Here is a 288,358-nt window from a genome sequence, read left to right as displayed (position 1 = left end):
TGCATCAATGCGAGAGGACGTCCTTCTAGGTATTACAGGTACCGCTGTGTACAGCAATCTTGACCACCACCTCAGAAGTACTCGCTGTGTGGTGGTACAATATGCAATGTGTGCTTTTCATGAGCAATAAAAATGGCGGAAATGATGTTTATATTGCTCTCTATCGCAGTTTTTCGTACAGGATCGGGAACTCTCGGAACCGAAGTGATACAAACCTTTTTTTGATGTGTGCATTCACCCGATCTTGCGTGGCTTGCGACCAGTAGTCTAACAAAACTGCTCGGTAGAAATCAATTACGCTTTTTTAGTGTCTCACTAGTGAGTGCATTCTTGATGCAGCTTCATTTCCCAAATAACCACAGAGAAATTCCAATTTTTGCTCAAGTGGCCCATTTGGTGGTAAAAAATATAGGAGCTGATAAATCCAAGCTTGGGGGTGAATTTTGTCGCTGTAATTCCTGAAAACTTTGGATTTACTTATTGTCAAAAAGTACCGTTTTTGTGCACACCAGATTGTTCTCTATTCCACCACGTAGGCGATTCATTGTCGTATCTGGATATGTTGTACTGCTCTCGTGGAAAATCACATAAACGCCGAAGTTTCCTGAATATGAACGTAAACGGTCAAATTCGTCCTTTTCGTCTTCGCGGTTAAGCTTTCTTTCAACACGCTCGCTGTTTCATTCATAATGTTCCTATAACGCTTGTTTTCCCAATTAATATCCTCCTGCACGTTACCTTCCATTGGGAAAATAGGTGCACTCAGCGACTGTTATGTGACTTATAGATTACAGGGTGTAGCAATCAGGCGTCCTTTTTCAGATTTTATTAGGCAAATCCAGATTTCGGATAGTAACTAGCCCAACTTTACCTCCCACTCTATAAAAGTGTACCTATTACGATAACTATGTCCCCACAAACTGTTACCCAACTTATACTCATATGCTAACCTTTGACTAAACAGAACATAATTTGAACTGTAACTCATCTGAATCCAATTTTATATTAAATGCGCAACAGAAGTAAAACATTTATCTGGCCCTTATCAAAATTTCCACTTACAGAGTAAAATTTCACGTAATCTTCACACATTACATTGGTCTGAATAATACTATGCTTAGCGAGGTGAGTAATGAATTGAAAAGGGTAAAATGTTAACGCAGAATTGCTATAAAAAACCAAACAGCTTAATCACTTCATATGTTAATGCACGAGTCAAAGTGGGGAAGTGGGGCGGACTTTCTCTCAGCTCTGAACAAGGTTGACAATAATTATTCCCACAAGCTAGCTGCGCAGTGCTTCAGTCTTACTTCAAACTTCTTGCCTTCAAAAATAATAACTTTCTTCAAAATTCATATTCTTTTCGCCTTCCAATATATAGATCATATTCATCCTTGCTGTGCCTTACAACAAATCTTTCTTCATCTAACAGATACAATAACAAGTCAACACAGCACAACTGAATACATTCATCACCTACCACATTTCAACTAAGAATGTGTCTGACTGGGCAGAGGCAAAGACTGTACCAGGAAAAGACCAAAGATTGTTTAACGGTAACATAACTTGCTCTCTCCCTGACATGCACAGCGGTAACGTACAAAAATCAAAATGACATGACCACCTTACATATAGAACGATGTCACTGTGGACAGAAATGGCATGAGGCACTTTTGTCGGACGAATCCAGGGCCTGTCTTGTTTGAAAATGATGCCGCATTTTTATACTGTACAGACAGAGGGAGTGACATCTCAGTGACTGCATTCGCGTAAGACATAAAACGACAACTGGAGGCCGTTGGTGTGGGGTGCTGTTGGTACAATCACGAATCACAGTGGCCATGCGGTTAAAGGTGCTGCAGTCTGGAACCGCAAGACCGCTACGGTCGCAGGTTCGAATCCTGCCTCGGGCGTGGATGTTTGTGATGTCCTTAGGTTAGTTAGGTTTAACTAGTTCTAAGTTCTAGGGGACTAATGACCTCAGCAGTTGAGTTCCATAGTGCTCAGAGCCATTTTTGAACGAATCACAGTTGGTGCGTGTCCAGCACACTGTGATCGGTATGACCTACGTATCTACATCTACATCATACTCCGCAATCCATGCCATCGTGTGTGGTGGAGGGTACCTTCCGATATCACTATCAGATCCCTGGAACTGAAACCCTGTTCCACTCGCGAATAGTGCGTGGGAAGAATGTTTGTCGGTAAGTCTCTGTATTGGCTCTAATTTCTCCAATTTTCTCCTCGTGGTCAATACGCGAGATGTATGTGGGGGGAAGTAATATGTTGTCCCACTCCCCTTGAAAAGTGCTGTCCCGAAATTTCAATAGTAACTCTCTCCGTGATGCACGATGTCTCTCTTGTAACGCCTGCCGGCTAAACGATTCCGTGACGAAACGCGCCACTCTTCGTTGAATTTTCTCTATCTCCTCTGTCAGTCTTAGCTGACAGGGGTCCCAGATAGGTGAACAATTCTCAAGAATCGAGCGAACAAGCGCCTTATAAGCCACGTCTTTCGTGGATGAGTTACATTTCCTTAAGAATATTCGGATGAATCTGAGTTTGGTATCTGCTTTTCCCAATATCTCTTTTATATGCTCATTTCACTCAAGGTCGCTCTAGATAGTTACGCATAGATATTTTACGGCAGACGGTGTCTCCAGCTGCTTGTCATCAATAGTGTAGCTGTACAGTAGTGGATTTCTTTTCCTATGTATGCGCAATATGTTACATTTATTTACGTTCAGGGTCAAATGCCAGAGTCTGCACCACTCATCAATTCTGTGTATGTCGTTCTGCAAATTGTTACTCTCTTCTGGCGTTGGTTCTTTTCGTTTAAACAACTGCATCATCTGCGAATAGCCCTTAAGAGCATCCGACGCTTTCTACTAGCTCATTATATATATATATATATATATATATATATATATATATATATATATATATATATATTGTACAAAATTATTAGAATATATTAGAAAATTTAAAAAGGGAAATGGATAGGTTGAAGTTAGATATAATGGGAATTAGTGAAGTTCGGTGGCAGGAGGAACAAGACTTCTGGTCAGGTGACTACAGGGTTATAAACACAAAATCAAATAGGGGTACTGCAGGAGTAGGTTTAATAATGAATAGGAAAATAGGAATGCGGGTAAGCTACTACAAACAGCATAGTGAACGCATTATTGTGGCCAAGATAGATACGAAGCCCACAGCTACTACAGTAGTAAATGTTTATATGCCAACTAGCTCTGCAGATGACGAAGCAATTGAAGAAATGTATGATGAAATAAAAGAAATTATTCAGATTGTGAAGGGAGACGAAAATTTAATAGTCATGGGTGACTGGAATTCGAGTGTAGGAAAAGGGAGAGAAAGAAACATAGTAGGTGAATATGGATTGGGGGACAGAAATGAAAGAGGAAGCCGCCTGGTAGAATTTTGCACAGAGCACAACATAATCATAACTAACACTTGGTTTAAGAATCATGAAAGAAGGCTGTATACATGGAAGAACCCTGGAGATACTAAAAGGTATCAGATAGATTATATAATGGTAAGACAGAGATTTAGGAACCAGGTTTTAAATTGTAAGACATTTCCAGGGGCAGATGTGGACTCTGACCACAATCTATTGGTTATGACCTGTAGATTAAAACTGAAGAAACTGCAAAAAGGTGGGAATTTAAGGAGATGGGACCAGGATAAACTAAAAGACCCAGAGGTTGTACAGAGATTCAGGGAGAGCATAAGGGAGCAATTGGCAGGAATGGGGGAAATAAATACAGTAGAAGAAGAATGGGTAGCTTTGAGGGATGAAGTAGTGAAGGCAGCAGAGGATCAAGTAGGTAAAAAGACGAGGGCTACTAGAAATCCTTGGGTAACAGAAGAAATATTGAATTTAATTGATGAAAGGAGAAAATATAAAAATGCAGTAAGTGAAACAGGCAACAAGGAATACAAACGTCTCAAAAATGAGATCGACAGGAAGTGCAAAATGGCTAAGCAGGGATGGCTAGAGGACAAATGTAAGGATGTAGAGGCCTATCTCACTAGGGGTAAGATAGACACCGCCTACAGGAAAATTAAAGAGACCTTTGGAGATAAGAGAACAACTTGTATGAATATCAAGAGCTCAGATGGAAACCCAGTTCTAAGCAAAGAAGGGAAAGCAGAAAGGTGGAAGGAGTATATAGAGGGTCTATACAAGGGCGATGTACTTGAGGACAATATTATGGAAATGGAAGAGGATGTAGATGAAGATGAAATGGGAGATATGATACTGCGTGAAGAGTTTGACAGAGCACTGAAAGACCTGAGTCGAAACAAGGCCCCCGGAGTAGACAATATTCCATTGGAACTACTGACGGCCGTGGGAGAGCCAGTCCTGACAAAACTCTACCATCTGGTGAGCAAAATGTATGAAACAGGCGAAATACCCTCAGACTTCAAGAAGAATATAATAATTCCAATCCCAAAGAAAGCAGGTGTTGACAGACGTGAAAATTACCGAACTATCAGCTTAATAAGTCACAGCTGCAAAATACTAACACGAATTCTTTACAGACGAATGGAAAAACTAGTAGAAGCCAACCTCGGGGAAGATCAGTTTGGATTCCGTAGAAACACTGGAACACGTGAGGCAATACTGACCTTACGACTTATCTTAGAAGAAAGATTAAGGAAAGGCAAACCTACGTTTCTAGCATTTGTAGACTTAGAGAAAGCTTTTGACAATGTTGACTGGAATACTCTCTTTCAAATTCTAAAGGTGGCAGGGGTAAAATACAGGGAGCGAAAGGCTATTTACAATTTGTACAGAAACCAGATGGCAGTTATAAGAGTCGAGGGAGCAAGCAGTAAAGGAAACAAAAGAAAAATTCGGAGTAGGTATTAAAATTCATGGAGAAGAAATAAAAACTTTGCGGTTCGCCGATGACATTGTAATTCTGTCAGAGACAGCAAAGGACTTGGAAGAGCATTTGAATGGAATGGACAGTGTCTTGAAAGGAGGATATAAGATGAACATCAACAAAAGCAAAACAAGGATAATGGAATGTGGTCTAATTAAGTCGGGTGATGCTGAGGGAATTAGATTAGGAAATGAGGCACTTAAAGTAGTAAAGGAGTTTTGCTATTTGGGGAGCAAAATAACTGATGATGGTCGAAGTAGAGAGGATATAAAATGTAGACTGGAAATGGCAAGGAAAGCGTTTCTGAAGAAGGGAAATTTGTTAACATCCAGTATTGATTTAAGTGTCAGGAAGTCATTTCTGAAAGTATTCGTATGGATTGTAGCCATGTATGGAAGTGAAACATGGACGATAAATAGTTTGGACAAGAAGAGAATAGAAGCTTTCGAAATGTAGTGCTACAGAAGAATGCTGAAGATTAGATGGGTAGATCACATAACTAATGAGGAAGTATTGAATAGGATTGGGGAGAAGAGAAGTTTGTGGCACAACTTGACCAGAAGAAGGGATCGGTTGGTAGGACATGTTCTGAGGCATCAAGGGATCACCAGTTTAGTATTGGAGGGCAGCGTGGAGGGTAAAAATCGTAGAGGGAGACCAAGAGATGAATACACTAAGCAGTTTCAGAAGGATGTAGGTTTCAGTAGGTACTGGGAGATGAAAAAGCTTGCACAGGATAAAGTAGCATGGAGAGCTGCATCAAACCAGTCTCAGGACTGAAGACCACAACAACAACACATATTGTAAACAGCAGCCGTCACATCACACTTCCCTGTGGTACTCCGGGTATTACCTTTACATCTGTCGGTTTAGTTCCGATCAGAGCGATGTGTTGAGTTCTATCTGCAAGAAAGTCTTGAAACCAATCGCAAATTTCCTCCGTACTTTTTTTTCATTAAACGGCAATGCAGGACGATGTCAGATGCCTTATTGAAACCAAGGAACACGGCATCAACCCGAGCTCCGTCGTCCACTGCGCTGTGGACCTCAGGGAGGAACAGAGCCAGCTGTGTCTCGCAGGATCTCTGTTTGCGGAATCCATGTTGATATTTATAGAGGAGATGTTCATTTTCCAAGAATGTCATAATTCTTGAGCACAAAACATGTTCTCTAATTCTACAACAAATTGACGTCAACGATATAGGTATGTAATTGTATAGATCTGTCTTACGACCTTTCTTAAAAACGGAAAAGACCTGCGCTTTTTTCCAGTTGTTAGGTACCTCTTCCTGCTCAAGTGACGTACGATAAGTTACTGCTAGAAGGGGAACAAGTTCTTTCGAATAATCTTGATAGAATCTTACAGTATCTCATCTGGTCCTGAAGCCTTTCCGCTACTGAGCTATTGTAGTTGCTTTTCAGCTCCGCGAACGCTTAGCATCTGCCATTGCCACGTTCGTACGACGATTGAAAGAAGGGACAGTGTTGCGATCTTCTGCGGTGAAACAACTTCGGAAGACTGAAATCAGTATCTCGGCCTTCTCTCTGTTGGTGCCTCTGTGGTCGCTGACAGAATGAATAGATGATTTCGACTCACTTACTGACTTCATATTCGACCAAAATCTCTTAGGGTCTTTACTCAGGTCGGTTGACAACGTCTTACTTTCAAAATCATTGAACGCTTCTCCCATTGCTCTCCTTACGCTCTTTTTCGCTTCTTTCAGCTTTTGACAGCTATGTTTTTACTTCTCTTGAATCTGAGGTGTAGTGCTCTTTGTTTACGTCGCGCTTTTCTAACGCAGCTATTAAACCACATGCCATCCTGTGGCCCATAGCCATAACCTTTCTGCACAGTACCTCAGACGCCAGTTTTCAGCAAGACAATGCACGACCACGTGTTGCTGCACGAACACGTCCCTCCTCGGTGTCACAGAATGTCGGCCTCTTGCCCTGGTCCTCCAGATCACCAGACTTGTCGCCAATCGAAAGTGAGTAGAATACAGTGGAACGATGCGTGCAAGTGCTGTGACACAGTGCCGATCACCACAGATGGAATTTTGGAAGCAGGTGAATGCAGCATGGATGGCTATACAATAGGACGCCATTCGCGCCTTGTACGCGTCGTTGCCATCATACACGGAACAAGTTATCAGGTCCCATGGCGGACCCTGTACCTGTTAGGTAACAGGACACATGCTGAACCGAGGTGACTGAACTGCTAATCGTTTCTGCGGAACATACTAATGTTCATGCCCTGTGAATATGAACGTCCTACCTCGAGACGTTCAAGGTGTTCTGCTTTTCCTGAAAATGAGTGTAGATCAGGTGCATGGTAAAAGCCTGGCGCAATGATAATCCGGTCAGACCAGAAATAGCACAAAAGAACGACGGCCAGAGTACAGACACATTTGCCACGTTCTGCTTGGGCGCAGCAGCTGCTGGGTCACTGTTCTGCGAATGCGCCAGTTTCAATCCATCATCCAGCAGTTTCTCTCAGCTCTTAGTTCATGAGAATGTGAAACAAATTATCACAAAATGATTAATAAAACGATTTTATTCCTACTTGACGCCCAGAGAACTTTCCTATGTCATTATCCTATCTTACGTTTTGAATTAATATTTCATATTGGGAAAAAAGCTGATGTAACTGAACTATGACAGGCATGATTAGTTTAGATTAGATTAAGTTTTGATTCGATGTACCCAAAAATAAGATAATTCTCGTGGGCGTGGGACAAACCAGAAAGAATAACATGAAAAGCATATGACATTTGAATATAGTACTCTCTAGCCTGATCATTTCTCAGGACAATGTCAAAATAGGTGTATGCATTACTGTGAACTGGAACTGCTAATATTTACAGAATTTGTACACTGTCAGAATGAAACATAGTTACACACTTTTAACACAATTATCATACGCAAAATACCTAACCTTGACTGTTGTGACCAAGTGCTGTCAAAACTAAAATGTAACAGACATGTTTACTTAAGCTTGTTTAGCAGTCTCTATCAAGATAGTCATCTATAGAGCGGAATTAGCTGCCTACCAGAAAGTCTATCCACCTCTGTTTGAACCGTGCTTTGTCTGAAACCAACTTCTTAATCTTTTATCTATTGAAAATGTGTGTTCCTGAATATTGGACCCCTTTTTGGACCAAGGCAAGTGATTTTTGGTCTTCATGTATATTATTCATATTCTTAGTATTGATACTGTGTATTGAGCTATTGGTTGGAAATAGAAATATATTACTTCCAACAAATTTCACTAAGAAATAAAGATATTGAGAAGCAGTGGTTAGAATACAAAGTTTCTTGAACAGGTTTGTACATGATATTCTTGAATTTACACCACAAATGAGTTTTACTACGCGCTTTCGCACGCTAAAAACTGTTCTTCGATTTTACGAGTTACCCCACAATATGATCCCAGATGACATAATAGAATGAAAGTGAGCAAAGTGTGCAAGTCTTTTTTCGGTTTATATCTCTTACATGTGACATCATTCTCACTGCTAATAACATGTTGTTTAACAGTTTCAGCAATTCTGTAGTACGCTCTCCCCAACTGAATTTATTATCTAGTTGTTGCCCCAGAAATTTAACACTGTCAACCTCTTCGATCTACATGTCTTCATATGTTATACACATCCTGAGAGGAAATTACATACAGATTCTGAACTACATACAGTGAGTCTTTTCAAAGTTTAGTGACAGTGAATTAGCTTTAAAAAACCAAACCCCACCTGAACATGCCATGAAGCCCAAACGGTACCGACTGGCCACCATGTCGTACTAAGCCAATAGGCATCACTGAATGCAGATATGGAGTGGAGTGTGATCAGCATACCGCTCTCCTGGCGGTATGTCAGTTTACGAGACCGGAGTTGGCTTTAAGTCATTTATTAATCTCAGTGAAAATTTGATTAGCAGCCACTTCTAAATCCATACTTGACTTTGTTTGTATCAGCTGCAAACAAAACAAACTTAGCATCTGTCAAAGTAACAACCGAGAAGAAAGGAAGATTTTTATTCAAATGTTCCGTCGACATTGATGTTACCAACCTCATAGCACAAGCTTAAAATTGGGAACAGAACAGGCAGTGTTGAATATATCCTGACATTACTGAGAATTTTTTGTCTTATATTTCGATGAGAGGGGCAGGCTTCCTCTCAGCCTGTGAGATGGTGTCTACCGTATCCGATAAAGAGGAAAATAAGGAAAACATAATTTGGACGGCCTAACTGGGATCTGAGCTTTCGTCCTCCTCAATAAGAGTCCGATGTCTTAGCATTGTCACAGCTAATTTTTGCCACAGATATATCACAAAAGCTGTTAACCGCGATGAACAGGAAGCGGCGTGTCTCTTGGCTTCGCCTTCGACGCCGCGATCCCGCAATGCATCTGTAGTTAGCGGGTTATCAGCAGCTCAAACCCTGCGTTCAGGCTGGTTTCCATAGTATCTAGTTCAGATAAGAGGGGCTCCCGATAACCAGCAGGAGAGTGTAGAAGACAGCAAAAGGGGTAGCACCGGACATGTTCCTTGTATAGAACTCGAGAAATTGTTCGTGACATCATATAACTTGAAAAATACCAATGACATCGGCCCATGCTGGTAGCCAAAAATTAAAAAGCCAACAACAACTGATTTTTTTTTTTTTTGATTGGTCAGTCGTATGACTGATTTGATGCGGCCCACCGCGAATTCCTCTGCTGTGTCAACCTATCCATCTCAGAATAGAACTTGTAACCTCTGTCCTCAATTATTTGCTGGATGTACTCCAATCTCTGTCTTTCTCTACACCTTTTACCCTGTAAAACTCTGTCTAGTACGATGGAAGTTATTCCCTGGTGTCTTAACAGATATTCTATCATCCTGTCCCTTGTCGTTGTCTGGATTTTCAGTATTTCCTCGCCGATTCTGCAACAAAGAATCTCCTCATTCCTGACCTTATCAGTCCACCTAAATTTCAACATTCGTCTGCAGCACCACATCTCAAATGCTTCGATTCTCTTCTACTCCGCTTTTCCCGCAGTCCATATTTCACTACCGTACAATGCTGTGCTTCTAACGTATATTTTCAGAAATTTCTTCCTCAAATTAAGGCCTATGTTTGATACCAGTAGACTTCTCTTGGCCGGGAATGCCCTCTTTGCCATTACTAGTCAGCTTTTGATGTCCTTGATGCTCCGTCCATTACTGGTCAGTTTGCTGCCTAGGTAGGTAACTTCCCCTACTTCGTGACCATCAATCCTGATGTTAAGTTTCTCGCTGTTCATTTCTGCTACTTCTCATTAGATTCGTCTTTCCTTGATTTACGCTCAGTCCGTATTCTGTACTCATTAGACTATTCATTCCATTCAGCAGGTCACGTAATTATTCTTCACTTTCAGTCAGGATAGTTACGTCATCAGCGAGTCGTATCATTGATATCCATTCACCTTGAATTTTAATTCTATTCCTGAACCTTCCTTTTATTTCCATCATTGCTTCTTCGATGTACTGATTGAAGAGTAAGCTTCGTTCTTGGTCGTCCACTCTTTTTATTCCCTCTTGGTTCTTGTAAACATTGTATATTACCCGTCTCTCCCTGTAGCTAACCTCTATTTTTCTCAGAGTTTCGAACATCTTGCACCATTTTACATTGTCGAACGCTTTTTCCAGGTCGACTATCCTATGACTGTGTCTTGGTTTTTCTGTAGCCTTGCTTCCATTATCAACTGCAACGTCACAATTGCCTCTCTGATTTGTTTACCTCCCTAAAGCCAAACTGATCGTCATGCAGCACATATTCAATTTCCTTTACATTCTTCTGTGTATTATTCTTGTAACCATGAGCTGCTAAGCTGTTAATCTGACTGTGCAATAATTCTCGCACAGTCACCTTCACAGCTCATGCACCCAACTGATATCAGTAATTTAATGGATTCAAACACAAAAGATTATGAGGCTAAGAGCTTGATGTACGAATGGGACAGATCGGTTAGGCGATTAAAACATTTTTTTAAATGTATTTATTTCAGTACCATTTAGAGAAAATTACAAACCTCAGGGCCGATTTGGATGGGTGTGGATAGGATTCAGTTATTAAGGGGAAGGAGGGAGAAGGACGAATCGTCTCACCATTATCATGCGTCGCCCACTGCAGTCGGCGGCAGGCGCTACGTCGGTACGGCGCGTCGCCTCGGAGCTGTACGGCGCGAATCGGCTGCTCGTATCAGCATCCGGGGCTTCGCGGCGAGCGCCAGGCACAGTTTCTGGGTTCTCTCCCCGTTGTCGGTTGCGTTGCCGAAGCTTCGATATCACGGTCATCGGAAGGTGGATGCTGGCGATGGACGGAAGAGCCCCATGTCCTCTTGCCCTTCTTCACACCCTCATCCATTTCTCAGCTCATCGTTTCCTCAACGTCTTCTGCTCCCTCGGCGTTGTCACTGGCTGACCAGTTTATCGTGCCAGCCAACGACTGATCGCCTCTCAGTGCAAATTGGAAATTTCCTATCTTGAGTGGGCTGGTGTGTGACTCAGAAACTGGCGTGTTTCTCACGATTTTGCCGTAGTTGGTGGAACCATTTTCCGATGTTCTTCTGCATTCCGAAGCTGCTGCGACAGGAGCCACACATTTATTTGTAGTCGCTATCTCTGCGTGAGACTTAGACAGAGTCATACTTTGGGTTCTTCTCAAATCTGCTGGCGTCCATGATTTACAACGTAAGTCCTTTTTTGTGCAGAAAACATCTGTTTAAGAAGACTGACTTCTATCACATGCCCCACTGGTGCAAATTCTTCACTTTCTTTGTACACTCCTTCCGGTGTCTGTGGGGTGCCTGAATCGTCGACTGGTTCTTGATTTCTAAGGTAGTAAGTAAAACTATTACTGCCAGGCCAGAAGAATTCACATGCTTTCGCTTGTGCGTTCTTGAAATTTTGGAGATTTGTGATACGTTGCTATAGGTCCTAACTCTCGAGGTCATCGGTCCCTAGACTTACACATTACGAGGGTCATTTAATAATTAGACAAACTGGTCTAGAGAAAAAAACGTTTATTTTTACGAATCAACATATTTTCTACTTTCCAACATAATCCCCTTCAACGTTTATGCCCTTGTTCCAACGGGATACAAGCCTTATTGGTTCGACTGCAAAGAACTGTTTATCTTGATGTTTGAACCAATTTTCCTCAAACTTTTTGACTTCCTCGTTGTCTTGGAACCTCTTGCTACGTCTCTTTCAGTGCACCAAACAAATTCAAATCACCAGATTCTAAATCAGGACTGTAAGGGGCACGACGCAGCACTTCCTAGCCCATTTTGTCGATGGTTTCAATGGTTGGTTGAGTAATATGAGGACGTGCGTTGTCCCACGACATTTCTCTCTCATGGCTGGTTTCACGTTATTTAAAAGCAAATGTGAGTAGTATTATACGCTGCTCTTCGAGATATTACAAGAAACTGGCTATTCAGCATTCCAAAACACCGTTAACATGACTTTTTCTGCTGATGCTTGGGTTTTGAATTTTTTCTTGACAGGTAAGTTCGTGTGCTTCCACTCCATGCTTTGTGTTTTTGATTCTGGCTCATAATTGTGAACCCAAGTTTCATCACCAGTTAAAATTTTGTTGAGGAAGTGGTCTTCTTCTCGTCATGTTCATGTTCATTTTGCTCTGTGCACACTCTCAACCTTGTTTCCTTGTATAGCCACGTCAGCACTTTTTGGGACCCATATTGCACGTATTTTGCGGTCCTTCACCTTATTACAGATAATGTTATGAACCGTACCAGTAGTAACTTGAACCTTATCACCTGTCATTTTCACAGTCACACGACTGTCAGCCCGAATAATGTCATCAGTTCGACTTTCAAGTGAGGGACTTGAAACTGTAGCTAGTCGGCCAGAACGGTGTTCGTCCGTCACTGATTCGCGACTATTTTTGAACTGCACTAGCCACTTGTAAAACGTTTCACGATTCATACATCCTTCACGAAAAACCTTAGACATTCTACAGTATATATTGACTGGTTTCTCGCCTTCAGCAAGTAAAAAACGAATAACACAACGTTGTTCAACTAACGTGGACGTTTCAAACGGACTCTCCATCTTGAAATGTATTTTTGAGGCTATAAACAAAACAATGTTGATACATCAGCTAATCAGGGCTCACCCCAGTGATGACAAAGCCATGAAAATACCAAACTTGCCCTACTAACAGTTTTTTCCCCAGACCAATTTGTCTCTTTACTTATTGAATGATCGTCGTACTTAACCTAACTATTTTCCGCTAAGGACAACGCATCCATGCCTGACAGAGGACTCGAATCTCCAACGGGAGGAGCCGCGCTGAGCGTTCTTCGTGTCCCATTCTAATGGCTGCAGGGATCCATCAGTTTATGGCACACTTCTCATTGTCTGGCGGGCGCTTCACGACGTGTCCATTGGTAAAGGAGGTCCTGTGTGGTTGCAGAGTGGCCGCATGGGGTCCGGCTGGCCTCTGGCTGGGGGTATCACAACCTCGTGCTGCATCCTCCGTAATTTCGATAGCTATTAGGAAAATTGTTATCTTCCGCCCGGCAAGTGTCCCTGCCTGCGTGCAGCTGGCTAGAGACACTTCCGCCTTCACCAGCCAGCTGCTGTCGTACCACCACTGCTTGGATACCGCCACAGATCGGGCGTCGCCTTCGCCGCCAGACGGCTGCACTCCCACCACCTGTGCTCCGAGACAAATTTGAGCCGTGCGCACTCAACTTGAGCTCGTGTACATGCCGTTTATTGTTTGTCATCTTCTCTTACAGTACTGCTGCCTCGTTTCCTTATTCCATTCACTGGTGTCGCTAACTTCCTGCCTTACCTGCCTGTGAGTGGCGGCAGCAGCGCTTATCGCTCACTGTGGTGCCATCTCTGGAGCGACCGATAGTATTTCCGGGTCGTAGTGTGTCGAAAGCTCAGTGGGGATCTCAGTCGGAACGCAGCAGCAGTGAAGTCGGGGACAGAGCGCCGGTGAGGCGCGGACAGCCAGTACTTGCCTACCGCTGGAGACACACATGGACTGTCCGACTGAAGAAGGCTGGAGTGGGAACAACCGTTGGTTGGTCATTCCATCGGTCATCTCATCGGCCGACGTGTATTTGATCTTTTGACCATTTCCAGGTTTTGGGCAGTCGGTCGGTTGGGGCAGAGCAGTGACGAAGTCTCCATGGCGCTGGCGGCGTGCATGTGCGGTTGGAGTTGTGGGCCACTTCTTGCGAGGGTTACGAAGTTCGTCGCACACCGAACCTGGACACTAAAGTTGAGTGCGCACTTAATTTACTGTTAAGCCTCAACTGCAGCGGTGTACCGTAGGTCTGTAGAAGAGCGTAGCGTTCCAAAGGATTGGAAAAGGGCACAGGTCATTCCCGTTTTCAAGAAGGGACGTCGAACAGATGTGCAGAACTATAGACCTATATCTCTAACGTCGATCAGTTGTAGAATTTTGGAACACATATTATGTTCGAGTATAATGACTTTTCTGGAGACTAGAAATCTACTCTGTAGGAATCAGCATGGGTTTCGAAAAAGATGGTCGTGTGAAACCCAGCTCGCGCTATTCGTCCACGAGAGTCAGAGGGCCATAGACACGGGTTCACAGGTAGATGTCGTGTTTCTTGACTTCCGCAAGGCGTTCGATACAGTTCCCCACAGTCGTTTAATGAACAAAGTAAGAGCATATGGACTATCAGACGAATTGTGTGATTGGATTGAGGAGTTCCTAGATAACAAAAAAAATGGCTCTGAGCACTATGGGACTCAACTGCTGAGGTCATTAGTCCCCTAGAACTTAGAACTAGTTAAACCTAACTAACCTAAGGACATCACAAACATCCATGCCCGAGGCAGGATTCGAACCTGCGACCGTAGCGGTCTTGCGGTTCCAGACTGCAGCGCCTTTAACCGCACGGCCACTTCGGCCGGCCCTAGATAACAGGACGCAGCATGTCATTCTCAATGGAGAGAAGTCCTCCGAAGTAAGAGTGATTTCAGGTGTGCCGCAGGGGAGTGTCATAGGACCGTTGCTATTCACAATATACATAAATGACCTGGTGGATGACATCGGAAGTTCACTGAGGCTTTTTGCGGATGATGCTGTGGTGTATCGAGAGGTTGTAACAATGGAAAATTGTACTGAAATGCAGGAGGATCTGCAGCGAATTGACGCATGGTGCAGTGAATGGCAATTCAATCTCAATGTAGACAAGTGTAATGTGCTGCGAATACATAGAAAGATAGGTCCCTTATCATTTAGCTACAAAATAGCAGGTCAGCAACTGGAAGGAGTTAATTCCATAAATTATCTGGGAGTACGCATTAGGAGTGATTTAAAATGGAATGATCATATAAAGTTGATCGTCGGTAAAGCAGATGCCAGAATGGGATTCATTGGAAGAATCCTAAGGAAATTCAATTCGAAAACAAAGGAAGTAGGTTACAGTACGCTTGTTCGCCCACTGCTTGAATAGCGCTCAGCAGTGTGGGATCCGTACCAGATAGGGTTGATAGAAGAGACAGAGAAGATCCGACGGAGAGCAGCGCGCTTCGTTACAGGATCATTTAGTAATCGCGAAAGCGTTACGGAGATGATAGATAAACTCCAGTGGAAGACTCTGCAGGAGAGACGCTCAGTAGCTCGGTACGGGCTTTCGTTAAAGTTTCGAGAACATACCTTCACCGAAGAGTCAAGCAGTATATTGCTCCCTCCTATGTATATCTCGCGAAGAGACCATGAGGACAAAATCAGAGAGATTAGAGCCCATACAGAAGCATACCGACAATCCTCCTTTCCACGGACAATACGAGACTGGAATAGAAGAGAGAACCGATAGAGGTACTCAGAGTACCCTCCGCCACACACCGTCAAGTGGCTTGCGGAGTATGGTTGTAGATGTAGATGTAGATGTAGAACTGCAATCACATCTTTTCGTTTGATCCTGGTTCTCGCTTTCTTGGAGATTCCCGCGAGCAACAACGTGTGTGCATTGAAGTCGGCTAGAGTTGCAGGCATTTTCCTGTGTGGTGTTTAACTTAATTTAGTTCATTCCTTCATTAATTAAGTGTACCAGCGGTATTTTCTGTCTTGTGGCCGTTGACATTCCGGTTACCTGCCTTGGACGTTGACGTAATTTTTGGCAGTGTATTTTCCTCGTCGTGTTGATGCTGTCCCGCATGGCGTGTAGTTCGACAGCTGAGGTGTTTTTGGTAGTTTTTGGCGTTTATTCTGACTTGGATGGATTGGGCACCAGTTGCGCTATTGACATCTTGTTGTCGTTTTCCGAGGCAGGTGGATCGGAACTGATCTTGTTGCTTGGTTCGTCGGCTGGCTTGCGGTTGGGTTGCCTTCCGATTAAGAGGTTGCCGGTGTGGCTGCCTGTCTCAACTAAACACGCGTTACTATTACTTCCCAGGCCGGCCCTTGGAACCTTCTGAGCACCGCTGCTTGTGATTTCCTCTTTAGTACCCTGTGTGGTCTTCAGCCGAGTTTTAGCTTATTAAAATTGCAAGACCCTTTTTTAGGCCTTGAGCCGTAAAAAATATTTCTTGTTGGGTATGTTGCCTTTAGCCGAGTTTCACCCTTTCAGATTTAACATTGAAAATTCCTTGTGTGTAGGCCTTACGCCATAAATTTGTTTCAGGTTGGTATGTGCCCTTCAGCCGAGTTTTCACCCTTTGCAAAAGTTGAAAAATTTGTTCTAGGCCTTAAGCCATAGGAAATAATTTTTAGTTTGTATGTGGCCTTCAGCCGAGTTTTTCAGTTTAAACTAAAAATTGGATATTTCTTTGTAGCGGCTTTAAGCGGTGAGACTGTTTGCGTTTCGTATGTGGCCGAGTTTTAGGATAAAGCCTTTAGCCTATTATAGTTCAAATTTAGAACCTCTTCCCTTTAGGTCTTTAGCCATAAATTTGTTTTCTGCTTGGTGTGCGGCCTTCAGGAGAGTTTTAGTTCTCTTAAATTAAAAATTAAAAATCCTGGTCTTCCCCTTAACTCATAAGATTGTTATTCTTTAGTATGAGGCATTTAGCCGAGTTTTACACGAAATATTTTAAGATAAGGCCTTCAGCCTTTCCAAATTGAAAGCTCTTCTATCTAGGCCTTAAGCCATTACATTGTTTTGTGGATATGCGGCCTTCAGCCGAGTTTCAGCCTATTTCGACTAAACATTGAAAATATTAGTCTTGGCCTCAAGCCGTAACACTGTTCTTGAATAACGTGAGGCCTTCAGCCGAGTTCTATGAAAAAATTTAAGCTAAGGCTTTCAGCCTATTTACAATGAAGATAAAACTATTTCTTTGTAAAGAAGTGAAACCTCCAGAAGAACTCCTGTACATCAGTTTCTTGCTTTTAGGCCTTGTGCCTTGGATTTTCGATGTGGCCTTCAGCCGATCCAAATTAAATCAAAAGAGGTCATTCGTTAAAAGCTTGAGAGTTTTGATTCTTGTTTGTGTGATTGTGTGCTTTAAGGAATAAAGTTTATATGTTGAGTGCAACTGACAGTAACTTACTTTGACCCCTCTCCTCAAATATAACCGCATCCTCTCTGTCCTGCTTGCCCAGGGATTTCAAAAGTGTTTGCGCCACCGACAGTTCGCATACTTCGTTCTGAAGAAGTAGTTTTATCATTGACCAAGAGAATGTAATCTGGGCTCTCAAAAATCTATTTTCGTTTCGTTGAAGAACAAAGTTTGTGACGAACTTTTCCTTCACATTATTGGTTCAAATGGATCTGAGCACTATGGGACTTAACTTCTGAGGTCATCAGTCCCCTAGAACTTAGAACTACTTAAACCTAACTATCCTAAGGACATCACGCACATCCATGCCCGAGGCAGGATTCGAACCTGCGACGGTAGCGGTCGCGCGGTTCCAGACTGTAGCGCCTAGAACCACTCGGCCACCCCGGCCGGCCTTCACATTATTAAATGGTTCAAATGGCTCTGAGCACTATGGGACAACATCTGGGGGTCATGAGTCCCCTAGAACTTAGAACTACTGAAACATAACCAACCTAAGGACATCACACACATCCATGACCGAGGCAGGATTCGAACCTGCGACCGTAGCGGTCGCGCGAATCCAGACTGTAGCTCCACATTGCTATCATGGGATACTCCCCATCCCATCCCCCTGACATTCAGTGGTTAGAGGTCCCAGTAGACAGCCCGTCAAAATCTAAACACAGATCAAGCATGAAAATAGGAAGGCGGTGTAGCCGGCCAGGGTGGCCGAGCGGTTTTAGGCCCTACAGTCTGGAACCGTGCGATAATTACGGTCGCAGGTTCGAATCCTGCCTCGGGCATGGATGTGTGTGATGTCCTTAGGTTAGTTAGGTTTAAGTATTTCTAAGTTCTAGGGGACTGATGACCTCAGATGTTATGTTCCATAGTGCTAAGAGCCATTTGAACCAAGGTGGTGTACTGAACTGTGCAAATAAAAGCAAAATGGAAACACTGACCGGTCCAAGCACAAGCACTGCAATACAGAGCAGTCTGAGACAATCGAGGCGTCGTGGTTAGCGCAGGCAGGGAGGCTCAGCGTGTTCGTTCAGAGGGATAGTTGCCCTCGGGTGATAAAAAAAAAAGTGACTGAATAGATCAATGGTGAAATTGAACGGGTGTCATGGGACGGGCCCGAACATATGCAACGAATAATGAAGTAAACTAAACTCCGTCGGAACAGGCTTTGGAAGGCCCAACGGTAGCGATCGAGCGGCCGCCGTGTCATCCTCATCCCACAGGCGTCACTGGATGCAGATATGGAGGGGCATGTGGTCAGCACTTCGCTCTCCCGGCCGTATGTCAGTTTACAAGACCGTAGCCGCTAATTCTCAATCAAGTAGCTCCTCAGTTTGCCTCACAAGGGCTGAGTGCACCCCGCTTGCCAGCAGCGCTTGGCAGACCGAATGGTCACCCATGCAAGTTCTAGCCGACCCCGATAGCGCTTAACTTCGGTGATTTGACGGGAACCGGTGTTCCACCGCGGCAACGCCGTTGGTGCAACGAACAATGACGAACACAATGAGATTAAAAAGAGAAATAAGTGGTCACGGCGTTGGGATGAAAAGCGGGTGAGCTGTGTTCAGAGCTCCTACGCGCCAATTTCTTTTTCTTCTGCTTGCTGTATACAAATTTCTGTGCGTGTCGTGCTGTAACGTCTCTTAGTAGTCGAAAGGAAGTGGATTTCGAATGGGAACGGCAAACTTTTGATAACAAACCGACAAGTCAACCGTATTCTCCACCGGAAAACACATGTAGTGTGTCATACACGGCATTAGTGACAGGACGTGAGTCATATGACAGGAATCTCTTACCGACACACCTAACTTGTACGCCTGGTAAAGCGAGCAAGATATGCTTCCTTGCCCGATATAGTTGTTCGTATGAATGTGAGTGTGATCGTTGCCAAGGAAATGATGAAAACATAATAGTTTGTCACATAAGCTTCAACAAGCGAACGCAACAGCTTCACAATCACGCAGTTTCTCTGTACTCTTTGAGAAAATACTTTCTTAACGATTTTGAAGTTGCGTTCCGATTCGGAAATTTGGTCTTTTGAATTCGTTTGTTGTGACATAGTTCACACCCGCTTAATTGTTGTTTTCATTTCTGTGAGACGTCTATGTGCTAACTCGCCTGCTCTCACTATTCATCACATTTACTTGCGACGGTAATGTATTCTTATCACATGATTTACATTTTACAACCAGTGCACAGTACAACACCTGCCAAGACTACAGACAGAGAACAGACAACTGAATGATCGGACGGAGAGTTCTTAATGTAGTAAAAAAGAATTAAAATAAATGGTAGGAGGGAGTGTTCAATATGGCTCATCTGCTCTGCAGTCGAACTCCGTGATCACTTAACCACGATGCTGTGGCTCTTCTACTTCTCTCGAAGTTCAACTTATTAAGGTTGGACCGTTCACTGCCTCTATTTTGCTTCTTTTCTCACAGTTCAGTACACCTTCTTCCCGTTTTCATGTTTGATCTGTGTTCAGTTTCTGACGGGCTGTCCACTGGGTTAACTTACCAATAAATCTGAGGGGGGTGCGGTAGGAAGTTTCCCTTTTGAGAAGAATTTCTGCCGCGCGGAATTAGCCGAGCGGTCTCAGGCGCTGCAGTCATGGACTATGCGGCTTGTCCTGGCGAAGGTCCGAGCCCTCCCTTTGGCATGGGTGTGTGTGTTTGTCCTTAGGATAATTTAGGTTAAGTAGTGTGTATGCTTAGGGACTGATGACCTTAGCAGTTAAGTCCCATAAGATTTCACACACATTTGAACATTTTTGAACAAGAATTTCTTGAGAAAATTTACTTTGTTTTGTTGTACTGCATCAAAAACAGCAGACTATTTGTGTTCGAACTGTACTTGTTGAAATAAACAAAGTTTAGCTCCATCTACCCGTGATCTTGTGGAATTATTCTGTGTGAGGTATACTTCAGCCTGAAACAAAAAGACAAATAATGGAGCACACCAACTCACCAGCCAAGAAAAAATTCAAAACCAAAGCATCAGCAGGAAAAGTCATCTTGACAGTGTTTTGGGATGCTGAAGACTCAGTTTTTTTATTATTATCTCGAAAAGCAGCGTACAATGAGCAGTCAATACTACTCGATTTGCTTTTAAAGAAGGTGGAGCCAGCCATGAGAGAGAGATGTCGTGGACGTCAGAGAAGAGATGTGATTCTCCAGCAAGACAACCCATGTCCTCATATTGCTCAACCAACCCGTGAAACCATAGACAAAAAAATGGTTCAAATGGCTCTGAGTACTATGGGACTCTACATCAGTTCCCTAGAACTTAGAACTACTTAAACCTAACTAACCTAAGGACATCACACACATCCATGCCTGAAGCAGGATTCAAACCTGCGACCGTGGCAGCAGCGCGGTTCCGGACTGAAGCGCTTAGAACCGCTCGTCCACAGCGTCTGACCATCGAAAAAATGGGCTGGGAAGGGCTGCCTCATACCCCTTACGGTCCTGATTTAGCACCTAGTGATTTCCATTTGTTTGGTATACTGAAGGAGGCATTACGTGGGCAGAGATTCCAGGACAATAAAGACGTGGAAAAGTTTGTGCGGAATTGGTTCAAACATCAAGATAAAGAGTTCCTTGCAGCCAAAATAAAAAAAAAGTTTGTAGCTCGTTGGAACAAGTGAATAAATATTCAAGAGGATTATTTTGAAATGCAGAAAAACTATTGTTTAGCAAAAGTAAACTGTTTTTTCTCCAGACGTATTTGTCTCTTTAATTATTGATTGACCGTCGTATTATAATAGAAAGCGAAAGCTAAATGGAAACCAAAGTCCCATCATTTTTGTGTGACACGGAAGGAATCTAGTTATCTCGACTTTCACACAGGTTTTGGAAGACTGGATCAGCTAAATTGTCAGAAGATGCTGATATCGATGTGAGAGAGTCGATGTTGGATGTTTAAGAGGTTACATGGGAGGACTTCGCTGCTATTTCCACTTGATTACTCTGACTGACAGCTTTATTTAAATTGAAACTTCCTGGCAGATTACAACTGTGTGCCCGACCGAGACTCGAACTCGGGACCTTTACCTTTCGCGGGCAAGTGGTCTACCATCTGAGCTACCGAAGCACGACTCACGTCCGATACTCACAGCTTTACTTCTGCCAGTATCTCGTTTCCTACATTCCAAACTTTATTTAAATTTCTTCTATCACCTCTGAAGGGTATGTGTTTGCAAGTCTTGTGGTATATATATGGATCATCTCCCAAAGTGTAAACACTCGGCTGTACTACTAAAAAGGAATATGAAAATGACAGAATGTGTGAAAATGCTCATACAACAGGCAAACAGGATAACTGATGTGATGAATGGTTTCTTAGAAAGTGCTGTACAGATTGAAAGGTGTCACCCAGTTCTCTGGCTGCTTCCTTTCATAGTCTCTTTACACGATACCAATTTCCGCGAATCTGGCAAAAGGAACGAAAATGTGGACTGGAAATGATATTCGAAGTGTAATACAGTCAATTGTTCCAATTTAACATATCTACCCCTCTTTAATATCCTTTATGTCACTGTGAGGCTGACTCTCATAGTAGAGACACTGCATGGCCAAATTTTCATACTGCGAGTTCCGGAGCTAGTCGTTCAAATTAACACAGGAGGCAGAGGACTTACAAAATAAATATGGCAATTTTTACACAGAAGGTAGTTCAGCATGCTAACTGCAGTAGTGACACTTACAGGAACTGCTCGATTGTGCAGCCGTTGGCCTGTATGCACGCAGTACATCACTGGACCACTGACTGCCACGTCTGTTCGAAGATTCCTGGCCTCTCCACAATGGTACCAGGAGCGACGGTATTTGTAGCGACGGGGTCTTCTTGTGTTTCCACAGTGGTTTGACACTCCAGCTGCCGCGGAGGAAGAAATGGAGGCACGTGAGGTCAGGCAACGTGCTTGACCAGGCCATAGCGTCACCTCGGCCGATCCATCGATTCCCCGAGCAGACTCCCGGGTGACTCGCCACAGTAATGCTGAAACGAGCACGCGCCGTGTCTTCTTGGAAGTACGTCATTTACCTAACGTTCAGGGGTACATCGTCCAGCAAATCTCGCAAAACATGTTCTGTACAGAGAGCAGTTTTGAAAGTCAGTACACATTCCCCGTCAGTGACAATGGCACAACAGCTTACACTTGCACCGCTTTCAACGTGTTCCATAGCGTTACAAGTTGACCTCAGAGACCATATGATCCTTAATGAAATCTATTTGGATTGACGTTCTCCACCTCCCGTATTAACGTGAACCCTGTATGTCCTGTATGGGGATGCGTTCGCAGCTTATGTCCAGATAAATTAATAAGTGATGGTACTGATCCCCCACGGTACACAAAACGGGTCAGATCGTTGTTGCAGAAGCAACGATAAGAACGCAAAATCCCCAAGATTGGCAACGTTTTACAGAAGTTTGAAATATGGCACGTACTTCACAATCGTTCAAATGGCTCTGAGCACTATGGGACTTAACATCTGAGGTCATCAGTCCCCTAGAACTTAAAACTACTTAAACCTTACTAACCTAAGGACATCACACATCCGAGGCAGGATTCCAACCGGCGACCGTCGCAGTCACGCCGTTCAAGACTGAAGCGCCTAGAACCGCTCGGCCACCGCGGCCGGTGGCGCGTACTTCAATGCGAGATGCTTTTAATAAATTCCCCAACGAAATTCTGTCTCGAAATCTGGCAGAAAACCCAAAGAGACTCTGGTCATACATAAAGCACACCAGTGGCAAGACACATGCGCGATAACAACGTTGAAGTCACTGATGACAGTGCCAATAAAACAGAGTTATTAAACACGGTTTACCGAAACTGCGTCAATCAACAACAACTGCCAAGAAGTAGTGTAACAAAGCAGCTTAAATCACTTAACAAAGGCAAGGCCTCCGGTCCAGATTGTATACCAGTCAGGTTCCTTTCAGAGTTTGCTGATAAAATAGCTCCATATTTAGCATTTATATACAACCACTCGCTCACAGAAAGATGCGTACCTAAAGACTGGAAAACTGCTCAAGTGACACCAATACCCAAAAAGAGATGTAGGAGTAATCCGCAGAATTACAGGCCTAATCACTAACGCCGATTTGCAGTAGGGTTTTAGAACATATACTGTATTCAAACATTATGAAGTAACTCGAAGAAAACGATTTATTGACATATAGTCAGCACCGATTCAGAAAACGTCATTCTTGTGAAACACAACTAGCTCTTTATACTCATGAAGTAGTAAGTTCTATCGACAGGGAATGTCAAATTGATTCCATATTTTTAGATTTCCAGAAGGCTAGCGACACCGTTCCTCACAAGCGTCTTCTAACCAAACTGCGTGCCTACGGAGTATCGCCTCAGTTGTGCGACTGGATTCGTGATATCCTGTCAGAAAGGTCACAGTTAGTAGTAATAGACGGAAAGTCATCGAGTAAAACAGAAGTAATATCCACCTTTCCCCAAGGAAGTGTTATAGGTCCTCTACTGTTCCTGATCTATATTAACGACATAGGAGACAATCTGAGTAGCCGTCTTAGATTGTCTTAGAGCCAATGGAACAGTTAGGACAATAACCCAATGGTGCACAGATAATAAATTAAAGATAGCAGGAAACAAAACAACTTATACATTGCTAAAGAGTATCCTGCGCAGGAACCCAATAGTCAAAATCGGGGACACAAACATAAAAAGACTAGCAGTCACACACTATCTAGGAGTATACATTGATGAACGATTGAACTTCCACGAACACATGCGAATATGCGCAAACAAAGCAGAAAAGATACTATACAAACTGGCTAGGCTGAATTCGGAACAATTCAGACTACCCCTGTCAGTGAACCGAACATACCATTGCGCTCTCTTCGAGTCAGTACTATGCTTTGCTGCCAGTACGTTGGTCCACAAGTTAAATCTCTCAACCAGCAGAACCATTGTACGTCGAGGCCAAAGTAGTGTTCTACTTCGACTAACAGGGGCATTCAACACAACATCAAATGACGCACTGTGTGTCGTCATGGGAATATTCCCCATAGATATCACCATCAGGTACCGCGCAGCAATGTACTGGCTTAGGATGGGGAGAATAGACCAGGTTCGGCAGATCACTGGTGTACCGATTGAGACAACACGCCAACTCAGAGCATGGCGAGTGGATGCCTGGCAGAGCGAGTGGGCCAACAGCGATAAGGGCCGCCGTGTCTACAACTTCTTCCCTGACATCCGGGAAAGACTAAAACGAAAACATATTGATCCCAGCCGCGGTGTGGTACACTTCATCACAGGACATGGCCCTTATCCCACGCACCTGTACCGTGTGAGTCTGCAGCATACTAATAGATGCACATGCGGGGAAGAAGGTTCCCCTGAACACACTGTCTTCTTCTGCGGACAACGCACGAACATAACACAGTACACATAAATCGCCTGAACACACAGAACGAACTATATGCCATAATACGCGACCCGGGAAGGTGGACTGAACTCAACAAACTAACGGACGAAATCTCGAAGATCCAACAAATAGAATACTTGCGCAACAGACCCTACCGAAGGCAAGTCGGTCCAAACAGACGTCACGATGCCCAGGGGGACACAGATATGACTGGCACCACGAGTGATGAAGAAGAATCAGATACAGACCATGGCACCAACACAGCGTCCAGCGCGGATGATCCTTAGTGTCAACCAAGTCAAATTCAAAGAACAGAGTGGAACAACCGACAAGAGGTGCGCAAGTCACACACAATCCTAAAAACAGATTTCACCTTATATGTAAATAGTTAACAGCATCTCCATGTCTAACAAGAGCTTAAAGCTGGGTACCTCTTCAAGGGAGCTACGGCTTCCGTTAAGAGGCAGCGCACAGTCTGGATGGAAGGATCTTAATTGTGATCCCTCTCTTTTGAGCCCAACGCGACGGATACCTATGGCAGATCGGGAAAAACCACCGTTCAGGCTGTGTTGCTGGCGGGGCCTGAAGGTGCTAACTGCCACACCACGTATCATTGTAAGTCTCATTGGCTCAGCGTGAACTGTTTGTACAACCAACCTACGCAGGCTATACCTCAACCTCCACTACACAAATAACTTCTGATCTGAAGCTTAAAATTAGGCACCTCTTCAAGGGACCTACGCCCCCTGGTAAGAGGCGGCGCACGTCCTGGATGGAAGGATCTTAATTGTGGTCCCTCTCTTTTGAGCCCAACCCGACGGATACCTATGGTAGATCGGGGAAAACCACCGTTCGGGTCATGTTGTCGGCGGGGCCGGGAGGTGCTAGCGCCTGATGTACTCCACCAGGAGCCTTGTAGGTTCAACACAAACCGTTAGCGTCATTACCTTATTACTTTTACCACAAGTACCCTTTCATTAGCAACTTTGAGCCAAGCACAAAATCAGTCACCTCTCTACTGTATATCGTAAACAGTTTAGCTGGCTGGACATGGAGGTCTTAGTCTTAGTTTCTAGCTTTAACGTACCCTAATCTCTTCTAGTTAAGTTAGTTTTTAGGATGGTAGATGTTAAAGGCATGGTGAGCGACGGCCAGCGTCTTGAGGGTCATTCCAAGACCCGGGCCGCCGCCCACAACCAGGTGACGGGCCATATTATACCTATCCCTTCTCTATTCAGTTCTCTTCCTTCCTTCTTTCTAAATATTTAATTTCGTTTTGTTTATTAATATCTTACTTGATTTTGTATTAGTTATAAGTTTTTCTAATGCTGCACACAAAAAAAAGATATCAAATGGATGTAAACAAATAGAGCCCGCCTCCACGTGGCGGGACACGGGCAACGGTGTGAGTGGGGACGGGAGCCGGTGTGGTGTCACTTCCAGTCACTCCGGACCCCGGACCCAGTCACAGCGGCTAAGTGGCAACATACGACCCACCATAAGAAATTAGACAGTGGGTCATAAAATATAAGCAGCTAGTGAAAAAAAAGTGTTTGCAGATGATGCTGTCATTTACCGTCTTGTAAAGTCATCAGATGACCAAAACGACTTGCAAAATGATTTAGATAACATATCTGCATGGTGCAAAGAGTCACAATTGATCTTGAATAAAGTAAAGTGTGAAGTTATTCACATGAGTACTAAAAGAAATCAGCTAAATTTCGATTACGCGAGATGTCTCACAAATCTGAGGGCTGTAAATTCAACTAAATACTTAGGTATTACAATTACAAGTAACCTAATTTGGAACGATCACATAGATAATATCGTGCGTAGAGCAAACCAAAGACTGTGATTCATTGGCAGAACACTTAGAAGGTGCAACAGGTCTACCAAATAGACTGCTTACACTACGCTTGTCCGCCCTATTCTGGAGTACTGCTGTGCGGTGTGGGATCCGCATCATTTGGGACTTGCGGATGCCATCGAAAAAGTACAAAGAAGGGCAGCTCGTTTTGTATTATCGCGGAATAGGGGAGGTAGTGCCACAGACGTGATTCGTGAATTGGAGCGGCAATCATTAAAACAAAGGCGTTTTTCGTTGCGACGGGATCTTCTCATGAAACGTCAATCACCAGTTTTTTCCTCCGATAGCGAAAGCATTCTGTAGGCACCCATCTACATAGGGAGAAATGATCATCACGATAAAATAAGAGAAATCAGGGCTCGCACGGAAAAATTTAAGTGCTCGTTTTTCCCGCGCGCCGTTCGAGAGTGTTACAGTAGAGAGACAGCATGAAGGTGGTTCATTGAACCCTCTGCCAGGCACTTTATTATGAATAGCAGAGTAATAACGTAGATGTAGATGTAGATGTAGATAGGAGTTGGTGTTGGGGACTGGCCATCGGCTGCCCTGCCGGTGGCAATGGCGTCTTTTGTGAGGCCACACAAAGGGAAATCGTCTGGACTCAAACTGCAGACTCGCAACTTAGTCTTTGTTTAAACAACGTGACTATGAAATAGATTTGTGAATGAAGAAATCTGATGGAATGTAAGGTGAATACAATAATGATGATTTTATTTCTTTAATATAGCTGAGCCATTGAACGAACTTGGTTATTGTACTGGAAGTTGTTAGATTTGAGAGTTAGGAAAGTGTATTGTTTGGATGTTGAGACGCTCATTACATTTAAAATCTGCTTTCAGCGTTTTTTCTCAGTACACGAAAGTAAAGAGAGTGTTGTCATTTATGCGCATATTTCATTTTATTATCAACCTTTCCCTTACAATTCCTTTTCATGGATGATGCAACCAAGTATGTTCGATTTGCAATTAACAGAGAACTCATTGCACCTCTAGAGTGTCTCTGCAGATAGTAATTTGCAGCTGTAACATAGCGGTGCACAAGACAGAGCCGTACTGCAACGCGGTATCCAGATTTGCGCAGATTAGAGGTAAGGAGGAAATATTTTGATTGTTTTATTTATTCAATCAGGTCCAACTTCAGTTGTTGTGACAAAATTTTGCAAAGCCAATGTCTCTAGGTCTCATGTGCAAGATAATTATTCAGGCAGTTTATAGTTTTGAAAATTCTTGCAGGCAGGTTGCTAACTTCTACAATATGAAACGCTTCTCGTTTCATTGTGACAATTAACTAGTATTATTGTCCAGCTTTGACCTCAGTTTACGACAGTTAATTTACTGTCACAGCTGAGAATTACAACCAGGAGTAGAGTACTTCAGATCAATTTTTATTTATTTAGATAACTTTCACTTGGCGACATCCTTGTACAGTACATTGGAATATTTTGAGAAACAGTCAGCAATTGTGTACTCCTTCGTCTTAATTATTATTGTACTTCAGCGCAACTCGTATTTTGCTAATATTGCAATTTGCCTTTCAGCTTTGATATTATTGTTCTCGAACTTGTCTATACGTCTGTGATTTTGTGCTTTGTTTTTATATTTCTCTATTATCATGCCGCGTAGTACGTTTGCCAACAAATCACGCACCTTGATGAATTCGCAAGAATGCGATTCGCAAAATGACTCAGACAGCAACAATACCTTTGCTGATCATGCTGTTGCTACTATAGTTCAGTTCTTTTATCTTGGCGGCTCGCGCACACCCGCCCAGACATCGGAGATTGCGGCGTTGCCAGTTGCAAACGCCGCACGCGCCAAGAGAAGCAGCGCCAAAGTATAGTATAGTTCGCAAACTTCCGTTTAGGGGGGAGCGCGCAGTTTATGAAGTAAAGCCACCACGGCCGCATTAACCCTTTCGCTGCTACAGAGACGTGCTGCCCGCATTTTGTCATCACTGCACTGCTCGCCTGTGCAGACACATGGTGTTCCCACTGCTTTGACACACTTATCATTCGATTTCACAAAAACTATTTGGCCCAAAAATGGATTTTTACACATTTTCTTGATTGATACCTTCCCCCCATAAATGACTTAATTTTGTTTCGATGCTCAACTCAGTTATTGAGCAGCATTAAATGTAGTAAGCCATTGCACGAAACTTTGAAGAGTTTGCATAGGAGTGGCCGTGCAGTTCTAGGCGCTACAGTCTGGAACCGAGCGACCGCTATAGTCGCAGGTTCGAATCCTGCCTCGGGCATGGATGTGTGTGATGTCCTTAGGTTAGTTACGCTTAATTAGTTCTAAGTTCTAGGCGACTGATGACCTCAGAAGTTAAGACGCATAGTGTTCAGAGCCATTTCAACCATTTTTTTAGTTTGCATAGATAAAAATCCATAGCGTATATTTTCCGTATGGTCGATTTTAGTTGCCACAATGTTGGGAATGAAATGTGGACAAGATACCTAAATTTCATACAAAATATACTGTATAACATTATCTCATTTAATTTAAGTACCAGATAGGTGTCGTATGTAATACTGAGAAATATTCCATCTTCCGCAACTGTAATAAAAGTTTTATCTACACCGGACGTGTTTGGCTTTATTTTTAAGCATTTCAATCAAACAAAAGGAAGTAGACAAAATACGTTAAACGAAACTGTGGACTTACAAAAACATTAGGACTTGAATATACTGTGTATCAGTGAAGTGCTCTGAGCTGCGTCAAATATAATTTTCGTGTGTGGCATACACAAACAGCATTTATTTGCTAAAACACTGATCAGCCGACACAAACGTTGAATATTGTGTTACCGCAGCACCAAACTACGAAAGGTGAGTTGGCAATGGAGGAGACAAAATACTGTTCACTGAAGATTCTTCCAAAGAGAAAAACGTGTCTCATCTAAATAAGACGCTTATTACAGTTGCAGAAGAAGAATATATTTCAATACCATTGGTAAAACTGCGACTGTGGAGCAAAAACAAGAAAGAGAACATGAGTATTATTATGTAAATGCCTTACATTCATTGTTGTGAATCGCTGCGATTGTCGTCTGCATCGTTGTAGTCAGTGTCGCAGCCCGAGTCATCAGGTCTTAGAGTGGTGGCGATGGGTTCAAGCAGATTGTCAATTACAATTTCCCTGTCCATGTCCTCCTCCTGCAGCCTTTGTGCATGCCGAACACATTCAGCCCATGCTGAAGGAGTAATTCTGTCATGTGCTTCGTGCAAAAGCCTTTGTGTATCCGCAATTTTAAATGTCACGTTTCGTTCTGCGACATACCCTTTCACTTGTGCACAAAGTAACTCTATCGGATTGTATTGACAATGGTACGGTGGCAAACGCAAAACTATGTGTCCATGTTTCTGTGCAATACAATCGATTTCATAAGCTTTTGTGCGAGGCTTATGGAGCGCTAGAAGATTCAACATTTCAGCACGAGTTTGGGTGGCAGTATGTGGTATATTTTTACGTGCAAGCCACAACATGATATCAGCTTTTTTTGTACTCGTTGTGCGTGTCTCGTCAACAACAGCGGAGTGATAACTCGCATTGTCCATTACAATCACCGAGTTTGCAGGCAAGTAAGGGAGAAACTGATTCCTAAACCACAATTTAAATGTCTCTGAGTTCATTGCGGACTGATAATCCCCCGAATTGCTCTTTTTTGCCTGGAACACTAATTTGCTTTCAGGAATGAATCCGAAAGCAGAACCATCGTGAAGCTCAATTATTCGTCCACCTTTACCAACTGGTACTTTACACCCACCGGAACCATCACTTATTTTCCAACACGCTGTCCTTGTGTGATTTTGGTTTACCCATATTTCGTCCAAGAAAAAAATGTTCTTATTCCTTGAAGCCTTGAACTGCTCGGCCACACCGGCCGGCCCTTTATAACATAAACAGTGTTTCTAAATTGAGAAATATTCCATCTTTAGCGACTGTAATAAAACTTTTATTTATACCAGAATTTCGCTTTTTTCTAAAACGTTCTGATTAAAACAAAGTTGGTGAAGTACACAAAACTGAATTGTGGACGTAATAAAACATTGAAATTAAAATATATTGTTAGTGAGGCGCTGTGTGCAAACAATTTGCGTTTGTCACAATGGACAGCAAATACTTGCCAAAACATAGATCAGTCGACGAAAACATTGAATATGATGTTGCCAAAGCAGCGAAGCAAAGAATTGCGTCAGACAGTCAAGCAGCTCGGCAACGTACAAGCCAAAATTCTGCTCTAAATAATACTTTTAATACTGTCGCAAAAGAATATATCTCAATATGAATAGTAAAACAGCGACTGCGGAAGAGAAGATATACAAATTAAACAGATAACATGAATATTGTATGTGTGCCTTTCCATTGTTTTTGATTGCTGTGAAAAGGAATATTGGAGGACAAAATTAGAAAAGCTTATTGTGATTATAATGAAGACACAAAGCACTATAAATTTCAAAAAATTACATTCAAACGAATAAAACTCATCAAGTAAGACACTTTGATATTGTTCTTAAATAAAACAATATTCAGCACTCATCAAGGTTTGAACTCAGAAACTTTCACTTGAAAGTCGAATACCTTAACCATTGTGCTAAAGTAGCTCGTCATTCAACAGAGCTCCTGGAGGACTCTAAAATGTCACGCAAAATACCGACAAACACTGTTGGTATGACTATGAATTTATCACGTTTCACCGAAGTACAATAGGAAATTTAATTAATGGAATATGAAGCAATTGGCATAAAGAATGCTTTTTCCAAACTTTCTATAGAGGAAAGTCTGCTATGAAAATATTGCTTTTGTTCAATTACTTTATCTATGACTGACCATTTCTAAACCTGAAGACACTCGTCCGTGCTCTGCACTGCAGTCGAGCTCTGGCAACGTCATTCTCTGTTCATTGGCTGACTGTGTTTTGTGACATCAGATGCGCAGAACGAACCTAAACGTGGCCACCGTCGTAAATGACGCGCACTATAGTCCGAAGAAACGTGCATGTTTCCAGTTCCATAATTTAAACGCGCATCGTCTCTGCAATGCGACTGTCCTTCGTACAGCGAATTTACCGGTGTTTTCCTAATATCGAAAGGAGACATTAACAAATGAAATCATGAGTAGGAGGAGGAGGAGGAGACTGCACGTAAAGGGACGTTCAAAAGTGTTATCCACGTCCGTTAACGCGTTCCGAGGTCCTATATTGAGTGGACAAAGCTACAATTACTGGTACACGGTTGTCAATTAGGTGTAGATATACAGGGTGAGTCACCTAACGTTACCGCTGGATATATTTCGTAAACCACATCAAATACTGACGAATCGATTCCACAGACCGAACGTGAGGAGAGGGGCTAGTGTAATTGTTTAATACAAACCATACAAAAATGCACAGAAGTATGTTTCTTAACACAAATCTACGTTTTTTTAAGTGGAACCACGTTAGTTTTGTTAGCACATCTGAACATATAAACAAATTCGTAATCAGTGCCGTTTGTTGCATTGTAAAATGATAATTGCATCCGGAGATATTGTAACCTAAAGTTCACACTTGAGTACCACTCCTCCGCTGTTCGATCGTGTGTATCGGAGAGCACCAAATTACGTAGGGATCCAAAGCGAACGGTGATGGACCTTAGGTACAGAAGAGACTGGAACAGCACATTACGTCCACATGCCAACACCTTTTTATTGGTCTTTTTCACTGACGCACATGTACATTACAATGAGGGGTGAGGTACACGTACACATGTGGTTTCCGTTTTCAATTATGGAGTGGAATAGAGTGTGTCCCCACATGTCAGACCAATAGATGTTCAATGTGGTGGCCATCATTTGCTGCACACAATTACAATCTCTGGTGTAACGAATGTCGTATACGCCGCAGTACATCTGGTGTAATGTCGCCGCAAGCTTCCACAATACGTTGTTTCATATCCTCTGGGGTTTTAGGCACATCACGGTACACATTCTCCTTTAACGTACCCCACAGAAAGAAGTCCAGAGGTGTAAGATCAGGAGAACGGGCTGGCCAATTTATGCGTCCTCCAAGTCCTATGAAACGCCCGTCGGAAATCCTGTCAAGGGTCAGCTTAGTGTTAATTGCGGAACGTGCAGGTGCACCATCATGCTGATACCACATACGTCGACGCGTTTCCAGTGGGACATTTTCGAGCAACGTTGGCAGATCATTCTGTAGAAACGCGATGTATGTTGCAGCTGTTTGGGCCCCTGCAATGAAGTGAGGGCCAATAAGGTGGTCGCCAATGATTCCGCACCATACATTTACAGTCCACAGTCGCTGTCGCTCTACCTGTCTGAGCCAGCGAGGATTGTCCACGGACCAGTAATGCATGTTCCGTAGATTCACTGCCCCGTGGTTTGTGAAACCCGCTTCATCGGTAAACAGGTAGAACTGCAACGCATTCTCTGTATATGCCCATTGACAAAATTGCACTCGATGATTACAGTCACCATGTAATTGCTGATGTAGCGACAAATGAAACGGGTGAAAGCGGTGACGATGCAGTATGCGCATGACACTACTTTGACTCAGTCCACCAGCTCTCGCAATGTCCCATGTACTCATGTGTGGGTTCATGGCAACAGCAGCTAAACACCAACTTCGCCCGCTTCTCCTGTGATGGGCCTGTTACGGACCCGTTTGCGTGCTACGACCATACCTGTTGCATACGGTTGGCGGTAGATGTTTTGCAATGTGCGGCACGTTGGATGCTCTCTGTCCGGGTACCGTTCTGCATACACCCTGCAGGCTTCAGCTGCATTTCCTCGACACTCGCCATAGATGAGTATCATCTCCGCCTTTTCAGAGTTCGAATACACCATGGTCACAGTTCCTACAACACTACACTATCACAGACGTCTAGTAACACGGTGTACTACAGTTGGTCTGCGTGCGGAGACGAATGCAGAATAACAATAGCAACAAACGCTACATGCAGACACTGCGACAGCTAGACCAAACCGCAACAGTGCACTACAGCCACACTCGTAAACACGGTCGTCATCGTAAACATGTCCCTGCAGATGCTGCTTGCCGACCGTGGCCCGTGTTCGTTACAACACGCAACTGAACGTCGGAGGTTTCAAGCGTCAACTTTAGGTTACTATATCTCCGGATGTAATTAACATTTTATAATGCAACCAACGGCACTGATTACGTATTTGTTTATATGTTCAGATGTGCTAACAAAACTAACGTGGTTCCATTTAAAAAAACGTAGATTTGTGTTAAGAAACATACTTCTGTGCATTTTTGTATGGTTTGTATTAAACAATTACACTAGCCCCTCTCCTCACGTTCGGTCTGTGGAATCGATCCGTCAGTATTTGATGTGGTTTACGAAATATATCCAGCGGTAATGTTAGGTGACTCACCCTGTAAGGTTCATTGGCGTGTTGAGCGCAAATGTATACCCAGTAAGAAGAATAAGTTGTGAAAGATTCTTATACACAGGCACATTCTGTGAAAGGCCGAATGCACGACTTTGTCGTAAACACTCCACTTTCTTTGTTATTCATTCCACTCCCACCACATTATCGTGTGGTGCGCAAGCTTCGGACACTTTGCTGCTCTTCAGCCTATCGAAGTTAGGCCAGTTTAGCTTTTTGGGAGAAAGAATAAAATGATAGGTTTCGAAAAAATAAAAGCCATAGCGTCTCTACATAAACACATGTACATTGAAGTTGATGATGGTGCTATGGTGAAGATAAGACTCGTGCTTCTGGCAAGTCACTGGCAGTCAGTTCCCAATAACTACTACGAGGGTAATACAGTATGATGCAGGTGCCGCCCAGAAAGGGTGTATGTATTCAAGGTGTTTGCGATTTCAAGGTGTATCAGACGTATACTAGAGCAACAATGAGACACATTAAAATGAAAAAAAAAAAAATTTCTTCAGTACTTTAATAAGAAGAATATGAGGCCAGGGTCATTCGACTACAGGGGTAGCATGTTAGGCAGTGCAGGATCGTTCGTAATGAATGAGTCGCGCGTGTCGATGTTGCGACGTCGCCGTAGTGTGTCACCAATAGACACCCTCCCGAGACTTGAATATATGTAACAACTGAAGCGAAGGGAACAGCTAATTCTGGGAAGTGAGCAATATTTCAAATATTTTCCGCCGTCTTCTACTTCCCTCATCTAAGTGCAACACTTCGCCGACCGCTTAACGCAAGAATATTTAGAGTGCAGCTATCAACGAAAATTCGAGGAATATAGACATTCATTTACATAATAAAAGGGCTTTACATGTGTCTGTCATCAGAGAGGCCGCACAGATCAGATTTCACAAAAACAAAAGAGTCGTAGTATGCATTATTCACGGAAATCTGAGTGCTAGAGAGGCTTTGTTACGTAAAAATCAGTGTATCAAAGACAAATTAAAAATTCTAGTAGTACACAGTGATTGTAGTACAGCAACCGTGCTTCCTGTAATTGGGTGACGGTGTTCCAAGTATGGTGTCACCGCCAGACACCACACTTGCTAGGTGGTAGCTTAAATCGGCCGCGGTCCATTTAGTACATGTCGGACCCGCGTGTCGCCACTGTGTGATCGCAGACCTAGCGCCACCACAAGGCAGGTCTCGAGATACGGAATGGCACTCGCCCCAGTTGTACGACGACTTTGCTAGCGACTACACTGACGAAGCCTTTCTCTCATTTGCCGAGAGACAGTTAGAATGGCCTTCAGCTAAGTCCATGGCTACGACCTAGCAAGGCGCCATTAGCCTTACATAGTTTGATAGTTATCGTATGAAATGTCTCATCAAGAACGTTGTAAACCAAAGGACTATATAAAAGTTAAGTATTCCCAAAGCAACGTACTTTTCTTGCTACCATTCACTACTTATCCTGTTCCAGAATTCACGCCCGTCTGCGTTGGATAGCGTGCATTTCGGCCTCCTCTATCTACAAGATGTTGGCACATTTGCCAACACATCACCAAGATTACACACATGTACGACTGACACCAATTTCTACTACAGTTTCGTAGTAAAGACTATTTAAACACGACGGAGAGTGCACAATACATTTGTTAGAAGCAGATATTAATAATAAATTTCTTCTGTGTCGCCATCTAGACAACTATCATATGATTTGATATGTACCTGGAATGTATAAGATGTCACGGAAATACTTTGTGGAGGAAGATGCAACTACAACGTTAACACTTTGGCAACAGAATTTGCTCGAGTCGATTGTCGAGGCAAAAATCAAAGCGATGGAAATTCGTGCGTTTGGCCCTTGTAACCCGCAATGTTCCAAAAAACTTATAACTATACGCCATTTATATCTTGAAAGAGTAAATAAAATCTTAACTGAACAAAGAGTGACCATTTTAAATGCTTAAACTTGATAATAGGAGGAATCTTTTGGAACACTAAATGTATCATCTTAGTGAACAGAGCATAAGTTAGGGGGTGCGTATGTAGCGTTTGAAAGACGGTCGTAATAACAGGACACGAGTGCAGGTGTTATAAGGTGACTGTTATGTACCACGGAACGCGATGTGTGTAGAACATAGGTAAACTTTCCAAAGTACGTCTATACATCTGCATATGCGTTTCTAGGGCTGGGCTGACAGCGGTGAGTTCCCGCTATGGCTTATCATACATGTGCTTGCAGACCGTCACAAACACACGTGAAACGAAGGTCGTTACAGTTTGCTGATTGACGTAACACTGGGAGATGTCTGGACACTCTCTTTCAAAAGGAGGAATCTCAAGCCATATGCCAGCACAAGCTACGCAGCAAACACTTTCCAAAATCCTTGGGTTGGATGAAAGTAGGGATGCAGGCTATGTCGGTCGTCAGATCGAAAACTCTACGAATGGCGAAAATTTTTGACACGACAGAACGTTTCTCTCTAACCCACTATTATGAATTTACTCTTCAAGGAACGTCATCTCGATATTGTGTCGGCATCTGTACTGGATTAATCAGAAGCCATAGCGTTTCATTCGCTATAAAAACAGGACACTACGGATGTTTCTTCTTAAAGCATAATGACACGCAGTCCTGAGGAAGGAAGGGGGCCAGAAAAATATGTGCTTCCCGTGAAACTGATATTCAGTCTTCTGTGGAAGCGGCCAGCTAAATGAGCCGCAGTCCAACAGGAACAGGAATTCTCAAATTACTGCAATTCTGTCGTTTGTGTAAATAAATAATTGTCAGGGCAGTGTTTGAAAGGTTTGCTGTCGTTCTACCTGGCCAAACGTAACAAGGACAGTTGTCGCATTAACATTGCGACTGTTGGAGAAAGTAGGTTCATTCACTTACTACATGTGTGACACTAATACAACGAGATCAGTTTTGAAATCAGTAATTGATTCCAGGTGTAGATAATGTAACTGTCTAATCCATTTGGTTCCGAACCTCACAGCAAGGATAGATGCACCCGCCGAATATATGTGTACCTCTGTGGTCGAACGCATGAAACTTGGTGTGAGTCCACAGTTTCACATGCGCCAACGAGCGGCCTATAACTCAATCATGGGCCGTAAAATAAACCTACGGTGATCTTCGTTCTATCGATCGGCGCAGCCCTGCGACACGACAAAATAATGGCACTGAAACAAGTTTTTCGCTGTTCATCGCCTTTTCAGAGAAATTAATTGTTGGCTCGAATGTGGCCCTTCCTCCTCTCATGTGGAGTGTGTAAAGACCCTCGACGAATCGTTTTTTATCTTTTTTTATCTGTTACCGATTAACGAATGCAATTTGCACAAACAGAAGGTGAACAGCTGGATACATTGCCACGAAGTAAAACAAGGTCTCACACTTGACACAATTTTGGTAAACATTTTTGGAATACAGTGATCAATTAATTGTTATATTTAAATTAAAGTTCAGTCTTGATCACGTTATGTCTGTTTTAATGAGTAACCGGTTTCGGTTTTTTCTATAAAACCATCATCAGACCCATTGGCTCCCTTGGGTTGGTAGGTGGAGCTCTCCTTGCTGCTGTGCAGTTGAATTCGCCTTGACTCTAGAGGAATTTTGCTAGGCAGTTACACGTCTTCAAAACCATGGACTGTAAATGCGTTCCACCCCTTACTGCTATTCCTATTCCTCACTACGCATGTCATCCAGTTGAGTATAATAAACGTATCACATGCGTTAATTGCTTTGGATAAAAACGTTTAGAAGGTATTTTTTGACGATTTTTACACGTTTTCCGGAAGATTTTCTCACACAATCGCCTCCTTCCCAGGAATGTAGAGTAACATCAGCTGCAGGCAGCTGAGACACAAGGCCATCCATGAATGTGTCGAGTGCGAAACAGGAACTGTGCGGATGCGTTAAGATGGTGAAACTGGCCAGCGGCTGTCAGTGTGACTCACATGTGGGAGTGGACACGCGTCTCGCAGCTTGAGGAATACGCTTGGTTGTGCTGTGGGTACATTTTAAAACTGTAGTCTCTGCGTCAAATATAGATTCACTCTCATTTCAGTGATAAACTCATGCATGCAAATTTCTTTGTCGTTCTCGTTTACTTCATATAACAGCCATTACTCGCGGGAGAGTTAGAAGTGGCAACAGTCCGCGATGCTAACAGCAACAATCAGTCGCTGAGGCAGTGGCAAAGCTCTTTCGGTTGCAAGAGACGGAAAATTAACGAAAAAATAAATTCCATTTATCTGTGTATAATGTTTCGCACTTTCGTTTCAGACCAAAATATTTGCAGTACTGTTATCAACGCAAAACCGGGGGTACAAACTTTTTTAAATCATAACATTGCTTAACGTTATCTGTTATCAGAAAGGCCACATAGATCAGATTTCGCAACAGTAATTTGAATCGAGACAGCGGCGTTTCTCCAGAACAGTTCGTCGAATCATTTACGTCCCTACGTGGGGCAAAATATTTTAAAATATTGTCGAACTTCTACTAAAGTTTTAACTCGGTAAGAACACGGACGCCGTCTGACGCAAGAATGCCGTAGCGAGCAACTCCGTTCCCAGCTGTGACGGAATTTTCTGGCCACAGCAGGTGTCGGGGCAGTTTATTATAAACGCCGTGCCGTTTTAATCGTTCGTTTATATGACCTGAGGAACTACCGAGCGGCGAACTGGAAAGAAATGCGATTACGAAGATGAGGTGAAGGCTTTTCTTAGTTGTAGTTTAATCGGGAGAGCGTAAAATTTCTTATCGCGTTTTCTGTGGGTTAAGGGAGAGAACACTATGCTCTTTCAGTCTATTCCCGCAAGCGATGAAACTGAAAAACAGAAAATTAACCCGTAGTTGATCAACTCGCTTCATCGCCTAGTTAGTAAGGGCGACCTCATTTCATGGCGTCTCTGGTTTGTAACCGGAGTTTCAGCTGTGGGTAAAAGTTTGCTACCGTTACTAACTAGAGACGCATCCTTACTTCTCAAATAAAGCATTGCATACACAGAAAGCTGAATAACATACACAGTAATCAATGGGAGGAACTTATTTATAATGATTTCATCGTACTTTTTTCTTTCTGGTCTCAATATATACCTGCGGCACAACACTTTCATAGCGTGTGTGACGTTGTGGTCCACGTAGAGGAACTGTTAAACATAATCTGTCGGAACTAAGAGGTGCTATCAGTTTCTTAAGATGAGAAGACAACATAGCTTCAGTTGTTAGAAATCTTGATTAGACTGAAAGCTGTTAATATGGCCTCTTGAACCGTGTGTGGATAAACTCCAAAACAGTAACTGCTAGTTTCGACATTTACTTCGAAGCATCGGGTTGAACGAAACAAAAGCAGTATGCGTCATTCTCAGAAATGTGCTGAGCACCTGACACGCTTGCTTATGCAAAGTCAGTGTATTAAAAACTAATTAAATATTCTAGTAGTACACAGTGGTTTTAGCTTAGCAACTGTGTTTGCCGTAATTGGGACATGGTTTTCAAAGATTAGGTACATGTACGATGAGTGCCATTTTGTAGTGCAGTTTCCCGCCATGGACTTTTCGGACACGTCGTTGAGCGGACAGCAAACTTCGTACGAGCACCTAGTAATGATAAATTTCTTCTCTATTCTCATCAGGCAACTTTCATGCTGATTTGATACGTGGCTGGAATGTGTAAGAAATCACAGCACTACTTGGCGGAGGAGGAAGCAAACTCCAACAAAAACCCTCTGACAACAAAGGTTCTATGATTCTATTGTCGATGCAGAAAAGAAAATGTAAATTTGTGCGTTTGGCACTTGTGATCATCGTTTTCGTAACGATCGATAAGATGTACGCCATTTGCATGTACTGAGAGTATATTAAAGCTGTAGCAGGACAAAAATTACACGATTCAAATGCTAAAACTTAATAATAGGACAAATCTTTTGCAATACTAAGCGTATCATCGTGAGTAAGAAGACTGTAAGGCCAAGCTCTGTCGATGGTAGGGGCTGCATATGTGGTGCTGCAGAGTCCGACACGAATGTGTCCATGTTATATAACATCACAGCTGTGTATCATGGAACGTGGCCGGCCGCGATCAGTACAGAATATGTGTACATTTTCTAAAGTAGGCGTCTAGATCTGCACATTATGCGTTTCCCGGGCTGGATGGACGGCAGTGAATTATCGGCAGTGCTTAATATGCCAGTGGTTGCAGACTGACACGTGGAACAAAAGTCGTTATAGTTTGCCCAGTCAGGAAGCAATGAGGAATGCTTGAACACTCTGTTTCAAAAGATACAATTTTAACCCAAATGACTGTACAAACCTGTTTAAAAATCCTTGCATGCGTTGAAAGTATGGATGCATGTTGGTCGTCAGATCTAAAAGACGTTCTTGACCGCTTGTCGTTTCGACTGTTCAAGCGTGTCACATACGTGGCCGTAACTTTTCCCTGGCTTCAGCTACAAGCACAAAACGTTTCCACTGCCATCGCGCCATCGAAGCTAGAATGTGACATACTTTTCAACCTGATACGCCAAAGTCTTCCTCTGTTTTTCTTTTAGTAGTTTATTGATACATACACGCTGCTAGAAATTAATGCAAAAACTGTCAACAGGTGCTTGTTTTTCTTTGTGAGTTGTGTTTCATCGACATGTACGGCATGTTCAATGAAAAACACCGAACGACACAGTGTATGATTGTGGTTTACTTCGAGAAAGGGAACTCTTGTCTCATCGTTTTAGAGGAATAACACTTTCTCCTCCTCGTATTAAGGGGCACGAGTTAGTTTTACACAGAGCAGCCAACAGACAATGGGGCGCGCTAAAGCGAGCTCGCCGAAACCTGTGTGGCATCTGCCCAGTCCGAAGACATCGCGTCGGTTGCATCTGCGCTGCTCCCCCCCCCCCCCCCCCCCCCGCGCCGTCAGAGTTTCGAGTCCTCCCTCAGGCATGGGTGTGTCTGTTGTCCTTGGCGTAATTTAGTTTCAGTTAGATTCAGTTGTGTGTAAGCCTAGGGACTGATGACCTCAGCAGTTTGGGACTTAACACCACCACCTCGGTTGCATCTACTACAAATCTGTCATACGATAGTGAATAGCTACTGCGTAAGTACGAATACAATGTTCTGTTCACACCTCTCCTGGTCCCGTGACCAAAATACAGCGTCTTAGTTCCATCGTTGCGTTCACCAGAAGTGGTACTGGGAAATCGGTTTACGAAATCCGGTTTTGGGAGCCCCATGTAGGAGGGGGGGCGGGGCCTTTGTTACTAGCTGCATAGCACGGAATGAACGGACTGTGGCGTGGGTGGACGCAGGCGGTCCGGCAGTGCCGACACGGACGTAGACGCCTCGCCCTCTCTGCTGCAGCCGTTCCCTCGCATGCCGCGGGCCGAGCTAGCAACTCAGCCCCATGACGTCAGCGAGTTGTTTGGGGGGGGTGGAGGGGGGGAGGAATGGGGCAGCCGCGCGCCCCGGCTGTCTGTGCGGCCCAGCTGTGGCGGAGCGGCCAGCGTGTGGCGGCGTGCGGCGCAGTCCCGCCTCTCGGCGAGAACACCAGAGACAGGTGAGGCGGGCAGCCGGCCTCCACTGGGGTACTTGGAAGCTGCGGATGTTGTTCTGCTCGCTTTAGTGTGGCTTGTCGCGTAACTCACGACGGAACTGCTCTTGTTTAATACATTGTCTTACTTTAAGAATCAGGATTGATACGAACATTAGGGATGGCGAATAGTTTGTTAAATTAGCGCGTCGAGTGTTTAATAATTTATTACTCGTTATTTATCACCTTGTTACAGTGGTTTAACCGCTGATACCTTGAGCGACAATAGCGTGCAACGAACGGAAAATAGTGCCACATGCAGTCGGGCGGTGTTTCGATGTATCAGTGTCGATTCCTGCAGATTTCTCGTACCACAGTTGTTGGAAACGTAAACCACGCCTTCCTGGTTACGTCACTGCAACGAAATAACCATTGTTCGTAGAGGACGCAAGTATGCGAAAACCAGCAAACAGTCAGCACTTCGGACTGAGTGAGTTTTATGGCGACACGGCGTCTTCTGCCACTGATTCCAGCAGCCGTGGTTGTCTGTAATTCTGAACCGCCAGCCGAGAAGGACTGCAGGTTGCCTATCTAGCGGCTTGCAGGGCTGAAAGAAGTTTATTTCTTAATATTTCGCTTAATTTGGCCGGATTTAAACATCCAAAATGTTGTAAGCTACTCATTCAGAGGTATAACCAGACGTTACGGCTTTCACACAGTAACAAAAGTATCACAGTTGTAAACTTGGCGTGTCGTGAGGTAACGTAACGCACGGCGCTGAAATACGCGAACGTTATTCACCCACCATTTGAGCACTTGGTAACTTCGAACACACGCTATGAATAATTTCAAACCGGTCCTAAGCTTTTGCTCGCTTACATGCTTAACGTCAGATATTACAGGCGTTAACTCATCTGCAAAGTAATCAGACGTCCGAAGTTGTTTAGTGCGTAGGCATTCCGAATCCTGTACTGCACTCGCGAATCAGAACTCGTGGCGTCATGCCGACGTGCTTCTGGCGATGAAACGCAGCACTTGCGTTTATTTCAGTATTTTTACAATTTTCTGGAATTTAGGTTGTGATGCACGAGGGATCTGTTGTTTTCCCCAACCTACCTTAGACTGAGGCGAAGATTTGCTTGGTTGTTGGCGAATTCTTGAGAATTTATCGTAATGTTTGCGTTTCATGAAATAAAACTTCCTTATTCTTTTTTATCATTCTGTGACTTCACGTTTCGTTTGTGATTTGCTTATCAAAGAGAAGCGATCACACACCACAATTTTTTTGCTCTGTACAAGTCTGCAGCGCCGCCGGAGTGGCCGAGCGGTTCTAGGCGCTACAGTCTGGAACCGCGCGACCGCTGCGGTCGCAGGTTCGAATCCTCCCTCAGGCATGGATGTGTCTGATGTCCTTAGGTTAGCTAGGTTTAAGTAGTTCTAAGTTCTAGGGGACTGATGACCACAGAAGTTAAATCCCATAGTGCGCAGAGCCATTTGAACCCAACTCTGCACTGCTTTGTCTGGCTGTCACGTGTTATTATTTGCCTTATAAGAGACAAAGCAACGCATGAGAGGTCTTTGAGACGCGTCGTGTTCTGTGCGGCTTGTTGTGCAGAAAAGATGTCGCAATCGTGCTCGCGCATTAGTCGTATCTTACGTGACCAAAGAATGAATGATGGTGATTGACTGTCACTTGGCAACTTCTTCATCTGACGTTCAAATGACACAATTAAAGTGCAGTGTAAATTTTTATATGCGGCCTATAACGACGGCAGCATCTAGATTTAATTTGTGCCATTTCCAGTGCAATATTTGCGAGAATCGAGGTAGATTTGCTATTAGTTTCCGTCAGAGCACTGAATCACGTCGGAATTACATTTGTGGCGGCATTTGCTAATTATATTTGACTGAAACCTGTAGCAAATATTATTTCGTTTAGGCAAATACTGCTACAGAATCCTTACCCTTTACTGATGGTAAGTCACTGTTTGGGAATTATCGGTAGCCACTGACGTCAGATTTACCGACATTTTAGCATGATAAAGTACTGAAAATTTTGAAGACTTCTGAAATGTCGTGTATCATTTAGACTACATATCGCCATAAAACGCAAATTTGAGTACCAAAACTGTGAAATTGCTAACTTTAACTTCGCAAACAGGTAGATCAGCACAGCAACTGTCCAGTTTGCTCCCCGCATCCAATCGCAGCACAGGACGCGTGATGTCACATAAAAGTGACTGTCTTCACACGTGAGGGACGGGATGATTAAATAAAAGTTCCACGAACGTTATGAATAATGCGTAACCCGAAATCTGAGCTCCAAATGGCTCTCACTTTCGTGGCACTGAAGTGTGTGTCTGTGTGGTGGTTACCGTTTTTATACTCGTCTATGACAAAATATGCAACGCAATTGGAGCACCGTAATGAAAACCTGTCCAAAACGTCTCGTGGGTAGCGAGATCAGTTGGCTGAATTGTCGGGAAATGTGACGTTGACGGATGAAGAGTGGCCGGAGCCAAAACAGTTTCAGAAAAAGGCCGCCATTTAATCGAGAATGTGTGGAATTCGCTCTCTGAGGCACACATCGATTGCCCGTAATAACGGAGTAAGATCGCTGGTGACTTACGAATGTGTACATTGTTTCTGGGTGCTTTTAATTCTTCACGTGTTCTGTCCACCAGCAGAACCTTTGACAGTGTGGTGTCTCACAGGATACTTGGGCTGGCAGTAACGGTACTGTACCACTGGGTGCTCATAATCTGAAGTTGAGCCACTCACAGGGGTCCAGTGTGGACTGCAACTGTTGTATGGCAGCGAAACTTGGTATACTAAAGCCCCCTTGCGGAACCGATGTACACTGGAAAGGAATTATTTTCGATTTTGGCCACCAAATGGCTCTATCAACGGAAGGTCAAACAAGTGAGAAAGGCACAATGTAGATCTTGTTATTAACCGCCAGCTGCACAATTTGTTCAGTATGAGAACCGAAGACTTCGGCGAGACGTTGCACAGCGATAGATTCGCACCTGGTAACTAAAATCGGAACTGATTTCCTCCGGCGCAAACTGATTTCGCATTAACCCCTTAGCATACGTGCCAAGTTTCGTTGCCATACGGTAATTACAGACCACAATGGACCTCGGTGAGTGGCTACATTTTACTTACGACCACCCGGTACTTCTATGGCTCTGCTGAAGAAAAAAGCGATTGGCGAAGATTTCGCTGTCGCATTTCTGGCCCATTTGTTCATAAACCATTTAGTAGTTAGCCAGTTAAAAAAAGTTTGCAGTTGTCTGACTTCCGTCTTGTTTCACCTTTTTGAAGCATCAACACTCCTTCTGCAAATACCCGTCTTCCCAGTACAGGCGACTGTCTAAACTGGAGCAGGTCGCAGCTACCAATAGGGGGCGTCGACATTGCCCCGTGGTGTAATGACGTACTCTGTGACGTCATATATATTTACGGATACAACAGAACGCGGTGATGTTTACATGGCTGCTATATTACGTGTTTTTTTCTAATATAGGTTGTGGTGGAAAAGTGATGTGTTGCATAGCCCGAGGTCCAGGCTGGGTTGACAGATTACAGTACGGCTGTCAGTTAGCGGAGCCAAAGAAAAGGAGTGTTACAGTAACGATAATTATTGCTGTGTCAGATATTTTATGCACGTTAGATTTCGACGAGTGTTTTTTGTCCGTTTTGATGTCGTCATGGATCGAAACACAGTTGGAACGGCAGGCTCAGTATTTTTCAGCATTGGGCACATTTCGTAGCTAGTGTAAACAAACGTACGTTTACACCTGTGTAAATTTGTGTGTGCACAAGACGGACGCAGCCTTCGCACAAAGAGGCATCGGCGCAGCCAGCCTCGTACGCCTGTTGACACGTGGGCGCGGGCAGTCAACACGTCCCAGGCGAATACAGACCTTGCTGTCCCGTCCGCGGTTTTGTTTCGTTTGCTCCGTTTTGCTGCGTCGCACTATTAAGTTCCAGTCTTTCGTGCGCTTTCAAATTTTTGTTAACCCATTGGCCGAGTGGCCTAAAAAGGAAGAAACGGATCTGAAGAATATTATCGTGCATACTTATGGCGCGAGTTATCGGTAACATCTAGTGTGTCTTCTGAATGGTATAATGGATAACCGAGTTGAACTTTTTAGTGCTAGTGTTATGAGGAAACGTGCTTTACAATGCAGTGGTAACGCGTATCGTTTACTAATGGCCTTTTGAATAATATTCATGTTGATTTGAGACACACTATATCGTGCCTGCTATCTATCGCTGCATTCTCGAAAACAGCATGAGAAACTAGGCTGTAGTAAAATTATAAAGGTTACAACTTTATTAGAGCAGTCAACGACGAATATGATAAGCAAAGTTTATTTACACAAAACCGTTACCGGTTTCCAATTTTCAAAAAAAAGTTGTTAGGTGGCTTTCAAAATCTGATCAGTACTTGCGTTAACCGCCATTTAAAAGAATATTCATTTCTGTGCAAAATATCAAACCTTCACGATCGGTTTTTGTCTGGAGATGTGAAATTATCGACTAAATTTTCCCATGCAAATGACGTCCGAGCTTTGTGCTCGGGCACTACATTACTAGATGAAAGGCAACAGTGAAATCAGCTACAGAATCAGTATGTGTTAATTGAAAAATAAACAGGACGCAGGATCATTCGTGAGTGGTAACGAAAATGGTGTACATTATCGGTACAAGCCAGTGATACAGTACAGGTCCATCTGCCCTTTAAAGAACGTTAGGTCAGTTACTGTGGCACTTCGTATCTTGTAATCGCTATTTCAGGTAAGGAAAGCAGCCACTCGTCACTGATTCTATAAGTAAATTGTCAGCAAGACGTGAATTAAAAGTTAATGAATAGCAGCACTGATAGCTCACCATACCTGTTAGAAAACACTATCATACATAAATTTCTCATCATTGTTTTGCGGGAAGAATAAACCATTGGGGTATTAATTTTTCATTCTTGAGACTGCACAGAAAGAAGGTCTAGACTTAATTACGGAATTCAAACACACGATACCTATTAACGATACCTGTGTCTTGGTCTATGAGTTCGTCAGTCAGGTGCGAAATTGCGTTGGGTTGCATGATCGTACTTAATGAATAGTGTACTGGAAAGGAGTAATAAAAGTCGGGTACAAGTAGGCATATACTCACCATTTACGTACCTCATCGTTGACTGCTTACGGCAAGATGGCAGATACTAATGTACGCAATATAAATAGTAGCATTGAAGTCACTACATAGTTTTGGCAGTATGTGATTAGTTAGTACAGAAGTGCTAGTACATTCTGTGAATGAAGTATTAGGCGCTGAGCCCCCAGGGGCTCAGCATTCGTTTGCTGGGTACGGGCTTGGCGACCCCGGGGGTCCTGAGCTGGGGACTGGTAAGCGCCGCCAGTCCCCTGTCACCGTAACCTCTAAGCATACTTCAACGACCACCGTGCGGCGCGGCGGTGGAATGTTGTGTGTCTCAGGGAATGGGGATCTTGGCTTGACCGCCCGGATCGCGAGGATGGAATAAACCTCTATAAAAAACCCTCAATCTCAAGGTGTGCTGCGCGCTGATGAGATGCATGGCTGTTGAGGTGGAACAGTCGATAGCGGGCAACCTCTGGGGAACCTGCCGCGCCCCAGTTGTATAAGGCTTACCTAGGCACGCGGGGCTCTGTCTAGGTGGACTTCTAGTTCCCTAGCTGCTCGTGGGACCGAGATGGATCCTTCGAAATTCTCTTTTCTTCCTCCCAGCGGAAAGGGTGGGCCGCTGGAAGGTTCTAACACCCAGTCTCTTAAGCGGGCCCGTGCAGTCAGTCCCCCTGACTCCGGCGCTTCTTTGAAAAGTCCAGTCTTAGGTAACAGAATGCATTCCGGTAATCCGAATGTGTTTCTCATTGTGAAACGGAAGGAGGGTAGTTTCGAGAAGGTTTCGCCCTTCTATATACAAAAGGGATTGGAGGGAATCTGTGGCTCCTTAAAATCGGTGAAGCGCTTACGTAATGGGACCTTGCTAGTGGAAACTTCCACTTCCCAGCAAGCAACTAACCTCCAATCTGCTAAATGCCTTGGAGAGTATGCCATAGACACTGAACTGCACAGCACCTTGAACTATAGCAAAGGTGTTGTGACGTGCCGGGATCTAGCTGATATTCCCAAGGAAGAACTGCAACGTGAGTGGGCTCCGGAAGGTATCGTTGACGTCCAACACATCATGAAGAGGGTTGATGGCGCTCTTGTCAAATCCGACTCCTTTATTCTGACCTTCAGTAGCACAACACTTCCTGAACATATTAAAGCTGGCTTCCTTCGCCTCAGTGTGAGGCCTTATTTCCCGGCCCCAATGCGCTGTTTCAAATGCCAGCGTTTTGGGCATACCACCTTAGGCTGTAAAGGCGAAGCGACTTGTGGAAACTGTGGTCAGGCTGCTCATGAAGGAATTGGTTGCTCGTCTCCGGCTAAATGTATTAATTGCTCTGGGAACCACCCTGTTTGGAGTAGGGACTGCCGCATATTTTTAGAGGAACGCAAGGTCCAGGAAATAAAAACAACCAAGCGTATCCCCTATGGTGAGGCCAAGAAGATCTATAAGTCGATGCAACCTCCCACATTTGCTACATCTTTTGCATCCCTGGTACAGAAGCCTACTCCAAAAGTCGATGCCTCAACGCAGACAGCGGTGGTGAGTGTTGGCACTAACACCTGTAGCTGTCAGTGCACTTGCAACGCAGCCAGTGTTCCAGCGCCAGTCGCCCCTACTCGAACGGCAGACAAAAGTACAGTGGCGGACTTGGTCCAGCCCCTCGCACCAACAGCTGAGGTTGTCCCCAAGCCCATTGCGCCACTTACCACTCCCACATCCGCTCCCCCAAAGTCCACCAAGCCACAGAAAGCTACTGTGCAGCAGCAACAGCGGGCCAAATCCCGTGGTAAACCATCTGACCATGCGGATGTTGTTTTACGCGAGGCTTCATCTGACTCTTCCCCAGAGTTGATGGAGTACGATGTCTGTGTGGGGCAATCATCTCGTCCCACGCCTGCCCCTCCACCTGCTGCGGTCTCCCCACCCCGTCGGAGAGACAGGATGAAGGTGCTACCCCCAACATAGATGGCTCCCATCCTCCAGTGGAACTTGCAAGGGTTCAGGACGCATGTGGAGGAATTTCGTCTACTTTCTCAGGGTCGACCATTGTGTCTCTGTCTCCAGGAGACGTATTTCCATCCCTCATACTCCCCTGAGATACGAGGCTATACACTCCAAAAAAAGGACGACCTGCGTGGAGAGAGAGCTAGAGGAGGCGTAGGTATTTTCGTCAGGACGGACTACCATTCCTCGCCTCTCTCACTTACGACGACTCTACAGGCCGTCGCTGTGTCCGTGCACGTGCGTCATCCATTGACTGTCTGTTCACTTTACTTGCCCCCACATGATGCTCTTGATGAAGCGGCCCTCACCGACCTTCTTACACAGCTCCCCCAGCCATTCATTATTTGTGGTGATTTTAATGCCCACAATGTGCTTTGGGGCTCTGCAATTACCTGTCCCAGGGGTAGAGCAATTGAGAGGCTTCTCCTGTCATCCTGTGCCTACTTGCTCAATGGAGGGCAGAGTACTCATTTCTGCACGGCGACTGGGTCGTTCTCTGCCATTGATCTCTCGCTTTGCTCTCCAGCTCTTGCCGCTAGTGCTCACTGGGAAGTGGTCGCTGACTTGCACGGCAGTGATCATTTCCCAATCTGGATTCACCTGCCAGATGGCGTGGGCCCCGAAAGGAGACCACCACGATGGGTAATCAGTGGAGCTGACTGGACACTTTATGGCCAGTTGGCCCAATTCGAACACTGTGCGAATGTTGAGGTGTGGGTGGATCACATCACCAAAATGGTCCACCACGCCGCTGCAGCATCCATTCCACAGTCCACAGGCCACCGGAAGAGGCCACCTGTGCCTTCGTGGAGTGCCGAATGCCGCTCTGCAATCAGGACGAGGCGTGCGGCTCTGCGTCGGCCGACTGCTGAGAATCTTGCAGCCTTTAGGGTGGCGAGGGCACGATGTCGCCGCGTTATTCGTGAGAGCAAGAAGAGGTCGTGGCAACAGTTCCTGAACACCATTAATCGTTCCACCAAAAGTTCCATTGTGTGGGACACCACCAGGAGAATTTCTGGCAGAGGAGGGTGGTGTCCCATAGCTGCTGTAATGAATAATGGCACTCTCCATACGGATCCGCGAGACATTGCCCAGACTATGGCAGCGTATTTCGCCACAGTTACTGCAACAACCAGTCAGGATCCAGGTTTCCAGCGCCATAGAGCCGTTGCTGAGAGATGTAGTCTGGACTTCCATTCCACCTCTCATGAAGTTTACAACTGCAAATTTTCTATGTGGGAGCTGGATTCTGCGTTGTCTGGAGCTCGTGACACATCCCCTGGCCACGACAGGATCCATTACAGTATGCTATGGCACCTCACATTGCGCAACAAAGAAATCCTTCTCGCACTTTTTAATGCCATTTGGGCGTCGGGTCACTTTCCTGACGCGTGGCGTGAGGCAGTTTTAATCCCTTTTTTAAAACCTGGGAAAGACCGCACAAGCCCAAGTAGCTACCGTAGTATTGCCCTCACTAGTTGCATAGGGAAGACCTTGGAGCGGATGGTCAATCGCCGCCTTGTCTGGATGTTAGAATCCCGGCAACTCCTTAGTCGCTTTCAGTGTGGGTTCAGGAGGTTTCGTTCCACCTTCGATAACCTTGCCCTCCTGGAGGCGGCTATACAACAGGCTTTCCTACGCCGTCACCACCTTCTAGGTGTATTTTTCGACATCGAGAAGGCCTACGATACTACTTGGAGGCGTCTCATCCTGGAGCAGCTTCACGAATGGGGTTTTCGTGGTTGTCTTCCTCTTTTTATTCAGTCTTTCCTCTCGCCACGATATTTTAGATACCGGATTGGTGACGTCCTGTCTGATCGCTTTGAGCAGGAGAACGGTGTCCCTCAGGGTAGCGTTTTAAGTGTGGCTCTCTTTGCCATCGCTATTAATAGCATTACGTCCATAGTGAAAAGTCCTGTCCAGTGTTCTTTGTTTGTGGATGATTTCTCTTTGTTCTGCTCTTCTTCAAGCCTTGCAACGACAACTCGTCAGTTGCAACTTACGATTAGGCGTTTGGATGACTGGGCGCTGAAGAGTGGATTTAAGTTTTCCACCGAGAAGTCTGTATGTGTTCTTTTTAACCCATCTCGTTCGATTTTCACCTTTCCTGAGTTGCGCTTGCGGGACACTATTCTTTGTTTTAAAGACACGGTGAGATTTCTGGGGCTCATTTTTGACTCGAGGCTCACGTGGTTACCTCATCTTAAAGACCTGAAACGGCGGTCGCTTCAGGCTTTAAGCATTTTAAAATGTCTTAGCCACAGTACATGGGGAGCTGACAGGACTTGTCTGCTCCAGTTTTACAGGGCGTTTGTGCGATCTCGGCTCGATTATGGGTGCACGGTGTATGGGTCTGCGAGGCCTTCGTACTTAAAGATTTTGGACGTTGTCCACCATGAAGGGCTGCGGTTGGCCACTGGGGCATTCCGAACTAGCCTCATACCAAGCCTCTGTGCAGAGGCTGGTGAACCGCCACTTCATATGCGGCGACGGCTCCTTACCGTACGCCAGGCGTATAAAACTTTGTCCACACCATACACACCTGCATACCATACCGTTGCTCAGCCTCCTCTGGCACGGTTATTTCATAACCGGCAACGTGCGACGCAGCCCTATGGGATTCGCGCACAGGATTGCCTCACTGCAATGTCTATGGCTGGTCTTCGTGTTTTACGTCGCGGTTGGAGCAGATCTCCACCTTGGCTCCTCCGGAGACCCAAACTTATTTTAGATTTGACTCGTTTTCAGAAGGATGGCACGCCAGATTTTACATTCCAGTCACTTTTTTTTACCATTTTAGATGTGCATCACGGTTTCACTGTGGTTTACACTGATGGCTCCAAACAGGAGAATTTCCTTGGCTGTTCTGTGGTGTTCCCTGACCATATTACCCGGATTCGCCTCCCTGCTGAATATACCGTTTTCGCAGCGGAGCTCCACGCGATCCTGACGGCACTGGAGCAGATGCATCGTGTTCGGGGCGATCGATTTCTTCTCTGCTCCGATTCTCTTAGTGCCTTACAATCGCTGCAGAACCTGTACCCGACTGAAGAGATGGTCCAGCTGATACATCGCCAACTGTACTTGCTCCAACAGCGGGGTAAAGAGGTGTCCTTCTGCTGGGTGCCTGGTCATGTCGGCATATGGGGCAATGAACAGGCTGACGGGGCTGCCAAGGAGGCCTGCAGAGAGCATGATGTGGTCCAGTGTCCTATCCCCTTGCAGTCAGTCATCGCTGCACTCCACAGGAAGTGCATGGAGTTGTGGGAGGACGAATGGCTGGCGGTGTCGGGCAATAAACTGCGGTCGGTAAAGTCAACCACTCGGCCGTGGCGTTCCTCCTGCCGGCTGCTCAGGCGGGAAGAGGTGGCCCTCACACGTCTGCGGATTGGGCACTGTCCTCTGACGCATAGCTATTTATTACGGCGGGAGGATCCTCCGTTTTGTGATGCTTGTGGTGTGCACATCTCTGTCCGGCACATTTTAACAGACTGCATTTTATACCGTGATGCAAGGGCAGAAGCACAAGTTGATGGGGATCTGCCTTGTGTTTTAGCTGACGATGAGACGTGTGTGTCTAGGGTTTTTAAGTTCTGTGATGTGTCTGGACTCTGGCCTAAACATTTAGGCTGGAGGTTTTAGTGTGTTGCAGAGTGGCTGACTCCTCCCCTTTTTTCCTTGCGGTCAGCCAGCCACTTCCATCTGCTACATTGTTTTAGCTCCCTCTACCATTTTCTTCCTGTGTTGTCCATGTTTTACTGCTGACGCCCTGCTTCTTCCCACGCTTCGGTGTGGGTGAGCACATTTTTTCAACGATTGTTCCCCGTGTTTTATGTTCCATTTTATGTCAATGTTCTGAGGTGTTTTTTCTTTTTCTTGACACCCGTCTCACTATGATACTGCACGGGCGCTGAAGACCTTGCTGTCGTGCGCCCCCCAAAACCCCTCTACTACTACTACTATTAGGCGCTGCGGTGATTAATTGGAGATCCACAGAAGTACTTTCATTCTTAACATTATCAGGAGAATCCTTGGAGGGCAGGTTTTGTGTGCAAATATTATCTATATTATTAAAAGAATTTGTAAATACAACACTGTCAACCTTTCCGACTAATAATTAAGAGAACTTTTAGCGTCACACGAAAACAACAACGGGATCGAAATCTGAGTTGAGTCGCTCAGTGACCATACCGTCACAGCAACGCAAGACGACACAGGAGGCGAACTACAGGGCTACCAATGAATCATTCACTGGTTTCCAGAATTCTACATTTTCCGATATATTTTTCGCCTCAGCGAGTTTAGACTGTGCCGACCACCTCATATTAACAATGCAGCGCCTTGCGAAAATGCCGACAAGGCGAGAGAAGAGTTTTCGTGTGTTGGAATGTGCGGGATGTTTGACCAAATGTGGCAGCTGCGGCCGTGGAGGAGGGTGAGCGAGATTTTTGTACAAAGAAGTCAACAGCAGCGACAAGCCGCGAACTCTGAATACCGCAGCAAGGTGTGTGGAAGACCGTGCGTCGGCTGTTACACTTCGAACCGTGCCGTCTGCAGCCCGGAAGGTTGCGGCCGGCGCCTTCAGATTCGCGCCACAACGGAGGGATCACTGGAGGGTGAACCTCCATGCTGAATCTCCATCCTGATCTTCAGCGACGAAGCAACCTAGAATTTATCTGAAAAACTTAATCTCCGCAATATGAGTGTGGGCTACTGAAAATCCTCATGAAATTGCGGCGCACGAACCAGATTCGCAGATGGTTAATGTTTTCTGTCCAGTGTCACAGACAAAGCTTGAATGGGCCGTTTTTATTCTGTGAAGGAACTACAACGATCCACAGTACGCCACACTCTCACATGGCGGAGACAAACATTTTCAGATAAATGCAAAGTTGCTTCGTTGCTAAGTATGAGCATGGGGATGAAATGTCCATCAACCGGTCCGTGCATTGTGGCGCAAATCTGAAGGCGCCGGCCGCAACCTTCTGCTTTTAATAGTTGTGAGAAATGCAGACGGCGCGGTTCGATGTGTGACCGCCGACGCACGGTGTTCCACACACTTTGCTCCGGTATCTTAGAGTTCGCGGCTTGCGCCTGCTGTTGACTTCTGTGGACCGCGTACAGAAATCTCGTTCACCCCCATACACGGTTGCAGCTGCCACATTTGGTCAAATATCCCGCATATTACAACACGAGAAAACTCTTCTCTCGCTTTGTCGGCATTTTGGCAAGGCGCTGCATTGTTAATGTGAGGTGGTCAGCACAGTTTAAACTCGCTGAGTTTGCTGTTATATTCGTGCTCCAATCATATTTGTACAAGCAATATTTCCGAAAATTTAGAATTCTGGAAACGAGTGAATGATTCATGGCAGCTCTGTATTTCGCCTTCTGTCGGTCACTGAGCGACTCAACTCATGGTTTCGATCCGCTCTGGTTTTATGTAATGCCCAAAGTTAGTTCAATTTTTAGTCAGATCGGTTGACAATATTGTATTTACGAATTCTTTTAGTAACGTAGGAATATTTTTACAGATAATCTGCCTCCAACAACACCCCCGAAAATGTTTACAAACAAAATACTTTTGTGCTCTTACTATTAATGACTGCAGCGCCTAATATTTCTTTCACAGAACGTGCTGGCACTTTGCCCCTTCCTGACCACACAGCGCCGACACTGAAGGTACCGCCTCTGATGCCAGTTCTTACACTGTGTACGTTACTGTCCGGAATCTTTCCGTAAGCAATCAACGATTACGTACGTAAATGGTGAGAATAGCCTACTTGTATCGGACCCACAATACCCCTTTCTGGTACACAACTTATGTACGTACAGTCATGCTCAAAAGTATCCGAACGAATCGAATTGCATTTCGCCTAATTCGCATGCAACCCGCATAACGCAGCTGTTTAGCAGTTCCTCTAATCGCCCCTCAGTACAGTCGTTTGACTATTGAAAATGGTTCCAACGAGTCATCACTAGGAAACACTGCTCTGTATCGCAGAAACTCAAGATGTAAAGTAATACCACGACACTACAAATATCAGGGAACCCCTTATCACATATAAACTGTCCTTAACGCTTGTAAGCTCACATTTATTACAATAAATGACATACCTCAAATGTTACCACTCTCATTGTTACGTCGGATAGGTAATGCACGTAGTAAGTTCGTCATATTCATGATTCTTTTCTTGAAAGTAACATATCGTACTTATTATTTAACGCAAAATGCCATTAAAAATTTAAGTTATTCACGAGCAGCTAGTTGAGAATTTCTATGGACTTCAAATGACACGACGAACCGTCTCGTTCTGCATATGGATTCAAACCCAGGTCATGTAGACTAAGCAAAGATTTCGTGACTGACGGAAACCTACAGTCATTCCTGACTAGGCATACAGAGAGTGATATACCTCGATTTTAGACAGTATCAGTTAGCAAATATCAACTATAAATTACATAATGTAAACATTTTTAATGGACGCGGATTCCTACCCAGCATCTATTGTCCTTGTTAACGAACTACGAGAGATGTTAAATATTGCTTCTTCACATGTAGCTTATTTGAAATGCCGTGACGTGAAGCTTTGTGTTGGACTGGGGTTCGGACCCAGAACCTATTCTCAGCAACATTTCTCCTCATACTATTAACCGTCCACTCCTGTTCCGCTCGCGAATGTCGCGTGGCTGGGGCGATCGTCGGCAGGGCCTCTTACATTGGCTGCAGTTCCTCAGTTTTTCTCGTCGTGGCCATTTCGCTGCAAGCCTGAAAGCCTCGAGAAGACGCGTTGGCACGCCACTTTTTCAATTACATGCCACACGTCCTGTGGATACATTCAGTCGAGACCGTTCGTAGCGACATCACTTTTAACGACTTATTGGCTATAACATCGAAATCTATTGGTTCTATCTAAACCGTACATGAATGCTGCATTTAGGCTATAACACAGGAATCTAATGGTCTCATCTAAACCCTATATGAACGCTGTATTTATAAAGTCCCTTAGGACGTCTCTTTTTGCGACTTACCGAATAAAACTACGTATTTTTGTTCCATTTTCGGACAAATGTATCGGCTGTAAGATCCAATGTTAGTTTTTTTTGTCGCTTATTTGGGGAGGTAACTCTTATTTTCAAACATTCGATTTCTGCAGATTGTTGGTTTCAAATCAGGCGTCACAACGAATACATCGTCAAATTCAAAGTGAGTACGTACATCTTAGATGCTAAAAGCAAACTAATGTAACAGAGTACGTTAAGTAGGGCAGTATATTGTAGTATGTGTTACTGTACAGCGTATAGTTCAGAATCGCTAACAAGAGATCCATTTTTTGCATTCACATGACACAATTGTATCGTCAGTTACTTTCCTAACCATTCCAGGAGTGAATTTTTTTTAAATTGATTCAGATACTTCTTTCCCAGCTGTACTTCTTCGCTGAGGTTTATGGGCCAAGTTCGCAGAACCACTTTTACGTATTCTTGGAACTGCTTCTGGATACACTCTACCAGAACTTGTAGCATATTGGGAGTGTTGTCGTGTGCATTGTTTCTTCATTGCCCCCACCCCTCCCCGTATCTTCTTTATTTTTATTCTCTTCAATGTCTATACAATTCGACTCGAAATCCCTTAACTCTGATACTTGTTCGTCTATTAGATGTTAAGCGAAAATTTCCGCCTCGTTCAGGTCTCTATGACTCATTGTAGAAAATCTTCCTCAAAAGAAACACGTTTGCTCAACTGTGACAAACTGCTAATAATAATGGTTAGTCTATAAATCAACCATGAAAATGAAACTAAGCAACTAGACATTCAACAATGCGCCATCAAACTTGCATTCTGGGTTGCCAAAAGAAATTTAGACCGAATTAGAATTGCGGTCGCAGGTGGCGTCAACCCAGTGCAAAATATGCCCTTGGGCACAAAAGTTAAAGTTTTTTTTCGTTATTATTTCCCATTTTCAAAAGGGATGATGGGCGATCTGTTATGTTACAATGTGTGGATAAAAGTCGTATTTCAAGATCGCTAAAACTCCTCTACTGATTACTAGTTTCAGATCAATGACGAGACTTCTTCAGATATAAAATACAAAAAGGTAGCATAAAAGAGGGCAACTATAGCATAACACGTTTTATGTTTAAAATTCCTGCATCATTTTCAGTTTCGTGCAGGCCTATGAAATTCTTTTAAAAAATTGAACAATTTTTTTTTTACTTTATTCAGAATGGGTTGAATGTGCGGAAGCCCATTCTGAACAATGAAATTGAGTGTGTGCGCAAAGCAGGGGATGTGTTTCCAGGCTGTGAGTCTTATAGCTGCCACAATATTAGCAGCATTGTAACTAACAACACACACGACTTTTTCTGGAATGCCCCATTCCCTTGTGACATGTCGCAGTTCTTCGGAGAGTTTTTCTGACGTGTGCCTTTCGTCGTATTTAAAGCACTCTAGGAGGGAAGATGCCAGCTCCAGGTCTTTAACGTAGAGTGCTGTCACCAACAAATAACTCTCATTTGTGGTTGAGGTCCACCCATCCATTGTCAGCACAACCGCTACCGCAGAATTTATTTTGACTCTTACAATTTCTTTCATCATGGCGTACTGTTGTTTTAGTAGTGTATTGGAAATTGTCCTCCGAGCTGGCATTCTGTAAGCGCCATTTAGTTTGCTTACAAAACTTTGGAAATATTTGCTTTCCACTATGTTGAAGGGCAAATAATCCTTTACAACAATCTCCTGAAGTGTGAAATCTATCTCTTGATTTCTTCTGTTCGAAAGAGGTTTCGAAAAATACGTCGGTAATGTCCTGTGTTATTGATGCCTGCTGTCTGATAATGAAGTGATACTGTTATTTTCTGGCACCGACTGCTGTTCGCTTCTGACAATTGCTGGTGTTTGTTCCGGATTGTCCGGGTTATTTGTGCAAGAAATATCGGAAGATTCAGGAGCAGGGGGCGCTAAGCGCCTGACTGACATGACACTGTCGGATGCAGCACTCGAACATGACGCGCTAGATTACACGTATTTCCTCCTTTATATGAAACACACTTAGAACGACAGCTGCACTTTGCTTTCCCATCACCTAAATCGGCGAAGAAACCCCAAATTCCACTGCTTGTACGCGATCGCGAGTTGCTGGCCATGGTATAAGAGAGTGTTGGCTGAAAACCCGAGGAGAGTTCGTCGAGTGACGCCTCGGTTTCCGGGCTCGCGCCCCTCCGCCAGGCCCACCAGACTCAACAGTCACAGCAAGCTGGAGAGAGCCTTTAATCTCCCCTGCACAGCCGACACAGCTGTAAGACTAGGCGACAGTCGTAAATGGTAGAATGGCGATGTTGAACAGCTGAAAAAAATTTTTTTGCCGTAGTCTCTTTCATGGTTTCAGACCACCGTTTCTCACTTCTCTTTCGCGCTGCATCTGTCATTTTCTCACTGAGGCAAAATTTTCGCTTTAGTTTCCTGTTGCAGTTTCTCGGGCTCGCTCTTTGGCCGGCTTGTATCCTCATTCACTCGCTCGACTGCACAAGATGAGGTGCCACTTCCCGTTGCGCAGTTCTCATTTATGCCCTTATTTATCTAAGATTGCTGTAATTTTTCAGGGAATCCAGCGTAACTGGACTGTCTGTGCATATTTCTCGCGAGTCGTCCTGAGCTTCTGTGCCTATATCTGGAACAAGCAGCATTTTCTAAAATATATTTTCCAGTTCCTAAAATTATTCTCTGTTCCACGGCTCGAAATGCCTCGATAATGCCCACGCGTAGCTCATACATGTGAACAGTCACAGTTACTTTCATCATTTCCACCGGAGGATAGCAATGGATTTGCAGGTATGTGTGCAAACTGAGGAAGTAACTTAATGAACCATGATCGCTGCACCTCAGAACTCTGACGATGCTGAAATGACGGTCGAGTGGAGGATGATTAAACTTTGCTATCAGCACACGAGTGACTGGCCTTTTCCACTACTATAGACATATTCGTAAGGTACAAAGAACGAAATACAAAAGGACTGACACGTCAAAAAGAGTGAGAGGTAAACTATTTAGTGCTCGTTCCACAGTATCGAACGTGAAAAAGTGCTCATAGCTCATAAGGTATGCATTTTAGAACTTAGTTCACTGGACCGTTTCTCTCTGATCACCCTTTATAGAAGTGTCCTTCTTATTCTACTGAACTGGATAATGCGCTATATTGCAGTATCAGTAGCTTCGGAGACATTTAAGCTTGCCTTTCCATTACTTAGTACTTACGTATTCCACTTTTTTCCGTATCGTTTCTTCCTGACTAATGTTTCAAACTCAGTCTACTCTTCACCACTATTAAATTGTGAGCTGAGTCTATAACTGCTCCTGGGTATGCGTTACAATCCAAAACCTGATTTCGGAACCTCTGCTTGACTATAACGTAATGTAACTGGAATCCTCCTGTATCTCACGGCCAGCATGTTCTCCAGACATAAGCCCTATCGAACATGGCTGGGACAGATTGAAAAGGGCTGTTAATGTGCGACGTGACACACCAACCACTCTGAGGGATCTACGCCGATTCGCTGTTGAGGAGTGGGACAATCTGGACCAACAGCGCCTTGATGAATTTGTGGATAGCATGCCACGATGAATACAGGCATGCATCATTGCAAGAGGACGTGCTACTGCGTATTAGAGATACCGTTGTGCACAGCAATCTAGACCACCACCTCTGAAGGTCTCGCTGTATGGTGGAACAATATGCAATGTGTCGTTTTCATGACCAATAAAAAGGGCGGAAATGATGTTTATCTTGATTCTATTCCAGGTTTCTGTACAGGTTCTGGATCTCTCGGAACCGATGTGATGTAATACATTTTGATGTGTGTATCTACAGGCAGATTTGCAAACCTTTTTAGCATCAAATGCTAGGCATTGTCCTAACAGAAAGCCTGAAGGTAGTACTATTGGACCTCCTCTTACAAAGTCAATACCGTCTTCAGTTGCTCATATCTCTGTTTTAAGTATGTGGGTATTTGCAAGTAACTTGAACCCTTCTTAAGCTGTTTTAAATGTGTGTTTATATCGTCGAAATTTTTTCACACTGTACCATACTGCCCCTATTCACTCAATGAGTGAATATATTTGCTGTATGTATGATTGAGGGTTTGCAGAATAGTATGACGTGTTTATCATATCTGTAAATATCTTGCATAATATTTGTTTTGCACTGGTGCTCTTTCAATGAAAGACAAATACACATTTTAAATAACTTCGTTTATTAACTTTTTTACATTCACAAAATAAGAAAAACAATTGTTGACTCATTTCTTAATATTCGCTCTGTCTTATATCTCTGTATTATTCTTTAAATAACTGGTTTTTTATGCTATAAATTCTGCTTCCATTGTGTTCAATCCAACAGGAGCGACGTCGTATCTCCGTTCTCTGTCTGTAAACCAGGCTCTACAGTTTCAATATTTATAGGATTATAGTAGCAGCCCTTGGTGCTGCAAGCATACATATGTTTACATATTGTTCTAAATCATCTTGTATGCAACATTCACTTACATAACATACAACATCGTTTAGTAACGCTTTCACATATATTTGCCACCGTATTTGTCTGTTGCAATCCGTAGTGCACTGCATAACCAATACAACTTCACGACACTTTTATACAGGTCGATGATGGTTGCCTTATTGCTACAGATGTTCATGTGAAGAGGAAGTTGAAAAGGGTCGTAGTCTGTTGTCATCAACCTCTCAGTTTGATTCATCGGCAAACAATGCTCGCCCCAACTCGTATCTGTAAATTGTGTTTTACATTACGACGGACATCCTCAGTTTCTACCATAACTTCACACTCACGATCTCATGCTAATCCTACATTTACATGTTTTGAACCATAAGCTAACATGTATGTACTGATAAATAGTAGCATTCTGAAACGAACTGATAATATCATAGAGCTGTATGGTTTATATACCTCTCTGCAGTATAGATGACCTCGAAATCCCAAGACTTAATGCAATAACATGCAAAAATTATATAGCACGACGACAGGGCAGTTAACACACTTTCTAAGCAGTGAAGACATAGTGAAAATGACACTGTGCCGCGACTCTCGTCGGTAAGTACTATTTCAGTATCCACAGTCCAGTTCGCTTCAGGATACAGAGACCAAGACCATGGGAGAAGCATAACTGATAAATCATATGTAATTATTTGATGAAATTATGACATACACCTCAGGATCCAGAAGACAGCCCCTGGGTAATTACATATCCTGATGATTAAGCATGTAAATAATCGAATCAGCACATGTGAGGGTAAAGAGATCTCTGGAATTAGGACGATTTGATCATGTGACGTCACAGCAGCGGGCAGGACGTGCAGCTGCCTCAAGTATGTTGCAACATGTGACCCTGTTTCTGTTATGATAATACTGAGGCCATTAAAACTGGAATATTTAGAAAGCGACATTGAATTGTCTGTAAAAAGAGCACTCACCCCATGCTTAAGATAAGCACATCAGCCTTCTCCACTGCTAATCCATTTCAAGATCCTCTACTGATGTCTAGGGATATCGAATCCTGTCTGCATGAATGGGTCCTTGACTAGATGCTTGTTGACTATTGGTGACGGATTCCACTGAATTTTCCATAAATGGTTGACAATCAAAGAGAACACAACGAGGTTTTCTGCTGTGCATGATGAGGGTTTCCTTGATTTCAAGTGTTGATGTTCTGCCTGTAGAGCATCTCGATGACTGGCCGGCTGAGGATTTCTTCAGAATGTTCTTCCAGACCTTTAGGAGAGCTGGTTTCTTAGAGCTGGGGGTGGGATGATGCTGAGAACAGGAAGTCTTAGAGCGATTGTACTCTGAATACATTCCATAATACCTGATTCAGTTGGACATCTATCTTCTTAGTATGAGCACTATTGATCCTGGTCGAACAGTAATCTTCAGCAACAGAGCACCTATGATAGGGTTAGAGCTATGGATCTCAAAACACGTGCATTAGCTCCCCATAAGATACCACCAAATTTTTAAGACTGTTGTTTCTCGTTTTGAGTTCAGGTGCTACTTGTAAGTCAAGAGTTCTATCTAGCGCTGTTCCTATGTATTATGGTGTAATGCAGTACAACGAGACTTGGTCTCTGAATCTGTCTTCTGGTGTGCATTCTGACTGTCTTCTGCATAGATGTGATGTAGATACAATTATTTTCTGTAGATTTAGGTGGAGCCACTATTTCTTGATGTATACATCTAAGACTTCCATATCAGTGAATAAAGAGGTTTCAGCATCATAAACGTTGAGGCTCTGGGCCACCAAGCAAATGTCATCAGTATAAATCAATTTTTTTGAAGACTTTTGGTAAGCTGTGCATGTACAGACCAAAGAGGTAGTGGACTCAGAACAGACATTTGAAGTAAACTATCATTTGGCTTAAGTACACTTCATCTGTCATTGTGAGAATGGATATGAAATGCTCTATTGTTTAGCATGTTGTTAAGTAAGTCCTTAAATTTACGACACAATCGTGAATTTCTAAAGAAGTGCTTCTCACCAAGCAGTGTCGAGAACAGCTGATAGGGCCAAAAAGGCAGCTACACTTACTAATTTCTGCTCATACTCATTTTCGATATAAGTAACTAGAGAGAGTGTCTCTTTCTTAAATTACTTTTGCTTCTTAAGCTGGGCTAGCGCATTTATTCTTAACGAAAGAGTGTGTTTCGATTGTTACTATATGTTGAGAGCTGAACTCTGTAACTTCGTTGGTGTAACCAATTGTCTATGGAAAATGTGGTTCATTAGTCAGCATGGTACGTTTTCATTATTTCTATTTGCTTATTTCTTTAATATCTGAAAACAGTTTAATAGTCACATTCACCCGATAGGTACTTTCCAATTACTTACACAGTTCCAAGATATGCTATTAGATGATGGCGTTCAAGCCTACAGAATTCATAACCACATTGTATTTACCATGATTGGCATATCACCACGCAATACTACGTAACTTTGTCAAATTTGGTTAAATCTAAGGCAATTCCCTGTTTCAAAATGGTTCAAATGGCTCTGAGCAGTATGGGACTTAACATCTATGGTCATCAGTCCCCTAGCACTTAGAACTACTTAAACCTAACTAACCTAAGGACATCACACAACACCCAGCCATCACGAGTCAGAGAAAATCCCTGACCCCGCCGGGAATCGAACCCGGGAACCTGGGCGTGGGAAGCGAGAACGCTACCGCACGACCACGAGATGCGGGCGCAATTCCCTGTTTATTGTTTCTTTTACAAGCTAACAATAGTTGACTGGCAACCAAAACGTGTAATGAATGGTAAAGCAATGTGTTTTTGCGATCAAGAAAATTAAAAGGCTTCGTAATTAAGTTTTAATGTTTTAGAAATACATAAGATCACTTATCTGCAGCACCTGATAAGTCAGGTCTTAATAACACGGGATTAATGTCAAGATCATTCGTCGACTACTTCAGACTGACTTTGTTGAAGAATGTCTGTTTCTGAGTTGCTGATCCCAATTACAGTCACTGTTGACAGGGGAGAGGTGAAAATGAAAATATTTAAGTTTAGTACAAGCAGCAATGTGCCCTAGCAAACGTGTTACTCTTTGATCGGAAATGCGCTTAATGATGTAGTGACGCTGTTCATCTTAAGACAAATGCTTAGGAACTAATCTCTAGTATGATACGAAGGATTTGTAACATAACCGTGTAAGTCGGAGGTAAGTGCCATGTTATGTAGGAGAAACTGCTGTCTGAATGGTGTAGTGATCTATGTCTTTGTATAGTCAATAGCATAGCCACAACATATTTAGAATATCTGCTATCATGACATTACATAGGTTTTGTTTTCAGCTAATGTAGTTGTGTCAGATATACATCATACTGAAGGTAATATTACAGATAAGGAAGTGGTCATGGATGTAAATGAGGTGGGAGATGTAACTGTGCGAGATCAAATTTGACAGTGTTCTGAGATATCTAAGTCGAAACGAGGCCCAGGGACTAAACAGTCTTGTGGCAGGATTACAGGCAGCCTCGGGAGAGCCGGCCACGGCGGAGCTCTCCCACCTGTTGTGCCAGGCGTATGAGATAGTCGAAGTACCCACAGGCTTTAAGAAGAATGTAATGTTATCAATTCCAAAGAAAGCAGTTGCTGGCAGGTGTGAAAATTACTGAACTATCGGTTTAATAATTCGTCGTTGTAAAATACTAACACAAATTCTTTACAGAAGAATGAAAAAACCGGTAGACGCCGACCTCAAGGAAGATAAGTTTGGATTCCCGAGAAACGTGGGAACATGCGAGGCGCAACCTGACCAAATGGAGGGGCGGTTGGTAGGACACGTTCCGAGACGTCGACAGGTAACCAATTTAGTTTTGAAGTGAAGTGTGGGTGAAAATCGTAGAGTAAGACCAGGTGGTGGATACAGTAAGGAGATTGGGATGGATGTGGGCTGCAGTATGTACTTGAAGAGGCCTGCAAGTTATACACTAGAATGGAGAGCTATTTTTAAAACCAGTCTTCACACTGAGGGGCGGAACAACATCTCTCTGTGTTGACGTGAGGAATACATATTTATTTAAAGTAGGGGTAGTTGAAGATCACAGGTTGGTGCTGAAGGATAGATTTCGTGGATCCACTGTATTTTAATCTACTCGACTTGCTTAGCGATGATTCCTGCATGTTTGTGAAGGGGCTGACCTGCTCGTTAATTCTGCCGCATGTCTGGCCCTGACAACAGTACGCAGTGTCATCTGTGTACAGGGCTCTTCTTTCGATCCTCGACCTTTAGAGACGTCAGCCGTGTTGTTGGTGTGTAGCAGTGGAGACGTGACTGTCCCACGTGGCGTCTCTGCAGCTGGCTTAATACTTGTCCAATGGTGATCACCAAGCAGCGCTTGTACTTACCTGTTTCCAGCAACATTTTTAGTAAGCTGCACACTTTGGCATGCGAAGTTCAAAAGTAGCGTTTCAAAGAGCAGCCCAGCATGCCACAACCAATGCAAGGCGCGTTCGCCGTCCACGAGAAAGCGTGCCGGCGTCGCGCCTGCCGTGTTGCGTTCAGCCTGCGTCGCTCTGCTGCTCAGTCCTGGGACCGGGTCGCCTGTGCTGTGGTTGCCGCTGAACCCGGCTTGTTCTTGTGCCATTATGTTGCTCTATTCCTTGAATAACTTTGGTCTGTCTCGAAAGCTTTCCCTGTCACTGAGAGCACGGTAACCTGTGATTTGGTGTTGTTTTTTGGTCTTTCGGGTTGGGAAATCATCTTGATTTTAGCTTGCTTCTATTTTAGAGAGACTATTTTCAGTTTCATGGCCGCGATGAAGAAACGTCTGATGTGTTTGAGGCAGGTGTCTTGTGAAAGGAGTGATTTATTTTGTTATCTTCCAGTGCCTCCAGTCTCTGAGCTGCTTTCTTTCCATTTCATATTCGTCAATCTTATAAAGTAGTGGATGTTAAGCGGTTGCATTCGGATTTTCGAATATTATTTCCTCGTCGGTTTCATCGAATTTTGGATACCACGGATGACCGTGAATGTTTTTGTAGCACTTTGAGGAACTTTCTTGAGGTCGTCAGTAATCAATGACATTCTCATCTGCTATTAAGGATGGTTGTTCGCAAATGGTGTGCTATGACCTGTTGGAACTTTTTTCCAAAAACTACTTCTATTGTGGGACCTAATTCTTGTGATTACCTCGCGCATCATTTGGTGGGTTTCTCTTCTTATTAGGTCACTGAAAACGTTGAAGCCAATCGTAGCATATCCATTTGGTTAGTGCCGTATGGTCTACAGAATTTCCCTACTGTTTAATTTTGTTTCTTATGTACGTCAGGAGTCTTAAGGAGTGGTCTGAATAGTTGATTGGTTAGGTTTTGTGTTAAAACGTATCAATCTGATTTTTTCGACTATCCGATTTCGTGAGTTTATGATCGTTTTAAGTTTTTTCCTAGTTTTTGTGATTCACAGCATAATAAATGATAGGTATTCGTTAGCTATGCAGTCGCCAAATTCAGTGTAGCTTCAGAATCTGGGTAGCTATGTTGTACGTAGTATATGTCCTAAGATAGAAGTGCCATAGTGATTGATAAAAGGCGGCGAGTCATTTCTGAGTCTAGCGTGATTCAAAATGGCTACAACAAGTTTAATATCTTTCTTGTTCAATTTTTCAGCAAATATCGCAGACCTAACACTGAGTCTCCTGTTCCTTTAGCTGGGCACAATGAGGGTATATAATTAACGAGATCAGTTGGCGGTTCCTCGGCAGGATACATCGTTGTGGTGTTTTATATGAAAGACTATGAAGCATCTATCTCAGCTTCTACTACGGTCTGGTTTGCGTGACAGATACAGTTCTCTAGATTGATTTCTCTACCTGCTCATGAGGTACGTGCTGCGACTATAATGCCAACTTCTTTTTCTCTTACTATGCCTTTAGGGAGTTTGTTTTTAGAGCAGAAACCCAGTGTGTTGACAATGCAGATAGTGGCAATATCTTTCTTAGGCTTGAATGTGAAGGTTAATTCTTGTTTCCTGGTGTCTCAGGCCAGGTTGGGCATTGGCCTCCTTGTCTATCAATATGGCGATATAGACGTGGATCCGTGTTCGCCAAAGAACGTAGTAGGAGGTTTTTAGAAACTGCTGTTATTGTTTCCCTTCTTTCAAATATCATGTTGGGAAGGGCTGTAGTGAAGACTCAGAGTATGTTTTCCGTTTGATTGTTTTCGTGACATTCTTGGACGAAGACCGTGATAGTTTCATCAATGCGCTTAATGTATTCAGTTTTGTCTGCTGAGACAGGCTGTTTTGGTCTTTCTTTGCAACTCTCATCACTATTAACGTTATCAGTGTTGCAGCTCCTGCATTTTGGTGCTTCTTGTTTCGGGTCTATTTTGCCATTAAAAATTCGATGTGCTCGACTCCGTTCTTCACATTTCTCTTTATATCGCAGCTCTTCGTGGCTTATTGGAAAGTGTTGCAATATGGACGTAGCTGTTATTGAGGAGATAGTGTTTAAATAGTCCAACCCTGTGAGGTACACAGTGCATTCTGAAATGGTGAACAAGTAGCTTGTTAGTTGGTTCTTTGTAACTATAGATGACTGGAAGCAATAGCGGGGAATTTTGATTTAGTTTCCCGGTACCTTTAGGTCCCCTTCAGTTTTTTCGTTTGTTGTATCACGGTCAAAATTGGTTATCACAAAGGCGAGCGTGAGTCTGTGTGGTTTCTCTTTTGCTTACTGTTTGGCGTGCGGTGTGATTTCTGTTACTGTTGCTTCAGATCGGTAAGTAACTCAAACTGTTCTCTCGGGTTTCGATATCTTATGGGTGTGTTGTGATGTTGGCAAATTTTTTCGGATTTTTTTGTGAACGACTTGGTTGCCCAGGAAACTGTTTTAGTGCAGGTTACAACGATTTGGCGGTTTCTTTGCCACCTTCAAGGTTTATAGTTTATTGCAGGGTTTGCTAAAGTGCCATAAGTTGTGTTAGATGTGCTTTAATTCAATCTGCATCCAACCAGTTGTAAACCTTGTTCTTCGTGAGATGTATTTGGATGAGTGTAAAGTTTTTGTAATTGGAGTATCGTGTTTGTGGCGGCTTTGCCTGTTTACTTCGGGTTTCTTGTCCGGGTTTCCGGCTAGTTCGCGTAGCGTTGCGTTTCTGGAGATCTGGTGGAGACAGAGTTGCCTGCTTCAGTCTGGTGCGCTGAAAACTGTTGTTGCATATCGGAAACAGGACGATCCATAGTCCCCCCCGCTCTGCTTGAGAGCGCTCGCAGTCAGCGTTGAGTCCTGTGCCTTTAGCCTCGGCAGATGCGAGTTGGTCGTCCCTGTCTCAAGTGTGGCGGTTGTGCAGACTGCCGATCCCAAGTCTGAGTCGCTCTGACAATGCTGCATTTGACGGCAGTGGCGCGAGTTACGCATGATGTACTTTGCAGGAGACATCGTCTGAGTAACACGTGTGCTGTCGAACAACTACGTACATGTAACAACAGTTCAAGCAGTTTCGGCTGCGAGAATGCTTGTCCCCAGATATATCAGAGGAAAGCCCTTAATAGGTATATCGGTTGCAGAAGTTAATGCTTGATACCCCACGAGTCAAAGGGTTGTAACAGCTGATTCCCTGACCACCCATATCTGCTCGCTGGTTCGCCTTTTTGAAGACCAGAACGTGACAGCAGCGGCTGTAAGCAGCAGCAGGGAGTGGCCAGTGGTGGGGCTTGCAGTCCTCTGCTGCTCCTGATTGGCTGAAAGGTCCACGTGTAGAAGGATTTCGTGGAGAGGCTCGGAGCTCGGGGAATCGAAAGCTGGCCGTCGGCGCCCGTGTGGCCGACGTGGCGGGTCGCGGGCGCTCTGGAGCGGAGTTCTGTGTCGCGACGCACAGTGTTCTCGAGTTTCCAAACGCGTTCTCGTTTGCGCGCATCTATTACCGCTTAAGAGCTTTCCTGTCGTTATCTGCGAATGTTGAAATAGTAATTAGTGTGGGCGTTTACGGCGAATTGTAGCTCAGGGAAAACTCGGTTATGTTAACTAAGTGGTAGTGGTCCTCCGACTCAAATGACTGACTTGGCTGGGGTAATTGGATAGCGATAATCTCAGTTTGTTATCCAAATTGAGTGACCGTCTTTCTGTTGAGTTTGAACTGTGTATTTCGTACAGCCAGTCGAAAGTAATTTCCTGGGCTCGGCTGTGAATGTTCCCAGTACTGCGGTCGGAACTCGGGATCTTGCCTGGGGGTAAGTAGGTAGCACGAGGGCCGTTACCTACTGGCTTTCGAGCGATGAGGTTCGATACTTTCCAGCGGGTCAAGACTCGGCTGGCGACCACTGTGTCGGGCTGACTTTACGCGTGTCCCGGTGGTGCAGGACGCTTGTGTGGGTGGGCCCCGTGTCGGCTCTGGCCGCCACCACCTAAAGAGAAGGCCGCGACGCGCTCTTGTGACGTCACGCAAAGCGGGCCAGGGTTGGCTTGGCGCTGCGCTGACAGAATCGAGGCGCACGGCCTGCAAATCTCCGTCAAACGGTTTTACAGAATCTGTTGAGCTGCCGGCGCCCCCCTGCGGCCAGCCGGGCTGCACCCGGCACCTGCCTCCCTCTTGTTCCACTGCGTCCAAACGGAAATCGCGGTTAACACTGCGGGTGCCTGCTAAGTGCAAAATTCACGAAAATCACTCCAGGTAGTACTATTTATCACAGGATTTTCAGTTGGGCTGGATACTAAATTCACACAGACACTCCTTTACTTTGCTCACTCAGGTTTTATTTGAACAAATGGGAGATCGTCTGTTGATTACGAATCACAACAATTTCGGCGTACTGTGCGCTTCCAGTGAAACTACTATGGCACATGTTTTCCAGGACTCACAGTACTTGCACAAGTTTATCCTTCCACAGTACTGTTTCTGTAAATACGCCTTTAAGTAATGTTCTTCCTTGCCCAAGAGTGGCACGTGGAACATTAACTTTTAACATCTGCCATAGTACCCTTACAAACCTCTAGCTTAACAAATCACCGTCTTGTCTCACAAACCCAATAATGCTAATCTCATATAACTCTGCCATTCGACATTTTGCGTTCACTTCAAGCCACATTTCGCACAACAAGTCATGTGTTACTTTCTTACTATACCTGTTTGAGCCAGTCTATGTAATCAAACCACTAATAAGCTCAACAAACCCATTTACACTTTCATGCACACACCACTTCAGTCATTCGCCCCTCTCTTTTGATTTTATAAGTATCTGAATGTCTCTTGTCATGGTACTTGAATTACAAATCACGTAAAAGTACATCTTTCACACACATATGGAAAATTTTTCTGTTTCAGACATAATATGATATATACTAATATCATACATTATACATTAATAAAATCGACAAACTGCAAAGAGAGATCCTCGACGGAAAACGGAGAAAAAACGTCATGCGAACATATGTCCAGAAATGCACCATCGCCACGGTAGATGACACTGACGAAGGGAATTCCTCCGACAACGTGCTGCGTTTTCCTTGTATATAACAGGCCGTGTGATTAACGCAGCCTATTGTATACACGAAGCATTTCCCAACAATTTTAGTGAGTAGTCTCAGTGCATTAGAATAGGTAGACAGAGGCTACCACTCACAAATAAGCACACAGTTATAAATGAAGGAGACGTAAGGAAAGAGAAGTACTGGCTGTACGATATCAGATTTAATGACATTTAATATTGTCATACCAGGTAGAGTCCATTTTATTGCTGGGTTTAATGCAGTGTAGTGTGGAGACAGTTATTTGCGAAAAATACTGAAGGAGGCTACAGCGAGGATTCTGAAAAGGGAGACTGTTCATTGTTTCTCCTGGCCAGATTCCTCTCGGCTGCCGAACACAGCTCTAGACCTGCAGGGATGTTGGTTGGGTTCCACCAAAGAAGTATCCTGTTCTTCAGTAGGGGGAGCGTCGTTCCATTGCAAACGAAACAGACGAAGAGCACTGGTCCTTGCACCATCGTAACTAGATGCATATAGTACACTACCTGCGCTATTCCCTGAGCCTGGTGGAACCCAATTCTAATAATAATTCCTGTTCCACTTAATATAATGGCCTTAACTGACATAAAAAGACATTCCTTCTTTGAGGCAAATTTCTTGTTATCAACAATTTCGAGTCGCCGCATGGAGCACCGATTACGTAGGTACATGTATCCAAGCAGTCCGAGACAAACCAAATTGAATGCCACAGACACTGAAATCCCTGCAAGGACTACTATGCGACTGTGGATCAGGTAATATTTACTCGTCTTTTCCAAAGCAACAGCTGCCACACATACTATACTCCACGGTATAAACACACACAGCATCTCACGACAGAATAACTGGCTTACTTCAGCAGGTAGTAGCTGGTTAGGAAGCCTGAGATGGCGAACACAAGCGTACATGTGGTAGCAGAATGAGTTCAGCCAGAAACAGCTGAGAAGTGTGAGGGCGCTGTCTATCAGCACTGCTGTAGGTAAGTCAGGGACGCCTGCCATACGATACACGACCTCAGAACACAGGATCTGGACTATGCACGTCATCTGAAACGACAAGAGTATCTTTCCAGGCAAGTTGCGTAACTGGGGAAGGTACATGTATACTCCGGCAGTCGATAAACGGAAAATGATATTTATCAGTATAAATGAGATTTCTAAAGGCTTCAAGCTGTCTATTTTGAAATCCTTGTATTTCAAGGTGGCGTCGTTTAAACCGTTTTTGTAGTTCAGTGTTTCTTCTGTTAGCTTTTGATCCAGTATACTACTCCTACTATAGACCCATAGAGATCGGAACTTAGTGAACGTACAATTAAGGGAAGTCTTAATGGAGGAAAAGTCGCGACACTTTAGCAACAGAATAGCTCTGGAAACAGAGCAGATTGCGTCTGTAGCGTTCGACTGCAGACATGATTGATCATCAGGACTATCGGAATAGCAGCGAGCATCGTGTACGGACTGTATCATACTAAACGGGACGTCCTGACAAATGCCGTACGAGTTGACAGCCATCCAGGCCAGCAGGCAGAGGTTGACGTTTATCCTCTGCGTGTAGGCCAGGTAGCTGGTGACGGGTATGTGGGGCGACCTCTGCACCACGTCGTCCCACAGCTGCTCGCGGCACTGTAAGCGCTGCTTCACGGCTTCCAGTGGCAGGTCTTCCAGCGGACACGTGGGGTGGTCCAGGGCGTTCACCAACAGCTGCACGCAGTCAGTGTCCACGGAGAGCGTAGCGTGGCTTCTGTCCTCCAGCTGCCACTCCTCGTCTGCAAGAAAACGACAGCAAGTAGGTGGTGGCCGTACACTGCAGGCAGCTGAATCCAAAGTCTTCTAGGGATGACGAGCCTGGGCGTCGTTTACCCACATAATCCAGGATCAGTTACCCAGAACTATGTGAGGCGGCATGTCAACACAAAGTAAGAGTATTAACAAAGACAGGTATCATTGTTACTATCCACGTCTATTTCATCTACAGGGTGCCCAAGAAGTCCCTGCATCGCTCTTGACATAGTAAAAATAAGGAAGTAAATAGGTTTTATTGATAGTCCTGCACTGAAGATGTTAAAAAAACAATGTTATCAGAATTATATTTTTGTTTCAGCACTGCAGTCTTTGAGTTCCGAATCCATCTTGTAAAGGAGGGATTAGTGGAGGATTCGTGGGTTCATGAACGTCCGCAGATAGGAAAAACTATGTAACGCATGATGAGACCATTTGCCTCAGTCCCCCTCGTAAAGTAGCCATGCCTGATTGAGATAAATGTCTTGTATTTTCAGGCTGTCTGAAAGACAGGCCACGTATTGGAAGCAATAAAAAGTGAGAGGAACGTGTGTTACCCACTCTTAATCAGATGAGCAGTCTCCAATGAAAACCATTTGCAAAAGAGCAGTTCGACTTCAAGCATCTTGTTCAAAAATGCACGACCATATTGAAAAAATATGAATACGAAAGGATTTAGGCCCATGTTTGTTACTGAATTATCTGACAGTAGTGTGGAGCAACGATTTGTAACCTACCGTACTTTGTTGTGGCGACTTGTGCCATGTCTCGCTCAAGAGTGTTGTTTACGTATAAATGTGCCATATACCACTGTTTGATCAGGAAGAAATTGTTTTCTTCTCTAAGGAAAGTACCCATATTACCAAGAGTTGGAAAGGAACCTACCTCACATTATGTGGGCCATTGTGTGATCAGAATACCTGTTAGGACCACATTCTTTTGAAGCTTACATGAGTGGGAACTTCCATTTCTCAGTACAACAGAGGTTTTCAGTATCTCAGCTCCATGACAAGGTAATCACGGATCTTATGTGGTTGTAGAAGGAAGGAGCTTGAGTCTCGTTTTGTTGTTCAGATGTGTGGGTTTCTTAATGAACAACTTATTCTCGGATTGTATTTGGTTCTGCAGCATTTAAAGCCACATTAAAACGGTTACCACGAAATCCCAACATTACCACCTCAACAACCTTTTGAAATCGTCATGACAAACTTTTGATCTTACCACGCAAATAACTGAATATGAAGAATAATAAAGCCGCATGTGGCTCAACGTTGAAAGAGTAATGGAAAATTGACACAAGTGTTGAGGAAGTCTTTCTAAGCAGAATTACTAGAACGATCCGCAATAAAGCAAGGGGGACTGCGAGACACATAGACATCTGAGGAAGGTGTGATCGTCCATACACTGATCCGTTGGATACATATTTTCCTTTATATCTAACTACGTCCATATAGAATATACTCTTTTGACATAACTCCATAGGCGTCCTGTACAAAGAAATAGGATGCAGGCTGAATTCTCGTCTTTGTGATATTTCACTTTCCTCCGTGAACTTAGTGACCCCATCACGCAGCGTAAAAAAAAGTGATGGAGCATATTTGTCACCAGTTTGTTTCGTTAGCACGAGATTGTCGAGAAAAAGCACAACAAAATACATTAACTGACGATTTTGGGAGTTCCTTTACCACAATGAACGATTTACTGTTAATACTCTGTTTGCATACATTCAAAAACACGCAGAAAAATGTAATTACTTCGTATCATTCGTACCTAGTGTAATGATAATAATGCAGCAATAAATGCAATTGGGACATACATGCCTCAGCTGCTGAGTGGATGAATGTGGGATTACAACTCCAGAGATTTGGGATTCGGCCATTGCTCCCGAGATTCCTTCTGTCACTTATCTCTTCTTTCACCTCTGACATTGATTTATGGAAATCGAAAATGTTGGAACTGTAGAATTGTTCGGAGACCCAATAATTAACTGTGTCCCACAATTATTAACTGGGTAAGTTAGTTCAGAAGTAGGAAGACAGCGAATGACCACAACCTGCAGTAGGACAGTGGCTCGCGAAGCACTGTGTTGACCAAACCAGGCCTCAGCTTGATGACGACTTTACCTACTGCATTCTGAGAAGTCCTGATGGTCGTTTTCCTCGAGCACTATTCCTGTTCAGAGTACAAATCAAAGAAGAATGATACTGATATGCTGCACGTCATCCAATCTATACCTCATTGGCGTGTTGAGCGCAAATGTATACCCAGTAAGACGAATAAGTTCTGAAAGATTCTTATACACAGGCACATTCTGTGAAAGGCCCAATGCACGACTTTGTCGTAAACACTCCACTTTCTTTATTATTCATTCCACTCCCACCACATTATCGTGTGGTGCGCAAGCTTCGGACACTTTGCTGCTCTTCAGCCTATCGAAGTTAGGCCAGTATAGCTTTTATGGGAGAATGAATTAAATGATAGGTTTCAAAAAAATAAAAGCCATAGCGTCTCTACATAAACACATGTACATTGACGTTGATGATGGTGCTATGGTGAAGATAAGGCTCGTGCTTCTGGCACGTCACTGGCAGTCAGTTCCCAATAACTACTACGAGGGTAATACAGTGTGATGCAGGTGCCGGCCAGAAAGGGTGTATGTATTCAAGGTGTTGGAGTGGGCTGGGAAGTATGATTGACAAGTTGATGTGGGTAGAGAGAGGTGTGAGGGAGGGATGGCAGTGGTCAGGAGGCTGGAAGCGGGATCATCTACATATTGAAGAGGTGTAGACGCTAGGATTATAGCTGGTTGGAGGAGTAGCTGTCTACATACTATTCTGGAACAGGAAGAACCAGCCAGCTGAAGTTCCGCTCGAATAGGATACACAAGGGGCGGGCAAGTGGAGGATGGTTATGACATGTTGGTATAGGCGCACCAGAAGCCTAGGAATCCAGAGAATAGGCGAGAAAAATTGCTTTTGTTCCCCACGTTTATGGAACGTTTACAATTTGTGACAAAGTTTGAGGAACCTCAGAAGAGAGGGCAATCTAATCAGTTGTTACAGGTTGCGTCTGAGACAGCAAAAATATGATACAGAGTGCAAGGTGTTCTAAGACTGTAAGGAATGGTATATTTTTGAGAGTGCTGAGATCCAAGCTATATTGGCGAAAGTAACATTGGGGAAATTAAGGTTTTTGGAAAGACGAAGGAAGAAACAAGATCAGGGGTTAACGTCCTGTTGGTGAAACAGCTATTAGAGCATAACCCAGAATTGGGAAGAACGGGGAAGCAGGACAGCTGCGTCCATCCATAGGAACCGTCGTGTCATTCACCTTAAGCTGTGTAGGGACATCGCTGAGAAACTAAATATGGTCGAAAATCAAGTTTGGAGCCAACAGCTTACCACAGCATCACCTCGTTCAGTGGGTTTTACCCAAGTACAGAGGATGGCTGAATGATGGAATCCCCACATTGTCGAGTTTCCTGTCTTCTTAATTTGAGTTTGTTGTAAGCTGGGGATGCGTGATTATTCCAAGATATGAGAAAGTGAGAGTCCTCTGCCCATGTCAGCAGAGAGGAATGGAGCAGCAGGTCCACCACCTTACTGCAAGCGCTTATCTTCCTTCACGTAATTGGGCACCGTCCTTGCATTGTGAGAGAACTGTGACTCGGAGTTATCTGTTGAGTGTACGTGACTGTAATGGATGCGTTAAGAGCTTAACATCTACATCTGAGACACATGTTGTTGTGTCATGCTTTTAATAAATTTACAAGTAGATAAATGAAACAGTCAATGATCAGAACGCCTTATTGTTTGGAAAGCAATACACTTATCTTTAGCTCCTCGTGGCTTTGGCTGCGTGAGCACGTGTGGTATTAATTGGGGTCCAAATACACAGGAGCTACTGAAAACACTGAGCGGCATTACAGTGCAAGTCTGCACATGATGAGCACTGAACGTTTACTACAACTGTGCCAAATATGTGTCCGTTGTTGGCCCTCGACTCTCTGTATGTGCATGCTTGGCCTAGGCTTGAGTGAGTGACGTTACGCCGACACTGCACTCTGAAGGCAGAAATTCGTCGCTTCTCTGAAGTCGTCATGGAACTGTTGATACCCTTGTAGACAGAACAGAAGTCAGGCTGGACTCTGGCAGAACTCGTACCAGGCACTGGCAGAGCTGGAAATACTTGTCGTGTGTGGCGCCTCGAAGCTACAGGAGGAGTGGCTTACTACTTCTTTCTCATAGGCGGTGGCGATGCTGCTTAGGTGTACAGCATCTCTGCGGTGGTCGATTGACGATTTGCTGCAGGCGATCATCGTCGACGCCACATGTGTCACCTTCAACAGTGTCACAGGCATCAGTGTATCATGATACACTGAGGAGAGGTAATTTAATGTAGAACACTGACATGAGGTCTGGTGATGAGAAACTTTATGCTTCAATTCCCCCTCCCATTACTGGGGAAATACCAGCAATGCAAATTTCTTCCATCACCTGGATTCGAACCAGCTTACCTTTGAAGAGAGTACCACCACACAGTCTTGTTTATGTGTGCCATGGTGGAAGTTAGGGAGAGAGAAATGATTGGTGGTATTTATTGTAATAATTCCTTGGGTTTTTAACATAAGTGATTTTGATGTAGCAGAGGCTACACCAAGAGGTGAAGTTATCGAGGCAGATGGAGATATGCTGTTGAGTAAGATTTACAGTAACAAAAGAAGCATGGTGTGCCAGACAAGGAGCTATACAGTAAACATAATTCAGTGGGACACCTGGCACTTGCCAGTTTCCTCCCAGAGATCCGAATTTGCGACTATTGCGGAGTATTTCGCTAATGGAGGAATCATCGTACCACTTTTCAATATCAGGCCACACGTCCTGTGGACACACACCAGTGGTTCCCATTACCTTCTGCATTCTCATGCCTTTGAGCACTGCTGACTCTTCAGGGTTTTAGGAGCAGGGGAAAAAAGTGCCTTGAAGCTCTATCCGCCCATCCATCATTACTGATGATTTTTATTCTAAATTTAAGCACTAGCGAGGTTCGAACCTGGGTTCCATGACATTTGATTAGTATACAAAGACACTACCCTTAAATCATAGGTGAGCCGTGGGATATAAACTTGCGTACAGTATGATATCACACAACTTGACTAGAGCTAGTAGTAAATAAGAGGTTTGTTTTTCTTTTTTTTTAAGAAGGTCGAAAGTAATGGAGTCATGAGCAGCCTCTCATAAGAATTTCCTGAAATTGTAAGACGTCGTGGTCTCCTTCATTGCTTACATATTCCGCCCTCACAATCATATTCTGCACATCAAGACGCTTCATTCGAGCCCAAACTCGATAAGATAAAGTCAGTATTATATGAATTCATGTAAACAATATGCAAATAACTAATAAATCGCAAGTGCGCACCGTGGTTGAAATACCCGAGGCTGGCGTACACACACACACATTCAAGACTCGACGGTCACATGAGCTTTCAGCTCGAGAGAGGCAACTGCACTCCAGGAGGCCGGTCCCAAGCTATCTACGTCAGCCAGTGACCGCCTGTAGAGCAGACAGCGTTTGCCCGAGTGAAAGGACGACCCCGTGTTCAGCTTAAAAGCAAATTCCGCTACATTGTGTGGGAGCGGTTAGCCTACACATTCTTTACACATAGCACGCAGTTTCAGAGATTTTCACAGGGAGACAGCAAACGCCAAACACCGATACCACAGATTTCCGGATTGGTCACCTTAAACAAAACGTCATTCTCCCGTTTTAGAAGAGCAATGCTGATTGGCAGACGATATTTCTGACGCCTTGAGCTGAAGGAGTAATGGAAGAGATCGAAAGACATACCCCTTCACGTCTGGCGTGCAGAGGGCCGTTCCGTTGTAGCTCTTGGAGCGAGAACACATAACGAGAGCGTGCGCGCTCGTACGTGTACTCAAAGAGCGAGGAGCAAGTCTCTCCTCAGTACTTCACTGGGAGAGCACCTCTGTCGAGAGCGAATCGAAGTACAACTGTATATTGAGTCCTTGCGATTAAGATTTGTTCACTGTGATGGCCGCCACGCTTATTGTGTGGTGTGAACGGACTGAGTAATAGTTAAACGCCTGCGAGCGAATTTTTGAGTGGCATCGCGGTGGACTGGTTATCTGACCGGTGTACCACGCCAATAGACTAGGGGCGAATAGGAGTCCATGACTTCATCAAGGCGTAGGGAGAGTTTGATTGGCGAAGGTCAATCCAGATAGAACGAGAGTTATCTTATTTGTCGGCAGCGAGCGGCGCAGACAGCAGGCATCACAGCCACAGCTCTTGCGACCCCCACATTTCCTCCACAACAGTACCCTTCACTGCATATCACACGTGACAGCCTCGACTGTACCTAGCAACATTCTAACCGATAATTATTCAAGTTGAGTAGGTGCGGCTCTCAGCCATTCTACCAAGTCAATAACAATCTTAAACTTTGTATAGAAATTTCATTAGTGAATCCTATCCTTAAGAGGTAACTTCACATTCTGAAAAGAACCCACAAATAACGTGTTGAATTCATAACTAAAAGTGCTTTTGTGATTTCTCAGAATTTTTGCAAAATAAATAATAATTTTCGTTACTTTCATGTTTTTCTTACATTAACTAGCACTACTCCAGTACCCAAGTATCCCACTAGTTACGTAAGACATTTTGTGAATTTTTGTGTCATTTCCTTACAGCAGACGACTCCAGAAGGTATTTATTGCTGAAAGTTTTTCAGGCATTTCTCTTTAGAACGTTAGGAGTGTCCGTCTGACTTCTGTAGTAGTGTGGGGGTGGAAATTGCATCTTGCAGGGGCCAAAGGGTAAAGGGTACATCTCAGATTAATCTGTTGCGCAGAATGACAGAATAGCACCAACCCACACGCTCACAAAATGTGTGGCTTTATAGTCTTGTGTTGTAAATGCTATATTTAATTCGTTTTGTGGCGTTATAGACAGGTATTTTAAACTGGGACCAAGAGATATGGTGGTCGTATTTGTGTGACATTGTATGTCCCGAATTGTCGAGCAGTCATTAGATACAGTGAGTATATCTTAAAGATATGAACACTGAGTCTGGCTTGTTGAGGTTGATTGGTAACGTGTGGTTGTTATAGATGAGAGGACAATGAATCCTTTTTCAATAGATTGTTCAGTTCATGGAAAATGTGGCAGTGTTTTTGTTCATGTGTATCACCAATCCCAGGGTTTCTGATCTGCAGAATGATGTGCTGGTATCAGGATATCTCACAAGCACCCATTGGCAGTACCATCTGATTGTATGTTGTAGCAATTATCTGTGCTTTGTAGAGTGTATAGTGACTGGGACTGTGTTACGAAACTGTAACAATTTTCATTAAAGTATAGTTGTAGCACTGAGATAACATGTGAGTGATGAAGATCTCGTTGGAGCTGAGGGAACAGACATATGGATGGAATGCTATGCTGCTGCTTTGTCTTGATGTTTTATGTGGCGAAACAAGGTTAGGTATAGGTTTTAAGCTGATGTTTTGGTGTGGCTGAAGATAAAGTTGGACTGCTTTTTGGAACAGGTGACTTGGATGTTAAAAGTGGAAGGTGACTGTTGGTGTTATCGTCATCTGTTGGACGAGAGTAGAAAGAGAGTGAATGTTGTCGCAAAACTGGATGTCTTTCATGTTAGGGATGCGACACAAAAAACTGTTGAGATGATGACGGTGAGCTCGACTGATGGTGTAGAACACTGTGGATCTGAACTCAATATCTTTGATGGTGAGGATGCAATGCATGTAGTTGTTGGGATGCGGAATGTAAGTTTAGTGTCGTGAATAATGCGTTTACTTTATATTTATTAGATCATTCGAGTTGAGGCTGTGTAGATGATGCAGTTGTACAAGGATTGTACATTTGGGCACAGTTAACATGGGAGGTTTTACGAACTTCCAGTATGCTGCAGTAGTTTGGGTCAGCAACTTCTGGTAAGCAGTGAACGAAAAACCGTTCCAAGTTTTTGTTCATTCTGTGAGTTATCTCTATGCACTGTAAATGTTCATTGCACGTTTTTGACATCTTCGGAAATGCCATTTTCGACTATGTTATGGTGATTTGAAAATGGGTCTCGGTCCGAAACAAATCATCGAATGAATAAAAAATAAAAATTTGCAACTTGGACTGGTTTTTCGTCCTACTGATGGGTGGTTTCGTTTGTGACTGGGATAGGTCAGGTGGTTCTGCGATACTGGGTCAGATAGTCGTCACACTGGAAGTATTTGTGACATCTGTAGTCTTGGATTTGCGATTTAGGTGATTTTACACAATGGCAGCAACAACAGATCAGGGCTCAGTTCTTGATACGTTGGTCTGTTGTGGACAAGCATCTAGTTCTGCTGGACAGTGATGCGTAAGGAAGCCGGCAGAGAAGCGCCACGGTTTTAATAGTGGCGAGGGCAACTCTTTCAGACAGGGCCGTTGTAGCAGCCTGCTGAATGGTGCAAACCATTTAGAACATCGCCACGTGCTCAGAAGAGATTCGCACGACTTTCTTCTTTCCCTCCCCCTCCCCCCCCCCCCACCACCATCTCGACCTAACTGCCACGTCCTCTCCGATCTGTCTGGATTATCATGACAACTTTCCCCTGAAGATATCTTCAATGTCAGGCTTAAAGTTAGCTTCCAGACAAACAGCTAGTGGTCCACAACGCTGTAAGGTCTTGTCGCTGCTCATTCTTTAATATCTTGTCGCCACTTGTGAGGAATTGAAACATCAACTACAGCTCACACGTTTGTTCTCGGTGTCCATAACAGTTTCAGTCATGATTATAGACATGCTGCAGAGTGCAGCTCAGTCTAGCAACACATGGGGTAAGAGTCTGCTTGTTTAGTAACTTGCTAACAATGCGTATTTCCTTTTATGTGCCAGTATTATTCTTGTGAGTGTCTGCAGTAAATTATCGGCGACAGCCGAAATTTTGGAAAGGCCTTTCTTCTCAGTATTACAGTTCCTGGTTCTACTATACGGATATTTTTGTGATAACTTACTTCCTTATCTGTTGTAACCCTTTTCGACCACCTTAGTTTCTTAATTAGTCAGCTTACTACCAATGAAAACCCTGCAACTCGTTTCATCTCTGGTGCACGATAGATAGATGATCGAGTAAGAGATAAAGTCCAGCAACGAGAATAAAATAATAAATTTAAAAAATATAGTGATTCGAACAAATAGAGTTGTTTAGCAGACAGGTGCGATAGCTGTGTTTCTTCAGTCCTACTACAGTTCATAGTATCAACATTTCTAAGTTTAATATTAACTGTGTATTTCGTACAATTAACTGTTCAGTTACAAATCGAAATATTATTCGTCAAAGAAAATTAGTAAATACGAACAGTATCATGCCAAGATCATAGATGAGAAATGTAGAACACTACACAAGTTACAGTACTGACAAAACATTAGCTTGTCTGTAGCCGTTAAGTTGCAGAAACCATTCGCCATTTTTAAAACAAGCCTTAGACTGGGTCTGAAAAAAAAACTACGTGTACAGAAGTTTAGAGCGTTTATAGAACATAAGAAGGAACACTCTTTTTATGTGAGGCACGTGTCGCACATGTATGAAGGTCTTAAGTGCACTGGCGTTCAGAGACGGAGTTCAAAGTGCTGTGGGATGGGCACTGTTTCAGAGGTGTTGCGTGCCTCCTACGGGAGGGAGACGAGTTGTTCAGTGTACCAGACACTGGCAGACTCCCCAGGTGAGGTGGTCGCCTGTTAGGCTGAGGATGCAAACATTATTTGTGAGACACCTACTTGTTTCGAGTGTGTTGCACAACCCTTAGCAGCCAGCTGGCACTTGAGTGACGTCTCTAAAACATCACACAGCCTCTGTACATCGCTGGCGCCGAAACCTTCACGGGCCACGAGCAGGTGGAGGTACACCTATGACCTTTGTGTCACATAAACTTTGTTTTTTTTAATCTTCTCTAAACGCTCCAAAATTTTGTGTACGTAGTCTTTTTTTAGTCCTTCCATAACGAAGAAGTCAATAATACATCGGAATGAAGTAGTTAGCTTGTCATAGATCCAGACGGAGAGTTGTCGAGGAATCTAAACACTGACTTTGGAAAGAGCACCAGAGATTATCTTGCGTGGCATGCAAAATCACGTAAGAGCTAAAACTACATATTCAGAAGGGTATTTGAATCTCATTCCTCGAACAACTGAACAGTTGTCAGCGCATAACCGTGAAGTGGCCGGGTCCCAGTATTAAACTTACCTACAATCTTGAAATGATCTTTGTGGGATGAATCGATGTACTCAGCTGCAGTGGACCAGTAGACACGATGGAAGGCGTACAGTTCGTCAGCGAGGCTGAACATTTGCGACGCCTCTGGCTGCCGCTCCTTGCACAGCGCACTGAAGTCGTCGTGAAAGGAGAGGTTCCACGGCTGATAGCGCAGCAGGCGTTCACTCAACAGCGGCCGCCTGTAGCACACAAGCTGCCAGGTTAAAAGTTGACAACCTAGCATGTATAGTTTATGCAAGAACGTACAAGTATCCAAAAATGTGTGTGAAATCTTACGGGACTTAACTGCTAAGGTCATCAGTCCCTAAGCTTACACACTACTTAATCTACATTATCCTAAGGACACACACACACACACACACACACACACACACACACACACACACACACACATGCCCGAGGGAAGGCTCGCACCTCCGCCGGGACCAGCCGCGCACACCATGACTGCAGCGCCTGAGACCGCTCAGCTAATCCCGCGCGGCTAAAAGTATCCAGAACGGATTTCCACTCACCAGTGGATTAGAAACTTCCTGGCAGATGAGTACTGTGTGCCACACTGGGACACGAACCTGGAACTTTTTCATTCTTTAAAGGATGCATAGTAACACAGCAAACAATCGCAAATCCTTGGTCTTTTTAGCATTTTAGCGCATTGAGATTTCATCCTTAGATTTCGGAGCACTTGAGTGAGGTACCGATTGTAACTATTTCTTGCAGATCATCCACTCCGTTCTGTGCTGCTATATCGTTTTAACTGGTTTCAGACTAATCAAACAGCAGAGCTGCAGCGCTTACCGCAGAATACCTCTTTTCTTTAAAGAAGAATTTCGTATGCATTGCAAGAGAGTGAACATGTGATATTTATGTTAAGGATATGAATGACTTGTTCGAATTTGTTATAGATGATTTTAGACGCTGACATTTAGACATGTCTGTCATTAGCTGAAGCAAAATCGTCCTCATTACCACTTGAAAATGGCTCAAAAGGCCGAAACTGCAATTGTAAAACAATTTCTAAAGTCAATGGCGAATATGACGTCCTTAAAAAAATACACATCGAGCTGGGCAGGCAGGAACCGAGAGCCGCCGTCGCAGCCTTACTTCCGCCAGTAGCTCAGCCGCTGCCTTCCAGCCGTCACAGAAGCTCCCCTGCACGGCTGGGGGGACCAGCGCTCCCGGAAGGATGGGCACTGCAGTGACCAGAGGCCTCGGGAGTTGCTTCCTGGGCGAATCCTCACTCTGCAGTAGGGAGTGCAGTCACTTGAAACGTCGGGGATCCGACGCACGGCTCTGACCTGCCAGGGAGTTTCCTATCTGCATTAGGTGATGTGACATCTGCGATAATTTTCCGTAAAGACTGTATGACACAGGAAGATGAGTTCAGTGGACAAACGTGAGTGTACCGTCAAGCAGGTCCCCTTATTCAGTCCCTTTCACCTAATCCAACTTCTAAGGACAGCGTGATACGATGACTTAAACTATTTCAAATCCGTCTTTGCAAATATCAAACAGGAGTTTTTATTTCTCAATACGTGTTTTGCTTTACTCATTATACCCTTATCTGTTGTGGCATTTTTATAATGTTTCCGCTTACATCCGGCAGTGCGCAGCCCACCATCTCACACTTGTATGCTTGACGTGCAGAAGTACATGTCTGCTGACGAAAAACTTGACAAAATGACGCTTGACTACTGCATACAAATGTTTGTTTACTTGGCTCTGAAGCATTCGCTCGGTCTCGTTTCGTGAGTGGTTGGTGCGGGTCTCTCGTTTGGCAGTGGAAATTATCATACAGAAATTGTTGGCCGTAAAACTTTGTCCTAAGGTCAGTGTTCCGTACATCGATTCGATGCATCTGTGTCAGGTACATCTTATCATGAGAATGGAGCCCTCAGAATCTGGTATGAGACAATTTTTTCCTGATTAATCTACGACTGCATTCCCTATAGCCCATTGATGATGGAAAGTTTCCATACTGCCAGATACAATGCAGAACAATCCGTACTCCCTCTACTCCTTGTAGTATGGTCCTTGGTTATCACTGTTACTTGAAAACGACGTTGTCAATTAAAACATGAAGCTGCATCATAATGAGTTCCGTGTCATGTCTGGGTCCCCAGTTTGACCGGAAAGCTGTCCCTACCATAAGACATGTGGTGCCATGGTGCTAAGGCTCGCAAATCATTTCCACGTGACGTACACCAGCACGCTGTTCTGCTTGGAGGTACAGTACCACACCTACTCCACTGACAAGCTGGGACTCAGAATCCGTGCCGTGATGAAAATCATCATTTCTACGCCCCAGATGCAGGATGTACGTGCACACTGACTATGATCTGAATAAACATTATACGGAAATTTGGTTCGGGAAGAATTTCGGGAAAGGGCTGTTTTTAACGTAATGGAGCCGTTCATTCCATAAGGCAACGAAAGAACGGATTTAAATGCAGCAAGGAGCTGAACAAACAATATCCACTGAAACAAGCTCTAAAGAAAATCTCGAAACTTCTGGACAGTTGCGAATGTAGTACACAGCTATAATGATACAAAACTGACTGCCATATTCAGTTTAGGAGCAAGTGCGTTGCAACACAAAGTGGCAAATCAACAGAGGACGCAATACATACTCGCCACATGGAGCTGGAGTGTCGACAAGCGGGGCAGACCGCTGCCACGGAAGGCAATCGTCGTCAATTAGGGTGCAGAGGCAGGGTCATTGTGCTATAGGCGGCTTTGACCTGTAGTGCTGGAGCCATTACTGAAGGTATCATGCGAGTCCAGTAATGAAGTGGATTGGCGGAATTTAGAAATGACCGACTGTAAATGGCTATACGTGAACTACAGAAGAGACACGAAATTGTGCGCTGCATGAACTACGAGGGCGGTACCGAAGTTCCACCACTGCCGCTGGAGGTCTGTGACCCCCTCCCCTCTTGCATCTCCGGTTTTCGACTTTGTACAGACATCCAACAGAAGGTAAACACGCTGGGTCGTATGAATAAACAAGACGACGTTCTCTGGAGAAGATTCTCCGAGCAAAAGGACATTCTCTGGGAAAGCTCTTACGAGCAAAACATTCGAAGCCATAATCTCTGACGAGAGTGTTCCTTTTTCTCACTACTTCTGCTCCCTGCTGAGTTCTCGGTGTGTGTGGTCTGCCGTGTCCGGCACAGAAAGCACGCGCAGTGTCACGTGTCATTCAGCTCGCTCAAACGGGCGACATGTCTGGAACCGGCATCAGTGTGTTCAGGCAGAGTTGCACTACGTTTCATTTTGTTTATTTTATGTGCGGCAACAAATTATTAAGACAATTACGTACAGCTTACGAAAATGCATTTTCTTGAGATGTTACCGAATTTACAACATGCGGAAAACTTTTCAGTTATAGAAGTTGGGCGAACATTATGCGGACGAAATCTTAAGATTATATGACTTTTTATCTACTCCAAGCCGGAACTCTGTCAGAGTTCTCTAACACGAGATAAGTTTGGTTAAATACGGCCCACAACTGTCTGCGCGCTTGGCAAGCACGTAAGCGCCCCACCATGCGTTCGTTACGAGTAACAGGTAGCTAGGTTTGCAATAAACCAGTTATTAATTTTTCTGGTAACCCTACTTATTTCTAACATCACACTACATAAGACTTATGCTGTGAGAAGGCATGATGATGAACGTCTGTAAAAGTCAGCGACACGGTTGTTTGGTGTAGGCCTACAGCTAAATGTTCTCGTACGTCAGTCTGAAAACTTGGGTCTACTAAATAGCACTAAAAATGTTTCAATTTTCACTTCTTTTGAGAGGTCGTCCGCAGATGATGTTCTTATTGTCAAAGCGATATAAATTTCTACAGCTCCTCAATTCAGCACTTCGTTGGGCTATATATTTCTTTTTTTGCCTCCCAAAAAATATGAATTCTGCCATCATTGCCAAAATGTAGGTAAAACTTAGCAGAACTTACTCAGCCCGAAGAATGCTAAAGAGATCGTTTCAATATTTTCCGGTTGTGAGAAGCTCCTCTAGTTTTGTTCACACGAAATCGGAGAACGTTCTTTGTTTTGAGCAACATCCCTCACCCTTTTACTCGCGATGAGCACATTCTCGGCTGGAGTATATTCTCTGACTCGCTTTACTCATGTTAACCTCAAAATGTCCTCCCAAAATTTCCAGTACGAAGTATATCCTCCGCTTTACTGACAGGCCCCACTATACTTCGCCAGCACCTCAGCTCTCACCTGGACTCTCCCAGTGGTTCTTCGCCGATCACCTCCCACCCTTCGTCGTCGTCTTCATTGCTTCACCACTCACAGAGGGCCGTAGTCTGGCAGCTCCTTCGCCATTGCCTGCGTCAAATGCTCCACCACGGTCGCCGCCACCTGCGCCACAGTCGACTCCCTCTCCAGCAGCGTCGCTGGCTCTGTCGCCAACACCGTCGCCAGCCCCCATCCGCGGCCCGCCCCATCGCCCCCAACACTGCCGGTGCAGGAAGTTCCAATCACATCCACCACCACCGTAGCTTCGTCACCGCCGTCATAAACTCCTGTCAATGTCCTTATCTACACACAACTGGGGCCACCTATTACACCACAACCCTCATGCATGCAGTCATAAGACCAAACAAATGAAATAGAATAGATAAAACATCACGATTCCAAATGAAACCAAGCCAAAAGTGTTTTCACTAAATTTACGAACATGAAACCAATAATTCCTCTCAACTATCGTGCTTTGTATCTACATCTACATACATAATCCGCAAGCTACCGTCCGGTGCGTGGCGGAGGGTACCCTGTCCCACAACTAGTCGTTTCCTTTCCTGTTCCGCTCGCTGGCAGAGCGAGGGACAGACGCCTGTCTATATGCCTCCTTAGGAGCCGTAATTCCTCGTATCTTGTCTTCGTGGTCCCTACCAGAAATGTATGCTGGCGTCATTAGGATCGTTCTGCAGCCGGGTTCAAGTGCCGGTTCTCTGCACTTCCTCAGTTGTTTTCTTCGAAATGAGTGTCTTCGCTGGCCGCGGTGGCCGTACGGTTCTAGGCGCTGCAGTCCGGAACCGTGGGACCGCTATGGTCGCAGGTTCGAATCCTGCCTCGGGCATGAATGTGTGTCATGTCCTTAGTGTTATGTCCTAGCCAGTAATGCCACCCGAGCCCGCTGCCAAAAGGTTGGCAGCATCAAAGTCCGGACGCCGTCCGTATAAGCAGCGCCAGCGATACAGGAAATCGCCGCAAGTCTGCGCGCGCCACCGCTGGCTTTTGGCTTCTTAAGCGCTGGAGTCGCGAGCGCTAGGACAGTTCTGTATTCGCCGCTCAGTTGTATACACGCCACCGAATTGTGTACTTGCTAGTCAGTTGTGTGTTCATCGCAGCAGAGTTGTTGTTTGTCGTCAGCCGACGCTGACCTAGCCGCTCCGACTCGAAGTAGACAGATTTCTGTAGACACCGAGTTCACTACTGTGTTACTGTATCTTCATTAATAAAAGATAAGTACCGACCTTTATTTAATATGAGTGTTTGGGTTTTCATCTTTCTGTTCACTGTTCCAGCGGACCGGTCGGCCCGCTATTAAAAGTGTGGCGGTGACTTCGTAAGCCATTTCTACAGCCAAGTGTTTGTCGCTACGAACACCGCCACAAAACTGGCGACGAGGACTTCCGAACTCGTGTGCAGGGCTGGTTCAACTTGTTCTTGTTATACTAATTGTCGAGATAAAATTTTGGGGGCTGGTTTAATTTGTGTTCACTATGTCTGCCGAATTACAACAGTTGATCTTGTTACAGAGTCAGCAAATACAAAGTCTGGTGGAAGCAATCGCCAAACAAGCGGCTAATCCTCCAACACAAAAGGAACAAGCACAGGCAGCACCACCGTTCCGGGCTTTTGATGAATCCCGAGAAGAATGGCGAGAATATTTCGCGCAGTTGCAGCGCACATGTCAGTCTACAAAATCACAGGTACTGAGCGGCAGCTTTATTTAATTTCCACTGCAGGCGTGGAAATCTATCGACTACTTTGTAAGTTGTTCCCGGAATCCCAGCCAGAAGCTTTAGACTATGACGTTGTTGTTAACAAGCTTGCTGAGTATTTCGAGTCGCGAGTTCATGTGGCAGCAGCCAGATTCAAGTTCTTCAGATTAAAGAAACTGCCACATCAATCTAATAAACAGTGGTTAACAGATTTACGGGGCCTCACCCGTCAGTGCCGATTTAATTGTGTGTGTGGAGCTTCCTCCAGTGATGTCATGTTACGAGACGCTATTACTCAAAACATTGCAGATTCTCGTATTCGTGCTGCTATCTTAAAGTTGCCTGACCCGTCATTAGAGACTGTGATGAACATCATTGAAGCCCAAGATACTTTTGACTATGCTGAGTGTGAGTTAGATCAGCCAAGTATTTCTCAAATTGCCTGTGCTAAACAAGTTATGTCACGCCCGCGGCCCCACCGCAGAGTCAGACTGTAAACACTAGCCGGCCGCGGCATGTTAAACACATTCGTCAGCCGCGTGTGCAAAATGATAGAGTTAAATCTTGCCCTAAGTGTGTTCTTGCTCATCCTCGTGAACGTTGCCCGTTAAGAAACGCGGTTTGTCACTTTTGTCAAAGGAAAGGACACATCCAGACTGTTTGTTTGCGTAAACGCAAGAACAATTCTAGTGCTGCCCAGCCCATGGATATTCATGTTCTTCAAAGCCAGCCCGCCCAGAAGGTCGCGTTTAAAGACTCTTCCACGGTTCGTGTGGGTAATAAACTTGTTCGCAATAAGCCACCCACCCAGCCCTCTGCTATGCGACCCAAGCGTAATTCAAACGCTGTAAAAAGTGATGTACAGACTGCAAGTGCAGCGGGAGTTGTTGTTCCACCCGCCCAACCCACGAGTTGTCGTAAGCAGCGGACACGCGCTAAACGCGCTGATTTTGTGTCTTCCGCCTCCACTGCACCGATCCAGAGACAGTGTAATAAACTATTTGTGAAGCTACGCATCCAGGATAAGACCTTCAATTTTCAATTAGACACTGGTGCGTCTGTGACTCTCATCAATAGTGCTACGTATGCGGCTATCGGCCGCCCTAAACTTTCCGCGGCAAAACATTCTTTGGCTACTTATAGTGGAGAACGAATTCCTGTGTTAGGTGTATGTAGCGTGCCAGCCACATTCCGTGGCAATACAAAAACAGTTTCATTCACAGTGCTCCGCGCTACGGACAGTGTAAACATTTTCGGATTAGACTGTTTTGACTTGTTTGGCCTGTCTATCCAAGACAATGTGTTGCAAATTAATTCTGTTGTTGTTCCTCAAGACAGCATAACCGATTTGTGTAAACGATACAATGGCATATTTAAAGACGAACTAGGTTGTGCTGCGAACTTTGCCGCTCATATTACGTTAAAAGATAATGCTCAGCCTCGATTTTGTCGTGCTCGTCCAGTGCCTCACGCCCTCCGGGCACCTGTAGAAGATGAACTTCGTCCTTGGCAAAACAACGGTGTTATTCAACCCGTTTCAGCGAGCCAGTGGGCTTCTCCCTTAGTTATTATAAAGAAACCGTCTGGCAAGTTACGTTTGTGTGCTGATTTTAAGTCGACAGTTAATCCTCAGACTGTCATTGATTCTTTTCCTTTGCCTAGACCGGACGAGCTGATGGATAAGTTAGAGGAAGCTCGTTTCTTTTCCAAAATTGATCTCCGTGAAGCTTATTTGCAATTGCCCCTCGACGAGCAATCGCAACAGTATTTTGTCATAAACACGTCGTTGGGGTTGTTCCGTTTTCTGCGTTTGCCTTTTGGTTGTGCGTCAGCTCCAGCTGTTTTTCAGCGTTTTTTGTCACAACTTCTGGCTAATGTGCCATCGTGTGCAACTATTTAGACGATATTGTTGTGTCCGGTCGGACGCCTGCTGAACATTTCCGTAATTTGGAGTGTTTGTTTAAAGTGTTGTCTCAGGCAGGCCTACGTTGCAACATCGATAAATGTTCCTTTTTCCTTACGGAGCTGGAGTATCTGGGACATGTTATTAATGCTCAAGGCATTCATCCCTCCCAGTCACATTTAGCAGCTATTCGTGATTTGCCCGCCCCTCGCAATCTGCCTGAATTGCAAGCAGTTCTTGGCAAATTGACGTATTATATTAGGTTTATACCTAATGCATCACAGATTGCTGCACCGTTGCATCGTCTCCGCCGTAAGAATGTTCCGTTTGTGTGGTCAGCTGATTGCCAATCAGCCTTTCAGCAGCTTAAAGAGGCTTTATTGAATGATCGTTGTCTGGTCCATTACGACCCTAACAAGCCTCTGGTGTTAGCTTGTGATGCCTCTTCTTTCGGCCTCGGTGCTGTGTTGTCTCACCGAGTCGGTAACACCGAACGTCCTATTGCGTTCGCATCTAAATTGCTAAACAAAGCTCAGTGTAATTATAGCCAATTGGACAAGGAAGCGTTGGCTATTGTGTTCGGTGTCACAAAATTCCATCACTACCTCTATGGTAGACCATTCTATTTAGTAACAGATCACAAGCCCCTGACGTCACTGTTTCATCCGTCTAAACCAGTTCCTCAGCGGATAGCTCAGAGACTACAACGTTGGGCTCTTTTGTTATCACAATACCAGTATGAGATACTGTATCGCCCTACAGCTCAGCATGCAAACGCTGACGCGCTTTCTAGATTGCCGATTGCTGCGGATGATGTCTTCGATTCCTCTGAAGACTCTTGCCTTCAGATTGACGCCGATGAGCATCAATCCCTCCGGGATTTTCCGATTGATTATCGTCAGGTGGCACGTGAGACAGCTACGGATCCTCATCTGAGTTTACTAATACGTTTTGTTCAAGGTGGTTGACCGTCCAAGGCAAAGGACATATCGGATCCTGTGGTTCGTCGCTATTATCCGCAACGTCATCTGTTGTCTGTTTCGCACGGAGTTTTGCTGTTACGCACCGAGAATGACCAGCTTCGTGTAGTGGTTCCCCAAGTGCTCCAATCCAAGGTCCTCGACTTGTTGCATCAAGGTCATTGGGGAGTGGTCCGCACCAAGCAGCTTGCCCGCCGTCATTGTACATGGATCGGCATTGATAAGCAGATTACGCAGATGTCTACAGATTGTTCGACGTGTGCCGAACACCAAGCTGCTCCGCCTCAACGCTATTTTGAGTGGGCACGCCCTGCCGGTCCCTGGCAGCGAGTACATATTGATTTCGCTGGTCCATATTGGAATTCTCGTTGGCTCATCGTGATAGATGCATTTAGTAATTTTCCGTTTGTTGTGCCCATGCAGTCTACAACGTCTGCACAAACTATACAGGCGTTGACTTCAATTTTTTGTATTGAGGGTCTTCCAGAAGTTTTAGTGTCTGACAATGGTCCACAATTTACCTCTGCTGAATTTGAACGTTTTTGTTCTGCCAATGGCATTCGCCATGTTCTTACTCCGCCGTTCCACCCTCAATCGAATGGTGCAGCGGAACGTTTTGTACGCACATTCAAGGATCATATGGACCGCCTTCGTGCTACGCACTCTCGTCAGCAGGCCCTCATCACGTTCCTGTCGTCGTACCGGACCACGCCACGCGACGGCCCTTCGCCTGCGGAGCTTCTCCACGGCCGTCGTCATCGCACCCTACTACGGTTGTTGCACTCCCCGGATCGACCCGCCGCTTCTGAGCATCGCACGCGTTTTCAGCGCGACGACGCCGTTTTTTTCAGAGTTTATCACGGTCGCCGTCGTTGGGAACGTGGTACCGTGATAAGTGTCCAGGGTCGCGGTTTTTATACTGTTCAAGGTGCTACTGGGGTGCACAGGAGGCATCAGAACCAGTTGCGCCGCGCTGGCCGCCCGGATTCTGCCGCTCGTTCTTTGTCCACAGATTTGGTCCGCGGCGGGTTTCAGCCGCGCCTTCCGGCTTCGCTGCCGCCCCCAGGGCAGCAGCAGCAGCAGCAGCCGTCGCCGCTACCACGCCGACAGCCCGTCCCGTTGATGCCTCCCGCGCAGCTTCATCCGGGAGCGCCCCAGGTGGTCGCTCCGGCGCCTGCGGTCCCTCTTCAGTCGCCACCGCCTTCGGAGCTGATGGACCTCGACCCCTCAGCCGGGCCGCCTTCCCAAGCGGTGGCTGTGCAGCCTGTCCTGCAGCCGCTTTCCTTGGGCACCCCCAAGGAGTCTGACACCGCAGCGCCTTGTCCGGCGCCCACTCAGCAGCCGTCGACGCAGCGTCAGGAGACGCTGCCTCTCTTCGTGGGTCCCGACGCCCCGTCGCGTCCAGTACCAGAAGCTGCGCTCGTGGTCACAGGCGTGCACCCTGACCTCGGTTTTCATTCGGTGTTTCCCGAGGCCCCGCGCAGCCAATGCTGGGGTGCGGACCGGGGACTGCCACCGACAACAGTCTCCGCCCCGGTCTCTTCTGCTACGCCTGCGACCAAACCCCTCCCCCGCCGTCGACGCTCGCCACGTCATTATTCAACGACGGTGCGGCGATTTCGGGGGGAGGAGTGTTATGTCCTAGCCAGTAATGCCACCCGAGCCCGCTGCCAAAAGGTTGGCAGCATCAAAGTCCGGACGCCGTCCGTATAAGCAGCGCCAGCGATACAGGAAATCGCCGCAAGTCTGCGCGCGCCACCGCTGGCTTTTGGCTTCTTAATCGCTGGAGTCGCGAGCGCTAGGACAGTTCTGTATTCGCCGCTCAGTTGTATACTCGCCACCGAATTGTGTACTTGCTAGTCAGTTGTGTGTTCATCGCAGCAGAGTTGTTGTTTGTCGTCAGCCGACGCTGACCTAGCCGCTCCGACTCGAACTAGACAGATTTCTGTAGACACCGAGTTCACTACTGTGTTACTGTATCTTCATTAATAAAAGATAAGTACCGACCTTTATTTAATATGAGTGTTTGGGTTTTCATCTTTCTGTTCACTGTTCCAGCGGACCGGTCGGCCCGCTATTAAAAGTGTGGCGGTGACTTCGTAAGCCATTTCTACAGCCAAGTGTTTGTCGCTACGAACACCGCCACAAAACTTAGGTTCGTTAGGTTTAAGTAGTTCTAAGTTCTAGGGGACTGATGACCTAAGATGTTAAGTCCCATAGTGCTCAGAGCCATTTTCTTTTTAGTGTCTTCTTCACTGCAGCAATTCCCTCCAGAGCTCCCGAAGCATATACGTAACACTTGCATACTGATCGAAACTCCGGTAAGAAATCTACCTGCTCCCCCTGAATTGTTTCGATGCCTTCTTTCAATCGGACCTGGTGCAGATCCCAAACACTCGAGCAATGCTGAACAAGAAGTCGCTCTGGCGTCCAAAACGGGGTCTCCCTCACACACGAACCACACTTTCACAAAACTCTCCCAATAAACCGAAGTCGACCGTTCCCTTTCCCTACCAGAATCCTCCCATGCTTATTCCATTTCATCTCGCTTCTCAACATTACGCCCAGATATTTCAACGAAGTGACTGTCGTAAGCAGGATACTTGGAATGCCGTATCCGGATATTACGAGTTCGTTTTTGCTACTCATCCGCTTTCTTCTACAGCAAGAGCCACCTGCCATTCATCACACCAACTAGAAATTTTGTCGACGTCATCTTGTGTCAACCTGCAGTCCCTGAACTTATTCCATATGCTCGTTCTTGCGTTAGCATCCCACAATGGGACACCGTGTCAAATGCTTTCGAGAAATCTAGAAATATGGAATCTGCCTGTTGCCCTTCATCCATAGCTCTCAGTGCATCATGCGAGAAAAGGAAAAGGTGAGTTTCACAGAAGCGATGCTTACCAAAACCGTGTTGATTTGTGCACATAAGCTCCTTAGTCTAAAGAAAGTTGATTATGTTCGAACTGAGAATATGTTCAAGGATTCTGCAGGAAACAGGTGTTAGGGATATTAGTCTGCAATTTTCTGGGTCCGTTCTTTTACCTTTCTTTACTTGCACTTTTTTCCATTCGCTTGGTTCTTAGCGCTGATCGCAAGATTCGCGGTAAATGCAAGCTAAGTAAGGGGCCAGTGCCGCACACTACTCTTTGTAAAACCAAACTGGCATTCCACCTAGGCATTGCCACTTATTTATTTTCAGCTGTTTCAGCTGTTTCTCTACGCCTGCGGTACTCATTACTATGCGATGATCAAAAGACGGCACGTTTGTACCATTCTCCTGCGTGAACGATTTCTTAAACGAGGAATTTTTAACTTCGGCCTTCCTTTTGGAATATTCTAGCGCCAAAGCAGACTGGTCAACGTGTGGCTGTAATGGAAGCGTTATATCCGCTTAACGATTTTGCAGAGGACCAAAACTTTTTCCGGTTCTCCGGTGGTAGCTGTTGTATGCTTCGCGCACAGATCTTTTCACAGACGCACGAATCTCTACAAATCTTGCTGTCCTCATTTGCGCGTTCTCTTTTGAACCGAGAATGTAACAGCATTTCGTTCCTCAACATTTTCCGAATTTTGTTATTAAAGCACGATGAGTCTTTTCCCCCTTGATCCACTTAGTAGGCGCATACTTTTCCGGATCACGATTTACAGTCTCTTTAAACTTTAGCCATAATTCCTCTATGGCCATAATTCTGGAATTAAATGATTGTATTTTATTGTCTAAGTGAGACGCTGACAACTGCATATCAACTCTCCTAGCGTTCTCGACTGATTTACTGACTTTCGTAACCATAGTCGCTATGATGACATCATGATCACTAATCCCCATCTCTATGCTGACGCCATCGATAAAGTCCTGCCTGTTTGTGCTGGCTGACGAACTAGCTGCTCAACAAAGTTTTCGGAAAACGTGTTCAAAAGTCCTTCACAAGACTGTCTGTCTGCACGACCTGCAGTGAATATATAGACGTCCCAGTCTATACTCGGTAGGTTAAGGTCACCGCCAGCTAGTGTCGCGTGATCTGGATATTTATGCAATGCTGATTCTTTGAATGGCTCAAAATCTGTCCCAGCGTAGTCGGGTGCGTGGTAAAAACATCCAACAACTGATATGGTTTCACCTAGTCCTGTTATGTGCGACCACGTAACTTCACTATTGCACTCAAATTCAACCTCAGTAAAGAGAATATTTTTTGTCAACTGCAATGAACGCTTCCCCTCCTACGGCGTCGAATATGTCTTTCCGATAAACATTCCAGGACTCGCTAAATATCTCAGAGTTTTTTTACTTTGGGTCTTAGCCAGCTCTCAATTCAAGAATAATTTGAGGTTGAGAACGTTCATGGAGGAGAGCATATTTGGGAACTACGTTACAAATACTTCGACAGTTGACTGATAAAAGTTTCAGAGTCGAACTGACTTTACTCTGAAAGCTATCTGATTTCCCTAAATGTGTACCAACTGGCCAGTGTTCATGATAGTACCTCAAACTACTGGCTAGCCTGAAACCCCCCACGTGCACTCCACAAGTACTCTGCTATCCGATCAGCTGCTTCCTTTGTGTAGTGCACCCCTGTCTTGAAATCTACCCATCTCCGATTTTCAGTTCACCTTCCCAACCACTGTTACCTTCATTCCCACTGCCTGACCCAATGTCGATAGTTTTATCCCGTCACACTATCTGCATGTCTCCGTACACAGTGAACCGGTAACCCACTCACAGTTCTGATGACAGATGTGGAGTAGCAAACCAAAAATCCCCACACAATAAACATTGTGGAGTAACAATACCGTTCCTCAAAAACAGCTCCAGTTGGCTACAAATCATGTTCAATTATCCTGCATAATACTATATCCTGAGTGTGTATTTTACCGCCCTGGCCGTGATCTGTCCTACTGCCTGTCTCTGTCATCATCCTATAGCACATAATTTCGCTCCTCACACTAACGACTGCCTCTCCACAGCTGTTTACCCACATCAATTCTCATGATGAACTTAATTGTGGATGTCGGTTGATCACCTTCGTTTCAGAAGACCTAGTCCATTTCCCAGACACACTCATCCCAAAGTGACTCCCCTACCGACCTCTTCAGATATAACTGCAGAAGTCTTTCATGTAATTGATAGCAATCACGACTGAGTCTAATTCTCCACCTCCATATCTACCCCACAATAAACCACCTAAAAGAGTCCAACAACACCGCCACAAGACCTGGGGTGCCTGCTGGGAGCTTGCCCATTCACACATAGGAAGGCACCTGCTCACCCTCCATAGTGCCAACATATCTCCTACACTACTCCATTCCACGGCCCCATATGTAAAACACTCGAGAGACTATTCCGCTTTCCTCCCGCTCGCAACCTCCACTATTTACGCTCTATGCTACGGACTGATTTAAACACACCAACCACAGGACAAAATACAAGAACGATGGCTATTCGCTTCCTTCCCTCATCGCTGCTTGGATTTTTCCTCCATCTGTTGAGATGAACATGACTAGTGGCCTCTTTTCCTCACCGACTGGATGCCAGTATCTGGACTAGAGTCGCTACTGCATGGTATTACCGTAATTTCTCCCGGAGTGTTTTTTTTTTTTTTTTTTTTTGTCCCGAATAAGACGAGGACACGCTCACTTTTCGTGTCAGGTTCCACATCATTGTTTCCACAAATTATGAAAACTTCGGAAGTATCTGTAACCATCAATACTTTCTCTAGTAAATGCAGTAACATCGTTTTTTGTGTCAGTTTTCTCCGCTGGTCTGTTACGTAATATGTGGCATATTTTAAGACACAATGCGAATCAAAAAATCGAAGGCTAAACGGAGTCCAAATATTTGTAAATCACGAAGTTTCTGTAACCAAGTCCTTCACTACTGTCTATTAATGCTAGTTCTTTACTCCATTTTGAATTAAATGATCCCTGTGTTTTCTATAACTTTAATGAGTACTTCCATGGATAAAAGTGAGATAAACTCCAATAAACCATAGTGAGTACGACAGACATTTGAGTGTACACTGGTTTATACCTGATTATCAAGTCCCCTGGCTCGTCCTTGTCTTCTTCCACCTCGTAGTGCTCCGCCTGTTTGCTGGCTAATTGCAAGTCCTGTACCCATCCGGTTAATTTCGTGTGCAGCATGTCTTTCACACGTTTCATGTCCTTAATCCAACCGTGGAGTTGCTGATCACTTGCGTGGTTACCCTGAGACACACAGAAAATAGTTCAAATTACTTTCATAACATCCACAAGCAGCAGCCTGTCTAATATACAGTTACATGTAGCACTATTACATGACACTGAAATTACTGCCAGCGCATGAGTGTAGTACATTCAGTTTTGTGCAGGCATACAAACATTAATGCACAGCAGATGCCTAGTGGGGTTTTATTAAATAAATACATTTCTCAAACTGTGACATCCGATAAGGGAGGTGCAGATATTTCTTGGTAGTTGACATTACAGACGTCTGAATGTATGAGTGTATACTCCCGTGACGATGTATCCAACTGAAATGTTCTAGAGCTGCCAGCAGCGTCGAGTTCCTACGTGTAAAGCCACATGGCGTAGCTGGAACTCTGACGAGATTCTATTCAAACTTTTGAACGATTTTCGAAAATAGAATAGCCAGACTGTTGACAAATCCGTCAAAATCCTACTCGTTACCAACGCTGTGAGAAACCTGAACACATATTATGACCTTCTACAAACGCAACGATAGACATCAGCCGCTCCATATCTGAAACATTATCTGAGTTAATTGTGCACACACGAAATGTCAGTTTGACTCAAAATTTTGTAGCGTTTGTCTGTTGTCTGGCTGATCGCTTTTGCCAAAAATTTGCGTTTGTTGCTCGTCATGTAACACAATGTCGTCTGTATCTGAACACGTCTCGAATATTGCAGATTTTAAGGAATGTATTGACTGCCTGAGTGTTAAGATCATTTTTTCTGGACCATTTTCGGGTACGAAGTTCGCATTTATGTCACATATTAAGGTCTATGCTCCTTTGGCGTTGTACAAATTGTAGGTTTCTGAGTCAATGCAGTAAAGATATGGCCATTTAATTACATATTTTCATACTTGAAAAATCACTCACAAAAATCTATAAGGTGCTCCCTGTTGATTTAGAATCATGACATTTTGGAAGAAGCCAGATTTCACAGTGCAAATAAAGGAAAAAATCTTAAAATCCGTAATTGGTAACTATATAACTCTAGAAAATACTTTTAGTATTATTTTTTATCAGTCTGTCTATTTGTCTGTCCATCTGTTGGGAATCTTTTTCTCTGGATCAGTTATGACTATCATGTTCAAATTATATTACATACAAAGGTATATGGACCCTTGGCGGCGTAAAAACTGTAAGCTTATAACTCACTCCAGTCAACAGATACGGCCGTTTATGTCTCGTGTTTTGATAATCGAAAACTCACTCATCGAAACCTATAGGGTGCTCTCCATTGACTTGGAATCGTGAGATTTGGCAACAACTAAGTTTTCCGGTACAAGTAAAGCAAAAAATCTGAAACTTGTTAACTTGTAATTATATCACATAAAAATGTCGTTTTCGATTTTGACGTACATTGTATTCATGACCTGTTGAAAGTATAACATACGAACATTACTGCATCCAAACATAAAATGTATGTTGTATTCATGATTTAGTACGTAAACGGAAATATGTTATTAAATCTTCTCTCCCTACATGCCGATGATTGGTTTTTTTACAGAGACATAATGATGCACGTTCTTTGGACTTTCTCTTTTGCGATTTGCGCTGAGTAATTCCAATGCAGTATTTTTCTTAAAGACGTTGTGTCTGCCATTAACTGTAACATTATTTGTTTTCACGATTACATTTTCGATCCTATGCGCTTTATACAGGTATACAGCAATAACCGAAAAGTGAAGTGCACATGGCATGTATAGAACGCCACTATCCTCGCATACATGAGGCAATTATATTACTAAAAATGTTAAAAGCAGCACATCACTTGCATCGGGCCACTGGAGGTGTCAAAATTTACAAATCTTCTGACGTGTGTATATCTGACTGCTGTCTCTGTATGTTGAGTCTCCTAACTCCGAGAGTACATCAACATCAGATGAGCTCAAGGATCATAGCAATGGCATAAGGTAAATTTATTGTTACTGATGTTAACATCACTAACATGAATCCTCTGCTTGCTTGTTCTTCTTTGTTTGGGCTGGGCTGAGGAAATAACGTAGAATTTTAGAACCGATCTTGATATTCCTGGGACCAGTATCTTGCCAGTAAAGTTACAGAGTCTCGATAACAGGCAAAAATCACTGGGAATCTCGATTCCCACGATGGGGAGTTTGTACAGAACCCTTAGTGCGTGAGTCCCTCTAGCACTTGCCCATTCTGTTTTCCTTTCTTCTATCTACCCTAGCATCACCCAGTATGTTGTTCTGGAAGGTGAGTGCTCACCACAGACATGGGTGCCGTCGGGAGTGTCTGAGGGAAGTGGGACGGAACTGCTCTTGTCCTCTCTACGTGGGGTCCCCAATCCTTTTGGGTCACAATGAAACAGGTGACAGTGGTTCCACAATAGATTATATTTAGGTAGGGAACCAACACTCGAAAGTGCATATTTATTGTGTTAAGGACATACACAGCATACACCACCTAACAACAATGTAGCTCATAGTAATTCTTCAAAGCAACGACTGTCAGTCTGAATCAATGCATGTATTGCAATAAGGCCTGCAGTTCTTCACACTTTTGCAAAGATCTCAGGTGTCCGTTGTGCACTCGAACAGTAGCAGCTGATAAACAGTGTAGACACCTGACCACCAAACGGACCTACTGTGCACAACTAGGCTCGTAGCACTCAAGCACCGCAGTGTCGCATTAACCTGTGCCCCAAGCACACCACTGACCCTGCTGTCAGCTGTCCATTGCATCAGATAGCTTGTGTCGTGTTCATGGTGAGGTGTGTTGCTGTGTACAGTGCACAATGAGTAATCAAAGATGAAATGTGGAAGCACTGGGACAAACGGATTTTGAGCCCTATGTCTGCTTGTGGCAATCCAGTATCGTTCACAGCGCTGTACTGTCCAACTTCATACAGTTTGTATTGTTTGTGGATGAAGCCTCATTCATCCGTGATGTTGTTTTCAAAAGCCAAACAGGCAGATCTAGAATGAGGACAACACCCACGCCACCCATATCGGAGGCCAACAGCAAAGATTCTCAGTCAAGGTATTTTAGGGCATTATCCAAGATCATTCCACTTTAATGTTAATGTTTGCAAGCACCAAGCACCTGAAGAATACACTCATTGTAGGACTGGAAAGGGGGGGGGGGTCCCCTCTGATGGCCATTGCGATCGCTGGATCTCATTCTCTGAGGTTATGTACAAAACACCTGTAGATACAGCTGAACATCTGCTTGCCAGGGTCCAAGCTGCCCGCCTCCTGGTACAACATTGTTGCTCATGGGCGAGGCCTCCACGACGAGTGCGGCCGCTTCATGTTTACAGATGATTAAAGGTGCGGCTGTTGTCACACGCATCGACTCAGTCTGTGTTTCGGCAAGTTTCTACACAGTTGTCACTTCTGCCCAGCTGCTCAGAACAATGAAATGTGACATGTCTTGCAAGACAGTAGCGTGATTGACTCGATTCCACTATCGCAGTAGCCGCCACGATACAGGAATGACCCGTGAGGATATGCTGACATTACTCCGAAACTGTGATCACAGAGAGAGCGTCATGCAGTCAAAGGTCGTGAGGTGGTGATATGAATGTGAGATATTTTCAAGAACACTGCCATCCTGAATTTGGAATCATTCAACTGTGTGTCAGTCAGACACCTTAGGCAAGAGTACGGTGGTGGAGAGAAAAACGGATTTACTTGTGTTGCAGATATTTGCAAATATTATTTTCTTAATAACATTTTTGTACTTTGATACTTCGAGCTCATTTTTTACAGTTCTTTTGTCAGCTATGTTTATTTACCAGGTGACATCTACAGTCTTTTTGGAGAACTGTCGAGATGATTTCCCAAGTTTCTGCAATGTGTCACTCAAAACGTAGCCGATCAGCAGCTACTTGCAGCCAGCATATTCCATTTCGTGCGTTTCTGTCACAGCACAATCCCACTCGTTTAATATGTGGAAGTTCTTCTTCTTACGGGAAATAAACCCGTTTGTGCTGCCTTGCATCCCCGCTTGGTAAGTAATGAGAGTAGTAGCAAGTTGAGAGAGGCATGTTCAAATGTGTACCAACACGCTGCGCACTGTCGCAATGCGCTATGTGTAAGTAGTGTTAGTGGGGAGAGAAGAAGCGTGATGGATTGCGACTTGAATTGCTGATCAGCGCACGCTGCGTGGCTGAAGGGGTTTGTAAACAGCCCTGCGGAGGGCGGCCCGAGTCTTTCTCCCTCTCCGACTGCCAGCCAGCCCTGATATCGGAGTCAAGCGCTCGTGCGGTATCCGTGACGACCATGGTGACTGCAGCCATGGCCACGCACGTTGGATAACAATGACGACGCCGCACTGTTGTCACTGTTTACCGACGACGGTGTGATGTCATTCATCATGGTCACCTTGGCTGAGGATGAAAGCAAGAATACATATTTTCTACAGTGTTTTTGTTTATACACTACTGGCCATTAAAATTGCTACACCACGAACATGACGTGCTACAGACGCGAAATTTAACCCACAGGAAGAAGATGCAGTGATATGCAAATGATTAGCTTTTCAGAGCATTCACACAATGTTGGCGCCGGTGGCGACACCTACAACGTGCTGACGTGAGGAAAGTTTCCAACCGATTTCTCATACACAAACAGCAGTTGACTGGCGTTGCCTGGTGAAATGTTGTTATGATGCCTCGTGTAAGGAGGAGAAATGCGCACCATCACGTTTCCGACTTTGATAAAGGTCTGATTGTAGCCTATCGCGATTGCGGTTTATCGTATCGCGACATTGCTGCTCGCGTTGGTCGAGATCCAATGACTGTTAGCAGAATATGGAATCGGTGGGTTCAGGAAGGTAATACGGAATGCCGTGCTGTATCCCAACGGCCTCGTATCACTAGCAGTCGAGATGACAGGCATCTTATCCGTATGGCTGTAATGGATCGTGCAGCCATGTCCAGATGGGGACGTTGCAAGACCACAATCATCTGCACGAACAGTTCGATGACGTTTGCAGCAGCACGGACTATCAGCTCGGACACCGTGGCTGCGGTTACCCTTGACGCTGCATCACAGACAGGAGCGCCTGTTATGCTGTAGTCAACGACGAACCTGGGTGCACGAATGGCAAAACGTCATTTTTTCGGATCAATCCAGGTTCTGTTTACAGCATCATGATGGTCGCATTCGTGTTTGGCGACATCGCGGTGAACGCACATTGGAAGCGCGTATTCGTCATCGCCATACTGGCGTATCACTCGGCGTGATGGTATGGGGTGCCATTGGTTACACGTCTCGGTCACCTCTTGTTCGCAATGACGGCACTTTGAACAGTGGACGTTACATTGCAGATGTCTTACGACCCGTGGCTTTACCTTCATTCGATCCCTGGGAAATCCTACATTTCAGCAGGACAATTCCTGACCGCATGCTGCAGGTCCTGTACGGGCCTTTCTGGATACAGAAAATGTTGCACTGCTGCCCTGAGCAGCACATTCTCCAGATCTCTCACCAATTGAAAACGTCTGGTCAATGGTGGCCGAGCAACTGGCTCGTCACAATACGCCAGTCACTAGTCTTGATGAACTGTGGTATCGTGTTGAGGCTGCATGGGCAGCTGTACCTGTACACGCCATCAAAGCTCTGTTTGAGTCAATGCCCAGACGTGTCAAGGCCGTTATTACGGCAAGAGGTGGTTGTTCTTGGTACTGATTTCTCAGGATCTACGCACCGAAATTCCATGAAAATGTAATCACTGTCAGTTCTAGAATAATATATTTGTCCAATGAATACCCGTCTATCATCTGCATTTCTTCTTGGTGTAGCAATTTTAATGGCTAGTAGTGTAAGTGATCCTTATGGGTTCTACTTCTTCTTTTCTAGCTGTGAGCAGGCGTTATTCGCTGTGGGATCTGAACCCAGCAGCTGATAATGATGATGACGATGATGATGATCTCTGGGGAACGACTTCGATCGTTCAGAGGCAGATATCGCTTATTCTACAGTATTAAATGTTTTGTTTGTTATTTTTGAGATGCTCTAGTTTGTACTCAATGCGATCATCGCTGTTTTGACACGACCACCAGCTACTAGTTCTTTTGCACCTGTGTTTTCGTTTGGGTTTGTCCATATTCTTTCAGACACATTCCCCTGCCGACGTCATACACCTCCTCTAGTACTCATGCTGGATATGCCCTTAATGACAAACATGCCCACTGATGATGAGTTGCTGGAAGTGTATTCCAGTAATGAACACAACAACAGTTTTACATGTAAGTACTCAGAATTTATTATTATTATTATACGAATACGGATTTTTATTTCTCCTTCCTTAGATACTTATCAACTGCGTCTCTTTCTCCTTCTGGTGTGCAGAGTTATTAGGAGTTGGACGTGTCGTTGAGGCGAAGAGCATTGTCCAAGTTAGGGGGAGAGCTGTCGTGACGTCATGGGGTGAGTCGATACCAGAGCGGTCGTACTGAGTCACTTTTCTGAGGTGCAGGAAAGGGAGTCCTGTAAGACACTCAGCTGTATACCCTACCTTGATTTATGTTCATAAGATTTTGATCAACTTATTGTGGGGTTCAGTTACATCTCTGTTCAAAAGTATATACTGCTAACAAAAAGCATGTCCTAATGCCCAGAATCATGATGAAAGGAATTTAAATTGATTTCCATGGTTGCTTCTCACTAGTGATAGAAATTAACCAAAAAATACAGGGCATACAGATACACAACAAACACCAGATGTCCACTGGCGTTCTAACTTCTCGTTTATGGCCGAATGTAGGAAAGCCATAAGAAGAAGAAAAACATTAACACGCTGCGTGGCACATCGACAAAGAAGTCGAGCGTAAATTAGGTGGTCCCTTCTTCTTGTCCATATTAGCCGAGAAACATCCAAAAAGTGTAGCCCTGCTGCTAATCTCTGAAGACGATAAGCAACACAACGTATGGATCAAATGCATGTCCCACCTACGTTCCTCTGAAATGAAAACAAAAAAGGTGCAAGATATTTTTGCTGTAGATGGCTGAAGTCGTTTACCAAGAGCATGTATGTTGAAAGACACCTGATTGCCTGCTAGAGCCAGGAAACAATAGGTGTGGAAATGCTTATCAAGGATAAACGGTTCCCGAAGTTTAAGAATGCCTCTCACCAACACTTCTTATCTCGATGATGTAGAGTTTCAAGAGTTTCAACTTGGGACGCAGAAGGGGTCTTCCCATACGAATATCTGGATTCTCTAGTAAACTAAGAGGCATTTCCATAATGAATGGAAAGAACGGGCACTTGGTGAATGAACAGCAGGACGTCGGCGTCTCTGATTTATCACAACATGTAAAATGATGAACACGAATGTACATCTGACCGGAAACATCTTCGAGAGATTCTGTAGCATATGGCTGAGATTTCGTGGGATGCCATGTTAAGAAAGACACAAGCCAGCAGCGAATTCTTGACCAATGTTGAGATGCATGTCTTCCTGGAACATGCGGTCCACGAGTGACTTTGCCAATGTGTGCGCAGGTATGCCAAGGCAAATAACTTGCAAATAATCGAGTGGGAGTACAGGTTGTCTGACGACTTCAGTTTCATCCTTTACCTGGATGTAAACTGTCTCTCAAAGCAAACCATGCACCAAAGTCTCCCTTTTCAAGGGCTCTCATGGATGTCCAAAGCGGAAATCACCAGACTGAGGAAAGAGATCAAATATGTGGCCGCTGATGCTGTTGAGGGATATGTCCTAGAGGTAGAGCTGGACTATCCCACAAGTCTGCATGACAGACACGGTGATTGGCACAGCCTGAAAGACTTTCACGTTCAGGGACTTCAACAGGTGCCTCCTCTAGGGCATTGGCGCTGCGCCACAAATGCTTATCAGGAGACATTTCGATTGAGGTTATATACTGAGGTATATACTGCAATTCCAGCTGGAAGCAGGGGTGTCCTATCACGATCACAAGTGGTTCATCGGGGGGCATAGGTGTGGAAATCTGCTGCACCCAGACTATTTACTGATGTGTCTGGGTGGGTTTATTTGTTAGTAAAAAGGTAAAAAGGTGTTCCATTTGACTGGGTGTGTGTGGAATAGTTTGATGAGCTGTTTGTCACAGTTCTGAGTGCATGTTTGAGATTATGAATGTTTCATTGCACACTGCGTGCGTCCGTGTGTGTGTGTGTGTGTGTGTGTGTGTGTGTGTGTGTGTGTGTCTGAGAGAGAAAGAGAGAGAGAGAGAGAGAGAGAGAGAGAGAGACTATACATTTTGTGTGGAACATGTACAATATGCATCCGTGTAAAGGAAGTATTTTATATGTTTATGGTGCGTGTGTGTGTGTGTGTGTGTGTGTGTGTGTGTGTGTGTGTGTGTGTGTATTGTTTTTGTGTTGCCATTGCTGTTGCTGTTCTAAGTATGTACACACTCAAAACTTCTGTCTCTCTCTCTCTGTGGTACTAACAAGTGTTTAATAGATATTGGAAATTAAAAGTATGTTCACACTGAAAACTTCTGACTCTCTCTCTCTCTCTGTTACTAATAAGTGTTTCATAGATATTGGAAATTAAAAAATTACCTTATTCACAAAAGAATGTGTATATTGTAACAAATATGAATCAATTACGAAATAACAAAACTGTTAGGTATATCACAATTACGAGAAAAAATCGCAATGCAGTTCTTCTTCTTCATATTTTTTTAATAAAATACCTCTTTAAGACTATCAGTTTTATATTGATGGGAGGTGCCAGAGAAAAAAGAAATCCTTTTCGAATACAATATTCTTTAAATTTACATACATACATGGCCGACCAGTTTTAGGCGATACAATCTCGAACCGCGCGACTGCTACGGTCGCATGTTCGAATACTGCCTCGGGCATGGATGTGTGTGATGTCTTTAGGTTAGTTAGGTGTAAATAGTTCCACGTTCTAGGGGACTGATGACCTCACAATTTAAGTCCCATAGTGCTCAGAGCCATTTGAACTATTCTGAACATACATACATACATACACTCCTGGAAATGGAAAAAAGAACACATTGACACCGGTGTGTTAGACCCACCATACTTGCTCCGGACACTGCGAGAGGGCTGTACAAGCAATGATCACACGCACGGCACAGCGGACACACCAGGAACCGCGGTGTTGGCCGTCGAATGGCGCTAGCTGCGCAGCATTTGTGCACCGCCGCCGTCAGTGTCAGCCAGTTTGTCGTGGCATACGGAGCTCCATCGCAGTCTTTAACACTGGTAGCATGCCGCGACAGCGTGGACGTGAACCGTATGTGCAGTTGACGGACTTTGAGCGAGGGCGTATAGTGGGCATGCGGGAGGCCGGGTGGACGTACCGCCGAATTGCTCAACACGTGGGGCGTGAGGTCTCCACAGTACATCGATGTTGTCGCCAGTGGTCGGCGGAAGGTGCACGTGCCCGTCGACCTGGGACCGGACCGCAGCGACGCACGGATGCACGCCAAGACCGTAGGATCCTACGCAGTGCCGTAGGGGACCGCACCGCCACTTCCCAGGAAATTAGGGACACTGTTGCTCCTGGGGTATCGGCGAGGACCATTCGCAACCGTCTCCATGAAGCTGGGCTACGGTCCCGCACACCGTTAGGCCGTCTTCCGCTCACGCCCCAACATCGTGCAGCCCGCCTCCAGTGGTGTCGCGAAGGCGTGAATGGAGGGACGAATGGAGACGTGTCGTCTTCAGCGATGAGAGTCGCTTCTGCCTTGGTGCCAATGATGGTCGTATGCGTGTTTGGCGCCGTGCAGGTGAGCGCCACAATCAGGACTGCATACGACCGAGGCACACAGGGCCAACACCCGGCATCATGGTGTGGGGAGCGATCTCCTACACTGGCCGTACACCGCTGGTGATCGTCGAGGGGACACTGAATAGTGCACGGTACATCCAAACCGTCATCGAACCCATCGTTCTACCATTCCTAGACCGGCAAGGGAACTTGCTGTTCCAACAGGACAATGCACGTCCGCATGTATCCCGTGCCACCCAACGTGCTCTAGAAGGTGTAAGTCAACTACCCTGGCCAGCAAGATCTCCGGATCTGTCCCCCATTGAGCATGTTTGGGACTGGATGAAGCGTCGTCTCACGCGGTCTGCACGTCCAGCACGAACGCTGGTCCAACTGAGGCGCCAGGTGGAAATGGCATGGCAAGCCGTTCCACAGGACTACATCCAGTATCTCTACGATCGTCTCCATGGGAGAATAGCAGCCTGCATTGCTGCGAAAGGTGGATATACACTGTACTAGTGCCGACATTGTGCATGCTCTGTTGCCTGTGTCTATGTGCCTGTGGTTCTGTCAGTGTGATCATGTGATGTATCTGACCCCAGGAATGTGTCAATAAAGTTTCCCCTTCCTGGGACAATGAATTCACGGTGTTCTTATTTCAATTTCCAGGAGTGTATTTGTACACAGTATTATGTGAGAGCCCAGTTACCAGGGGCACAGGGTCAAAATCGTGAGCTGCCTCGTTACCTGGGCCACAGCACGCCCTGCCGTACTACTCTGCAGGGCTGCATTGAAGAACCACAAGAGGAATTATCTCGAATACGAATACTTCAAGACTGCTGCAGTTGTCTGAAAACCTAAGTTTCATTGAGAAAGCAAAGTGTGTCTTTCAATCGAATCTATCTGTACAACATTGGTTTCACTGAATAACTTTTCGCAATTACACTTTTCCTAAGCAGGTGCAGTGTATGATCAACGAAGCGTAGCTGCACCGCAAATGTAATAAAGAAGTCGCCCTTTAAATGTTCTCGCAAGCTATGAGGTACTAACTCTACAAAATATTGGATACGTATCAGGTAAATTGCCTTTGCTGCAGTGAAATGCATGGATGATGGTAACGAAAACAAGATGCAATGACAGGACGTGATACGATGTCGGCAGAAACCATTCTTAAATACGGAACCCGCTACTATCAATCGTTGAAATTACCATCCAGCAAACATCCGTAATATTTATAGGAAAAAGATTTAATCTACCCAGAACCTTTTCACTTCACTAAAACAGGTATCGCCTACTTCTTTTCTCAAAGGATCCAAAATGAGGCTCGCACGATATTTTAGGGACTGGCACGTTGCTACATACGCCACAAAAAGTTACACAAAGACACGGATCATACTGCGTCCTTTTGCTTTCCATGTATACTACTGTCAGAATCCAAACAGTCATAATGCACAGTGGCCATTCTATGTGTTAAGGTTGGGTTGTTTAGGGAAGGAGACCAGACAGCGAGGTCATCGGTCTCATCGGATTAGGGAAGGATGGCGAAGGAAGTCGGCCGTGCCCTAAATCCGAATGGCCGGACACGGGATTGAACCGTCGTCCTCCAGAATGCGAGTCCAGTGTATGTGTTAAGAGCACATAGCTTTTACTCTCGGCAGTGGGAACATCACTGGTGGTGGTGTTCATAAGTCATAGACAGAGAATTCAGACTCGATAATGGTTCGAGTTAGGCCACGAGACACGTGCAGAAAGGCTAACGACTAAGATGAATGCTCTCAGAAAGCAGCATCCGGTTTCAGGTTAGTCTGACAGAGATTTTCATTGGCCTTGACATATTCATAAAATGTTCTGGTTGTGACTGTAGTAGCACAGTGCCTTTAACAAAGCCACTCGCAGACGCAACACGCTCTAACTGGTGGACCCCAGCTGCAGGTTTTCGTTATTGACGCGCGTCCTCTGTGGCTGCGGCGGCTGGGGCATTGCCCTGTCACACGGACAGTGCTGGCTGGCGGTGGTGAGCACAGGGGGCCGCCAATGGCGTCGAGCCACAGGTGTCAGCTGCGCTATCGTCTTGTCATGGAGTCGTGGGAAATGGTCACGTGAATGTTAAGGTGGGAAGACGTTGAACAGTTGTGTCGAAATGTATGAATTATGTGGTATGTATACAGGTTCATTACGAGATTTGAAGTTGACGAACCTCCATGTTGAGAGAAGTAATTTTATAGGCCTTCCATATGGAGTAGAGATTCTTAGGAAGAGAAGATGCTGATGGAGACTTGAAATGCCACACTGAGACTCTAGACCACTCCACTAAATATGAAGCTAACATGCTTCAGCTTGTAAAGCAGGACTGGATGCAAAGTTATCTGAATCTGTTAAAGAAGTACCTAGCAAATACGAGAAAAGAAAGATACAGACGATTTTCTTCGACCTCTAACCACTCCGAGCTTAGCCTCCCTGTATGATAGCCCCAAAAGGCTCACAGAAGTAGAGGTTGGTTCAGAATTCTTCTAGATGGTTAGTATTAGAACTGGAGAGCCAAAGATAGCTACAGTGTGAAGAAGGTAAACACTCTCCAAGAACTGACTAGGTGGTGTGTGTCATTTTCTCACCCCCTGTACGTATAATACAGTTTATAAGAGGAGGAAAAAACTCCACTTACCATTAGTTCGAATGCGAGGGGAACCAACAGCTGTGGGGCGTGCGTCGCACCGAGTGAGAGCAGCTGCGCCAAGTCCCGCCAGTAGCTGGAGAGGCGTTCCCGGAAAACAGCCGCCTGGACCTGCAGTTCTGCACAAGACAGGACAACAAGCCAGTGGATCAGACTTCTGTAGGAAGCACAGCTTTCACTTTCTGCCCCCACAAAGTGTATGCAGGTAGCATTTACCTTTTGAAACTAGATCAATATACAATGTCAGTAATCGCATGAGTTACAGCACGGACATCTTGACCGGACGTTACAAAGCTCATATTCCAGCGACAAATTTAAAGAGCACATCAAGCAAACAGAGAGGAGTACCATCACCTAACGTAGATCCAGTAATAAAAATTAACCTAATGGTAGAAGTATCAAAATACCTGAAGAAGTGGAAATATACAACTGTTTCAAAAATCACCCACACAGCTTGCCCAACAATAAGACAGATTTAAGAAATAAGACACCTCGAGATAAATTTCAGTCAGTTTTACGTGCTAATAGTAGAAAGTAACATAAATGAGAATGTATAGTTTGGCTATTTGACTTTGACTTACTGACAAGCATAGGACGTAACGATTTGCACAGAATCGTGTACATGCTGGTTTTATAATATGAGTAGTCTTTACGACGTTTCCCGTGAGTTGTATATGTATGGAAATGAGGAAGAATTATGTCCACTCATAAACGTTTTTATATTTAGGATGTATTTATTTTAACATAAGTAATATATTTTAGTAACTCAGTAAAAAATTGAATAAGGTGTTTTGCAAGTGTAGCTGAAAAAGCCATTCTCGGCCTAAACTTTCTAAGGACCATGGAAATGTATGACTACATTTGTACTGGTACAGCACCTTGAATATTAACAGTACATTTTACAATTACATGATGATACACATAATGTTTTGTAATTTGTGACAAGTATCCCATCACATGTTTCTATCTCACTTTTTGTACTCCTTTTTCTTTTTATTTGTCCACTGGATCAATTCATGAACGAAAGTTGTTGTGAATGCGATTTATACCTTTGTGATGTTAATGTGGTACAAAGAATACACATGTAAAATTATATATATATATATATATATATATATATATATATACTTCGTTTGGCCGTGAACATCCTCTCTGAATGTTCTTCTCTACTCTTTATGTTGTCTTTCATTTTTCCATTATGAGTTAGTTTGTCCTTGGTTAAAATGGCTCTGAGCACTATGGGACTCAACTTCTGAGGTCATTAGTCCCCTAGAACTTAGAACTAGTTAAACCTAACTAACCTAAGGACATCACACACATCAATGCCCGAGGCAGGATTCGAACCTCGCGGTTCCAGACTGCACCGCCTAGAACCGCACGGCCACTTCAGCTGGCTACTTTTGTCCTCAAGGTAGCAGAATTCTTTCAGTTCGTCTTGATCCTCGTCTACAATTCTGACAAGTTGAACACTGATCTGATTTCTGCTAGACATCATTAATTTAATCTTTCTTTGGTTTAGTCTTAATTCATAGAGTCTACCCATTAGATTGTTCATTCTACTCAACATCTCCTACTGTTACCTCTGGCTTCCATTGAGAACAGCAATGACATCAGCTATTCCTGTCACTGATAACCTTTCAACATGAATTTTAATTCCATTTCTGAACCCCATTTTTAATTCCGTCATTGCTTCTTCGATGTAAAGATTGAATCGTAGGGGCGATTAGATGTATGTATTTTACCTTTCCTAACCTAATCTGTTTGTTATTGGTCTTCCTACTTTATCCTCTTGTTTGATATACAAATTGCACGTAACTCTTCTTTCCCTAGAGGTTACACCCATTTTCCTTAGAGTTTCGGAAATCCTGCAACATTTTAAATTATCGTAAGATTTTTATCTAACTACAAATCCTACGGACATGCCCAGATTTTCCTTAAGCCTCGCTTTAATCATCAATCGCCAACTGAGAAGTCCTTCGCTGATGCCTTTATCTTTCCTAAAACCAAATTGATCGTCATCTAGCACTTTCTCAATCTACTTTTTCCTCTTATATTCATATTCTTGTGAGCAACTTGAGTGTGAGAGCGCTTTAGGTAATTGTGCGGATGTCCTCGCACTTATGTGTCCTTGAACATACAGAACTATGTGAATGATATTTTCAAGAGATACTGATTGTTTATCTGGAGAGCGAGTTCGAATAATAATTTGGCTTCCAAATTTCTGAACAATTTTCGAAATTCCTAAGAACTCTTCCACATGCCTTCCACATGATTTGATCGCGAGTCTTCCTGACCCCTGTTTGTTTCTGTGGGCTGCAGAGGTAGGCATCTCGACGACCGCTGCTTCCCGTGACGTCTCACGAGGCCACCTGAGGACAGAGCAGCGTCGACCTGACCGCCACAGGCAAAAGCGACTCCCGCCGCTGAACACCACAGAACGCCATACACTGTGCTGCTTGTGGTGTGGTGTCAGTGGTAGCCACAGATCTCAACCCAGGTTACATCGGTCTGTCTGTGATGGCCGGTGAACTTATTCCAACCCGTTGCTATACATTCTGCAGTCGTTGCCCTACAGCCAGATGCCAGTGTAATGTGTCGGTACGATGCTCTCAAGTCCCTCATGCCGATGATTGGTTTTTTTACAGAGACATAATGATGCACGTTCTTTGGACTTTCTCTTTTGCGATTTGCGCTGAGTAATTCCAATGCAGTATTTTTCTTAAAGACGTTGTGTCTGCCATTAACTGTAACATTATTTGTTTTCACGATTACATTTTCGATCCTATGCCCTTTATACAGGTATACAGCAATAACCGAAAAGTGAAGTGCACATGGCATGTATAGAACGCCACTATCCTCGCATACATGAGGCAGTTATATTACAAAAAACGCTAAAAACAGCACATCACTTGCATCGGGCCACTGGAGGTGTCAAAATTTACAGATCTTCTGACGTGTGTATATCTCACTGCTGTCTCTGTATGTTGAGTCTCCTAACTCCGAGAGTACATCAACATTAGATGAGCTCAAGGATCATAGCAATGGCATAAGGTAAATTTATTGTTACTGATGTTAACATCACTAACATGAATCTCCTCAAATCACTGTTCATGTTGTTTATACGACAACTGAGGCGGTTGGTGGGGAACATATTCACAAGTCGTTTCCTCTTTGCTCTTAGCAGTGATTGTACATGCCACAGTAAACGTTTTATACCAGAGTATCTTAATATCGTGTTTACATTTGTTAACAAAATTTGGCATTCTGTTTACGATACAAGCATTTGGTGTAAAGAAATAAGATAAGACATTTCTTTATTGTGATAGTGCGTAATAGTACATATGGTATCCATCGTCAAAGGCTTACAGTAGCTTGGCTGCTCATAAAAACATGGCAGTAATAATCATATATATATATATATATATATATATATATATATATATATATATATATCATTGTCATTCCCATCTATTTTTCACCGCCCCATCCCACCTCTGTTATGTACAATGTGCTTACCTTCTCACTCTTAATAACTTGTGATCAATGTTTTAGCAGTAATCTCTGTCGTGCATATCACCTTGTCTTAAGCTCTTAGGTTTTCAAATCTCGTCCGATGCAGTCCTTTAACAATTAGTCTTCCCTTCTCATCTCGTACAGTAAGTTTCCCCTGACCCACAGTTCTGGGTGACTTTCCCAAAATCTACCCCTTAAGTTTTGAGCACAGTATTCTATGAAAGTGAAACATGGACAGTGGGAAAACCGGGACGGAAGAGAATCGAAGCGTTTGAGATGTGGTGCTAGAGATGAATGTCGAAAATTAGATGGACTGATAAAAGAAAAAATGACGAGGTTCTCAGCAGAATCGGTGAAGAATGGAACATACCAAACGCTTTGGTAGGAAGATGGGACAGTATTTTGTTCTTGGTCATGCAACCTTATTGTTTCCTCTTGGTTCTTGTACGTATCACCCGTCTTTCTTTGCAACTTACTCCCATTTTTCTCGATATTTCGGACATCTTGCAGAAGTTTACATTTCCGGATGCTTTTTCTAGGTCTATAGGGTCTATGAATGTGGCCATTTTATTTTCCAAGTTTTGTTTCTCTCATCAGTCACAATATCAGACGTACCCCCCTCTCACGCTATTAGCCTTCTGACAGTTAAAATGATCGTCATCTATCATATTCTCTATTATCTTTTCCATTCCTTTGTATATATTAGTCCTGTCGACAAATTCCATACATGAGGTGTTATGCTAGTTGTGCGATAGGCCTGCAAGTTTCTGCTCTTATCTTCATGGTTGTGTCTAATGGTATACCACCATTCTCGTATATTCTAGACGCCAACTTCAATAATTCTTGGTTGACACTTTCGCCAATGATTTGCTGATCAATTGCTGTGCTTTTTCTGTTTCCCAAGGTTTCTTTTCCGTTAGCTCCTTATATCTATCTTTGTTTGTCCAATTTCTACGATGCCCTTTTCATAGGTGTCCATTTCTGTTCAAATGAACTGCCTGTGTGGTATTCATCAACGTAATATCTACAGCCCAAGAGAAATTCAAATGAATTTCATGATTGCTTTGCACTTTAGTGTCCCACTCCTTTCCGCATTTTGCCGGCCGCGGTGGTCTAGCGGGTCTAGGCGCTCAGTCCGGAACCGCGCGACTGCTACGGTCGTAGGTTCGAATCCTGCTTCGGGCATGGATGTGTGTGATGTCCTTAGGTTAGTTAGGCTTAAGTAGTTCTAAGTTCTAGGGGACTGATGACCACAGATGTTAAGTCCCATAGTGCTCAGAGCCATTTGAACCATCTTTCCGCATTTTGTTCTTCCAGACCATTTTCTTAAACTTCAATCCACTCTTCATCGCAATTCAACTGACATCTGAGCTTATGTCTGGGCCTAGGTGTGCCACACAATCGAAGAGCAGGATTTAGAAAACGATAGATTTCGACTTCTAGACATAGATAATCGGACAATTCTTCCCATAAATACAGATGTACGAGTATTAACAAGAGTCTCGCCAGGACGTAACCTCAGATGGAACTTTCCTGTGCCTCGATCCTTTTCGAAGCATACATCCTGTGGGGAAGCGAGAGTTTTCTATAGCTACCGACGGTTACGAGTTAAAACAAAGAGCGACAGAGGGAGAGAGAAAGCGACTCCCCTCTCTTCCACTCCGCTCCAAGGCCAAACCTCGTGTGCAATCATGACTGTTTGTACTGAAGCAATAATGTTATGTAATTGCAGTACGTAAAGTTTTGATATTTTTATCATTATGTAATTTGTTAAAAGAAAGGTGAACAAACATGTAAAAGTAATGCATCCACAGTTTGAAACAGTTACGCTGTTTTACATCTATGTCAACTTAAAGAGGCAGAGCTACAATTTTTGTAGTATGTGTATTCTGATATAAAGCATAGCATGTGGAGTTTATGAAACCCCATACATTAATTTCTGTCATCAGTGATAATACCTGCTACAGTTGCAACATTTTACATCAGCAGTTGATTTTATCACTGGGATGTGTATCAACAGTTGAGCATGTCCCATCAAGAGAAACGTGTGTTCTTATGTGTCTCCACTGTTGTTGTTGTTGTTGTTGTTAGCAGAAGTAGTATAATTATCACCACCGTAAGCTGCCCGTGTCCTTCGCATGTCGCAATGTTGACCCATTGAGATGTCAGGTTATATATAAGAGAGTGCACTAATGCCTTAATTTTATCAGGTGGAATAAACGCATAAAGAAGTAAATAAATGTACACAATGTGCCAAATTCCGCTACTTTTTATAACGCACTTTACACTATTTCTAAGGACACGGGCTCTGTCGTTTCTTGCAACTCTTAGTGTCTGTTTGCTGGGGTTGGCATCGTGTAGTGGATCCCCATACGCTCTGTAGCATATGGCATTAAAGGTCTAAAAATTTCGTAAAAGTTACAGTACCTGCCTGCATTGTCACTTTTATCGCAACGACAATGAACGGGAGTCTTAAAACGTCACGTGTCTCAGATCTGTGCTTAGTGAGCGAGCAGTCTAGATCGCATCACATCGCATAGTGATTTTTTAATCGGGACCTGTGCGCTACCTTCATGCTGAGTGCCCTGGGGACGCTCCCAAGACAGCAGCCGTGTTCACAGGGCCACGTGGACACGCTCCTGGCTGGACGGCCGAACACTCAGCCGCCCTGCCGCATCCCGACATGCCCGCTAAGCCATCCGGTCTCAGCCTCACAGCAAATGTCTGCGACCAGCGTGTGGACAGCGGCGGTCTCAACGTCCCTGCGGTCTGGCGGCTCTACGGGACCTGTTGAGTGACGTCAGCTGAACACGACACAACTGGAGAGACTCGTGGACTCTCTTTGTCGGCCAGCTCAGGCCCTTGTCGAGGCTAGAGGCGGTGTGCTCTACTCCTGTGTCAGCATGATCTCTCCTTATCTGACATCGAATGAAATCTGTTCTCAACCTTCATGTTTATTACTTGTAACCTTCCACATAAACATAACTAACTCGACCTTCTTTTGTAAGGAGAAAAACGTACACTTGCGAGATCTCAACCCTAGATGCCAAACACCCGCCCACTCTTAAAATAAATGGCCATACTTAAGATAATACTCATTTTAGACGTCTTGAGTGCAGAGGTTTTAGAGTTCTGTAGGTGCAGGTTGCCTGCCACTGGCTCCGCCCCACTGCAGCTGCCTGATGCACGAGTGCAGAGTACTGTGCAGCGGGGTGACGTCCAGAGCCCTCAGACCCGCTTCACGTCGCAAGCGTGGGAAGACGTGCGTGGAGCCGGTCACGTCTGCCCCATGTGTTTCGAAACTTTGTTCTTCGAGTAGAACACATGTTATTTAACATGAAAAATGGGTAAGCAATATGAGCAGATAGTATTTCAATGCCATGCGCATATATTGTCAACACTATTTAGCAATATTTTAGGACATATTCTGCAGCAGTTTTTTATAAAACACACGCACACACACACACACACACACACACACACACACACACACACACACACACACACACACAGATCTCTGTTACAAAGGCAAGATGAAATCTGACAATATTACTTCTTCAAAGCAAGCTTCCTAAACAGTCAGTTGGTGATTTTACGTCTCCGTCGCATTGTGCCAATGAAGTTGTTTGACGACAATGATCGTGGTGAAAGGGTATCGTCATCATTGTCACCGCCATCCTCTCATAAAGAATAGTCTAACGTCAATCAACTACTCTTCTCTCCATTTAACGGGTCTTCTCTATGACTGCCGCAACTAAATCACAAGGTACAAATAGTAGCACGAAGAAACGCTCATAGAGTTTCTTTTGCCTCGTGTAAGAGTTAGTCGAATAGCCACATATAAAGACGCTTACCGGTCACAACTGTCGCGAGCTTTGACGTTTAAACGTGGCAGTTTGACCGTCACTGTATACTGCTCCTGGACGTGCCGCACTGTCGCTTGTCGGTTCACCGGCACTATAAACACGAACCTCTTACTCACCGTACCGTACAGTAGTTCGAGCTCCGACAATGGGGGAACGCAGCGGAGCGTGCCAGAAACAAGTGGTACACGAGCGTTGAAAAGCTATGTGGTCAGAAGGTCTTAACTGCGTACGGTCATAATCGTGGCGCAAATCTCCGCGCGACATAGACAGCTGGGGCTCACACCTGGCAAGTGTGCGTTTTGTATGTGAGACCAGGTTGGTCATCTTCTCCTGTTAGATGCAATCGGTTGTGATTAGGTAACTGTTTCTTTTCTCCAGTGTGATTATTATTTAGTTCTTATGTTTTTATTTCTATGCACTGTCATTAGGACTGAATTTTCAAATGTGGTGCAACTCCATCACCATGTGTTGATTAACTTCGACGAGAGTTTTTATAGAAAACCTAAATGAGCACATTACGCTTTATTTAACAATAACGAACTTCCAAATAATATACTCACCAGGTTTGCCCCTCCGGTCAAACTGAACTGGACGCAACCACGCACAACTCTCTCTGCTGGCCGTGGCTATTGTGATGTGCCGAAAAGCACGCACTGACTGGGACAGGATATGATGCCTCAGATCATCCGCTTGCAGCGTTGTCATGTTCCATTCCATATTGTTCAACCTTTCAAAATAAAATGGAGTCAGCTTATGTGACAGATGATACTCTGAAACTTGACTGTATTTTGTAGACTAGAATAGTGAAAACTAAACTCAACTTGCCTTTCTCCAGCTTTTACGTTTCCCATTGATAGAGGTCGCCAGCCCATTAGAGACGAAACGAGGTGTCAGACAGGAATTCTGGCGTAAATTACGGCTGGTATGCGAGTCTGCTAACATATTCTGGCGAACTGATCGTTTCTGATCAAATACAAGAATTCACATACAAACATGCAGCCAGAACTATGATTGGACAAGCACGGCAGACCGCCTTCAAAGGCATGGAGTGGCCGCTCCCCCACAACATGGCTCACCGTCTGCTCCTTGGCGCCATAGTCACGAGCAGCACTTCCACTATAATACCACGTTTTCAAGACGCTGCCATGTCTCTCCTGTGCCGTTTGGATGAGGTTGAATCTTGATCTTTCGTGACAAGAAAGACCATACTGCACTATCTTACTCAGTTGGACTGAATACTTATTGCACCCTGTCTTAGGAATTAGCACCTCGGCATCCTTGATTGTCAGATTAACAGGGACAAAATTGGACAGAACATGCAACCACTAAGTGGGAGCTGTTGTAGCAATGTCATTAATAGTCAACATGGCTCCTTAACGCTTTAGCACAATATGCAACAGCTCAATAACCAAGACAAATTGTAGCGTTGTTTTGTTTGTCTACATTTGCTCCCCAGTTTTTTTGCAGGAATGTAGTGCAGTTCATTTAGAATAGAACCAAACGACTTTCACAGGTCCGCGCAGTGCTGCATAAATGACAGTGACAGGAAGAGGGAGGCACCAAGGTAATTAAGGAAGTAGCTGCAGGAAATTTTGGTCCTATCCAGGGGCACATATGACTGCCTGTGTGCCTCTGTATCATGGAGGTAGAACTCTGTGGGCTCAGTTCCGCTTGTGTTTTGCTGGAGTCTCTGTCTGTAAAAGTACTCCCTCAGTTTGGTGGAGGCTCGTCCACACAGTCAGTAAGTAGCCAGTTTCACACGATGAATGTGGTCAGTAGGCGACCACTACGAACAACAATAAAAAACTACCTGGGACCTTGGAGTGCGAAGAAATTGGTTAAGGGGACACGTGAAACGGAATCTGGATCAGTGGAGTGGGCTTGCGTTCACCGGCGACCACAGGTTTCGAGCATCGACTGGGGATCGTCGTACAAGGCTGTGTAGGTGACCAGGTACCGGTGCAGGTCTCTATCCATGGGTTCTGCTGTGGGGCGTGACTGTCGTATTTTGGCTTCTATTATGGTAATATCAACAGTAGCACGAAACAGTATAATGGGAGTAGGATTCTTTAGGAAGGTAAAGCAGAGAGTGCGTTACAGTGAACAGTTCAGTGATACAGTTACGCTTATCACAATCGACAGCAAACCAACACCCACAACGATAGTTCAGATACTACATGCCGACGTCGGAAGCTTAAGATGAAGAGACAGAAAAAAGTATATGACGGTATTGAAAGGGTAATACAGGACGTAAAGGGAGATGAAACTCCATTACTCATGGGACACTGGAATGCAGTTGTAGGAGAAAACGTGGAAGAAATGGTTACTGGAGAATATGGGGTTGGGACAGGGAATGAGAGAGAAGAAAGACTAACTCAGTCCTGTAATAAACTTCGGCTAGTAATAGCGAATACTCTTAATCACAAGAGAAGGATGTATAATTGGAAAAGGCTGGGTGATATGGGGAACTACAGTTAGATTACATCATGGTCCGACAGAGATTCCGAAAAGATATAGTGGATTGTAAGGCATACGCAGGAGCAGAAATAGACTCATATCACAATGTAGTAATGATAAACAGTACATTGAAGTTTAAAAGATAAGTCAGAAAGAATCGATACGCAAATGTGTCAGATACAGAAGTACTAAGGAATGACGAGATACTCTTGAAGATCTGCAAGGCTATGGATACAGCAACAAGGAATATCCCAGTAGGCAGTCCACTTGAAGAGGAATGCATATCTCTGAAAAGGACAATAATAAAAGTTGGAAAGAAAAACATAGGTACAAAGAAAGTAACTGCGAAGAAACCATGGGAAATAAAAAAATAACTGAAGTATCTCTTTTATTACCCATGATGAAAGAAGGAAGTTCAAAAATGTTCAGGGAAATTCAGGAATACAGAAATGCAAGTCCTGAGGGATGAAATAGACAGGATGTGTAGGAAAGCTAAGACGAAATGGCTGCCTGAAAAATGTGAAGAAATCGAAAAAGAAATGATTGTTGGAAGGACTGAGTCAGCGCATAAGAAAGTCAAAGCAACCTTGAGTGAAATTGTTAGCAAAGGGTGGTAACATTAAGAGTGCAGTGGGAATTTCACCGTCAAAAAAGGAGGAGGAAGTGGATATATGGAAAGAGTACATTGAAGGCCTCCATGAGGAGGGAAGATTTGTCTGATGTGATAGAAGAAGAAAGAAGAGTCGATTTAGAAGAGATAGGAGATCCAGTAATAGAATCAGAATTTAAAAGAGCTTTGGAGGACTTAAGATCAAATAAGGCAGAAGGGGTAGATAACTTTCCATCAGGATGTCTAAAATCATTGGGGGGAACTGGCGACAAAGCGACTATTCATGTTGGTGTGTAAAATGTATAAGTCCGCCGACATACCATCTAGCTTTCGGAAAAATACCATCCACACAATTCCTAAGACTGCAAGAGCTGACAAGTGCGACAATTATCGAACAGTCTGCTTAACACCTCATGCATCCAAATTGCTGACAAGAATAATATATTGGGGAATGGAAAAGAAAACTGAGGATGAGTTAGATGACTATCAATTTGGCCTTAGGAAAGGTAAATGCAACAGAGAGGCAATTCCGACGTTGCTGTCCTTGATAGAAGCAAGACTGAAGAACAATAAAGTTACGTTTATAGGATTTGTCGACCTGGAAAAGATGTTGAGCAATGTAAAATGGCGCAAAGTGTTAGAAATTCTGAGACAAATAGGGGTAAGCTGTAGAAAGAGACAGGTAATACACAATATGTACAAAAGCCAAGAGGGAAACAATAAGAGTGGATGACCAAGAATGAAGTGCTCGGATTAAAAAGGATGTAGGCAGGGATGTAGTGTTTCCCCTGTATTTTCAGTATGTACATCGATGAAGCAATGATGGAAATACAAGAAAGGTTCAGGAGTGGGATTACAATTGAAGGTGAAAGGGTATGAATGATACGATTCGCTGATGACATTGCTATCCTGAAAGTGAAAGTGAAGAAGAATTACATGATGGGCTGAATGGAATGGACAGTCTAATGAGTACAAAATATGGGTTGAGAATAAATCGAAAAAAGACGAAAGGAATTGGAAGTAGGAGGAATGAGAACAGAGATAAACATAACATCAGGATTAATTGTCACGAAGTATATTAAATTAAGGAATTCTACTACCTAGGCAGCAAAATAACCAATGACAGATGGAGCAAGGAGGACATCGAAAGCAGATTAGCACCGGTGAAAAAGCATTCCTGACCAAGCGAAGTCTATTAGTATCAAAGATAGGCCTTAATTTTAGGAAGAATGTTCTGAGAATGTACGTTTGGAGCAGAACCTAGAATGGTAGTGAAACTTGGATTGTGGGAAAACCGGAAAAGGAGAGAATCAAAGCATTTGAGATGATGTACTACAGACGAATGCTCGAAATTAGGTCAACTTACAAAGTAAGGAGTGAGGAGGTTCTGCGCAGAATGGAAGAGGAAAGGAATATGTGGAAGGGACGCGATGATAGGACATCTGCTAAGACATCAAGGAATGACTTCCATGGTACGAAATTGGAGAATACATCCAGCAAATAATTGAGGACGTAGGTCGCAAGTGCTGCTCTGAGGTGAAGAGGTTGGCATAGGAGAGGAATTTGTAGTGGACCACATCAAACGAATGAGAAGACAGATGACTCAAAAAAAAAATGGAAAGGTCTCTAACGTTTCGTCTCCAAATGCTGGAGACATCTTCAGAGGCTATAAAGGCTCAGGCAGCAGTTTGAAACTTCTATAAACTCTACAAGCTGAACTGTTTGTTCGGATCCCTGCCACAGTCGGGCTGTGACGTCATCAGACGGCTGCTTAAGGGCGCAGAGTCACGAGTGCGTGCGTTGTCGAGCTTCTGCTGGGGAACACTTGGCGCTGGTTTCTGTATTCAGCACTGAGGGCAGCAACTGGTCTAATTGCTCTCATTCCTGTTTCCGTTAAAGTTGCTTTCGTGCTTTGGAATTTGAATGCCCTCTCTGTAAATTCAAACACAGGAATATTGGTTCTGTATTGCAGAGACGAATTTTTAGTTTCCCTGGTCCGAGTGGATGTTCTGCGACTGCCGATTTATTGCTATTTCGCAAATGACAACTGCTCTTCTGTTCCCTAAACAAGAAATGAGTACTTCTGTTTGTACTACACATGTGTGCTTCACTGTGTGTGCAAGACAATTTATATATTCCTCCTGTGGCAAGTGCTGGCCGTACATTCTTTACAGTGTTCGAAACATTCACGCTCCTTCGTAACTGGTATAAACACTGCATCAATACTATGTATTCCTCGTACTCTGATCATGTGAACCATGACTGCTTTTACGAATGGGAGTAAATCTTTGTTTCTTCTTCATGAGAAGCTCCATATCTTTATGGACTTATTGCCCTATTTATCTCTTTCTCAGATTAATCATTTATTCTGAAAGTAGTGTTTAAATGGTCGGAGCGTTCCTCCAACTACTCTGGTGACATATCATTTAAGCCAAGCCCACCAATGTTCTCATTACTGCTCTTTTCAGTTTGTGACAATGACTGGAATTTTTGTGAATGTATCCACATGTGTGAGTGAGGTTTTTGCAGACCTTCTGTGCCTAACATCTGTGGATTTTCTAAGTAGCCGTACATTTTAAAATATTTCAACTTCTTTCTCTTTTTCTATACTGGATTTTATATTATAACTAATATCATTTGGAAAGTTTAGAAATTCTGAGTTCTTTTTGCCCATGAGGCTATATAACGAAGTATGAGTATCATCAACATAACACAGCCAACGATAGTGATTTTTCTTGCTGGGCTGATGAGCTGTTCCTTCCAGTTTTACATATAGAACTCCGTTGTAACTGTGCTGAGTGTGTTTCCTGTAATGTTGTAATGAATACAGTTTCAGAAAACTGGATGATTTATTCCAGAGCCTCACAAACTGAGCGAAGTCAGTAACACTTTGGTCCGCCTCTGTTATTCGGCTTCGCATCTATTGGCAGAGCTGTTGAATGTCCTCCTGAGGGACATCGTTCGAAATCATGTCCAGCTGGCAGGTTAAGTCATGAAAACCCCGAGATGGTTCGAGTGCCCTGCCCGGTAGGCCCCAAACGTTGTCAGTTGGGGAGAGGTTTGGTGCCCTTCCTAGTCAAGGTATGTTTGGCAAGCAATAGAAACACTCGTTGTGTGTGTGGGCGGGCATTACCTTGCTGATTTGTAATGTCAGTATGGCTTGCCATGAAGGGCAACAAAACCGGACGTGGAATATCGTCGACGAATCGCTCTGCTGTGTGGGTGACTACTTAGGTGGTCCTGCTATGAAAGTGAACGGCACCCCAGACCATCACTCTCGGTTGTTGGGCTTCATGGCGGGCGACAGTCAGGTTGGAACCCCCCCCCCCCCACCACCCCAAGTCTCCAAGGCGTTTTCAGACACATCTTTTCTGGACATTGGGGCTCAAGTAGAAGCGAGGCCCATCATAGAAGACTGTTCCAGTCAATGAGATTCCTGGCCGAAGTCGCATCTGGAGATGCCCCAGATGGTCGTGGTATTCCAATCTTACTGTCGTCCGCCATATGGTCTGACAACCTCGAGTGATGGTGTGGGGTGTCATTTTTTTTCACAGCAGGATTTCTTTGGTTTTAATCTGTGGTACCCTTACAGTACAGCAGTTCGTCTATGCTGTTCTACACCCCGTTTTGCTGCCTTCAAGGTAAGCCATTCTTGGCTAACTTTTTTTCCAGAATAATGCCCCCTCGCCTATGGGAAGAGTTTTTACTATCTGTTTTTAGACTTGCCAAACCCTACCTTGGCCAGCAAGGTTGCCAGACTTCTTCCCAATTGAGAATAATTGGAGCGATATAGGCAGGGACGTCCTACCAGGTCGGGATTTTGACGATCTACCGCACCATTTGGACAAAATATGGCATGATGTTCCTCAGGGAGACATCCAAGAACTCTGTCAATCAAAGCCAAAATGAAAAGTTGCTTACATAAGGACGCATTATTGACTTACTTAACTTGTTAAGCTTCCCTCTTGAATAAGTCATCCACTTGTTTGTCTGCTCATGTACAGCACAACTACTACTTTCTGTATCTTTCGGATATTTCCTTCACGGAGTGTTCCTTGTTTTGTCTAAGAGTGTAAATTCCATATGTGACATCGTTTTATTAAGAGCAACTGTAGTAAGCAGTAATAGAACGTCTAAATGGGCTAATATCTGATGGTCATGAAGGATTCTATTTTTTGTATAATGAACTGAACCTTTTATACGTCTTTTTTTGCTACAGAGGTCTGTATAAGACTGGCCAGGTATTTGGCAGTCACGCTTGTCGAACAGTCCATAGCGCTAACAACTGGTCTTAATGGAATGAGGGGTTTGTGAATTTTTGGTATACCACACAATCTTGATGGGACCGGTTCTGATTTAGTAAGACATTTCTAGTTGGTGAGAGAAATCGCTTTTACTAGCTGATGCGTTACCCTAAGTACTGATCTTGAGAGATTGCTTTTAATCTCACTGTACCTTCAAGGTTGTAATACAACGCAAGTTTTTCTGCAGTACGTTCATTATTTCAGGAGCATTGTAGCGTTGCCCTTATCTGCTGGAAGCTCTAGAATACATCAAAATTGAAATCTCGGATAGGTCTCTTTCCACAAGTTAGTGTTGTGACATTGTTTATTGCCTCTGGTGGTGCCTCCACATTTAGGAGACGAAGTCTTAGGCACAGAAATATGCCATGGACAGTGGCCGAATACCCATTAATCAAAATTGACCAGTAGGTTGTATTTTAATTATTTATCAGTACGAGTACATGTGTTAGTGTTTGTAGGAATTACGAAAGAAACGAGGAGTGTAGAAATGGGGTGGCCAAGACATTGGCTCACGGGCCATGCCCAGGAACAAGTGCATTTGGCTCATTATATACATCTCCCCAATTAACATTTCTTAAATTTTCTCTGAAGTGCTCAATAAACACTGGGTTGAGCAACCTTACAGTTTTATTTCATGGTTTCTGAACTGTACACCTTGCTGTGTTTTCTAATTTAATCAATTGTACATCATGGGCTGCTAATCCATTTATCAATGTAAAAGCATGTGTTAGTTTTACACCCTCTTGCTGTACAAATACATTATCTATTAGAGCGCCACTGCCTTGAGCTATACGTGTAGGGAAATTGATAGCTGATTCTATGTTATATGCAATTAGTAACACTTACGCTTTTCCCATCTGAACTGTTTAGAAAGTTTACATAGATATCGTCACAGATTAACAACTTCCTGTTTTTGTCTGACAGACAGCGTAATAGGTCATCTTCATATGCTAACAGATCATCTACTTTATTTTTTAATCCCCTGATATTCTGATGAGGTAAGTTGATACTACCCTTAGCTTCATCCCTATTTACTGTACATGAAGCTTCTGTTATTCTATTTTTCTTGAGTGTTGCCTGTTTGGACTTTGACCTTGACATAAGAAACTTGTCTACCTGGTGCCATTAACCACAGGGGTCACCCTCGTGTGACTGAGGTTCCCCCTTACAGTGTCTGCTAATAGAGAAGCTGACTTATCTTCCCCCTTCCTATTTAGGTGCAGGCCATGCGTAGTGTGTCCTCACCTACCAGTAGTGTCAACAGGAACATCGCGCGTGTGAGGTTTTGGCGGTATCTGGAACTTCCCGTTCCTCCACTACTTCAGATAGCAAGCCAAACTGATTTACTAACTGAATTTCGAAGTTTTTTGAACAGTTTCTCTTTTTGCTTCTACCTTTCCCGTCCCTGTTTATTCCCTTAGCCTACATAATTCCAAGTCCTCATTCTCTAATTCAGCCTCAAGGGCACAAATTTTTGCCTCCTTTTCAGCGACTTTTCTGTCCTTTCTATATAACGTACGTTGCCATGGAGAGCGTCTTATCTTCCCAGTTTCCTCGCCGCTACATTCGCCCCAATAAACTATAACCTACACAGTCTTCACATCCCCGCCTTCAGATTTCTACAGCAAACATTGCATTTGCTAGACATGTTTTGCCAGAAAAATTTACACAAAGGAAGAGGATAACTTGGCACAAGAGCACTGATGTTACGTAACCTGTATTAATACGCAATGAAGCGCTAATGCAAACAAACTTTTAAAAATCTCAAAAACTTTATAAAACTACCCTTGTAATTCTTTCTGGGCCACAACGTATTCTTCAAACTCCGTATTTCCTTTAACACTAGTGATCTTAGGGAACTTCACTGTCTTTGTCAGAATGTGTCCGTTCCAGAAACACGATTTTCTTTTTAAATCCATCCCCATCAAATGAGGAAAAAGTTACCTTGCAGTGCATTACTGTGGGCAGTGTGGAGTCAAGTCCAGTTAAAATGTGAAATCTGCACTAGATTGCACATGTTTTAATTTTCGTTCCTGCATTCCTTTATTAAACGCTAGCAAGTTTTAAGTCGTTCCAGGTATGTCTCTCGACATAACCTACGTACTTTGCAGTACGATATGAAGTCTCCATAGGAATCGTTCAGTTTCACTGAAAACCGTTGCAGCTGAAAACGGGAGATGCGTGTGACTTCAGCAATTATACTATGCTTTCTTCCAATTTCGCCATGTGCCAAAGGCCTGCAAATTTAGCACAAAGTGTTTTTTGATGTACAAAACAAGGAATCTCGTCTGTCGACATTCGTTTCATTGTCAATCAAATCTTTAAACTCTTTCTGCATATTCCAGAATCCGAATCAAAAACAGTTCTCCACATGAGTAACCTAGAGGCAGATATCCTCCGATTTGTGAGGCAACTTAAATCACTTGATAACAGCAAGTCTTTCGGTCCGTACTGCATACCAATTACGTTTCCTTCAGAGTATGCTGTTGCAACAGCTCCATACATAACAACCTTATACATCCGTCCGCTGGACGAAAGATCCCTATGAAAAGATTGGAAAGCTGCACAGGTTACACCAATATTCAAGAACGGTGGAACGAGTAATCCAGTAAATTACAGGTCCATATTATTAAATTCGATATCCAGTAGGATTTTGGAACATATATTGCGTGTGAGGACTATTAATTACCTCAAAGGAAACGGTCTATTGACACACAGCAAAGACGGATTCAGAAAACATCATTCTTGTGAAGCGCGAAGTGTTGAGTGCTATCGACAAGGATTTCGAAAAGGCCTTTGGCACTGTACCACACAAGCGGCTTGTACTGAAATTGGGTGCTTATGGAATATCATCTAAGTTAGCTAACTGCGTTCGTGGTATCCTGTCAGAGAGGTCACAGTTCCTTATAACTGACAGTCATCGAGTGAAACAGAAGTGATTTCTGGCGTTCCCCAACGTAGTGTTATAGGCCCTCTGCTGTTCCTTATCTATATAAATGATTTCGTAACAATCTGAGGAACAATCTGAGATCAAAAAATGCAAAACGATTTGGAAAATATATCTGTATAATTTGGAAAGTGGCAATTGATCCTAGATAATGAAGTCCTCCATATGAGTGCTAAAAGGAATCTGTTAAACTTCGGTTACACGATAAATCACTAAATCTAAAGCCCGCAGATTCAACTAAAACCATAGGAATTTTAATTACGAGCCACTTAGATTGGGGGTTGGGGTTGGGTTGGGTTGTTTGGGGGAAAGAGACCAAACAGCGAGGTCATCGGTATCATTGGATTAGGGAAGGATGGGGCATGAAGTCGGCCGCGCCCTTTCAAAGGAACCATCCCAGCATTTGCCTGGAGCGATTTAGGGAAATCACGGAAAACCTAAATCAGAATGGGCAGACGCGACTTAAATTGGGAAGAACACATAATGTTGAGGGGGAGGCAACCCAAAGACTGCGATTCATTAGCAGAATATTTAGAAAATGTAAGATATACTAAAGAGATGCTTGTATGCCCTCTTTTGGAGTACCGCTGCACAGTGTGGGATCCTCACCAGATAGGGTTAACGGAGTACATTGAGAAAGTTCAAAGAAGAGCTGCACGTTCTGTATTACCCCGAAATAGGGGAAACTGTTACTGACATGATACAGAATTTGAGGTGGACATCAAAAAGGCGTTTTTCATTGCGGCAGAATCATCTCACGAAATTTCAGTCACCAACTTTCTCCTTCGAATGCGAAAATATTTTGCTAACGCAGACATACTTAGGGAGAAACGATCGTCGTGATAAAATAAAGGAAACGGGAGCTATCAGGGAAAGGTATAGGCATTCGTTTTTTCCTCGCACTGTTCGATATTGGAATAATCGAGAATTGTTGTGAAGGTCATTCGATGAACCCTCCGCCAGGCACTTAGGTGTGATCTGCAGAGCATCCGTGTACATGTACATCTAATGTCGTTTCACAGTAGGTATGCACTACCTGTAACGTATATGAATTGAGAAACCTCTTCGCTCTCTTCTGTCACTGCCGCTCATTTTAAAGAATCGCGACGGTAGACCGCTCGACTGCCTCCTTCGTGCAAACAGCCACTGGCCCAGTGAACCTCCATCGTACCGAGATCACACAGCGAAGGGTAAACAGCGCTGACAGCGCGTCTGCCGAACTCGAGAGACTTGTGCCGGCCGGAAGACGCCGCACCGCGACGCCGGGTGAAGCGCGGCGCTCTTCCGGGCGCCTCCGACAAGGACCGAGCGGAGCCGAGCGGCAGGCAGGCCGGGCCCGTGGGCCAGACACGCTGCACGCGTGACTTGTGGCACGGCGCGGCCGGCCGTCATTATGAGCCCCTACCCAGCTGCAGCGAAGTCACTCAGTCAACTCCTGAGGCGTCACCGGTGGCCACAGGTTGGATGTAAGATGTAATACTTCACATATGTTCGTTTCATATTTTCCAGGAAAATGTTCATTTTTAAAAGTGACAAACAGCAAGCGTGTAAAACACAACGCATCAGAATAACACTTATTAAAAGCATAATATTACCAAGGAATACAGCAGTACCAAGAGCCATCAACTAGAGATAATTACAGAGAACACTGCAATATTTTGAGAAATGTCATTAGACCAGCTGTGTGAGTAGTATGTACATATCTGAAAATAACATGAAATTACGCTGGTATATAACGAGGACAATGCCAGGCCAGCAGCGGAAATCTTCGGTTATCTGCTTACTGAATGTCGTAGTGTGAAGACGTTACTAACGTTAACGGGATATGCAAACGTTTAAACAATAAAGTTGTACGTCGAAGAAAGTTCAAACTCCTGCGCCTCAGTCACTCAAATTGCTTGTAACACCATTTTTAATGTGGGCAACTAAAGGTAAAGCTGAAGGATGCAAACTGTATGGAAATGGAAGCAGTAATTACGGAATGAATAAGGGTGCATGTGGCTGAGATCATATATTATTTGGGACAATATATTTTTCTATATCATGCACTACCGCTTTTGCATCAGTCACCTAGTTCGTGAAATTAATTTTTTTCTGTGCGAAAGTAAATATTCAGTCATAAGGCTGTAAAAATAACATGTTGGTAATATCTAAATCAACTTCCACTTCCATACTCTACAAACCCCTGCGAAGTGCGTGGTAGAGGGTTTTTCCTGCAGTAGCACATACTGGACCGTCTCCCCGGCCACTTCGCTCCTGTGCGCCCTCTAATTAGTGTGACCTCGTCTTTGCCGGCCCTACGAGAGCGACAGCCAGACGTCCGTCTTGTACTCTCAGATTCTTCGCTTCATACAGCTTCTTGGAATGTTGTGAGTAGGTATTCATCTTGAGGTGATTTCTCTACATGAAATCTCAGTTTTTTTTTTATCTCGTCTTTGATTTAAGAACAAAAATTTGAAAAGATTCAACCTTGAACAAACACGGTTTCTTCTATTTTTGCCGACACGTATTTCAGCCATATTTCATTATCACCAGCGGGTTTCCTTTATTCTTCTGCAGAGTAAAGAGTAAAATATCGCATTGGGATACGCATATTTTTGGGAATGTGTTATTTTTGCTCAGAACGTTATAACAGACATGTAAACCATAGTAGCACATGCCGTTGTTCATGTCGCTGCACGTCATCTGCAATACCGAGATACCAGCCAAACTGGAAATAGCAGACACGGACATCAGCAACAGCGTGTGCCATTAACGCATACATCTTTCTGAGAACGTTTCGAATGCAAATGTACAATTCTAAAATTATACGTTTCACCGTGTAACAATATATTCTTTCTAGAATCAAATTTCCACCCTACAGCGGAGTGTGTGCTGATATGAAACTTCCTGGCGCATTAAAACTCGAACTCGCGACCTTTCCCTTTCGCGGGCAAGTGCTCTACCAACTGAGCTACCAAAGGACGACTCGCGCCCCGTCCTCACAGCTTTAATTCCGCCAGTACCTCGTCTCCTACCTTCCCAACTTCACAGAAGCTCTCCTGCTAACCTTGCAGAACTAGCACCCCTGGAAGAAAGAGTATTGCTGAGAGATAGCTTACCCACAGCTTGGGGGATGTTTCTAGAATGAAATTTTCACTCTACAGCCGAGTGTGCGCTGATATGAAACTTCGTGGCAGAGTAAAACTGTGTGCCGGACCGAGACTCGAACTCGAGACTTTTGCCTTTAGCGGGCAAGTGCTCTATCAACTTTTTTTTCTTTTTTTTATGAAGAGGAAAAGAAAATTTTTCGCATCCACCCAGGCGCGAACCCATGACCTTCCGTATCCTATTCCCGAGCGCTAACTACTTTTTTTTTTTTTTTTTTTTTTTTTTTTTAGGAAGGTCACAGGGCGTCGTGGTACACGCCGCACTAGCAGTGGGGTCTCTTCACGGCACTGCCGGTGCGTCGAGGCCCAAACCCCCCCTCCCACCCCTTTTTCCATGTCCCCAGTTGGGTCATAGCACTAAGTGTGCAGAAATCTTAACACAAAATTCCCATTCTCCGATGTAAGAAAGACAAAGAAACCTCTTCTCTGAGTAGAAACTGATCACTGACAGAAACTTAACAATTCTTCTTGAATAACACAAATACCTTGGAAGTCGAACACGAGTAATTCCGAACAAAATGTTTTGAAAAAACTCTTCCTGTAACATAGAAGTAAATAATAATAAGAACACAAGTGACTTTTAATTTTCTTCTGTTCGTTCTCGTTCAAGGTGTTGTAGTGGTGCCACATATTTAACCGACACCCATTCTTTCAAAAATGATCTTAAGCATGTTGTCGTAGTGCTTCTTGTGGTTGCGATAAATGCTGATTTTTGCGTCTTCACACTTCATGTAAACGCGGAATTCTATCTCTTTGTCTGACCCAAGTTTGTTGATGACATAACTAACATATTTTCCCGGTAACCAGCTAATGGCGTTCGTTTTTAATTTCGGAAAGTATGTCATGTCTGGTCTCAGGAGGAGCTATTGCGTTATATATTCGGCCGAGGATCTGGCGAGAAAGGCGATTTGTTGCCTGATCCAATTCCAGTTATTCACACTGCCGCCACAGGTGAATCTGTGGATGAGTGTATCCTCCAGACTGCATTTTCCACAGAGGTGTGTCTGGTTTAAACCGATCCCATACAGTCTCTCGTTGGTGCTGATGACATTGTTAACTGCTTTGTACCATGCGGAAATAGCGTCTGCAGATAGCCCGGCATAGTTGATGTTCCGCCATATAGATTTCCAGTCACAATTAGGGAATTTCTTTTCAGTTTTGTTTCTGCCCTCATTTAACTTCCTTTCAAGTATGATGTCGCGCGTTGTGATACATGTGTTGCTTCTGATTTCGTCACTAAGGTAACTTGCTTCGAGGAAAAGTTACTCACATACTGCAGACGGGCATTAATCCTTCGGACATCAATCGGTGCTTGCAGGCTATGGGGTGTCACAGCCTCAAAGAGCTTTGCGGCTATACATTGTGGAAGTTCTCTGAGTATATGGAAAGCCCGTTTGAGGAACAGAGCAGACGCTTTATTTCGAATGCCCACCAAACCGAGGCCCCCGTTTCTGACATCCAGTATAACGGTAGTCGCACCAACCCTGAATATGTCTCCTCGCCATAAATAATTGGTAACAGTGGACATGATCCCTTTCGATACTAGTTTGGGGATTGGAAATACCTGTGCACTGAAATACGCTTTAGACAAAATGCAGGAGTTCATGAATCTGACTTTTCGCACCTGGTCCATAGTTCGATGGATGTTCTCCATTACAGCACCATGAACTTTCCTCCTAGTTTCCGTCCAGTTAAAAGCAGCCATCCTCATCGGACATGCCATTAAGGTCATTCCCAAAGTTTTATGTTTGTTGTCTTGTTTTGCCCATGACAGTCGGAGGTGATCTAGGCCCCGCAGATTCAATGTTTTACTTTTGTTTTCATTGGTTGTCGCTCCCGGCGCTACACAATACTTTTGGATTTCTCTTTCCAGTGTAACTGTCTCCTCCTTATTCCTTATTACAACACCCACGTCATCAGCATAAGCTCGTATGACGGTTTTCTCACCACTCAATGTTATGCCTGTTAATCTTGCGTGGACAGTGCGGAGAAAGGGCTCTAAAGGTACGGAAAATAAAACATAGATAAGGGACTGCCCTGTGGAACCCCTCGCCTTATCTGTATGGGTTTAGATGTCTGCCCATTGATTGCTATTTTCGCATTTATACCTGTTGCAATATTTCTTAGCATGTTGACAATCTGAGGGTGGAAAGCTATTCTTGACAGCGTCGCAAAGAGGTATCTATGACTAACGCGGTCAAAAGCTGTGTTGAAATCTATAAAGATTAAAGCACATTTTATACTTGCCACTGACGTAATTGCAATGACGTCTCTGTATGCAGATAGACTTTCGAACATCGTTCTGGTTGGAGAACAAGATTAATGATGACTCAATATTTTGTTGGAAAAGGCACGGAGTCTTTTGTTGATAATACGCGAAATTATTTTGTAATCAGAATTTAGTAGCGAAAGAGGCCGAAAATTGTTTAAGTTGGTTTTGCCTTTACTCTTAGGAATCAGTACTATTTTACTTTCCTTAAACTCTGCAGGGACCGCTTTTCCGGTCAAGACCACATTCGCCATGGAAGTGATCTTGTCCCCAATTATAGACCAGTAGCGGGCATAAAAATCCTCAGGGAGGCCACCAAGTCCCGGAGATTTTTTGAGAGGTGAGTTACGCACTGCCTCATGCACTTCATCTTTAGTAATAGGTGACAGGATGTCAGCGTTTTCTGTTCCCGACAATTGTGGACCTAAAATAGTGAGAAAGTCCTCGAGAGCTGCATCGTCCACTGTGGTAGGGGCATATAAGTTGTCGTAGTATCTGTGGACTTGGTCCAGTATTTCTTTCTGGCATGGGAGCCTTGTACCAGTATGCGTCTGGCCTTCATCAATAAAAGCTTGACGTCTGTTTTTAGCATGCCGCACCAAGTGATACAGAGAAGCAGTTTCACCAGCTACTACTGATGTGGCTTTCTATTTAATTTTTAGTCCCTCCATCTGTTGCTGTTTAGTGCTTAATAACTTGGCTTTTATTTTTTGATATCATTCAGACGAATTACGTCATAATTTGCCTCTTGATGAAAGTCTCTTAAAACTTTATAATAAAACTCCATTGTATTCCTCAACTCCCTGCGCTTCGCTACACTATACTGCACGACAACTTTCAGCAGCCTTGGTTTAGCCCTCCTAGTCCACCAGTCAATGACTGTTGGGTGCTTGTCTGCCGTGCGGAGGCACATAGTCCACGCCATTCTTATTTCCTGTTCCAGTTCTTCGTCAGTTAAAACAGATATATTCAAATTCCATTGCCCTCTGAATCGACGGGTTGGCTGTACACTTAAATTAAAGCAAGTTAAAAGTGTACTGTGATCGCTAAAATACATGGGAACTGTTTCAACGTTTGATAAAAAAATTTCCAAATTTGGTGACACGTAAATTCTATCTAGTCTGCTGCGGGAGTGGCTGGTTATATACGTGAACTCGACTGATGTCGGGTGCTGAAGTTCCTATACATCTTTGAGTTGTAGATCACTTACTAACTTTTTTAACTGTGGCGAGTAGTTGAAATTGGGTTGTTGATATTTCTGGTTTAAAACACAGTTAATATGTCCACCAAATATAAGAGAACACGGATTTTTCCTCAATAAATCAATTAGTTCGTCTTGAAAAAACATCGCACCATCCAATTTATGGGAGTTTCCTGATGGGACGTAAAGGTTAAGCACGGTCATATCGAAAATTTTTATGCCTACGGCTCTTCCTGATTCTAGTCGTTCGATTTAAGTCACCGGAATGCCTTCCCTTATAAGAATGGCTGTACCGATATTAAAGCTATGAGGACGGGGCGTGAGTCGTGCTTGTTTAGCCCAGTTGCTAGAGCGCTTGCCCGCTAAGGGCGAAGGTCCCGAGTTCGAGTCTCGGTCCGGCACACAGTTTTAATCTGCCAGGAAGTTTGAATATATTCTTTGTTCGGCAGAAAAATGAAGGGAACCTCTCATGACGGTAAAGCTTCGCCGAAACATGTATGGGTGAAAAAGAAGAAACTGTGTTTTGTTGAAGGCAGGACGTTTTCAAATAACTTTTATTTACAGGTAGGCTTTAAGGGAATATTTGCGACTGCCAGTACAGGTTTCTGTGTTTCGTTCATCTACGTGTTTCTGTAAACCGACATCAGTCTGCCTTCGGCAGTGACACAGTGCGGACCGTGTTGCCTGCCGGCCGCGCTGTGGTGCGCGCGCCTGTTTGTTTACGCCGGAGCAGCTTCGCGGGTGCGGTGTTGTGAGTCTAGAACGAGATGGCACACTCGTACAGAAAAACGACTTTGAAGTTCAGTTTTGCGAACGACTATACACGACCAAAGGCACACGAGATTGAACGTTTCTTCAGAGAAGAGGTAAAAATCGATCCACAGGAAATCGTGGGAATCAATTTATCGCTCGTTTCAAGCGTCGTCTATGTCAAGCTTGTTGACGAGGCTGCTTGCGAAAGACTTCTACAACGATCACCGAACGGGTATCGTTTCTGTCATGCCGACGGGAATGTTGGTGCGGTTACAGTCGATCACGCGGCAATGGGGATCCGCACTATACGAGTCTTCGAACTTCCGTTTGAGGTCCCGTCTGAACTTGTTACCGACGCCTTTCGACCATACGGTACAGTTCTATCCCATGTGGCCGAAAAATGGACGAGTTTTACCACGTACGCCGTTTTAAATGGGGTGAGACAAATACGGATAGAACTGCGCAAGCACGTCCCCTCTTATTTGTACATAGGAGGTTGTCGAGCGATTATAATCTATGATGGGCAACCTCGCACTTGCTCGGGGTGCGGGAAAGAAGGTCACGTCCGCTCGGAATGCCTCCAGCGACGTTTAGTGCAAACTCCACGGGATGACGTTCAGGCGCCACAACCGACGACTGTCTTACCGTTGACCTTTGTGGAAGCCCTGAGAGGCGACGTGAGGGAGACTTCCGCTGGGCACCAGCAGCTGCCCCCTCTAGAGAACATGGACACCAACGGGCTGGAACTCCGACCACCGGTTCCACCACAGCAGACACAGGACACCACACAAGAGATGCAGCTGACGGCCGCTCCAGGCTCATCCGTGATGGCTGCCAGTGCTTCCACCGAGAGCGTGATAGGCCAGGCCCAAGACGTAGGATACGCAACCCCAACAGCCGATGCGGAAGCAAGGCAACGGAAACAGCGTTCTCCGAAGAGAAGAAAGAAGCGTCGACTGACTTCTGCTGACGATAGCCGTAGTCCCGAGGGGACAGTGGACGACATCGACAGTATCGACCTGAGACCAGTGGATTCAACAGATACCGAGATGACGATGCAGGAACTACACAGCGACGATAACTTGAACTCTCCTTCTGGTGACCGGAAGGCGGAAGTGGAGTTGACAACTGTCCAACATCAGAGCGGTGACAACGTTACCTCCCATCCTTCGACCAGTTCCGGAAATATGCTGGGGGACTGGGCGCAAGAAATGGACCAACAGGAACAGGATGAAAATACGAACGCGACGATTGGGGACAGTCCTGGCCAGAGGCCGGGAGGGGTCGGGAAATGTTGACCAACTTAGTGTGTTGAGGAGCGCCGGGGGTGCAGATGGACGCTTAATGACACCGCCCTACAACTGATGAACACAAGCCAGGCGTACCGCATTGCCACGATAAACATTAATGGCATACGGACACCGCTTAAAATTCAAATGCTGAAAGATATGTTACGCGCTGCGGACGTGGATATTGTACTCCTACAAGAAGTGCGTTTCACATCGCCGCCAGAGTTCTACGGTTACGAGGCACATTATTCAGTGCACGATGAAAGTGGATGCGGTGTGGCGATTCTCACCAGGGAAGGAATAGGAGTGGAGGACGTCAGGTCTCTCCCTTCGGCACGCGGCATAGCGATCACTGTCGACGGCGTTCGTTTCATCAATTTATACGCACCATCTGGCTCCACAAAACGAAGAGAAAGGGCGACTTTTTACACCGAAGAGATAGCACCGTTGTTCGCTGGACGCTTTGATAACTATATAGTGGGCGGCGACTTTAATTGTGTCGTCGAAAAAAAGGACCAAGTACCTCATTATGTGCCATGCATGGAACTGCGTGCGTTGACTACCGAAATGGCGCTTCTGGATACCTGAGAACTGCAGCATGGTGACAGACCGGGTTATACGTTTGTCACGGGACACTCGGCGAGTAGACTTGATAGAGTGTACGTGACACGAGCTCTACGGACGACGATACTGGATGCCGAAATCTGGCCAGCGGCTTTTACGGATCATATGGCGTACGTCTGTACGATTTCACTAACGCGTCAGAAGATATGGCGGAGTAAAGGTCACTGGAAAATGAATTGTGCACTTTTACGTGACACTGAATGTCACCGGTCGATAGAGGCGGCCTGGGAGACCTGCGTTCGCCGCCAACGAGCATACACCTCGGTTCTCCAGTGGTGGATTAAATGCGCAAAACCAACGTTACGGAGAACGTTGATACGATACGGGCAGGACAAATCGCAGTGGAACCGCACAACGGCTGATTTTTATTTTACAGCCCTGAGGGAGCTGATGACTCAACAACCATCGCCGGAAAGGCACACGGCCATGCGCAGGATAAAAGCCAAGTTATTACAGCTGACGAGACTAAGAATGGAAGGTATAATGGTCCGGGCGAGATTGGCGGACACAGTTGCTGCCGAAACCCCCACCATGCACCACGTAGTACGTGAACGCCAACGACGACGCAGGACATTGATCAGGGAACTAATCTCTGAAACTGGCCAGCAAGTTGTGCACCAGTGTGATATTGCGCATGTGTTTACCGACTATTTCCGCCAGTTATATGGACCTGTACATGTGAACCACGAGACACTACATGATGTCATCTCAGAAATGCCAGATAGAGGACCACCACTGGATGCAGAGAGTTTCATCACAGGGATAACAGAGGACGAGCTGACAGACGCAATTGCCAGGGGGGCTCCGAACAAGTCCCCAGGACAGGACGGCTTCCCAATTGAATTTTACCACGCCTTTGCATACCTCATGGGACGGACCTGGATTCAGATGTATAACGAACTCCTGTTACCGCAGACTGAGATACCTGCCGAATTCACGGAGGGTATCATCATCCCAATACCCAAACCACGCGGTGGCAGAAATCCAGGAGATTATAGACCACTCACTCTCTTGAACTGCGACTATAAGATTTTCGCGCGCATCCTTGGGGCTCGCCTGCGGTCTTCACTTTCTGATAGACTCCTCGTAGATCACACTTGCCTCGGCGGTAAGAGCAACGTACATACGGCGCTCAGTGACTACCGAGATATCATCGCATTAGCAGCGGCATGCCCAGTGCGTGGGGCACTCGTCGCTATTGACTTCGATCATGCATTCGACAGAGTGGATCATACCTTTTTGCATGCGGTGATGGGCAGATTGGGAATCCCACAGGCCTTCATCCTAGTGATCATGCGACTGTTACACGGCGTACGATCCAAGGTCTCGGTGAATGGGCGGGGCACTGACTACATTGTTATTTCAAGGTCAGTTCGTCAAGGTTGCCCCCTTTCGATATTTTTGTATGCAATGGCTTTGGAACCCTGTCTATATGGTCTCCGAAGACGGTTGGAGGGAGTGCCGTTGCCACAACTGACCTTTCATTGCCGCGCTTATGCTGACGATATGATGCTGGTGGCACGAACAGGCGAAGAAGTACGTATGGCGTTGGCATGGATACAGCGATATGGGATGGCGGCGGGAAGCGTGCTTAATCTACAAAAAACAAGCTGCATGAATGTCGGTCGAGGATTACAACCGGGGGAGGAAGGCCCGCTCATCTTGGTTAAGACTATAAAATGCCTAGGTATTACGTTCCACACGGATGTGCAGCGGACAGCAGCGGATAACTACCGACGCATATTGAAACTGATGCGGACAATGGTGCTGTTACAGAAATTAAGAGCGTTGGATATGATTCAGAGGGTGACCTATGTTAACGTATACCTAGCACCGAGACTCACTCACGTAGCGCATGTCCTGCCTTTAACGCGCACAATGGCATCACGGATACAAGCAACTTTCGGAACCTACGTGAGTGTGGGACACCTGTTTAAGATCCGATACACAACGCTTACGCTACCACCTGGAGAGGGTGGACTTGGTCTAGTGAACGTATATGAAAAGGCACGGGCGTTATTCGTCAGTACGATTTTCCGACAGTGGCGCGGTCAATTTCGCAATATCTCGGGTGCGTTGGCCGATGTACTAGCGCCCACTTCAATGCTGCCCCCAGTCGATGTGGGCCATATTTCACCGAAGCTGTCACATTTCAAGTCTTTTTTTTTTGGAGCTTAGCTATGTCAGAGATTCCTTCCCAACAACACGACTACCGACGACGCGAGACGTATACCAACTCTTACTGCGCCGGTGCCCCAGGAATACCCTGGAAAAGAAGTACCCAGACAAGAACTGGCGACAGATATGGCGCGTTATACGGAACGTTTAACTCCCAACGTCGGTACGCTCAACATGGTATGTGGTGATAAATAGGAAGTTCGCAACGAATCAACGGCGGCACGCGATTCATTTGGCAGACACTCCACTATGTTTAGGCTGCGCAACAGTGGACACTGATGAACATCGTTTAACATGTAGTGGGACGGCTCCAGTGTGGCACTTGGCACAACAGATATTGGCGTTCCTGTTACGCTCCGCCTCTCACACAATTTCATCAGACACACTTTTTTTCCCCCAAGAATATTATTTCCCGGTCCAAAAAACCAATGCAGTGACATGGGTGCGGGGAATGGTGGTGGGCTACGTGTATAACGAATCAGAAAAGGACAAAATTGATTTTTGGCATTTTCTCCTGGATGGACACACGAAGCTGCAACAGCATAAGAAATATAGACAAGACTTCGCTAATTACTTGCGACTTACATTTACCGACCCGCCGGCCAGATGGGATGTGACGGGTGAGAGATGAGATAGACAAAGAAGCCGAGATAGACATCGATCACACTTACGGACCCTTAGTGAATTTCGAGAAGACGACCCAGTCTTACACCAACGTCTGGAGAACGAGTCGATAGATGGCTCTCTTGCTCTATCGAACGTCGGGTCGTGAGCAGGTGTCGCCCCCGACACGAATTTCATTTCATTGCTACAGGAGCATGTTTCTTTTGTATCTGTACTATCCGCAATGTCTTCATGTCTTTCATTTGGGAATTTTCAGTTTTATTCATTTCCTTAATTAATTAATTTTCTAATTAGCCACTATTTGTCAACATATGGACTTTGTAGACACTATTTATGAGATAGTACAACAACATGTATGTCAGCAAAGGTGGTAAGCCTGACATTGGATGAAAAAAAAAAAAAGTTGCTAGAGCGCTTGCCCGCGAAGGGCGAAGGTCCCGAGTTCGAGTCTCGGTCCGGCACACAGTTTTACTCTGCCAGGAAGTTTGAATATATTCTTTGTTCGACAGAAAAATGAAGGGAACCTCTCATGACGGTAAAGCTTCGCCGAAACATGTATGGGTGAAAAAGAAGAAACTGTGTTTTGTTGAAGGCAGGACGTTTTCAAATAACTTTTATTTACAGGTAGGCTTTAAGGGAATATTTGCGACTGCCAGTACAGGTTTCTGTGTTTCGTTCATCTACGTGTTTCTGTAAACCGACTGATGCCAAATATTACTCACTGGTATGGCAGGTGAAGGATAACTGTTATCTGCTTATTTTTTAAGTGCACAGTTTTACGTTTACAAACAAGTAAAGGAAGTTTTCAGTTTTCACTGCAGTTTAACTCTCGATTGAGCGCGACTATGCATAAAATGCGCCAACCGCAAATGGCATTGTCTTGTCCAATTCTCTGCATAATAAATAAAAAAATTGCATTGTTGTTATAAAATTGCCGGCCGTACCTATACCTTCATTATAGCTTCAGCTAGCTCAGTGGTAAGTTGTGTTGTCACATGTCCAAGTGAGCAGCAGAAACGTAAAATAAACAACGTGTGTGCCGTCTTAGAATACAAGGTACACAACGCGCCCAGTTGTGTAAGTGGCGTTCCTTTGACTCTCATCTCGTTACCTTTCGTCCACAAGCGGGCCCTGCCACCCTGTACAGGCCACAACAAAGCTGGCCGAGAACGAGGAGGCTGCGTGGCCACTCGACGAGGATCCAGGGTTCGACACCGAATCAGGCAAGGATATTGGCGATGACGCTGAGGAAGAAGAGGAACAGTTTGCCACACGACGTGACCGAGGTTCGGATCCCGAACGGGACCACAATTCAGACGATGACCGCAAACAGTCGCTCTCCAATGTTTATATTTTTATTAGGAAAGAGAAAAATGAAAATGGAATCAATTATGTGCTAATGTAGTCATAAAAACAAAAAGAAAGAATATTGTAAAAATATTTCCTGGGTCAGAAAGTGTATCTAGAAAGGTCATAAGTGAAATGGACAGTACTTAGCCTGGAAACGATTGACAAAATATTAAGTACACACTCTTCTGTACTCAGTCTAAGAAAAAAAGTGTACAGTATTCAAGAGAAACGGATGCTAAAAACACTACAGAAGAAGAAATAATGGCATTACTGGGATTGCTTTACCTCTTTGAGATTACGCAAGCCAGCCACACTAATGTTGTCGAACTGTGGAAAGCAGATGGCAGAAATATGAAGATTACGGGAGCTGTGATGAGCTATAGAAGACTGCTGTTCCTTTTACGTTGCATCCGTTTTGACGACAAAAGCTCAAGACAAGAAGGGAGAGCAACTGATAAACTTGTTGCAATAAGGCAGTTATTACAACGTCACAAATGGAGGGGTCTGCGTAGTCGATCAACTGGGAAGAGCGTAATCCATAGCATGGGTCACAAGAAGATGGCCACTGGTCGTATCCTATTCTGTAATCGATATAGCTGGAATAAGAGCTCAAATCATTTTCGACGCAAGTGAGGTAAATCCAGAAAAGGAGCATTTTCCTTGAAAGAGTTAGCATTTTTCCTTGCGAGGCTTCAGCTACTCAAAACAGGTAAGGTTGCTTCACTTCCTCTCAACGTAGCAACTTTCCTACAGAAATTCAAAGATCCGTGGGTTGAAACAATTGGGTAGCCTGCCACCAAGGAAAGAGGACGGCGTGTGACATGTGGACGAGAGAAAAAGAAAAAGCATCTCTACTACCTTAAGTTGCAGCTCAGACCGCAGCTTTCTTTAGTAAAAGGCATGGGAGAATAGCGCGTACACGTGAAAAGTTTCAAGTAGTTCTCGAAAATGCGTAAGACAGTTAACAATGCATATAGAAAGAAATTTGTGATAAATAACACCGTCCAGCTCGAAGGTTAAGATCTTATCCAGATGTGATTAGGTACATGCGGTGCTTTTGCTTTGAGGTAGTACTTTTGGACGTGCTGATAGCCAGTAAAGGAATATTTCAGTGAAATGGTTTAAAGAATTTACTTCAAAGGCGCAATGAAATCCTTACAAGTTTTCTCCCAGAGCAACTTAACGCTATGCCTACGTGACAGAAGTTGCCTGCCTGTGGCAGTTCTGTCCAGTTGAAGCCGCTGACAAGAGACGCCTTGAGCCCTGTGCTGAGACTGCTAGTGGATTCACGCCATCGGTTTTGCCCAGTAGCGTGTGTGGGATACAGGTCACGTGTGTGGACACTGGAGCACTCTGCAATGCAGAACACTGTTGCTTCTCTCTCTCGTGATCCAGACCTCGAGCAGAACAGACGTCTTTCTTGGGAGACGTTCAACGAACGGCCACCAACATCAGTTAATGTGAATCGCCTCCCCTTCCGTTGCCATCTTCAATTAGTAGTTTGGCCTCCTAGAATGGCCTAAACCTGGTAACTTCCGTCTCTGGGCGCGCTCCTTGCACAGTCTGCACTGAAATATATTCTCTTTATTTTAGCTATTTTCCTGTACTGTCATTCGACGGCAGCCTCGGATGCCCACTTATAAATCCTGCCTGCGCGACCTCCTGTACGTTGTCGTCGCGAGCAGAATCCAACATTTCCCCTCCTTCCCTGACCATGTTCACTTTGTTGCAGACAACTACACCGTCTGTGCAGTGACTGTTAACTACGTCTGCCAGATCATTAATGTCCGACATGTGCAGCAGGAGCCCAGCAGCTCCCCCGCGAGACGCCTGCCCGTGAGCAGGTTGACAACTGAAAATATGTATAAAGAGGCATGTGGACACCCATAAGTCTAGTTTAACGAGGATGAGCAGACAGTTGGCCGTGAGGTCATGGAAGGAATCACCTGGGAATTTGTCTGAAGTAATTTAGGAAGATCACGAAGTAACACAATCAGAACATCTGGTGGGAATTACACAGCCAGCATCATCCTGTATACAAGGTCAGAGTGTTAGAAGCAGCGATTTGAAAAGCTCGTAAACTGTTTGTCAAACAAGGATACCTGATCCGTCTATTGTGACTTACGCTTGCTACTGTTTGCCCAAATCATTCCAAAGAAATAACAGGAACATCATTGTCATCCTCATAATCGTCATATCAGCCTTTTCCCGCATCATGTGGGGTCGGCGTTGTTTTGCTGGATCCTTCTCTTCCATAAATTCCTATCCAGTGCTTCTTCTCTGAGCCATCTTTTCTCCCGTAGGTCTCCTACTACCTTGTCTTTCCACCTCAGTTTCGGTCTTCCTCTTCTCCTTGATTTTTCGATTTCTAGGTCTTCAACTCTTCTCCCCGCATAGTGCTCCCCTCTTCTCTGCACGTGTAAATACCATCTCAGCCAACTTTCTCGGATCTTCTTCCCTATGGGCTCCACTTTCACTGTTCCCCTGGTGTACACTTTCCTTAGTCTATCCTTTCGTGTCACCCCACTCATCCACCTTATCATTCTCATTTCAGTCACTTCCATCTTTTTCTCTTGGACTTTTGTAATTGGGCAAGTTTTTGCACTATACAGCATCGCAGGCCTCACCACAGACTTGTAAAACTTTCCTTTCATTCTGCAGCTAACCTTCTTATCACACAGTACTCAGCTCAGTTTCCTCCAGTTCATCCATAACTATTTATCCTCTGCTGTATTTCAACCTCCAGTCCTCCATTACTTTTTATGTAAGAGCCTAGGTATTTAAATTTCTTGGTCATCAGTTGTTCTCCTTGCAGGTTAATATATAGATTTTTCGCATCCTTTGTTGGTTTTTCCTCTTCCCGGCATAAATCCAAACTGTTCTTTACATACGTCGGTTTCTAGACGCACCCTGTTTTCAAATATCCTTTCCAAGATCTTCATTGTGTGGGACATCACTTTTATCCCTCTATAATTGCCCTTATATAGAAGCATACTCCTTCTCCACACATGCGGCGTTCTTTCTCCTTCCCAGATCTTCTGCATTAGATCGCAGAGAATATCAGTACCCTGTTCTTCCAGACTTCTCCATGCTTCTATTGGGATTTGGTCAGCTCCTAGGGCCTCCCATTTTTAATTTTCTTCATCGCATGTTGGACTTCTTTCCTACTTCTACTTTGGGTCATTCTATCATTTATATCTCCTTACTCATACTTCTCTCATACATTTTCCTCATTCAGTAGCCCTTGAAAGTACTCCCACCACCTATTCAGGATTTTCTCAAGGTCGTATAATACTACACCTGATTTATCCTTTATCGGCCTCACTGATGTTATGTCCTTGGTCGCCTTATCTCTTGCTGTAGCTATCCGTAGGAGTTGCCTGTCGTCCTGTCTTCTTTCCAGCTCTTCATACGCCTCTTCCAAGACAGGAACATGCATACCAAAATGCCGTGGCTGACATCTTATCATTCCGAGAACGAGCTGCCGGAGAAAAGAAAATTTCAAAACTGAAGCTGTGAGTACAAGTCGTGAGTCATGTCTCCATAGAATAATTTTATTTGGAACTCTTCCAGATGGTGCTTGCATACAAGAAAAGGGAACTGTGAGTCCTTCTGGATGCAAAACGATTTTGTTGTTTAGTTGTTTATTCCCCAATCTAGTTTCAGCGACAAATGTCGCCATCATTAATGGGTCATGGGGTCTTTATATCTAAAACATGCAGAGAATAGCATAGTTATAAAACACTGTAAAACATTATTATATGTGTACTGTTTGCTTTATAAATCCTGTTTTCCGTGAGTACTTTCATAATACCTCATTTATTATACTGTACGGCATGGTTTTAAGACTGTTGTTGGTGTTTGGGGCATATTTTCTGTGTGCCTCTGTTGCCGTTTTTCGCGGCATAGGTTATGTCATCTGCAACTGTATGAGCGGCTGTTACTAAACAAATACAAAAACATTAACTTATGTATGTCAGCGTCATACAGTTGGGATTGCCGTAGTGTTGTGGATACAGTTCTGATGTGTACTCGGTTGTTACATACACTCCTGGAAATGGAAAAAAGAACGCATTGACACCGGTGTGTCGGACCCACCATACTTGCTCCGGACACTGCGAGAGGGCTGTACAAGCAATGATCACACGCACGGCACAGCGGACACACCAGGAACCGCGGTGTTGGCGCTAGCTGCGCAGCATTTGTGCACCGCCGCCGTCAGTGTCAGCCAGTTTGCCGTGGCATACGGAGCTCCATCGCAGTCTTTAACACTGGTAGCATGCCGCAACAGCGTGGACGTGAACCGTATGTGCAGTTGACGGACTTTGAGCGAGGGCGTATAGTGGGCATGCGGGAGGCCGGGTGGACGTACCGCCGAATTGCTCAACACGTGGGGCGTGAGGTCTCCACAGTACATCGATGTTGTCGCCAGTGGTCGGCGGAAGGTGCACGTGCCCGTCGACCTGGGACCGGACCGCAGCGACGCACGGATGCACGCCAAGACCGTAGGATCCTACGCAGTGCCGTAGGGGACCGCACCGCCACTTCCCAGCAAATTAGGGACACTGTTGCTCCTGGGGTATCGGCGAGGACCATTCGCAACCGTCTCCATGAAGCTGGGCTACGGTCCCGCACACCGTTAGGCCGTCTTCCGCTCACGCCCCAACATCGTGCAGCCCGCCTCCAGTGGTGTCGCGACAGGCGTGAATGGAGGGACGAATGGAGACGTGTCGTCTTCAGCGATGAGAGTCGCTTCTGCCTTGGTGCCAATGATGGTCGTATGCGTGTTTGGCGCCGTGCAGGTGAGCGCCACAATCAGGACTGCATACGACCGAGGCACACAGGGCCAACACCCGGCATCATGGTGTGGGGAGCGATCTCCTACACTGGCCGTACACCGCTGGTGATCGTCGAGGGGACACTGAATAGTGCACGGTACATCCAAACCGTCATCGAACCCATCGTTCTACCATTCCTAGACCGGCAAGGGAACTTGCTGTTCCAACAGGACAATGCACGTCCGCATGTATCCCGTGCCACCCAACGTGCTCTACAAGGTGTAAGTCAACTACCCTGGCCAGCAAGATCTCCGGATCTGTCCCCCATTGAGCATGTTTGGGACTGGATGAAGCGTCGTCTCACGCGGTCTGCACGTCCAGCACGAACGCTGGTCAAACTGAGGCGCCAGGTGGAAATGGCATGGCAAGCCGTTCCACAGGACTACATCCAGCATCTCTACGATCGTCTCCATGGGAGAATAGCAGGCTGCATTGCTGCGAAAGGTGGATATACACTGTACTAGTGCCGACATTGTGCATGCTCTGTTGCCTGTGTCTATGTGCCTGTGGTTCTGTCAGTGTGATCATGTGATGTATCTGACCCCAGGAATGTGTCAATAAAGTGTCCCCTTCCTGGGACAATGAATTCACGGTGTTCTTATTTCAATTTCCAGGAGTGTAGTTTCTCGTGTACTTACGTTCGAGGCACGGCTTTCAACTAGTTTTAGACACAGAAAAACGTAAGTTTCGCACTTCGTTCATAATCCAAAACATTACGCCATCTTGCCATTAGCATGTGTCGCGAGAAATGTATCGCATGTTACAAGGACGCTATGAAAATTTTAGCGGAAGTTCTGACGACTTCTGTTCTTCGTTTATGTCTATTTGCGTGTGTGTGCATTCTGTTATGTGTAGATCACTTTCGATATTAGTAGAGGTACAGTTTTTGTTCATTGGGTGTCTTGCGAAAGTGGAATGTGTGCTGTCACTTTTTAGGACTCTGTGTACTTCGTTCGGATATTTTTGATTGTTTCTCCTATGGGTTAGCCCTGATAGCAGTTACATGTGAGCTGGTATATTCGAGCATGCTGAATTTTTCTGAGATTCTTTTGTCTGGTCTTAGCCTTTTATGAACTATGTTGTTTGTTTAGAATGTTATTGGGATCCCTTGCTTTTTCAAGATGTTTCCAGTTCTATGTGATAGTTTATTACTGTATGTCAGTGTGTACCATATGTTTCCGTTTCCTGGTGTGTTGTGGTCTGCTGTGTTGTCTGTGTGTTTGGCCTGTGGGTTTTCAGATTCTTTGCTTGTGCTTTTGAGTGGGTGGCCACTATTTTTATGTTCCATATTTACCTTGCTGCTGAGCTTGTTTATGATATCTGTTTTGTAGTCATTTTCAACAGCAATTTGTTTGATTATAAATGGTTCAAATGGCTCTGAGCACTATGGGACTTAACTGCTGTGGTCATCAGTCCCCTAGAACTTAGAACTACGTAAACCTAACTAACCTAAAGACATCACACACATCCATGCCCGATGCAGGATTCGAACCTGCGACCGTAGCAGTCGCGTGTTTCCAGACTGTAGCGCCTAGCACCGTTCGCCCACTCCGGCCGGCTGTGTTTGATTATATTTAGTTCCTGTGTGTACTCTTCAGTTTAAGACGTGTTCTGTTTATCCTGTGGAGCATGGGTGCAAAGCTGGCATATTTACTGAATGGATGAGATATTGAAAGGTCTCTGTTGGATTCCTTTCATGTTTGATTTCTTAAATCTGTTGTCATTTATGGAATAAATTCCTCTTCTAAATTTACTGTGGCGTTTCTGACTATCTGGGAGAAGACTGAGTAGTGGAACGTGTTACTTTTACACGTAAACAAGAACGATCTGACACACTACTACACTTTAAAACACAGTTTATATGTAATTCATGTCACACAGTCTCATACGGAACCTACATCCGCTTTCTGTTATATACTGTATATGATAAGATACTGTCATCCCCTTTCCCTTCTGTGTGAGAGGATGAATGATCAAATGTGTTTGTAGTTGCATGCTTGAGGGTAGCAGACAAGGCTGTCTGCTAGAGAACAGTAGGACCAACGTCGGGACAGGTAGCTACGCTTCCTAAAAGCAAAGGGTTTCTATCCTTAGTATGGCCCTGTCCGTCCGTTGTCATGTTGGTATAGGAAGCTGCCCCTCTGGCCACTTCCGTTGGTCTTTGTGAGCCACCCTCAGGAAGCACGCTGGGCGGTAGGCAGTTGCAGTCTGGCGGTGGCGAGCGTCTGAAGTGGTAAGATCTCTGGCTAAGCGCGTGTCTGCTAAGTCCATAGGACAATGGATTTGTTAAGTTCAGCCTAACTGAAAATTTAATCATCTTTATCTCGGGTTTAGCTCTAAAATATCTAAGGTTATCTTAAATTGCAGCGTAGTGTAATTCTCGTGTGAAGTTCAGATTATTTTGGGGTAGTTGGTTTGTCATTACTTTCCGAGTAAAGTGGAACCACGTGTTGATCAGTAACTCTAACTAAGTTCATCAATCTTAAATGTGAATGCTTGTGTGATTATAACGTCTCGTCTGGACAATATTTTACAATATAGCAACTTTTCTTTATGCTTTTCTTTATGTTCAACCCACGTGGAGTGTACTTTGCGAGACCAGTACCACGTGCTTATATAACTGTTTGACCCATCAGGTTAATAGTAAGACGTTAGTAACCAGTTCAAGGTTTTACTTTTGTCAATTGCTTTTCGATCTAATGTATTTTAATTATCAAAATTATTGTGGAGTTGTACGCTTTGTGTAAACCAAATTGACCACGTGGAGCATGTGGTGTAATCATCAAAGTAGCCCTCAGCTATTCTTTTTGCGAAGACTTCACAAAGAGTTAATATGAATTTAGTATACCAGTGTGTGGTAATTACATGACGGACAGGATTGTGGTATGAACGTAATTTCTTTGGGTATAAAAACTGAATCTGTTGGTTGTGGTTAATTTCTTCTTGCTTATGTTTCAATGTTCTTCGTGAGTTATTTTATGCATGCAGTGTCGTATGCAGTCTCCCAATCTTGGCTCCATATTTTATGTGTTCCGTAAGATTACAATCTCACATTTTTCAATCGTAAATAAGGCACCAGCTCAGTTATAACTCTCGTATAATATGCTGAAATTTCAATGAACAATCTTAAAATAAATTTCCAAATATAAACTGATTTCTTTCTTTTTATTTAAATTCTCTTTATATATATATATATATATATATATATATATATATATATATATATATATATATATATATTACCGGTTTTGTATGACTATTAAAAGATTATCATTAATGTTAGTCTGCTTGGTAAACCTAGACTAAATATCTGATGAAACAGTTGCTCAGTAATCCACGGTTAACGTCCCCAGACAGATCACGGCTTTTAACCCGCTTTTATTCTACTTTTAGCACCAGATTGCAGAATAGCAAATTCCTGCAGCAATATTACACATGGCGACCCTGTTCTGTGATTCCGCTAGACTCTGGAATCTCTGAAACGTTAGATTGCGAGCGTGTTATAATCTTAATTTTTTTCCTACAGCGCTCAAACAACTTCTGTGTTGTTTCCGAGCAGACTTTCAAAAGATTCACGGCGTTGTTGATCGGCGTTGTGTTGTTTGTCTTGTTTTGTTTTCTATATTTGTGTGTTTTATATGTGTGTGTGTTTTTTGTTCTCGCTTGTACATTGCACTGTTTCGATCAAAGATAAAAATTTGTTTTGCGTGTGAAAAAGTGCGTACTAGGTTGGGTATCTTTCGTGTGACTGTCGTAATTTTTGGGGGACACATTTATTTTGATTAGTTTGTCGCGTACCGGGTATAAATTGCACTAATGCAGACACGTAAACAAGCTAAAAGTAAGCGGTCCGACAACTTAAGCAACATGGACCAAGGAGATAATAATTTGATTTCGAATGTTAATGCGTCGGGCAGTTCCGAAAATACAATGGGAAATACTTCAGACGAAATGCAAAACAGGACGAACGGGCTCACAGCAGAGCCAGAAATAAATTTGCCTCCTACTAACCAAATTGATTTGGCAGAACTCATGAAAACCTTATTGCAACAAAATAAAGAATCATTTGAAAAATCGTTCCGAGAACAAAAAGAGTCATCTGAAAAATCTATCCGCGAGCTAGGCGAACAAATGACGCAGAAATCTGAAAAATCTATCCGCGAGCTAGGCGAACAAATAGACGAAAAACTAATCCAGCAGACAAATAAAGTCGACAAGTCGATGCAGAGAGTGTCCGATGATATCTCACAAAGAATAAACAATCTGGCAAGTGAAATAAAAAGTGATATTATGAAAGAATTAGGCCGTACATTTGAACAAATCGATGATCGTCTGCAAGCCTTAGAACAGAGCAAGCGGAGGGGCGATGCCGAATCTAAAGAAAGCGAAGAACGGCTACTTAGGAATTTCCAAGAGCTGAGGGAAGAATGCCAAAGGGAGCACCAGCAGGTACTCTCGAGGGTCCAAGAGGCAGAAACGCATTGTCCCACGTCCGTTAGCAACACAATAGCGGACAACAGTTTAGCGATCCACGCGTTGGAACAGCAAGTAGAACAATTGAAGCAGACTGGGGCGGAGGACAAGAGACAAATAGATGATAAAATTGCGGCATTAGCGGACATTGTAGGCACGATGAAGCTGACGGAAAGCGAGAACAATACTACACCGGTAGCGGCCGCAGAGACCGAAGAAGTGCGTTCGCTTCTGAGATTTCAGAAGGGACAATTCGAAGTGAACAGGCAACACAAGACTGGAAAACCGCATGGCGTGTGATTCCGAACTCGCCAATAGCACTAAAAATAGCCGTACGAACAGTGCAGAGAGGGACTCCGGCCACGAGGGAGATTTTGACGACAGGGAAGAATGTAATTTGAGGGGCAGACATGAGAAAAATAGAAACATTCAAGGGCCTCGACAGGAGGAAATGCGGGGATTTGATTTCAAACATTTCCTTACGGTAAGAAAGTTTGAGATATTCCGAAATTCGCAAAAAGGAATACATCCACGAGCATGGCTCGAGCAATTTGAGTTCTTTCTTCCCCCCGACTGGGCAAGTTCACATAAGATAGAATATATGTGTGGCTATTTGGAAGGCGAACCGGCGATTCGCATGAGGACGGCAGCGCGTCACTGCAACTCCACTCGGGAGTTTCGACAAGCCTTTCTCTCCGCCTATTGGTCGGAAGCGGCACAAGATAGGGTAAAGCATGGCATAATTATGCTGCCAAATTTGAACCAGTCTGGTTTCGGCAGCCGTGCACGCCTATTCGACCACATGCTGCAGGCAAATCAATTTTTATACGACCCATACGGGCCTGCGGAACTAATTAGGATATGCATCACCAAATTGCCGATGCACTTGCGGCACGTCATTCTTGCGGGACGATGCAAAGAGGACGTGGAAACGTTTAAAACACTTCTCCAAGAGTTGGAATATAATACAGCAGAATGCCCGCCTAATCAGGCACAAAGTTATTACGGGGCACAGCAGCGCGATCGCAGTCGTGGCCGTCGTACTAATCAACGGCGTGACTGGTCGTCGCGACGCGAACGGAACAACAATCGGGACAGGCCGTATAGAAACTGGGGTAACAGTCGCGAACACAGGTGGAACAGCGGAAATGATCGAGGACGTGGACAGAATCGTGAACGGAACAGTTACGGCAACCAGAATCGATACTACGGTGAACACGGTGGGAATAGGACTATAGGCGGAGCACCTCATGATGTTGAAATTCGGCCAGCTAACCCTAGACATAATCCAGCAAATGGAAATGAACAAAACCGGCAATGACAAACGATCAGCGCAGAAGGCGCCCAATCGGAACCAATGAACGACATGGCAAAGGAGTGCATACGGTATATAGAGAGGGAAGATATTAGAGAGGATTTGTTGCAAGAAACTACGAGTGCTAAAATTTCGGGAATAAATCCAGTCGTGACAGTTGCAGTAAACGAAATATGTTTTAAGTGTGTCATTGACACTGGAAGCCCTTTCTCGATAGTAAGCGAGGCAGCATTTCAAAAATGCGAAGGGACTGGGACTTGGCCCGTTTTTCAAGTGCGAGGAATAAAGGTGAAGGGCGCAATCTACGGTAAGAGCATAGAAATCCGAAGGCAGACTCGGCTTAATTTTACCTGTCAGGGAAGAGAGTTTGAGTACAACTTCTTTGTGCTCCCAATGCTGAATGTGGCAATGATTTTAGGAAATGACTTCATGAATGCCCACCATGCAGTAATTGACATGGGTGGAGGAGTAATGACAGTTCAAGTTGGGGATCAGCCAATGAATTTAGTATTTGATGAATGCATATTACGTGCAGAGTCAGAATTTAGTTGCCTAAAATTTCAAGCTCAAACCGAGTCGCAACCCAGATTGGAGCTACTCATGAACTATGTAAGTGAGTCGTGCGCTACGTATGGGGAGCAGGGGAAAGATGTTGCTTTTGCTGATGCACTGAGAAAGAGCATCGCGGGTGTCAGAACCACGGACAGGGAAAAGGAGAAATTGTATTGCCTACTTAGGAATCATGAACGGGTATTTTCTGAGACTCCGGGGGCGATTAAGGGTTTTACGTACCAATTCAGAGTACGTGACCATCAGAAGTTTTCTGTTAGACCATACCCTATTCCCGTGGCGTATAAAGCCCAGGTGGAGAAGGAAATAAACGAGATGTTAGAACAAGGAATAATTGAGCGGGCAGTAAGCTCGTACAACTCACCCTTGCTTGTCGTGCCAAAACGCGACAACTCGGTTCGTTTGGTGCTAGACTCGAGACAGATAAACACAATTATTATGTCGGAAACGGACAGGCCTGAGAGCCTTGAGGAACTCTTACAACGTTTCCACGGGGTAAAGGTACTATCATCTGTCGACCTACGTTCGAGTTTTTGGCAAATCGTGCTACACCCATCTTGCAGATTATATACAGCGTTCCTGTGTTACGGAAATTGTTTCCAATTCCGGCGTCTCCCGTTCGGACTAAACGTCTCATCAGCTGCTTTTCTAAGGGGATTAAATAGCATTTTACCTGATGATCTGAAACAGCGAGTGACAATTTACGTGGATGACATATTAATTGCGGAAAAGTCGTGGGAGGACCATAATGACGTTCTGAACAGACTACTGCATGTTTTTCAGAAGGCAGGTGTAACAGTCAACTTAGATAAGTCACAGTTCGGACGAGAGAACATAAAATTCTTAGGCCATATTGTCTCAGCAAATGGAATACAACCTGACCCGGAGAAAATTGCGGCGATAGCGGAGTGTGCAATGCCGACAAATAAAAAACAGTTGCGAGCATTCTTAGGCCTGTGTAATTTTTATAAGCGATTTATAAATTTTAGTGTACTTGGTACACCCCGTCTATGTGGTCTAACAGGGAAGAACGCTTTGTGGGTCTGGGATCAAGAGGCACAGGATGAATTTTATAAATTGAAAAAGGCATTGGTAGAGGCTCCCATCCTCGTGCATCCCGACCTGACACAAGAATTCTGTTTAATGACGGACAGTTCCTTGTCAGGATTAGGTGCGGTACTGTTTCAAACGGAAGGAAATGATGATATTACAACTTGGAAAACAATCTCGTTTGGGAGCAGGGTGCTCTCTCGATGTGAAAAAAATTATTCCGTGACGGAACTCGAAGCACTCGCGATAGTTTGGGCATTCTCAAAATTTAGGTATTTTTTATTTGGGAGGACCACCAAGGTGTACACTGACCATCGTGCACTCCAATTTCTTATGAGCACAAAAATCACGCATGGGAGACTAGGACGCTGGGCACTATACCTACAGGAATATAACTTCACTGTAGAATACATTCCTGGACAGAAAAATGTAATTGCTGACGCTTTATCGCGCATTCCTATAGGTTTGGTTCACACAGAAGAAAGGGAACTCGGTGAAAATAATTTTAGCATCCTATACTTACAGAATGTAGCGCTCGAGAATTTTGTTACCACCTCTTTAGGAAGTATAGCGGACGAACAGGATAAGGACGCAGTATTGAAAGATATAAAGAAGAAGTGGGAGGACAAGGAGAATGTAGGAATACGCCAGTACTACTTAGTGCGCAATAGAATATTATTCAAGAAACGAGCCCCGGACGACTCCAGATGGGTGTTGGTGATTCCGGAGGAACTCGTAAACAAAATTATATGGTACATACATTTGAGTTATGGTCACTTTGGAGCACAGAAATGTTGTGAAAAACTGAAAGAGACATGCTATTTTAATAACATGCTACGGCGTATTCGTGGTGTACTTAGAGTGTGCGGACCTTGTCAGCGAGCAAAGGCGGCCACAGTGACTTATGCTGCATCATTGCACCCGATAATACCAAGCAAACTTTGTGACCTCGCGGCCGTGGATCTATTTGGGCCACTAATACGATCTAAAGCAGGTTTTGCATATGTTTTCGTAGCGGTAGAGCTAACCTCCAAGTTTGTGTGTCTGACTCCGTTGAAGCGAGCCACAGGAAGGGCAGTGGCAACTGCATTTGCAAAGCAGTTTCTGCATGAAGTTGGGAGCGTGAAAAGGGTTATCTCGAATAATGGACCACAATTTAGATCGCAATGCTGGCAGCGGATGCTTCGAAGAAAAAGAATTAAACCTATATATATATCTCTCTTTCACCCCAGCTCGAACCCCAGTGAGCGTATTATGCGTGAATTAGGAAAATTATGTAGGTTATACTGCAGTCGTGATCACCGATCGTGGGACATACACCTAAAAGGATTTCAGAACATAATTAATGAGTTGCCTAATACGTCAACAAAGCTTCCGCCAATCACTGTGCTAAAAAACAAGGAGCCCCCAAGCAAAATCAAAGAGGTGGTGCCTTGGCCACTAGAGCCGAGACTACGCCGGAACGCAATTGTTGACTTAGCTTTACGCAACATCAAGCGTGCAGCAGAAGCCAGAGTCAAGGCGTATAAGAAACACGTGAGAAAAACAGTGTTTCATGTAGGACAAAAAGTTCTTATCAGATCACACAAGCTGTCTAACAAACGGTCAGGTGTCTGCAAGAAATTTTTTAATCTCTTTAACGGCCCGTATCGGATAAGGAAGATTCCCCATGAAAACGCCATAGAAGTGGAAACTCTTCGATCGAAGAAATCAAAAGGGCTACACCATGTGTCAAACGTAAAACCATACATTGAGTAGAAAGGGCAGTGGGGAGTAGAGAGGACGGTGAAGAGAATGAATTGATTAGTTTAAATTTGTGACATGCATTTTGAATAATATGTTGGTAAAAATTAATGATAATGATGTTTTTATGTGATTGATTGAAGTGATGTTGTTAATTTGTTTTCTTTCCTTGTGCAATTAGGATTTAGTTTGATTCAAACGTAAAGATAAAAGGTTTCCTTGTGAACGAGTGAAATGCTGTTTTATTTGTGTGTGTAAATTGAAAAGAGCCGCTCCTGAGAGAAGCAAGATCTGTGTTGAATTAATGCAAAACTCAGGGGAATATCCGATCTGTGGGTATTATGGGTCTGGCAAACCCAGGTCCCCAGCTGTTAGTAGCCTTGTTTCCGATTTTCTGCTTTCAGTGCTACTATCTATCTATTACTATTCTATATCTGTCAGTATAAATGAGGATCTCTTACTATAGTATGCGTGCTGTATGAATATTTTAAGATAGGAGAACTCTGAGAAAGGAATGAGTAAGTTTGGAATCTTGAAAACAGGATGCGATAATACGATTGTTTAACCATTGGCTTCCCAATATGCGATGATATGTTAATATTGATGATATATGTCTTTTTTGTTCTTTATAGCTGAGTACGGAAAGTGCTGTCTGTGGATTTCGTAAGTAGATTGATTCCCTTCGAGGTGAAAGAAGAATTGTGGTTTGTGTAATTTACGTGGCTCTGAAATATTATAATGGCAGTCAATACGAGCAGTTTTTCAGCAAATGGAGAATGGAACAGAAATATGTATCCTTTCTGTACTCTTGATTGATGTTGAGCCAAAGCCTAAAAAATTATTCTGCGTTAATACTTGTCCTAGAAAAGCGACGTTTATGTATTTTTGCTGAGGCTGTGAGCATTACAGCTTACCGTTTTCGCTGGTGCGGGATGCACTGCAGCCTATATGATTTGTACTGAGGAAATTTCCCTCTTGAAGGTAGAGGATGAGTAAATAATTTTGATTATGGGAACGAAGGAAAGCTTGGTTTAAGGTAATAAGGATGAAGCAAAACCTAAACATTTGTCATTTAAACTGCAGGAGGATTCGGATCTTTTGTGTCTGTTGTAAGTTCAATATGTTAAGATGATACCGTTTTACAGAATAGAGGTGACCACAATTTTGCCATTCATGAGAAATGAATCCAGAATAACCACCACAGGCGAAATAACTGATTTGGAAGCGAAAGGTAACGTAAAGAAGGAACGAAATCGCAGCAAAATGGGTAAGAAAATGTAATATAACCTGTATAATGCAAATATTTTTAACCTTCTCAGAGTCATCTGCGTGATTAATTGTTGTGATAACGTAATTTTAGGTGAAATTTTCTGACTGTTTTATGTGTGAATATATGAGTATGATAAATGTATAATTGCGAGTCTCTTTTCAGGTGTGCGAACTGGTATAAATGTTTTGGTGTGTAAATAACCATTGTTTTTTTTTTACTGTGTATGTTTAAGGAAAGTTTCTCCATATTTATCATGTGACAAGACGTATGCCGCGAGCGTCAAGAAGAGGACGAATTAGAACAATGTTGTAGTGGTATATACACGGTGTTGAAATAGCACTGAAGTAGCTTATTGGCTTAACTAGTAGTGGATAGAAGTAGAATATTGAGTAATGCATGTTTATGGGTAGTTAGTTTGTAGAATAGACAACAGGTGTGCATGTATGTGTGTGTAAATAACATGTGAACCCTATGCTGTCCTGACCTATACTTGCACAAGGCATAATCCTATTCATTTTAGTGAATTAATAAGTAGCATTGGATTTATTAAAACGTAAGTGAACCACATTAGTGATGTGGATTTAAATATTATATTGTCAGTTCATTTAATTCTTATTTTTTTTACATTGTAAAGTCATTTCATTTTTATTCTTTTACATTGTCAAGTCATTTAAATTTTATTTTATATTGTCGATTCATCTAATTTTAAAAAATAAAAAAAAATAAAAAATTTAAGTCTCACGTTTGTTCTTAAAAATTGTGAAAGGCAATACTAAGTGGTATTATGTATGACATTGTGTAATCACATAACTACGATAAAAAAAATTTTCTGTGAATGCAGTTGAGAACGTGAAAGCGAACCGGCTAAACTCTTACGAGACAGCGGGAGCAGCCGGACTAGTTGTAAACTGGCGGGTTTCCCAGCGGGGGACGCTGTCAACCGGGCCACTTCGGGAGCGCGGTCGACAACAAAAGAAGGGCATGCGGCAAACACTTTCCCTTGCACCTGGAGCTAATGGGCGGCCGCCCCGGGCGACCCTTCCTCGAGACGATGACCTGAGATGGGCGAGCGGTCCACCGCGCGGAAATCCATCTGCTGGCAACGCACCACATGCACGCGACCGTGACGAGACGGCCGCGGAGAAACAACTCAAGGGGCGTGGAGCCTTTTGACAGGTACTGTCCAGAGAAACTGGCAGACTTCAACGACGCCTATCAACATCTCCTGACGGATGCCCACTGTCAAGCGACAGTAAATCATGGTTCGATGTTCTCTGGTCGCTAAGGGTGGCACAAAAGAAGAGCCACTAAGTGCCATCCTTGCCCAGGAATATCAACCTGGCGTGTCAATCGAGGATACCGCACGAATTTGACAACACAAACATGGAACCAAATCGAGATGTACGTGACACAGACCACCAAGAGAAACTTCATGAGAAGGCAGAGACGGCGGGATTGCACGCAACAGATGGACAAAAAAAATCCCTACTGACAGCTGCGGCGACGCACCCCCTTCCCCACCCCTTACACTGTGCCTCGGAACAGTGGACCTTGTGAGTGTATCAGTGAACAGTGATTATACGGTTCTTAGTTCAATGCATATACGTGTGTTTCTGTCACAGAAACTTTGACTCGTGTGTTTTGCAGGGATTCGATTTATTGGTGTTTACTAGACTGACTCTTGTATTTTGCAGGTGTTCTATTTATTAATTTTTTTTAGACTTTGACTCTCGTATTTTGCAGGTGTTCTATTTATTAATTTTTTTTAGACTTTGACTCTCGTATTTTGCAGGTGTTCTATTTATTAATTTTTTTTAGACTTTGACTCTCGTATTTTGCAGGTGTTCTATTTATTGTTTATTTTAGACTTTGACTCTAGTATTTTGCAGGTGTTTTATTTATTGGTGTTTTTTATTAGATATTGACTATTGTACTGTTTTATTGATCAATGTTTGTTCTTGTGTGATGTATTAGATTTGTGTTATTTTGTTTCGTAAATTCATTCATGTGGCATTGCTTCGTTTATCAGTCAGATTGCTATTCATTCTCATCGGACTGTGATCGATTAGCCTTTGCATGAGGCATATTTATAGTGAGGAACCCCTTAAGGGTAACAATCACATAATTAATTGTATTTTCAGGATAATGACACAGTGCTCATTGTTTGCTAACTAACTGAAATATAGTAGAGTGATTAAACTAATGCCACATAGTTATGTTAATTCTACAAATTATTAGTTTTATAAGATATAGAATTTTTTTTGCGATAACGACTTTGTAAAACATGGTTTTTTTCTTATCAATTTTTGCTTTTGCGGATTGTGCATTGTAATGTTCTGCTTGATAATAATGATGTTATTTCATGTTCTTTTTTAATTGCTGTGGCACCTTTGCTATTTTCATAAATTTTGCTTGTTAATAAACAGTCATAAATTTGCCTGTGATCAGTTGGCTCTTGCAATGAGCAAATACTGGTGAACTCCATAAGGGTAACAACCAGAAATTGTTTTCATATTAATGACACAGGAACCATTGTTTTTACTTGCTGACCGAATTAGGTCTACACTATCTTTTAAATAGGTGTCACAGATTGTGTTTTTTTTTTGTTTGAAATTAGTAGATTTTAAAGATTTGTTGAAATTATTGTGTTTTAGCAAGTAGCTGGTGACCTTTTGCCTTTTCTTTACACTTTTGGTTTAAGTAGGGTGTGAGAAGCCTGCTTGGGAATGTCCTAGCATGGCCAGAAAATTCGCTGCACAGTCTTTTCCCGGAGCGTTGGGGTTATGAAAGGTCTCTGTTGGATTCCTTTCATGTTTGATTTCTCAAATCTGTTGTCATTTATGGAATAAATTCCTCTTCTAAATTTACTGTGGCGTTTCTGACTATCTGGGAGAAGACTGAGTAGTGGAACGTGTTACTTTTACACGTAAACAAGAACGATCTGACACACTACTACACTTTAAAACACAGTTTATATGTAATTCATGTCACACAGTCTCATACGGAACCTACATCCGCTTTCTGTTATATACTGTATATGATAAGATACTGTCATCCCCCTTCCCTTCTGTGTGAGAGGATGAATGATCAAATGTGTTTGTAGTTGCATGCTTGAGGGTAGCAGACAAGGCTGTCTGCTAGAGAACAGTAGGACCAACGTCGGGACAGGTAGCTACGCTTCCTAAAAGCAAAGGGTTTCTATCCTTAGTATGGCCCTGTCCGTCCGTTGTCATGTTGGTATAGGAAGCTGCCCCTCTGGCCACTTCCGTTGGTCTTTGTGAGCCACCCTCAGGAAGCACGCTGGGCGGTAGGCAGTTGCAGTCTGGCGGTGGCGAGCGTCTGAAGTGGTAAGATCTCTGGCTAAGCGCGTGTCTGCTAAGTCCATAGGACAATGGATTTGTTATGTTCAGCCTAACTGAAAATTTAATCATCTTTATCTCGGGTTTAGCTCTAAAATATCTAAGGTTATCTTAAATTGCAGCGTAGTGTAATTCTCGTGTGAAGTTCAGATTATTTTGGGGTAGTTGGTTTGTCATTACTTTCCGAGTAAAGTGGAACCACGTGTTGATCAGTAACTCTAACTAAGTTCATCAATCTTAAATGTGAATGCTTGTGTGATTATAACGTCTCGTCTGGACAATATTTTACAATATAGCAACTTTTCTTTATGCTTTTCTTTATGTTCAACCCACGTGGAGTGTACTTTGCGAGACCAGTACCACGTGCTTATATAACTGTTTGACCCATCAGGTTAATAGTAAGACGTTAGTAACCAGTTCAAGGTTTTGCTTTTGTCAATTGCTTTTCGATCTAATGTATTTTAATTATCAAAATTATTGTGGAGTTGTACGCTTTGTGTAAACCAAATTGACCACGTGGAGCATGTGGTGTAATCATCAAAGTAGCCCTCAGCTATTCTTTTTGCGAAGACTTCACAAAGAGTTAATATGAATTTAGTATACCAGTGTGTGGTAATTACATGACGGACAGGATTGTGGTATGAACGTAATTTCTTTGGGTATAAAAACTGAATCTGTTGGTTGTGGTTAATTTCTTCTTGCTTATGTTTCAATGTTCTTCGTGAGTTATTTTATGCATGCAGTGTCGTATGCAGTCTCCCAATCTTGGCTCCATATTTTATGTGTTCCGTAAGATTACAATCTCACATTTTTCAATCGTAAATAAGGCACCAGCTCAGTTATAACTCACGTATAATATGCTGAAATTTCAATGAACAATCTTAAAATAAATTTCCAAATATAAACTGATTTCTTTCTTTTTATTTAAATTCTCTTATATATATATATATATATATATATATATATATATATATATATATATATATATTACCGGTTTTGTATGACTATTAAAAGATTATCATTAATGTTAGTCTGCTTGGTAAACCTAGACTAAATATCTGATGAAACAGTTGCTCAGTAATCCACGGTTAACGTCCCCAGACAGATCACGGCTTTTAACCCGCTTTTATTCTACTATTAGCACCAGATTGCAGAATAGCAAATTCCAGTAGCAATATTACAATATGTGTAGCAGTGGTTGTAGATGTGGGTTTTCTGAAGATGGAAAAATAATGTTGGTGCTTGTTTCTTGTAACTGTAAGATTCAAGAAATTTAAATTCTTGTTTTTTTTTCTCTTTCCTTTGTGAAGTGGGACTGAGGTAGTACTGTGTTGATATTACTGTGTAGCTCTTCAACTGTTTTGTGTTTCATCTATAAGACAATTATGTCATCCTCGTATCGGTAGCAGTCAATTATTTTGTACTCATCTTGTTTTAAAAAGTTGTTGAATATTGTGTTCTCTATATGATCCAAGAATATACCTACTAATTTCCCACTGAGGAGATATCCCATGGCTAGCCCCTCTTTTTGTTGCTGAAAGTGAAGTAGTTTTGTTCAGTGATTAGACTAAGAATGGATGAGATTTCATTTATTTGTCTTTCTGGGAATTTCTTGTACTTTAGCTGTTGTTCTATAGTGTTTATAGTTTCTTCTGTGAGTATGTGTGTGTACATGGATGTAATGTCAGAAGATACAAGTTTTGCTGTTGGGGGGATGTTCCTAATTTTCTCTGTTATGTCTTCTGGCGTTTTGAAGCTTCTGTTGTTTGTGTATGTATATGCTTTCTCTAGGAATGTGTACATGTGTCTCTCTGAAGTCCACCGCTGGCCTGACTAGAGCGAGAAGTTTGTGGACCTTTGGGAGGGCTGTTAAGAGTGGAGGTTTAGGATTCCTTGGTATCATTCTTTTTGTCTGGTTCTGTGTGAGGATGCATGTGATGCTTTCTATTAATGTCTCTGGGTTCCTTTGATATCTTTGTGTTGGATAATCACTTAGGTTGGTCATTTTATTCTATCCCAGGAGTTTTTCTGTTTATACCAACAACAACAGAAGAAAATTATCACATACAAAAAGCAATGGTGGAAGGGAAAAACGTAATAAACGGAGAAACAACACTTTTCAACGACACAACCTTCACTGCTCTGAGAGAACTGACGCACGACACACAACAGAAAGCACACACTTGCAAAAGAACCACTCGCCGATCAGACAGAGACACATAAATGAGGAACGGAAGTCGTCAGAACTCGCGCTTAAATTTTCATAACCTTCTTGCAACGTGTGATACATTTCTCACGAGACACGCCAGCGGCAAGTTGGCGCAACGTTATGCATTATGAAAGAAGTGCGACAGTTATGTTTTTCTGTGTATAGAACTAGCTGCAAGCCGTCCAGCGAACATGAGTACACGAGAAACTATGTAACAACCTAGTACACACCAAAACTGTATCCACAACACTACCGTAATCCCAACCGCATAACGCTGACATACGTAAGTTCACGTTTTCGTATTTGTTTAGTAATAGTCGCTCACACAGTTGCAAATGACATGATTTATGTTGAGAAAAACGGCAACAGAAAACCACAGAAAATATGCCCCAAACACCAACAAGAATCTTAAAACCACGCTGTAATGTATAATAAATAAGCTATTATGAAAGTACCCACAGAACACAATATTTAAAAAACAAACAGTAAACATGTAATAACGTTTTACACCCTTTTATAGCTGTGCTATTTTCTGCATGTTTTGCATTGATGGCGATATTTGTCTCTGAAACTAACATGGGCAATCAATAAATAAATAAACGAACAACAAAAATATTTTTCATGAAGGCGGACCGACAATGCCCACATTGTTGTTTATATCTCGGTACTACAGTTGGTGTGAGAAGTGTCCGCAGAAGGAGGAGGACTGGGTTTGAGTGCCAGCCTGACACGCAGTTCCCACCTGTCAGCAAGATTCAGGTTTCAGATTAGTGAGAAATAACGTTATCTGTTATCATTACAATTGTCGTAGTTATTTGTCGCTGTCATTGTTAGTTCGGAGACCGGTTTGATGCCGCTCTCCATGCTACAGTATCCTGTGCGAGCCCCTCCACTACTGCAGCCTGCATTCGTCTGAACCTGTTTGCTGTACTCATCACTCGGTGTCCCTCTGCAGGTTTTTCTCCCCACACTACTTCTCCATTACCAAACGGATGATTCGCTGACGTCCCAGGAGGTGTTCTGTCAACTGATCCCTTCTTTCAGTCAACTTGTGGCATATTTTTTACTGTCTCTAATTCGATTCAGTATCTTCTCATTAATTAAACCATCTAAACACCTATTCTTCAGCAGTTTGCTCTAGCACTACATCTCAGTACCTCATATTCTCTTCTTGTGTCAGCTGCTTACCATCCATGTTTCACTTCCATAAAAGAATACACTCGTGACAAGTATCTTAAGAAATGACAGGCTAAAGGTCAAATTTATGTTAAACAGCGAAACAATTACTCTCTTCCAGAGATGTTTTCCAAGCCCTAGCCAGTCTGTATTTTATGTCCTGTCTACTTCGGCTGCAAACAATTATGTGGCTGCCTGAACAGGACAACTCATCTACTGCCTTAGAGTTTTCCTTCCTAATCTAATTACCCTTTTTGAATGTGACAGGTCAAAGTTTCAGGAGTCTTATTAGCTCGCTTAGTAAGAAATGGATATGTTGAGATGAATATCACTACTTAATACACACATCAAAAAATAGTTTGCATCACCTCGGTTCCGAGAGTTCCGGAACCTGTACAGAAAATTGGAATAGATATCAACATAAACATCATTTCCGCCCTTTTTATTGGTCAAGAAAACAACGCTTTGCACGTTTTTCCACCATACAGCGAGATCTTCAGAGGTGATGGTCCAGATGCTGTACACACTGGTACCTCTAATACCCAGCGGCACGTCCTCTGGCATCGATACATGCCTGTATTCGTCGTGGCGTGCTATCCACAAGTTCTTCAAGGCACTGTTGGTCCAGATTGTCTCACTCCTCAACGGCGAATCGGCGTAGATCCCTCAGATTGGTTGGTGGGTCACGTACCACGCTGCACGGTGTCGTGGTTCCAAAGATGGACTTCGCCACGGACGTCGGGAGTGAAGTTGCGCATTATGCAGCCGATTGAGCACAGTTTCAGTTGTAACAGGACGTCCTGTGGCTGCACGAAAAGCGTTATTCAACATAGTGGCGTTGCTGTCAGGGTTTCTCCGAGCCATAATCCGTAGGTAGTGGTCATCCACTGCAGTAGTGGCCCTTGGCCGGCCTGAGCGAGGCAAGACACCGACAGTTCCTGTCTCTCTGTATCTCCTCCATGTCCGAACAACATCGCCTTGGTTCACTCCGACACGCCTGGACACTTCTCCTGTTCAGAGCCCTTCCTGGCACAAAGTAACAATGCGGACGCGATCGAACCGCGGTATTGACCGTCTAGGCATGGTTGGACTACAGACAACACCAGCCGTGTACCTCCTTCCTGGTGGAACGACGACTGCAACTGTCGGACCCCTTCCGTGTCATAAGCGCTGCTCATGCACGGTTGTTTACGTCTTTGGGCGGGTTTAGTGACATCTCTGAACAGTCGAAGGGACTGTAACTGTGATACAATATTCACAATCAACGTCTATCTTCAGCAGTTCTGGGAACTAGGGTGATGCAAAACTTTTTTCATGTGTGTATGACGGAGACATAACCATCTTTGACAGAAAATGAAACTAAGTAAATGAATTATCGTTCGATCATTGACAGAGGACGAAAATAATATCACAACGGAAACATTTTCCCAATGTTGTGCAGATGTTACGAATTTAATCACAACCCATCATATCTCAGCATAAGAACGAATCCGTGATTATGTAAATAGTAGTTGCAGAACATCAGGAACGTTTTCCTTTATGATATTAAAATGGCATTATATGCAAATGAGGAACTAAGATTGGAAATTTTGTGTATGTCCAGTGAACAGTACACATATGCCTCTAACAGCAATAACAACACTTGGGTGGCGATCGTAAAACGATATGTCTTTTGTAGAAAGAAAGTAATCCACCGATTATGGTACGCCATTTATGAGTGAAATTAAAAACGAACAAAGTGTGCTTGAATCGCCAACTACAAAGTTATTTCCCACCTGATGCTTATCATAGACGAATGAAGTGTTGGCTAAAAGTGTACAAAACGCAGACCTTCTGGAAAGCACGGACTAATGTCATCAGACGAAATGCTATGCCTCCACTTAATTGAGCACAGAGGTCACTTTGGAGGGCTGGATGCCGTGCTGTAGGGGAGGAACCAGGCGGTCACGTGACGCTCCACCGTTGACGTCAGTGGTGACGGTGAGGTGACAATCGCGGTGTGTACGTGCCAGTCGCTCGCGTGGGATCAGGGCGGTCACCTGCGTCGAGAAGTGGCAGAAAGGAATTTTTGCATTTCGACATGTCCACGACCACACCATTAGTAAAGTTACACGATCTGTTGGTCTATCAATGTGGACTGTCCAAGTATCTGGAACGAATGGTGAACCACTCGTAGTGATGTGAGGCAGTGGCGTAAAAAGATCCCAGCCGACAGGGCTGTTGACGAGTGTCACTCCAAGTGACTGGCGATCGGTTTCAAACCAGACGCAATTTGCCAATGCCTGGCAAAGCAGCTCCATCTGAACCAGCTGCCTAGCAATCGTTCGGAAGACGGCTGCACAGACTCGACATTTGGAGTCGGCGGCCGCCCCTCACACAGACACACACAGCTGCGGGTCTTGAGTGGGCCAAACCACACAGAGACGGACAGTGGCTGGGTGGAGGTGCGTCACACGAGTCGCGCGGTTTCGCCTCTTCTGAAATTTTGGAGGTGGCGATGGGACCGACGGCCCATAGGGGATGCAGTTCAAGCCACTGGTGGTTCCATGGTGTCATACGGGTGTTTCTATCACCACGACTTGGATTCAGTCACTACGGTCAATGTGAACCTGAACCAGCACGTTTATTTCAACATTGTCGGTGACGAAGTATTGCCCCATTCTCTGGACACTTGCGTTGTAGAAGATGACACACACAGTCGTGTTCCCAGGGCTGCGTGCATACACTCCCGGTTTCACGAACACTCGGGCGCCCTACAGCACCTCGAGGCGACCACTAGACATCGCGGTCTCAGAGCCGCAGACGTTGTACGGTACTGTCTGGAAGAGCAGCTGAGACGTGGCAGCCGACATCCCCACACACTGGTAGCTCTGCGCGATCTGATGCGTCAGTGGGAGGCCTCGGGCAGATGCTGCGTATCTGAAGAAACTTGCGGAACTCTCTTCCCCGCCGAGTTGACGAAGTCTTCGAGGCTAGAGGCGGTAATACCGTGATGCCATTTCATGATCCTTGAAGCAAAAGTTGGCTTGAATGTGACTGTCTTACTATAAGTTAATGGTGTATGGAAAGAATGGGAATCATGCACCAGCTAGTTGTACTTCACAAGTTTATTCGAATCCTTAACCTAGGTTTAAACAGATACAAACATTTCTTCCTTGGAAGAAGTAGTAACGTGTGTAAACTTATTGTGTGAAAAGAGAAAACAGGTCATAAAGCTCAGTCAACACTAAAATGACCCATATAAATGCTAAGGTATAGCCACATGGCTTAATGAACAGTAAAGCAAGGTAAAAGTGTGAATAAACATCTGACGTGCCACTGGTTGGCTGTTCGATTCCTATGGCTTCCATAATTTTACTGTTGCTGACTGCTGCCTTGTTAGAGATTTTAATTACGTATATACAGGAAATGTTGTGGAGTATTACTGTAATCTGGTGGTGCAGGGTGTTGGCTCTATAATAGCTTCTTTCGAAAAGTAATTAATTTAGCCACTTGCAGTGTATATTGTTCACTTTTGAACTAATTTACAACTAACAACGATATCGAGCTACAGCTGTTGTCATCTCAAACGACGCTATACTTTTATTGATTTTTGATAATACGGTTGGGAAATAGGAATATAAATTCAATTTTAGTAGGGCAAGCAGTCTCGATGAAAAGCTTTTATTGTTAGTTACCGCTTTCAGTCTTTGACTGTCATCATCAGATCATTTAGTGTCTGCTGTAGCGACATGCGGAGACAGAGAGCGGAGAGAGACGTGTGCCACGAGGCACATTCCATTGACTGCTCGGTGGAAAGTGTCAACAGAAGAGGCGGCGGCAGAAGGTATTACCGCGCTTCCTCTTTGGGTCTCACTAACGTGCCCTTATTGACAGATAGTATCGCTAAATAGGAAAAATAAGTGACAGCATTGAGAATAAATTTATGGAAAGAATTAGTTGTACGGTTAGTAGTAATGGCGTCGAGTGGTCTACATACCCCGGTACACAGCGGGAGTCGATACAGTCGTCAGCGATCTGGCACTCGAGCTCCTGGACGAGTTGCAAGGATTGGCGCCACGTGAGGCGGCGGAGCTGCGCCAGGGCGCCGGCGCACCCCCCTCCCACCGCCGCTCCAGCTGCTGGCGGCGGCGGCAGTTCGGAGACCCAGAGGCGGGCTGCCAGGCGCTGCGCAGCTGACCACGCGGGGGGCGGCTGCTCCCAGCTGCCGCACCTTGTGTACCTCGGTACCCAAACTGCAAAACGTTCTTCAGTCACCTCGAGGTCTGCACTCTGACTCACGAGCTTCCACGGGCTACTCATATGCTCATCAGTACCAGCAGCTACTGAAAGTGAAACACTGAGAGAACTGCAGCCAACGATAATGGACACGGCGTGAGGTGTGCTGCACACTTCTACAAGCAAAAGGTCAACAAGTCAGCTGACTGTCAGCACGGCGGCCACTGCTGCGGCTCCCCTTGACGAGTAAGCGGGCAGAGCTGCGCCGACAGTACAACACTGGACACTGTGCCGTCATTCCGTATGAGCCCAAGTTCTGACTGCAGCATCGGTGTGGGCGGTCCGTGCATCGAGGCCCTGAGCAGAGCGGAGAATGCCACGTTACATTCTCGCCCATCTCACAGGGAGCCACTTGGTAATTGCTTACACTCATCGCAGCTGTTACATTTCTGAGTCCTTGAGACAGCTCGCTTGCGATATTTTCGACATCCTTTCAACAAAATAATTTAATGTCGCATGTCAGCCATGCTGTTCTGCCCCAGCTTGACAGAGTTAGCACCGCTACCACAGGAACGTGCGGTGTACGTGGCTAGGCACAGACAGTAATATTTAAGTGAAAATCACACTTATCGTTAACTGGTTTGATTGGTGAGATTGGGAATAAGACATATGGTCTCACGTTGGTGTCAGAGCTGGCAGTGCGGGGCTGGAGAGGGGACTCCAGGCTGGCCGAGAGGCAGCTGGGCTGCAGGCGGCAGGGCGCTCCGGACTGGAGCGGCAGCCGGTGGGAGCCTTTCCTGGTGACTTCAGATCTCCAGTCCAGGCTGGGCCGTGAATGACGACCCCGGGCATTCTGTACTCTCATCTGCTGGAGCGCCGCACACTTAGCCTGTCTCATCACAGTCTACCTGCCAAGTACTGCGTCACAGTCAAATAACTGCAGCCAGAAAAGCTGGAATTCCCAATGATGTAATCGGCATACCACTCTCCTCTCGCTTTAATCTCTGGGATCCGCCTCTGAGCTGTATTTTCCTCTTAGCTGTAGCCGAGTTTACCCAGGGTATCTCGTTAGGTAAGCAGCAGAGGCGCTGCCATTCGTTGTTCTGTACACTTCCGAGGCCGTAGTTGCACTTCTGTCCCTTTGTACTTGTGTGGGAACGTTCAGCGCTTACGGAGCAGGGAGAAAACAAATGTAATAGCTAAGTACTCATCAAATGTTGAGATCATTTTTGAAATAATCGAACTGAAATTGTCGACCGATATGCAAGTGCGGTTGACATACGGTTCCTCGCCGCAAATAAAGCAGCAATGAAGGCACTGAGTAGCAGAGAGTGGCTTTGCACTAAAAAGCGCTGATCTGTTCTCACCTGCCAGAAAGTTTACGGCAGAATCTCTGGACACACAAAAGATATTCTGCCTGCTCATTCCCTCACGAGGGACTCACGTCTTTTTGAGCAAATGCGTGATAAAACCCTCAGTGAGTTCAAAATGAAGCAAATGGAAAGAAGAAAGCGTAATGTCTCTGTGAAGGAACAGACGGTCAGCCCGCGCAGCTTCACTCGTCAGATCCGCTTCGCTAAGGGAGTCCAGCTGAGGCTACCTCGGCGGTGAGCTGACCTCGCCGGTAAACATTCTGAAAGTTCCGTACCCGCCCAGTGAGACTGCTAATTCTGATCACGTCTCTCGCCGTCGGTGTGGCTACCGGGCTGTAAACATACAAACAGCCCCTTCTGATAGGACTGTGGGCAGCTGCTACTGTTAACCGAAAAATCGGGATGCCATTGCGGTATGCCACTTGTAATTAACCACTGCGAACGTTCGAGTAATGCACACCCGATACCAATGAGCGTAATTGACTCGTACAGAGGGAAGTCCACGCTCCTGGCACAACACGGAGACCTCCGCCTCGTCGTGTCTGAGGGCCGACTGACTCACTTGGCGCTCTCCGTAACCTGCGACGTATTCTCGCGAGAACCTGTCCCTGTCAACTGTGTAGGGATACTTGAAGGTTCCATCACTGGAATAATGCCACAGTTACGGCCAATGCTTCAGGGACTTTCCCCGACAATCACTGTAACCAAAGGAAACTACCCCTGTTACCATTAAGTGTGTTTACGGCCGACTGGCGCGCCTCCTCCACGTACTCCCCGACCTGTGTGTCTGGCTGCAGGCAGGCCGGCCTCCCACGCAGCGGGGCACGGCCCCCACCCCCGCACTGGGCGACTCGCGCCGCGGGCCGCTCGCGTTCTCCGGCCGTGGGAACACACTCCAGCCGCAGCCTGGAACCTCTAAAGTCTGGAAACTCTACAAGCCCCAGAAAACAGCTGGTTGTGTAAATTACAAATGTGTGCAACTAAACTATCGCCCTTCAATTCTGCCTCGTATGAGGTCGTTTTATCTGCATTTTCAGTTTTTATCGTATGATAAATTTTAAGTTGTTCAGATAGCATGCGTATGTCTGAAAGCATTACGCGGGGACTACTAAGGTTCATTTTGTCCTCTGAACCTCCGCGAGTAAGTTTATGGGCGTTCCTTGAGCAGAGAGGGCCGCTGGGAAAGCTCGCCAGAAATACGCCGGCGGAAAAAAATTGCAGCACAAAAAATATAATTACTGTAGAGTAATGAAATTGCGAGAGTACATCTCCCTAGGTCACACAGCTTAAAGCTTAGAAGAGAACTGTGAAGTACAAAAGCCGCTGCCTCAGCTCGAAGTAAAGCAAAGGTGGAAAAGCTGAAGTAAGGCATCCTGCAGCTCTTTTAATGTAAATGTTTGTAAAAGTAACGTTTGGATTTCCTGGTCAACTCCTACGAATAACCCATTTTATTTTCCGTGTATGCTGTAAGCTACGGGTAAAGACAGAAGCTGGACATGCACTTGCGTGTCAGATGTGACAGCGTTCGGCGGCCCACATATTGCCCACGATGCTAACACAACACTGGCTGATGATGGCAACAGGGGGTGGGACTGGAGCTGTCAGATGATGTCGACAGCACGAGGCTACGGAGCGTAGCTGAACTGCTTAGTCGACGAGTAACTCACGACAGTGCTACAGTGCTAGTGCTGTTGATGCAAAGCAGAGCAATGGCGCCGATAAACGAAGCAAACATTGGGTTATATCTTCAGAAACAGTAGCCAAAGTCGAGATTTGATCAGAAAGGAACTCAAGAAATTTCGCTGAGTGTGAAAGAAGTGACGCATGAGTCAGCGGAATGCGTGGTGTCGTGCGAACAATGTACAAGAGGACTGCAGTGATGGCGGTACGTGCACGGCACTGGAAAGTTGTACTGAAACAGGTGTGCTGTAGTTCATCGTCGCTGTCGCACAGAGGGCAGCAGCTCCCGTTTCCAGTCACACGTAGTGAAGGACAATCGTTGTCCAAGGAGCGGATACTAAACATCATTACGTACTTGGAAAATTGCAGACAGCATAGCAAAAGAACAATTACGAACATATTTTGAACAAGTCTGCAGAAATATGACCGTTAGTGTGTAAGGAAAACTACAGACATTCAACGGAGGACAAGGCTCAGTTGCGCGTTTCAAGGATGCTCGACATCCATTACAGAGATTACAAAAGAAGCAGTGGATGCTTCCATGACGTCAAACAGTGCATACAGAAGTGTGAGACGTGAGATAATGAAATTTCGAAGAAAGCGTCAACTTGACGATGCACAGCAAACTACAGGATCGACCGAAATATTTGTAGATGAGATAAGCAAATTTACCCCGTCGTTGAGTAAGGAATTTGTTTTCAACTGCAGCCAATCGGCATTTGAAGAGGAAACGTACATGAAAGGGACCCTGGAAATTAGAGGTACCAAGACAGATCAATCAAGATCATCTATTATCAATTCGCATTCGTATACAGTTATGCCGACGGATTAACCAGATGGTAAATTGGCTGGAACTCTATTTATTGCTCTGCGCCCTTTGATTCTTTCTCGTGTGCGTAATTTTGGCAGGGGCCGTAGGGAATATTTACGTCACAGCAAACAAGAGTGGGAGAACAGACGTAAGAGAACTACAGCTATTCTATGATCACTACTTTTGGCCAATAGCTCGTCAAAATAGGTGTTTTTTCTTCATTCCTAGGCTGCGCATAGAAATCATACTCCTAAAGAACAAGCTACCGCTCCTGGAAAGTGTGTGACATAGCAGTTCGTACCATCTGGAACCACCAGATGAATAGTACCTCCAGATGTCTGTCTTTTCTGTGCGTATGAAACATTTTATAACACTACCTGCAGCAACGCCTTAAAGGACAGCCAGTTTTACGATAAGCTCCACGACAGGCTGTTTCGCATTCGGTTGCACGCCATCACTTTCCTTCAGTTCTCGTCACCCTGTTACACCAATGTCATTTCTATACGTATTCCTTAAGAGTGGATACCTAGCTGAGCGTCCTCATAATAAACGTAGTCCTTCACTGTCAGGCAGAAAACGTGTAATTTTTAATAACAGCATATGTAAGCCAAGCCGCCTGTGAGTGTTTGATAAGTGGACTGTGCAAAACGTCTTATGAATCCGTACAGCACGGAAGAGCACTTACCGAAACGGGCACAGTAGTGAAACCATAGCACAGATTCACCGAGACTGAGCGCCGAGCTTTTGTCCGTGTACCAACAGAAGCAATCCAGCACCGAGAAGGTCCCGTTTGCTGCAAGCAGAGCTGCCACTGTGGCAATTACGCCCACCACCTGCATTGTCCGCTGTCGACACTGGGGAGCAAACAGAAGCAGTGCGCGTCGCAGGGAGCGCGCGCTCAATATGACGGCGGGCGCAGCGGAAGTCTGCCGCAGGGCGGCCAAACCACGGGAAGCGTGGCGTGACGCCTCTCATCCGGATGACTGCCGTATTCCTGTTTGCCTGGTGAGAGTTCGCGAAAGTCATCGAGTAAAACAAACGTGATATCTGCCCTTCCCCAAGGAAGTGTTGTAGTCATTGTGCTGTTCCTAATCTATAAAAACGATTTAGGAGGCAATCTGAGCAGCCATTGTTTGCAGATGATGCTGTCTTTTACCATCTAGTAAAGTCATCAGAAGATCAAAGCAATAGGAAAATAATTTAGACAGTGTCCCGGTGCGATGCGTAAAGTGGCACTTGATTCTAAATAATGAAAAGTGTTATGTCATCCACAGGAGAACTAGAAGGAACCCGTTAAATTTCTTTTACTCGATGAGTCACACAAATCGAAAAGGTGCCGTTTCAGCTAAATGCCAAGGTATTACAATTAGGGCCAACTTAAATAGGAACGATCAAATAGAAAATCTTGTAGGGAAGACTTTGTTTTGTTTGCAGAACACCTAGACAAAGCGACAAGCCCACTAAAGAGACTGTCACTTAGTGATGCTAGAAGAACCCTCCGCCACACACCGCCGGGTGTCACGCGGAGTACTGGTGTAGATACAGATGTACATCTACAACTACACACAAGTCGCAATATGGTGCATGGTGGAAGTTGCCTTGCACCATCACTAGTCATTTTCTTTCCTGTTACGCTCGTAAATACAGAGAGGGAAAAGCGACTCTCTTTATGCCTCCATCATCATCAGTTTTTTGCTATATTAGCAGGTCCTTTGCCTCTCCATTTTCTGCGATCCATTGCCTCCTTCTTACGGCTGCTGTATGTTGTACCGTCCATTACGTCTGAAATCTCCTCCTTCCTCGCTTCCCTTTCCCTTCTACATAACCTTCTACACATGTTTTTATCAGTCCGTCATTCTTTATTAATATATAACCAATCCAATTTCTTTTTCTTCTCTTTATTACATCTAGCAACTGTCTTTTCTCTCCCACTCATCTCAATACCTCTTCATTTATTACTCTGTCCATCCAACTTATTCTTTCCATACTCCGCCATGTCCACATCTCAGAAGCCTCCAGCCTTTCTCGGTCTTCATTCCAGGCCATACAGAAGAACACTCCATACAAAACATTTTAACTTTTCCTCAGTTCTCTGTCCACACTGCTGCGGAAAACTCTCCTTTTCTTATAAAATGCCTCTTTTACCATTGCTATCCTTGTTTTCATTTCTGCGGTGCCCTTCCAGTCGGTGTCTATCCTTCTTCCAAGATACTTAAAATTTAGCACCTGTTCCAATATTTCTCCATTCAGCATAATTTTTATTTCTTTATTTTCTCCTAGTGCCAATACTTTTGTTTTCTTTGTGTTAATATTCATTCCATAATGGCGTCAGTGGTGTCCACTAAATCCTGTAATTGTTTTTCCCCTGTGGCTAGAAGGACCATGTGATCAGCAAACCTCAAACACCCTACTCTTCTTCAATTTCTACTCCTTTGTCATCTAATGTGCACTGGGAAATCATATTTTCCAAGTAGAGATTGAAAACGGTAGGTGATAGACAGCATCCTTGTCTTAGTCCTTTTCCTAGTCCGATCCAGTTTGTACTTTCTCCTCTCATTTTAAGTGAGGCTTTTTGATTAAGATATAATGAGTCTTCTGGTTTTCCAGTCCACTCTCTTTCCTCTCATTACAGTCGCCAGCTTCTCCCAAGCCACATTGTCAAATGCCTTTTCTAGATCGGTGAAGCACATTTAGAGGTCTCTTCCTTTTTCAATAAACCTTTCTCCCAAGAGTCGCAGAAGCCCCACTGCATCTCTGGTGTCCGTATTCCGTCTAAAGCCAAACTGCTCCTCGCCAGGATTCTCCTCCATTAATTTTTAAAGTCCCTTATTAACTATTCTTAACATCATTTTGGCTGCATGTGAAATGAGGCTGATTGTCCTGTGCTCACTGCATTTCTTGATTCCTTGTTTTTTTCGGTAATGGAATCATTAGTTTTGTCAGAAAGTCCTCAGGCCATTCACCACTGTCACATATTTTATTCATAAACTCAATATTTCCCTTATTTCATCTTGTTTCTAGCATTTTAATATTTCTCTCCGTATCTGTACCTACTGCTTTACCATTTTTCATTGCAGTTATGCCAGACATTACTTCTTCCATTATGATGATTGGGCCTTCCTTTCTGGTCATCATTTACACTGTTGAGTAATTCAAATTCCACAGTTTCTGGTTTGCGATCTGTGTCATATAGCTCTTTTAGATATTCTTCCCATCGCTGGAGGACATCGTCACGATCTTTGTACACTACCTCTTCGTCTTTACTCAAAATTTCCATCGTAGCACTTCCTGCTCTGTTTTAAACCAATGTCATAGTCTTTACTCTGTTGTACAGTAAGTCGTATCTTCCCTTCCTGTCCAGTTCTTCGATTGCATTACATTCCTCTTAGCCATTTTTTCCTAGCCTGCTCTGTTTCTCTTTGCAGTTCATTATTTAACCTTCGGTACATCTTTCTTGCATATTCAGTGTTCTTGTTTTTAAATTTTCTTCTCTCCTCCACACTCGAAATTATTTCTTGTGTGACCTATCGTTTCTTTTCCATTTTCCCTTTTACATATCCTATATTTTGCTGTCCTGCTTTAATGATTTCTTCTTTTAGCATATTCCAGTACTCGTTGACATTATCAGGTGGTTCTTTGTCTCTTAATGTGTTTAGAAACTCAAGTGACAGTTTCTGTAATTTGTTGTTTGTGTGATCTTATCTTCTCTAGATCCCACTTCTTCACCATGACTTCACAGACACCCACATTTCTCTGTTAGTGCTCCTGAAGCGAAATGGACGTTGACGTCAGTGAAATCGTTCTGCAGTCAGCTTCTAATGTCGGTTCTCTAAATTTCCTCTATAATTTTACCTAGAAATAATATCGTGTTCGCTACAGGGGTTCCTATTTTCGTTCACAAACCACCTCCATAACACTAGCATGTTGTTCGATCCTGGAGGTAACAACTCTGACTGCACAGTTAAATTGCTTATACGTCTTTCCATTATAAGACCTTGTGCGGATCGAAAACACTCAAACAGTGCTCAAGAACGGATTGTACTAGTGTCCTATATTCTGTCTTCTACAAATGAACCGTTCTTTCCTAAAATTCTCCAACTCGAAGTCGAGCATTCACCTTCTCCGCTGCACCCTTACATGCTAATTTCATTTCACATTGCTTTGCAACGCCACACCTAGATATTTCATCGACGTGAATGTCAAGCAGCGCGCTGCTAATTCTGTATTCGAATATTTCTACATTTAGTTCTAACTATAATTCATCTTACCAACTAGAAATTTTGCTTAAGTCATCTTCTGCCCTCCTACAGTCACTCAACACTTAGACGTCCCTGTACAGCACTGCATCATCAGCTCACCCTGTCTGTCAGATTACGTTCTGCCGCACTCCTGGCGATACCTTTGTCTCTCATGAACACTCGCTGTCGAGTGGAAAGTAAGGGGTTCTGCTATTATGAAATTTGCGTTCCACTCCCATATCTAGAAACCTTTTCTGCGTTCATCCGTTAAGAGACTGCACGAGCCAAATCGCTGCCTCAGGATCTGTCAGTACTTTTCTTCTGGTGTCATATTACAGCAGACACATATCCGTATGTCGCCTTCCCATCCACTCATCCTTCCCTCCCCTCTCCAATCCCCCTACATTCCCCTACCCGACACTGTTCTCGCCCAATAAAGATCATTTCAGGTCTGTATAAAGTAGTGAAAAGAACGTCACAAAGTGCAGTCAGCAGGGATGGGCCGAAAAACCAAACATACTCGACAATACCGATGTATTTTTACACCAGGCCAATGAACTCCAGCTGGAATGCAGCAACAAGCCACAGAGTATCTTCCAGATTTATCAGACCTGCGGTCTTTCAACTATTTCACACAGAGATCAGAAGTTCCTCAAGTCGGCAAGTCTCAGTTAAGTTGCAGAAGTGTACTGCTTATCACCAACACATATACTGTGGCTGTTAGTCTATCTAAAAGCGTCAGTGCAGGTCTAGAAATAGAAAACTTTCGACGTGTTTTTGGCATCACAGGACTATCTGTGCAGCATGAGGGAGTATACAAAGAAGTAGATGACAACAGAGTGCGGTGCATTACAATCACCAACTGACTTTAAAATGTATGGGAGGAGGGTTTCAACAGTGCATATCTACAGGGAAGCTATGACTGGATCAACTTCAGGGGATATGCGCATTTAAATAAAACATTCGAGTGTGGGGAATTTGCATGATTTATACTGCATCTTAGCGACTGCTACAGACACACTGGGGTGCTGGTATCTGAATGTTAGAGGAGCAGTGTATAAATGCATTTATTCTCGCTGTACCAGGAGAGCCTATTACTATCGAGTTCAGTGAAGTAGAATGCAGGGGTGGTATGTCTACTAATACATATGTTGAGGCACTTGCTCGACAGAATACTATACAAGCTGAATTTTGTAGACTCATATGAAGCAACGTCTGGGAAAACATTGCTCTACACAATGAGTATAAAACGTACGTATGTAAATAAAGAAAATACAGAATAAATTGTTCTTCCTGCCTCACTGCGTACCAATCCCCACCCGTGTACTGGACATAAACATGTGATGAGCCAGTGCTTACTCGGGAGTCTGCAGCAGCGTGCGCGAGACGGGGCAGCGGCGCACGTGTCGGCCGGGCAGTGCTGTGGCGAGCTGCCGCCGCGGGCCCCACGTGGCCACTGGCTGGCTGGGAGGGGAGCCGCCAGCCCGCCTCCAGAGGCGGGGCCGCAGCCAGCAGCCAGCAGCCAGCAGCCAGCCCACCACCCAGCCAGCCAGCCAGCCACGGCCTCCACAGCAGTGCTGGCGCCGCAGCTGGTGAGGGCGGCCAGAGGGGTGGCACGCCACAGCGTGTGGCCCGCAGCAGTCAGCACTTTGATGTTAATAATGAATTACGTGTAGATACTGGAACTCAGCGGCAGTGTTTTATGAAGCAGCTGTGACTGTACATGATATTATTAATTGCTGTTTATTTATCTTGAAGTTTGCTACTGAACACACTTCATGCTTTATAGGTAAAGGTGTATATTCTAGAAGAAAATACATGTGTAATGCAGTACACTGTAAATAACTAGCCACATCTAACAATTTTCCAGACTTAAAGAAATCCTCCTTTTCCATCATTTACATCTGGCTGGTCATTTATAGCGATTAGTTTCTTTTCTCCGAAATAACAAAGATATAACAAAACAATAACTAATGGTTACTAACAATCTTTTTTTGTAAAAAAAATGATCGATGTGTATTTTTTAATATATTTATTTTCTATACCATTTAAGCCAGCCGGTGTGGCCGAGCGGTTCTGGCGCTTCAGTCTGAAACCGCGCGACCGCTATGGTCGCAGGTTCGAATCCTGCCTCGGGCATGGATGTGTGTGATGTCCTTAGGTTAGTTAGGTTTAGGTAGTTCTAAGTTCTAGGGGACTGACGTCCTCAACTGTTAAGTCCCATAGTGCTCAGAGCGATTTGAACCATTTATACCATTTAATCACGTATATAATTTCACATTTAATTCCATATACATTTTTAAATTAATAAACTATCTGCTTTTTCCGTTTAATTAGGTGCCATATTTACATTTAATTCCATGTAGAAATTAAAAACTAATAATAAGCTCTCTGTTTTCCCAGTCAACCACTTTTTCTTTTCTAATTCGTTTTTGCCTGTACATAATATGCGTAGGTGAAAAAAGAACCACACATATACACATGCACACATGTAGGCACTGAAGAGTAAAAGAAATTAGTTCATGTGGCACAGACTTGACTAATGTCTGAAGTAGTGCTGGAGGGAGCTGACACCTTCAATCCTGCAGGACTGTCCATAAATCCGTAAGAGAACCAGAGGGTGGACATCTCTTCTGAACAGCACGTTGCAAGGCGTTCAAGATATGCTCAATAATGCTCACGTCTGGGGAGTTTGGTGGCTAGCGGAAGTTTTTAAATTCAAAAGAAAGTTCTTGGAGTCACTCTGTAATAATTCTGGACATGTGGGTTGCCGCATTGCCCCGCTGGAATTGCCCAAATCAGTCGGACTTTACAATGGACATGAATGGATGCAGATGATGAAACAGGATGCTTATGTACGTGTCACCTATCAGAATTGTATATAGACATACCAGGAGTCCCATGTCACTGCAACTGAAAACGCTCCACACCATTCCTGAGCCCCCAGCCTCTCGAACGGTCGGTCCCGCTGCTGACATGTATTCATAAGATTGTCTCCATACCCTCAAATAGTCTTGTTTGAGGCACAGCTCAATGTCCTAACGGATTATCAGAAGAAATTGCATAACTTTTGGCGCCAGAGGTAACTCCATGTTAATGTCTCGTTTGTAATCTGTGTCTAGAAATAGGCCATGGAAAATCGCGGAAGTAGTTACAATGAAGAAAGTCCGATAGATCTACTTGCTTCCTGGATGTTCTGTAAGAAGCCTTTGAAAAGCTGGTTGGCGCCAAACTGTCGACTCACCGGCTTCTGAGCGGCACAAACTACTGGCAGCTCGCTTTCCGTGCAGGGAAGGCCACTAAGAATGCCGCAAATGCAGTACAACAACTTGTCTGTGCAGCCGCGTGAAAACACGTAGTGGGTGCCTCGGAGGCTGACGGCAGCTGACGGTGGCGGCCGGCGCTGTCCTCTCAGGCAGTGGGGGCTGACCGCTCACTGCCGAGGTAGCCGCCACGGCGGCGGCATCGTGCTAAGCGTCCTGGAAGACCGGCGCGAGTTAACAGAGCTATCAGTGACTCCAGCAAAGGCTGCACTTTCTTCCTTTTGCGAGCCTGCATTTGCACAGCCAGGGTCCGCCGTCTGATGATTTTCTGCGGACCTTAGTGCTCCCTCCACTCAGTGCACTCGGCCCCTGCCTCACCGCGGTGTCTGGCTGCGCAGCTGACGTCACGGGCAGCGTTGCCCGTGCACTGCCGCGTGGAGGTCTTTTGTCATTTTTTGTGTAAGATACAGCTGTAATCACTTCTCGAAATTATAATACATCAAATTTCCAAATCGAAAATTATAAAATTTTTAACTTTTGAGAAGAGAAAAAAAGCAAAGTGGGAATGATTGGTAGTTGTGGCCTCAACAACGCTGGTGAGGAATGTGGTCTCAGAACGTGTCCTCGAGCCCGACCTCCCTGGGCAGCGCCTCCCATTATTAGTTTACCACATGAGATATTTCACAAAATGTCACGAGACCAGTCATCTGTGGCATAGCTGTTCCAATGTCTAAATGTAGTCCTGGGAAGATAGAAAAGACGATAGAAAGAAGCACAGAATGTGGCGAGGTATCCAGAAGTACTTACCCTCCAAGGTCGGCTTGATGGTATTACTTGCAGTAATTACCATCCACCAATTTACCCATTGCTCACAAGCCACATTGGAGAACGTAGTTCATGTTTTCCATTTGAATTGATCACACAGCACTAAGCAAACTTTCCACAGCCAACAACTCCCACTTGTTCCACAGGGTGTAAACAAACCAAAGAGTGTGGCTAAGGCTAATGTTCAAAGATTTACCGTTTGGATGGAGCTTATCTTTGGTCAACAGTAGCATTCTAGAAAATTGCTAAAAAGAAAGAGTGTGTCAAAAAGGACTTTGTAGCTTTGGAATGATACAGAAATATATTGAAATGTCTTACAGAGTCGGTTGATGTGTTATTTTGTAGCAAAGAAGCTCAAGTTTCACATAAAAGTGTCATTTCGTTTCGATGTTACTACCATCTATGATGCGGGATACACCCCACTGGTAGTCAGCTTCCCCTTCCCACATTCCTTGCGGCAAATCGGGCGAAACTTGAGCAACGGCAGCGTAGATTAAATTTTTCAGGTCGGCGGAATTGTTTGCTACGGGAGGAACATACGCACGGTCTTCAATAAAACCACCGAAGAGTTATTGCAGAGTTCGTTTCATGGTACCAGGACACACAGCGGGCACACTCCACACCAGTGAAAGCAGCCATCTTAACTGTGCACAACGCTGGCGTTCCTGGTGGCGGAATGGGGCACTGATGGACTGAAGTACATGCAGCTTGTTTGCTGCATAATCGTACACCTACCGATTCTGTAAGTTATCTCAATACATTTCTATATCATTCTAAAGTTGCAAATTCCTTTTTGATTCGCCCTGTACGTGTCTATTTGGATTACATTCATTATAATTAAAGTCACATCTATTGGATTACGTGGCACAGAGAGAGTCTTGTAGCTTTAAATGATGAAGTGTTGTGATTCGAAAACTATATTTGCCGAAATCGCAATTGATCGTACAGTGATGACTAGTTTCCGCAAATTTGAACTGCCATTTTCTAAATATTCTTCCTTAATACATAATAATTATAACCTAGACGTCTGAGCTTGTAACCCCACACCCTGTTTGAGTTGCAAACCACTGTCGCCACATCAGTAGTAGAGCTAGAACAAGCCTACAGGGCTTCCACGGACATTTCTGTGTGAAGTTGTCTATTTTAACTACAAGTTACTCGTGATTTAATGTCTATGGCGAGCGTGGACTAGAGGTGGAAGATGGACGCTGATGATCTCATAGTATAGGATTATTGTCTGCAAATGTTGCCGCTCTTGGTTGCTAATACGCTGCCAGAAAAAAATGGTGCTTTTGGAGGTTAATAGGTGACTCAAGATTTATTGTTGCAATGGTGCATATGGAGTACGTGAAATGATAACACATAGAGACGAATAGCACACGCGGTTTGGACGAACCAGGCATCGACCCAACCTGAGACATCCATACTAGCACGTGGCGTAGCCACCACAGGCGGCAACACAGGCGCTGACTCTGTGATCCAGTGGGTCGTACAGCTGGCGAATACAGCCCTGGGATACGTGATGTCACGTAGTTGTGTAAGAGTCCTCGCTTGACACGTCGCACCTGTCACTTGTCGTCCCATCATAGCCCACACCTGCTGGACTGCAGAGGAGTCCAGAGATCTTGCCAGCCAGGGAAGTTGCCACACGTCTTGCAGGGCCATTGAGTTTGATGAGCAGTATGTGGACGAGCATTATCCTCTTGGAACAACGCACCATCTTTCTGTTACAAGAAAAGCAAAAGGACAGGTTTAACAACATTCTGCATGTCCTCTCCAGGAACGGCACAGTAAGGCCAGTGTGTTTCGGAAGAGCACCCTCTTTGAGGTAGCACTCACCAGCTCTCCTTCGTATGCACAAACGACCGTCACTTGGATGCAGGCAGTATCTGCTGGCGTCGCTGAAGACCAGGGCGCGCCATTCCTTCGTCCAGGTGAAGGAAGCCCTGGCGGCACCAGTCGACCTCTCCACGTCGATGCTGTGGTGTGTGTGGGAGGGGGGGAGGGGAAAGGAGCTAGAAGTGTGGGTGCCCACAGTCTCACTGCTAATAGGTGGTTCGCAACAGTTTGTGTCTGGTCTCACGAGCTCTGTTACCTGTGCTGTGGTAGCTGTACGATCTGTCGCCGCTGCCCCTGGACTAAGACGATTCTGGCGGGCGTCAGGGCTGCGTGGGCGTGCAGGAGCTCGTCTGCGAGTGCGAGAGTGATCACGTGACCACTGACAGCCGCACAGAGTGGCGCAGCACGTGCAGCTGATGCGGCAGTTCTGCAAAAGGACGACAATTTGACCCCTTTCAGGTGTACGAATATATGAAATAGTTATGAACATGATTGGGGATAAATTGAGTTTTGTGAAAAGAATATAAGATTTTTGGTTGGTTAATATTACGAAACATCCTGGTCTGGTAGAAAAAAGCAAGAGATTGTCAACAGACATTCAGGCAAAAATTATCTAGCTAACGTGTAGTTAGATTCAAGGCTGACTGTAGAGGAAACATTTGGACTCCACAACGAAAATATTTGATCTTGATTTGTCCTGTGAACATTCTAATGAAAATATTCGTTTTGATTACTTGAAGAGCATTAGTCTGTCCTTTCTGTCTTTAATAGGTACTGAATTCGATGTTGAAATAAGTTTCATTGAGTGAACAGCGTCGATACAATCTTGCAAAGTTTAAAAGTACGCGGCGGAAGGGCATTTATGTCTGACTGATACTATGTACTATGTTCCAAAAGGAAAGAAATGATAGCTGTTCAGATATTTACTCCCAACACGGGGTTGATGCCTCAATTCAGCATTATTTTCACCTTATTTCCTTACTGTATTAGTGAAAGAAGCAGTACAGAAAACGAAAAATGGAATTCAGAATTTCCATCGTTGTGCAGGAGCAGTGAATTGGAAGGTGCTGCACACTTTTGAATCGGCACCTTCCAAAACGCGGAATCCGTCGTCCTTGCCATGGCGCCACTGCGCTCTCTGCCATGTAGACCTAAATCTATGGCCGGCCCGTGTCGCCGAGCGGCTCTAGGCGACTGCTGCTGTCGCAGGTTCGAATCCTGCCTCGGGCATGGATGTTTGTGATGTCCTTAGGTTAGTTAGGTTTAAGTAGTTCTAAGTTCTAGGGCACTGATGACCTCAGCAGTTAAGTCCCATAGTGCTCAGAGCGATTTTGAACCTAAATGTATGGCGTGACACGCTTTGTCACTTACATGATGTGAGTCTCTCCATGGGCATCATGCCAAACACCAACAAATATTCTAAAATAAATTTCGTCTGATCCGAATAGCTACACCCATTGGTAACCGCTTCATTAGGTTTTAGCTGTATATCTACAGATATAAATAACTGATTTATAAATTTTATATAAGAATATAAGGAGAAGATTAAATCGATTAAGTAGACATATAGATATCAGAGTAGCAAATTTTACCTGTTGATTATCAGTGCAACGGAGAATACAGAGAATCTGTGGTACCCTCATGTCGTTTATGTACGAAGTAAAATATTCGACAATGTACACTAAATTACTCCAATCCCTCCTCCACCTGCACTGTTTGGCGGAAAGACCCTCGCCGCCGTGGGGTGGCGTGCGTGCCTCAGTGATGCACACAGCCGTACTGCAGATCCAACAACGTGGAAGGGGCGTCTGTGCAGGAGCCAGACCAACATATGGTTCCCGTAGAGGGGCAGCAGCCTATACAGAATAATGCTGAAGGTAAGATGGGTAAATTCAGTTCTTAACGAAAAGTTACATAATCGAATGGATGAAACATATAGAAGGAATCGACTGACAGCAAACGTCTTCAAGTATCAAGGAATCGTTAGTCACGTAATGGAACAAAGTGTGTGGTAGAACAGAAAAAGCAAACAACCTAACAGTGAATGGTTGGAGCTATCAGGAATTCTTTACGTCATTAGCTACAATTGAAAACACTACTAACAGATATTAGCATCCATAGGTTTAATATTGATTCGCAGGGCAATTTGAGACACATTGACCATGATATCCACTCCTTTAGATTACGAACGACTGTGCAAAGAGTGTTATTAAAATAATGGTCAACGTTTTGCTTCGAGATAGAGATTTTCTTCGGTCAGTCCCAAACTATTCTACCTGTGTTCTTCAGAAGTACAGTGCAATGTTCTTTCGGACATGTATGCATATATGCACGCTTGCATGTCCGAGGAAACAACGCATCGTATTTCTGAACAACACAGGCACTGCAGCATCGCATTTATCCGCCGATACCGGGCAAGCGACTGTCAGTTAACATGTCTCCCCTGTGCGGGAATATACACAACGTGTGTACGAGTGCAGGGATGGCAGACACACTGTTGAAGACATAGCCGAGTCAGAGTCCAGTGATGAAGAAAAGCAAGTGAATTTACGCTAATGGGCATGGTTTTATGCGCCATTTCGTCACATAAGTGTTTGAATGTCAATTAAATAGGTGGTAGAACACTGGTATTTTTTCCTGTATTGGTTGGTGAGTCAAACTTTACATTTTATTTTCATTTCCTTCCCTGTTCCACTTTCTCCTAAGCGTGAATGTGGCGTTCCACGTTCGTTCGTTCAGATGACAACAGCAGACAGTAGAGCGGTGTACAGTCTGCATTTCGATAGAAGCACAACACAGCGACAAAGAAAAGAAGAGGGAATTATCTTCTCACTGCGTGATAACACAATGACTACTGCAGCGCTGAAAATTAATAAGTCGCATAGGGTGAGAACAGTAACAAGCGCTAGTGTTCTGTCTATTTTATATGTTCATATTGTAACGATTGTTATCAGGCCTGTCTTTGTGACCGCCATTTGTGTTGTGTGTACATGTGTGACCGGTGGTAACATTTATGCTTCAGGTTTCACCATGCAAATTTAATGTGTGTAATGTATCGACAAGAAGTGTAAGTAGGACGTAAGTGTGTAATAAAATTTGATGGCAATCTTTCTACAGCATAAACACAGTATGGTAGCAGTGGATGGATTATAATATTTGGGATCAATCTTTGAGATAAATTATCTTCTAACGTAATTCAAGAGTTCAGGACTCCTCATTCGGCGTTCATCTGAAGGCGCTATTAGCCTAAAAATGTTGGCCGGGGAGTCTAGATATGCCTGTAGATGTTGATCTATTGAATTTCCAGTTAAAACGTGACCGTTGAATTTTATATTGCTGTTAGATATTTCGGGGCTGAGATTCTACAGAAGCAGCGTCGCACTACCACATTTTTGTTAATGTGACGTGGAGGACTGACTTTATGGCAGCTGGTGAGCAGTCATCGCAGCAGTCTTCTTGAAAGACTGAGCCTTCCAGTTCTACGGTGGCGGTGGCGTCCTTGTGGTAGCACGCTGTGCATGGCCTTCTGTTCGCCGATGAGCGTCAATTCCGTAATGGATTTAGAGTCACTGACCAGGGCAGTCGCTTTCCTGCAGTAGACACGCTACAAGATAGATTTACCTGTTACGGTCACGAATCGAACTGGCTTGAAAAACTATAAGCATCCCCAACCTTGTCTGGTGAGACTGCCTTTTTGGGTGATATTCCCTTGCAATCAGCCTCCTCCTACTTGCCAAGGGCAAAGTCAAACACACTATGGTCGGCACAGTGTAGATGAAGAGTCCGTGTGGAACCACTTGCCTTCTACCATTTCATGAGTACTGCACACTGGAAGTGTCTGCGCCTGCGCGCTATAGCGACATACTTGCCAATATGTTGAGCCTTGCATTTTGTCGTCAAGGCATCGGTTGAGTTAGCCAGTCCTTGTTGTATTCTCGTCATGGCCCGTTTTCAGGTATATTAATTCACAGTTTATCAAATCTTTTGACATTCTTGGTCTCGTTTCAATTTAAAAAAAATAAGAAAAACGTCTGGAAACGGAGAGTGACAGTACCATGTCTAGCTAACTACGATATTGTTTTATTCTCTTTGGAATAGAAAATGTGTAATGAAATTTAAAAAAAAAGTAAAAGTGATAGACCGTTTAGCTACGAATCGTAGGATCATAGGATCTAATCCTGCCTGTATAATTTTTCCAGTCTGTTAAAAAAAGAAAAATAAGGAGTAGGTGCTCGATCCCTTAGTTTACTAAGCACTTTAAAACCTCCCGTAATAAGATTACAAAAAAGTGGGTTAGGGTCTTCTATTAGTAATAAAAACGTGCTGTGTCGCTGGTTCTGACCTCGGCTCTGCTTAATTTTTGAATAAAAATGAACAGCAATTGCAGCTGAAGACTTCTGGCATAAGAAGTCAAGTCAGCCTCGTTTCTCCAATGGCCTTGTCAAAGACGGAAGACGGTGGACAGCCGATGGTAGTTCAGGACCCTCTCTTAGCCTAGGGGTGGGAAAGTGCCCCTATAAGACGGAAGAATCAGCAGTTATCAACAGTATGAGGATGCAGAAGGTAATGAGAACCACTGCATTAAAGACACATAAAGTGTATCAACAGGAAATGTGGCATGTAACTGAAAAAGTGTCATGACTGTCTCTGCATTGGCAAAATATTTCAAACTAATCCGCCATTCGGATCTGCTAGGGGGGGGGGGGGGGGGACTGCCTAGGGTGAGGAGACCATGAGAAAGAGACTGATTATCCAGTGAAAGGGTAATATTCTACGAGTCGGTGCGTTGAACGTCAGAAGACTCAAAAATTAAATCCTAAGGCTCAGTACAGATATAGTGCGGGTGAGTGAAGTAACTTAGAGCCTTGGCATCTGACACTCAGCCAGCACCGTCTCTCCTCAAGCCCAGAAAAAGTTTTGTAAGGGTCTATGTAAACAACAACAACAAAAACCAAAGGCTAGACGCGTGGAGAAGGAGGGCAGAGACTGCTCCTCTAGACTGGAGACAACCTCCCGGTGATAATGAGAGCTGGTGTACCTGGAAGTCCCTCAACAGATTCCGAGCTGGTGTTGGGCGGCGTAAAGAAACTCTTGAAAAATGGGGATACGCTAGAGGACCCTCACCTTGTGAGTGTGGAGAGCAGGAGATGATGTCTGCGAAACTGACGTCTGTACCCGTCGTCATGCACTGAAAAAGATTTTATGCTGGCCAATTCTAACGCTTTGGGCGAAGACAATTTAATTCATGTCTGTTATTCCATACTTAAGTATATTTATGAATTTTCATTTATGTACAATTACTTCTAACAGTATGCTAAGTGTAATGCTTTGAACGTAGCTGACTTTTGGGCAAAAGCAAGTTAATTATACATCTCTTTGTCCTTTTCATGTTTACATGTTAATGTCCATGGTCTACTTACATGTTTTGTAACTATTAATTTCTGTTAATTCCCTTGTAATTCGTTCCCTTAACACGAACAAAAAAGTGAAGTGAAATGGAAGGAAGACAAGGGTTTATGGTCTGGCGAGTGTAGCAGTAGAGAAGTTGTATAACAGGTTATGAATAGGAAGACAGGTCACGGAGTGAGCTAGTGTGAATAGTCATTGATATGGTTTTCCTCGTCAGAATCGGCAGCAAGCCAATACCTACGACGATAGTTCAGGTATACTCGCCGATGTCGCAAGCAGAAGACGAAGATATAGAGCAAGTATGTGAGTGTATTGAACGGGTAATTAAGTATGGAAGGGAGGTAAAAATCTAATAGTCATGAGGAACAGTAATGTGTTTTAGGGGAAGGAGTAGAAGAAATTTTACGGGACAATATGGGCTTGGCAGTAATAATGAGAGAGGAGAAAGACTGTGTTCTTCAATAGCTTGCAGGTAGTAATTGCGAGTGCTCTGTTCAGTATTTACGAGTGGTAGAGGTAGGCATGTATTTGGAAATGATTGGGTGATGTGGGGTGATGGCCAGGCAGAGATTCCGAAATCAGAGGAGACATGGGATCCAGTACTGGAATCAAGTACACGCAGAAGCTGATGTAGACTCATATCACAATTTAGTAACGACGAAGACTAGACTGAAGTTTAACAGTTGGTCAGGAAGAAATAATGCGCTAAGAACTGGGATACACAAATACTAAGAAATAAAGATTCAATTGAAGAGGAATGGACATTAATAGAAAGAGAAACTACACAATTTGGAAAGAGAAACATAGCTAAAAAGTAGGCAACTGAGAGGAAACACAGAGAAGGTAACAGAAGAAATACTTCAGCTGATTGACGAAAGGAGGAAGTACAAAAACGTGCAGTGAAATTCAGGAATAAAGATATAGAAGTCATTTAGGAATGAAGTAAACGGGAAAAGCATGAAAACTAAGGCAGAATGGCTGCATGAAATGTGAATAAATCGAAAAAGTGATATATAAATGTCAGAAGGACTTACTCAGCAAATAGAAAAGTCAAGACAACCTTCGGTTATATTAAAAGGAAGGGTGGTAAAATTAGGAGTGCACTGGGGATTGCAGTGTTAAATGCAGAGGAGAGGGCTGAATACAGTATCAGAATCACAAACAGTTATAAAAATGTAAGTTGGCGTTTCTACTTTCGCCAAATGAGCTATTTCAGAATTGTGCTATCAGAATGAAGAATGTCGTCTGAGATTGGTGTTTGGCGCAGCACAAAAGAGGATGTAGACAGACCGAATTTTAGTACATGTAATTTGCATATCGCGGTTCGGTAGTCGTTTTATGGTGTATGCTTGGTTTAGAAAAACACAAACTTTTTTTAACGTTTGCAGGAGCCGCACATGTAATCGATAAGAAAGAACATTTTAAATTAGCAATAAAATCACGCCAGTGACGGATCAGTAACACACAGAAACGTTTCGACTTCCCTGCTAGATACGCTGAAAATTAAAGTTGTTACACAGTGAATGATGAAATTAAACACGTGAACTGGATTATTTATAATAAAACAGCATTTAAGTAACTCAAGACAAGCTAGTATGTTGTAATATTACTACAATTACAGTCCCTGTTGCTCACATTATGAAAGCTGGACAGCAGAAAGACACGTGTGAACACTCTGGCTTCTCCTAGCTGGTCTCAAAAAATTTGAAGGCCGCGCCGTCTTTTATTACACAGATAATACAAAGAAAAACTTCGACTCTGTGGTCACAATCTTAACACAAAGGTTCTAAAAAAACACAGTTACTTTGAATGTGGGGTGTTACAATGCCCCCTGAATAACTACGATACAATGCGTAGCTCCGTTGTGAATAGTCATTCAGCCTTTACACACCGGTAACAGATGTTGATAGGTACATTCCTCTTTCTTATTCGACAAAAACACTTGCATTAAATGTACAGTTAATCCCAGTGAAGTCTTTGGCACGGGCTTGTCCCTCATCAACATGACGTGAGTGACACAAAGTTCACCAGTTAATAAGATTTCCTTGGGACACTCGCAGAGCACACACATTGTGTTGTCTTCGTGGTCTCACCCCACAACCATTCATCACTCTGTCGTATTTTATCAAGGGAAAGGCTTGGAAATTGTTCATAGCGTAGGAATAATTTGACTTTATACACATTCGGACAAAGTTGAATGTTTGTTCCCTGTTTGCAGAATAATTTGCTTATCTGCAAGACTTACAAGTTTTTGAGTTCACACGAATATCAGGTGGCCGGATCTCTTGTTTCGTCGTAAGCTTATAAGCGTGTACATTTTATATTATCAATAATGTACAGTGCGGCCGGCCACGGTGGCCGAGCGGTTCTAGGCGTTTCAGTCTGGAACTGCGCGATCGCTACAGTCGCAGGTTCGAATCCTGCCTCGGGCATGGATGTGTGTGATGTCCTTAGGTTAGTTAGGTTTAAGCAGTGCTAAGTTCTAGGGGACTGATGACCTCAGATGTTAAGTCCCATAGTGCTCAGAGCCATTTGAACCATTTTTTAACAAAAGTCCGGCGACAATTGGAATTTTCGGCTGGCGCGCAATTTTTCGAGCCGTACGATCTGGATCGCGCATGTACGATACTTTACGATGGCGCACGGACATTACGACCCACCCTTCGGATCATGCTCCTTAAACGCTTACTTTTGATAAGATTTCATCTTTATTGTTATTTTAGTTTTTACGATTTCTTTAATTTATGGCAGTTTATTTCACAAATACGATTCTGAGCAACCTACATGTCAGTTTGTCTGGTCGTGCGATTACCCAATTTCCTTATGCTGCAGCTGCGTAAGTAAATTTAGGTCATTCCCCGTGGTGAATCCGCTGGGGAACTGAATGCACTGACTGCCTCGCAAGGTGCGCAGTGGCTCGCTCTTACGGGAGTGAAATCCATTACAGTTAAGTCACTGGTTCAGGTGAGGGCAGTGAGCTATCTATAAGGTGTTAAGTAGTGCAAAACGATCTCAGTGGGAATAGAAGACAGTGATAGAGGTTCTAGTACTCCCAAGAAATGTACAGCGGCCTTGTTTAAATGTAAGATTGGAAAACAAAAATACGGAAAGTGTGGGAAACGCCTCGTGACTGTAAAGGTTGGTTCGGCGCTATTGAATCGTACTCAGAAAGGGCTGTATGTAGCATCTGTAACGTAAATGTTGTGACTGAATTGATATGTGTCAAAATACATTTTATAACTGAAAATAATGTCAAAAAAATTGAAGTGGTGTCGTATAAAAGGTAGACAATTTCGAGTACATGAGCAACAAATGATGTGTCTTTAAATAATCATGCCCACGTTGACTTGGCAGGATTCCTGGCAGAACAACCTTCGTTTCTTTCTTGCAAAATCACCTGGACGGCGTAGTTCACAGTCGCTTTCCTGATTCTAAAATTTGTGACGCTACACAATTGCGTTGAAAAGGAAATTTGGAAATTTGTGATAAGTTCCTATCGAAACAAATTGCTGATGTTATTGGTCCCTAGGCTTAGACACTACTTAATCTAAGTTAAACTAACTTATGCTAAGGATAACACATACACCCATGCCCGAGGGAAGACTCTAACCTGCGGCGGGGGGTAGCCGCCCGAACCGTGGTAACGCGCCTCAGGCCACGCGGCTAACTGCGTTGAACTAAATCTTTCCAGATCATAAATAATGTGATAGCAGAGAGCCATAACAACGTAGAACGAACTTGCAGGAAAACTGAGACACACGAGATTCACTGTTTTCACTGATGAGTAAACAAAAGTAGAATCTGTTAAAACGTCGTGTGTTCTGGTTTGATATTTTGTTAACGACACAAATAAAATTGAAAGTATATTTTGGAACCTTTGTGAAATTTTAAAACATTGTGAATTGTGATAAGGCAAACGAAGGTGCAACAAGTAAAAACCTTTTTCTAATCTAATGCTTTCATTTTCTGAGTACAATGTTTCTGAAAACAGTATTACAAGATTTGCTTCTGGTGATGGCCAGTTATATGATGCGATTGAGAAACTCTGTTGCTACTCGGTTAACTGAAAAATGTCGTGGACTAATTATTCTCAAATGCATATTTCACATTCTTCACACGTGTGTCAGTGGAGCTTGTGAATGTCTTTCCTGACACTTTGAAGTCCTAGCTAAGAACCTGCATAACCATTTTAAGGCTAGTGTTAAGTGACACGACCTGTCACAGACGTGGCCTCCATCCAGTATACACGTACTTGCCATTTAAGGCCATGTTTCGCCTTTGGCGGAAAGCCACTGTCGCAGGAACGCGTATTTGCGTACCGACGTCATTGCGGATGTGCGCCGGGAAGCTCCACGTGTTTACGTGTGTGTCTTGGAACAGCGGACACGAGTACTGACGTCATATCACAGCTGTGACCGCAGGCGGTTAGAGGTCTGCGGTCAGCTGAAATCCTGTCTGTGCTCCAAACTGAGTCCCGGTTGCGACAGCGCGGCTGTGGGCGTTATAACGTAGGGCGTGGGAGGCCAGCGACACGGACCGAGACCGTACAGTTTGGGGCCCACCGTACGGGCCAACCCAAAATCACTACAGCGGTGACACTTGACTGCAGCTAACACTTACCAGTACATTGATAAGCATTACAGAGAATGTAAAATTAACTTCAGAATTTCCATCGTTATGCAAGAGCTGCGAATCGGAAGCCGCTGCACACTTTAGAATCAGCACCTCCCAAAACGTTGAATCCGTCGTCCTTGCCACGACGGTACTGCGTTCCCTGCCCGCTAGAGTTCTGGCCCTGACACCAACTCATTTCTTTTCCTGGGGTTATGTGAAATATCTTTGTCCAAAACCATTCCACAACACAAATCGCTCACTTCTGATGCATCAATTAATGTATGTTACGAAATGTTGTCGCTTACATACTGTCTGTGTCGGCAAGGGCTTCATACAAAATACCTATAAAGAATCTAAAATAAATTTTCTCCTTACGGAATATCTATAACCACTGGTAATCGCTTCATTCTGTTTTAACTGTATACCTAGAGATACAAATACTTAATTTTATATTAGAATATGAAGAGCACTTGCCCGTGAAAGGCAAAGGTCTCGAGTTCGAGTCTCGGTCCGGCACACAGTTTTAATCTGCCAGGATGTCAGCGGACACTCCACTGCAGAATGAAAATTTCATTCTAGAAATATGAACAAAGACTAAGAAGACTTAAAGGATTCAGTAGACGTATAGACAGTCTTACCTGGCGATTATGAGTCCAAGGGAGGAGACAGAGAGCCTGTGATACCCTCATGTCATTTATGAACCAAGGAAAATATTGGACAGCGTAGACTGCAATACTCCAGTCCCACCTCCTCCTCCACAGTTTAGCAACAAGGCCACACAGAGGTGGGGTGCCGTGTCTGCACCAGTGGTGCAGACAGCCATACTGTAGATGCAAAAACGAGGAAGGGGCGTCTATACAGCAGTCAGACCAACATATGGTTCCCGAAGGGGGAGGCAGCCTATTCTTTAGTTAGAGGGGACCAGTCCAGATGAGTTTCAGAAGGTCTGGCTATGCCCACACACCCCCCATACGTTGTTATTATGGGAGGATGATGGCAAGCATACAACAGTCATGCATTCATCGTTGTAGAATCTGAAATTTGATACAGAATAATTCTGAAGATAGCTAAATCGAATACATAATCAAGAAGTATAGGATCGAACTAATATAAACAACAGTGGCCCTGTCTGACCAATTGAAGGAATCGATTGATAGGATACATCCTCAGGTATCAAGGAATCGTTAACTAGGTAACCGAAGGAAGTGTGTAGTGGTACAGAAAAATCGGAAAAGTAAGCACTGAATGGTTGGAGATACCAGCAATTCCTTACGTCACTAGGTACACCTGAAAGCATTACTTACAGATATTAGCATCCATAGGTTACATCTTGGTGCGCAAGTCATTTTGCGACACATTGCTCATAATTTCCAGTGCTGTTGATGTTTTCCTCAGACCACAACCGAGCCGGCCGCGGTGGACGAGTGGTTCTAGGCTCTTCAGTCCGGAACCGCGCGACTGCTACGGTCGCAGGTTCGAATCCTGCCTCAGGCATGGATGTGTGTAATGTCCTTAGGCTAGTTAGGTTTAAGTAGTTGTAAGTTCTAGGGGACTGATGACCTCAGATGTTAAGTCCCGTAGTGCTTAGAGCCGTTTGAAGGATATGAACCACAACTGAAACGTGTCCTATGCACGTAAACAAACGAAAGCAATGTGACTAAAATAATGGTCAAAATTTATTCGTCGGACGAGAGCTTTTCTTCGATCAGTACTATACTGCTCTACATCTGTTCTTCAGAAATACAGTGCAATGTTGTTTCGGACTCGCATGCATTTATGCATGCATGCATGTCCGAAGAAACAATCCATCGTATTTCTGAACAACAAAGGAACTGCAGCATTGTATTTATGCGCCGGCATGGGGCAAGCGACTGTCAGTTAACATGAGTTGTGGGGCAAACTATGTGCTATGACATGCTGTATTGTTGCCAAATTTATTCAAGATGGAGGCGATGACATCATCCAAGATGGCGGCATGTAGACTTGGCAACAGCGCATGACGTCATCCAAGATGGCCGATTTTGGCGGGAAAATAGGCCAACTGTGCTATGTCCACTAACCTAACCTCCAGAAAAAATGGCGGGAATTTTGAATTTTGGCGGGAAAATAGACCAATTGGGCTATGTCCACTAACCTAAGCCTCCAGAAAAAATAGGCGCGAAATTCAAATTCCAACAGGATAATGAATGCAAAACCGTACTGGCCTTTATTACCATTTATCATTTATTATTATTATTTGCCTGCCTCCACTAACATAGAATCAAGATGTCCAATATCTGCAGTCAGAAAATCATTTCCTTTACACTCACTACAAAAATCTGTCCCAACTTCAAATTCCAACACCATAATCTATCACATGTACGAAATAGCCCACATTCCCACTCACTTATATTTTTTTTCACTGCTTACCTATCGTAACCATGTCAAATAATAATAATAATAATAATAATAAGTGGCACTTGTACTAACATAAGTCACCTCCTGTGAATTGGCAGGAAAGGATGATGCAAGTCTTTATTTCAGTAAGTACGGTCGTCACTTGTCCTCCGTCTCACTTAGTACACACATCTTGGAGATGGCAGCTGCACCCAGTGCGCTCACCACGACATTCACACGAGAACTGGTTTAGTTGAAATCGTCGCCAGCAGAGGGTCCTACTCCTACCTGCCACGGTCGCCACAGGTAAGGGAGCGACCGCATACCCCCACGTTACGGCCGGTCCAGCGTTCTCGTCAACAACAACAACATATTATCCCAGACAGGAGAGTCTACCCCCTGGCCAAAGAAGCATGTTGAAACCTGCATATCTCTAGGAAAGAAAGAAAGCCATGCCACATGTTTCCCACCAATTTTCTTTCTGCAGGACACGTTGCACCCTGTCCATACCTACCTCACGACTGCCCTTGTAAAAACTTGTTTTACTCACACTTGCTGACATTCCAACTGTCCGTTGCCTACACGTTTCCCGCCAAAATTGTTTTTCCCGAACAAGTTAGTACCTGCCAAGACCAACCGTTCACCATCTACCACGTGTATTTCTCGGACAAAGAATGCCATGCCACGCTTTTTGCGCCAAAAGCTATTTCCTTAAGACTGGAAACTTCCACAACAGCATGTGTGTTCGGCCCTAACTTAACTAATCACCCTATTCTCATTATCCAAACAATATCCTTTCATTAGCAACACACTCCTGTATACAAGAGTGATTGCATGTCCCTAGTCGTGTGCACAATCAATTTAATATAACATAAAGTGCCCATCACTGTTTAATTGAATCGACCACTTAATTAACGTCTCTCGTCCGAAAATGCAAAGTCCACCTCGACCTCAAATCAATTTTCGTCCACCTGGACGAATGAAATAGTTAAACTCTCTACTGACCACTATGTCCCTTTACCGATCCATGTTTATTCGTTAACATGTACTAATGTGTACTCCACTTCTAGCAAACAAAGCCGCTAACCTAAGTCACTTTTGCTTCTCTCTCTCGTGCCACAAGCGCGAGGCCGCCCACGTCACAGTCGCCACCTTTGTACACTTGTCTGAAATACTCCTCCGTAAATATTCTAACTATGAACTGAATACTGTTGTTCAATCCACGCGATCTAGAACATGGCCACAGCACGCCTTCCAGTACCTAACCCGAGAATATCGCTCGCTAGTTTACCGCGAAATACTGCAATCCATCGCGCGCTCGTAGCTAATCCCCTCCGCAAGACGATCTAACGCGAAGTTCGCAACTCAAATCCACATCTACACAAAATAAGAACTCAACAAAATTTTATATAAATACTTAACCTTCCCTTTACCAAGAAAAAAAAATGGCTAACGATAATCATCTCCATACTTTTTAAATCATGTCCTTCAGCCTTACTAACGCCATTCTTAATACCATGAACATCCAGTTACACCTATATACCATACTTTTAATAATAAATCACCCATCTCAACACACTTTATGAACTCAAGTCCTCAATTCACTCTCCATTCTAAATACGATCAATTACTTTTCTATAATTTTATAAAATGCTCAGCCCTCCCTCATGTGCTGGAAGCATCTGCGTAGTTCAGCTTTCAGCCACCAGAGTTGTTAGTGAACTCATTCACGTAAGGAGCCACCCCCTGCTCATCTTTCTCACTCGTCCATCGTCGGCCGCATCGTTCGTTTTTTGTTCTAGGTGACTGTAAGTCCTTATTGGATGATGGACTCGATGAATTTTTTGAGGGGGCAATAGACTGCCCAGATCAATTATTCGTGCCCTGGAGTCAGTGCCAGAAAGGCAATTACTCACTCTCATTACAACCACGTTTGTGTTCGTTAGAATTAATCGCCATAGACAGTGTACTTACTTAATTTTATCTCTACAGCGGTCGACTCCCAGCTTGCAGTCGCGCGCGTGCCTGTCCCTGTCGTGGCCAAACTGGACCGTCAGCAACGCCCGCGGGGACGTACCTCTCCGGCTAGAACGCCCCCCGCCGCTGCGCGCAGAGCTGCATCTGCCATCGCCGAGGTCACGCAGCCTGGCGCCTGCCGGCCGCCACGTGCATCACCTGCGCCTCCAGCCGCTACCAAGGTCACAGAGCACGTCCCCGCCTGCTCAGACTGGTCCCTCACAGCAGCCAGCACGTGCACCACCACCACCATCGTGTGAGGTACAGCACGCCTCACCTGGTTATAGCTCTAGCATTAGTGATCCTGTGGCTAGTGGCAGTTCTCTCTACCGCCCTTTTAGAGAAGTAGGTCAGGTCGGCGATACCATACCTCAGTTGCAGTACTCTGCGATTGCGGACGCCTTTGAGGAGCGAATCTTGATCACTAGGATCGAAAACCGGGTAGGGGGGTACGGCGATCCTGTTGGACTCTGAAAACCTATGCCTCCCTGTCCTAGAAACTGAGCTTCTCAAGGTCGTCCAAAATTCGCGTTATCCCGCTGTTAAGTGCAGTGCAGTGCTCTGCATTGAGTTATCACCCCCCCCCCCCCCAAAGTTCAGTCTGGTGATGGAGAGACCAGCATCCATCATCTTTGGGGGGATAATGACGTGATAACGTGGAGCACATCAGTCGCCGAGTGGTTTCATAAATTCACCTTGAGTGTCATATTGGGCCGGTTTTCCGAGATGGAAGTCAATGGCTCAGCTAAGGCACTCAGCAGAATTCTACACATGGACATCCATATACGTGTCCATGATCCCTTAAATGGAGGGTGTAGCTATATCAAGCTCCCTAAACATATACCAAATAAATATGCATGCATTTATGTCCAAAATAAAGATCAGGCTTGTTTTGCATGGTCAATCCTGGCTTGTGAAAGAAAGTGTAATTATAGAGATTGCCCTCATCATCCAGGTACATACAAAGTACATACAAAGTCACATATTATAACTTTGATGGTATTGAGTTCCCCGTCAAGGTCCAGGACATACCTAAATTCGAGGCACAAAATCCTGGAATATGGGTACACGTTTATGGCCTGGAGAAGGAAAGCAAGTCAGATGAGCCAGTAGTCGGCCCCCTCCATTTCTCAAAATTTGCCAGTGAGCATGTAAATATGCTTCTCTTTTCTTAAGGTGACAATTATCACTATGTCTGGATCAAGGACACGTCCCAGCTCCTTTCCTCATTGTTGTGTAAAACATATTTGTTTAAGGTGCCTTAATTATTTCTCATCTGAACAGTTATTAGCTACGCATCTAGTAGACTGTACCTCCAAGGATGCGGTACGGGTTATCATGCCTAGCCGGGAAAACAAACCACCATGAGCGGTGTGTACGCCGACTTTGAGTGCCTCCTCGCTTCTGTGACCCGCTGTGAAGGCGATCCTACGACCTCACACACTACCTTTACAGAGAAACACGTACCATATACTGCAGCGTACCAAATTGTATTGTCATATGACACCAACCTTAACCGATACAAATCTTACGTCGGGGATAATCCATCGATTTGGTTGCTCTCTCAGCTCGAAAAATTTTTACTGGAAGTTGATACACTGTACAGCGGCAACGTTCCCATTACCAAATCGAAGGAGAATGAAGATTTGTATAATAACGCCACCGAGTGTCATATTTGTGGGCTGCCGTTAGACAGAAAAGCGGAAACTCCTCGTAGGGATCACTGTCATCTTACAGGGGAATTCCGCGGTGCAGCTCACAATGCATGCAATTTGAAGTACCGATTACCTAGGCACATGCCAGTTTTCTTCCATAATTTAAGTCGGTATGACACTCACTTTCTAGTTGAGCACGTGGATGATTTCGGTTTGGAGAAAGATCAGATCAGTGTCCTACCTGAGAGCGTTGAGGAGTGTATTTCATTCTCCAAACGAATGACGCCGAGAATTACGCTGTGCTTCCTCGATACACTACGTTTTATGCAGGCACCACTACAGAAACTTGTTGAGACTCTAACTCATGGAGAAATGCATATCACTCGAGCTGCGTTTCCCGATGAGGAAAAGTTTCAACTTGTGACTAGGAAAGGCGTTTTCCCATACGAGTATGTGGATAGCACGGCCAAACTCGACGAAACCAGGCTACCGACATAACTGCATTCTCCAGCAACCTCACAGGCGACACCGTAACGAATGCAGAGTATGAACGTGCCGTGAATGTCTGGCGGGAATTCAATATTCCTAATTTAGGAGAGTACACAGACATGCGCTTGCTTGCGGACGTTTTCGAGAAGTTGCGGAGTCTATGTTTGACCACATATTCTCTGGACCCCGCCTTTTATTACATGGCACCTGGGTTGTCTTGGGATGCGATGCTCAAGAAAACGAAGTGCAGCATCGAATTATTGACCGATTCTGACATGCTTCTTTTCTTCGAGCAGGGGATCCGTGGGGGGCTTTGCCAATGTCTTCATAGACACGCGAAAGCAAATAACCGACGGATGGATGACAGGTTCAAAGCATTCCTTGATTCAAGTTAGATAATGTATCTAGACATCAATAATTTATGCGGGCACGCTATGATGCAATCGCTGCCGATTGACGAGTTTACATGGCTGTCCGAAGATGAATGCACGGGATGAAGTGGAATAATCAGGGGGGGGGGGGTATGGCCGCCGATTCTCATGTGGGGTATGTTGTGGAGGCAGAACTCACATACCCTATTAGTTTGCATGACGCGCATGCTGATTTGTCGCTGTGTTCAGAGCAACTAGTTCCACAAGGAGGTTCCACACCGAAACTGATGACGCCACTGGGGGACAAGCAGAGGTACATTACTCATCGTCGTAGCCTCCAGCAATGCCTCAGCTTGGGTATGGAGCTCATTAAAATCACCTGGGCCATCTCCTTCAAGCAGTCCCCCTGGTTGAAGGAATATATTGATCTGAATACGAGACAGAGAACTTACATGTCATGTGACTTTGAGAAAGATTTTTATAAATTAATGAATAATTCAAATTTCGGTAGAACTATGGAGAATTTGATGGAACGACGTGAAATTTTTATTAAAACGTAATGGCATGGGTGTTATGCCGTAAGAAAATGCATTGCCAGACCAAATTTTAAATGGGTCACCAGTTTCAATAAGAACTTTGTTGCTGTGAAGATGGCTAAAACTGCAGAAGAGTTTACTAAACCTATCTACATAGGGATGTGCATACTAGACCTATCCAAATTCCACATGTACCGCTTTCATTATGAGTTCCCGAAAACTCATTTCGCAGATCCTAAATTACTTTATATGGATACAGATAGTTTCATCTATTGGGTGAACTGCGATCCATATGAAGTAGTTAGGTACCACGCCAATGAATTCGACACGTCTTCTTATGCGGCCGATAATCCTTATGGTAATGTTCCACGAAACAAGAATGTTATCGGTCTCATGGGTTTTAGAGTTTGTAGGTCTTTGGTCCAAGATGTATGCATATTGCACATTGGAAGGTCCCACTCAGAGACGAGCTAAGGGGGTACGGCGAATGGCATCACGAGCTCAGTCTATCGATGACTATTTGCACTGCCTACGTGGTGGTGTTCACGGTGCTGAACCGCAGCCACCGCATATGGTCAGGCAAACTAGCATTCGATCGATAGCGCACGAGGTATACACTGTGCTGCAGTTTAAAATCAATCTGTCGCCTCATGACGATAAAAGGGTCATCTGTGATGACGGCATTGAAACTCGCCTGTGCTCACACTGCTCACTTGTAGCGAGAGAAGGGATGGGGGACTCTGATTGAGAGGAAGAGACTGAGAGAGAGAGAGTGAGAGAGAGACAGAGAGAGAGAGAGAGAGAGGGAGAGAAAGATGACAAGAGTGTCTGCAGAGTAGTAGTATGACCCTTTCATCATAGTGTAAATACTGAATGAGAGTGTTTTGTGGTGTGTATCAGATTGCGTACTTCTGTGTATGTCTGAGTGTGTGAGCCTGTGTTGAGTTTGTCTGTGTGTAAATATAAATATTATTTATTATACAGAAGAAAAAATCATAAAAAAAACAAAAATAAAAAACAACAAACTAAAAATAAAATTATTAAAAATTATTTATATATATTTGTATATATTTCTTGACGAGTATTACTAGTTAATGTATATACGAACAAAAAGATAAAATTTAAGACCTTCAAGGACCTTTTATAATGAAGAAGAAAAAAAAACAATTTTATGCAGTTCATATCTGCTTCGATGTGAGTAGTTGTTATAGATTTTAGTTTATAAGTTTCACCTGCCACTAGCCATCCAGTCAGAACTAGTTTTAGGTATGTGAGTTCCACAAATTAAATTCATTATATATATATATATATATATATATATATATATATATATATATATATATATATATGTGTGTGTGTGTGTGTGTGTGTGTGTGTGTGTGTGTGTGTGTTCATTTTATTGGATCAAATGCTTATAATGACCAATGTATCTTCATCTGGTTATTGTTGTAGGGGGAAAAAAATGTTTAGACCAACTTACTTGAATGAAATGTATTTTCAATTGGTCTTTGTACTGGAAAATGTTTTAGAGCCGCTAACTTGAAGTAAAAAGTAAAAATACGTTTGCCATTAGTTAATAAAAAGTCTTTCCTGTGGAACTTTACTACCTATACTATTATTTACCTTGTAAGATACTGTAATTAGCTTGTGATACCTCCGCTTTAGTTGTAATACATATATATAGTCATCTCAGCACACTACTTATGAATAATGCAAAACACGTATCTGCAAAAGAGCAGAAATTGCATTTTTTACATGATCAGAAATAATGTATCTGTAAACTCATATAATGTGAAAAAAAACTCCATGATTGTACTGATATTTCGCAAACACTTTAAAAAAAATTCTGAATTCGAAAATAAACTAACTCATTTTATTGCAAAAAAATTTCTAATGTCATTATTTTACCGTCGATCATGATCATTCTTTTTTATTAAAAAAATGATAGATATATACAAAACGCTGATAGAGCCACAGCGCACTGCAGAGAGGAGAGGTATAATGTTTTTACTGCTTTAAAGACACAAACGAATTCTGAATGACGAGTCCTGGGCTTCGTCCGCCGGTTGCAAACAGACAACAGCACCCTCTTCCAGGTCGTGTCACTTTAAACAGCAGGCATCTGACGAAGTGGACCCTGCCACTTTCCCTCTTTCAGGTCCTGTCACTTTCATCGCCGAGCAGCCGAGGTGGAAGCAGGTAAACTGGCTCAGACAGCTCCAGCGGAATGCACTTCATGCACAGTATCACCAATAAACTTACTTCTATGGATGTAGGTGTCACAGAAAGAAAACAACAAGTATTCTTATGGAGAAAAAAATAATTTATTTATTTGTGAGCCATTTTAAAAGTAATTTTACATTTTCACATGCAGACACAAAACTATTTGTTTCTTATTCACATGTTCACTGACTAAGTTGATGGATAGGTGGACAATCGTAGTATTCCAGGTTCTGGGTAGCCGCATATTTGAAGATTCGACGCAGCCAGCTAATCTTCTCATCGCCTTTAACGTAGATTATTGTCTCCTTGTGATCAAATACTCTCAACACTTGCAGCAAATGTTTATAAGAGACGCCAGGGTCATCCCACTGAATCCCATGATAGAATTTTGTTAGCCACATTGCGCTTCTGACTGTCTTATTGACGTCTTCCAGCGGTTTCGGCGATTCAACTCTTGATGCAAATGTTCCTACTATTCCATCACAATGCGTGAATGCTATTAATGTAGAGTCTTTAATTATGAATCGCCTGCACTCATCATAATAAAATCCTGGAACGTCAGCTACGATCCTCACACCTTCAGGTAACATCGTGATCTGCCCTAGACCTAACAGAGTGAGTATTAATTTATACAACTCGTTGCACTACACCAGTGAGCGGACAGTAGTTAATGAGACGATCATTCAGAACGAGAGTATATGCCGAAGTCTCATCAGGTAAGTTTGCTGAAGATTCAAATTCAATCCATACATATACAGGCCCTGATTTAATTATCTCATTCTGTTTTGAACAGTCAATCACGATTATTGGCGCTAGCTTCTTGAAACTCTGTGGGCTGAGTAGGCATGCTTCATTTTCAACACCTTCATAGTAAGATGCTCGAAATCTCGCATACATGTCAAATGCCTGACTGTATACATTGCTGTCCCACTGTAGATGTAAATTCTCGTATGGGTAGTATTGTGAATTCAAGTAGACTCTGGCGTTAGTTAACTTGCAGTGGTCAAATTCAGTCGAGTCCTTTGATACATTAGCACGCCTTTGAGTTTGAAATGCGAGTATGATGAATCGAGGTGCTTCCAACTGCACTGATGTTTTAATAGCCCAAGTATGTGTGGACACTGTAGGTAGGACTGGGTATTCAAAATAATCGCCTATGATTGGAAAGTTAGTGGTAGGTAGGTGCGAGCATTCAGAACTTTTAAGAGCTTCAAGTGCTCCTCGTCGGCAATGGTGATGTGAGGTATTTTCCATGAGATGCTATTAATCTTGATTTGAACATTCTTTGCAGCTGTTTGAGAGATTGAATTCGCATCACTTGCACTCATCACCAAAATAAGTTCCTCTTCAGCGTTGATAATTATTCGCTGCATATCCTCAAAATAACCCATAAGCATTTTTAGTGGGATGCACTTGGTAAATCGGCTTTGTCCACCCTCCCCATCCGCTGCAGCTATGAACCACCCAGCATTTTCCAAACTGTTTGAATCAGAGGGTGAGGCTGAAACGTACATCTTAAGGGTTGTAATACCGACATTGCGCGTGCGGTCGATTTCAACTCCATTGAGTTCATAACGTATCTCTTGAAACAGGAATGCTACAGCATTTCGGGTGAGCTTCGAGAGCGCTACGCCAGCGCCGTCAGCTTTCTTAAATGTGTAGTCCAGGTAGAGGAAGCTCTTGCTAGGCAGAGTTACCGCGTCCTGATGATGGACAACAATCCTAATGTCATCATTTTTGTTAAATGTGCTTGAAGCGTAGGGATTGTGTGAGTGGTATTCATGACGAATAATTCGGTCATCATACTCTACCGACTGAGTTACGCTGAGCGACGTCATTCTGCGGTTTTAGACCTGCTGAAATGAGGAATTCGTAATTAATGCGTGTTATCACCTTGCCCTTCCGCGTTGCACTGACGGGTTGTGAGCCTGGTGTGCTAGCCTTATACCTTATTCACATCTCGCCTTAGATGCAGGCGTACAATGATCTCTTCTCCTCTAAAGTTAACAAGCTGATTATTCTGGTCCACAATACGCAGTTCAAGGTAGTCCAGTGTCTGAACAGTGACCGGGAGATATATAGCGTTTGTGAGGGCTTGAACTAGTTTATACCCTGTGCCAACTGTAGGAAAGAATCCGTAAATTGAATCAATCAATTTATCATTCAGGTATGAGTTTGTGGCAATATTACACTCAACGTGAATTGTACTCACCGGGAGTATATCTACAGCATGATCTGATGTGTAAAATTTACTGGCGTCCTTCACCAAGACACGGTCCTTCGCAAAACCTAGCAGTGGACCAATTGAATATCTCTGTGTAAAGTCGATCGTAGCACTCTCTGTCAGTATTTCAGATTTAAGGGTATTAATGTTCGCCCATAGTTCAGTACCTTTTCCTGACTGTTTTAAGAGTTCGTTTAAATCATTAACATCGTAGGCACCAGATTGTATTTGTAGAATCTCATTCCGGCTGTCAATTTGGAGATGTAGTTTACTGTTGCTCTGTGTGATATTTGGAATGCTCTTATACGTCTCTAGAACAATCAGTGCAATACTTCTCACCCCTGCACTTAAATCAATCGTCGGAAAGTAATTTGCACGTAATACTTCTGATCCTCGCTCTTTTAAAGTCAGAGTGCATCTAAACATCAAATGACGGTCATCTGTTCAATGACAGCTCTTTTATACATCGCACACATGATCTGACGATGACACATTCTAGTGGGGGTTCGCCGTCTCTGTGATGAGGAACATAACGAAGAGATGACCACACAGGTATGTGTTAAAGTCCTGATATCGCCGGAAATTGTAGAAGACGCGTCTTTTTCTGGTGAAGTAGCGTTGTAATTCTTCAGGTGGCTGTAAATCCCTGAATGAATCGAAATACTGAACTGTATTTGGCCTTTTTTTAACATACGTGACCCAATGGGTACCTGGACCCCCAGCAGCATCTAAGTTTACAATTCCGCACTCATTAGTCCTCCACATGATCTTCGGTAATGTATCGCGCATAAAGACCTCTCGGAATGCGCGAATGTGAAGTTTTTCTTTAACAATTTTTACTCGATCTCTATTCGTGGGCGCTCGGTCAGGTAGGATAACTAACGGACTTTTTTTTATTTATGAAAAGACCTAGTCCTTTCTTGTATGGTTTCCGATAGCCGCTGCCTCCATAGCGCGATTATGTCTTTTGGCTTCCTCTAGTTGGGCATGAGCATTCTGGGCGTTTTTAACCGTTTTGGCGACAGCTGCAGCCCCGCCTGTAAGCCACCCCACAGCAGTCAGGGCTGCAAGGGCTGGAACGAGGAACGGGGTAATTCCACCTGAAGTCTTTGGTAGGACCCTAGGTGGTTTAATTGCAGCCTTGTTCTTCTTGGTCCTACCGTTCAACACACGTTTTGCCGCACACATCGAAGTGAGAATACAGTTTTTCAAACAACTGCAGTTGTTCCTCGCACGCAAAGCTGTTCGAGCTGCTTTCATAATTCGTTTGAAATTCATCACCCCCAAGCCCAACTTAATTTTTCCACGCATGGTTTTATCAACCACGAATGCAGCAACGCGTTGGCCTATTCCTAGATCTTTTCTTCGCCTTATTTGCTTGGCTTTATCCGTTAATATTCGGTCAGCGACGTGGCGTGCTGGGAGATCCTTATTTGCAGCGTATGCGAGGTCGTGTTCAAGGCAGGCTTCGTCTAGTAGGTTAATACCTTTATCACCGCCTGCCAGACGTTTCTGGAGCTTTGTTCCAGACCCACAGAATTTATATCCGGGAATGTGCAATTCAACAGGTAATTTGTCGAGAACACCACCTTCACCTCTTGTTATGATATGTCTCCTAAAGTGCATGGTAAGCTACTAACGTGATAGATGTCTAGGCTCTCTGTTATATACCAAATTGTCAGCGTCAATCCAACTGTTTTCTGATGATGGACATCCTAACCATTATCTAGCGCTCTATTCCCGCGATGTCTGATGACGCGTTTGATGAGAACTCTTCTGCAATTCTTCAGTGTAAAAGCATCCTGCAATTTCCTCACCCTTGCCATCCTTCAAGATATATGTCCTAGGGTTCATTCTCTGCACTTTGGATGCTGTGAATATCTCGGCGGACCAGTTTGGTAAGTACGATTTCTCGAACGCTGTCTTCTGTTTTGAAGTACGTACTAAGTCACCTGCATTGAACCTCTGCTTGCGAGGGTCCAGCATTTTAATCCGGAAATATACTGTGTCCATGAGTAAATTATCGCGAACATCGATCGGTCTCATTTTTATTGTACTATGCTTGGTTCGATTATACTTTGCAATTATCTGTGGGAGGATATCTATCCACTTGTACGAACCGCGAAGATTAAAATGCATCCACATTTGAGCTTTGACTGTTCTGTTCAACCGCTCGACGATACTAGCTTTAAGGTGGGTAAACGTGGAGTAGTGGTGTATGCCATACCGCTCCATCACAGTTTTGAAATGTTCATTGTAAAACTCTCCACCGTGATCGGTTTGAAGATTGGCCGGGCATCGATTCGTTCCTGTCTGCAGCAAACGCTTAAACACCACAGCAACATCTCCACCGGTTTTCGTTTTCACAGGTAATGCCCATGCGAATTTAGAGTATGTATCAATAGCCATTAAAATGTATTTGAATACATTATTATGAGGTGAATATCGATTCATATCTACAAGATCAGCTTGCCACAAGTCATCCAGTCCCTTAATCATGACATGCCTACGAGGGTATGTTTTGCGTGCTGGCTTGTGTAGTTCTCGAACCACGGTCTCCATACTTATTCGATGATACCTCTCTCTCGAAGCTCGGAGATTATGGATACAACCTCATTCGAATGAGCTGTATTTCCCACAGCAGCCGAAGCCATCAACAGTCCAAGTCTGTCTATTAGTTCATCCAGCTCATCTTAATATATGTACTGAGGGGATGATTGCTCACTCCTTTATGCTGGAAGTCTACACTCTCACCAATGCTTTTAGGTTGTTCATTAAGTAAGGGTTGTATAATGGTCGTGTATTTAGAGTTTTCCAGCTTTCTCAGTGTTCTGTCAGGATTTTTGTACAGATCAGTCAAGTATAGTATTTCACGATAGACTTTGTGATCATCAGCAGAGTATTTTCAGTTTTTTGATGGCCTTAGGAAGATTAGGTTCATTAAGCCAGGCGTTCTTTTAAACTCTGCATCCCCAATGCGTATTGTGCTATCGGATAAATTTATGGTTTGAGAGCCTAGCTTGTACGGTCTCTCCCTGCCGACACCAAATGTTCTATCTATCTTAACGGGCGGATACTGGATTGTGAATTCTGCTATTGGACCATTATCACGCGAAGACATCTTGGTGATAGATTCGGTAATGGGTTTAAAAGTTTCTTTTAGAGTTTGCTCGCGATCGGAATGTCCCAACTTCAGCAAACGTAATTTATGTCGAACTGCTTTGCGCGCCTGAATGACTTTATGCTTTGTCGACATCTCGAAGGATACTAATGAGAGTTCGGAATATCACCTGGTTTTATATATGCTTTGTTGTACTTCTTCTTCTCCTATTTTCCTACACTATCTTCTTCAATAACAACAGCCTCGGCTTCTATCTGCTGCTCAATTGCGCTAATTCTGTTCTCTATCCGGTTTTGGTTAATGGCAAGAAGTTTATGAGTGTCGTTTAGTTCCCTTGCAACTTTAACTAGTCTGGACTCAAGATTTTTAAATTTGATATCGGTGTAGATGCGGACATTCTGTCTCTGCACACCTAACCTCTCAGACTGATCATGTGCCATGCGTGTGAATTTGTCCATGCTGTAGTGTCAAGCACTAAACTATTTTGCACGTTTATATATGGAGCAAGTCTTGGAAGTTCCGGCTATACCTACCGTCATTCAGTTTACGAGTTTCATCAATAACGAGAAAGCCGCATTGTGAGTGGTTCCAGTAATCAGCACATATCTTTACATATTCATTGTATGACATGTCGGTCCCTACGTGAGCATGGTAAATGTGCTTTAAATTGAGATTGTCTTGTTTGAATGCTATAGTGAGGTTGGCGTTATCCCATACCAGCTGTTTTGGGATCCTGGAATACGTCTGACTCAGATAAAATACATCAACACCCATATGACGGCCAAAGTAGAAATATTTACGGATTTTATCTTGCTTTTTAACAGCGACATCGTCAAATATGAAGGCAGGCTTTACCTCTTCAGGTGGGGGGACGTCGTCGCTTTCACTGAAGGCTCTGTACATTACACCATTTACTCCATCTAATATTTTCTTCAGAAACTGGTACTTGGGCTGAAAGAGTGTTTTGAAGGAGACGAAAAGGTGCTCGAAGAGGACTCCATCTATGTGCGTTAACAGAGCCATGAGGACATTTGTATAACCGCAGTTGGATGGACGTACAATTATAACTCGTATGCTGTCAGGAAGGAGTGGTCCATTCTTGTTGGTCTTCTGGTCTTGGTCATCATGACAGGACCAGTCACCAACAACAAAGTCCTTGCGGCGAGGGTGTTTCACCTAGCCCGCCATGATACCTTCTGTGGTAGGGCAAGGAGTGGAATACGCTTTCATATGATGAAAAATATGTATATATGTGTAGCCACTATACTGCAGTCACCTTACCAACTGAGCTACAACGGCTACACAATAGAATGAACTCTAGGTGGTATATTTAAAGGGAAGACTGTCATACAGATTAACGTAGGTGACATTTGGTCTTGACAAATAAAAAACACAATCACAAATTTAATATTACAAAATAATATATTTACTTATTAAAATATTTACAAATTGATTACCATGAGAAAAAAACAGTACATTCTTTTTTAAGCGGTGCAGCAGAAGTACAGTATTTGGAAAACAGCTGCTTCTTGTATGCTTGAAATTCAGCACATATATCTCATAATGTTATGCACGAATTACAATAGTCCGGTATTCTGTCAGTAAATTTGAGTTCGACATTTTCAACACTTATTCGAGGAATAGCACAAGACTTGCGCACTGTTGTTATACACATAGTAAAACAATGTTCTATATCATCTACGTGGATGCTACATGTGTGAAGCCAGTTAATGATGTCGGTTTATACTGCCTGAACATACGGGCACCACCTATTTAGTCTCTCTATCGTACTAGTTAGAGCCACGGCTAAATTGAACAAGTCATCAACAGTGGGGTGATGCATGAAAATACTATAACCGTCAGCACTTTTAATTTTTAGTGTAGCATCATCATACATTGATAGAATACTCACAGTTAGAGTGCCACAGTACTACATGTCCCGGTAGGAGTGGGATGGATAATATTCGGTAGTCATATGTTTCTTGATCTGTGATTTTAGATGACATAGTTCATGCCACTCATAGAAAATTTCACTTTAATATTTTTGAGCATATTTTCCAGCACTAACACAGTTGACAGGCTACTGTATTGTGAAACTTCAAGTCCTACATGAAGACATTTTGAAGCACTAATGGTTAACACATAGCTTGAGGTGAATAGTAAAGCGTGAGGTGGACTGGCGGTCGGTATCTTCTCATCGACGACATCCACACCAGTGTGGTTAGCCTGCTGTTCTTGCACTGATGGCGGGACGTCCCCTTGTGAGATTATGATCAGTGGACGGTGCATACAAAGGAGCCCAGTACTGTGAAGCCCCGTCCAGCGCAGCCTCTGGCACCGACATTAACACCTGGCTATCCTGCTCCAGCATGCTGAGAAGCTGAGCTACAGGATCCTGCATGGATGAGTCCGAGGCCTTCACGTGCGCGACTGGGACATGCTGGGACCTGCTGATGCTGGCGTCACAGGTGGAGCTGCTGGAGGACAAAGACGAATATTCATAAGAAATGATGTGATGTTGGTAGTGAAATAATAATAATAATAATAATAATAATAAACCCCGTGGGGCACCTGGTATGTTCTGCCAGTCGTAAAAGGTGACGAAAAGAACAAACCATTAATAGGGCTAACCCCCCTTTTAGTGTGATTAGTTGGTTCAGGACAGAACTAATGAAGCCTCAGACAAGCGCTGTCAAGATCGGGGATGACGTTTGAACCCTATGCCTGTCCACAATGGTAACGACACTGCTAGCCACACGGAAAATGATTTAAATCCAAATAGAGGTGTTTTGCAGCATATGCTTCTTGCAACCACTCTAGAAGGAAAACAAAGACAGAGGATGAGATGGTCAGATGAAGTTAACTGACACCTCATGTTCTGTTATTACCAAGCAACAAACTTAGGAACCAACACAACTCGATACAGTTCACAAGTATACACAACATTTATTACCAGATACCCAGAATTAAAATTTTTAACAGAACAACGACTAGCTGATCAGATCCGTGTAATAATAAAAAATAACAGGATACCCCAGTCACAATTAGAAAACATCAAATAGCAAGTACAACAACTACTGGAACAAAATAATATGCAATCAGAAGAAGAAGAAAATACAGTAATGGACTCAAACATCCCAGAGCAAACAAACAAAGAACAACACGCATCAATTAAACAATCAGAGGAAACCGAAATCTTAAGACAGCCACCAGAACAAGCGCAAATAGAACACGAAGTGACACACACATTATAAAAGAAAAATTTCAGCTGAGATATATAGAGTACAAAGACACAAATACAGACATTAAACCATTCTTGCATAGACCACCAAATAACCCACAGGTTGAAACAACAATAACAACTATCAACACAATCATACACAACAAAATAAATGAAAATACAACTATGGAAGAGTTACAACTGCTGGTTTATATAGGAGCACTCACTACACTAAATATATACACTAGGCAGAGATTAGAACCAACCAACACACAGAAGAAACCCACAAAACCAGCATGGCAACACAGGCTAAAAATCAGAATAGAAAAACTGAGAAAAGACATCGGACAGCTAACACAATTTATAAGGAAAGAAATATCAGACAAAAAACGAAAAACGTTAGGTAAAGCCTCACAACAAGAAGCGATAGAGCAATTAGATGAAAAGAAGCAGAAATTACAAGCAATGACCAAACGACTTAGAAGATACAAAAAAAGTGAAAATAGAAGGAAACAAAACCAAACATTCAACACAAAACAAAAGCAATTTTACCAGACAATAGATAACACACACATTAAAATAGACAATCCACCAAACATAACAGAAATGGAAAACTTCTGGAGCAACATATGGTCAAACCTGGTACAACATAACAGGCATGCATGGTGGATACAAGCAGAAACAGACACAAGATGATACCACATATGCCTGAAGTGATAATTTTGCAACATGAAGTCACCCAAGCAATTAATTCTGCTCACAGCTGTAAAGCCCCTGGAAAAGATAAAATAGCAAATTTCTGGCTAAAGAAATTCACCTCAAAACATTCACATCTAATTAAACTATGTAACAGTTACATTGCAGACCCATACACATTCCCTGATACACTTACACGTGGAATAACTTATCTGAAACCTAAAGATCAAGCAGACACAGCTAAGCCACCAAAATATCGCCCCATAACATGCCTACCAACAATATACAAAATATTAACTTCAGTCATTACACAGAAATTAATGACACATACAACACAGAACAAAATTATAAATGAAGAACAAAGAGGCTGTTGCAAAGGAGCACGAGGACGTAAAGAGCAACTGATAATAGATGCAGAGGCGACACACCAATCTAAAACTAAACAAAGGTCGCTACACTACTCATACTTTGATTACCAAAAAGCTTTTGGTAGTGTACCCCACTCATGGTTACTACAGATATTGGAAATATACAAAGTAGATCCTAAATTGATACAATTCCTAAACATAATAATGAAAAATAGGAAAACCACAACATCCAAACAAATTCAAATAATATCACATCACAGCCAATACAGATTAAGTGTGGAATATACCAAGGAGACTCATTAAGTCCTTTTTGGTTCTGCCTTGCTCTGAACCCACTATCCAACATCCTAAATAATACAAATTATGGATACAATACTACTGGAATATACCAACACAAAATCACACATTTGCTATACATGGATGATCTAAAACTACTGGCAGCAACAAATCGACAACTCAACCAATTACTAAAGATAACAGAAATAATCAGCAATGATGTAAATATAGCTTTTGGAACAGACAAATGTAAGAAAAATAGCATAGTCAAGGGAAAACACACTAAACAAGAAAATTACATATTGGATAACCACAGCGACTGCATAGAAGCGATGGAAAAAACAGATGCCTATAAATATCTAGGATACAGACAAAAAATAGGAATAGATAATACAAATATTAAAGAAGAACTAAGAGAAAAATATAGCCAAAGACTAACAAAAATACTGATAACAGAATTGACAGCAAGAAACAAGACAAAAGCTATAAGTACTTATGCTATACCAATATTGACCTACTCATTTGGAGTAGTGAAATGGAGTAACGCAGACCTAGAAGCACTCAATACACTTACACGATCACAATGCCACAAATATAGAATACATCACATACATTCAGCAACAGAGAGATTCACGTTAAGCAGAAAGGAAGGAGGAAGAGGATTTATCGACATAAAACCCTACATTATGGACAGGTAGACAATTTAAGAAAATTCTTTGTAGAACGAGCAGAAACTAACAAAATACACAAAGCAATCACTCATATAAATGCATTGGCTACACCACTGCAATTTCATAACCACTTCTACAACCCTTTAGATCTCATAACATCAACAGATACAAAGAAAGTAAATTGGAAAAAGAAAACACTACATGGGAAGCACCTGTATCATCTAACACAGCCACACATTGATCAAGACGCATCCAACACATGGCTAAGAAAAGGCAATATATACAGTGAGATGGAAGGATTCATGATTGCAATACAGGATCAAACAATAAACACCAGATATTACAGCAAGCATATTATTAAAGATCCCAACATCACAACAGATAAATGCAGACTTTGCAAACAACAAATAGAAACAGTAGATCACATCACAAGCGGATGTACAATACTAGCAAATACAGAATACCCCAGAAGACACGACAATGTAGCAAAATTAATACATCAACAACTTGCCATACAACATAAACTAATAAAATAACACGTCCCCACATACAAGTATGCACCACAAAATGTACTGGAGAATGATGAATACAAATTATACTACAACAGAACCATTATGACAGATAAAAAAACACCACATAACAAACCTGACATCATACTCACCAATAAAAAGAAGAAATTAACACAACTGATCGAAATATCCATACCCAATACAACAAATATACAGAAGAAAACAGGAGAAAAAATTGAAAAATACATCCAACAGGCAGAGGAAGTCAAGGACATGTGGCATCAGGATAAATTTGACATTGTACCAGTTATACTATCAACCACAGGAGTCATACCACACACTATCCACCAGTACATCAACGCAATACAGCTACATCCAAACATACAACTACAGAAATCTATAATTATTGATACATGTTCAATTACCCAAAAGTTCCTAAATGCAATGTAACATATACCACACAGTTAAAAGGAAGTCACGCTTGATCAAGGTCCGTGTCACTTTCCATTTTTAACCAGACATAACGTCTGAGAAAGGACTATAATAGTAATAATAACAATAATTTAGAGACTTACTTTTCTGATGCTGCTTGCTCCTCCTCCTATTGTGCTGTGGTGGCGACTGATGCTCCATCTTGACTGACTGGAACAGAGATCGAGGAGCTGCTGACTGGTCCTTATATAGAAGCCAACTACATCATCATGATGCTGGGTGCTTATTCGTTTGTATGATGTGAACACGTGACCTATCGAAGTGCCCTCTAGGAGGGAACATGTGAACTAGATCAGTTAGTCGCTCTGCTGGATAGGAGGCAGTCATCTCTTGTGGCCTGGGAACTTATATGTTGGCTTTCGGTAGACAGTTCCAACAGTAGCAGATGTTTCCATGAGATGGGTAATGCATTTTTAAAGCATTTCGTTGGAGGGAATTTATTTGGAGGACTGTGTTCTTGTTCTTATTCATATGTTCCAGGATTAATGCACATTTCCATTCAGCATGTAGGAGGCTATGGGGGCAGTCGTCGGCTGTATTTTTGCAAACTACACTGCTGTTAAACTCACCACGGTCAAACACCAATAACTCATCGATTGAACACATTCTACAGGATGGTCTTCAATGGTATATACGTAGTATACGAATATGCTTATGCCGAAGTGAATTGGTGTCAACTGAACGTCTATTGCGTTTTGGAAGATTGGATGCTTGATGGAAAATACATCTACAGTTTGCGCATGTGGATGAGCATATGCTGGTTACGGAATGCATCCTGGCTCCATCCCTCTCCATTGTCGAAATCTGCTGAACAGAATACTTGTACTTATTCCTCCGACACTCCTCCATTATCATACGCTTCCACACCTCATGTAGCGAACTGTGGCTACAGTTCTTCCTCGAATGTCTACATGAAATGCAGTTATTGAAAGCTGCTCTATCACCCACACTCATCTCTATGATCGAACATATGGTGATGGTTTGACAACGACAGCTCAGCAAAGACTGAATGTGCAGGAGAATGGTAATGATAGTTCAGTGGAGGTAGCACAATTGGTTTTCTTCCCACCAAAATCAACCGTCTTAAATGACGTCACGGTGGCACTCTCTGGTGGCAGGGGTATGAACTAACACAGTTGGACTGCATACACACATGAATGATATAAATAATAATAAATGATAATGAATGTTAATAAATGATAATCAATAATAATGAATAATAATAAAGATAAGTACGGTTTTGCATGCGTTATCCTGTTGGATATTGAATTTCGCGCCTATTTTTTCTGGAGGCTTAGGTTAGTGGATGTCGCCCAATTGATCTATTTTCCCGCCAAAATTCCAAATTCCCGCCAATTTTTTCTGGAGGGTAGGTTAGTGCACATAGCGCAATTGGCCTATTTTCCCGCCTAAATCGGCCATCTTGGATGATGTCATGCGCTGTTGCCAAGTCTACATGCCGCAATCTTGGATGACGTCATCGCTGCTATCTTGAATAAATTTGGCAACGATGCAGAGTGTCGTAGCACATAGGTTGCCCACTACTAACATGTCTCCGCTGTACGGGAATATACATGACATATGTACGAGTACAGTTGTAGCAGACACATGATTGACGACATATGAAGTCAGGGTCCGGTGATGAAGAAAAGCAAGTGAATTTACGCCAATGGGCATGGTTTTATGCGCCATTTCGTCACGCAAGTCTTTGAATGTCAATTAAATGTGTTGTATGACGCTAGAATTTTTTCCTGTGTTTGTTGGTGAGTGAAGCTTCACATTTTTTTCCCTGTGCGACTAGCTCGTACTTCCTGTTCCACTTTCACCTGAACGTGAATGTGGCGTTCGACGTTCGCTCTAAATACTAAACGCAAGTACACACCCTCAGATGAGAACAGCAGACAGTAAAGCGCTGTATCATCTGCAGTTCGATAGAAACACAACACAGTGACAAAGAAAGAAGTAAAGAACTATTTACCCATTGTGTGATAATGGAATGACTACTGTAGCGATGAAAATTAATACATTGCTCTGGGTGAGAGCAGTAACACGTGGTAGTGTTCTGTCTATACCAGTGGTACAGGCACCACTCCCTCACCCTGTAAATACACACACTCACACACACAGACGTAGTCAGAAGGTTAAGAGCTGCAAAGTCGACAAATTTGCTCTTATTGAGTTAGTGGATAAGTTGCAGAACATAGTGGGTAGAGGAGAAGTTCCAAGTGAAGCCACACTTATTGACAAGAAGAGGTATTGTTTATGGAAACGTTAGGATCGGCCGAGCTGAGCAACACCCTGCAGAGGAGATCCGTGTAACACAATAACTGAGTAGATGGGTGTCGTTCTGCGCAAAGGTTAAATCAGCTGCTTTTGTAGGAACAGGTCTGGTGTATACTGCTCTCATCAGGGTGCCGTGAACAGGCCTCAGGGGCTACTTTGGCCACAACTGAACACGACATGCAACCTGGATTAGCTCTTAGATGTCACAACCAGGATGGTTGAGCTACTTCAGCACGACTGGAGCTATGAGTGAGGCGCATTGTCGTGCTGGTAGATACCAGTGTTGCAGGGTCAGTGTAGGCTAACGCTTCTTATGTTCTCCACAGTTCAGCGTCTCCTTAACAAACAGCAGGCTTCGTTTCACCCTACGATTCCGCACAGCATGATTATTAATCTGGTCTTGCATGTCTTCATGGTGGGACGTAGTGTGTATCACATCAAGTGTGTCACTGTAACACAGCATGGAAGTTGAGGTAATGCTGATAATGTACGAACGGCAGCAGAGCAGGCTGGATGCTCCTGCCAACTTCCGTTTTACCTCCACAACCACCACATGTGATCTGCTGTAAACTCATATTATTCACTCTCATCTTTAAAGTTATCTTTCACATCAGAGTCTATAACGTTTCCACGTAAAACCTGCTCTATAACTATGCAACTACAATTTTATTTATGTATATACAGGCACTGATTACGTCTGTGGGCTCTGAATAATAAGAGAATAGAGACAATTATATTTTGTATTTGTAAAGGATTAAGTACTGGATTTGTGAAATAATATCTGTGTCGGCGAGTTCTGAAACCGCCACAGAAAAGAATTAATAAAGAAAAACTCGAAGATTTCTTGACAATCAGCCATTTTATAAGTAGTAGTGTAAGAATAATATTGTCGTTGTCGTCATCTTGGAGTCACATAGAGAGGAGGAATCTGTGACGCTATGTTTAACACATAGGTAGCTTTTATTTGTCAAGATTGTAAGCAGGACGCATTGGGCGCTGAGTTTAAAGAATGGTGTGTGAACTTGTTATTCGAGTTTTAAATGTAGTTGTTTAATGACAATTCGTATGGTACTATTAGAAAGCTTGCCTGGTATTTTACACATCTATTTGCGACACTTTCAGCTTTTTGAGTAGTGTCCGCTGTGCAGAGCTGAGACACGGCGGAGCGAGCCGCCGCCGCGGCAGATTCAAATCTGACAATAAGGGCAATCATACGGCAATAAGCGGTCAGGTGAAAAGTGCATTTAAAATTATTTCTCACAGCAGTTCGAGATCGGAGTACAAAGCAGCAGATTTTACGTTCTGTTTCACGGGCGGACGCGGGCTGCTAATATTGTAAACTTTAACAGTGTCAAAGTTAAAATACTTTCATGTTTCAAAAGGAAACGTTGCTATGCAAAAATTATGGGCTCGTAAAAGTTATAGAGAAATCATTTTCCGATTAATAATGATAGTCTTATGCTCTAGTGTTAGCCATGACACTGATTAATAATTAATGTTGACGAAAAATCCACTGCAAGGTTTGAGGTTCATTAAGCATTCCGTACGGTAACTTCATTATTTTTCATAACAGAAATAATTTCAGAACATTTTTACGATAAGTGTAGCTGAGGTGGATATGTTGTGCCGTCTACTGAGTTACAGTAACAAAACTGTTCATTTAATAAGAAGCCAGTTCCAGTATAATAATAATTAATCTCATTTGTTCGCAACATACAATTAACCAAAGTAAACCACTGTACAGAAAAAATAATTGGAGCGCGAAAACTCATGCAATGAATTTTGGCAATAATATCCCCCATACTAGCAAAAGTACGGCAACTGACAAATCTGGGCCTGGGGTAGAGGGAGACACAGTAATACGGTGTGACCTCCAGAACTGGAACCTGGGGGAGGAAATCGACATAAAACTGCAGTCTCCGTGTGTCCATCTCTCAGTCACTCGACCTGAATTTCCAGTTGTTCCATCTCACTTCATCCTCAAGCCACGAGTTAACGTCATTCCATTCCAGTCTGGGCATCATACGTGAAATGCAAGCAAACCCAGTAATATACAGGCAGGGGCAAATTAAAATGACAACGAGGAATCGATACGACTGGACGTGAATGTGACGCAGACACCACGTATATGCCGGCCACGTGATCCAGACCAGTGCAGAGCGCAGGGCCAGCTGTGTCAGTGCGAGTGGAGCAGTGCAGAAGAGATGACGGTGCTCACAGAGGAGCAGCGGGTGTCCGTTGTGGAAAGTAACGCCACTAAAAGGCACTGGAATGGCGTGGTTACTAGTTTGTCGAGAAGTTTAATGGCGTCAAAGTGCCAGCAAGAAACGCCACGCAACGTTCAGTCCAAAAATGGCCTCTGACAGTATCTGTTTTGAACAAGTCAAAAAACATTCTGAAACATGCCCGGACGACAGAAAATGTGAATGGAGCTCACCAGAAAATGCTATAATGTCCTATCAGATCAATCCGACGTCTGTTGCAAAAAACTGGAATGACACGTCGATCATGCTGACGAATATAGCTGGGCCTGCACATGCATCCCTACTGAGTGTCTGTTGTTTGCGCATTAAAACCAGCAGAGTTCCCTTAGTGCCTCCAGTTTTGTGATTGGCTTCTTTATGTCTGACGAAGTCTGGTTTCACCTGAGTGGTTATGTCAACTCACAGAATCACTGGTTCTGTGCAGCGGAGAATCCATATAATTTCCACAAAACACAGCTGCATTATCACAACGATGGGGTTAGGTGTGCAGTGTCTGCACACCACGTTATTGGCCCCATCTGCTTTCATCAGAGTCTGTCTTCGGGGCGTTACATTGCCAACATTTTGAAATCATTTCTGGCAGCACTAACGGAGGAGGTAAACACCTATAGTTAGTTTCAACAGGATGGAGCAGCTGTCCATACAGCCAGCCAAATCTAGGAGTCATGTGTGACAGAGTTGTTAGCGGAGGTCAGTCTGGTCACGACCGTAGCTGGCCAGCCATTTCACATTATCTGTCACTGTGCAATCATTTTGTGTGTGGAGCTCTCAAGTCTAGGGTGTGTCGCAACAACCCTCATAGCCTTCAAGGACTGCAGCAGAGCATTTGGGATGAGACTGCATCAATCCCAGCGGTCCAGCTTCGATCCACGTTCAGCAGCTGCCTGACCAGGACCCACAGGTGCCAAGAGGTGGACGGTGGCCACTCGCGACATCTGCTACAGACAGGTCAGTACTGTATTTCCTTGACCCTGCTGTGTTACTTCGTACCCTGGAACTCTGTCCTCTGGGCCACTTTTATTTGCCCCACCATATAAACTGGCGAGCTATATTGAAGGCTAAATTCATCATCAAGTCTCATCATAAACACATTTATCCTCAGATCATTAGTTTGTAACTCGACAGCATGACATAGCTAGCAATTAAGGAGATGCAACATTGATGATGTGCCACGAAAATTGCTCTGGGCCACAAACTCCATTACAGCATGCAACTAAGTTTCTGATGATGACGTTCTTATGTCGTATGTTCTCGAAATTCCTTCCGTGTTAAATATGAACAAAAAGTTCAAGTTCACAAGAAATATCTCCATCGTCGTTATCAAAAACAACAGATTACCACTGGGCTACCAAACAAGGGGTCGGTGGCGGCCCAACCCTGTACGTTGCCGAGCTATTTCGACTGCTGTTTTCTCAAGTTTTGATGTAAATAATTTGGCGCATTACTTTATAGTCTCCTAGGGGTAACATAATTACCGTCATTCCGGTGAAAGCCAAAGCCGTACATTCCGATGTCTACAGCCTCTTACACAGCAGAAAATGTAAGATATGAATGGCGTGTCGCATTTTTTGTTGAACAAAACATCCATGTCCGTCTTCCGAGAATTACCTGCTCCTTTCTCTTCGTTTGTATTAAATTTATTTTAGTTTTCTAACATTCTGTACTTTTTTCGAATGTTTTTCTGTGGTTTGGTAAACAGTTCCATCATACACAGTGCCGAATACTCGTCACGGCGTAACCAGCGTCTGACAGGCATACGCAGACGTAAAAAGCACCTGCCGTAGAAAACTGCCGTGTCGCTGCACGCCTCACGCGGTTATACACGTCTGTGACGTCACGACATCAGCACTTGTGACACGCTTATTAGGAGTTAGTCTGACCCAGCACATCCAGGCGGGAGAGGTTGGCCGTACATTCCTTTCACTACATTAATGCCTTGTAAGTGTCCAGAATTATGAAGGGCAAATTCTACATTTCTTTTTGCCTCCTCAGCGGTATTGTGTTGCGTGGTTCTCGTATTTGTCTGTCTTCTCTGTAGAAGCAGTGGAGATAACTCAGTGCAGTCGCAGAGTGTCGCTGAGGCGGCCTGCGGCAGGGCACACACTTTCCACGCGTCGCCGCTGATTCTGCATAAAGCCTCGATGCAGCTGACGTCAGTACCCCATTCCCACCCGCTTCCTTTCTTCCCCCTCCACCTCAACTTACATACAAAAATACATATTCCTCACACACTGTCAGTCGAACAACGACGAATACAATACTGATATTTTTTGTTTTAGTCTTCAATACCAGTTTATTTATTTTGCTACTGATTATGTTTACTTCCCAAGTAGATGTAACGTGTCAAATACAAAAATCTGACACAGTTACTTCGGAAGTGAGGGTCACGAATGCGTGCCAGGGGATGGCCTGAGGATGGTAGTGTGTACCGCAACTGGTAGCTGGGAAGCACAATAAACAAACTGCGGCTATAGACTAAAACTAACATTTTCCAAACAAAAATAAGCGCTCATTTTCACCTTCTTGTATCAGTCCACCTCAACATTATTTCACCTCGATGTGAGGGCGGTTTGGTCGACCTGTTATAAGTAGTCACGTAATCGGTTTGATAGTTTATGCTTAATGGACCTGAAACATCGACGTACAGTGAGTTTTCCTTAGTCACCAATGTATTTGTTTACTGTAACAGACTTGTCTGAGTTGGCTACACAAGTCTCTCGCGCACTTTGGTCCATCCTCCTACGTACTGCGCACTTGGCTGAGGTTTGGGCACCTTTTTTTTGTTTTTTTTCTTTGCTTTATTGTGATTTCATTCCCCTGCCCCATATGGGCAGGGGGGGGGGGCTGTCAGCGGCACAATCCGCCGTTCTTCAGCCGAGCGACATGACAACTAAAATAAGAAGAAAATGTTACATACATAAGGCGATAAAAAAGGGGAACAAAATTAGACTGACATGGAGACGTTCACAGGGGACAGTTAAAAAAGTCACCAGGAAGTTAAAAAACACATTTGGTGATGCTTAAAACACAGAGAAGACACTGAATGGACATGCACAGGTTAAAAGTCGGCCACAGTATTAAAAAAAACTCCAGAACAACACACTTAAAACCCACTTGTAACACACACGACGAAGAATAAAACTGCCAAGTGGGACCTGCCAGGGGATAGGTCAGAGCGGATGGAAAAGGAGGGAGAGCAAGGGGCAGCAGGGGAAGCGGCAGGATGAAGAGAATAGGGGTGTCAGCAGGTACATGAAGAGGCCAGGAGATACATGTGGCAGGAGATGAAGAGAGAAGACAGGGCAGGAGGGAGTGCAGAGACACTGAAAGAGGGTACAAGAGAGGGAGGGAAGTAGGAGGGGGAAGCCGCTCAGGAGGAGGAAGGGGGAGGAGAGTGAGCCCTCAGGAGGAGGCAGGAAGATGGGGTTGGATCTGGTAGGAAGAGTAGATGTCAGGGCGAAGCTCATCATCTGGGAGGGGTAGTCGGTGGAAGTTGAGATGGAGGGTGTGGAGATGGAGAGATGGTGGGGCACAATGGTAAAGGTGTGGCAACTGGTTGGGGGTGGAGAGGAAGGGAGACACCTGAGGGTGAGGGGGATCAAGGCGGTGGACAATACATAGTGTGCGGATGTGTTCAAGGAAAAGGGGAAGGTGGGGGAGGGGGATGAGGTCATAGAGGATGCTCGTGGGGGATAGAAGGCGGATGTGGAAGGCGAGGCGGAGCACAAGGCATTCGAGGATTTGGAGGGCTTTATAGAACCGGGGAGGGGCGGAAATCCAAGCTACACTGGCATAACAGGGGATGAGGCCGATCAAGGATTTGTAGGTGTGAAGGATGGTGGAAGGATGCAGACCCCAAGTCCGGCCGGACAGGAGTTTCAGGAGGCGGAGGCGGTTGTGAGGTTTGTTTTGGATGGTAAGGTGATGGGGAGTCCAGTGGCGGTCGATTTTTGAGGGTAGGAGTGAGGTGGATAGGACGGCCATAAATGGTGAGGTAGAAATCATGGAGGCGGAAGGAGTAGGTGGTGCGGCCTATGATCATCACCTGTGTCATGGAGGGATTGTATGGAAGAACCACTGGTTGCACCAAGTGGTGAATTGGTCAAGGTTGGTTAGGAGGGTATGTTGGGACTAGTGAAGGGTAGGATAAAGGGCTAGGAAGAGGGTGTCATCAGCCAACTGGAGAAGATGAACAGGTGGGGAAGGTTTGGTCATATCAGCAGTGTACAGGAGATAGAGAGGGGAAAGGACAGAACCTTGGGGCACACCGGCAAAGGGATAGAAAGTACTGGAGTTGGAACTGTGGACAGTCACATAGGAGGGACGATGGGAGAGGAAGGAAGCAATGAGATGGATGAAGTTGATGGGGAGAGCATACATCTGAAGAGGAGCCCGGGATGCCAGACACGGTCATAGGCGTTCTGGAGATGAAGGGAAACAAAGATAGCAGAGCAACGGGAGTTAATATGGAGGGAAAGAAGATTGGTAAGGTTAAGGGCCTGGTCGTTGGCAGAGAAGGAAGGCCGGAAGCCACATTGGGTAAGGGGAAGGAGGTGGTATTGGTTAAGGTGGCGGTGAATACGGTGAGAGAGGATGGCCTCAAAGACCTTACTGAACATGGAGGTGAGGCAGATGGGACGACAGGAAGAAGTATCAGAGGGGGGTTTGTTAGGTTTAGGGAGCAGCAGGACATGGGAAGTCTTCCACAGGTCGGGGTAAAATCCAGTGGAGAGGAGGACATTGTAGAAGGTAGCAAGTACAGACAGGAAGGATGTGGGGGATTCCTTGAGGTGGCGGTAGATGACGCCATCATGACTAGGGGCGGTGTTGCGTTTGGAGCAGTCCCGGCGTTTTTTTGTTGTAAGGAGTTTCCAGATGTGTCGCTATAATTGCCGGTGGCGGGCGAGAGTATCCCGGTCATGGGTGCGGAGGAAGGAGCGGTAGAGCTGTGCGGGTGGCCAAATCATCTGCTCTAACTGTCCAGATTGTTCTTCAAAACCGTAGCGAACAATTGTGTTCTGGTGACATGACGCACTGTTGTTTGGGAAGATAAAGTCAATGAATGGCTGCAAATGTTCACCAAATACCCGAGCATAACCATCTCTAGCCAACGATTGATTCAGCTGGGCCAGAGGACCCAGTCTGTTCCATGGAAGTCCGCCCACACCAAGATGGAGCCACCATTTCTATTGGTGGACGGCCGAAATGCCACTCAGCTGCTCGTTTCCATGTTCTTCTGCATACGCTATTACTTTCAGTTTATAGCCCACATCATATGAATACTTTTTATTGGCTGAAAATGATTCACAAGTTCGTGGCACCCTCCATCGGTAATGCTGGAATTCAAGATGGTATTAGCCCTTACTTAGCCTTGATGACACCTCTCGCAGGCATACGTTCAATCAGGTTCTGGAAAGTTTCTTGGGGAATGGCAGCCCATTCTTCACGGAGTGCTGCACTGAGGAGAGGTATCGATGTTGGTCGGTGAGGCCTGGCACGAAGTCAGGCTCCAAAACATCCGAAAGGTGTTCTATATGAGTTAGGTCAGGAATCTGTGCAGGCCTGTCCGTTACAGAGACGATTTTTTAGTCCAACCACTCCGCCAAAGACCGTGCATTATGAACAGGTGCTCGATCGTGTTGAAAGATGCGATCACCATCCCCGAATTGCTCTTCAATATTGGGAAGCAAGAAGGTGCTTAAAAGATTAATGTAGACCTGTGCTATGATAGTACCAGGCAGAAGAAGAAGAAGACGTGGAAGCCCCATTCATGGAAAACACGACCGCACCATAACACTACTGCCTCCGAATTTTACTGTCGGCGCTACACACGCCGGCCTATGACGTTCACCGGGCATACGCCATACCCACACCCTGCCATCGGATCGCCACATTGTGTACCGTGATTCGTCACTCCATACAGCGTGTTTCCACTGTTCAATCATCCAATGTTTACTTGACAGGATTCGTGGCAGAACAGTCTTCTCTTGATTGTAGTAAATCAGCTGAAGGACGTAGTCGAGAGTTGTTTCTCTGTTTCTAAAATTTCAGATGCTACTCAACTGCGTTGAACTGAATATTTCCAGATCGTAAACAATGTGATAGGAGAGAGCCATAACAACGTAGAACGAAGTTCCAAGAAAACTGAGACCCACTGAATTCAGTGTTCTGACTGATGAGTCAACAGATGTAGAATATGTTAAAACCTCGTGTGTTCTGGTTTGATATTTTGATAAGGACACAAATAAAACTGAAAGTAATTTTCGGAACCTTTGTGGAATTTTAAAACATGGTGGATATGATAAGGTGCAACAAGTAAAAATCTTTATACCAATATAATGCTTCCATTTTCTGAGTACAATGTTTCTCGAAACAATCTTATAAGATTTACTTGTGCTGATTGCAATTATATGATACGATCAAGAAACACTGTTGCTACTCGCTTAACTGAACGATGTCCTGGACTAATTATAGTCAAATGCATATTTCACATTTTCACATATGTGTCAGTGAAGCTGGTAAATGACTTTCCAAACCTAGCTAGGAATATTCATAACAATTTTAAAGCTAGTGTTAAGTGTCAGGAAATGCTACACGCAGGCTTCCATACAGTATAGACGCACTTGCCTTTTAAGGACATGTTTATCCTTTAGTGGGAAGCCACTGACGCAGGAATGCATATTTGCGTAACGAGATCATTGCGGATGTGCGCCAGGAATACTCCAGCTTCTTACGTGCGTGTGTGTGGGAAGAGCAGGCAAGAGTGCTGGCGTCATATCCCAGCTGTGACCGCAGGCGGCTAGCGGTTTGCGGTCAGCTGAAATCCTGTTTGTGCTCCAAACTGAGTCCCGGTTGCGACAGCGCGGCTGTGGGCGTTATAATGCAGGGCGTGGGAGGCCAGCGACACGGACCGGGACCGTACAGTTTGGGGCCCACCGTACGGGCCAACCCAAAATCACTACAGCGGTGACACATGACTGCAGCTAACACTTACCAGTACATTGATAAGCATTACAGAGAATGTAAAATTAACTTCAGAAGCCGCTGCACACTTTAGAATCCCAAAACGTTGAATCCGTCGTCCTTGCCATGACGGCACTGCGTTACTTGCCCGCTAGAGATCTGGCCCTCACACCAACTCATTTCTTTTCCAGGGGTTATGTGAAATACCTATGTCTAAAACCATTACACAACACAAATCGCTCATTTCTGATGCGACAGTTCATCCACAGACGCATCTAAATCTATGATACGAAATGTTCTCGCTTAAATACTGTCTGTGTCGACAAGGGCTTCACACAAAATACCTATAAAGAATCTAAATTTGCTCCGTACGGAATATCTACAGCCACTGGTAATCGATTCATTCTGTTTTATCTGTATACCTAGAGATACAAATACGTAATTTATAAATTTTACATAAGAATATGAAGAAAGACTCAGAAGACTAAAAGGATTCAGTAGACGTCTAGACAATCTTACCCGGCGATTATCAGTGCAAGGGACAATATAGAGGGCCTGTGATACCCTCATGTCATTTACGAACCAAGGAAAATATTGGACAGCGTAGGCTACAATACTCCAGTCCCACCTCCACCTCCACTGTTTAGCAGCAAGGCTATGCAAGGCTGGGGTGGTCTGCGTGCCTCAGTGATGCAGACAGCCGTACTGCAGATGCAACGACGTGGAAGGGGCGTCTATAGAGCAGCAAGACCAACATGTGGTTCCCGAACAGGAGGGCAGCCTGTTCTTTAGTTAGAGGGGACCAGTCCAGATGAGTGTCAGAAGGTCTGGCCCTGCAACATTAGCCCACACGCCCTCCATACGTTGGTGTTATGGGCGGATGATGGCAAGCAGAAAATATAACTGTCATGCTCCCATCGTAGCAAAATCTGAAATGTGATACAGAATAATTCTGAAGATAAGATGACGAAATAGAATATATAATGAAGAGGTACAGGATCAAACTGATAGGAAACGATAGAGGCGCTGTCCGACTAATAGAAGGAATCGATTGCCAGGATACATTCTCAGATATCAAGGAATCGTTAAGTAGGTAACCGAAGGAAGTGTGAGGTAATGCAAAAAAATCGGAAAAGCAAGCAATGAATGGTTGGAGGTATCAGAAATTCCTTACGTCACTAGGTACACCTAAAAGCATTAGATACAGATATTAGCATCCAAACGTTACATCCTGGTGCGCAAGTCAATTTGCGACACATTGTTCCAAATTTCCAGTCCTGCTGACGACAAAGAACTATACAGACTTTCCCTCAGACCACAACTCAAACATGTCCTACGGACGTAAACAAACTAGAGAGTGTGACTAAAATTTTGGTCAATATTTTTGCTTCGCACGAGAGCTTTTCGTGGGCCAGTACTATACTGCTCTACCTGTGTTCTTCAGAAGTACACTGTAATGTCCTTTCGGACATGCATGCAAATACGGACGCGTGCATGTCCGAGGAAACATTCCATCGTATTTATGAACAACACAGGAATTGCAGTATTGCATTTATCCGCCAATACCGGGCAATCGATTGTCAATTAACATGTCTCACCTGTTGGGGAATATATTTAGTCTCAGTACGAGTGCAAGGGGTTGCAGACATATGGTTGACGACATATGGAAATCATGGTCTGGTCTTGAAGAAAAGCACCTTAATTTACGCTAGTGGACAAGATTTTATGCGCCATATCTTTCATAACTATTTGAATGTCAATTAAACAGTTGGTAGAACACTGGCATTTATTCCTGTGTTTGTTTGTGACTGAAGCTTCACATTTTTTTCATTTCTTTCCCTGTGCGACTAGCTCGTACTTCCTGTTCCACTCACACACACACATAGTCAGAAGGTTAAGAGCTGCAAAGACGACAAATTTGTTCTTATTGAGGTAGTGGATAAGTTGCAGAACATAGTCAATGAAGGAGAAGTTCCAAGTGAACCCTACTCTTATTGACAAGAAGATGTACTGTTTATGGAAACATTAGGAGCGGCCGGGTTCAGACATCCTGTCCATTTCCTCCAATGTGTTGACCATCACACCTCAACCATGCTAACCAGACACACCTTGAATCTAGCCATTCCAAAAGCCAGGCAATTGTATAAGACAAACAACCACTCTTCATCCTCATAACTACTGCCTCATGGAAATATGCTGTCCAAATTACTAACTCACTAAAATACACAGAGCCGGCCGGTGTGGCCGTGTGGTTCTAGGTGCTTCAGTCTGGAACCGCGTGACCGCTACGGTCGCAGGTTCGAATCCTGCCTCGGACATGGTTGTATGTGATGTCCTTAGGTTAGTTAGGTTTAAGTAGTTCTAAGTTCTAGGGGACTGATGACCACAGATGTTAAGTCCCATAGTGCTCAGAGCCATTTGAACCATTTTTTTAAAATACACAGAACTACGCCTCGACTGTAAAGAAACGTGAAAACTGCAAGTACAAATCATACAAGAAAAGTGTACAACAGAAGGATACTTCTGTAGCTACTTACTGACCAAACATGGGAACTGTATCCCTCTACTGTACTCCACACCTTCAAACCTGGGAATTGACTTGTCTCGTTTTCCAGAGCTCGTATTTCCTATGAACGCCCCCTGTGAACATCAAATGAATGACTACTGTCGAATAATGTTCAGAGAAATTTGTTGCCAACGCATTCGTCTGCCGCATTCTATAGGCAAGTTGCGTAAATAGTCACTCAGAAATTCGTGAACAGTTCCAATGCAACACATTGACCAGAGAAATCTGATTTGCAAATACGACATCATAAGGTATTCATTCTTCTATGATATTTCTGCAGCCGTGGTCCAAGGGTATTTCGCATCGAGCACCAGGTGGGAGGGTCGCCAGTTTACTGCCTCACCACAGAACGTGCATACCTGGACAGCTTCCTCTCAGCGTTTTCGTGTCCTTGTGTGTAACAACAGTTTACTTTGGTCTCTTAGAGTGATGTGAGGGGTATACGACGTGAACGCTAGTCCACTCAATATCCTTCACAGAGTTACAGTAGGATCTGTTCAGTGGAGATGGTAGTAAAGAACAACACTCCTTCCCATCTACAGTTTTGTGAGTTCCGCATTCATACATCACGTTATGAGGAACTAGCGACGTGCTTTCTCATCAGCTAAAGTGGCCACCTCTGATATAATATGCTAGTGGGGGATATTTGTGTTGAAGTCCTCCTTGGAACAGCGTCGAAATTGTCGTTAGGTGATCTCGTTTCTACTGCCCGCGAGATTGTTGCCACATCTTAGCCAGGTGGAATGGAGCAACAGATGAATGCACATCTACCTGCTCCTGACTTTTCAGTTTGAACTTCGTTGCAGGGTCGTGAAACTGTTATTAGTAAACTAGCTGTGTCCACAGTGCAACACAAGAGATGCCGTATACAGGACAGAGAGGAGTTGGATACACCTACTCCTCACACAGCGCCCCCTGAAGTGAGTCTGTTGGTTGTTATACACCGTAGTGCTGACTCCTGCTCTACTGGTGGGATCGATGGTGCGAAAAAGAAAGTTGAGATAGCTGGTGTGTGTCCTAGCATCTTCCAGAAACATACAGGCGTGGGGGAGTCTTTGGGATTTCTGGTTTAATGATTAACAAAAGAAAAACTGAGACACCTCTAAATGTGTCTGTTCCTTTTAAGTCACCCTTTCCGATGACCTCTTAACGACCTTCTCCTGTTACTGCCATTAAGCCGATTGGTGGCCAAGATGTCCTACCTATTTATCCAGATGTGATGCCTGATTCCTCTCATGCGTGCCGGTCAGAATTGCCTCTGGTTCTAATTGTTTTTCAGATAATCTGGCTAACGTTCAAGAACAACCTACGTACCTAACAGCAGTCGCTCTATTGTCTCATAGTCGTTATAAGCAACGCATCTATCCTGAGCGGGTGGCCACTCGTAAAAGGAAGATAATGCGTCCTGGCTCGAAACTAGCTATCAAGTGAATAAAAAAGTGAAATATCCCACATTGTCTGGTTTTTCATTTTACTGATATTTTGTTTCAGCCAGTATGTTGCTAAAAACGTCCTTAATTTAAGTCTTTTTGTCAGGGTCCTCCAGGAAGCCGAAGAATACCTCGCATCTAATGACTTAACTAGTGTCATAAACTTAGTATTATCAACTAAAGAAAATGAAAGGTAAGGGTTGTATCGAGTGGATGGACGTGTACGGGTATAGAGGTAACCTCATGAATCCGAGGACTCTGCATGTCAGCAGGGGACTGTTCATGCTGGTGGAGGCTCTGTAATGGTGTTGGGTGTGTGCAGTTATTGGCTGATATGGGACCCCTGATACGTCTAGATTCGACTCTGACAGGTGACACGTACATACGAATCCTATATGATCACCTCATTCACGTCCATTGTGCATTCCGACGGATTTGGACAATTCCAGCAGGACAATGCAACACCCTACACGTCCACAATTGCTACAGAGTGGTTCCAGGAACACTCTTCTGAGTTTAAACACCTCCGCTGGCCCAAAAATCTCACGAACATTATTGAGAATATGTGGTGCGCCTTGCAACGTGTTGTTCAGAAGAGATCTCCAGCCGCTCGTACCCTCACAGATTTATGGACAGCCCTGCAGGATTCATGGTGTTATTTCTCCCCAGAACTCATTCAGACATGAGTCGTGTTGCGGCACTTCTGTGAGCTCACGGGGGCCCTACATGATATTAGGCCGGTGTAGCAGTTTCTTTGGCTCTTCAGTGTATAACGTAACAATTCAGAAATGTAATGGGGATGATACACAAATGCACGACGTTTCAATGTATAGATATGCTGATTTTAAACGACATGAAGAACCTGAACTTACGCCGACCTAAATATGAAGAAGCGCTGTTTCTTCCATGCACTATACTTGATTGAAATAACAGAGAATTGTGAAGGTGGTTCCATGAACCCTCTGACAGGCACTTAAATGGGATTTGCAGAGTATCCATGTAACTATAGATGTCGATGTAGACTTCTGCTGGAGGCCTGGTCAAGTCGGCATGACAGCGGGTATGGAGCAAGATCAAAAGAAGTGCTAGGACTGAGCATACGCAGAAGTAACAGAGGTCGTGGTGGAATTCAAACCGCAGTGTTTGGAAGAAGGACGAAGTTGTTTTCGTGAAATTCTCAAAAAAATGGTTCAAATGGCCCTCAGCACTATGGGACAACATCTGAGGTCATCAGTCCCCTAGACTGAGAACTATTTAAACCTAACTAACGTAAGGACATCACACACATCCATGCCCGAGACAGGATTAGAACCTGCGACCGTAGCAGCACCGCGGTTCCGGGCTGAAGTGGCTAGAACAGCTCGGCCACAGCGGCTGGCGTGAAATTCTATTAGGTAAATTTACAGAAAAGGAATTCGAGGCAAAATGTGCTACATTTACGTTGAAACTATTGCACGTCTCAAGTAGGAACCTCGAGAACGAAGTAAGAGAGATTAATGTGCGTACAATGCTATCTATTCTGTCACATACACTCGGTAAATATGGCAAAGAAACAGTGGATACTTTCGTTAAAGTTGTTACCAAGTACCATTAACCATGCTCTATTATTCATTGATCAATCATCAGTGATTGTTTGCTTAATGGTTCCTCTAAAACATGATACTCAAAAGTGAGGTTGAATGTCACTGCCAGTTGAGCTGATGGACTTCAGAACAACTTGTGCCACTTATCGCAGAAAGCGACGGAAAGGGCGGTGTTCTTTTTGAACATCGTCTCCTACTCACCCAGCAGAGGCAGGACAGCACTCTAGACACCTGCAGAGTTCAGTAAATCCTCAGACACACGAGGATCGTTTCATGTTAAAGTTCCCCAAGACACGAGACTGAGAGTGTATCTGATTTGTCACTTCCGAGGGAACTGTGGTACGTAATGGAGAGTAGTGAAAGTGTATAAATGTCTTGTCCTGTTGAAAGATCACCCCCAAAAGTAGCACAGTAGTACAGCTTGGAGGAATCCAGCACAGTTTAGTGTTCCCTCACAGAACAACGTGGGTTATTTTAAGTTACAGTTGGCCACAAAGGATATTTAGAAACTGATCCTTTAACCAGTGACACAGGATATGAGAAACATCTCCGTTAGAGTGGCTGTGTGATTCAAAAAGTTAGTCAGTAAGCGCTGTCCTGTTGAAACAACACATCCCAGTATAGTTGTCCAAAAGACAGTAGACCAGGCTTGTTGTATCTAGCAAATTCTGCGATTCCCTACCAAACACCACTGGTTATTTTGGGTTATGATTCTGTCCAGCATGAAACGCCAATATATCAGTATGTCTGGGTCAGGTGAACTCCTTGGAGAGCAGATCTGTGAAACACAATAACTGAGCAGATGGGTGTCGTCCTGTTCAAAGACTAAGTCAGCTGGTTTTGTAGGAATGGAGTTGGAACAGGTCTGGTGTAACCTGCTCCCTTCTGGGTGCCCTGAACAAGCCTCATGGGTACCTGTGGCTACAACTGAACAAGACACGCTACCTGGATTAGCTCTTAGGTTTGCTGAGATACTTCAGCGCGACTGGGCCTATCAGTGAAGCACATTGTCGTGCTGGTAGATACCAGTGTGGCAGGGTCAGTACAGGCTAACGCTTCTTATGTTCTCCACAATTCAGCCTCTTCTTAATAAACACCAAGCTTCGTTTGACCTTACATTTCCGCACAGCATGATATATTAAAGTGGTCTTGCATGTCTTCAGGGTGGGGCATAATGAGCATTACGTCGGCTGTATCACTGCGACAGAGTATGGGAGATGCGGTAAGGCTGATAATGTACCAACGGCCACAGGGCTGGCTGGATGCTCCTACTAACTTCCGTTTTACCTCAACAACCACGATATGTGACTGTCGGTTACAGATACACTCAGTAAGGTTCCTGCCGTCTCATCCACAATCAGTACGTATACATTTTATATTAAGAGGTGCTGACTATTTGATTCCAAAGACTGATCTTTTATCTCTGTGCCATAAAATCTTACAAAATTGTGGGAGGGAGAATCAGTTTCAAGCAGTATGTTAGTAAAAGCGCGTCGTCTTATTGAAAGTAAACGTGTTGCAGAATCTTCAGCAGAACCGACAGCATGTATACAGCACACTACTGTGTCACTTCAGCATTCGCCTGGTGCAATTTTAGGTTGTGATTTCGCACAGCACAGTACTCAGTCTTGGTCGGGTATGTCATCGCCTGCCGAAGTAATGAACACTTGTGAGAGCAGAGCGTGGAAAGCAGTGAGTACAGTCGCGGTGTCTTGCTGGAAGCACACGTTCCAGCGACGACGTAGTGGATGAGGAAACAGAATGCACCATAAGGATCCCTCAACAGACGATAAGGCTTCTTTTGGGTTACGTTTGCTTGTGGTGTCCCCTCTATTTTTTGTACATGGTCCAGGAAACTGAATAACCAGTGGAAGGTTGGAGCTGTGTGACATGTTCAGTGAGTGATCGAGCGTTGTGCTGCTGGAAGAACACGTGCCACTTGTGACGCAACACCACAGTATGTAACACAATAATACAGCATTACAAGTGAAATATTTAATTTTGTTCTTTCTTGCCAATATGATTTTTTTTGTTATATATAATCAGTACCATATGAAGTTACATACACGTGTGTGTTCTATAGATGTTTGCATTTTTCGCCATTTGGGTACTGCATGAATATAGTGGGTCGATTATTTTTTGATATAATAGAATGAATTTGTAATGCATATCACTTAATTTTTATGGTTTCAGAGTATATATTACAATAACAAACATCGTAACAGCTTTTCTTGACGTTTTGGTTCGACGATTTGTGCCGAAATTGCCGAAAATGAATAATTTCGCGAGTTTTATTACAACCTGTAAACTTCACACTTGGCTCCAGCACCACAGTTCTGCACAGTGGGTGTCAGTAGAAATTAATATCCCAGGGGATTATAATTGACGTGCATCTGCTCATGGAGGCGAGTACTGGCTGTAATTATTCCATGGCAGCGAAATTTGGTAGATATGCTAATGCATTAATGCGGAAACCACTCTTTTCATGCAAGATGGGACAACAACTCAAGTCGTTGAACCCCTGAAAGATCTGCTTAACGCTGCCTCCGGAATTCCGATTTTGCCCACCCGGTGCAAATCAGCTTTACATTGTTTGTATGAGGCTAATATATCAACGTAAGAGTGGAAATGTCAAACCACTGTCATCTCTATTAACATTTTATTTTCATCATGTTGACATCATTTATTACCTTATTAAAACAGTTGCAGTTAAAACAGTTCACTAACGACGCAATATGGACGTCACGTTAATCTAGACGCACTTGAAAATGCGACAGAGTCGAAACAGTCTATCGTAAATAAAGATTACTCATTATAAGCAGCTATTCGGTGCATCTGCTCTAATAATCATGTCGTTATCACACATTCATTATGCTGCTGGCCCTAAAGAAAATAAAAGAAAAACTTCTATCCTTCTTTCTAGCATTCACAGCACCAGAGCTGCACCTGATGGCCAAAACTGGAACTACTTTTTTTTTGCCAGTGTAAATCATTTCTGTGTTAAGGCATTAGAATGTCTGCCAACTTTCGTGACCATACGGTAATTACGGCCCACTGGACCTCTACGAGTAATTGCACTGTAGTTATAACCACGCTTTACGTTCGTACAGACTATCAGACCAACTGTGTGTCTGGACTGAAGAGTTTCTAGCAAACAGAACACAACATGACACTCTAAACACAGAGAATTCGTCAGACGTTAAAGCAATTTCGAGTATGGTCCAAAAGAGTGCTAAATAACTTATTTTTTATCACATAAATGACCTAGTAGATAACGTCAGAATTTCCATGAGATTTCCAAGGATGATGCTGTTGTATACAGAGAAGTCGCGAATTCAAACAATTACTGCGAAATGCTGGAAGACCTGGAGAGGATCGACGTCTGGTGCAGGGAGTGGCAGCTGACGCTCAACATAAACGAATGTAGTGTACTGGCAATACGTAAACAGAAAGACTCTTTATTGTATGACGACATGAGCGCGAAACAATCACCGGAAGCAGTTATTTCCGAACATATCTAGGAGTTATGTTTATGGAGTGATTTGAAGTGGAACAACACACAAAATAGTTTTCGGGTGAGGGAGACGCCAGAGTGAGACTGGCTGGAAGCCAACGTACTGTTTCCTCCTACATACATCTCGCGAAAAGACCACGAAGATAAAAGTAGAGAGATCTTAGCACAGAAGGAGGGTAACTAGTGGTCGCTCTTCCTGCGAATCATACACGGCTGGAACAGAAAAGGGGAAGGTGACAGCGTTGTGCAAAGTACCCTCCGCCACACAGCGCAAGCCGGCTTCTGCAGTATAGATGTAGATGTAGTTGTAGATGTCACCACATTTCGCTAACCTTACTAATTTTTCCTGAATATGCAAATCAGTTATATCCAAGACTTAAGGTCTAATTAGTACTTTAAAATACACCATGCCCGGTTTCTTGATACTTAAATAAATAAGGCGATAACTAGCGCTATTACCTGAACTATTCCTTGTTTCTCCCACAGAAAATTTATATCGATTACATCCCCCAGGTTTCAGTTCTAAAGGTCGTGCTTTACTACTGTCTCTAGCTCCCTCTCCACAGCCCTGGATATATTACTTGCCATTAGCATCACGCCGTATCTGAGCTCACTTTTAATGTGCCACAGAAGCCTGCACTTTTAATAATGACAATTATAATAAAATACGCTACCTGACAAAAAAACATTAAATGTCGAGAAGGGGAGGAGAAAACGAATTGAAACTTCAGTAGTAGAGGGAGATAATCGGTGTAACTTCCGTAATTGCAAGATCGAGTCAAATTCACAGAGATGTGGGCATATGAGCCCAGTTATCAGCGTGACGTCCCACCGCGTCTGCTGGGATGGGTGTCATGGAGTCGCTCTGTCCCCACCTGGGGCCAGCAGGTGCACAGCTGTTGATGCTTACACTGGGACGAAGCCGGCGTCCGAGGCTGCCCCACACACATTCCGTCAGGGTCAGGGAATACTTCAACACGACACTGCCCGTTCAGAGGGACACTTGCAACATGTGGGCGAGCATGTCCTGTTGGAAAACAGCACCACGATACTGTCACACAAAAGGTCACGCATGAGGACGCAAGTTCTTTCCATTCAATAAGTAAACAGAAGTAAAATTTGTTTCATTTCCTTTATCCAATAGCAGTACTGCCCTTGATCTGACAGTAAAATTAAAAAAGAAACTAATAATATTCACTCTCACCTTTAAAGTTATATCAGACTCTTGCAACGAATATTGTCAATAATCTCGCACACAATAGGAAAAGTACGGCAAGTAACATATCTGTGGCTGGGATGGGGGTAGACCGAGTAATACGGTGTGACTTCCAGAACTGGAACCTGGGGGAAGAAATCGACATAAAATTGCGGTCTCCATATGTCCTTCTCTCAATCACTGGCCGTGAATTTCCAGCTGTTCCATCTCACTTCATCCTCAGGCCGCTAGTTAACGTCATTTGCATTCCTGTCTGCGTATCATACGTGAAATGCTAGCAGGCGCAGTAATACACAGGCAGGTGCAAATTAAAATAGCAAGGACAAATGGATGCGATTGGACGTGAATGTGTAAACATAAAAACCCCCACAAGATTTCGGGATTGCAGCCGGATCTCATCGACTTCTTTCCACGTTTGACACAAACACTCGCCTGAAGATGGCTGTAAGGTTGTCAGCCGAAATATCGTGGAAAGAAGTCGATGAGATCCGGCTGCAATCCCGAAATCTTGTGGAACATTCGATACGCCGGGAAAACTTCAAGAGTCACATAAAAACACCCTGTGACGTATATGCCGGCCACGTGATCCAGACCAGTTAAGAGCGCAGTGCGAGCTGGGTCAGTGCGAGTGGAGCAGTGCAGAAGAGACGACGGTGCTCACAGAAGAGCAGCTGGTGTCCGTTGTGGAAAGTTACGTGACAAAATAGGCGGTGGAATGGTGTGGTCAGTGGTTTGTCGAGAACTTTAATAGTGTCAAAGTACCAGCAAGAAACGCCACGCTAAGCATAGTCCAAAAATGGCGTCAGACAGTAACAAAAACATTCTGAAAGATGCCCGGACACCTGGAAATGTGATTTTAATGCGCCAGAAAATACTTTAATGGTCTACCAAATTAATCCGGCGTCTGTTGCAAGAGACTGGAATGACACATCGAGCATGCTGACGAATATTCTACCTGCCTCGGCACATGCATCCTTACTGAGCATCTGTTTCTCGCGCATGATAACCAGCACTCGTTCCTTAGTGCCTCCAGTTTTGTGACTGGATGAGATAACAATGAACGACTTGGACATGGATCCGTTCTTTATGTCTGACGAAGCCGAGTTTCACTCGAATGGTTATGTCAACTCACAGAATCACAGGTTCTAGGCAGCAGAGAATCCGTACAATTTCCACAAAACACAGCTGCATCATCACAACGATGGGGTTAGGTGTGCAGTGTCCGCACGCCACGTTATGGCCCCATCTGCTTTCATCAGAGTCTGACTTCGGGGCGTTACATTGCCAACATTTTGAAATCATTTCAGGCAGCACTAACGTAGGAGGTAAAAACCCACAGTTTGTTTCAACAGGATGGAGCAGCTGCCCATACAGCCATCCAGCTCTAGGAGTCACGTGTGAAAGAGTTGTTAGCGCAGGTCAGCCATTTCACCTGATCTAGGGTGTGTTGCAACAACCCTCATAGTCTTCAAGAACTGCAGCACAGCGTTTGAGATGAGACTGCAGCAATCCCAGCGGTCCAGCTTCGGTCCACCTTCAGCAGCTGAATGACCAGAACCCACAAGTGCCAAGAGGTGGACGGTGGCCACTCGTGGTATCTGCCACAGTCTGGTTAGTGCTGTATTTCCTTTCCCCTGCTGTGTTTCTTTTTACCCTGGAACTCCGTTCTGTGGACCACTTTTATTTGCCCCACCATATAAGCTGCTGAACTATCTTGGAGGCTAAATTCTTCATCGAGTCTCATCGTAACGACATTTATCCTCAGATCACTAGTTTGTAGGTCGACAGCATGACATACCTAACAATTAAAGTGATGGAAAGTTGATGATGTACCATGAAAACTGCTCTGGGTCTCAAACTCCGTTACAACGTGCAACTAAGTTCCTGACGATGACGTTCTTGTGTCATACGTTCTCGACATTCCGTCCATGTTCATTTTTGAAAAAAAAAGTTCCAGTTCACAAGAAATATCTCCATCGTCGTTTTCAGAAGCAACTGACTACCACTGTGCTACCAGACGAGGGATCGCTGGCTGCCCCACTCTGTACATTGCCGACCTATCTCGAATGCTGTTTCCACAAGTTGTGATGTTAATAATTTGGCTCAAAAATGGTTTAAATAACTCTGAGCATTAATGGACTTAACATCTGAGGTCATCAGTCCCCTACAACTTATAACTACTTAAACCTTACTAACCTAAAGACATCACACACATCCTTGCCCGAGGCAGAATTCGAACCTGCGACCGTAGCGGTCACGCGGTTCCAAACTTAAGCGCATAGAACCGGTCGGCCAAAGCGGCCGGCAATAATTTGGCGAATTCCTTTATCGTCTCCTAGGAATAAGATAATAACCGTCATTCTGGTGAAAGTTATTGCTTTACATTCTGATGTCTATAGCCTCTTACACAGCAGAGAATGTAAGACATGAATGGTGTGTCGCATTTATTTTTATGTAGAACATCTACGTCCGTTTTCTGAGAATTACCTGTTCCTTTCTCTTCATCTGTATTAAATACATTTTAGTTTTGTAACGTTCTTTACTTTTTCCTAGTGTATTTCTGTGGATTGCAAACAGCTGCATCATACACATATTTTTATACTCAGAGGAGAAAGTTGGTGACTGAAATTTTATGAGAAGTTCTCGTCATAAGAAAAATCATCTTTGTACAAATTACTGGCATCCCAACTCGTAGATCATATCCATGACACTCTCTACTATTTTTCGACAGTACAACACTAACTGCCCTTCATTGAACTTTTACGATGTCTTCCACCAACTCAGTCAGCAGATGGTCCCATACCGCAGAGCAAAATTTCAGAAGATATCGAGGAAGGATGTAAAACTCCCGTCATGGTGGGACGTTAAGCGCCCCCAACCTGAGGCGAAAGCAAAGGGTGCGTGATGGAGGGGAAGTTGCGTTACGAGAGGCACACCTACTGTCTCTCCTGAGTAGAGCGCGGCAGTTGGGCGAGGCTATGAGGGTAATTCTAACGACGATTCCGGAACCCTGCGGACTGGCTGCTGCAGTTCCTCACGTCCTGGACGACGTTAAGAGTCTCCCAACCCAAGGCGAAAGCAAAGGATCCATGGCACAGGGGGAGCGGCGCAAAAGGGACACAACATCTGTCATTTCTGGGTTCTGGGCTGAGTGGCAGCGTAGGGCCGGTGCGGCACGTTGCTGGCCTTGGCTGCGGTCTGCTGCGCCTCCCAGGCGCTGCTGCTCCCCAGAACACAGGGACGTGCCACCGTCCGTGTCTCTGCTGCTGGTGGCCTGGTTTGCTGTCGTGAAATCTTACCCCAAGTCGGCAAGTGTGCCTCGCCACTCCTCTGTCTTCCGAGGCGTGTTCTGCCAAGCCCACGGGGTGGTAACACAGACAGGGTTGGGCTAAATAGGTCCACACCCCCCAACGACTGCGTGACCAGCGCACCACCTGAGTAGAAGTGGGTCGTTGGCAGCAAGGTGGAAGCTCAGGCCAGTACGGGTCGAAGGGCGAGAGGTGCGTCCACCTCTACGGACTGCGGGCTGTACTTGCCGATGCAGGACGAGTGAAATCGGCGGTGACCAAGTACTGAAAGTGTGCTGGTAACGAGGCGTTGAACGCGGCAGCTGAGGGGTCCTCAGTCTAGGGGCGAGGCCGGCGGTGGAGCTGCAGTTTAGTCCCCCCCGCGCATGCCAGAGGAGTCGGTCCAGGTTAAGAGAAGTGGTTCCCAATCTCAGGGGCCCTGTGGAAGAAACTGACAGCTCTGGGAAAGGATTAGGTAGGGTTCCATGCCATACACGTCAAAAATTACCTCTTGGTATAGCTCGTGGTACCTCATTGCCACAATTGCGGAGACATAGGTCATATACACAAATACTGTAGCAGGAAGCCTGCATGCTCAAAGTCAAAGCTGAGGACCACTTAAGAAAAAACTACAATAAACCAGGCGTCTGTATACCATGCATGCATAGGGGCAAAAAGACCTGTGGTGCATTTGGTACAAATTGCCCAACATATAAAATGTTGGAACAGCACTTAATTTCCAGAATAGATTATGGCTGATGGTGTCACTGAGACCAGGAGAGCCAAAAAAATAAAGTCTCTCAGGCTCCTATTGGTTTCTCCTCCTCCCTCATCTGGGGGCGTACTCAAACTGATAAAGCGGAAAGATATGTTGGGCAACCAGTGGCAGTGGCTGACCAGTCATAATCCAACGCAGCCCAGTATTAGACAACAGCCCACATGCTAGTACAATAAACACTGCCATGCCCGTACAAGAAGGACTTTCATAACAAATACTACAGGAAAGCACTGTTCCCAGCACGATGCAGCTGCAGGCAGCACAAAGAGCTATGGGAGCAGACCCAAGAAGAGTGTACCCAAGAAGAGTGTAACGTGCTTGACATGCACGTCGTATGCATAGGGTACAAATATGGTAGAAAGGTCACCCTCTCGGCAATGGAGTCTGTAGACAGGATACAACTCAAGTCGATGAATCTCCCCACTGACTTCAGAGCCCTGCGTGACCTCATTGAAAATGTTTTTTGAAAGACGTTGGAGGAAATTTAAATACAGTGTGTCCTAGCAAACGGACACATTGCGTTAGATTGGAAAAAGACCTGACCTGATTGTAACGTACATACTTACTTTCCATAATGTCAAGTGAAATAATGATTGGACAGATAATAGTCACTAGGTCATTCAGGAAGTGCCAAGGGCAGTGGAGGAATGGAGGCTGCTTGTAGGAGCCATACTCCCAAGCTGGACAAATCTCCTTTATGGCTGCCACTTGGCACGTAATGTACACTGGGGAGGAGCCAAAAGCAGCTATAATTGTAGCAAATAAGGCCTTACGAGTTGCTACCATAGCACAATTATCAAATAGCCACTGCAACATCGTGGAATTACAATCACCTGTAGGACTAGTGTACATCATTAACATGTACTTCCAATATAGAGGTAATTTTGACGACTTCTTGGATCATCTCACTCGAGTCACCACGGCATTGTGGGGGCAAAAGATTATTGTAACCTCCGATATGAATGCCAAATCGCCCCTATGGTAGGGCGGCACTAGAGATGCAAATGGGGAGAAGGCTGAAGAGTTAATCATGGCCTCAGAACTAGTTGTGGCAAACAGATGCGGGAATCCCCACACCTATAGAGGTGGAGGTGGATTTGGAAAAAACATAGATGTCATCCTGTCAACACCCAGTTCCATCAGCAACATCGAACTGGAGAGTCCTAGGTCAAGTCACAATGACCATAATCTGATTGTGTTTAGCCTTAGTAGCAAGGAGTGCCACTGGGACCTGGGGTGGGAGATCCAATACGACTTCAATAAGACATATTGGTAATGCCTATCTCAGGAGTGTGACATTCATCTGTTGCCTGAGGGTTATGTAGACGTTGATAGGTATGCTGAAAAGATGGTGGGGTCTGTAGTTAGAGCGGTGAAAGCTGCTGTACCATCCAGGAGGAGAGCCATTGCGGCCTCCCATCACCATGGACTGCCGAACTACAACGTATGCACCAGTCTGTGAGACAGACGAGGAAGTATTACCAGCGAAGTGTCGTCTGGCAAGAAAAACAGTTCTGGCTGCAGCGATACAGGGCAGCCAGAAAGGTCTTCCATAAAGAACTGAGGGGGTTAGGGTTAAAAGCTGGGAAAGATATGTGCTGCACCAACTGGCCACTGCCCGTAGGGGAGGCCCCTATAAGTTGATCAGAGAAAAAAAAAAGATCTCTCAAGGTACTCTCGACAATCAGAGATGGCGACCAAATGACAGAGTCCTGGCAGGAGTCTGCAAGGTCGTTCTACAGATTCTGTTACCAGATGATGAAGAGAATGAGGACAATGTGATTCAATGCCATATCTGTAGGGAACATCATGTAGAGTAGAGCAACAACACCATGGTGTATCCCTTTTAGAAGGAAGAAGTGGCAGTACAAACTAAATCTTCCAGAAGAGGGAAGGCTCCAAACCCAGATGGCATAGTAGCAGAGGTTGTACAATTCCTCCCCCCTCAGCTAATAGGACCTCTGACAGGGCTCTTCAATGAATGCCTAAGGCTTGGTAAATTTCCGAAAATTATGAAAAGGGCAAATTTGGTAATTATAAAGAAAGGAAAAGATAAGGACCATAAGGAAGCCAATTCCTACAGGCCGATATGTCTCCTAGATATCCTGTGGAAATTAATAGAGAAGTTTTTGGCTGACAGTCTGGCGATACACAGGATACTGCGCGGGATGAGTGAGACGCAGTTTAGCTTTTGGCTGGGGCAATAAGTGTCTGACGCAACTGCCCTGGCGGTTGAGGTCTGCTGCTCAGCCCCACGCAAGTATGTGACAGGCAGCTTGGTAGACATCAGTGGCGCCTTCGACAACCTGTGGTGGCCCTCGCTCTTCTCCCCCTTGTGTGAGAAGGAGTGTTCAGGGCCCCGCTGTGGCTCTCTGAGGAGCTGTTAAGAGGACAGGGAGGTTTGGTTATCATCGCCTAGCGGGAAAATAAGTAAAACCATCATGGATCTGTTCTGGGGACACTCTTGGAATGTAAATATAGAACCGCTGCTAGAGAAATTATATCTCAGCTAGGACGTACTAGATGTGACAGCCTATGCAGATGACCTGCTGGTTGGTGGCCATAGCTGTGAAGACCTAGAACCGAAAGTGGAACAAACAATAACATCACTTTTAGAATGGTGCCACGAAGTGAAAATAAGAATTGTACCTCACAGTTCCATGTATCTATTGCTGAAAGATAGCCTGATTAGAAATCCAACCGTTAGAGTGAAAGAATCACCAGTTTTTCGGCGCCGCGAGGCCAGATATCTAGGGGTTGTAATTGATGAAAAGTGGAATTATACATCAGATATAGACACCATATCTCAATGAGCCCTACAAGTTTTAAACAATCTCATCAACATAGGTCATAAAAGATTCCATCTGAAACCCAATCTCACTATACTCTATCACAATAGTATTTCAACATCAATAGTAGGATACAGGTGTGGGGTCTGGGCACACAGGCTCACGAGGCCTGCCATGACCGTGAGAAGGGTGCAGAGGAATATGCTGTTACGCTCTGTTGGGCATATCCAACTCCTCCTGGGGAGGGGGGGGGGGGGGCGTTGTTGGTGTTAATGGGGCTGTATCCATTAGACATCAATATACAGGAGCAGGCAGCATGATACTGGATAAACAAAGGAAAGATCAAAAAGACCAGGGAAGTCATGGGGGTACAGTTAGGTTACATCTTCTCCATGATACGACGTGCTGACACCTATCATAGCCTAAACAGTTTGTCAAACGAGGTATCACGCAAGATTATGAGGGAATTTATTAGGGACCAAAATAGTCAATAAACAAACCAACAAAGGCTGAGGGGCACATACCCAATCCCGCCGGACGCGGAATGGCCGCGCTCCAGGATCAGGCAGGCAGGTGTATCAAATCTCATCAACAGTAACAGCACTTCCAATTTGACACTGGGTATTAGAAATGTAAGTTAGAATGTAGATGAACTAACAATACTAACAAGATTAGGGACTCCAGCGAAACGCAGTCTTTGGTTCCTTTCCCGACAACATTTTCTGTAACATCGTTCAAATTCGAATAGTTCGTAACTGTAATTCCTAGGTATTTAGTGGAACTGACTGTTTTTATATTTGTGTGATTTATTACGTATCCGGTACGTGAAGGATTTCTTTTCGTATTCATGTGCATGACCTACCTCTGTGCATTGTTTAGAGTTGCAGAATAATGTGCAAAAACTCTGACAGAGCTGTTCAAATTGTCTCCTAAATCGTTTATGCAGATTAGGGACGGCAGACGGTTTATAAGCCTTCCCTTTCGTACCCCTAATGCCATTTCTGTTTTGCTCGATGACTTTCCGTCAGTTAGTACGCCCAGTGACCCTTCCGCCAGGAAATGACGGATCCAGTCGCACAAATAGGACTAAATTCAATGGGTTTGCAAAATGATTACAAACCGTTTCTGAGAAATGGTATCAAAAGCCTTCTGGAAATCAAGAAAAGAACAAGTTCAAAGTCCGTTGTCGATAGCACTCGCTACTATGAAAGCTAGGTGTGCCTCAGAAGAACGATATTTACTGAATCGGTGGTGAGTATGTCTCAATAGACCGTTTTCTCCGAGACAATTCATAATGTTCGAGCCCAGTGAATGTTCCAAATCTTACTGCAGATCGACGTTACTGGTATGGGACAATAATTCAGGGAATTACTCCTGTTTGCTTTCGTGACTGTTGGTGTAACGTGTCGAAATTTCCACTCATTAGGGGCTTATATTTTGTCGAGTTAGCGCTTGTAGATGATTTCTAAATATATACCACCATACTCGTAAGGGGACGTGACTGGTATACAATTCGGCCGAAAAAGTTGCCTTTATTAAGTGGTTTAAGTTGCTCCTCTACATCGAGGATATCCACTTCTAACTTACTGAAATCGGCTGCTGTTATTGACCGAATTTTGTAATATTTACCGCATTTCGTGACTCCGCTTTAGCGGCACTTTGATCAGTAACATAACCACTGTCATCATACTGAGATGGCACCGATTGTGTCTTGCCTCTGATGTACTTTACATACGACCAGAATCTCTTTGGGTTTTTCTACCAGATGTGTAGGCAAAGCTCCGTTGTGGACACTATTAAAAGCATCTCGCATTAAAATCCGCGCAAAATTTTGAGCTTTTATAAAACATTGCCAATCTTGGTGATATTCCATTGTTTTAAGTTTCCCGAGATTTTTTTCCTTTCTTCTTGAATAGTGACCTGTCCTGTGCGCAATAGGAGATTAGTACCGTCGCTTATTATATATATTTGGTATAAATCTCTCGATCTGCGGGAAGCTACTAACGCAGGATCGCGATTTCTCGCCTCCAAGTAGTATTTGCGTATTTGGACCATTACGGATGTGCGCCAGGAATACTCGACGCGTTTACGTGTGTGTGTGTGTGTGTGTGTGTGTGTGTGTGTGTGGGAAGTGCGTCATGTCTTCGCTGCGATTGCATGCGGTAGGCGGTCAGCGGGCAGCTAACATCCCGTTTGCGGTCTAAGCCGCTTCCAGTTTCCGCCAGCCCGGCTGTGGGCGTCACAACAATACAGGGCGAGGGAGGCCAGCGGGGGACACGGGCCGCGTCCACACAGTAGGGGGTGCAGCGTTTGGCCCAACCCTAAATCACTGTAGTGGTGATACGTTACTGCAGGCGACTCTTGCCGGTACATCGATAAGCAGTACAGAAAACGAAAAATAAAATTCAGAATTTTCATCGTTGTGGAAGAGTAGTGAATCGGAAGGCACTGCACACTTTTGAATCAGCACCCCCCAAAACGTTGAATCCGTCGTCCTTGCCATGGCGGCACTGTGTTCTTTGCCACCTAGACCTCTGCGCCTGACACCCAAGGATTTCTTGTCGTGGGGTTATGCGAAATACCTTGTGTATATGCCACATTCGCCGAAAACTATTCGCCCATTTGTGAAGCGTCGGTTACTTTACACACACTCCTAATTGTATGGCGTGACATGGCTTGTCGCTTACATGTTACACGTGTCATCATGGGCTTCATGGAAAATACCTATAAACAATCTAAAATAAATTTGCTGTGTTTCGAATAGCTACACCTATTGGTAACCGCTTCATTAAGTTTTAACTCTACATCTACAAATACAAATACCTAATTCAAGAAATTTATACAGGAATATGCTAAAGAATAAGGAGAAGATAAATGGAATCAAGTAGACATATAGATATCAGAGTAGCAAATCTTACCTGGAGATTATCAGTGCAAGGGAGAGCCAGAGAAACTGTCGTACCCCAATGCCATTTGTGCACTAAGTAAAATATTCGACGTTGTAAACTAAATTAGATTAACCCCGCCTCCACCTGCATTGTTTAGCGAAAAGACCGCCGTGGGGTGGCGTGATTACCTCAGTGATGCAGTGTAGATGCAACAACATGGAAGAGGCGTCTATAAAGGAGCCAGACCAACATGGGGTTCCCAAGAGGGGCAGCAGCCTATGGTGAATAACACTGAAGATGGGTACATCGAGTATTTAATGAACAGATGCTGAATCGACACATATAGAAGGAATCGATTTTCAGTACATGACCGGAAGTATCAAGGAATAGTGAATCAGGTAATGGAACGAAGTGCGTGGTACATAAAAAGGGAAGACGCTAAACACTGAATGGTTGGAGTTATCAGGAATTTTTTACGTCATTAGCTACAATTTAAACCATTACTTCTAGATAGTAGCATCCATATATTTAATCCTGATACGCAATGCAATTTACAACATATTGTTCATGATCTCCAGTCCTGTTGATTACAAACAACTATACAAACTTTACCTCAGACCTCAACCCAAATGTGTCCTACGGACGTAACCAAACCAAAGAGTGTGCCTAAAATATTGGTTTTCTTCATCAGGATCGACAGCAAACCAACACCTACAACGATAATTCAGGTTACTTGCCAATGTTTCAAGCGGAAGATGTAGGTAGATATGGAGATCATATATGAGAGTTTTGAAGGGGAGGGGAAACAAAATTGTCATGAGGAACTGGAATTCGGTTGTAGGGGAGGGAGTAGAAGAAAATGTTAGACAATATGGGCGTGTCATGAAATTAAATGAGGCGCTGCTGAACGAATTAATTTACGAAATTATGTAGGGATGGGCAACAGACTAACTGAAGATGGACGAAACAAAGGGCGACAAAATAAAAAAGAAATAGCACGAAATGGGATTTTGAAGAAGGGAAAAGCGTATCTGAAAAAGAGGAATATACTACCATTGAATGTAAATAGAAATTTTATGAACTTCTCCCGAAGGTATTTGTCTTATGTTGAACAGCAGTTTAGACAAGATAGGAACAGAAGATATTAAAAAGGGGCGCTACAAAATACTGTTGACTGTTTAATGCGTAGATCGAGTAACTAATGTGGAAGTACTACATTGACATGGGAGAAACGGAAACTTAAGCGGTAACTTGCTTAAAAGATTGGTTGGGTGGAGAGGTCACACTGAGACTTCAAGGAATTGTAGAGTTTCTAATGAGGGAAGTACTGGAGGTTGAAATTGCAGAGGTGGACCAACGCTCGACTACCGTAAGAAGGCTGAAATGGATATCACGGCAGTGGCAGTACAGAAGTGCAAAGGACATACCAGCCGGTAAAGTACCATCAGACCAGTGCCTGTAGCACACACAAGTGTTGACCAGATAAAGTGTGTAGGCGGACAACACGTGTACATGGCCGCTCCGTAATTGACTCTAAAGTGCCTGGCAGAGGGTCTGTCGAACCACCCCCAGCCTATTTCTGTACACTTCCGCTCTCGAACATCGTTCGTGAGAAATGACACCTGTATCTTCCCATGCTACCTCCGATTTCTTGTACTTTATTACTACCATCGCTCCTCCCTATGTAGATGGACATCCACAAATAATTTTTATATTCGCAGGAGAAATTATTTGACTGAATTTGTCTCGCCGCAACGAAAAACATCTTTGTCTGACTTATTGCCACCCCAAACCCGCAGATCATATGTGTGACACTCCTTCCTGTACATCTCGCTGGTACAAAACAACTAGTTTTGAGCTTATCTTGACTTTACTGGCCGAAACACGATAGCATCATGTGCATACACACTCAGAGGGCTGCTCAGATAGGCTCCTAAATCATATATACAGATCAGAAACAGCAGACGGTTTCTAACACTTCCGTTCCGTACGCCAAATATGATTTCTGTTTTATTCGATGACTTTCCGTCAGTTATTATTAACTGTGTCATTTCCGACAGGAATACACGATTACAGACGAACAACTGGGACGATACTCCATAGGCACGCAATGTGACTACGTCTTTTGTGAGCAACGGTATCAAAAGCGGTGCAGAAATGTGGAAAGGAATCCGTTTAAGGTACCTTGTCGATAGCACTCATTACTTTGAGTGAGTCAAGAGCCGGTAGTGTTTCAGAGGAGCGATATTAACTGACTGAATCGGTGCTGAGTAAGTGATGATAAGCCCGCCCGGCTGGCCGCTCGCTCTAACGTGGACGCGTCAGCGGACTCGGAAACGGACCCTGACACAATCTGGTCACGTAATTAAGCCAGCCATGAGATCGAATTTAGCTTCTTGTTTGTTAAAGTGCGCTGGCTCATACGCTTCTTCCTTTGAATATTAATAGGGTTGTATCGGATTTGCGGCTAGCTTCTTAATGTAAATTTTTCTGTCTCTTTTTTTCCATGTGCTTAATGTGGCTCCCGTGTGAACTATATGTTTTTTGGGGAGGACATTTCCATTGAAGGAATTGAAATCCTTGATAATGGTAAATGGATAAGATGAACTTTTCTTCACGTGACCATTCTCCTTTATGCGTCGTCCAGTACGTGACACACTTTAGATCTATCCGAATTTTTTAAGGAACAGGTGATTCATTTGTTGCACAAATGTTTGGATACTATTTTGACAGGTGGTTGTTCGAACTGTGTGTTGCGTCCTGTAGACCAGTTTCCTAATTTTTATTTCTGTCGCTAGTAGTTAAATTCCAGAATGAGATTTTCACTGTGCAGCGGAGTGTACGCTTATATGAAACTTCCTGGCAGATTAAAACTGTGTGTCGGACCGAGAGTCGAACTCGGGACCGAGTGCGAAACTCTGTTAATCTGCCAGCAAGTTTCAGTAGTTAAATTGTCCGTTCTTTGCGTCTGTCAGTTTTACTTATTTTACTGTTTCTTCGAGCAACAGGTGTCACATATTTAGTCTGACCCAACGTGTCAATGGACTTTGGCTATCGGTGCCATCCCCGCCGACTTCACGGACCACAGTGCAGTGGCTGTCACATTACGTCACACACGACTGTCGGTGAAAATGTTTTGATTCCGTTGGGTGTTGCATACATCGCAGATGGAGATCCTAACCATATTAAGGTGAACCCAAAAGTGTTGAACCATAGTCTCTGGTTAGCTGCGTGATAAGCCTCCATTTTGGAATGCTGAGTTCAGAGGGCAAACCCGAGGTTCTGACAAACGTTGATACGTCTGTACGCTGATAGAGCGCGGAAATTTCGGAACACGCAAGAATTTTACAACTCTCTCTCGTGTGGCCTTTAAGAAAGTGCGCATCAGCCTCTGCTACGGACTGCAGACGTCAGGCGTGTAAAGGCGCGATCATTAGGAGTGAAGCGGCGCCAAGTGGGATGGTTGAGGTGGCGTTCCAAATCACGTCCGCTGGGCTGTGGACCAACTGACTCCTCTGTATCATCTGATTCGGCATCAGACTCGTCTTCCTCATGCGTGTAACACGTCTCTCCAGATCGACGAGGGCAATGTTGTGACGGCGCAAAAGGACACGCTGCATGCTCTGCACCATTTCTACGTTAGGCTAAATGAGGTACCCATTAATTTTTGTTTCTTTAAAGTCAGTACCGCCATTAGACTGTTGATTATTTACAGTGTTACATTTACACTTACACAATCATGATATCGTGTTCAAAGTGCAATTATCAAGTGTCTTCTGTAAGTAGGTTAGACAATAACAGTGAAATACATAACAAATGACATGACCATATAAGAATCTATATTTGTAATGCTTACTTACAAGTGTTAAATTTCCTAAGGTGGCATACTGTCGAATTAAAATGCACTATTAGACACAGAGCCTACTGCTTTGCTTCATTACTGAGTACACCATATTGACTGAATGACAGTTGGCTAAGTGTCAAATTGTCTTGGTCAAAGAAATTGGTGTTACAAGCAGGTCACTTTTTTTAAATCTTTGGACTCATTGTCCGGTAGGATAGGAAAGGTTAGGAGCAATTTATTTTCTTTGGTAGGTGTTACATCTTTGCAGTACCTGTTTATCTCAGTATACCATGAAGTTGCCTGCTCATAAACATATACTGTAACAAACCTGTCGATAACATCCACTGCATCCATAAATATAGCAGTCCAGCAACTGCATAGCACGAAATACAATGTATAAAACCATAGAAGATGTGGAACTGACTACATCTGCAGCTGACAAAAAGAAGAATACTATAAAATCTGTCGCTGCACATTCGCTACTCGATGGACCATCAGTCTTTTGTGGATGCAGATTGAACTTCAGTATTGACATTAATGATTCCTTCACACATGGCAACGGATGGTTGACAGTTGCTATTGTACGAGGTGGTTCTGGTGTTCCAAATGTAACTGGACTTGAGAGTTTTGTCGACCGTGATGCGGTTGCATATAGGACTTATCATGTTACTGAAAATGCTAATAAAGACATATAGTCATTGATGTTGTTTAAAGTGTCCTTTCCTCCCTCTGAGATATACTACTTTAATGAGGAATCAATATACCTCACCCCAAACTTCTGTCAATAACTAAAGGTCAAACTGACTGTCTCAATAAAACCTATTTTCTTAAATTTATGGAATAAATTTTATTATTACAACTATTTAACACATAAAATACTATGAAACACGAATCCACACAGAGAATATACCGATACACGCTTAAGCCATACCTTCACTTTGGACACATCATTCCCACACAATGACCTAGCTTTAACATTTAAAAGTGCCCATTTACCATAGGTGTATCTTAATTTTAAAAAAAGTAAGTCACTTCACATTTTTATTCTTATTTCTTTATTTGTAACCCTTTTGTCCCCCCCCCCCCCCACTATAATAGCTTCTTCATTTTATTAGTCATTTTATGGCCCGCCCCCAATCCATCCTTCTATACCCTCCTCCCTTACATTTACACTCCACATGCCTACATACGTCAATGAATGATTCATAATATTCTTGACCTTGTGATTCTTCTCAATTGTTTATTACCTCTCTAAGAAGTAATTATGATCAATAATGTTACATTTGTCTTTGTTGTTAAGAAATACGAATTAACCCATTTGTTCGGTATTCCGTGTTCACTCAATCCACAGTTCATGTCCCTGTTATTGTGCTGCCTGCGGCTGGGGAGTGCTGATCCGTCTGTCGATGTTGGTCTATTGACGATACTCCATAGGCGCGTAATGTGAGTGCAAGCAGTTTGTGAAGAACGGTATCAAAAGACTGCCAGAAATCTGGAAATTAATCGGTCTAAGATTACTTGTAGATAGCTCTCATTACTTTGACTGAGTGAAAAGCTGGTTGTGTTTCATAGGAACGATGTGCGCTGAATCGGCCCAGAGTAAGTGTCGATATATCGTTCATAATGTTGGAACACAGTGGGTGTTATAGGTCATACTGAAAATCGATGTTACTAGTAGTGGTTCGTAATTCGGTGAATTTCTCCTATTTCCTTTCTTCACTGTAGGTGTCACATGTGGAACTTTTCAATCCTTAGGTGAGACATTTTGTCGAGCCAGGTATACAATTTGAATCGGAAAAAATGCCCTTATTAGGTAGTTTCAGTTGCTTCTCTACATCGACGGTATGTACTGCTAATTTACTCATGTTGGCAGCTGTTGCTGATTCGAATTCTGTAATATTTACTCCATCTTATTTGGTGAAGGACTTTCGGAAAACCGTGTTTAGTGACTCCGCCGTAGCGGCACTTTGATTAGTAACATTACCACTGCCATCGTGCAGAGATGGTACTGATTGTGTCTTGCCACTGGCGTACTTTACATACCACCATAATCTCTCTTAGAATGATGCCAGATGTATAGACAAAGATTCCATTGTGGGAAATATTAAAAGCCTCTCACAACGAAGCCTACTCTAAATTTTGAGTTTCTTTAAAACATCGAGATACTGTATTGTTTTAAATTTCACAACGTTTCCTGTTGTTTCTTCTTCGAAAATGACCTGTTTTGTGCGCCATGGGAGAACAGTTTTGTGTCATACTCATCTGTTGTTATAAATCTCTCGAATGCTGTCGATACTACCTTTTTTTTAAAATTGAAGCGAAAACCGGTCTAAGCCTGCATAGGTTTGAAAGCTTATGAAGTCATGAAGCTAACGTTTGTCTCCATTTTTTTAATAGATGTATTTTTCTTTGATTCTCAGTGAATTTGGGTGTTAAGTTGTTCAGTTTAGCTTCAACAATCCGTGTAAGCGTCATGATGCTCCCAATGTGCTCAGAATTATTTGTTACTGAATGGTCACTGAATGTTTTCGCAGACGTTGGTTCCAGAACCAATTCCTTGAAATAAATTTCGGAAAAAGCATTTAGTGGATTTTCGGGCAGTATTTTATGCCTATCACCGACTTTAATATGCACTGTCGCAAATATATCGAGGGTAGACTTGAGTCACCACCATTTACAACGGCTATTCGGAGAGTAGGGTGCGATCGGCCGCGAAATTGAAACCACAGTGACAATATAAATTGTTTTGTTTGTAACAGTTAGCTATGCGATCGCGATACTTCTCTACACACTCAGCACCCCGACTTAGATATTTGTCGTTGCATTGTACCAACTTTCCGACATCCTCGTCACAGAAAGCAGCCACCTGTGCTGTCTGCCAATTCCCTCAGCTGGTCTGCAGCTCTCTCTCTGTTCCAAGAGGGTATCCTGAAAGCGAGCAGGTCATATGAGCAGAGATAAAAACTCAGAGGGAATCAAGTCCGGGATGTATGGTGGCCAATCAAAACCGCCCATCCAAAACGCTGCTGGAGCGTCTTCGTTGCCACAGCAGAAGGAAACGCACGACAGGTACGTTAGGCGGGGTTGCGTGAAATCAGGCGAAACACAGGGCACGCACCCATACTTGACGGCAGACACTATTTTCGAGTCATCTTTACTTGCTCACTGTGCGGTCAGAACTGGAAAGAGTGACATGAAGCGATCGATTACCATACTAGACTCACTGCCAATCACATCTGTGCAAAGCATCATCAGATTTTCTCTGTGCTTTCCATTTTACACCTGATCGGATATTACTTCCCAAATAGGGCTTTATGTGATCGTGTTAGTGGGGTACCTGACTGACACGAGGATCAAAATTTACCTGAACCTTTTAAAAACTATAGATTCTCTATTGGAAGGTCGATGTGAAAATGTATTTTAGGCATAAACTATTAAATAGTATTAAGAACTTGTGACATATGGCCTTGGTGGCTATCGACGGTTGTGAGTAACCATTACACATTACAGTTCAGTTTGCGTAAATCACGTGGCCGAGAACAGCACACTAGTCCACCACAGACAGGTCTCCACACAGTATCGATGCAATTGCCGTTAAAGGACATGTTATGTCTTATTTGCGTAGCGAGATCACCGCGGATGTGCGCCAAGAATACTCCACATGCTTACGTGTGTGTGTGGGAAGAGCGGCCACGAGTGCTAGTGTCATATCCTAGCTGTGACCGCAGGCGGTTAGCGATTTGCGTGAGCTGAAATCCTGTTTGTGCTCAAACTGTTCCTAATTTTGACAGCCGGGATGTGAGCGTCATAAGCATTACAGGCAATGTAAAATAAACTTTAGAATTTCCATCGTTGTGCGAGAGCAGGGAATCCAAAGCCGCTCCACATTTTTCAAGCTGTCCCTCGCAAAACGATGAATCCGTCGACCTTGCCATGGCGGCGTGGCGTTCTCTGCCTCCTATATCTTTGGGCCTGACATCCAAGGTCTTCTTTTCGTGGGGTCATGCGAAATACCTTGTGTGTACGCCACCTTTGCCGGAAACCATTCCAGAACACAAATCACACATTTCTGCTACGCCACAAACTCCACATACCCTTCTAAATGTGTGGCGTGAAATGGTTGGAGGCTTGAATGTTGTACATGTCACCAAGGGCTTCATACAAAACACCTATAAAGAATCAGTAATTAATTTCCTCTCTGTTTTATATCTACAGTCACTGGTAATCGCTTCATTCAGTTTTAACTGTGTATCCTCAGATACAAACACCTAATTAAAAAATTTTATATAAGAATCTGAAAAAAATAAGATTCAGTAGACACATAAACGTCAGAGCAGCCAGTCTTACCTGGCCATTATCAGTGCAAGGGAGAAATCAGAGGACCTGTGATACCCTCATGTCTCTTATGAACCAAGAAAAATATTCCACACTGTAGACTACAATACTCCAATCCCACCTCCACCTCCACTGTTTAGCAACAAGGCCATACAGAGGTGGGGTGGTGTATGTGCCCATACCGTAGATGCTACAACGTGCAAGGTGCGTCTACGCAGGAGCCAGACCAACATATGGTTCCCGATGAGGGGCAGCAGCCTATTCTGTAGTTAGAGGGGACCAGTGCAGGTGACTGGCAGAAGGTCTCGCCTTGCAACATTAGCCCACATGCCCTCCATACGTTGGCAAGCGGAAAAAAAGCTGTCATGCTCTCATCGATTCAGCATCTGAAATGATATACAGAACAAAGCTGAACATAAGATGGCTAAATCGAATACGTAATGAAGAAGAATTGGGTCGAACTGATAGAAATCAGTACTGGTACAATCTGACTAATAGGAGGGATCGATTTGTAGGATATATCCTCGAGTATCAAGGAATCGAAACGGAAGGAATTGTGTGGTATTACATAAACATCAGAAAAGGTAAGCACTGAACGGTTGGAGGTATCAAAAATTCTTTATGTCATTAAGTACACCTAAAAGCATTACTTACAGATATTAGCATCTATAGTTTACATTCTGAGGCACGAGTTAATTTGTTTATGATTCCTAGGCCTGTTGATTAGAAAGGACTATACAAACTTTCCCTCTGACAACTCAGACGTGTCACACAGGATCTGTACAAAGTAAAGAGTGTGACTTAAGTTTTGGTCAAAGTTTTTTCCTTGGACGAGAGTATAAAATTGCACTTGCTGTGTTCTTCAGAAGTACAATACAATGTTGTTCTGGACATACATGCATATATGCATGCATGCATGTTCGAAGAAACACAGTATCGTATTTCTGAACAACATACACACTGCAACAACGTATTTGTCGGCAGACACCGGACAAGCGACTTTCAGTTAAAATGTCTCCCCGTATTAGAATATACACTGTGGACGTACGAGTCCAGGGGTTGCTAACACATGCTTGACGACATATCGAAGGCTGGGTCTCATCATGAAGAAAAGCAATTGAATGTACGCTAATGGGCATGATTTTATGCGCCAACTCGTCACATGAAGCCTTGAACGTCATTTAAACATATTGTAACACACTGGCACTTTTTCCTGTGTTTGTCAGCGAGTGAAAGTTTATACTTTTTTCATATCTTGCCCTGTGCGACCAGCTCGTATTTCTTCTTAGGCTTTCTCGTGAGCGTGAATGTGGCGTTCCACCTTCACTACAAACAGTAAAGGGAAATACACGCATTCAGATTAGCAACAGAGGGGAGAAAAGCGGTCTACCGTATAAAGGTCGATAGAGGCACAACACACAGCGACAAAGAAAGAGAGATTTCATCATTCGAATTTAATTATGTTTTTAATATATCACCAAGAAGTGCACACAGTACAGGAGTGAAATAAAATATGACGACTGCTACTTCCGAACAGTATTTGAGTAAATCTTAAATTGTGCAACGAGTGAAACTTGTGGGTGTAAACCTGAGTAGGAATCCCAACGTCATTTACACTGTCTTTATAATTTCTGACATTAAACTGATTTTCTATCAAAAATGCTTTGAAATTCGATGTCAGCTTGTGATTATACATTTTGTTAAGGGTTTACTATATACATTTTTAAGAGGGATTTTGGGATTTAAATTTTAATGTTAAGCAGTTAGCTAGTTTTAGCAGTAACTTCCACTAATGTCGTAAATGTCATAATCTTAAATTTAACGTCATTCTATCACCACTAGTTGCCATCAATAGTGGATCAGGATTAATATTTAATGAAGAGTATTGTGACGATTACATTTTTAAAGAAAAGAATAGTTTGGGCGACATGAATTTTTTGTAAATATTGAGTAGGAATTTCTTGTTAATAATCAGTGATGAACTCTTCTCGGGTTATCAGCCAAGTGGTGGCGTCGTCTTGTCGCAACGTTTCAATGAGTTTCGTACCCATCATCTTCTGGCGAACATCACGCCACCACTCGGAAATGGAGGGACGCTGTCTTGTTGTCAGCACGGAAACAGTGGGCCGGCTGAGTAACGCCTGTCGGTGCTGCAATATCCTCCTGGAAAGGGTGCAGGCCAGTACACAGTTGTTGCTGTTTAGTATTTCTAGCCGCGTGCTACTCTTGCGAATACAAGTGCATATGGAACAATTTCCCAATTGGTTGGACAGGTCGTGGATCATCAGCAACAGTGGCTCCCTTGAAATGGCCACCAAAAAGTCCTGACCTCACCACACCTGACAACACGTGATGGGGAGTCATTGAGGCACATGCATCTGCACGTCGCTATGCTGCAGACGAGGAACTGTGCAATGCTGTTCTAGGGGCACAGACACTAGTCCGTCACCCTCTACGCACACACACACACAGAGTGGTAAGAGCTGAAGAGATGACGAATTGGTAATATTGAGTTAGTGGATAAGCTGACAAAAAAATGTACTCTTTATGGAAATGGTAGGAGCGGGTGGGTTCAATCACCCTGCCCATTTCCTCCAATCTGTTGACGACCCCACCTCAACCAGGTGCAACCAAAGACACCTTGAAACCAGCCATACCAAGATCTGTACAATTGAATATGACAAATCGCCGCTTTTCACCCCCGCATCTACTGCCTCATGAAACCATCCTATCCAGTTTAGTAACTCACAAAAATGCACAGGACTAACCATTGACTGGAAACTAACATGAACTCTGCACATACAAATCTTACCAGAAAATTATACTAACGAAGAATACTTCTGTAGCCATTTACCGATCAAACATGAGAATTTGATCTTTGTAGTGTACTCCACACCTGCAAAACTGGAAATTCCCTTGTCTCATTTTCCAGGGCCTGGAGTGTCGCCGATATTCCTATGACACCCCCTCCAAACATCAGATGAATGTCTACTGTCGATTGCCCACCAACGTAAGATGTGCCTCAGTCCTACTGGAACTACAAATTCTTGATGTTGACGTAGAATAGGCCAGTAGGGTCTGTCTAAGGAAAGTGGCAGACGTAAATTAACGGTTAAGGCGGAGATGAACATTCTTGGGCACTAATATATATTTTTAGAAAACTGGGGTCATCTGCATCGGCCGACATGTCTCCACAGGCCTTTACATAATCTAAGCTCTCGTATACTTAGTTTGAGCAGGACCCTCAGCTAATATACGGATTACTATGTGTAGCTACTTCAGCGAAACCATATTGCCTGTGACAGGTATCGAACGAAACAGCGAGACCTGTTCCTGAAGAAAAGGAGGAATGTTTGAACTTTAAAGTTCTCTTGTCATCGAGACCATTCGAACAGTGACATTGGCTCTCACTAGACAAGGATGGGGGCAAGAATCGACAGAACCCGTGTTCAAGGAAAAGCCACGCTGGTTGTCTGCAGTGGTTTGCAGAAACCACAAAAATTTAAATCTAGTAAGATGGACCGCGATTTCATCTTTACTTCTCGTAAATGCGGCGCCGAGTATACCACGGCTATTGCTACACATTTGTGCTTTCTGTCGACATTCCACGTATGGTCATAGTGTGGGAATGTCAGGCACCCTAGCTGTATACGGCGCTTGGAACACGCGCACAAACGCGCACAAGAGAAATATTTGTGGAATAATGTTTGGAGAAACCGTTTGCCAAAGCATGAGGTTGCCACATTCTACAGGCTAGCAGTGTAATTAGTCATCCAGGAACTCGTGAAAGCTTCAATGCCACAGCATGACCAGAGAAATCCGAGTTTCAAATGTGATGTCATAAGATACAGATTCTTCTGCGATATTTCTGCAGCCTTGGTCCAGGGGTGTTTCCGCATCGAGTGCCGACTGGGAGGGTCGCCAGTTTACTGCCTCACCACAGTACGCGCGCACCTGGGCAGCTTTCTCTCAGTGTCTTTCGTGTCGTCGTGTGAAGCACATCGTCGTCAGGACGCCAGTGTCAGTTGTTGTGTGAGTCCACTGGTAACAGAGTAGTCCGCTCATAATATCGGCCATGGGTGTTCTGGGAAAAGGTAAAGACAGCTTCAGTTTCGACAAATCCATTGGTTCCTTCCAGCCTGGGTCTTTGGAGATTCACAACTGGCTCGTTGATACAATTCATGAAACAGCTGATCAGGTTCATACAGTCTATTTTCATTCTGATATGTCTTTTTCGTTAAGTTTTTGGATCAACTACAAATAGATAGGTTGCTTTAGCCTCCATGTTCTCAGGTTCCGTTTAAGCACTGAGATGGTTCCAGAAGTATGCTGCTTCCTGGTAACGAGGAACTGAAGTATACAACTGTCTGAGTATTTAATCTCCCGCAAGAAGCTGACAACAGTCGACATTTCTCTCTTATAGTCATGTGAGGGGTATACGCCGCGAAGCTAGTCCATTCAATACCGGTTGTAATGTTATAGCAGGATCCGTTCAGTGAACATGGTAGTCAAACAAAACATTCCTTCTCATTTACAGATCTCTGATTACCGCACTCATGGAACGAATAAGGGCAAGTAGGGACGTGCTTTCTCTGCAACGAACCTTAGACCTAATGTTCAGAGGCAGGTATTTTTGTTGAAGGTCTCCTCTGAACAGCATCGGAAACTGGGGTTGGCTGGTCTCGTTTCTACCCCTCGCAAGGTTGGTGCCACCTGTTCTCCATGTGCAATGGAACAACACCGCCACAGCACGGTGCTCACATTGCTGTGGCCAAACTGGCAGTGGAGACAGTGCAACACGAGAGACGTCGTGTGCAGGACAGTGAGGAGTCGGATACATCTACCCCTCTCACACCGCCCCCTCAAGTGAGTCTGTTGGTTGCTGCATCCTGTAGTGCTGAGTCCTGCACTACTAACAGCGTCAATGGTGCGGAACTGGAAGCTGAGGTGGCTAGCGTCTCTCCTAGTATCGCCCCCACAGCTGCAGTAACCCCTGTAGAAACATACAAAGGTGGGGAAGTCGTTGAGCCTTATGGTGCTGCAATGACTAAACAGCAGAAAACTGAGGCGCCCCTGAATTTATCTGTTCCGTTGGCGTCCCCCATTCAGGCGACGTAGCAACGACCTTCTGTTGTTACTCCCATCGAGGGTATTTGTTTCCAGGAAGTCCTGCCTGTCGACCAAGATGTACCCTCTCTTGTGCGATGATCAGAATTTCAAGTCTCTCATTCTAATTGTTTTTCACCAACTTTGGTTAATGATAAACAACCAAAAATGAATGAGAAGGCGTTATATAACGTGATACCGTTTCCTTCTTTCTCGTCTCAACATATACCTATGGCACAAGAGTAACATAATCTGCCTGACGTTGTCTTCTACTTCCAGGAACGATAAGGACAATGCGCCGGGACAAATAGGTGCTAACAGTTTCTTATCACCAAAAGACACGCTCTCGTACATGAAGTCAGTGTATTGAACAGAAAGTAAAGTGTTTAATAGTAGACAGTAGTTGTAGCATAGCAATTGTCATTGCCCTAATTTGGTCATGGTTTTCAAAGATTAGGTTCACTTCAGTTCCTAGTAGTTTTCTGTCATGGAGAATTCAAACGCGCACATCACATTCCGCTTGAGTAGCTACTAATGACAGATATCTCCTTTGTCGTCATCAAGTCTACACCGGTGCTGCTTAAGTACGAGGCCAAAGGGTGAACGATGTCGCAGTTCTACTTCACGGAGGAAGAAACAACTAGAAAGAAAACACTTTGGCAACAGAGGATGCACGATTCGAATTCCGAGCAGAAAATAAAGCGAAGGAAATCCCTACGTTTGTCGCTTGTAAACCACCCTGTCCCTAACGATCGATTAAATGTACACCATTTAAATGTTTTAATTGCGTATTAGGGCTTGTTTCAGTGAGAAGGGTGTAAGGAAAAGCTCTGTCAGTTGTAGGGGCCACGTATGTGGCGTTGCAGAGTCGGTCGTACTAAACACGACGACAGCGTCCATCTTATGGCGACTCAGCTTTGTATCACACAACGAGATCTGCCGCGCAGTGTGGAATTGTATGTGTAAATGTTCTAAGGTAGGTGACTACATCTCCATACGCGTTTCCGGGGCTGGGTTTACAGCGGTGAGTTGTCGACACTGCTAAAGGTGCAAATGCTTGCCGACCATCAGAAGCACCCGTGTAACATAAGTTATTACACTTTGCCCAGTGACGAAGCACCGGGGAAAAATTTGTTCACTCTCTTTAAAAATGGAGAATTTCGAGCTAAATGACTGCACGAGCTACGCAGCCATCATATTCCAAAATCCTTGCTTCGATGAAAGTAGGGATGTAGGCTACGTCGGTCGTCAGAACTAAAACTCTACGAAAGGCGAAAATTTTTGACACAACAGAACGTTAATCTCTAACCCAGTATTATGAATTCCCTCTACAAGTAACGTATCCTGGCAAATCTTTCTTATCTCGATATTATATCGTTAACCGTATTCGATTAAGGAGAAGTCATAGCCTTTTATTCCCTGTAAAAATCGGACATTACGGATATTACTTCACAAAGCATAATAAAACACATCACACGTGCTCCTCAGTAAATGGCCAGAAAACTATGTGCTTCCCGTCAAACCGATATTCGGTTTCCTGTGAAAACGGCCAGCTAAATGTTCAACAAGAACAGAAAATCGTCGAATTACTGCAGTTGTATCGTTTGTGTAAAAAACGAATTGTCGATTCAGTGTTTGAAACGTTTGCTGTCGTTATACCTAGCCAAACGTAACAAGGATAGTTATCGGGCTAATACTGCGACTCTTGGGGAAATTTGGCTAACTGAATTACTACATGTGTGACACTAATACAACAACGAGATCAGTTGTTGAAATCAGTTCTTGATTCCAGGTACAGAGACTACAACTGTCTGATCTATTTGCTTTCAGATACCATCAAGCAGGGACTGAAGCATGCGCCGTCTGTTTCTGCATGGCATGAAGGGTAGTGCTGGTCCACATACGAGAACTAGGGGCGTATAACGCAGTCAAGCACCGTAAAATAAAGCTTTGGTGGCCTTCGTTCTCGCTATCGCTGCTGCCCAGCGATACGATCGAATAATATCGCTGACACAAGTTTCTTTTTCTTTTCATCGCCTTTTCAGTGAATTAATTCTCGACTTGGATGCGGTCCTCCTCCATTGTGTAAAGGCCCTCGACACATGGTTTTTTTATCTGTTGCCGTTTGACGAATGCTTTTTTTAGAATCAGAGGGAGAACAGCGGGACACATTGCCACAAAGTAAAACTGGTTCTCACACTGAGTTTATATTTCGCATCGATACAAAACACATGATACTGTTATCTTGTTGTTGGGTCTATACAATACACTAATTCTACATACATGACTAAGATATAGGCTTGAATCGAGAGGGCTATTTCTAGCCACTCAAAACATCATAACCATGGAGCGTCAACACGTTTCCCCTTTTACCGCTTCGCATATTCTGCACAACGCATGTCATCCAGGTGAGCATAATAAAACAGTATCACGTGAGTTAACTGGCTTGGATAAAAACGTTTTAAAGGTAGTTTTGACGATTTCTTTACGAGTTTTCCGTAAGGTTTTCTCATACACTCGCCTCCGTCTCATGTAAGTTAACATAAGCAGGAGGCAGCTGTATCAGAAGGCTATCCATGAATGTGCGGAGTACGAAACAGCACCCTCCGGATCCATTAAAATGGTACAACTGGCCAGCGACTAGGAGTGTGATTTCCATGTGGGAACGGACACGCATCTCGCAACTGTAGGGATACGCGAGCTTCTCATGTGGGAAGTCGCTGCACAAAGTAGGGATTCACTCTCATTTCGATGATGAACACTTGCATGTGAATGATTTCTCCGTTTTCATTTACTTCAGAAAACTGCCATTACTCACGAGAAAATTAAAAACTGCCATCATTCCGCGGTGCTGGTAGCAACAGTCAGTCGCTGAGACAGCAACAATGCTGTATCGGTTGAAGGAGACATAAGATTAACTTAAAACTAAATTGGATTGGTTAAAATTAGATATAGTGGGAATTAGTGAAGTTCGGTGGCAGGAGGAACAAGACTTTTGGTCAGGTGAATACAGGATTATAAATACAAAATCAAATAGGGGTAATGCAGGAGTAGGTTTAATAATAAATAAAAAAATAGTAGTACGGTTAAGCTACTACAAACAGCATAGTGAACGCATTATTGGGGCCAAGATAGACACGAAGCCCACGCCTACTACAGTAGTACAAGTTTATATGCCAACTAGCTCTGCAGATGATGAAGAAATTGATGAAATGTATGATGAGATAGAAGAAAAGAAATTGTTCAGGTAGTGAAGGGGGACGAAAATTTAATAGTCATGGGTGACTGGAATTCAAGAGTAGGAAAAGGGAGAGAAGGAAATATAGTAGGTGAATGTGGATTGGGGCTAAGAAATGAAAGAAAAAGCCGCCTGGTAGAATTTTGTGCAGAGCATAACTTAATCATAGCTAACACTTTGTTCAAGAATCATGAAAGAAGGTTGTATACATGGAAGTACCCTGCAGATACTAAAAGGTATCAGATAGATTATATAATGGTAAGACAGAGATTTAGGAACCAGGTTTTAAATTGTAAGACATTTCAAGGTGCAGATGTGGACTCTGACCACAATCTATTGGTTATGAACTGTAGATTAAAACTAAAGAAACTGCAAAAAGGTGGGAATTTAATGAGATGGGACCCGGATAAACTGAAAGAACCAGAGGTTGTACAGAGTTTCAGGGAGACCATAAGGGAACAATTCACAGGAATGGGAGAAAGAAATACAGTACAAGAAGAATGGGTAGCTTTGAGGAATGAAATAGTGAATGCAGCAGTGGATCAAATAGGTAAAAAGACGAGGGCTAGTAGAAACCCTTGGGTAACAGAAGAAATATAGAATTTATTTGATGAAAGGAGAAAATATAAAAATGCAGTAAATGAAGCAGGCAAAAAGGAATACAATCGTCTCAAAAATGACATCGACAGGAAGTGCAAAATGGCTAAGCAGGAATGGCTAAAGGACAGATGTAACGATTTAGAAGCTTATCTCACTAGGGGTAAGATAGATACTGCCTACAGGAAAATTAAAGATACCTTTGGAGAAAAGAGAACCACTTGTATGAATACCAAGAGCTCAGATGTAAATCCAGTTCTAAGCAAATCGGGGAAAGCAGAAAGGTGGAAGGAGTATATAGAGGGTCTGTACAAGGGTGATGTATTGAGGACAATATTATGGAAATGGAAGAGGATGTAGATGAAGATGAAATGGGAGATATGATACTGTGTGAAGAGTTTGACAGAGCGCTGAAAGACCTGAGTCGAAACTAGGCCCCCGGAGTAGACAACACTCCATTAGAACTACTGACAGCCTTTGCAGAGCCAGTCCTGACAAAACTCTACCATCTGGTGAGCAAGATGTATGAGATAGGCGAAATACCCTCAGACTTCAAGAAGAATATAATAATACCAATCCCAAAGAAAGTAGGTGTTCACAGATGTGAAAATTACCGATCTATCAGTTTAATAAGTCACAGCGGCAAAATACTTTACAGACAAATGGAAAAAAATGGTAGAAGCCGACCTCGGGGAAGATCAGTTTGGATTCCGTAGAAATGTTGGAACACGTGAGGTAATACTGACCCTACGACTTATCTTAGAAGAAAGATTAAGGAAAGGCAAACCTACGTTTCTAGCATTAGAGAAAGCTTTCGACAATGTTGATTGGAATACTCTCTTTCAAATTCTTAAGGTGGCAGGGGTAAAATACAGTGAGCGAAAGGCTATTTACAATTTGTACAGAAAGCAGATGGCAGTTATAAGACTCGAGGGGTAATAAAGGGAAGCAGTGGTTGGGAAGGGAGTGAGACAGGATTGTAGCCTATCCCCGATGTTATTTAATCTGTATATTGAGCAAGCAATAGAAGAAACAAAAGAAAAGTTCGGAGTAGGTATTGAAATCCATGGAGAAGAAATAAAAACTTTGAGGTTCGCTGATGACATTGTAATTCTGTCAGAGACAGCAAGGGACTTGGAAGAGTAGTTGAACGGAATGGACAAGTATAAGATGAATATCAACAAAAGCAAAACGAGGATAATGGAATGTGGTCGAATTAAGTCGGGTGTTGCTGAGGGAATTAGATTAGGAAATGAGACTTTTAAAGTAGTAAAGGAGTTTTGCTATTTGGGGAGCAAAATAACTGATGATGGTCGAAGTAGAGAGGATATAAAATGTAGACTGGCAATGGCAACGAAAGCGTTTCTGAAGAAGAAAAATTTGTAAACATCCAGTATAGATTTAAATGTCAGGAAGTCGTTTCTGAAAGTATTTGTATGGAGTGTAGCCATGTATTGAAGTGAAGCGTGGACGATAAATAGGTAAGACAAGAAGAGAATAGAAGCTTTCGAAATGTGGTGCTACAGAAGAATGATGAAGATTAGATGGGTAGATTACATAACTAATGAGGAGGTATTGAATAGAATTGGGGAGTAGAGGAGCTTGTGGCACAACTTGACTAGAAGAAGGGATCGGTTGGTAGGACATGTTCTGAGACATCGAGGGATCACCAATTTAGTATTGGAGGGCAGCGTGGAGGGTAAAAATCGTAGAGGGAGACCAAGAGATGAATACACTAAGCAGATTCAGAAGGATGTAGGCTGCGGCAGGTACTGGGAGATGAAGAAGCTTGCACAGGATAGAGTAGCATGGAGAGCTGCATCAAACCAGTCTCAGGACTGAAGACCACAACAACAACAACAAAATCAGCTTCTACATTATTGCTATCGGCTTTTGTGATTAACGTCTAAATGTGCTCACAGTCAGTAGTGTAATTATGCGGATCAGATGGTGCTTTCGTGATTTTGTTTTTCGCGTGTTGGCTTTTGCAGTGACGAATAGCCAGACGACCAGGCTGGAAGTCATTCAATGACGTATGTGTACCGTACGTAAAAAATGTATAATTTAAGCAGTGGTGGTTGAGCAAGGTTTGCCATCCGGCAAAGTTATACAAAGTGCGAAAATTCAATCTGTCCAAAAGAGTAGGGAGGAAAGACAGTATGAAAGACATGAATTCGAGTACAGCAACTAGCGGTTGCAAATCCATATTTACGGCGCTACAGGAACGCAATTAAAATCTGACATACTGACATCTTCACTCGAAATGAAATGTATGCGCAAACACACTCTAACCAGTCTCCAGGATGATATCAAGAAAAACTTCAAACATCACATACTCAGCCAACGTTCCAGACAGCACTTCTTTAGAAACAACCACATGTCCATGTTTTATGTTTCAAGATGTCTTAACAAGCTCGAAGTAAATAATAATTAGCGTCCCCCTAACTAAGTATGTTGTAACAAAGGTTGAAACAGACTACCACTTTATGCTGGCATAGCGCCGTAAATATTCAACTACGATCTCTAGTTCCCATACTCAGACTATTATTATTATTTTTGATGCCGTCTTTCTGCCCACACCTTTGGCCATGTTGTTTCTCCGCACACTGCATATACCAGACTAGATGTTACAGATTGATGGTCGAATTGCCAGGAGACCATAGAAAGTGCTGGAAACGGCAAAATGACAGAATGCGTTCATGGCGATTTATAACTTAGAAATTTACCAGATGGTAACTACATGACAGAAAATGAGATACGTTTAACCAAGGTGCTACGATGTAAGATGTAAAATACGTTTCTTCATTACAGAAAGTTATCAGCTGAAATAGTGAATGTATAAATGTCGTGACAAAACGGTACATCCTGTTACAATGGGCAACATATGAGACCCTACAGCATCGGTAATAAGGAAGCGAAGGACTATGCACCGTTGGTCAGTTCTCAAAGCATTGAAAATGAAACACTATTTGTGTTGGTAGCATTGCTGCTGTGATTCTGAACAAAGAGAAAATAATTTTATTGCTTCTGTGATGTGGAAGTGATGACTCAGAGACTGATGCATAGTATGATATCAACTCCTCAACTCCTCTTTGTATCTGGATATCTATCTGGTATACAGTAACCTAGGGAGTAAGCCTTGTGTGCATAGTAATTCTTGTGCACAATGACTCTTGGACATGCAGTAACTCTTGTGGATGTAGTAACTCTTGCATGCACAATAATTGTACTCTTGTGTGTGCAGTAACTGTCATGGGTGCAGTAACTCTTGCATGTGCAGTAACTCTTGTGCATGTAGTAAATCATGTACATACAGAAAGTCTTGTGTGTGCAACAACTATTGTGCGTGCAGTAACTCTCATACATAGTTACTCTTTTGCATGCCATAACTATAATGCAGTCAGTAACTGTTGGGTGTGCAGTAACTGTTGCATTTGCAGCAACTTTTCTGTACACAGTAACACTTGCATGTAGAACTACACTGGAATGTACAGGAACTCTTGCACATTCTAGCTAGTGTAGCAACCATAGTGTGTCCATGATCTCTTGCACGCACAGTATTTCTAATGGGCAGTGTAAGTCTCACTTGTGCAGTAGCTCCTGGATACACAGTAACTCCTTCACGCACAGTGACTCTTGCATGTACAGTAACTCTCTTTTCTTCAGCAAATGTGTATGCAGTAACTGACGAGCTTGCATTAATTGCTTTGCATGCTGTAATGCATAAAGAAATAGATGGAGAGAGAGAAAAGTAGGAGTTTGAAAGAATGGAATGAGGGTTAGAGGGAGGAGGGCGTGATGGAGGTTCGGAGGGAGGGAGGCAGGGAGGGTGGGAAGGAGGGAGGGAGGAAGGGAGAGAGGGAGAGGAGGTGGGAGGTTTGAGAGAGGGAAAGTGACAGAGCACAGAAATAAGGGGAGGAGGAGGGGAGGAGGATGCAGGTATGGTGAGAAGATGGAGGTAGGGCACAGGGCAAAGAGGATGATAGGAAGAGAGGGGAGGCGGGAATGGGGGCGGAAAAGAAGCACAAAGGCAGAAGGGGGACTGCATGGAGGGATATAGAGAAAAAACAACCAAATCCATTTTATACTGTATTTATTTTCCATTGTCTATAATTACTAGGTGTTTCCAAACTTATGGAGTATATATATTAGTTTGGAAACTTCGAAACACTTAGTAATTACATACCATGGAAAGAAAAAACAGTATAAACATGCAATTTGTTGTTTTCCAAATGTTTATTAAGCTCAAATAACACACAGGAAGGTGCAACCAATAAATTTCCGTTTCCTCTAATTAGCCACCCTTTGCTTTCATCACTGCCTTGCGCACTCTCAGCATGTGCTACATCAGTTTTGCCAAGATTTCAATTGGAATTAATCTCTATTCTTTCTGCAGGACCTCCCACAATTGTGACCCACTCATGATTTCCTATTTTAGGCTCCTCCTGTCCAATTCATCCCATAGCAGTTCGTTTGGATTACAATCAGGGGATTGTGGCGGCATTTCCATGTTCTTCAATGTTTTATGAACCCCTAGAGATTTCACATAGTTCCGACACAAGCAAGATGTATGTTTTGGGTCGTTGTCTTGCTGCAAGTCAAACCCTTTCACAGATGCAAACCAGATGTCTTAGCATGTCGCTGGTAAATGGCACAATGATCCTTTTGGTTCATTTTTCCATCTATTTTCACCAAATATCCGACTTTATTCCCTCCATGGGATCCCCATACCATATCATAACACCCTCCATGCTTTACAGTTGGAACTACGCACCGTGGATTCAAGGACCTAATACATAAATTGGACCTATTTCCATTTCTATCACAACGCCTAGGGGCTGTGTCTTCATGTCACTGGCCAATCACTGAGCATATGGTTTTTACGTGAGGGTTAAGCGACGAACATAATATGTCAAAGTTTCAACACTGCTAGCTAGTAGGGGGCTGCAGTATTTAATGTGACTGGTATTGCCTTCTTCGTCCAGTTCCCCTGCAATAATGTTTCATGGTAACTGTTTTATTTATATTTTGGAAGAGTGAGGTGTTATTAAACAATTGTGTGAATTTACTCGTGCTTACCTTACATGACAATAAATGTAACTTTTGTATCATACATTCAATTCAAAGTTCAGGAGCTATTAGACTAACGGAATTCGAAGATAACGTCACCAGAAGAAAAAAACTGCTGGACATGCTTATTATCTCTTGGTACCTTTGGTTTACTTTTAATTATTTTAAGCCTTCATTTATTTATACATTCATCTACATAAAAATACCTTAGTGCGAATGTCATTAATACTTGATACAATTCTTCTCATAGTTAGTCCTATGTCTTTCAGAAAGGCTAATGATCAGGCTGATTAATGATTTGCCCATTTACTCAGATATGTGCCATGTTTTGCATAGTGCTTTCTTTCAGATAAACTACTCTGTGAAAGGAAACTTTTGAAATGAAGTGTTGAGTAAATTACAGTTTATAGATGGTAAATATTCGCGATTTACATCAAAATCAATACACTTCACAATTTTTCTACTATAGTGCTGTCATCTCCATTCCTATGTATCTGTGTCCATCATGACAGTGAGCTATTTTGAACATCTGCCAGATGGCTGTGGCGCATTGGGGAACTGTACAGTACGACCTCTCTGCAACTGCTGTGTTTGATTAAGTAACATGTTTTGGCATGAAGGCATTTAAAGGTAATAAGGTACCTTGAGTACAGGTGCTACTTAAGGCGTTGCAAGAATCGACATCGATCACGGATGGGTATGGCGATGGCTATGCTTTACCATGCGCACTACTGGTGGCAAAATGGGCCCGTTGAGAGGCAATGCCGTCGGCGCCATTAATTAAACTGGAGATGTCACTAAAAACTTCATAAATACAACCTGAAAAAGACGTGGTAAACACGCCCTAGGAGGTATACAGCCGCCAGTCAGCATGATGGAAACCCAACACGCTAACCTGGCCATCGGGAGTTGGTAAAGGAATAAGAGAATCAATGGGATGCGGACGCTATTGCAGAGGTCACCGTGCAGCGACCAGTATAATGAAGGGAGAAGCGGAGGGGGATTGAACAAAACATCAGTCACACAGTAAATTCCATTATACGCACCAAAATGGGATGGGGGACCATAATTAAGAAGATGCAGGTCGTAGGCTGTAAGGAACTGTTCTATGAGGAGAGCCTGAGTAGATAAAAAAAGCACCTCCCTACAAGTGATGAATGGCTTTAAAATCCTCAAGTTGAAGGAAGGGAGTGTGGAGTTACTAAAGGAGGGCGGTTAGGACAGTGGATATAGACACCACTGTGAACCATCTGCCACTAACAAGGCCAGAGTGACGTCAATAATCAAGAGGTCAGACTGAGTTTGAAAAGGGATTCAGCATCTTTGGGGCACTGAAGGGGTTTCGTTCTGGAACTTAAGTTTCTTCTTATTTTTATCCTTCTTCTTATTTTCCTCCTCAACCTCCTCCTCTATAATAAGCTAAAGATCGCTGGACCTGAAAACAGAGCAGGCTTCAATGAGATCTGGAACTGAGTGGGGGGGGGGGGACACTTCTCCAACCAGGTAGAGGGCAGCACCCAGAGGGAAGGGCGTGGGAATCACAGGGACGTGGGAATCACAGGGACGTGGAAGAGAAGTGGTGACGGGGCTGGGATAAGGAGGTGGGAAAGGGGAAAGGATATACAAAAGACAAAGTTGGATATCATAGACACTGGCCATCTTTCTGATGAGGCACAGTACAGGAAGAACATTGAAGGGATTTACACTACAGTGTCTTCTTTTCCTACTTATAAACTGGGCAAAGCAGTGAGTGTGGAGGGTGATGATCATGGCAATTAACACACATGGGCGGTGCACACAGGGGCTTCCCCCATGGAGTGAGTGTCCACATTCCCTGCATAAAGGATCTCCTGTACAGTGGGATGACAACTTGGCAAAACACAATCGCCAAAAACAGGTGGTCGGATGTAAGGCTTCGCATCACACTGATAAACCATAGCCTTGACACTCTCTTGAAGGGTATCCCCTCAAATGACAAAGTAAATGTGCCAGTATCAATGCCATTGTCCTTATGGCTTTTGTTAACACTCTGAACAAAACGCATACCTCGCTCTTCCAGATCGGCCCGGAGGTCCACATCTGTTTGAGGAACGAGTTCCCTATAAAAAATGGTTAGTGGACCATATTCAAAGACTGGTAAAGAGTAATGGGCTCTGGGCTGACATCAAGGTGGTCATAATCATGAATGGCCACAGGCTGGATGGCAGAAGAAGTTTTGATCAACAGTGAACCAGACCACATGTTACTCAAAGCATCCAAGTCGAACTTGTCTTTGATAGTTCTCATGGAAAATAATTGTTTGGTGGCAGTAAAAGTGTCCCCCTCAGTCCTGGTACAGATCAGGTAAGAGTTAAAGTGTTTCACCCCATGCTGACATACTTGGCACTCCTCCCAGAGGGTAGCCAGGGACAGTAAGTCCTCAAGAAGCAGCATGAAAACTCCATTGGCAAATAAAGAAACGACCTCACAAGAATGGCAAGCTTTTTTTGAAAAGTTAATGTCTCTCATGCCTTGAGTGTCCACCTCTATACACCCACTCCAATGACGGGCTCTGCACATTTGTGCCGCACAACCACAGCAAGAGCTACCTTGCACAGTGGACATTATTGTCAGGTGCTCAACCAAACTGCAACAGAAAAATACCACTACATGGCCTGGTTACTATGCTGGCTATATAGCATTATAGACAATGGAGTCAGGGGTATGATGGGAGAGGTGGTAAAGTCATGTGCCGAAGACGCTAACTAGGGTGTTCTTCCCCAGTTGTCTCACATTATGGAGACAAAATTTAGAAGGATGGTAAAACCCCAAAGTGGACCAAACCGCCAAAAATGGAAAGTGATAGTAGATATGTGATAGTAGAAACGAAGAGGATAGCTAGGCCAATCTACACAAGGAAGGGGAAGTCAGAGGGGAAGGAGCGACGACAGAGAGATAGACATTCAGGGAAGGAAATGCAGCTTCGGAAGGAAGAAAGGGCTGCATTATCTTGAGGCCCCATGTGCATCATACACAAGAAATCGGTTCAAGCCCTCTGGATGAATGGGTTTATGTAAAATCAGAAAAAAAATGGTGATGAACACCAGCTTGAGTCCTGATAATCTTCTTCCTTTTCCTCTTCTCAGACAACCTTCTAAGCAGCTGCCTGAAGGTTCGCCTCTGATGGTGCCTTCATCGCGCTGCAGTTTCCATTGCAGAATATCTCTTGCACTACATGGAGCGTCTCCTTTGCAGTTTCAACAGTGTGATGCCAAAAGATGGCCCTGGCACTGATTAACTTGGTAGATGCAAAGGAAAGGATTTTGAGCAGTGTTTCTTGCTGCACAGGGGTGAAAGGATAGGTAGGGATGAAGGTGAAAAGTGGTCTTGGTTGATTGGGAGGGTGAAAGCGTGGGGACTGAGGAGAGAGGGATAAATGCCACCATGACATGAGAAAATCTTGTGAAGCACTGGTCCCACACTTCTGATGCCTGGAAGAAGGAGGAAGGTGGATGGTGCTGCTGCAGGTCATACTCTGGAGAGTGAGAATAAAGCTTTCTTGCTCCATGAGTGGTTTTTGGTGATGTTGTTGGCTCATGGATACAGATATAACATCAAGGCAGCCAGCTGAGTGGTCACTGGCCTCTACTTCGGAAGGTGTGACTGGCCCCCTCCAGTACTCTGTCTTCATGGCAGATATTATGATGGCAATGAGTATCCAACTAATGCTCCATGTGGATAATACCAAGCTGTTAGCATGTCGTATGTGGCTGCAACTGACGTGGTGGTGCTTGCAATTGGCCTGCAGCCAGGTGGGAACTTGGACAGTGTGCTACCAAGATCAATGCAACGAAGAGATATTTTGCGGTATTTACGAGAAAGAAGATTCTGACGAATCCCCATCCAGTGCAGATAATGGGAGGTCTCATATACTGGTCCCACACTGGAAAGTACCTCGGTATCGGCTTGGACAGCAACCTAGCTTGGAAGGCATACATCTGGAGGAAAGGGCTAAAGCGCTGGACAGGATGCACTTGCTACCCCCCCCCCCCCCCCCTCTCTAGCTAAATGTGATGATGATGCTGCCTGCACACTGTGGCATTACGCTGTACTCTGCTAATTATCAGACCACTGATGGAGCGTGTCACCATCATGTGGGAAAAGTTCCCTGATATGTCACTGAAAAAACTGTAGATAATTCACAGTATGCACTGCACCTCCCCTGAGCTGCACCAGATTACGAGAATTCCGATACCAAAAGATCAGAATCAGCAATCAGCAACTGCTACAAGTAGCATGAGATCAGAAGAAACGAAACGAGATGTCGCAGCAAAATAAACTGGAGAATGTAAGCAAAGCAGTAAAGCTGCTCATCCTACGAAACAGCAAAGCCAGGGATCCTTGAAACCAAGTCACGGTGGGATGGTGCTGCTGGAGCTGGTGTATTTCCTCCGTCTCCTTCTTCTTATGGGATCACCTCTATGGCCTCTTGTATCTCTGCAGTGTCCAGGGGGGATACATCTGTGTGGTGGCGTCCACCCTCAGCCCCTCGGGGGAAATTATGGTGCTAGGCAACTCTCGTTTCACAGCTCAGCATACACCAGCCAATTTCTGTTTATGATGGTGAGCTTCTTCTGCTAGACTTTCAGAGCAGCGCCTTCTCCCATAGTGCTTTCGAGACTGCTCCCCCATCAGCAGTGGCAGCACACAGCGTACCATCTTTGTCATCACCAGTGTTTTGATAGTGGCCTCCCTCCTCATCTCCTGCCAGAGATACTGAAGTGTGGTGTGGCCCTGCACCACAAGGCTGCATGTCTCCTCATGACATCACAGACAGGTACTAAAATGTAAACTTTCACGGCCGGAAATATCATGTCCATTATAATTATCCGGGCTGTTATGCCGTGGTCGGTTGATGAATGCTGTGGTGATTCCCAACGTTTCGTCTCCGACTGCGGGAGACATCTTCAAGGGGGTCCGTAGCTTGATGGAAGGTCCAACACACACACTGGCAGGTGACTGAGTCTGTATCAGAACTGCGGAGTGATGCACACTGCAGCTAAAGAATATGGACTTCAAGAGTTTCAGATCTAAAACTGCTACTGTTTTTTCTATGCCTTCTTCTCCTAGATAGCCTTGTGATTTAACTAAATAAATTCATGCCATTACTTAAAACAATGGTACGAAACTGCTCGATGATTTTTGAGCATTCAAAATAGTCTTGTCAATGTACTGCAAATATGCATCTGTAGGCCGAAGGACAAACTATAATTTTAATTTCGTTACTTCTCCCTCACCTTGGAGTTTACCTTTTCTTGGATATAAAAACATTCATATTAAAAATAGCAACAGGACTCCTAAAGAATATAAGAATTTATTTTCCAGATTATTTCAGTAAATTTTCATCTCCACTTATACTTCATAACGTGCTGTATGCACATTAGAGCCATAATATTTAACAGAGTAATATCCTGAGAAACTGTTCATTAAATCAGGAAACATGACAAACATCTTTTATTTACCTGATTTTCCCGGTTTGTAGGACTTCAAATAGAAAAAATTTATGTAGTTTTTATATTCTTCAGTGAAAATGCTGCCAGATATGCCATCTATTTAATTAAAAGGCACTTATTTCCTATTTTTTCTTTCTACACTGCTTAATGTGTGAAATACAGAATCCATGAAAACAAGTTTCAGTAGGTCGTTTAAGTTCAAAATCTTTTCAGAAAGAACTATATTTGTATAAATCACCAAAATTATTGTGTAGATAGCTGTGTAATTCACCAGCACTATCGTGTATCGCACTGAAAGAAAAATCTAAATATGTATCGAGAGTGATAAAAAGAATAATAAATATTTTCATATTTCCGAGCCACAGAGTGCATGAAAATTTATTCTTCAGCACAGAAAGGTTGCATGACAATATGGATCAGTAAAAGATTACAAAAGACAGACAAATAAATAGAAAACACTACAGTATGTATGTGTTAATTACCTCAGAAGTCATAGCTTGTGCCTATTTCAATATTTATTTTATTTTGGATAATTACGATTGTACTGAAGGTACTGGTTGACGTCATTGTTGTCAAACTTTGGTTTCTTCCCCATAGCAACAGTCCCAACTAAAAAACGGCATAGAATAAATTAGTCATCGTTGCACTGATCCCTGTTATTTGTCACGAAACGGATGTGAACTCCATAGCAAATGGTTTATTTGCCTATAATGGTTATAGGGCAGAGATAAAGTATTATCATCGGTGATATTTAGTTAAAGGAGAAGAAAGTACAGTTATTAGAATCATGAGTGCTGACTCAGCTTCACCATTCAAAGAGAATTTACTACATGAATAACAGGAGAAAGTTTACTGAGGGCACACAGAAGATGAGAAATCTCTCTCCACAAAAATATTCTTACAATTCCAGAGATAATTTAATTGGAAAAATATAAAAAATTGCCAGCATACTTTCACTAAGAAATCTATCTTGCCACTGAAAGACATCAGGCAGAAAATCAGAAATCTCGAGGTATTCAGAACGAACCAAAAGATTACCTCACTAGCCACTTCAGTACTTTATCAGAGTCCTTGTACTCAGGTGCATAACTTCCAGTTCAAGCTATTCTTCGTATTAACTAGGTTTTTATTCCAGCATCTAGGCAGATGATGATCTCTAAAATTAATAATGCAACATAAATGCCTAGCATAAAGTAAAAGGATAAAAACGGCAGCTGGATATTACAACAGGAAAGCCAAAACAATTTTTCTATTTCTCTCCTGCCACAATTTATTGTTTGAATATGTCACATGTTATTCTATAGCGCCTCCTTCTTTGTGTTACATATACCTCGACTTGTTCAGCGGAATGGGATTTATAGAATGTGATGCACCAATGAATGAATAAAGAAAATAGCAATGAGCACACAGAAAAACACTTAATGCACAGCAGTACAAGAAAACCAATCAGGAAAAACCATTCCTCCCTCAGCTTATTTTCATCACAGCAAGGTCTGTGTTAGCTGCAGTTGACCCAATGAATTCTGACTAGTTCTGGAACTTTACACTTTATAGCATATACTTTATAGTTCATTGCTCTCAGTTATTTCCTGACATTATGATTATGTACTTACAAAAAGCTTGTAAATAAGGAAATGTTAGGTAATTTTCAAACAGTGCTATCTGCAGTTGAATGGCAGCCTGAGTTACAATAAATGGCAGCACCTGATGAATGTAAAGGTTTATTCCAGACCATAAAATACATATTTGATTATATCTACCCGTATAAGACCAAAAAATGTCCTGCAAACATGCCATACCACAGGCAAAACTGGTGAAAGAAAAATATAGTGTATTTGTGAAATAAAAAATTAAAATGCTTTCTAAGAGAACTACATGATCTCTTCAGACCTCGAACAGGTCCCAGCTCAAGGGGAATGTTTTACAGCAAATATTTAAAGGTAACAAGAATTATTAGAACAGATGTAGAAGAAGTCAAAAAGAAGAACAATTGATAGCTTCTTTGAAGGAACTCAGAAACAATACAAAGCAGTCAGTTCCATAGCAGCATTACGGCGAGAGGCAGATGAAAAGGAATAGCGTTTTTAATGGACATTAAGTACAAAGTTTTCAGATTGTATCACGAACCTCCAGATGGCTGGAGAAATAATTTGCACAAGAGAGAAATACTTTAGGTCGTGAATTAGCTAATGTAACTAAAAGATCCTTCAGGATACCTGGGTGGCAAATGAAAATACGGTTTCTCCAAGAAGGCATAGTTGACAGTGCAGGCAGAGGATATCCTGAGAAAATGTTAACTTTCGTGAGAAATAGTGGGCTAAGTATTCGACATGGAAATGTCCTTTGATTCGTGGAAACCGCTTTACTTTCTGTAAGAAAGACCTGATTTTAGTGGATGATAATACATTATTCAGCATTCGATTAATTTAACGAAACACAAGTGTATGCCTTTTACATTTTTCATTGTGCAGGTGTTGTTTCGCTAATGACAATAGAGTTCAAAGACCTTTATTATATGTTCCCAATTTCATGCACAGGATGTTTAAAGGAGCAGTTTTCCACTGTAATTCCACTAAGTAATTCTGTGAAGTGGTTTCATCTGAATCATTACAAACAACATCATCCGGGACGGAAGTTTTTTAATGTCTCTGTGTTTCTTCAACGGACTTTACGTTCTGTTGCATGTGGCGTGCTATCACTGGCGCTACTACCACAATGAAAATTACGCGACGGAAATTCGTTGGTTTTAAGCGCCCGTTTGCGCAGTAAATTAAGCGATACCGAACGCAAGTTTCTAACATAATCAGTTGCTTTGAAATGGCGGGAGCATATTCTAGCATTTGCTACAGTCGCAGCGTCTTTTCTACAGCACTTCCACAGGCAAATCCTCTGCAGACGTGCATCGCGAGGGAAACCATGAAGCACTATTTCAGTCGCTTTAGTATTGCGATTGTGACAGTTAGAGCCAACAACATCACGACCTGGCACTCCTTGAACACACTCAGAACACTTGTAGATGGACATCATTCACTACACAAACGAAACTAAGCGAAAACGAAAACACGCAGCCTACAAATATGGCCACCAAGTGGTCCTGTCTGACTTCATGCACATAGCAGCAGTAACGCATTTGGTTCTGCGCAGCGCTTAGTGTAGCCCCTGGCCCGAAACAGGAAAAACCAATTGGATTTCACGACATTCAGGTCTGTTCACGTGACGTTGTTTGCTTTCAAATGCGAAAATTTCATGCTAGATTTCATCGCATTCTGTCTCTTCCTTCCTTATAACTTGCGTTTCATAATAGTATGGCATCTGAAGACATTGTCGCATCAAAGATTCTTGGTTCAATTTGTTACAGTTCAACAGCTGAGTAGAAAAAGGATAACATACCATTTACCAACTTTTTGAGGGTACGAGAAAAACTTTTTATTGCCCAAACCACACCGAAAATGAGAAATCTCTCTCCACAAAAATATTCTTACAATTCCAGAGAAAAACTTTTTATTGCCCAAACCACACATCGTATTGAAACCTTCACTATTAAGCAGTTGTAGTAGTATTAACAATGGTTATGCCTCAATTCAATTCGATTTATTGCTCGTAATACGTAATTTTACAGGCATGTGCGTTTTCAACTAAGTATAAAGCTTTTACAGTTACAATTTTTCAGTTTACATTATTTCTTATTACATTTTAATTAATGATGAATTCAAGTTATAAGAGCATTTTTGGATAAGCCACCGCTTGACTCGCTTTTTAAAAGCATCCCCTATCAGTATCTTAACTTCATCTGGTAACAAGTTATTAAAAACAGCTCCTTTGGCACAGGGGCCTTTCAGTGTTAATCTTCTGTTAACCACATGAAAATGTTTTCTATAACTTGTTTCGTAGCTAAGAATATCCATGTTCCTTTTTGTGATCTCAGTGTCTTCTTTCGCTAGCATTGTAGTTTCTAAAATATACATGGCATAAACTGTGACAATATCATGTCTAATGAATAGGGGTTTGCTTTTGCTTTTGCTGCGATCCTCAAGGTTTGCTTCTGCAGTATGAAAACTCAATTCATACTACTTTGCCATGCCGCACTCCACAATACTGATTTATAAGACAAGAAAGGATGCACTAATCCATAATATACAGTCCTTAGAGCTTCAGAATTAAGATATGGCGATAATCTTAATACAAATAGACTGGGTGTTATTTTGTTACAGATATAATCAGCTTGCTGCTTCCATGAAAGTCGGTCATCTATGCATAAACCCAAGAATTTACCATCTGTACAGGTTTCTGGCAGAATTTCATCGATCACAGTATTTTCTGTTTGGACCATTTGGTTTAAAAGAAATAATATTAGATTTTTATGTTTACTTTTTGGTTCTCTCTTTCAATGTTCTCTTGCCTTTTCAATAAAGTTATTTGTCTATTCAGCTAGGATGGGCTCATCATCTACATAGCTGACACCAGATGTATCATCTGCATACATAGTGATCAATTGCTTATTGTCAAGAGAACTTGGGAAATCATTTACATAGCATATGAAGAGGACTGTACCTAATATAGAGCCCTGAGGAACACCAAAATCTATGTTTCCTTACTTGACCTTCTCTGCTCCAGTATTTCTCCATTAAAGTACACAATCTCCATACACTGTTGTCTACCCTTTAAATATGTTTCTAGCAACTGTATGAGTGTTCTAGTGACACAATTCTTCGCAATTTTTGATAAGAGCACATCATGATGTTCTCTATCAAAAGCCCTTGGGAGGTCCAGGAATACTGCTGCTGCTTGGGAATTTTTGTTTATTTTTTCAAGTACATTATGGGCAAATTGTAGTGCTGCTGAAGTGGTACTTCAACCTCTTCTGAAACCATGCTGGAAATCATTTAATATGTCAGCATTGTAGTAATGTTCCAAGATTTTTTTTATTATTTTCTCTATCAGTTCGCTGAAAGTTGAGATAAGGGCAATGGGTCTGTAGTGCTGTACATGCTTTATTTCCCCCTTTTTGTGTATTGGTTTCACTACAGATAGTTTAAAATTGTCATGGAACAGAATGTCTTCGGGAACACAGTTTATTACATGAACTAGTGGTTTCATTAGTTGATGTTCACATTTCTTCGATAGATATGGAGAAATTTCATGTAATCCTGGTGATTTTTTCTTTCTGCGGTTATGAATAAGCTGCATACCGTCATATGTGCTTACTGCATGTAGTGTACAGCAGTTTTGTTTGTTACAGGACTCATATGAGTGCTGTATATCCTGTTTCATAGAGACATCGTTTTTGACAGAATCTATGAAGTAATCATTAAGGACATTGCCGACTAGAAGGGGATCAGACATATCTTCATTATTCACAGTTAATAGAGTATTATTAATTTTGGTTTTTGTTTCATCGTTTCTGATTTTATTTACAATGGACTAGCAAATCATTGAATTGTTATCTGAACCACGTATCTGTTGGCTTATTATTTCTGATTTTAATCTCTTGACTTCTTTGTGATACTTATATTTCTACTGCTTGTAGAGTTCTTTATGTAACTGTGAGTTAGTCTTTGTACACTATACATGTTTCCCATTTTTTCTTTCAGATCTGTTGTTTTAAAATCTAATGGCACAGATTTTGTTTTGAAGGCTGATTTTTTTGGACACTCACTTTTTTTAATGGCATGGCTTTATTTAAGTGTTCACTCATAATTTCTGTGAACATGTTTCATTTATTGTTGACCCCAATGGTACTTATAAATGATTCCCATGATTACCAGCCTAAACTGTGTCTTAGTGTAGCAATGTTGTTTGCAGGTAATATTTTCCTGTGCTCGTACATTTTTCTTGGTTTGATTTTTGTATTACATTTTAATACTAGTGTTTGGCGTAAATGATCTGAGAGGTGGCCATTTATTATGTCTGTTGAGATGATGTGGTCCTAATTTCCGATAACATGATCAACTGAACTACTATGTGTGTTAGCTATTCTGGTGGGTATAGTCCAAGAAGATCTTTAACCCCTTAAGACAGGTTACAATCTGTAAAACGTTTGCTTTCCTGACTGTCATGTAAAGTGTTGATGTTCACATCTCCCCCATATGACAAGATTTACACTTCTACAGCCTGACATTAATTTACTTAAAAATCCATCAGGTGATTTCAGAAAAGCATCTAAGTTTCCATGGGGCGATCTATATACAAGTATGACGTAGAAAGGAATAGCGCAAAATGTGATTTTAAGAATTGCAATTTCAAAATGTTTGTCAACACAGAAATTGTTCCCCCATAGCACTTTATCCGAGGTAGTTAAGGTCTTACATTTTTTTTTTTTTTTTTTTTTGATTAGTAGGCAACACCACCACCTGTCTTCTGTGTTCTGCAATACAACATAGCTAGGTTGTAGCCTTCTAATTTGCAATACTGAATGTTGTTCACTGTTTTCTGGTGTTCTGTCACTATTTCTACATGTGGAGATAGTATTGTGATAAATGATTCAAAAGCATCTGTTTTGTTTCCTAAGCCCTGTTCATTATAATGCAAAAGCGATAAATTATTCTCGTGTTGACTGACGTCTGCTTGAGGCACATATGAAACACATACACTTGCATCTGGTGTTGCGCTGGTGGAAGGTTTTATTGTCTTAAAAAATATCACTCTTGTATTGCCGATGTATTGTCTTACTGACTTAGTGTTTCATAGTTGATTCTCCCAAGTATTCGTTATTTTTGTTCTCGCGAGGGATGGCCTCTGTAGCACAACACTGCACATTCAATTTGCTGGTCACTATTTCTTGGATCCGTTATACACTCCTGGAAATGGAAAAAAGAACACATTGACACTGGTGTGCCAGACCCACCATACTTGCTCCGGACACTGCGAGAGGGCTGTACAAGCAATGATCACACGCACGGCACAGCGGACACACCAGGAACGGCGGTGTTGGCCGTCGAATGGCGCTAGCTGCGCAGCATTTCTGCACCGCCGCCGTCAGTGTCAGCCAGTTTGCTGTGGCATACGGAGCTCCATCGCAGTCTTTAACACTGGTAGCATGCCGCGACAGCGTGGACGTGAACCGTATGTGCAGTTGACGGACTTTGAGCGAGGGCGTATAGTGGGCATGCGGGAGGCCGGGCGGACGTACCGCCGAATTGCTCAACACGTGGGGCGTGAGGTCTCCACAGTACATCGATGTTGTCGCCAGTGGTCGGCGGAAGGTGCACGTGCCCGTCGACCTGGGACCGGACCACAGCGACGCACGGATGCACGCCAAGACCGTAGGATCCTACGCAGTGCCGTAGGGGACCGCACCGCCACTTCCCAGCAAATTAGGGACACTGTTGCTCCTGGGGTATCGGCGAGGACCATTCGCAACCGTCTCCATGAAGCTGGGCTACGGTCCCGCACACCGTTAGGCCGTCTTCCGCTCACGCCCCAACATCGTGCAGCCCGCCTCCAGTGGTGTCGCGACAGGCGTGAATGGAGGGACGAATGGAGACGTGTCGTCTTCAGCGATGAGAGTCGCTTCTGCCTTGGTGCCAATGATGGTCGTATGCGTGTTTGGCGCCGTGCAGGTGAGCGCCACAATCAGGACTGCATACGACCGAGGCACACAGGGCCAACACCCGGCATCATGGTGTGGGGAGCGATCTCCTACACTGGCCGTACACCACTGGTGATCGTCGAGGGGACACTGAATAGTGCACGGTACATCCAAACCGTCATCGAACCCATCGTTCTACCATTCCTAGACCGGCAAGGGAACTTGCTGTTCCAACAGGACAATGCACGTCCGCATGTATCCCGTGCCACCCAACGTGCTCTAGAAGGTGTAAGTCAACTACCCTGGCCAGCAAGATCTCCGGATCTGTCCCCCATTGAGCATGTTTGGGACTGGATGAAGCGTCGTCTCACGCGGTCTGCACGTCCAGCACGAACGCTGGTCCAACTGAGGCGCCAGGTGGAAATGGCATGGCAAGCCGTTCCACAGGACTACATCCAGCATCTCTACGATCGTCTCCGTGGGAGAATAGCAGCCTGCATTGCTGTGAAAGGTGGATATACACTGTACTAGTGCCGATATTGTGCATGCTCTGTTGCCTGTGTCTATGTGCCTGTGGTTCTGTCAGTGTGATCATGTGATGTATCTGACCCCAGGAATGTGTCACTAAAGTTTCCCCTTCCTGGGACAATGAATTCACGGTGTTCTTATTTCAATTTCCAGGAGTGTATAACTAAGTCCTTCCCTAGTCTGTTCAGATGTAAGCCATGGAATGTGTGGAATCTTCTTCCTTCACAGCTTATGTCCACAAATGTTTGAATCTCATGCATATGTTTAGCATATGTTTATTTGTGCTTTGCTCTTCTTTATTAACACATGACCAGGCAAGTCATGTCGATGTGGAACAGAGAAGACGATCACGTTTGAACTTCTCTGCTTATGTAGCCTTCTTTTAAGTGAGGTTACTAGGTCTTTCGTTTCATTTTTTGCTAAGTTATTTGTTCCCCCTAAGAACACGAAAGAGTCGTTATTTGTTGTTGCTGTTTTCATGTCATGATTCATGGAAGTGACTGCCAGAAATTTTTGCACCTGGGTTCACTATGCTAGTAATTTTGTTACTGCTTCTAGACTGAAATTTGGCTGCTATGTTCCGTCCTTGAGTATGTGCAAATATGTTTATTTTATACTTCGTTGCTGGTTGATAGGCCTGCCAGTACTTGAATGTTGCGTGGTGGAACTGTTTGTTTTGTCTTTTTTGTCCATATTAGTCGATAATCCAACTACAGGGAAGCTTGATTTTGATTCACTGTCGGTGACTATACTCACTCTTGCATTGTGTTTTTTTTTTTCCTGTGATTGAAACCGACTCTGTCGTTCTTTGTCTCTGATGTCCTTTTCCTTACCATTTGGTTCGAAACAGCTCGTTGAGATATCAGTCTACAGCTGAAAGCACTTCAAAAAGGTTCTCGTGCACAAAGATTATTTCACCAGTATCTTTACTGTTTACACGATTTTGTATCCCTTGCGTGCTGTTTTTGTAGGTGCCTTTAATCAATTTTTTGCTAGCAGGGGCGACGCTTTGCGGAATTTGTCGACTATTAGGCTCACTTTTTCCAAGCTGAAAATTCGAAATTTTCACTTTCAGAGCACTGATTATACATTGCAAGGTGGACACATATTCGTTTAATTTTGTGATTTCGTATTTACAACTTGCCCACACCTCCTTTTTAATGGCAAAATTAACACTTTTCCTCCGAGAACCACGTCTAACTTTCACGTTGATCGCCATGTTGAAAATCAAAATGTCGTAATAGGAGTGTCATTAGTTAATGAGTAATTAATGATTAAACATGAGAGAATACTTTCCTTTTTCCAATTACTGTTTAAACACCTCTGTCAATAACGATAAGGAAGGCTATTGGGAAGGCCTAAAAATCATTCTTTTAATTATAAATTTGAAGGTTATTAATTAACTTTTCCTTTAATTATAAATTTGAAGGTTATTAGTTTAATTAACTTAAGTCGGAAAATAGTCCCAAACAAAACACTGAAGACAATAGCTATTATTTACAGCTGTTAATGGACAATATATTTTCTGATAGAACAAAATGTGGACCTACTAAAATTTACAGAATCATTTCGAGATGCTTCACTCATCAATGTCGCTGATCCCAGTGACACAAGTATTCTGCAGAAGGATCTCATCGCAAAATGACCTGTCTTTTTCAGGCACATTGTGTTTGAACCTGTAGACCTCCTCTAGTTTCTTAGAACTGATAGTGTTTTTTATTACATATGTTATTTCTTTCAGGAGTTCTACATCCTCTTCCTCCTTCAGTTCGAATGTCCCCCCATCTAGGCCATCGATCGATGAATGTGTGGTAGGAATGGAAGTACATTACGACTCTTGTTTGGGAAATGAAGGGATGTGTTCATAAATTTTAGCTGTAGTTGTTGCAAGAGTATTTCCACGGTTTGAATGTTTTTCTCTCATGTCAATAGACGACTGAATACTCTGTAAAACCTTGTTTAAACGTTGTACCACTTTATCTGAACCAGCATGCAAACTAACATACGCCTTACAACAAGTTTCCAGCCAATTTCTTTCAACGCGAAGTATCAGCAGTATGACGTGTTTTGTTTGGATTTTCTGTGGTTGGTCTCTGTCTAACAATATCGTGTCTTTCTATCACTTCTAACAGATATGTGTCTCCTTCATTTTTCGGGCATCGACTGTACAAATTTTCGATCACACTCCGTTTTTTTGCAGCACTCAAACCAGCCATGCACTTGTTACAGCATAAACAATTTAAACCAGTTATTTTAGCCTCCCCTAAATAATTCTTTCTTGTGACAAATTCGTCACCCCTTTCTCCAGCTGGTTTCTCCATTTACTTTGAATGATTATTTTTTTTCACTTTACTTAGCTTTCGTCTACACTACTTTCTCACCTAATCCAGAAATTTTGCACATAACACAAAAGAATGCTTCATTCACTGTGAAATATCTACTACCTGCTGAATATAAACAACCCATGCAATAAGCAGTTCGAACTTACACTGTTACAGAAGCTGTCAACAGATCTAGCTCTCATTGTCAACCCATTGTTCCACCATTTCTAAACATCTATAACAACTATGCACCTATGAGTGAAAAAAAGGATAACATTCCTGGAATATAATCTCTATTTCACTGAACTAAATTTTGAATTTCTATTATATCATTGAAATTCGACTGGAATATTCCCCTTTGTTCATTCACTGGAGAGCATTTGGCCACAAAATGTCTATCACAATCTAGCTTCCCTTTTCTTGTCACTACAGTATAAAGATATACCCTTGCCCTAATTGATCCCATCAGTCTATTGAAGAAAGGGCCCACCACTCCCACCAGCGATTGAATGAAAAAAAAAAAAAAGCTTTGGTTAGTACCAATCAGCTAGTGTACACTATGCCACTTACTCAGTTGGTGCTACTTTGGCGTGATATAGGCAATGCCCCTAGGCTTTGGATCTGTTCAGCAGTTCTTCTGTGTGTGTGCCTGTTCGTTTTCAGTTTATTCTGCCTTCAAGATTGCCTGTTTTGTGCACCATTCTCATTACTGTCCCCATCTCCATTTCACTGTTGTTTATTCACTGTTCTAACATCGTTACTACCATCACTGCTACCATCAGCGCTGCCTTCACGCTGCTACCATCGCTAATGCTGCAGAATACGTCAGCCATGTCAAATGATAACCCTACTGCCACCATACCTTTTTAAAACCACTACCTTAGTAGTAGGAAAACAGGGGTGTCATCCCAAAGTACTGTTATCGAAGATGGCGGCCGTGACGTCAGCTGTTATCCAAATACACCCTGCTGATGGCTGAAGCTCTCTAAATCAAAATATCTTTACCATTCTTATGACTTGACGTATGCCTCCCCTCGTCATCACAGTATTGCACGTCAAACACATACCTTCCTTATGACTGGACATAGTAATTTCCGTTGCAAATTTCCGCTTCAAGGCGAAACTATCAGACATCCCCTACTACTAAGTATAATACATTGTCAATAACTGATTGCCTTCGATACGAAGTAATACTGCCAAAAAATCAACCATGGGTCGACATGTTTAGTAAGTTTTCTCGCGAATGGTTCCACTGTGTCCTACAAAGAGAGGCTTAATCGTCTTACATGCAGCGAAATGTAGAAAAAAAGCACGACCATCACAAAAGTCTTGGTTCTACATGGAATATATACAGTGTTCGCTGGAGCATACTGGGATTTGGAACTGAGTCCTCCCATTCAAGCACATACATGCGTAGGATCCTGTGGAGAAGTCATTCATTGATTACAACCACTAATGAATCATATTTCTAACACCCTCATATCTCAAAACGATTCACCTTTCTCGAACCTATCCGCTACAGTAAAATTCAATCCTTGTTTTAGGTAGCTCCCATGCATCTTGCAACTGCTGTGATTTCTTCAGCTTTAAGAATGTGATTGTTCCAATTTAAGTCGGAACTGAGTAGGAGTTGGGGGAAAATATATCTACCACCTCCTGCAACCCAGTATAAACAAGCTGAGCTGGGTTACTGTGAGAGGACTGTGTTTTGACCAACATCCCTGTTTGGCCATAATCCCTCTACACTACTCCTACCAAACACCTTACTCTCACTCTCTTCATCAAAATGACTGTTACCTGTGCCACTATCTTTATCCAAGCAAATAACCCCATTCTATACCACTTCCTACCACACACAGGCCATACCTTTTCAAACCGTATTAGTGTTGACCTTAACATCCATAACTGGTCCCCTGTTGAACTCCAGTGGTGGCATCGTTTTACTGACTCCGTCCATGGTGATATAATACCTCTACCACTGCGCACTCGCCCTGAAAGCAGTTCCACTCCGGATGTTGTCCTCATGCCCCCTAACCTCCATGAGTGCATTACTGAGGCAGTCCTGATCTGTCACAGCTTCAAATTGCAGTTCATGAATTCACAACTTGTATCCTTCAACACCCTACCAAATTTAAAATGAGGTTTACTATTGTAGATATTATATCATAAATAGTTACAGGTAGCAACTAACAGGCACAGGCAAGTATCTGTTCTAACAGCTACTTCTGGTCAGGTGACCTTTCTCCATGTAATGGAAGTGACATGTTGTCGCCTGAAATGGGTGCAAATTGATTATTTCATTGCTGTAGCTTTCAAGTGGTTGCACGTTTCATAGGAATGATAATTAAATGTAAACTCTGAGTGTACAATGAAATTTCCACTCTCCCCTTGTTAAGGCCTCGCTATAGACGTAAATTCTCCGCCAGGTTATTATAGATAAAGATTTGGTTATGTCTTTTAGGGTTGATGTTATGCAAACAAAAAGAATCAGAAGTACAGATATATTAAAAGCTGAAATCAGGAATGTTTTAACTTCAGTACCTGATGACACATGCAAAAAGTATTCACGTATATTGTAGTGTTGAAGAAAGTATTCATAAGTGGGTCTCTCCCCTCCCCCCTTGCAGTTTTGCAATTTATGTACTATATATTCGTTTAGTACTCGTCGAAATACTCGTGGGAACGTTGTCCATTACCCAAAACACATTTTCTGAATTTACCTTGCACTTTGAATTTTTATGATGAAAAGTGAATCGCTTGTATTTAAATGTGGCACAAACGAAAATATAAGGTTAACTATAGGTCCGTCTGTTGCCATTACCTTTATTAGGCATTCGTCGATTCTCAACTGAATTATCATCTTTCACCCTAAACTAGAGCTCGAGCTACGCTACTGATCAGTCTGTCGCCTCAACCAAGATTACAAAAGCGTGTGTGTGTGTGTGTGTGTGTGTGTGTGTAGGAGAGGGGGGGATAGTCCAACATCACCCTACACAACAGTGGTACAATCCTATGTACATCCGCCCACGCACTTGACAGTCATTTGGAGAATAAGTGCATCTACTTCTACATGAGTAGTCTGCAGTTCACAATCCCGCCTGATTCATCGAATTACTTTCCAACTCTTTCTCTACCGTTCCATTCTCGAAGAGCATTAGGATAAAACCAACACTTAAATCTTTCTGAAACATCTCTGCTTTCTTATTATAACGCTCCTTTTTCGCTGACAAAATATTTTCGCATTCAGAGGAGAAAGTTGACGATTGAATTTTCGTGAAAAGATACAGCCTCAACGGAAATGACGTTGCTTTGATGAGTGTCACAGCCCCTTGCGTATCAAACCTATGACATTCTGTCCTATCATTTTACGATAACACAGAACGAGCTGCTTTTTTCTGAACTTTTTCGATGTCCTTCGTCAATCCTGTCACATAATAATCCCAAACTGCACAGCAACATTCCATACGAGGACCAACAACTACAGTGTAGGTAGTCTCTTTAATAAACTTGTTGAAGGGGTTATTCTGCTTGATGTAATCCCTCATGATGCAAAGATCAGTTCTGAAGTGTATTATGCTACCCTCAGCAAACTGAAGAATTGTTGATCCATCATCTTTCGGGCGTGCACTCGGGACAGCGACAATTCTTCTTGCGATATTTCGGCTAGAAACCTCCCAGCCATCTTCAAGGCGTGTCAGAGACTGAGTTCATAGCATTTGCACGTTCCTATTTATACGGAGAGTCACGTGATACAAAGCTGCTGAGGATTGAAAGCGCGTGCGTCAAAGATATCAAAGTCGCCACTACTGCGCTAGTCATAGATAAGATGTATATAGCAAAGTTAACATACAAGCGCAGAGTGCAAACAAAATAGTGCTGCTGCGAATCCACCGTGCTTGTAAATAAATAATTAATCTTTAAAAGTAAAGTAAATAAACTTTAAAAGTAAATCACGTGAAGAATTGTTCGTCACCACAAAATTTCAACGATCTTCTCCTTCACCCAAGCCTGTAGACTCGAGGTCAATCCCTCCAAAACCCAGGCGATCATTGTAGGTAAAACCACCCCTTCCTTCCGCCTCCTTAATTTCTATCTCACCGTCTATGGCCGTCCTATCGCCCTCACTCCCACCCTTAAGTACCTTGGCGTCACCCTCGACCGTCGCCTCTCCTGGACTCCCCATCTCCGGACAATCCAAGCCAAGGCACGCTCCCGACTCCGTCTCCTCAAGCTCCTTTCCGGCCGTACGTGGGGTCTGGACCCCTCCACCATCCTCCACACTTATAAATTCCTCATCTGCCCTATCCTTTGTTACGCCCATCCGGCCTGGATCTCCGCCGCCCCCCTATCTTTTATAAATCCCTCCAAATCCTTGAACACCATGCTCTCCGCCTCGCCTATCGCATCCGTCTCCCCTCCCACACGCGGATCCTGTATGATCTCATCCCCTTCACCCACCTCCTCCTCTTCCTTGAAAGGATACGGATCCTGTACACCTCCCGCAAACTCGATCCTCCTCATCTGCTTGTTTCACCCATCCTCTCCCGCCCCTGCCCACTGCCGCGCCTGTATTCCCATGTCCCACCCGGTCTCCATCTCTCCACCCTCCTCACCCTCTCCCAAGGTGGCTTCCGCCAGCTCCCCCTCCCTGATGATGTCCTCCGCCCAACTTCCTGTGTCCTTTCCTTTAGGCACCCTCCCTCCCTTCTCTTTCCTTTTCCCCCGTACCCTCCCTCCACCACTCTTCCCCCGGGCTTCCCCTCCCCCTTCCTCCCTTCCCCCTATCTCCCCTGCCCATGGCATCTGCTCTCCCCGCTCCCTCTCCCACCCCCCTCCTCCTCTCTTGGCAGGTCCCCGGACTCGCACACGCTCAGTGAACATTCGCGTGCCAGAGATCATCGCCATCTGTGTCACGTGTGTAGCCTTCGACTGCGGTTAGTGTTCTTTCGTCGTCACGCCTCCACTGTTCACGTGTGCCGTCGCAGTCGTCCGTATTCTGTGCTCCGTGTCAACAAGTGTTAGTGTTTTTTCGTCCAGCGTGAACGGCTTCATGTCTATTGTGTTTGTATCTACATTTTTTGCCCGCCATTTTTCTTGTATTGTTTGTGTCACCTCTATGTCTTATTATTGTACCCCTTAAGGCTGAAGAGCGGCGTAATATGCTGCTGACAGCCCGCCTTGTATGAGGTGCTTAAAAGTACAATAAAGAAAAAAAAATAGTAAGTGGTACCATCAGTGTCTCGTGTGTGCCGTCGTGTTTAGTGTTCAGTGTTCACCGTCACACTCCATCGTTCGCTAGTGCTATCATCATCTTCAGTGTTTGTGCTTCGTGTCAACAGTTTGTAGTGTGGATTGTCATCGAGTGTGAACGGCTTCATATTTTTTTTATGTTCATATGTCTACTGTTTTATCCCGCCGTTTTTCCAAGTGATGTATCTTCTCTGTTTATATCATTGTACTCTCTTCGGCTGAAGAGCGGCGTATTGTGCTGCTGCCAGCCTACCTGTTCCACAGGTTTTAAAATCACAATAAAGAAAAAAAAAAGAAAGTAAGTGGTAGGGCACGTGAAGGGTATCGGTAATTTTGGAAGGGCTTGGAGTGCAAGTTGGCAATTACCGGATGCCCTCTTGAATAATCATAACTTTCATTTAAATGATCAGTATGTTGAGAATTTATCAGTTATACCTGCAATTTTACAGTATTTTATACTGTGATGTTTTGAAATATATTTTGTGTTTAGTTATTTATTTAGAAAAATAGAAGTTTGAAGTTTTTACCATTAATTGAACATATTTAATACAAAAAAGGTTTTATAAAATTGTAGGTTGAGAAAGTACTGTTCATATATGGTACTTCAAAATCGTGTTTGTATCAGTGTTCTTGCATATAAGCGCACGTTTTAGCTAAAATTTTAGCTTTAACTGTACACAAAATTTATTTTAAAATTTAATTACATTGTTTGTTTTTGAGGAACTATATTTAACTCACTTTCCAAAGGTATGGTGTTCGCGTACACAATTACTCCAGTAAATATTAGCATGCTCTTGGCAGAAGAATGACAACTGTCACACTTTTTGCACCGGCCCTGCTTCCGGTTCTTGTTCTTTTTTTTGTTTTTTTTTTTTTTGTTCCTGAACTAATTGCAGCAATATTTTCTTAACTTACTTTGATTCTGTTAGGAATATTTTTAGTCATTCTGTCCTCTTACATTGGTTTTGTTAGCCCATATCCAAGTTCTCTTAGAAATAGCCAACTTGTGTACAACTTGGTTTGATTGTAGCCAGGATTAATGTGCACATACATCACATAAGAATTTATTGCAGCAATTCCTAGCATATTATAGAACGAACAAACAAACAGGCCATCTCTTAGTACGCCTTCTACAGGAATAAGTGCTGGCAAGTTTATCTGTTGCAACTCCTCCTTTGGTTTTGTTGTAATGTAATATTACTTCAGGCTTCTTATGCTCTTCAGGAGACAAGCTACTGTCATGGTGCATCATACAGAATAATACTACGGTTTTATTCTTTTTTTGGCACATACGAAACGAGCCCTACGTCCCTCTGAAATCCAAAGCTGGTTGAAAACACTGGTCTGCTATTGTTTGCCGGCACTTTCTTCGGAATTACAGCTTAGTTTTTTCTGAGACTTCCAACTAACGTTAGATTTGTCGTTAGAAGTTCTTTGGCCAGAATGTAACCCGTAAAGAAATTATAGGTGGTAATGTTTCGCATA

At 43.7% G+C, this 288,358-nt stretch overlaps 1 protein-coding gene across 1 annotated transcript; it reads right to left on the bottom strand.

Annotated features, from left to right (window-relative positions):
• Nucleotides 1–69,109: 69,109 nt before the first annotated feature.
• LOC126443336 (uncharacterized) lies at nucleotides 69,110–178,368 on the bottom strand. The gene is made up of 10 exons (XM_050090929.1): nucleotides 178,248–178,368; nucleotides 176,349–176,457; nucleotides 176,170–176,274; nucleotides 168,800–169,032; nucleotides 166,470–166,884; nucleotides 117,809–117,917; nucleotides 109,345–109,578; nucleotides 96,784–96,959; nucleotides 81,878–82,086; nucleotides 69,110–71,605 (listed from the first exon to the last, which is right to left on the bottom strand). The coding sequence occupies exons 1-10, from the start codon at nucleotides 178,366–178,368 to the stop codon at nucleotides 70,128–70,130; spliced, it is 3,189 nt and encodes a 1,062-aa protein (XP_049946886.1). The 3' UTR covers nucleotides 69,110–70,127.
• Between the last annotated feature and the right edge of the window lie 109,990 nt (nucleotides 178,369–288,358).

The sequence above is a fragment of the Schistocerca serialis genome, unplaced genomic scaffold (assembly GCF_023864345.2).
Source record: "Schistocerca serialis cubense isolate TAMUIC-IGC-003099 unplaced genomic scaffold, iqSchSeri2.2 HiC_scaffold_1458, whole genome shotgun sequence".
Lineage (NCBI taxonomy): Eukaryota > Metazoa > Arthropoda > Insecta > Orthoptera > Acrididae > Schistocerca > Schistocerca serialis.
The sequence above is the reverse complement of the archived record's forward strand: the minus strand, read 5'-3'. Positions and strand labels throughout refer to the sequence as shown.

What these genes read in the sequence shown, in the direction of transcription:
- LOC126443336 (XM_050090929.1), bottom strand. Translation starts at nt 178,368, where the DNA reads ATGCAGGCTCGCAAAAGGAAGAAAGTGCAGCCTTTGCTGGAGTCACTG. An exon ending in GCTGGCTGGCTGGCTGGGTG is followed by an intron (nt 176,275 to 176,348) that starts GTGGGCTGGCTG and finishes CTCCCCTCCCAG; the next exon opens with CCAGCCAGTGGCCACGTGGG. An exon ending in CACACTTAATGGTAACAGGG is followed by an intron (nt 166,885 to 168,799) that starts GTAGTTTCCTTT and finishes TTTTGCTTGTAG; the next exon opens with AAGTGTGCAGCACACCTCAC.